The 263,783-nt window shown below is 38.8% G+C and overlaps 11 protein-coding genes, 1 long non-coding RNA gene, 1 other non-coding gene and 1 pseudogene across 24 annotated transcripts in view; 7 read left to right on the forward strand and 7 right to left on the reverse strand.

Annotated features, from left to right (window-relative positions):
- The window catches only part of LOC127420430 (plasma membrane calcium-transporting ATPase 3-like), a 72,071-nt gene extending 36,793 nt beyond the window's left edge, over positions 1 to 35,278 (forward strand). The window contains exons 7-22 of one of the 6 annotated variants that reach the window (XM_051662717.1): positions 1,180 to 1,221; positions 3,881 to 4,045; positions 4,213 to 4,427; positions 5,113 to 5,355; positions 6,448 to 6,689; positions 7,357 to 7,591; positions 7,841 to 8,020; positions 8,356 to 8,443; positions 8,672 to 8,778; positions 9,566 to 9,757; positions 11,466 to 11,679; positions 12,198 to 12,409; positions 12,582 to 12,689; positions 14,554 to 14,736; positions 18,955 to 19,068; positions 31,300 to 35,278. In XM_051662717.1, coding sequence (XP_051518677.1) covers positions 1,180 to 1,221; positions 3,881 to 4,045; positions 4,213 to 4,427; positions 5,113 to 5,355; positions 6,448 to 6,689; positions 7,357 to 7,591; positions 7,841 to 8,020; positions 8,356 to 8,443; positions 8,672 to 8,778; positions 9,566 to 9,757; positions 11,466 to 11,679; positions 12,198 to 12,409; positions 12,582 to 12,689; positions 14,554 to 14,736; positions 18,955 to 19,068; positions 31,300 to 31,716 — 2,957 coding nt within the window. In that variant the 3' untranslated portion in view covers positions 31,717 to 35,278. Of the gene's footprint in view, positions 1 to 1,179; positions 1,222 to 3,880; positions 4,046 to 4,212; positions 4,428 to 5,112; positions 5,356 to 6,447; positions 6,690 to 7,356; positions 7,592 to 7,840; positions 8,021 to 8,355; positions 8,444 to 8,671; positions 8,779 to 9,565; positions 9,758 to 11,465; positions 11,680 to 12,197; positions 12,410 to 12,581; positions 12,690 to 14,553; positions 14,737 to 18,954; positions 19,109 to 31,299 lie in introns of all 6 variants that reach the window. The other 5 variants (XM_051662715.1, XM_051662712.1, XM_051662713.1 and 2 more) reach the window with 5 other exon arrangements.
- A 5,014-nt stretch (positions 35,279 to 40,292) lies between these two features.
- haus7 (HAUS augmin-like complex, subunit 7) lies at positions 40,293 to 48,436 on the forward strand. Of its 2 annotated transcripts, none has more exons than XM_051662730.1 (10): positions 40,293 to 40,417; positions 40,889 to 41,004; positions 41,114 to 41,181; positions 41,277 to 41,338; positions 41,465 to 41,547; positions 42,538 to 42,747; positions 44,125 to 44,230; positions 44,357 to 44,572; positions 44,824 to 44,935; positions 48,013 to 48,436. In XM_051662730.1, exons 1-10 carry the CDS (start codon positions 40,361 to 40,363, stop codon positions 48,072 to 48,074), a joined length of 1,092 nt encoding a protein of 363 aa, XP_051518690.1. In that variant the 5' UTR covers positions 40,293 to 40,360; the 3' UTR covers positions 48,075 to 48,436. The 2 variants fall into 2 exon arrangements, with proteins under 2 accessions (XP_051518690.1, XP_051518691.1); XM_051662731.1 differs by having other exon boundaries at positions 40,361 to 40,417; positions 44,128 to 44,230.
- Positions 48,437 to 58,991: 10,555 nt separating this feature from the next.
- On the reverse strand, positions 58,992 to 61,927 carry LOC127419941 (emerin-like). Its single transcript, XM_051661777.1, has 7 exons — positions 61,798 to 61,927; positions 60,952 to 61,038; positions 60,618 to 60,713; positions 60,477 to 60,540; positions 60,271 to 60,312; positions 60,097 to 60,150; positions 58,992 to 59,975 (listed from the first exon to the last, which is right to left on the reverse strand). Exons 2-7 carry the CDS (start codon positions 61,031 to 61,033, stop codon positions 59,753 to 59,755), a joined length of 561 nt encoding a protein of 186 aa, XP_051517737.1. The 5' UTR covers positions 61,034 to 61,038; positions 61,798 to 61,927; the 3' UTR covers positions 58,992 to 59,752.
- Positions 61,928 to 76,795: 14,868 nt separating this feature from the next.
- On the forward strand, positions 76,796 to 78,970 carry LOC127420220 (uncharacterized). Its single transcript, XR_007893776.1, has 6 exons — positions 76,796 to 76,847; positions 76,920 to 76,964; positions 77,145 to 77,343; positions 77,514 to 77,717; positions 77,964 to 78,009; positions 78,120 to 78,970. It is a non-coding gene; the product is annotated as an uncharacterized LOC127420220 (long non-coding RNA).
- Positions 78,971 to 80,233: 1,263 nt separating this feature from the next.
- Positions 80,234 to 139,052, reverse strand: LOC127419735 (filamin-A-like). Its single transcript, XM_051661395.1, has 47 exons — positions 138,903 to 139,052; positions 132,910 to 133,376; positions 113,595 to 113,846; positions 113,341 to 113,438; positions 110,952 to 111,099; positions 109,139 to 109,335; positions 108,776 to 108,938; positions 108,214 to 108,414; positions 104,645 to 104,782; positions 104,392 to 104,518; positions 104,159 to 104,295; positions 103,850 to 104,046; positions 103,541 to 103,654; positions 103,318 to 103,461; positions 103,094 to 103,217; positions 102,843 to 103,003; positions 102,672 to 102,762; positions 102,345 to 102,514; positions 100,354 to 100,471; positions 99,966 to 100,228; positions 99,405 to 99,723; positions 99,152 to 99,325; positions 98,858 to 99,020; positions 97,905 to 98,065; positions 97,620 to 97,787; positions 97,387 to 97,510; positions 97,067 to 97,223; positions 96,767 to 96,956; positions 96,166 to 96,189; positions 95,206 to 95,453; positions 94,406 to 94,492; positions 92,525 to 92,624; positions 92,303 to 92,443; positions 91,983 to 92,111; positions 91,594 to 91,767; positions 91,329 to 91,490; positions 90,973 to 91,176; positions 85,792 to 85,944; positions 85,563 to 85,685; positions 85,175 to 85,441; positions 84,721 to 84,858; positions 84,457 to 84,572; positions 83,547 to 83,679; positions 83,045 to 83,221; positions 82,698 to 82,916; positions 81,529 to 81,732; positions 80,234 to 81,376 (listed from the first exon to the last, which is right to left on the reverse strand). The coding sequence occupies exons 2-47, from the start codon at positions 133,283 to 133,285 to the stop codon at positions 81,192 to 81,194; spliced, it is 7,659 nt and encodes a 2,552-aa protein (XP_051517355.1). The 5' UTR covers positions 133,286 to 133,376; positions 138,903 to 139,052; the 3' UTR covers positions 80,234 to 81,191.
- Positions 139,053 to 175,398: 36,346 nt separating this feature from the next.
- On the forward strand, positions 175,399 to 177,536 carry LOC127420154 (60S ribosomal protein L10). Its single transcript, XM_051662204.1, has 7 exons — positions 175,399 to 175,447; positions 175,570 to 175,601; positions 176,079 to 176,137; positions 176,327 to 176,434; positions 176,607 to 176,745; positions 176,980 to 177,142; positions 177,309 to 177,536. Exons 2-7 carry the CDS (start codon positions 175,579 to 175,581, stop codon positions 177,462 to 177,464), a joined length of 648 nt encoding a protein of 215 aa, XP_051518164.1. The 5' UTR covers positions 175,399 to 175,447; positions 175,570 to 175,578; the 3' UTR covers positions 177,465 to 177,536.
- LOC127420618 (small nucleolar RNA SNORA70) lies at positions 176,776 to 176,909 on the forward strand. The gene has a single exon (XR_007893833.1). It is a non-coding gene; the product is annotated as a small nucleolar RNA SNORA70 (small nucleolar RNA).
- A 689-nt stretch (positions 177,537 to 178,225) lies between the features above and the next one.
- On the reverse strand, positions 178,226 to 185,215 carry LOC127420153 (deoxyribonuclease gamma-like). Of its 3 annotated transcripts, XM_051662200.1 has the most exons (10): positions 185,103 to 185,183; positions 184,922 to 185,003; positions 183,539 to 183,695; positions 183,347 to 183,435; positions 182,810 to 182,899; positions 181,082 to 181,194; positions 179,714 to 179,826; positions 179,454 to 179,611; positions 179,235 to 179,331; positions 178,226 to 178,926 (listed from the first exon to the last, which is right to left on the reverse strand). In XM_051662200.1, exons 2-10 carry the CDS (start codon positions 184,945 to 184,947, stop codon positions 178,780 to 178,782), a joined length of 990 nt encoding a protein of 329 aa, XP_051518160.1. In that variant the 5' UTR covers positions 184,948 to 185,003; positions 185,103 to 185,183; the 3' UTR covers positions 178,226 to 178,779. The 3 variants fall into 3 exon arrangements, with proteins under 3 accessions (XP_051518160.1, XP_051518161.1, XP_051518163.1); XM_051662201.1 differs by lacking the exon at positions 184,922 to 185,003 and having other exon boundaries at positions 185,103 to 185,215; XM_051662203.1 differs by lacking the exons at positions 184,922 to 185,003; positions 185,103 to 185,183 and having other exon boundaries at positions 183,571 to 183,696.
- Positions 185,216 to 187,457: 2,242 nt separating this feature from the next.
- On the forward strand, positions 187,458 to 188,564 carry LOC127420224 (protein BTG2-like). Its single transcript, XM_051662273.1, has 2 exons — positions 187,458 to 187,858; positions 188,182 to 188,564. The coding sequence occupies exons 1-2, from the start codon at positions 187,723 to 187,725 to the stop codon at positions 188,562 to 188,564; spliced, it is 519 nt and encodes a 172-aa protein (XP_051518233.1). The 5' UTR covers positions 187,458 to 187,722.
- A 14,311-nt stretch (positions 188,565 to 202,875) lies between these two features.
- Positions 202,876 to 206,713, forward strand: LOC127420164 (mimecan-like). 2 transcript variants are annotated; one of them, XM_051662214.1, is made up of 6 exons: positions 202,876 to 203,127; positions 203,556 to 203,640; positions 203,752 to 203,916; positions 204,882 to 205,084; positions 205,189 to 205,281; positions 205,389 to 206,713. In XM_051662214.1, the coding sequence occupies exons 1-6, from the start codon at positions 202,960 to 202,962 to the stop codon at positions 205,557 to 205,559; spliced, it is 885 nt and encodes a 294-aa protein (XP_051518174.1). In that variant the 5' UTR covers positions 202,876 to 202,959; the 3' UTR covers positions 205,560 to 206,713. The 2 variants fall into 2 exon arrangements, with proteins under 2 accessions (XP_051518174.1, XP_051518173.1); XM_051662213.1 differs by having other exon boundaries at positions 203,556 to 203,916.
- Positions 206,714 to 206,868: 155 nt separating this feature from the next.
- On the reverse strand, positions 206,869 to 207,809 carry LOC127420166 (small integral membrane protein 4-like). The gene is made up of 2 exons (XM_051662217.1): positions 207,627 to 207,809; positions 206,869 to 207,279 (listed from the first exon to the last, which is right to left on the reverse strand). The coding sequence occupies exons 1-2, from the start codon at positions 207,778 to 207,780 to the stop codon at positions 207,188 to 207,190; spliced, it is 246 nt and encodes an 81-aa protein (XP_051518177.1). The 5' UTR covers positions 207,781 to 207,809; the 3' UTR covers positions 206,869 to 207,187.
- An 892-nt stretch (positions 207,810 to 208,701) lies between these two features.
- On the reverse strand, positions 208,702 to 217,183 carry LOC127420165 (BTB/POZ domain-containing protein KCTD6). The gene is made up of 3 exons (XM_051662216.1): positions 217,051 to 217,183; positions 216,455 to 216,542; positions 208,702 to 209,403 (listed from the first exon to the last, which is right to left on the reverse strand). The coding sequence occupies exons 2-3, from the start codon at positions 216,479 to 216,481 to the stop codon at positions 208,717 to 208,719; spliced, it is 714 nt and encodes a 237-aa protein (XP_051518176.1). The 5' UTR covers positions 216,482 to 216,542; positions 217,051 to 217,183; the 3' UTR covers positions 208,702 to 208,716.
- A 1,026-nt stretch (positions 217,184 to 218,209) lies between these two features.
- Positions 218,210 to 221,071, reverse strand: LOC127420163 (monoacylglycerol lipase ABHD6-like; annotated as a pseudogene).
- Positions 221,072 to 258,307: 37,236 nt separating this feature from the next.
- LOC127420478 (sarcolemmal membrane-associated protein-like) overlaps positions 258,308 to 263,783 on the reverse strand; it is a 14,506-nt gene continuing 9,030 nt past the window's right edge. For 2 of the 3 annotated variants that reach the window (XM_051662803.1, XM_051662805.1), the window contains exons 6-9: positions 263,284 to 263,479; positions 262,067 to 262,238; positions 261,750 to 261,884; positions 258,308 to 260,091 (exon numbers count right to left, since the gene is read on the reverse strand). In XM_051662803.1, coding sequence (XP_051518763.1) covers positions 260,005 to 260,091; positions 261,750 to 261,884; positions 262,067 to 262,238; positions 263,284 to 263,479 — 590 coding nt within the window. In that variant the 3' untranslated portion in view covers positions 258,308 to 260,004. Of the gene's footprint in view, positions 260,092 to 260,839; positions 260,928 to 261,749; positions 261,885 to 262,066; positions 262,239 to 263,283; positions 263,480 to 263,783 lie in introns of all 3 variants that reach the window. The other variant, XM_051662804.1, reaches the window with a different exon arrangement.

A 263,783-nucleotide genomic window follows, 5' to 3' on the forward strand; every position in this document is an offset into this window, starting at 1 on the left:
GCTGTAAAGTTGTTTAAAACTTTGATCGAGTTTTAGGATTTATGGCAACAGAGTTTTAAAATTGGATATAACTTTTCACAGAAATGTTTGTAAGCGATTTTATCACACTGAAATCACATTAACACACATATTGTTTATGTCTTGTGGCTATACTTTTGAAACAGTGAGAATTTTAATGTTTACGGATTAGCCCCATTCGCTTCTATTGTAAGTGCCTCACTGGAACCCAGATTTTTGCTCTTTTTTTTTTTTCCAAATTAATTTTTGTGGTAATCAATATTATGCAACAAATGCTGTCGATTGAGCTTAATTTGTATTGAACCTGGAATATTCCTTTAAACTTTTTTTCAGTAAGGAAATAACTTGTCCATGACCTTTTTTCAAGATTCCAAGATCAGGTTAAAATTTATATGAGTGTACAAGCAAAAGTCTTTATTTTGAGTGTTGTGATCTTTCACCATTTTTAATTAACTTTTAACTTTTTGTCCTGTTCACCTCAGTTGTGACAAATAACCATGCAAGAATTAGAAAAATGTTGTTTAAAGTAATTTTAGATGAAGTATAGCATGTCATAATGCAGTACACTTCTCTCACAGCTTGAAATTTAATGTCAACTACCCACATGCAGGTCTTGCTTTTTTCAGTTATCCCCTAGAGTTAACACCATATGATTGCCATTGTTTTGATTTCTCTTTTTTCTCTACTTCCACCTAATCCTAAAATTTCCCATGATTCCCCTCCTTCAAACCCACATTATCCCTTTGTTTCGCTATCCAATCAGTGGACAGTAGTAACTCACTCAGTACTATGGCCAAACATGGCGGCATCACCAATGGTACGTAATCAACAGCCCTGTTCTTTCAGTCCAGAACACCTACCGTATAGATTAAGTTACTTTGGACTTTCAGACTATATTGAGACAGATTAGCCCATTCTCCACAACTGAATTGTGTTGGAGTCTATTCACAGGTTTAAGACTTTTAGTTTAAGGTTGCAGTTCAATGTGTTTATGTGTGTGTCGTATGTTTGTGGGTCTGTTTCCATAGTTCTGTGCACTCTCATTTCCCCCACTCAAGAACACTGTGTGCTCTGTCTCTCATTCTGTCTCTGTCTGTTGCTTTTTATTCCCTTGTTCCCCCTCTATCTCTCCCTCTCTCTCTTTCTCTCTCTCTCTCACAGGCAAGCAGCCAGAGGCAGCTGTGGAGACCAATCAGAATAAAGGTACCACTGGGACAGTAGATGAATGGAGAGAATGAAGGGTTAATTATTTTTTTGTTGTGGAAATTTTTTGTGGACAGCTCAGTTACACTGTTGCTATGTGAGAATAGCAACGTGAAAGATAAGTGTTAATGTCATGTATGCACACACAGACTCAAGGGCGTCATGCACAAGTCTTTTCCTTTTTTTTCCTTTTTTTTTTTGAGGGGGCACTAGTGGCAATCCTGGCTCAGCTGATGCCTTGGATGACATAAGACTGGCCAAGGGGTGAAAAAATCAAAGCACTTTTTAAACTGCTCAGTAGTTCATTGAATGAGAGTAAGAGGGGACAGTTTAGTGGTAAAGTTTTTGTTTAGCATGAAAGGGGGCCCAGGTTCAAATACTGTCCAAAGATACAGTGTTCACCCAAAAATGAAAATTCTCACATCATTTATTCACTGTCATGCTATCCCAGATGTGTATGGCTTCTTTCTTCTGCTGAACACAAACAAATATCATATTCAGCTCTGTTGGTCCATACTAAGCACATAAAGGCAGCATAAAACTAATCCATATGACTCCAGTGGTTAAATATATGTCTTCTGAAATGATGCAATCCCTTTGGGTGAGAAACAAATCGTTATTTCAATCCTTTTTCATTATAAATCTCCACTTTCACTTTCAGAATGTGAAAGAATGTGAAAGAAGTGATTTATAGGAGATTTACAGTAAAAAAGGACTTAACTAACTGTTTCTCACCCACACCTATCATATCTCTTCTGAAGATATGGATTAAACCACTGGAGTTTTATGGATTACTTTTATGCTGCCTTTATGTTCTTTTTGGAGCTTGAAACTTCTGGACACCATTCTCTTGCATTGTATGGATCTACAGAGCTGAAACATTCTTCTAAAAATCTTAATTTGTGTTCTGCAGAGGAAAGAAGTTCAAACACATCTGGGATGGCATGAGGGTGAGTAAATTATGTGAGAATTTTCATTTTTGGGTGAACTATCCCTTTAATAAACCAAACAAAAATTGCAACTAAACTTGATAGCTAATGTTTAAAATGCATTTTTGTTGTGTGAAACAGAGCAACTTTTTGTTGACATTTTGTTCCATGGGAAAAAAAGAGTTTGGAGCAACATACGACTCGATTAGACTCCCAGATTTAGACATGTGAATGGGTGATTTTTGCCACAGCATTTTAAACAAATGCCTTTTTTGGCCTACAATAACTGTGCAACTTAAACTTAGTGTTTTTTTTTTCCATCATTAAAAAAGTTTTACGCTCAGATGAAGACTGAGTCATTCCAGTTACCTAATAAAAGCTGTTTTATTTTACATGGAGGAGGATGTTACATGGGGTCAGACATGTTGCGATTACATGACAAACGTAATATTATTTGCTTTATTTGAATAATTTCCCTGTTATCTGATACTTTTGCTCATGAAATAAATGAATCATGGCTAAATGCAAACAGAGCTTTTCTATTAATAAGTGTTGGGTGTAATCCAATTACAAAGTCATCAGTTACTGTAATCTAATTACTTTTAAGTAAAACAAATATAGTGAAATGCATTACATTTTAAATTCTTATAATCATATTACAGTTACGGACATTCAGATAATTTAATTGCTTTTAAATACATCATAGGTTTATGCTTATTTTGAATATATTATTTATGTAGAATACATGAATTATGGCACGTAACAAGTCATTGTGAAGGAGAAATGTGAGGTGCTGAGTGTATGACTTGTATGTAACAATGAACAAGAAAGAAATATAGATGTTATTTTGAATTTGTTGAGCAGAAAAGTGTTTTAGAAAGTAACTTAAAAGTAAAGTAATTAGTATAGTAAGAGTAATGATTACTCTTCATTGAAGTAATAGTAAAGTAATCTGATTATAATTTTAGAGAAATAATTAGTCATTTGTAGTGGATTACTATTTTTATGTAACTTACCCAACACTGCTATTAATATAACAGTAACTGAAAACGTTTGATTTTGTGTGATGCTACAATTCCAAGATGACCAGTGCAGTATCAACTAGTGCAATGTAAACAAAAAAGTTACTGACTGCACCTGTAATTTTCAAAGATATGGAAAATCTTTTGGAAGCATTTAAAATCCACTTGACTAAAAATTTAGAGCAAGTGCCAGTTTGAATGGGGATGATGCTTCTGCACAGACTGTAGTGCTTGACTACAGGCAAAACACACATTCTTTGTTTAAGGTCACATAATCTAATGTATACACACTTTAATTGGTTGCTCAACAGCATATATGACGACTGAGGACTTGTAACCGTAGTTCATAGTTGAGGAAAAGTGCCTAAATACTGCTGAACTGCTGAATAGTGAAAGCTCTTCAGAACATGAGAGGGGTGACACTGTTGTGGTCCAATTATAAATGATGTCAGTGTTTATGGTGTGCCTTCAATGAGTGTGCTTGTCTACATTCGTCTTGCTTTTTTTGTTGTGTGTCTAGTTATATATGTGTTCACACCACTTCAGCCTATACTGTAACCACTCCAATATTCAGTGTATGGCATGAAGGTATTTAGAGCATTGGATGAGTCTCATTCATGGTGGGGGCCTCTCATGATTCCTCCAAGTTGTGACACGATGGATTTGTTGTGCATATGTAGTGATGTTAACTCATGTCCTGCCCACCAGCCAAAAAGCAGGATGGAGCCGTTGCCATGGAGATGCAGCCTCTGAAGAGTGCGGAGGGTGGAGAAGTGGAGGAGAGGGAGAAGAAAAAAGCCAACGTGCCCAAGAAGGAGAAGTCTGTACTGCAGGGCAAACTCACAAAACTGGCTGTACAGATTGGCAAAGCAGGTGCGTGGGACTCCATGTGGCCAATTACAAGGCTAGGGATGGATTTTGGAACAGGCCAGTGGGGCTAGTGCTCCAGGGCCTCTTACTACTAGGGGACTCATGCTGAGCGAAACCTAGAAACAAGAAATAATCTTGTGGGTTTATTTAGCCTGCTGTTCTGTTTTTAGGTCTTGTGATGTCGGCCATTACCGTTATCATCCTGGTGCTGTACTTTGTGATTGAGACATTTGTGGTGGAGGGGCAAAGCTGGTTGCCTGAGTGTACGCCCATTTACGTGCAGTACTTCGTCAAATTCTTTATCATCGGGGTGACTGTGCTGGTGGTAGCTGTGCCCGAGGGTCTTCCCCTTGCTGTAACCATCTCTCTCGCCTACTCTGTTAAGGTGAGACAGACCAGGTGCACGTTGTGTCTGTGTATGTAATCAGCAAATCAGATTTATTGTAGCGCTAACAAATTATGTAAGCACATTTGCACACACATTTTCACTTGATGTTTTTGGTTTTACATAAAATTTTCATTGCTTTTGCTGACACTTCTATATGTAGCAGCCAGTGTTGGGGAAGCTATTTTGAAACTCATAATTTAAAAGTCAAGCTACATAGATATAATTTAATCAGAGACCTATTTTTCAATATTGAACAGATTTATTCTTTACTCTAAATACATAGTAATGAACAGTGGCATTTAACTGAATATTTCGTCATAAAACAGAAGTCCTAAAATGCCATGCAATGACATCTGTGCAGGGACTTGAAAAGGTGAATAATTTTTATACATTTACATTTAAATAATCATTCGAAACAAACTGATTCACTAGAATGAATTGGACTTTCCAGCACTAAATACTCTATGAGAGATATTATAGTTTTGGTACTACTGGTTGCACTACACCATTCCTTGTTGGAAAAGTTACTTGTAACTGGAAAGGCTACACTATTGTGAAAACAGCTAAAATACTATCACACTACTAAAAAATGTAGTTAAGTTAGCAGAGTTTCTACTTTTAGTTAGTTTCTCCCCAACGGTAGTACCAGAATCACCCAAACCTTCTACTATTGTTAATTCAGAAAATGATGAAGGACAATAACCTGGTGCGCCACTTGGATGCCTGCGAGACAATGGGCAATGCCACTGCTATCTGCTCTGACAAGACCGGCACCCTCACAACCAACCGCATGACTGTAGTACAGGCCTTTGTTAATGACCAGCACTTCCGTGAGGTCCCTGACCCCAGCCAGATCAATCCCAACACCCTAGAGATGATTGTCAATGCCATATCTATCAATTGCGCCTACACCTCCAAGATCATGGTGAGAGATTGAATATCATATATTAAAAAAGTATATTAGAATATTCTGGGTTCAATACAAGTTGAGCTTAATTGACAGCATTTTGTGGCATAACATTGATTACCACAAAAATGAACTTTGTCTTGACCCTTCTTTTCTTTAAAAAAAGCAAAAATCTGTGTTCCAGAGAGGCACTTACAATAGAAGTAAATGGGACCAATCTGTAAACATTCAAATACTCACTGTTTCCAAAGTATAACCACAAGACGTAAACACTTAGCGTGTTAACATGATTTTAGTGTGATACAATCACTTACTAACATTTTCTGAATAAAGTTAAAGCCAATTTTACAACCCTAAAACAACTAAAAACAACATTTAAACAAATTGACAGCTCAAATAATACATGAATTTTAACATAAGAATTAATGTAAGTGCTTTTATAAAATTATACGCTTCACATTCCTGCCTTTAAACCCTCCAAAAATTGGCCCCATTCACTTCCATTGTAAGTACCTCATTGTAGCCTCGATTTGTGCTTTTTTTAATGAAAAGATGGGAAGAGTCAAAATTATTTTTTGTGGTAATCAACACAAATGCTGTCGATTGAGTTTAACTTGTATTGAACCCGGAATATTCCTGTAATCCAGCCTAAAAAGATTTTCTGGTTTTAGCTGGTTTAATATAATCTTAGGCTGGTCTTGACATTAACTTTTTGGCTCACTTTTTGATAAACTATAGGCTAGTATTTGTTATGAAAAAAAAAAACAACAGACCAAACGCATTTAGGAAATTTAACTACAACTTTCACAGCTGTAATAAAAATTAAGTTCAGTAGATTCATCCTAATAGATTTAATATGCATCTATACTAGTTTTCAGTTAGTGATACTGCAGTAAAAATCTCTTTACCTTGTCAGTGCTGTCTATAATGTCAGGGCTCTCTAGCAGTTTAAGAGGTTTGACATCCATATATGTGACAGCTTAAAACAGCGTATACAGAGCTTTTTTTTTTAGCAGGAAAGCTCTGATAGTCATATGCATAATCGCTCTCATGAACATCTGACCATTCTTTCTCCCTACTTTGCACTTCACTTCCCTCCTCCTCCTTCAGCCACCAGATGTGGAGGGTGGACTCCCCAAGCAGGTTGGTAATAAGACTGAGTGTGGTCTGCTGGGCTTCCTGCTGGACCTGAAGAGAGACTATGTTCCTGTGAGAGAGCAGATCCCAGAGGAGAAGATCTACAAAGTCTACACTTTTAACTCAGTACGCAAGTCCATGAGCACTGTGGTGCAGATGCCTGATGGAAGCTTCTGCCTGTACAGCAAAGGAGCCTCTGAGATCCTCCTGAAAAAGTGAGTAAACTGCACAAAGAGCTCAAACATGATCATGGAATTGTAACCTGTTCGAGGTGCTTTATATTGCTTTACATGCTTAATGTGCTTTTCATAAGAAGGATATGTTCTTGGATCAACATCTTTCACTGTTGCTGGAGCAACATTCCTATCAACCAAATATTGGCATCTAATTTTATATCTTGGGTTTGGGTTAGAGCTATGATTGGTTGATTAGAATATTGTTCCAGAAACATTCTCCATTTCCTGCTTCAGTAAATCATGTTGTGGTACTTCATATGATGACTAACTTGGAATGAATGTTACCTGGATTACTAAAGTTTTAGATGTGCTGTTTCTCATGTTGGTTGTTTGTTAGTGACAGAGTTCCCATGGTACTTGAAAACCTGGAATTATCAGGGATCTTTAACTTGGGATTGCCAGGCCAGGAAATTCATGGGAATTTATTAAATCTTAAAAAGATCCATATACATTTTTCTCAGTATGATCAGCTCTAAAATATGTAATCGGCTAAGAATTGCTTTTCGTGAGGACAATCTCTATAAAATGTGTTTAAAAATCCTTATAATCACAAATTACTGGAAAAAGTTATGGACATTTGTTGGTCAAAAGGTCTGAAAACCCTGCAGTGAAGACCCCTGCCTCCCTGCTTTCACCTCTGCCTCAGGTGTTCCGGGATACTTGGTGCCAATGGCGAGACACGGAGCTTCAGGCCACGGGACCGAGATGAGATGGTGAAGAAAGTAATTGAGCCCATGGCATGTGAAGGATTGCGAACCATCTGCATTGCTTATCGTGATCTTCCCTGCGACCCTGAACCTGACTGGGATAATGAAGCTGAAATTGTCACCGATTTGACCTGCATCGCTGTCGTCGGGATTGAAGATCCTGTGCGACCTGAGGTATGTAGTGAGAACATCACAAACCAAGCGGTATATTTTTTATTTTGTTTGCTGGTATGCTGATGTTCCTACCAGGCTTCTTAACCACATGTAGCTTGACCATCAAGGTTGACCAGCATTTCAGCTAGACCAGTGCCAAATGAGCATAAACCAGCTTGAATCTGCATGGAAATTCATACTTGTTTTTTCAACAGGACATTTGTAATCAGCGATATCATCTATATCTAAGGAATGTCTTATCTCTTGCAGGTCCCCGATGCCATTCGGAAGTGTCAGAGAGCAGGCATCACTGTGCGCATGGTCACCGGTGACAACATCAACACTGCGCGTGCCATTGCTGCCAAGTGTGGCATAATTCAACCCGGGGATGACTTTCTGTGCCTGGAAGGCAAAGACTTCAACCGAAGAATCAGAAATGAGAAAGGAGAGGTGAGTCAAAATCTAGAGATCCTTGAATTTTGAATACCTTAGTGTATAACCCATGTAGGCTAAACTGAACAATAGACATCCACACTCTTGATCTTCTGGCCTTAGTCCTGAGACTTCTAGAGTCCATATAAACTTGGTCTTGGTCTGGGGGAACATTTAATTTAATTTTTTATCAGAATTTTTTATCTATTTCAGTTTTCTATTTATAGACAATCAGGTTCTTATAGGACCTATAAGTCGTGGTCTGGATCTGGGCCTCAGCAGGTCTGGTCTGGGTCTTGGAGGGTCTGGTCTTAACTTCAACTCAGCTGTATATGTTTGTGTCTGTGTTCTAGATTGAGCAGGAGAGGATTGATAAGATCTGGCCCAAGTTGAGAGTTCTAGCGCGCTCTTCCCCCACCGACAAACACACTCTTGTAAAAGGTGCGACACTCTCTGCATCCACTCATCACTCTCACACCTAGCCTCACCTGCCTCTTAACGTATATTTACAATGTACATTTGTCAATGAATAGACGGCATATGCTATGAATTAAAGTATCAGACTGATGAATTCATAGTACTCTGTGTTGACAGTAGTTACATTCAGTGATTGGTCAAGGTTATGTGCTAGCTGGTAATTGTTTGCTGGGTGATGATGCCATTGTCTAGGCATCATTGACAGCACTGTGTTGGAGCAGAGACAGGTGGTGGCCGTTACTGGTGATGGGACCAATGACGGACCAGCTCTGAAGAAAGCAGATGTGGGCTTCGCAATGGTGAGTGCATAAGAGCATCACAAACATTTCCTATGTCTGTTTCCCTTAAATCTATTCATATATTCATCTTTCCATCCGAGAGGTAGTTTAACAGATGAATACTGATGAAAGATGAATATTGATTTATTAGAAGGCACATTCATTTTATATTAAAAAATCACATGGGCACGTCTAAGAAGGGAGTGGGAAGATTGCATTTAATGCAGCAAGATCTCAATAATACTACTGCTGGCTCCAGTGCAGAAAAATGATTTTGCTCCAGTGAATCTGACTTTGATGTATGTATTGCTTAAATACCCCATAAAAACAAAATGAGAGTTTTGTGCCTTTCAGTCCATGTCTGTTTGCTTTAAATCCATTTGTATGCCTGTGTACACTTAAAAGTTGGAAAAAAATTACCTTTAGCAGATATAGCCATTTAAAGTTTACATTAAAAATTCTTTACATTACCATTTTAAGTCTTTCTCTTCCGGGAAAATGGACCAAAAATATTAATGACTCATGCTGCACAATATTTTTTTTTTGGATCCAATAAAATGTTCTCTAGAATAAAAATGTCCCACCCCTAATACGACCTTCAACCGACTAGCAAGTAGCAAATCATGTGTCATGGCTGTGACTTACAGTAACTAAATAGCCTACTGGGACAAGCCCTTCTATATGCCCCTCCAAATTGTCTGTTTCAATAGGAAGTATGTCAACACAGTAAAGAAAACTCTGCTTGTTCAAGTGATTTTTTGGGATCTTTAAAATCTCTCTCTTTTTCTTTTTCACTTGCTCGGTCCAGGGCATAGCGGGAACTGATGTAGCTAAAGAAGCCTCTGACATCATACTGACTGATGATAACTTCTCCAGCATTGTGAAGGCTGTCATGTGGGGAAGAAATGTGTATGACAGCATCTCCAAGTTCCTGCAGTTTCAGCTTACTGTCAACGTAGTGGCCGTAATAGTAGCTTTCACTGGGGCCTGCATCACACAGGTACCACACACACACACACACACACACACACTTACATGGTCAGTTTCATTTGTTTGCACTGCAAAATATAGTTGCAATACAAAAATCATTTTCTTAATCTGTATTTTTGTCTTGTTTTCCAGTAAAAATATAAAAAAATTTAAAACCAGCTATATTTTCTTGAGATGCAAAATTGTGTAAAATAATGATAGTTTAAAGATAATGAAATGATTATTTCAGATAATCTATCCTGAATTAAACATGAACTAACAATGAACAATACTTTTACAGCATTTATTAATTTTGGTTAATGTTAGTTTTAACATATAGTAATACATAAAAAAATAAAATAAAATAAAAAAAAAATGTTTATATGTTAATACACTATGAACTGACACTGAACAATTGTATTTTTATTAGCTAACACTAACAAAGATTAATTAATGCTGTAAACAATATATTGTAATTTATTAGTTCATGATACCTAATGCATTAACTAATGTTAACGAATGGAACCTTACTGTAAAGTGTTAACAGTTTATTTTTGTTACCCCACTGGCAAATTGTTTTTTTTAGCATAAACCTCACAACATTTTTTTAGATTTATGCTGAAAACAAGAAAAAACTATTTGCTAATGGAGTAAGAAAAATAAATATTTGTTGCAATCTTGTTTTAATGATGTTTAGTATATTTACTGGAATACAAGACATATATTCTGATTACTAAAACACAAAAAATAATCTTCACTGTGTGTAATGTTGCGCTTAGTGCAAAATGGATTATTATGCTAAAGGCTGGTTCACACACTGCCTTAACAACGGCAACATTTCAAACATTCAGTCAGTAGAATGTTACTTCAGAAACATTAAAGTAAGATTTCGGGTTCAATACAAGTTAACCTCACTCGACAGCATTTGTGGCATAATGTTGATTTCCACAAAAAAAGTATTTAGACCTGTCCCTCCTTTTCTTTAAAAAAAGCAAAAAATGAGGTTACAATAAGACACTTTCAATGGAAGTGAATGTGGCCAATTTTTGTAGGATTTAATGGCAAACATGTAAAGCTTATAATTTTATAAAAGCACTTACATTAATTCCCCTTTTTTAAGCTGTAAAGTTGAAATCATAATTTTACTGTCGTTTTGGGGTTTTAGGGTTTATGGTGCTATGTTGTCATGGTAATGAAGTGTAAAATTGGATATAACTTTACACAAAATAGGTTAGCAAGCGATTTTGTATCACACTAAAATCATGTTAACATGCATGCTGTGTAACTCTAGTGTCTATACTTTTGAAACAGTAAGAATTTTAACATTTATGGATTGGCCCCATTCACTTCCATTGTAAGTGCCTCACTGGAACCCATATTTTTATTTTTATTTTATTTTTTTAAAGAAAATGAGGAGCAAGACAAAATTTATTTTTGTGGTAACCAACATTATACCACTAATGCTGTCAATTGACCTTAACTTGTATTGAACCCGGAATATTTCTTTAACTGTCATTTTTACACACTGCCCCAACAACTGTTAGAATTTGATGTGACTCATGCAGGTTAGGGGAACTGGCTGCACTGCACCTAACAAGCTCCTAGCAAACGGAAGCTCTAATAATTAAACCAGGCACTGAGCCCCTTGCTGGAATTTAGTGGTACTGCATTAACTCTCTGCACTCAGAACTCCAGTGTCAATGTTGTTCAATTGTACCCTCTTTTCTGTTTGTGTGAAGGACTCTCCACTAAAAGCAGTGCAGATGTTGTGGGTAAATCTTATCATGGATACATTTGCCTCTTTGGCTCTTGCCACTGAGCCCCCCACTGAATCTCTGCTGCTTAGGAAACCTTATGGCCGTAACAACCCTCTCATCTCCCTCACTATGATGAAGAACATCCTGGGTCATGGAGTCTATCAGCTCGTCATCATCTTCACCCTACTGTTTGTCGGTAGGACAGAGAGCTCGAGAATCATTACAAATGATTTGCTGTTTTATGGTATTCAGTGGGTGAATAATTCATTAATAGTTAGAACTCTTTACTGATAGTTTAGCATCATACAGCTCCTTACTAATAGAGTTTAATATACATTACATTTGCATTTATCTACATTTGTTCATTTACAAGATGCTTTTATCCCAAGCGAGTTACAAATTATAATAATACAAGGATAAGCAATTAATCCAAGGGAGAAAATAATAAATAAGAAATGCTACCGCACAACATTTTTATTGAGTACTAGAATAGTACGACACTAAAGCAGTGGAAGTGCAGACCAGCTGCAACAACATATATAGTGTTATATACTGTATAGTATTAAATGTAATATAAAGTTAATTTACCATTATATAAAGATTAGGTTAAGGATTACACACTTATTCAATAAATAACATTTGAAAGTTTATTAGAAAATGCATTGTTTTTATGCCTGATCTAAACTAAAACCTTCTCCCTTCTATTCTCCCAAGGAGAGAAAATCTTCAACATCGACAATGGCCGCAATGCCCCTTTACACTCCCCACCCTCTGAGCACTACACCATCATCTTCAACACCTTCGTCCTGATGCAGCTCTTTAACGAGATCAATGCCCGAAAGATCCACGGCGAAAGGAACGTGTTTGACGGCATCTTCGCTAACCCAATCTTCTGCAGTATTGTTCTGGGAACATTTGGAATGCAGGTCAGAGATAACCTAGTCTGCTTTGTGCTCCATGAGTTTGAAGATATGAATGAAAACAAGTGAAAGAGTGACTGATGTATGGGGTGCATACGTTTTTTGACTGTTCTGAATAAGCTGGTGTTGACAACAGTGTTTGGTTCTGTGCTGTGAAACTGTTTTGATCTCTGTGCAGATTGTAATTGTGCAGTTTGGGGGGAAGCCCTTCAGCTGTGCCCCTCTAAATATGGAACAATGGCTGTGGTGCCTCTTCGTGGGAGTTGGAGAACTACTGTGGGGCCAGGTAGGAGAGAACGAGAGAGAAAGACTGAGTAAGGAGAAAGACCATCAAAGAGCATACAGTATGACTGACGGTGTTCAGAAATAATTAGGGATTCTTAAGGCCCTGATATACTTCCAGAGAAGTTCTCCTTTGTTCTTCGTTCAGGGGTAAAAATAAGTTAGAAACAGCTGAGCATCAGTATATTGTTTGCGAACATTTAGACACCCACCACACCGCTGTTGGAGACATTTAGAGGAGCATTTAAATATGAGGACGCTACATGTAAAACCTAAACTAATGTGACATTAAAATGTGTTATCCATGACTTTATGCCTCATTCTATGAGTAGAATTCACATAAGGTCAGTAAAAGAAGTTGTTTTAACCACACAATGATGATTTAAAGTAATATAATTGCAGTAGATAATTTTTAATTTGTCTTGTTTACATTTTGAAATCATGGCGCTAATGGGCTAACATGCTATACGTGGCCAAAATATGCATTGATTACACTCTGTTACTGTAATTTATGATGATGACACTGATACTACTGCAAAGATGGGTGTATAACAGAGTGTTAATGGGAAGAATACAGACAAACGAATGATGACTGGCATACCTTACTTTGGGCAGATGTGTGAATGGCTTTCGCTGCAGATGGCACATGAGTGGGCACTTAAGAGTATTTGAGTAGATTTGATTCCTTTTGTAGACTAAATAAACAAAAACAAAAAAATCGCATGACATGTTCTTGGAAAAATATTTCTAGGCGAACAGTCGTACAGATGTAGTTAAATTTGCACCAGCTCGCTAATTACACTGCAAGCCATAGTGTTCATGTTGACTGACCTTGACTGACTGAACAACATAAACAGAATTAGCTGTTGGCCTCAAGGTAGGTGGAGCTTCAGGTTACGCCTACTGATGATGTGGACCAGTGGCAGTAAGGTGTTTAGCAGCCAGTGAAGTTTTCCTAAACGTTCGCCCTAGTGCGGTGTTACGAACCACCGAAACAAACTTTAAAACACCTTCTTTTTGGACAGATTTTGTTCTAAATGATGTCACCCATTTGTTTTTCAATTTCGTATGAAGTATATTGGGACTTTTAGGATTCTCCATCATTATTTCATATAAGAGATAACTTTTGGCCATTTTCAGATTATCGGCATTAGCTGATAACTGTCCCCAATTGGCCAACTATTCTGCCTGTTGTTACATTGTCTTTTTTCAAATGTTTTTAAGTGAAATTGGAGTAAATATCACATAAAATAAGTGTTCTACATCTTATTTGCTATCATTAAGTTAAATTATGTACAGTGGCCCCAAAAGGTATTTAGACACTTAAGCCACACTTAAGCCACAAATGTATGAATGTCATTGCGTTGCAAATTATGTTAAACCCTTTCCCAGATCCCAACTGGTCATTTTTAGTGGATGTATGAAGTCAGTTCCCTTCAAGTTTACACGGGTGTCCTAGAAGAGTAACCGCAGGTGTAGTTTCTCAAATTAACTATGGACATATTTCACTTTTTGATGAAAGTTTTTTGACAAATGTTTGACAACCAGAAATAGTCTTAATTTTGAAGAGTATGTCTATTTTTATAGCTATTTTTATCATTTAAAACCTAGCAAAATTTTTCTGTGAAATGTTTTGCTTGAAATGTGTGTCTGTGCTACAATTCTTTAAAATAAATGTCACCTGGTGTAATATTTTGTTATAAAATATTTTGTTAAAATAATATTTTTAAGTTTTGCTTAAATGTATTACACTTTGTGGAGCAACTGTGTAGCAACCATCCGGCTCTCTAGATCGGTATCGGTCTCAGCTATTAAAAAGGCCAGTTGAACACTATCAACATTTTTTCTCTCTCTTCTCTTGATTTCAGGTGATCGCCACAGTGCCCACTAGTCACCTGAAGTGTCTGAAGGAGGCGGGCCATGGGCCGGGTACAGACGAGATGATGGAAGACGAGCTGGCCGAGGACGAGGAGGAGATTGACCATGCTGAGAGAGAGCTACGCAGGGGGCAGATCCTCTGGTTCAGAGGCCTTAACCGTATCCAGACACAGGTGCTGTGCTATAGACCCCTCACCCAATCTATCCCTCCAGTAGAAGTAGTAACCTCAGTAGCAATAGTCATATAACCTGATTTCCACATACAGTAGAACTTACGTCTCTTTAAAGAATGCTCTTTTGCTTTTTCCTTTTGTTTTCTCTTCTCTTCTCACCCGCTCCCTCTAGACCCTCTCTGAGTCACCTGCATTAGCTCATCCTTGCCTCTTCCCTCCTCTCTTTTCTCCTCTCCTTCGCTCCTCTATCTGTTGGGACCCTTGGCTAAATTAGTATAGATTTCCCAATCAAGAATCTATAACGTTCCCCCTCTCCCATGCTCAACTCTATTATCTAACTAGAGTCCTTTTTAAAGTCCTAATTTATTGCTTAGGAACTCATTTGCTTTTCAGTCGCAGCACAGAATCAGCTGCATCCGGATCCACTGTGTAGGACCTTTCAGAAGAACTTAGGGACAATGTTTGACACCTTAAAGCAATATTAACATCAAAATTAGATCTTAAAGGGATACAGTAGTTCACACAAAAATGGAAACTCTGTCATCATTTACTCACCCTCTCGTTGTTCCAAACCAAAATGACTTTCTTTTTTACATGGAACACAAATTCTGAAGAACGTTTTTTTTTTTTTTTACTGAGGTTTTCAGTCCCTAACATATTGCCTAACATCTCTTTTGTTCCATGGATGAAAGAAAGTTATGTGGGTTTGGAACAACATGAGGGTGAGTAAATGATGACAGTATTTTCATTTTTGGGTGAATTATCCTTTGAAATGTGTAGACTTTAGCACAATTAACTTTTGAAGTTATGGATCTAACTGTTGTATAATGACAGATAAAGAGATGTTATTTTTTTAATCATGTTTTTCTTGTCTCACTTTCTTGATTTCTATCTGTCTTTATATTTGCTCATTTCAAGGGCTCTGCTAATAACCTCAAATCGATTGTTTATTCTGTAAACTCTCTATCATTTCTATTTCCTTTTCTTTTTTCTCTATTTCTATAATTTCCATTCCTCCTGTAAAACTTCTGTGACTGAAGTTATTTTCTTCTGAGACTAATGCTGAATTTAAATGTGCCTAAATTTTCCTGATGGTAAATGAATGATATTTGAAGTTCTCTCTCTGGACTCTATCCATGACTTTAGGAGAGATTGTGTCTCTGTGTGTATGTGTGGGTGTGTTTGCGTGGAATCGTTGTTCTGGTTTGTCTTCTCTGGAGCTCACTCCTCTTGTGTGTTGGTTCATTTCCTGTATTCAAACTTTAATGGAGCTAGAAGGAAACATTGTATAGTCATTGTGGAAGGAAGGATTGTTGATTTGGTGTGCTGAGTTGTTAGTAGTCATTTTGTTTACTGATTGAGCAAAATTAAGCATGTATAACAATGAAGTTCTTTAGGGGTTAAAGAGGTGGGCCTTGATGCCTGTTGATCTATGGCACAATCAATAATTGTTGTATAACTGCCACTTAAAAGGAAGTGTGTAGCAGAAAAAGCTTTTATAATACTCAGAATGCTCTTAAAGCACATACACATGCATGCATGCTCAACATAACACTATATAACTCTTTTTTTGGGGGGCATGTTCTTGCTAATATGCACCATCAGTGAGCAGACTTGATGGTACGATACAGCATTATTAGATATTTTTTGAATTTGAGTGCTTGGTATAGATCGCTGAAGTGCTTGTAAAGGTTCTTACAAAGTTTCCATCAATTCGCTTACTGCGCTACACTGAGTAGGCAAAACATGACACACATTAAAGCGGCTGGCCTCATATCATCAGTCAGCCTAATCTAATCACAGCTTTCATCCAGCATGGCTCTGCTTAAGAGAGAGCAACTCCATTACTCAGTGTTTTGTTTTTGACAGAGTGTTTGCAGATTAATTATCAATGTTGCCTTATGCAAGATTAACGCTAAGATTAAGCATGTGCTTACGGGATTTCTCATTTTGGCTTAGCCTGGTTGAACTTGTTCTTAAGAATTGAATGAGGAATTGGTTCTGTGTACTAAGTGAGATTCAGAAAAGTGAAGCATTTCTGATGGTGTTGTAGTGGAGATGTCCTCCACAGCGCTGATGTGCACAGAACGGGGGCAACAAATCTAAAGGTGCCCTTCACAAATGTAACAGTGCCCTTTTAAGCGGAGGTGCTTTTAAAAGTGCAGAGATTTAAGCAGATGTGTCTTTACCCCCCCCCCCCCGCTCAAAAACTATTGCTGCACCCCTGCAAAGCGCTAATGGGCTGGTTCAAGTGCAAATTAATTCTACTTTTTTTCTCCGGTTATTGCATTGATTGTGTCAAGCACCAGCAATATAAACAAAGACAGCACATTCATAAGAAGGTAGTGTAAATGGGTTGTTTGCAGTGAATTAGAAGAATAGAAATATGGACTTACATTCTTTTGTGCATTTACTGCGTCCTTGTTAAATGTCAGGCATATTTCTGTGACAGTGACATGCTCCTTTTATATGCATGGAAAATGTGGTTCTGGTCAGGATTTGGATGTAGTCTCCGTTAAATTATAGAGAATGTAAGTATTATTAATTATTTCCACCTACTGACACATAAATCACAGCTAGTTTTAACAGTGATCGTATCAGCCTTCCAGGATAGGCTGTGGATCGAGGGATTTTTGCACGCACTTCACTTCTACCGGTCAGTTTTGATTTTGAAAAATTAAATGAATGTATTGAAACAGGAAAAAATTAAACCAGAAATATTTCTGAATTTAAATTACACTTCAAAATAACGAAGTGGTGTCGTTCCAGATTCCCCAAAACAGCCATCGAAGCACAGTCGAGTCAAAGATTTCTCAGAGGCACAAAGTTCTGATTCCAAAAATAGACTTATATTACAGAGTAACAAAGCCGAGGTGTTCCATGGAGCATCTAAAATTACACTTCAGAATCATGCATTTTTTATACAGTTTCTGTTCCCCCTTATCTCTTTGAGTGATGGCCTCTTCATCCAATGAAATCATTTTATGCCTCCCTAGTTTCATCTTCGCCGTCTCCGTTCTAGCTGGTCACCCTTGACCCCAACTTGCTTCAACGATGGCAAAAGCATGACTGTTTCATTTTAAATGGATAAAACGCACGGTAATCACTTCATATGGTTACATATATTATAATGACTAACTATAATTACTTTCTGAATTAAATTGATTTGTATATTAAATGATTTCCTTTATTTACAGTCATTGGTTACAGAAATTCTTATAAAATGGAGAGTTGTATGTCCGCCCACATACATGTTTCATCTAATTTATAGCACTACTTAATGCACATATATCATCTGCCTTTTTTGGACATTAGGCAGTTCCTGTATCTGACATTAAATCATCCTTTTAGTATCCCCACACACATCTCCCTTAGAGTCATACAGAGTTTAACAAAAAAGAGGCTGTAATACTCCCTAGAGAAGCCAAGCTGCATTTGTCCATTGATTTGCACCTTGATTATTAAACTGAGTAAATGATAATTAAATCAATAAATGAATGATTATATATTTAACATATTGAATAAGCAGATTATATATTTAACATATTGAATAAGCAGTTAGTATAGTAAATTCCTTACTGTAACCGCGTTTTTTTTGTTGTTTTTTTTAATAAACAAGGGATGATACTAAATAATTTTTTGTGGTAATCAACATTATTCCACAAATGCTGTTGATTGAGATTAACTTGTATTGAATTGAGAAAAAAAAGTGTAGGACGGACTTGGATTGAATAGTGAAAAGTTGTCTCTATATGACAGGCGGTTGGAGGGGAGGGGTTGAAAAATAAGAGAGCTTGGCGACTTGGAAAGTCGTTTCAGAGGCAGAGCGAGTTATTACATTTAGATAAAAGATTATGAAGACAAACATTTTTCTTTTGAATAACATGCATTTTTATGTAAATAAAGCAAATAGGGTCCATTTTAATTGAATGTATCATGACTTTAAAGACATCCTGCTTGCAGGTCTGAATGTGGAAAGTAGTACATAGTGTAAAGTTATAACTTTTTTCTTTGTCAAGCGAGGTATAATCACGAGCATATTTTCTCCTCGCTGTTCTCCTTCCTTGCACCTCTTCTTGCTCCTATTTCTCTCTCTCTCTCTCTCTCTCTCTCTCTCTCTCTCTCTCTCTCTCTCTCTCTCTCTCTCTCTCGCTCTCTCTCTCTCTCTCGCTTTCTTCTGAAGTGTGTATATGATGTGGTTCTCTCTCTCTCCTGCAGATGGAGGTAGTGAGTACATTCAAGAGAAGTGGTTCGTTTCAGGGTGCAGTGAGACGTCGCTCGTCAGTGCTCAGCCAGCTCCATGATGTAACCAATATTTCTACCCCCACTCACGTAGTTCTCTCCACTGCCAATGCAAGCACCGCGCCCGGGAGTGAGTTCCCCTGTTTTCCCTACCTGTGTCAGACACAACACTCATGTGACACTAACACAAAAACACACAAACTCACTTCAGAAACAGAACAATAGCTTTTATGAGTACTGCCATACAAATGACAGCAAACATACACATATAAACACAAACTTAGCTGGTTAAATAGGGACATACAATAGACTTCTATCGCCCTGCTAAAAAAAACAAAAAAACAGCATTGTTGGTCACCAGCATATGTTGGTCACAATCATCCTGGTCAATACTGGTCTTTACATTAGGGTGGTTTATATATATATATATATATATATATATATATATATATATATAAAGCTAATTATAATTCACATAAACTAACCCTATCCCTATTAGAATTATTATTGTTTGTATTTGTTTTGTACTTTTGGAATTTTTAGAAAACACTATTTGCTTTATTTAATAGGTTTTGATCGACTACGCTCACTTCTGGGGACATTATTTCACCCAAAATATAGCTACATACACACACACTCAAAGCAACATGCATCTCAAAGCATTCCTGCTCACATATTGCAGCACATGAAATAAACGTACCCCACTGTGTGTGCAGTGTTACTTTCTATCTTTTATTCTGTTTGAAACCTTCACTGGTGTCGTCTCTCTGTGATTGAGTGGCTCTTTGCAAGATGGCCTGTCTAGCTTTGACTGATCCTGTATGGACCACTGTTTGTGTTTCCCCCCTGAGTCCCTCCTCTCCTTCTCTCGATCTCTGTGTGCTGTCTTGCTGTGTCGGGCCTTTTCTCTTGCTGTAGGATTCTTCTTTGTTGTCTGATGGTGTTGGTTTTGTTTTCAAATCCCTCTTTCTCGATAAGCCATTCTCTCTCTTATCTCTGTCCAAAGCTCAGCAGATTACCTTCTTAACTATCTGAACTGTGTGTCAAAATCACAGTGACCATGTGAAATGCATGGTAGGAAATAGCCATTTTTGGCTCAAAATCATCCAATGGGATTTACTTTTCTTTAAAGGTGAAGTGTGTAATTTGTGTGCCGCTATAGAATCAGCCAAACAGATTAGCAAAAATATTGACTGTTTCCAAACTAGACACTCCCCCGTCTTCCATTGGTTGGACAAACGGATTGTTCTCCCACAAATTCGTGCCATTAGTTAAACCAGTTGCTGTGCCAGGCTGGTTGGGATGCTAAAAAAACAGAGCAGTGTTTTGTTAGCACCACAGTTTTAAACTTTTCATGGAAATTATTCTACAAATGGCTTACTTATAGTTGTCAGTGCATATTAAGTTGGGATAGGAGAGTATATTCACATCGCAAAAAATTGCACACTTTACCTCTAAAGTATATTCTTAAAGATTTTTCAGATTTGCACCACCAAATGTAATTCCAGAAATGGTACCGGTTTACTGAAATGTAAAATGCATTCGATTATTGCTCCTATATTGAACCTGCTGTGTGGTTCAGGTAGAATTTATGTTTCAACATCTACTGAGAGAATAAAGAGAGACCGTGGCACTCGCTTATTTTCCGAAAGGCTTCTGTTGTCAAGCGTGGTTTACTAAAAAGCAACAAAGCAATTGGCTTTACAGTAATCAGAGGTTCTAAATGTCCAATAAAGCACTACTTTGGCATCTGAGCCTGTAGAGTGGTAAACCTTTGAGTATAAGCCCTATATGGTCCTTCTCTCTGTCTCTCACTTTCGTCCATTCTTCTCTCTTCCTCTATTACTTTTTACCAGAATATGCATCTTGTATTTTTCCATCGTGAGACTGTGTGAAAGCATCTTCTAATGTCTATGAGCTACTGACTGTGTCTCCCTTCCACAGATCTTCACAGTCTCTATTCACCATCATGGCTTAAATCTATTTTATCCCTGTGTCCTTTTCTCTCCTCTGTAGGCATCTGTTCTCTTTCAAACTCAAACTAACAAATAATCTTTCTTTTTTTTTTTTTCAATTAAACATAGAATTAGGTGTCTAGATATAATTCTTTAAAGAAGTGTTCTAGGTTCAAAACAAGCTCCATTGACAGCATCTGTGACAAACAAATATTGCATTTACAGTAATGCACTTATAATGGAACAGATGCTGTCAATAGAGCTTTACAATGTGTACTAACCATGCATGATTTGGTAGGTTTCTAGGAAACGTGATTTGTCTATCCATACTGAAAATGAAAATGTGGCACAATAAGAGCCAATCAGAACTTATTTAATGTTTAATTATGTGGAGTAGAATTTTCGACTAAAGAGATTTCATGGTCTTTTCAGTACATTGCCGCAGAAATAGATTGTCCTGTTGCTGGTCACTAAATGCTTTGTGTCAGTTTAGTACACGATGCAACTTGTGTTGAACCCAGAATATTCCTTTATTAGACTGTTAGAAGTTTATATATAAGTATTTTTGTTTTTCTGGAAATCAATGCTTTTATTTTTTTCAGCTATTTCTCCATCTTTGTGATATTAAATGATAGGATTATGACACTCACACGACATTTTCCTTTGAGGCTGATTGTTTTATGTCCTGCTTCATGTGTATCTGTGCATTTGTCCTCCATTTATACACCATGTGTATGCGTGTGCTTATGTGTGTGAAATGTCTAACTCTACTCACTCTAGTCTTTATCAACTCTGTTCATCTCTTCATTTTTGTTCTTCTTCTCACTACTTTTCTTTGGCTTTGACTTGACCAAATGTTAATTTAAAACATTTTAAACACCATTCTGTTATCTTCATATTAGAAATTAGACAACAAAATATTTTTCATACACCTTAGTTAATATTTTTTTATTTAACATGCTTTTATGAATATATATGTTTTACATCTTTAGTAAATATTTATCATTTATCTTTAAGAGCAAAAATAATTTCATACCGGGGAAGTAGCATTTTAGAGGAAAAAGAAACACTTATATTTAGATCAAACATTCATCAAAGCTTTCCAAAAAACATGCAATTTTTCCTTCACAGCTATCTTACACAGATATTTGTTTAAATATATTTTACAGATCTTTGGATAAAGTTTGTTTTCATTTAAGGTTTTGTAAGAGGGGTTAACATTGTAAGCCAAAAAGCACAGTGCTGTATTCATGTTTATCTCCAGTCTGTTGGCTCACTCATGTGCTCCAACATTTGCCTTGTACGGTAATGGTTCACTGCGCAGCACAGATGCACACTATCAGTAAGCGAGTCGGTGAAAAATACATTCTCGTAGCGGAAAGATCCAAGTAAGGGTCATTTATTAGAGCTTTCCTAATCCCTGCAGCTTTGATGACTACCATCTGATAACACTAATCATATTCATAGTCTGTGTCACTTTGTGAATTCTTCTATCAGATAGAGGAGATGCAGTATTATACAGTCATTGCTAAAGTATTCAGACCCTCAACTAACACTCATTTTTCTGAATTATAGACCCTATAATGAAATTTAGTGTTCAGTAATAGATTTTTGTGCACTAAAACTGAAAAATATGTTATAAAATTTGTATTTAAAATGTAACTGTAATATACACTATCGTTCAAAAGTTTTAAAACACTTATTCTTTATTATAATTTTTTTTTCACATTTTAGAATAATAGTGAAGTCATCAAAACTATGGAATAACATAAATGGAACTATGGGAATTATGTTGTGACAAAACAAAATCCAAAATAAATCAAAACTGTGTTCTATTTTAGCATCTTCAAAGTAGTCACCCTTTGCCTAGAATTTGCAGACATGTACTCTTGACATTTTCTCAACCAACTTCTTGAGGTATCACCCTGGGATGCTTTTTCCCATCTATATGTTGGGCACTTATTGGCTGCTTTTCTTTATTATTTGGTCCAAGTCATCAATTTCAAAAACTTTTTTTCTTTTTTTATTAAATTTTAGTTTTATAATGAATTAAATTAATATGGTGGCACAATAATATTTTTGTCTACAAAACTTTCAAACATTTAAGCATACGCCTTCAGATCAAAAGATTTTTAAGATCATGAGAAACATTTCAGTCAAGTGACCCCAAACTTTTGAATGGCAGTGTATATATATAAAATATAGCGGTATACTGTATATATATATAAGAAATCTAATATTTATTTATAAATTATAGATTTAACAATTTCTGTGTCATAGAAGCTCTAAGTTTACACAAATTAAATAAAACAGCCCTAATGAGGACATAATTGCCCTCTAATTGAATCATTAAATCAATTCGGCCTACTCAACATTTGTGGTTAAACCCCCACAGTTGAAGCATCATCATGAAGATAGGCTTGAAAATAAAGAATAAAGATTCTTCCAAAGAAATCAGTGATAAAACAAATTCATGAATTAGGAAAAAGATACAAAACAACATTGCCCGTGTTTAGAAGGTCCCATTGTGCACTGTAGGTTTAATTATCAGAAACAACCACTAAGAAAAGAAAGAAACAGGGGAAAAAAAGCTTGCAATACAAGCAACAAAGTGCAAACTATCACTTTGAAGGAGCTATTGATTTCAGAAGATTAGTATTTTATATATACTGTATATATATATATATATATATACACAGGTGCATCTCAAATTAGAATGTCGTGGAAAAGTTCATTTATTTCAGTAATTCAACTCAAATTGTGAAACTCGTGTATTAAATAAATTCAATGCACACAGACTGAAGTAGTTTAAGTCTTTGGTTCTTTTAATTGTGATGATTTTGGCTCACATTTAACAAAAACCCACCAATTCACTATCTCAAAAAATTAGAATACATCATAAGACCAATAAAAAAAACATTTTTAGTGAATTGTTGGCCTTCTGGAAAGTATGTTAATTTACTGTATATGTACTCAATACTTGGTAGGGGCTCCTTTTGCTTTAATTACTGCCTCAATTCGGCGTGGCATGGAGGTGATCAGTTTGTGGCACTGCTGAGGTGGTATGGAATCCCAGGTTTCTTTGACAGTGGCCTTCAGCTCATCTGCATTTTTTGGTCTCTTGTTTCTCATTTTCCTCTTGACAATACCCCATAGATTCTCTATGGGGTTCAGGTCTGGTGAGTTTGCTGGCCAGTCAAGCACACCAACACCATTGGTGTAATTTAACCAACTTTTGGTGCTTTTGGCAGTGTGGGCAGGTGCCAAATCCTGCTGGAAAATGAAATCAGCATCTTTAAAAAGCTGGTCAGCAGAAGGAAGCATGAAGTGCTCCAAAATTTCTTGGTAAATGGGTGCAGTGACTTTGGTTTTCAAAAAACACAATGGACCAACACCAGCAGATGACATTGCACCCCAAATCATCACAGACTGTGGAAACTTAACACTGGACTTCAAGCAACTTGGGCTATGAGCTTCTCCACCCTTCCTCCAGACTCTAGGACCTTGGTTTCCAAATGAAATACAAAACTTGCTCTCATCTGAAAAGAGGACTTTGGACCACTGGGCAACAGTCCAGTTCTTCTTCTCCTTAGCCCAGGTAAGACGCCTCTGACGTTGTCTGTGGTTCAGGAGTGGCTTAACAAGAGGAATACGACAACTGTAGCCAAATTCCTTGACACGTCTGTGTGTGGTGGCTCTTGATACCTTGACCCCAGCCTCAGTCCATTCCTTGTGAAGTTCACCCAAATTCTTGAATCGATTTTGCTTGACAATCATAAGGCTGCGGTTCTCTCGGTTGGTTGTGCATCTTTTTCTTCCACACTTTTTCCTTCCACTCAACTTTCTGTTAACATGCTTGGATACAGCACTCTGTGAACAGCCAGCTTCTTTGGCAATGAATGTTTGTGGCTTACCCTCCTTGTGAAGGGTGTCAATGATTGTCTTCTGGACAACTGTCAGATCAGCAGTCTTCCCCATGATTGTGTAGCCTAGTGAACCAAACTGAGAGACCATTTTGAAGGCTCAGGAAACCTTTGCAGGTGTTTTGAGTTGATTAGCTGATTGGCATGTCACCATATTCTAATTTTTTGAGATAGTGAATTGGTGGGTTTTTGTTAAATGTGAGCCAAAATCATCACAATTAAAAGAACCAAAGACTTAAACTACTTCAGTCTGTGTGCATTGAATTTATTTAATACACGAGTTTCACAATTTGAGTTGAATTACTGAAATAAATGAACTTTTTCACGACATTCTAATTTATTGAGATGCACCTGTATATAATTATATATATACACATTCACCGGCCACTTTATTAGGTACACATGTACACCTACTTATTCATGCAATTATCTAATCAGCCAATCATGTGGCAGCAGTGTAATGTATAAAACATTACGCCTCAAAGTTCGACATGTTGTGCATTCTGAGATGCTATTCTGCTCACTACAATTGTACAGAGTGGTTATCTGAGTTACTGTAGCCTTTAGTCAGCTCGAACCAGTCTGGCCATTCTCCGTTGACCTCTCTCATCAACAAGGTGTTTCTGTCTGCAGAAAGATTCTCACTGGAGTTTTTTTTTTTTTTTTTTTGCACCATTCTGAGTAAACTCTAGAGACTGTTGTGTTTGAAAATCCCAGGAGATCAGCAGTTACAGAAATACTCAAACCAGCCCTTCTGGCACCAACAATCATGCCACGGTCGAAATCACTGAGGTCACGTTTTTTCCCCATTCAGATGGTTGATGTGAACATTAACTGAAGCTCCTGACCTATATATACATGAGTTTATACATTATACTGCTGCCACACGATTGGCTGATTAGATAGTCGCATGAATAATTAAATATACAGGGGCACCTAATAAAGTGGCCAGTGAGTGTATATATATATATACAGTAAATATGTAGTGTGTGTGTATATATATATATATATATATATATACAGGGCCTATATGTATGTACAGGATGTACATACAGTCATTTACATTTACTCATACATTTGAACTATTTTTTCACAAGCAAACAAATTAAACACAGTATATAGATATATTGAGAATTCCATAAAATATTTGACCAGCTTCATTATTTGCCCTTTATCGAGTGAAAATAGGTCCATGTCTTATCCGCTGGATGCAGAGCACTGATTGCTCTAAGGGATAGTACATCAAAAATTACAATTTTGTCATCATTTACTCACCCTCATGTTGTTACAAACCCAAATTACTTTCTTCTATGGAGCACAAAAGCAGATATCAGGCAGAATGACAGCCTCAGTTACCATTCACTTTCATTATATGGAAAAAAGATGTAAACGAAGTGAATGATGCTAACGTTTCATTTTGGACCGATGTCCAAAGAAGAAAGAAAGAAAGTCATACAGGTTTGGAATGACAAGAGGATGAGTAAATGACAACGGTATTTACATTTTTGGATGAACTACACCTTTAATATGTCATGTTTTTTTTGTTTGTTTTTTTTTTACACATAAACTTCACACAATGCAAACTTAAAAATTCATCACTGCTTTATTAACTACTTCCTCTCCTTTCCTGCATCTTTTCACTTTGTCTGCTTCTTCAAGTCTTTCTATGTAGCTCTATCTATTATTTTAGACATCTTTGGGAAATATTTGTTGAGTAAAGGAGTCTTTTTTTGTTTTGTTTTAATGATAACGTTTTTCCATTAAGCTTTTTTCTTTGAAGGACAGCATGGGGGAGACAGTGGATAATAATCTGGCATGCTAACATCCAGAGCGATGAAAAAAAAAACGTTTTTAAAGCACACATTTCCCAAAAGTGGGCAATATACTCGAATGTTTACCTGTATCCATGCAAAAACAGAAAGAATGAAAGAAAGAAAGAAAGTACAAAAATGAAAACAAACAATAGATTTGTCAATTCAGATTTGCATGACATCTTTTTTCTTAGCAACAAACAGGCTCTTTGGAAAAACAGATAAGCACTTAACCAAATGCTTGACCGTCCCTTCCTGTTTGTTTGTTTGTTTGTTTGTTTGTTTTGTCTCTTGTGAATACTTTCTTGGTCATTTTAGCTTCTTTTCCTTTGCTGGATGTGTGTTGGAATGGGTGGAGGTGGGTTTGCACCAGCCTGTGGCCACAGCAAAGGATTGTGTTCTCAAATCTCCTTCCTTCTAAATATACACACAAGAGATGTGTGTATATGTGCTACAGCTGCATTTGATTTACTCTTACAGCATGATTCTGACTGCTTACCATCATGCATTTTCATGCGTTTTCTTCCTGTAACACGAGAACGAGACAGCTGCACTGGAATGAGCACAGCATGCTGTGTATTTTGCTTTCTGACTGGTTCCTGTGCTCCTTCCTCTTTTCTCTGCATTACCAGACTGAGACTGATTCCATCCTCACTCTACAACTATTCTATCTCTGTGTCATCTGCACTTGTCTGCTCTGCTGCATGTTAAAAGATGCTGGCACTCTCTCACTCTCTCTCTCTCTCACTGAAAATGGTGTTCCACACATCTGTAGTCATCCACAAACGAATCTGTCATCTAAACAGCAATTCAGAATAGTATCCCTTACAGAGATAAAAAACAATTCAGGCAAATGATACTGTACAAATGTGTGATCCATTTGTGCTGATAAGGCGACTTTTGCAGAAACCAGAGATGCTGTGACCTTGTTTATTGTGCCTGCTCTGTTCTTGTCAGCGTGATAGTGCTTGTTAAGGTCTTCTGTCACATCAGTCGGTGTCGTGTAATCAGCAGCTCAGTGCCAGGTCTCAGAAAAGTCATAATCATCCATCTAGATGATGTCTTTGGAAATTATTTAACATTTCCTCTGGCAATCAATGTGATCTGAACATAAGGAGCAATAAAGCAATAAGGTAAGAGAAGCTGGGCTGAATACAGTTTTGGCTAGAGGTGGGGAGAAAAAGTACAGTATATTTCAAAGTGTTGTGGTAATTTAACCTCAAAATACTGTATCGATATTCTAACACCAAGAATTTATATTTTTAGTTACTGTACATTTTTAACATCAGTACATTTGGGACAAAAGAGATTGAGCCAGACACTGTCTGAAACATATGTCACATTAGGTCAACAAACACTCAAATATTTCTATTTAACCGAAATGCAAACTCAGAAAGAGTTTAGAATATAATCGCGCAAAGAACCTAAGTCCAATTTAGATGAGTGAGAACCGGGTAAAAGATTGCAATAAATAACAGTTTTCAATCTCAATAGACTAAACATAAAGAAGCGTAATATTATTGTATTGTATTATTGTGTTGTGATATTTTACCTCACAATACTGTGTTGATATTCTAACGGCAAGAATAAATGTACTGACATTCTTCACATCAATACTTTTTCATCAATATTTTTTTTTCGCCAAAAATTAAACTCAGAACAAATATAAGAATATAATTTTGCAAAGCACCTAAGTCCAATTAAGATGAATGAGAAGCAAGTAAAAAAATTGCGATATATCATAGTTTTTAATCTTAATGCACTAAATATAAAAGATCACATTATTATCGACAGATATCAATGTAATTTTGTATTTCCAGGACCCTGTTGATTCCCTCCCCTAGTCACGTCTAAAGGGTGTTGTTTGGCATGTTGCACAGCAGAGTATTCACAATATAGCATGTCCTAGAGTGCCTTATTGTTTTTATTAAATTATAAATAAAAGTAAAACAGAATATTAAGGACACATATTTTCATTAATACTTTTTTACTACTTAAGAAAATTCATTAAGTGTCATCCAGTAGAAGATATAATCCTTGACATAACAGAACGTTGCCATGTCACAAAAAATTAATTCCTGCTACAGGTTCTGCATAGTGATATGGTGGACATGGGTTTTGCTTCAACCAATCAGCATGCACAACTGGTCCAGTACTATCTGTGTACATTTTTATATTGTAGCCATCTTACCCCTCTAAATAATTGATTTTCAGACAATTATTATTTAAACCATGTTGTTATTATGTAAACCATGACAGTAGAATACAAATCTGGAATAAAACTGTTTACTGTTCAGGGTGACAATGATAAATGCATAGATGACATTATGAGATCATTGGATATTTAACACACCTTAGCTACAGTATCTCTTCAAAGCCATTGACCTATTTTCACTCATTGGCATTTATTGACACCATTGGCTGATGACCTCATTATGCATGTTACCTCCATGGCTACTTTTATGACATCACGATCACATGACTAGAGTGTCATTGCTTCATTACCATACCTGTGTTGTAACCAGACCTCTGAATGCCGCTACTAGTACTAATGAGGTGTAAGTCTGAGTACATCATCACTGCAGGCTGTGGGTACGGATGGGTCCTCCCTCCATCCTTCCAACCAGAACCCCAATCATGCATCTGTATATTCTGCATTTTACCACCTGTCTGATGTTTTGCTTAGCACTTTTTTGCAGATTCTAACCCACTGTTTCTTCTATTGGCTGTGTGTATCAAAACATCTCCTTTCTGTTTCTATCTCTCTGTTTGAATGATTATTTCAGTATTTTTTATTTATTTATTTTTTTTCAGTTTACCAGTGTCAATATACACACATGGCATATGTTTTGTATTGGCTTTTTTGAAAGTTTGTTTTCCCATTTGTCTCTCTGTCTGAGGCTTGGTGTGTTTTCTGTTTTGAGGTTATGAGAATGTCCATCATCTTATTTTTTTTGGGTGATGTTTGTGAACTGACAGCTTGGGGCCATCTTCTGTGTCTTTACTATTTGGTTTTATTTTGTTTGTCATCTCTCTTTCTTTGAGAAACTCTTAAGATCTGGTTGTGCAGTTTTAGTGTAAAGCCTAAGATTCTGGGTATTAGAATCTAAATGATGAAAGGTGCCGTTTGTAATTGCTATACCACTAGAAGCATCAAACAGAATTGCAATCTGTTTATTTGAGTGGCTCAACATAGCAATAGTGGCCCAACCAATGATATGAGATTGACCAAATCATGGAAGACATGGGGAGTGTCATTAATGGTGGCCTCAGCCATATCTCAGCGGCAAAATATCATGGGGGTCGACTCTTGTCAATTGAGTTAGTGTACTGAGACCCCGTGTGGGGCCCTTTCAGAGTATCATATAGACATGGGGTTGGGCATTTTTGGGGTGGTGTACTGAGGCCCTTGAGAGCTTTTGCCACATCTAGGGGCCCGAATATCATAGAGACATGGTTGGCTTTTTGGACTCACAGCACCTAACACATTCTAACAATGAGGCAAATTCTAATTTTCTTCTGATAATGTGTCTAGTTAGTGGTGCTTGCTTTAGCAAGACGTCACTATTATAATTGCTCTGACCTTCGTTTAGAGATTTTCCAGAATCCCTATCCCAGTTCTTCTTCTTCCGTCAATCATTTGGCACGTTACTCGTCCTCCACTGATTGTCTCACACCCATGAATGAGGTGTCTGAACGACCGGCTCAATGAGGAGAGGTGTGCTATGACTTTTCGAAGAGTACGGGTGTAAAAAACAGGTAAGAAAATCCCAAATACTTAACATTGAACAGTGATCAGAGTGATCATATCTCCAGATTAGATATAGAGAGATTTGGGGTGGGCTCATTTGACTTGGGCTAGCAAGCAGTCTTTAAGTATCACCAACTGCCTAACCACGCCCTAGCAGGCGTAAAGCAAAATGCCCCAGCCATATCTGTGCACTAGAACATCGCAGAGACATGGGGATAGACTAATTTTACTTCGGGCAGTGTACTGAAGCCTTTTGTGGAGCCCATGAGGCCCTTGAGGGCCCCTGGAGGCCCCTAGGGGCCCAGCAATATCTCAGCACAAGATCATTGTAGAGACATGGGAAGGGCTTGTTTTACTTGGGTTAGTAGTGTACTGAGGCCCTTGGTGGGACATTGTGGCAGTGAGGTTTTGCCACAGCAAGCCCCACTCACATTGTCTTTATCTAATTGTTTTTGCAATTCTCTTTGGTGCCACTAGTGCGCATAAATCACACACTGCACCTTTAAGTACTAAAAACTAAATGTTTACTGTGACTACCCAAACCAAAACAAATGTACTAACCAATTACAGACTAAATTCAGTTGAAGCTCTGTTTTGTGTACAATAGAATGTGGAGAAAAACAGATTCAGTGAGTGTACAATTTTGCAGCAACCTGATCTTGAGCTGTCTGTGCGTTGTAAGGCATGTTCTGAACAGGTTCTACAGTGTTTTAAGTCTATTCTACCATACATGTACTAAGAGATTTATTTGCTCCCACTCTTCTCTCTTTCTTTCACTTGTCCTCACTTTTCCCTCTCCATCTCCCTGTTTTATCTTCCTCCTTTTTCTGCCCTTTTCTCTCTTGCCTCTTCTGTGGTTGACACCCTCCGCTCACATTTAGATGCGGGTGGTGAAAGCGTTCCGTAGCTCCCTTTACGATGGAATGGAGAAACCTGCGTCCAGGAATTCCATCCACAACTTCATGGCACACCCCGAGTTTCTCATCAACGACTACATTCACAACATACCGCTGATTGACGACACAGACATTGACGAAGAATCTGAGTGGTCGAGGCATAACTATCAATTGCATCCGGCCTTCCGAAAGCCCCCTCCTCCTCCGGTCCAGCAACCACAGCGTACCCACCCACCACCACACCCCTATCGCCAGTACAGCCTCCCTGCCATGCCTAACCGCAACAACAACGCCATCGAGAGTGGCATCTACAACCTAAACCTCCCCACAAGCCCCAATGGGCACTGGACGACTCCCTCTCAACAGCTCTACCCCCTTCTCACCCTGGAGACTTCTCTATGATTGACTCCAGATGAACCTAAAAGACTTTGAGGATGCAGTTGTGCGAGTCAGGCTGGTGGGGGAGGCTTCTAAGGACATGATATAGGTGGTTGACCCCCTACTCACTGAACAGAAGACAGGGTCCATCACATTACAATAATTTGCTCTTGCCACTACAACCATCCACTACAAGCTCTATCACTCCTCATATCTCAACAACAACATCCCTACAGGCAACTCTCCTCTCACTGTGTGGAGAGGAGGCCATCTACTGTATGTCTGGGGTTCCTTTGGACGGTCCTAAGAAGTTGAGGAATCCAGACCAGATGGACTTTTAGTGGTTATTTAGTGCTGGTGACTACTGACTTCTCAGAATGCGAAGGAAAATAAGTTCCTACAGGTGGAGTAGGGGTCCATTCACTTCACTTTTTATTGGTGTAACTAAACTCAATATGATTATTGTCATGTTTTGAATTCTTACTATTTCCACCATCTTAATGAGTGCTCAGATTATCATTGCTACATCACAGAGTGCAATTTTTTATTAGTCTATGGCCAATGCTTTATGCTATGATTAGCTTTAAAAACATTTATTAATTAATTTATTTATTCATTTAGTCATTTATCAATTTATTTATTGTGGGATCACCAACATTTTCTTTTAATTTTCACTTTAATTTTGTCTTTTTCTCTCTCTGTGTGTGTCTGTGTGTGTGTTGTGTATGTCCTAAAAACATAAAAAGTGACAAAAAAGAACTACTAACAAAGCAAAGATTATATAAATTTGAAGCTTAAAATAATTAAATTATAATGCGTCTGCTGTTAACAAAACGAAGACAAAAACATTGCTGTGCCATTTTAATTTCTGTTGCCTGATCATTGTTTTAAAACATTTTATAGAAAAAAACTTATTTAAGCACATTATTTGAGGACAAGTTGTAGCTTGTTCTTGTTTAAAATATGCTACAGGGTAGGGGATTTTGGGCAATCCCCTCTCACAGACACAGTGGTTAAAGTGGAAGTTATTTTGGTGGTTTTCCTTCTTAGCAATGGCAAACAGCCTTAAGATAAAATAGCCTTGTTAATATGTCTTACCTTTTTCAAATGAGCTGACTCAAAGGCTTGGTGAGTTCAGTGGGTTTGCCCAGACTCAACATTTAATGGTGTCTTATATTTCTTTCACATTAAAGCCATTAAAATCCATGTTGTTCAGATGACACCAACAAATGCATTAACCCTTTAAACATTTTCAAATAATTATATTTGCTCAGCACAAGCATACCTGCTGGCCCTTTAAAGCATTCATGTTCACACTTGCTTTCCTCATACCTATCTGCAGACTGTGGTCAGAGGGCATAAACCATTGTAGGGAAATCCATCTTTTACTGCCACATCTTAGTTAATGAATATCAAAGATACTAACAATGGACAATCTGTGAGGGTATCATTACTTTTGCACAATATTAGGGGTTCACTGTTCTGAGCAAACACCCAAAAGGTGACACATTCAGAATGATTCTGATGTTCACCGTGACACACTGTCTGGCTGTTGGTCTATATGTTACCAGAGTTAACAATATGTTTGCACAGAACAATAATCCCTGTTATGTAATGACATGCATGATCCTCCATGTCAAATTATAGTATGTTTGATTCACTTACATTCCATCAACATCCCACTGATCAATGTACCATCAGGGGTTACCTCTTTTTACAATCCATCTTCTGGGTTGGTTCAGTTTTAATCATGTTGCTATTGTCAAAGCATTGCAATGTAATACAATCATTTTGGGAAAGAGACTGGCACATATGCAACAGACTGCCCTGTCCACAGCTCTGTAAAATATGCTTCACGACATGTACATATGGATCTAATAAAAAAATACCTTTATCTGTATAGAATACTTTTCTAGATTGTCCAGTTTTGAGAAACTGGCAAATATTGAAAGCAGACAATGCAAGCATGAGCCTCACTAGATCATGTCATTGCACTGGTCAGTCGTGTCTTTGCAGAGCATGTTGATATCATAGCGCTCTTCACTGTCATTGTTTGACTTCACTTTTGTCTGTCGATGCTTCACTGTGGCTCTTAAACAGTTTGTGGACACACGTTTCTCATCCTAGTGCATCTGTGCTGTCATTCATGTGGGATTGTACATGCTGAAGTTCTCCTCCTGATACTCTGGCCTGTTTTCATTCAAAAATGAGGCATTGAGCCTGGGAGTGGAGCAGTGTCACACTGCCAATCTGACTACTAAATGCCAGTAGACACACTGCTTAAAATGGGCTGACCAATTCTACAAAGACCAGAACAGTTTGTTTGTTTAGATTATTATGGAAACTGAAAACCCTAACAGATATCACTCTGCCCACCCATTTTAAGCAGTTAATAAACTTTTATCTCTGTATGACTGTGTTCAGCCTTTCAATGAGTTGAGCATGCTCGGACAGTTCCAGTGGAGTCTCCATTGGCGAGAGCGCTGGCAGGTCTATGAGACTGAACCCATTTAAAAGCACAGACACAATCAGCAGACAAAAGTGGTGGTCAGAGAGGATGGAACTGGAACCGCTAAACCCATATGCATAATAAACAAATATTTTCTAACCTTATCTTACTCTTAGCAAAGCTTAACTACCAAAATATGCCTCAAGCTATGCTCGTCTCTGAATAATTTTAAATTTGAACTATATCGAAGTTGTATACCCCAATCATTCAACTCTCCAGAAAGTGATGATATATTACAGTGGCATATGTATGGTATCCCTCTTTTCCACCAAAACATTCAGCCACTTTATTGAGACTTAAAGTCCTGATTGAGTGACAGAAATATATCTAAATACGCATACATGTATAGCTATAAAAATAATAATAATAATAAAAAAAACAGATAATACAAAACTCCATTGTCTGCCTTCATTTTGTTCCATTCTGTTGTAGAAAAATCATGCAAGGTAAGGTGAAAAAATTTAATGTGAAAAAGAGTAAATAATATAATATATTTAATATAAAAGTTATAAATTATTGTACAACTGCACCATCACTGTACATCTTGCCAAAATGTGCACATGTGCATCTTTTGTTTACAGTTTAAGCACATGTTTTTGTTTTATTACTCTTTATTGTCTTTTTCTCTTTCTTTCTCCTTATGTTTTTTGTAAAGAATTAAAATTGAACTGCTTGTACATTATTATGATTATTATTATGACTATTATTATGATTATTATTATTCTTGTCTTATTCCAGCAGTGCTCTTTTAACTGATGGAAAAACAAAACAGTTGCACATTCTCCTGAACATACACATACTGCTCTACAATAAAAAATAAAAAAATAAAAAAAATTAAAAAAAACACTTAAAAAGAGGGAAAAAAAATTAAACTATTAAATATATTTATATTACCTGCCTGTTATTTAAAAGAAAAAAGTATCTATCTATGATGAAAGAACATAGCTGTATACTGTAGACTAAACTGTATGGAAATCTAAGAATTTACTGGGAAAATAAGTCAAACATTTTGTCTGTATAAAAAAATCAAATCAAATTATTCTACAATAATAACTTTGACCAGTGTCTGTGGTTGTCTTTCATTGTATGACTGTGATTCTTTCTTTGGCCTGATGAAATTGCTTTGACAGGACTACCTTAGCACCTCTCTGTCCCTTAGCTGAACACTTGGACCTGGTGCCCCACACTTTTGTGTTATAATCAAGGGCATGGATTTGGCTTGAGTGTGTGTGTGGAAACCCATGTTTCCATTGATCATGGTATAAATAATGGGGGTTGTACTTGCTTGTTTTGATTATTGGGGGGTTACCTCCCAACACCCCCACCCCCCACACAATCTATGCCCCTTGTCATAATGTAAATTTTTTAAACATGTAGACATGTGAAACACATTATCAAACTCTGTATTCATAGACCAGTTTAAAGAGGGATCATCACAGTTAAAAACCTAATTTTGAGGTAGAACAACTGTTAACCTCACAACATGCTTCACTTGTCTAATGCATGACAACTGTAAATGGGTCTTATGTGGTAATTGTTGAAATACTCCTAGAATTTCACCCTGGATTCTTATGTATACTTGCAATTAGAGAAGATCTTGCTTTACTTAATATTTATAATACAGTAACTTCTGTGGATATAATCTGGTGTTAATCATATGTTTTAATCTACTACACTCTTTAAAGGTATAGCAATGAATAGGTAACAGGCTGTGAGCCTGTGCACAATTGTCTTCTTCTTTTCTTTATTTATGTAGCACAATTAAAAACAACACGAGGTTGGCCAATGTGCTTTGCAAAAGAGCATCATAAAAAATAATAACAAATACATTTTTTTTTTTTTTTTTTTTTTAAACAGCGACAAAAAAGCACAACAGCAATTGATGAATTAAAAGACGTTATTAAAAGAAAAACACATAATTTAAACAGACAGTTTACACAGCATTGTAAGCTGGAGAAAAATAGTGTGTTTTTAACATGGATTTAAACATGTAAATAGATTGGGCTTGTCTTATATGTAGAGGAAGGTCATTCCAAAATTTAGGATGGGCTGTGGCAAAAGCCCAGTCATTTTCATGTTTTAATCTAGTTCTGGGAATGGTCAGCAATTTGTGATTTTCTGATCTCAGTGCTCTGGTGGGGTTATATACATTCAACATATTTGTGAGGTATGATGGTGCATGGTTATTCAGAGATTTGTAAACTAATAATAACATTTTGAAGTTAATCCTAAAGTGAACAGGCAACCAATGCAGTGAGACTAATAGGTTCATGTTTCTTGACTTGTTTAATGAGTCTGGCGGCTGCGTTTTGAACCATTTGCAAATGTGCTAAAGCCGTGGAGTTAATTCCGTAATACAAGAAATTGCAGTAGTCAAGTCTAGATGAGATAAATGCATATATTACTCTCTCAAAGCCACAGGCAGATAAAAAAGGTTTAATTTTAGCTAAAAGGCGTAGATGATAAAAATTTGCCCTAACTACTGCATTTATTTGTCTATCCGTTTTAAGTTCGTTATCAAATAAAAAATGTTTTTTTATGCATGTTTTAGTGTAGGCAGACAATGAATTTGAGTTAAGTTGATGAGCGATACTATCATTAACTTGTCCAAATAAGATAACCTCTGTTTTATCCTCATTTACTTTTTTTATTTTTATTTTTTCTGTGAATTATAGCTTTACTTTGGACAAATGACCTTATAAATTAATTTGAATAAGTTTATCTACTGTAACTACCAATAACATACACTGCAGAAGAAAGATTTTAGTTTACCTGGCAACCACACCAATTCAGAATTACTGAACTGTTGGGCTACACACTCCATTATAAATTAAGTGTAACACCAAGCTCTGTCTGACAGTCATTTACCAGCAATTTTACAGTTATTTGCCCAATAAAATACAGCAAAGGAACAGTGTAATTATTCATCTTCATATCATGAGGGCAAAACAATGTTTGAATGTGAGGCCACGTGTGTCCTGCCTCTTGACTCACTTTCACCTCCTGGCACAGTTGTTGTGGTTGAGTGGAGTGACAGATGACAACACCTGAGTAATGTTTGATTGATTATTAACCCTTGTACATTTATCAATAGAGAACCCCATTTTGAAAACATAAAATGTGGAACCCCCAGTTCTTTTTTATTTTATTTTTTTATTTTTTTAAAGAAATGTAATAACACTGTCTTCACTAAAGTAAAAACACTAAAGTTATGCATTTCTTTTTGGGATATATTATTATTTATTTATTTTTTACCAAATAAAAATAAAAATTACTAAATTACTCCATTCATATTCATATAAAATATGCACATTTTATGTTATCTTCACTTCAACTAAAACCTTCATTTCAGTAAATTTAAAGATTGTAAAAAGATCAAAATATGTCATGCACTGGGGGTCCTGGTGACATCTGCTGGAATTAAAATAACAATTACATGAAATGACAACTATGGCCAGTAGATGGCTAAATTGCTTCATGCACTGGCTGATCTCTATAAGCCAATGTTGTAACAAACTTAACTTCTAGATGTTATGCAATGGATATGTATTTAAACATTATAATAGTCCATTATTTGTAAAATTTTAGTATTTTTGAAGGGTGAGATTTTGCAATTATGTCACAATATTCAGTCAAACCTGATCATAGTGTGCAGCTCCCACAACTTTAAACTTTCTGACAGTGGGGTCAGACTAAGACTTTGATCTGACTTTAAAGTGTGTGTGTGTGTTTGTGTGTGTGTTCTACATTGTGGCTGATTGATATTTATTTGACAAAATAAAAAAAATAAAAAAATAATGTTATAGTCTCACCCATTCGTTTCATGGCGGGTCAAATTTGACCCAGACAGTACGAACGGGGGACTGTTTGATAAAACCACCTAGACTCTTGGAATCTAGTCCAACAAATGTTTTATTTATTTATTTATTTATTTATGTGTTCAGGTGGCATGTGTAGGAAAAGTCACCAATCCTTCTACCGCTCAGATTAAAAATTTATTTGAGTCAAAAATCACCTGAACAGTGATTAAGGATTAATACAGCAGTTGGGACCTCATCATGAATAATAGGATGTTATTGTGTGACTGCCCAAAATAAGGTGAGGAATAATGAGATAAACGACACAGCCTTTAACATTGTAACAAGAGCAAAAGTGTTTGTCATTTCTCATTTAATGCAAGTAAAAACGTATTAAACATAAAATTTTTAAATAGCCTAATTGTCACAGAATGAACTCTGTGCATTACTCTCCGACACTTCATGTTTTCTAGGCTCTAAAACAATTATCTTTTTCTTTAAAAATCTTATATTGTGAGGAGCCACGTGACGCCATGCGAGATTCGGACGTGTGAACGGCGAGATCTGCGCACTTTGCTAGTTTTGATACTTTTTGTGTCATAAACCGATGAGATTCGCTACACCCTGATCCATAACTGTTCTAGGAAGACAATATGTCAAAGAATTCAATATCCTCAGTCTCTGGAGACATTAAAAGTCACTTACGTGCTCAAGCTGATGCCCCTCCAGAGGCCTCGAGCCAGGGAGTCGATTTGGCTGGAGAAGAGAAAGTAATTCAGCAAGAATTGCTGAACGTGTCGGTAATGCTGACGAAGGTCGTTGCTGACTTGGAGGATCTTGCTGCAATACGTTGATCGATCACGGCCATAGAGACGAGGTTCACTGAGGTGGTTACAAGAGTGGGGGATGTTGAGAAACGGATCGATTATCTGGAGTCATCGGAGAGGGAATTAGCTGCTAATCCGCTAGCGACCAAGGTGGATTTGGAGCGTGTATGGGAGAAGTTGGAGGATTTGAAGAATCGTAACCGGCGGAATAACGTCCGAAATGTTGGAATTCCTGAGGACGAAGAAGGTCGGGATATGGTGAAATTCCTGGATGGGCTCTTTCCGAGAATGCTCAAAATAACAGGCCATAAGTTGGAAATCAAGCGAGCTCACAGGGTACCGGCTCGGAGATCCGCTGAGGGAGACAGGCCCCGATCAATTCTGGCCACATTTCTGAGATCCTCCGATAAAGATCTCGTGTTACACGAGGTGAGGAGTAAAGGAAGGCTTTCTTGGAAGAACCACAGCATTTTCTTGTTCCCAGACTTTGCAAATTCGACAAGTGAGAAACGTGGTTGATTCAAGGAATGCAAGAAACTCTTACGTCAACGGAAGGTCGCTTTTGCACTGATGTTCCCGGCCAAATTGAGAATAGATGCTAAGGATGGCTGTAAAGTATTTACTTGTCCCCAGCAAGCAATGTCCTTCATAAAGTCAATGGACTGAGTAAGTTATTTTGTGGTTCTCACGTTGCAGCCAAGTGAACCGACTCACTGAAAATCCACTTGATCGTCCGTGAAAGCTGGGTGCCTTTTTTGTTTCTTTTTGTGCTGGTTCCGTCTAGCAGCCGGAGTTTGTTTTGTGTAGCAGCACTCCTTCGGGACAGTGTTGTGGATGAATCAGCACATTCTTTGTGCTTGTGCCTCCTAATGTTTGGAGTTTGTTTTGTGGAGTGTTTCTTGCAGGACATTGGAGTGATTGGGTCATTTGTTGCACTCATGTAGCAGTTGAATGGGACGGCTCACTGAACATTCGTTTGACTGTCCGAGGAAACTGAACGGCCTTTTACAGTAATAAAAGGAGTTATATGTTGGTCTGTTCTCACCCAAAACCGACTGGATCACTTGAGAAGACATCATTAAACCATTGGAGTCATATGGATTACTTTTATACTGACTTTATCTGCTTATTGGAGCTTCAAAGGCCTGATCACCATTCACTTGCATTGTATGGACCAACAGAGCTGAGATATTCTTCTATAACTCTTCATTTGTGTGCAGCAGAAGAAAGAAAGTCTTACGTATCTCGGATGGCACGAGGGTGAGAGAATTTTCATTTTTGGGTGAACTACACCTTTAACGTCACAGATGATGAATAAATTATCCAAACAACATCAAACATATTAAAGGACAGCCTGTTGTATATAAATACATTAATACCAAAATTTGCAGTCTAATCTCTCTCTCTCTCTCTCTCTCTCTCTCTCTCTCTCTCTCTCTCTCTCTCTCTCTCTCCCCGCTGGGTGTCGCTGTACTTGTATCCGGCGCTGAATGACACAGACGCAACACTGAAGAACAGACTGTAATAATAACAATATGGCGGGCAATTCAAAACAACAGCAGCTGTCTCTCCGAGTTTATAACACCCTTCAGGTGATTTCCACATCTACATTGACACATCGTACTCTGTTAGGGAGATATTAAATCGATTCCCGATGATTCACGAACCTAAAAATGACCATTTTGAGTCGTTAATTGTCTAGTTAGCCACCGTCACCGCTAGTTTTAGAGTTAGCCAACAGTTAGCTTTTGTTCACACTTTGCGAAACGTATAAAGTAGCCCAAATAAAAATCAAATAACATGTATTTTGGCTAGAATCTGTTGTTCACTTGTTAGTACCATCATAGGGTGTTCACACATGTAATCGAGCTAATGTTCATTTTGTAATTGCAATTGTAATCAGTTTCTTGATGTTGATTACTATGAAAACCATCTTTAATAAGAGATTTAATTCAGCTAAATACAGGAATCCAGACATAAGTGTCCAAACACAACTACTAGATTTGATGTTTAAGCTGTTGACTTAGTAGTGAGGTGAAAAATGATTTGTTTTCAATAATCAGAGCCTGGGCTGTCCTCTTGTGGATGGACTGTACCTGAGAGAGGCAGAAAGCATACAGGAGCTCCTGTGCTCTCCTTCATTACACCGGACTGATATTCTGAAGTGGATTTGCGCCAGGTCTGCTGTGTCTTCACACCTATTTGAAATGACTAAACATGATGATAATGATGCCAATCTGTTCAATGCAAATCCTTTTTGTGTGTGTGTGTGTGTATTTGTTACAAAGCATTTGTCCATCCATAAGGGAGAAGTTTTCCACAATTAGAACAACTCAAAATGAGGATTTAATTCAAGGTAATCCTGTATTAGTTTCCTTTTAAATAGAGAAGGTCATGCTGTATTATTTTTGTATGCTTTATCATTATTTGTGTTTTCTCTCTCTAACACAGAACTCACACGGTTTGGTCATGAAATGATGTTATGTAAAGCTAATGACCAAGATTTAATCAAGGTATGGAGTTTTACAATGTTGATCTTGAGACTGTCATTATAACTTTCTAATTTAGCCCAAATTAGTCAGGTACAGGCATTTAAAAAAAAAAAAAAAAAAAAAATTTATTGTGTTTTATATTTTCAGGGCCTTGCACCACCTTTACGGCAGCTTGTGTTTCTGGAACAGCTTCTAATTATTATTCAATCGGACTCCTCTGTACCCTCTAGGTATGTGTGTCGGATGTGTCGGATATGTTTGTATTTATTACCTAAGTAACATTTAATATTGAAGATCACATAACCACGATTAATACATCAAATGAATTAAGTGTTAGATACACCGATCAGCCACAACATTAAAATCACCTCCCTAATATTGTGTAGGTCCCCCTCGTGCCGCCAAAACAGCGCCAACCCGCATCTCAGAATAACATTCTGAGATGCTATTCTTCTCACCACAATTGCAGAGTGGTTATCTGAATTACCGTAGACTTTGTCAGTTCGAACCAGTCTGGACATTTTCTGTTGTCCTCTATAATCAACAAGGCGTTTCTATCCGCAGAACTGCCGCTCACTAGATGTTTTTTGTTTTTGGCACCATTCAGAGTAAATTCTAGTTGCTGTTGTGTGTGAAAAGCCCAGGAGATCAGCAGTTACAGAAATACTCAAACCAGCCCATCTGGCACCAACAATCATCCATGCGATTATCTAATCCGCCAATCATGTGGCAGCAGTGCAGTGCATAAAATCATGCAGATACGGGTCAGGAGCTTCAGTTAATGTTCACGTCAACCATCAGAATGGGGAAAAAATGTGATCTCAGTGATGTGGAGCATGGTTGTTGGTGCGTACACAGTGTGTAATTTATGTTGTAGAACAAAACGTCCACGTATCGTCAAGTAATGTTTACCACATACCTTATTTTATTAAGTTGAAAACCCACATTATAAAAAAAAAAAAAAAAAGGAAAATCTTGAGGGAACCCATGACGAATTAGACTTCTGGGTTCGCCTAAAAATTGACGTCACAACTGAACAGCTCTATATGGTTTGATTTAACTGATTAAGTCCCATTTTTCATTTATGTCTGCCTCAACTGAAACAATATAATCAGCTCTTGGTTCATTAGCCTTGAGTCAGGTCCTTTCAGGATCCAATAATAATTTAATCTAGTCTTGTTTCTCTGACATGCTCTGTCATTTGTTTTTGATGGACATAGACAGAACTTATCCTCTGGAGATGAAAGTGTAAAGAATGAGGATCTGCTTGGGGAGCTTATGTCTCAGGATCACTCTGCTGATCTGGATCTGCTCCTGAACCCAACTTGTAATCCATGGTCTGCTCACATCCGGGAACATCTGATACACACGCAATCGGCACACAGCAAGACAAATGGAAATCACAGTAAACCAAATGATTTCATAAACAGGTCTGTATGTGTACCGCAAGGAACAATACTAGTCATGTAGACTTGACATAAATGTAGGATAGTGGTTCACTTAATATTGTTTGCACCTGTGTACACACACTTTTACATAATTGCCAATAGACCATTTCGAGGACATAATAACAAACTAATTAGAACATTACGGTGCATGTCTGGCCCTGAAGCATTTCCAGTAGCAGCAACCCAGAACTGTCAAAATAAAATGACTAGTGCATAATTTTAGAGTCTAGCTAAAACAGAACAAACAAGATATCTGCAAAAACTGAAAATAAACAAGGATGTGTCATTGCCCAATCCTTTAAATAAGACTCTTGAGTCAAAATTTTTCTCAAAGATCATCAAACATTTACCTGAAGTGACTTATCCAGACTTGTTGTTGATACTGAGCACGTCTCTGTGTGAGAGGCGATGAAAGTGTATCGTGGTTTAGATGCTCACAATTATTTCCTCAGCGGGGAGATCGGGAATATTGGATCGCTCCTGTTATAATCAATGAAGCTGTTAACGTTGCATGCATGTGACTTGCAGACAAGGTAAGGGTTTTCTTTTTTAATTATAAAAAAACGATCCTTGTGTGTCTCTTTCTTTGTGTCGCTTCTGTATTATTCCAACTACTCTGAGAACTATGCAGCGTGATACTTCAGATATTGTTGACTTTTGTATGACAAATTGCTTGTTAGGTTCCTCATTTGTAAGTCACTTTGGATAAAAGCATCTGCTAAATGACTGTAAATGACTTGTGCAGCTTCATTCATTATAATGGGAGGGATCTATAGTCACTTTTAGAGCCAGTAAAGAAATAATCTGACTTAATTAGCCAGCTAAACTACGTATCAAACATACTATTAGTTAGCAAAAATGTCATTCACCTACCAGAGATAAAATGTGTGCTACAGTTGTTAGTACTGCACGTATCCATCCAGCCGTTTCGCTTCACTGCAGAGGTTCATGCGTCCATTTGTGATTGCTTTTTCTAAAATATAAGCACTTTAATTTCCGTTAGTTCCAGGCATCCAGACAGAATCCAGCCATCGAACGACATGGTCCACATTTTAATAATAACATTCTATTACAATCATATTAATGTTAATCGTGTTAAAGTCACTATGAATGAAGCACCCCCCGCTTTTGTTTTGAATGAGTTTGACAACTAGCTGGAAATGTTCAAGGGACAGGGATGTCACTTCCTTAAACCATCAAATAGCCCTTAGAATAGAAATGGTCTATAAAGTGACATGGAGTACAATTGTTCACACTGACAGCTTCTATTAGCACACAGACACATCTATAGCTTCTGTATCTATTCTACCTTCTTTTGATTGTTGTCCTTAACACGGTTGTTATTTACTTGCATTGAAGAAGTGATCAACATTCTCGCCTTGGAAGTCATGGAGAAGAAGACCTAACTGAGGCCATAGCACTACTGCAGTCTACACAGAGCACATTAGAAGAGCTCCGTAAAGAGGTGCGACCCATTCGCTGCTTTTCACACCTCATTGTTCCTCTCTCTGATATTTTCTGTAAGCACCACATCCAATTTCATTCATTTGTCAGACTAACATGCCTCTCTCTTGGCACCTATTTTTCTTAGTGTGAGTTTCTGCAGTCACATTCCTCAGGTTCTACAGCTGTGCTGTCCGCTTGTGCACTGAAAGTGGCCATATCAGACATGTCTCAGCTCATGACTGCCTTCAACCACGTCTACAACACTGACTTTAAGGGGTATTGCCAGAGAGCCTCCCCTTCTCTCTGTTCCAGCACTAGTGTGTTCCAGTTTGTACATCAGCTCCTGCGCACCTGTAATATGGTAAAGCCCGGTATAGTGTAGCTGTGCAGTTGATTGAATGAAATTGTATTTAACTTTTTGGAAGTATAAATCTGAATATAATTTAGCAGTTGTGTAGTGTTTTCTGCTCAGTTGTGTTTTACTTATTATTATTTCTTCAAATCTTATTTCCCTGTAGTTGTCATCTGTCAAGAAATGTATAAATGCAAATTAGAATTCTGAACAAGGTGCAGGTAAATAATTTGCATATACTTTTTTTTTTTATTCTTTAGGAGCTTGAGGCTCTTAAGCAGCTCTCTGAAACCTCAACATCACTTACACAAACAGTGAGACAGCTGCAGACAGAGAGACGGTACTGGTCTAAAGGAGAGAAGCGCACTCTGCGTGAGTTTTAGACTATACACTTCTGAAATGTGTGTCTTTGTTTGGGCAAACTTTGAAAGGGAAACATGGTTCAAATGAATAAATGATAGAATATTCATATTTTAGTTAGTGGCTGTTTGACTGATTTTGAATATGATGTCAAATGTTCATGCTAGTACATTTCTGAGAAGACCTGCGTTATAATTTTAATTAGAGGTAGACCGATATATCAGTTTTGCTGATAGTTGCTTTTTGGAACTATCGTTATCACCAAAAATTTGTGCAGATATTTTTTTTTTTATTTATTCCTCCGTGTTCCTCTGATAATAAGGTTTTTTAAATTGAAGTGAGGGCATGCAAAGAAAAATGCGACTAAATGGAAACGTCCCTCATCAGCACATTTATCGTGTCATATATTCACATTTATTGTCTGCCAAATGTATAAATGTAAATATATTCAACTTCATATATTGTGAATAAAAATAATATATAGGCTACAAAATGCTCAATTTGGTAAATGTTAAAAATAGAGCATTGTAACAGAGCCAAGTCTCTGTCAATTCAAAATAAGAGTCCTGGTGTGTTTCAGGCTTGTTTAATGTTAAAAGTAGGGCTGCAACTAATGATTATTTTGATAATCAACTAATCTAACGATTATTAGAACGATTATTCAGGCGATTATTGCAATGATTAATCATTAGCTCTAAACCGACTTTTCAGCTTGTGCCCCGACTTAAAAGGTTGTATTAAACATGCTTAATAACAATAAAGAGGACAAAATCATCTTTTTAAAATACCTCTAAATGACATTCACTGAATTAAAGGGAAAAAATACTTTTTATTATGTTTAATTCAGTAAAAATTTCACTACAAAAAATCCTATTGTTATCAAGTGTATTTGTCTTGTTTTCCATTTAAAATTGTCTAAAAATCCTTAAAACAAGTTACATTTACTTCAGAAGTAACATAAGATATTTAGACTTGCTTTAAGAGAATGTATCTTAAATATAAGTGTATTTTGTAAATAAGTGTATTTTTTCACTTGGTTATACTTTTGCGAGTGCAGTAAAGACAAAATATACTTATATTCAAGATCTATTCTCTAAAAGTAATCTTATATGCTGCTTCTCAGGTGAATGCATCTTTTTTTAAAGGATTTTTAGATATTTTAAAATATTTGTATTTTTAATATTATATTCAACATTCTCAGATAAAAAAAAAAAAATCTTCTGCAGTATAGCTGCTAAAGTAAATGCATGTTGTTTTAAAGGAGTTTTAGATATTCATATTGGAAAACAAGCCAAAACAAAAACAAATACAATTATTTTTTATTATTTTTTTTTTTTTTTTTTGCAGTGTATAATGGGGCAAAGACTACCCTCTCTCACCTTTTTGTTCACTTCAATCCATCTTTAATTAACAAAAAAACAAACTCTTTCTTATTAAAAAAGCTGTGTTTTGCCAATTTTCTTCACGATAAGAAATGCACAGTGACATATATTATGATTCAATAAGTTGCCATCGCATAATAATCTAGCTGCATTAAGCGCGCGCACTTGAGGGACGAGCATCCCCGCAACAGAGTGTACCTCAGCCGGGTGCAGTTTCAGTCTCTCCCCCTTAGATCGGGACACTTCGCGCAACTCATAGAAGAGGCGCTGACCGCACAGAGAAATGCCAGTTTCCTTATTATTTTAACTTTAATAAAGCTATAACTCATTAAATAGAACTGCATTAAAGATGTAACGCCAGGGTGTTTCCTTTAAAGACGCTCGACACGCAAGTTTTGCTTAAGCTGAGCGTCAGCTCCGGCTCTGCTTATTCCACAACAGGAGTGCTTCTGTATTTACTTATTTTGTATTTTTGCATTATAATATCCTCATACTTTGCAATCTACATCACCTGAAGCTGTTTGGAAAGTTTAGAGTGCGTCTGGACTGTGAGATGTTTTCTTCCTCTCCTCAGTCAGGCGTGAGCTGCAGTGCTGCTCTTGTGTGCAATCATTAGAGTTTCATATGATCTTATGTTACATTTAAGATCAAACGATTTTGGTCGACAATTTTTTGTTGTCGATAACATCGACTAATCGTTTCAGCCCTAGTTAAAAGTCCCACATTATGCACCCAATCTTTCAACCAAAATTATTATTGGGATTTTGGTTGAAAAATAAACTACATCTGGGATTTTATTCATTTTGGACTCTTGTAGCCTCTTGTGTCTGTGCCGACTAATAAAATGCTGTAACATTCTATGAATCAATTTTAAAAACTAATCGGTTATCTGCCTTTTCCACCACCTTAGTTATCGGTATCAGCAAAGTCCACTATCAGTCGACCTCTAATTTAATGTTCCTGGTTTGTGTTTTCTTACTAAAGCAACAGTACATATGTGTTTGTGACAAATAACTAAGCATCAAGAAGTTAAAGATATGTTTAAGAAAATACGCACTAATGCATAAGACTGAATGTCAAGTTCCACTAGGAACTCTGACCCCGATTGCATGAACTTAAGAAAACAGTTTATTGCAGGGTTTTTTCAAAAAGTGGCATTCCGAAACACCATGTAAACAAGAACGGTGATTTCCTTATGCCGTTTAAGGGATTAAGAGAAAGCAGCTTAACACACCTAGGTTTCTTCCGGAGAACGCAGCTTAATATGGCCATTTTAACACATAAGTGCCGTTCTAACAGGTTTTTTGAGGAGTGTGCATGTGCGTGGAACAGATCGGAGAACAAACGTCATAGGATGGAGCCCAACAAAAAGTCAATACAGCAGAAAGGATTACTGACTGAGCCACATGTATACGCGAGTAAAGTGTACACCGCTTAAACAGTACATATAAATGGGAACGCTGCTTTGCAATAATCCACTTTCAGGTGTACATGTAAACATAGTCACTAATATGATTTAAAGTATTTAATAAAGAATTAATATGAAAGTTTAACAATGCTATAGACGATATTCTCTGTTTAATGGGTTCTTGTTTATTTACCTAACAATAATAATAATAAGATCTTGGAAGTTATTGGGGCTACTGGTTATGTAAATGAGAAGAGTTTGAATCTTGCATGAAATAACATGTTTTTTTATTTTTTCAGCCAACCAGTTGGAAGAGCTGAAGAACAAATATGCGGTTTTTCTCTCGCCTCACCAGTCATAAGTTAAGAGGCTTCTGTATGCTTTTTCTCTTACTTCAGCAAAAATATACAGCCTATGAATTTAAAGTATGTGTTGTTAAGGAGATATGGCATGAGCTGTAAAATCAGGCCTCTTATTTGCCTGATTAGAACTGTTCTTATATAACACTTACTATTTCAACAAGACCCACATCGTCAGGGAATAATAACCATATTAAAATTAGCTGTCATGTGAACTGGCTGTTTATCAAGATACATCCACTTTTAATCCCAAATATACAACTGCAGTATAACAACACAAATGTTTGTTTCTGTACCTTTATTGAACGTCCAATCATGTCATGATATCATCTTTCGAATAAAGATTCATGTTACTAAAAACAGAGTGCTAGCCACCTTGTTTTATATTTTATAGCTTTATATTTATAAATGTATAAACTAAAAAAGTCCCCATTTTCAAAGTCAGTTCACACTGTGGTGTGAGTGACAGAGGGGAGGGCCTCTCTCTCCCAGTGCTTAAAAGCAGAACATCTATTGGAGAGAGCCAGTCCATCTCTTTTACTTATCAGGCTGAGTTGAATTAATACTTTGTGAGCTTTTCGATTGTTTCTTGTAAACACTTCCATTGCTAAACCAAATTATGACCAAGTGGAGAATCACACTCTCTGTCAAGAGGTGAATAATGTTTACTTAATATATTTTATAGTAAAATATGGCACATGCTGTTTAATACATTTTTAAAAATCTTATTAGCCTATAAACAGACTCCATATTAGCAATAGACATTAGTTATTTGCTGCAGTTTAGTTGCTGCATGTAGACAGAACTTTGTCAGGACTTGAACATCCACTCAATGGCACCTAAGTTATGCAGCTAAAAATGCTAGAAATGTAGTTAAATTTTGTGTACAAGCAGTGCCATGTGAAGTTTGTTATTTACTAAAGATTTCACTGAATAGGCTCTCCTGTGGGGAAAAAAACTCTTAATAATGAAGTCATTACCTTTACTGAACTGAATTGTAGAAAGTTTTTACAAGTTACTTAATGTCTTTCATTCAGATTAATTCAATTTTATTGAGCCAACATAATTTAGTTGGATTAGGTCAAATTAACTCAACTTCATTAGGTTCATCAAACTCAATTTACTAAGGTTTTTTAATACATTTTCTTATGCTGGTCCAATTTAATTTATTTTATCAATCGTTAGTATATACCAGGTGATTAGTAGCACTTTCAATTTAATAACAACTGCTTACAGAACTAAGCAGCATTTGACGGTGAACAACATCCATCCCCAACCTATTCACGAGAGCCATTCTTCGCCACAGAAGTGACCACCAAAACTCCAGCATAACAGACACTCTTTTTAAAATTTCAATATAGCAACATTACATATCTACATAGTGTACTATGTAGACAAAATTGAAGGATTCAAATATCTGAACTGCATGGTATGGACAATAAGAAACAATTAGAAATGTCTGACGAAATGGCAAAAAATGCTGTATGAAACAAAAAATGATTGGGAGCTTGAAGAAAACTTAACAGTGACTAAGTTCTATACAGAAGATCAATTTAATGATGAATTTAAGGTGGACGGGATTTTGTCTATCATGGTTGGGTTGTTCATTTCAGTAGGAGGAGTATGTATATGAATTTCTCAAGGATAAAAGATCATTTGATTCAACTAAAAAAATGTTTTAGAGTAACAGCAATAACATGGTTAAATGATGGAAACAAGTGAGTTTCAGCATTCAACATTTATTCGAATATACACCACCGGTCAAAAGTTTTGAAACACTTGACTGAAATTTTTCACATAATCTTAAAAATCTTTTGATCTGAAGATGCTTAAATGTTTGAAATTAGTTTTGTAGACAAATATAATTGTGCCACCATATCAATTTATTTCATTATAAAACTAAAATGTAATAAAAAAAAAAAAAAGTTTTTGTAATTGATGACTTGGACCAAATAATAAAGAAAAGCAGCCAATAAGTTCCCAACATAGATGGGAACTCCTTCAATACTGTTTAAAAAGCATCCCAGGGTGATACCTCAAGAAGTTGGTTGAGAAAATGTCAAGAGTACATGTCTGCAAATTCTAGGCAAAGGGTGACTACTTTGAAGATGCTAAAATATAATACATTTTTGATTTATTTTGGATTTTGTTTAGTCACAACATAATTCCCATAGTTCCATTGATGTTATTCCATAGTTTTGATGACTTTACTATTATTCTTTTATGTGAAAAAAAAAATTATAATAAAGAATGAGTAAGTGTTTTAAAACTTTTGACCGGTAGTGTATATGAGAAAAAAATTGAGAGTGGGTTTTTGATTATGGATGTGAGTGATCACTTACCAGTTTTCATAATATATCAAATTAAATTGGAAGATAATAGAAATGTGAGAATAAAAAATAAATAATAAGAAGAAATACATCACAGAAAGCTATGGATGCATTCAGGAATGATTTAACTGGGATGAGGTTTATGTTAATGATGTTAATAATCCTTACAATTTATTTATGAAACGATTAATAGATTTGTATGAAAAAAAAAATGCCCCTTAAGCTTAATCAGAAATATATATATGAAAATAAAACATGGATGACTAAAGGTTTACAAAATGCATGTAAAAAGAAAAATGCCTTGTATAAAGAATTCATAAAGTATAGAACAAAGGTAGCTGAAGGTAAATACAAAAAAATATAATAATACATTAATAAGTATAATAAGAGGCTATAGAAAGGATTATTATAGTAAAATATTACAATTAAATTGAAAAGAAATGAAAGGCACATGGAAAGTGATAAATATAGTGAAAAGTAATGCAGGAAAATTAGCTTAACCAAATTATTTAGTTAAAAATGACATTACAATAATATATGATTTGAAAGAGATAGCGAATTATTTGTGAATGTTGGGCCAAAGCTGGCAGAAAATATACCTAAACAAATGGCAGATGATGAAATAAGAGAATCGTATTGCTTATAATATTAATTCTATGTTTCTTAGAGGGGTAGAAGAATCAGAAATGATGAATTTAGTAAAAAAAAAAAAAAAAATGTAAAGAAAAAATCAAGAGACTAATGTGATACATATGTCAGATATATATAAAGGAATATATTGTTGAGAAGATAAGTTTGCATTAACTTTTGTCTCAAATGTTCACACCCCTTTCATAATTTATACAAATAAAATATTTTTTTTTATTTAGTACTGCTCTTTAGAATCTACATTACAGATATTTACATAAAGTACAGTATTCATATTGTAGTGTTGTCTTCTTGAGCATCAATAAATGTGTGAATAGAGTGTATAAGTCCCTCAAAAGCTGGATCTCATATATATATATATATATATATATATATATATATATATATATATATATATATATATATATATATATATATTATTTTTGCCTTAGTCTTTCTTTACGGTTACCGGATGGCCAATACACAGAGACTACAAGAGTGCAAATTGAATGAAATCCCAGATGCAGTTTATTGTGCTGCTCCAATCCCAATCAATAATTACCAGAAGAAAATAAAGTGGTACACAATACAGGACTTTTAATTATAAAGAAGCCCGAAATACACATTACTACTATTTTGAAATGTCTGCATTCCCAGTTGTGAGTTCACTGACGGCTGATTCGCTGAGAAAGTGTCTCTGATTCAAACTGCTAACCTGAGCTCCTGAGTTCAAACCCACAGTTCTTTTTGGGTGATTCATGAAAATGATCCGGTTCAAAAGAGTCATTTGTTGGGGGTGGGGAATTTCCAACAATCTTTTGAATGTCCATGTACTAAAATAAAATATTTGATGCCATAAGTGTACCTTCATTTACTATTACTATTATTTTGAATGGCCATGGAAAATGAAGCAATGTGATAATTTTACCTGGTCACAAAAATCAAGATGGTGCCGCTGATGGCCGCCTCAGTGTGTAGCTCTTCAGTTCTTTTGTTGTTTTTGTTTGTTTGTCCTGTGTTTAGTAATATTTTTCTAGTCAGTTTTACCAGAGACAAACTGCTGAACATTCTGCAGCATATACCAGACAACCATTTCCTGGTTTGTGAATATTCAGACATTTGCTGGACATTTTATTCGGAGGCGCAGCTGTGTTGTTTAAACACGCTAGGAGACGCAGGCGAGGGAGATGAGCAGGCGCGCTGGTCAGGCTCCGTCGGCGCGGCTTTCGAACAACGCTGCCGAGCATTCATCTAGCAAATTTCCGCTCTCTTCCTAAAAAAACGGACGGACTACATCTCCTCACCCGTACAAACAAGAACTTTTCAAACTCTGCTGCCTTGTGCTTCACAGAAACCTGGCTGAGTGAAGCCATTCCGGACAGCGCGTTACATCTGCCGGGCTTTCAGCTGTTCAGAGTGGATCGCATTGCGGAGTTAACGGGGAAAACGAGAGGCAGTGGAATATGCTTTTATATCAATGAAAGTTGGTGTACAGATGTAACAACATTAAAGAAGATGTGCTGTCTTAATTTGGAAGCGCTCTTTATTAACTCTAAGCCTTTCTACTCGCCGCGGGAGTTTTCCTCGTTTATTCTGGTGTGTATATTGCGCCAAACGCGTGTTTGAATGCCGCACTGCAACAGCTGGCTGATCAAATCACAGACACAGAACAACAATACCCGGACTCAGTTATTATTATTCTTGGGGATTTTAACAAAGCAAATCTCACACGTGAACTGCCCAAATACAAACAGCACATTACATGCCCCACCAGAGACAGAAACATACTGGATCATTGTTACACAACAATAAAGGATGCATATCGCTCTGTACCTTGAGCAGCTATGGGACTCTCTGATCACTGTCTGGTTCATCTTCTTCCAACCTACAGACAGAAATTAAAATCAACCAAGCCAGTAGTAAGGACTGTAAAGAGATGGACCAATGAAGCAGAGCGGGAACAACAAGCCTGCTTCGATTGCACAGATTGGAGTGTTTTTGAGGCTGCAGCCACAGACCTGGACGAGCTCACAGATACTGTTACATCATATATCAGTTTCTGTGAGGATATGTGCATTCCTACTAGGACTTATTTAAAGTTCAACAACGACAAACCATGGTTTACAGCGGAGCTCAGGCAGCTTTGTCAGGCCAAAGAGGATGCTTACAGGGGTGGGGATAAAGTCTTGTACAATCAGGTCAGGAACACACTGAATAAGGAAATCATAGTGGCTAAAAGAAGATACTCTGAGAAGCTGAAAAACAAGTTTTCAGCTAATGACCCTGCATCAGTGTGGAGTGGCAATGAAACAACTCACAAATTACAGGACTCCTACCCCCAACCCTGTGGTGGACAAACAACTGGCTGATGACCTTCAGGCCTCACCAGCGTGTCTTCGATCCTGTGCTAACCAGCTGGCCCCCATCTTCACACAGATCTTCAATAGATCACTAGAGCAGTATGAAGTTCCATGCTGCTTCAAACGCTCAATTCCTGTCCAAAAAAGAAACCAAAAATCACAGGACTTAATGACTACAGACTTGTCGCCCTGACATCTGTGGTCATGAAATAATTTGAGAAACTGGTGTTGGCCCACCTGAAGAACATCACTGGACCCTGTCTAGATCCCCTTCAATTTGCTTAGAGCAAACAGGTCTGTGGATGATGCAGTCAACATGGGATTGCATCATATCCTGCAACATCTGGACAGACCAGGGACATATGCAAGGATCCTTTCTGTGGACTTCAATTCGGCTTTCAACACCATCATCCCAGCTATTCTCTGGACTAAACTACACCAACTCTCTGTTCCCATGTCTATCTGTCAGTGGATTACCAGCTTTCTGACGGACAGGCAGCAGCTTGTGAGACAGGGGAAACTCACTTCCAGCACCTGTACAATCAGCACTGGTGCCCCCCAGGGATGTGTGCTCTCCCCACTACTCTTCTCCCTCTACACCAACGACTGCATCGCCAAGGACCCCTCTGTCAAGCTCCTGAACGACATCACTGTCATCGGCCTCATCCGAGATGACGATGAGTCTGCATACAGAAGGGAGGTTGAACAGCTGGCTGTCTGGTGCAGTCAAAACAACCTTGAGCTGAACACGCTCAAAACGGTGGAGATGATTGTGGACTTTAGGAGGAACACCCCAACACTGACCCCCCTCACCATTCTAAACAGCACTGTGGCAGCAGTGGAGTCATTCAGGTTCCTGGGCACTACCAACTCACAGGAACTGAAGTGGGAGACACACATTTTCACTCATTGTGAAAAAGGCCCAGCAGAGGTTGTACTTCCTTCGCCAGCTGAGGAAGTTCAACCTGCCACAGGCGCTGCTGATACAGTTCTACTCAGCAGTCATTGAGTCTGTCCTCTGCACTTCAATAACTGTCTGGTTTGGTTCAGCTACTAAATCAGACATCAGAAGACTACAAAGGACAGTTCGGACTGCTGAGAAGATTATTGGTTGCCCCCCCCCCCCACCTTCAAGAACTATACACTTCCAGAGTGAGGAAAAAGGCTGTAAAAATCACCCTGCCCACTACCTTTTTGAACTGTTGCCTTCTGGCCGACGCTTCAGAGCTCTGAGCACCAGAACCGGCAGGCACAGGAACAATTTTTTCCCACAGGCTATCCATCTCATGAACAGTTAAATTGCCCCATTGAGCATTAATTAATGTGCACAAAAAAAAAAAAAATGTGCACTGTACATAACAGATAACAGATTTTTATTAGATTTGCACTACATATGTGTGTGTGTGTGTATGTGTGTGTGTGTGTATATGTATGTGTATAATTATTTTTTATTATTATCTCTGTCTTGTTGCTGTTTTTGTATTGTTTTACACTGGAAGCTCCTGTCACCAAGACAAATTCCTTGTATGTGTAAGCATACTTGGCAATAAAGCTGATTCTGATTCTGAAAAAGTAGTCCGTTAATTTACCTGATGAACTTTCACCTTTTGCTGACCCTTTATGCTTCGCAGAGCTAATGTGTGCTTCTAAATCACTTGCACCTTTATTAGCAACTGACACATAAGTGCCAGTTTACATGTCATACATTCTGCTTCCCACGGATCTCGACCTGGACGAAAGCATGGGAATTTTTTGTGCAAATCTTCTGTAAATTTGCCCTTTCGTTTGGGCATTGTTTCCACTCAGCTGTCATTTGCTGCTACTGTCAAGCAACTGTTTGACGCCGAACACAACAGCGCTTTGCGCGGTCACGGAGAGATTGACAGGCAGGAATTTGGCCAATAGTTGCTGCAAGCCTCTTATAATCGACCAATTGGTGTGCGAGAAGGCGGGACTTGCAAAGAGGGGTTAAAGCAATGCAAATATGCACGCACACACAATGAAGTATTAGACCAGATGCACATCACAAAGCAATTAAAGGCGAATCCTGGACATTTTCGCAAATTTAGAAATCACGGCCGGACGCTTTTTTAAGAACTGAAAAAGAGGACATGTCCGGGAAAAAGAGGACGTATGGTCACCCTATTCAATAACTCACAAGATTATATCTGACGAAAATGCATGTGAACGCACACAATCCAACTGTCGCCAATGGCGACTAGATTTTAAATTATTGTCACAATAATTTATTTTTGGTCGCATTTGCGAACATTTTAGTCGCAGCCTGGAACCCTGAAACGTATAAGCACTGGCTTCAGCCTTTCCCTTTTTCGATGAAATGTTATGATAATGTTTTCCGTATGGACAATTTTAGTTGTATGAGTGCCGAAAATAAAATAAAAATAAAAACATATTAAGAAATCTCCCATTCTCATCTAGCTCAGAAATGCATGAAACAACACTTAATTTCAAAATGTTATCCCCATCCAGTCCCATGCAAATCATGCTGGAAAATGAAAATCCCCTACCCATTTTCATTACTGCTACATTAACACCACAAAAAGTATTCATGTAGTCCCAACTCAGATCGATTAAGTAAACTTCCATTTTACAGATTTAAATGGCTAGAACACATTGAAATCAATTTGTGACAAAATGGTCTTGAACTGTGTTGCTTTAATTCATTTAAATTGAGTAAATTGAACAAGATGCAAAAATCCATTTTTGACTGCACCCTGTCTTTCATTTTATCATATTCATCATTTTATGAATAATTCTTTCTTCAGACTACCTGCAGGATTTCATCCTAAATGTACAACTACAGGTGAATATTTAAATGAAGGTTATGAGTTTGTTTTGCAGTTTTTACGACGTGCAAATATTATTACAAATATATCTTTTTTTATTTATTTTTTTATTTTTTTTTACCTATTAAGAGTTTTTTCTGGTACAGTCTACTTTTTTTTTTCACCCCAATTTGGATTATCCAATTCCCAATGCATCCTAAATCCTCGTGGTGGCGTAGTGACACCTCAATCCGGGTGGCAGAAGACGAATCTCAGTTGCCTCTGAGACATCAATCTGCGCATCTTATCACATGGCTTGTTGAGCGTGTTACCGCGGAAACGTTGTGTGTGGAGGCTTCACGCTATTTTCCCCGGCATCCACGCACAACTCACCACGCACCCCACCAAGAGAAAGAACCACACTATAGCGACCGAGGAGGTTACCCCATGTGACTAATATCCTAAGCAACCAAACTGGCCCGGTTGCTTAGGAGACCTGGCTGGAGTCACTCAGCACGCCCTGGATTCGAACTCGCGACTCCAGGGGTGGTAGTCTGGTACTGTCAATTTAAACATTCTTGAAAGTTGATTATAGGAATAATCACAAGTAGACTAGTGTTACATTACCAGTTCTAGTGTTGTGGAAATTATCCTAATAAAGAAAACTCAAAAGAAGTCTTTTTATCTTTTCCCAAGAGAAGAAAGTTTATTTCTGTACTGGGTGACAAAGTTCTCATACACAAGAGCAAGCAGTTTTCAAGAGAAGTCTCACACACAAACATAGTCAACCAAGCTCAATTTATACCTAATAGTCAAGGATTCTTGCACGTCTAACAGTTGTAAGGATGAACTTTGATTGGTTACAATTCTTTAAACAAACAACATGCCTAAGATGGAAACAGGGCATATTGACCCTTATGATACTTATAATGTGTGTGAATATACCACAAGTCCTCATGCTATGTTTAGACACTTGGCACCTCAGAGACAGCTATCTGAGTTCTCTTCTCAAGGCCAACACACACACACACACACACACATCAGCAGAACCACATAACATACATTTCTAACTCTATTAAATGTCACTAACACTTTAAGGGATTAATATTCAACTTAACATCTAAACGTTAATATCATAAATGCAATGTAATCAGATCCATAATCAATAAATGATTTTTTCCTTCAAAAAATGAGTTATGCTTATCTCGTATTGATGCCTCACTGAACTCCTGTGCAGATTTAAAAGTGAAAAGGAAAATGCAACAAGGCGCATAACTACAAGCACAGTCACACCATATGAGGACAGTTTACAACAAAAGTCATAAATATTTTGGATTTCTATAAATTTGGAAATGAGCAAGTTGGCTAACTTCCTGCAACAGCTAAATGTGAAAGTATAGCCCAGCAGCCTGGAAGTGAGCATTGTATGCAAAGGCATCATTTATAGGTGGGACGGGTGGGACATGTCCCTATTTCTTTTTACCATGGCCAGTTTTGTCCCCACCACTCTTTAAACAGCTTCCGACAGGTAAGTGTCTAATACAGAAGAAACATTGCCAGTTCTTGAGCAGGAGTTTCCATTTTGTTCATTAAAACATTTATTTACATTAAAAGATTATTTGAAATTATATGTGCATAACCTAATTAATATTCATGAGTTTTGCAATGTCACAATTAGCACACCCCCCTCACAAAAAAATGTCCCCAACACTTTTTAAAACAAAATGATGCCCATGATTGCATGTTTCATATTTAGTGGAGCCTTAGAGTTATTTATTTATTTATTTATTGTCTATGTCCATATAGCATGACAACGCTTTTATATCCCTCTTATTGTTCTAATCTCACTTTCTATCTCATTGCAAATCAGTGTTGGTCTCCTGCTAGTTTTCATTGGTCAGTTTAAATTCATTATGTCTGTTTTCAACATGCTAATCTCATTTCATTGACAGGTTTTTTTGTTTGTTTTTTGTTTTGTTTTTTAAGACAACACTGATGCCTTTTCGTATGACATGAATGATGTTAGGAAACAGCAAAGGCTTAACACAATGAATAATGCTGTTTTTGTGTTCTTTATTGTACTCAACATCTTCATCACAGCGTTGGGATTTGAGACTGGATGATGAGTGGTGTCATTAATAAATGGAATGTTATGGTTCAGAATAAGTTTTAAGAGAAAAATAGTTACTCTCTGTGAGTAGAAAACGTTTGTTAGTGTGTGATGTTTTCATAAATCGAATTTTATTTAAAATAGTTGAATCCTGCGTGAGTATTTTTGTCTGGATATCTATAGTTTCTTTTATTCTTTACACTGCATTACTTCAGAGACTGTGCTGTCATGGCTGACTTTAAATCTCTTCTTCTTCCTTCAGACACCATGAAGCCTGATACTGCAATCTCTCCAGCGTGTTACGTCAAAGACAGTGGTGGAGCTAGGGGGTGGCCAGGGGTGGCTGTGGCCACCATGGACCCCCCCACTCAAATTTCTGTGCCACTACAGACTGATCGCTGGCCCCTGCCTCTACCGAATCACTTTCAAGAGAGTCTGCATATCAGACATTCCTTAAAGATTACACTTTCATTTAACATAAACTGTATTGCATTTTTGTCTACCCCCTAATGTGTACTTTAAAGTTTCGTAATCTTTAGGCAATACTGTACATATTAACGTAGTTTTCTTAATGTGAATGTTTTTCTCCTCACAGCATTCATTACAGATTCTTTTAATTTTATTATTTGTGGAAATGTGCTTGATTATTACACCTTTTAACAATACTGTTATTGTAAAAAAAAAAAAAATGTATTGAAACAAAACATTCTGTTAGCAGATTTATTGAAACTGTTTCATACATGTTTTCTTTCTTTCTTTTACACATATTTTTTTTCAGAAAATAAACAAATAAACCAGGGATCTAAAATTAAGAATCACAAGAGTTCTTTTTTTAAGGCAGAAAAGCATAAAAAACAAGCACAAAAAAAAAGTTGTTTACATGACAGCTTATCTTAACAGTTATCTTGTAGCAAGAGTATGGCACTGTATACATTTTTATTAAAAAACTGTTTTAATAAAATGTATATCCTTAACGTTTTCAACACACTGAGAAAATAGTTAATATAAATCACTTTGCAAAAAATGGTGCTTTACAAAATGTCCTGTGAATATATGCAATAAACATATTACCACTGTATAATAAGCACTGTACATTCAGTTTTTATGAAAATAAAAAATAGACTTATAGCACCCAATTGTTAAAATAAATGCCCCCAATTAAAAAAAATTGAAAAAGTATTTTCTCTTTCATAAAAAGGCAGACTGTGTGTGAGTGTTTTATTTTTATTATTTCATCACACTTTTACATTTGCTCCCATGGGTTCATAAAATCATGAATAGTAAATAGCTGAATAAAGTTGAAAATGTATCAAATATGCTAATGCAATATAAAAAGAAACAGGACCTCATAAGCAATGTTACAGATTACCATTACTTGCCCTCCACCAAGGCCACATTTTTGGTTGTTCTTAAACTGAATTAGTTTTGGTAGGGGTTCATGAACATATCTAAAATCTCTCACATCCTCTACTGAATCTTTTTAAAAGGGCCCTCTTCTGCAGGCTCCATATATGAGTACACATAATAAAGTAATATAACAATGGTAACAAACACCAGAACACGAAGCCACCCTGGCACACCCCCAGATTTGTTTGTCTCTGGACTGGCACCATGCTGGCTGGATTTGGAAACCAATGGCACTGGGTGAGAAGAACTTTGATAGGTTGTCCGAGTTTGGCTGATAATGGGCCTTCAAAATAGACAGGAAGGAGAATTTTCCAGGACAGTTATGGATACAATAACATCAGTATATAAGTAGTAGTATAGTCATTATACCACGATTATAAAGAAATTAATGAATAAAAACATACTCATCTGTAGTGTCTACATCATCTCTATAGCCAGTAACCTGTGACCTCCGTGTGCTGGGGAGAAACATTATACATCCATTTAGTTTAAAAGCATTCAATTCAAACCACTTTTCAGTGTCTATATAATACAGCCATTAAAGTGAGATAAAAAAGGAATAAATTAATGAATCTCACTCATGGGAGAAGTCTGGCTCAGCAAACTTTGACCTCCTAATGCTGGGGAGACATCATATATACAAATACTATAAGCATGCAGCAAGTTCAGAATAGTATTTGTGATGTCAGCAAGACAATTAGTTTTTAAAGAAATTATAATTATTTAATTAAAATGTGATGTAGGTTATTGCCAAACATCTAAAATAAAATAAAATTGAGCTCACACATCACCAAATCCATCATGTCTCGTAGCTTGTTGATGATAGGTAACATATTCGACTTCTTCCTCTATGAAAACAAAATAACATTTTTGAAGTTTAATTCTACACCCAAAATATGGATGATGACAAAGCCGGTTGCCTTACGTTCTTCTCTGTAATATGTCTTGTCAGACGAGGACGGTTTGGTGTTTTTGGCCATGGCATCTTTCAGTTTCTTTTCATAGAGTTTCCGTGTGGAATCTGCAAAACAAAGTAAACAACAATCAAAAATCACTTCATATTCCATGTTCACAGACAAAAAGAATAGAAAACTTTTTTTTTTACTTTTTTACTTTGACAATGACACGTTTTCTTGAATTAGTGCTGGTTTATATAAAACTAAATAAAAGGTATAAAAATTTTAAAAAAATAAAAAAAATAAATAGAAAAGGCCCATAGACCTTACAGTTTTTGTTTCTATTTTGTTGTTAACACATACCTACTATGGGTCCATGTTTGATGCCATATTCATCCAGCAACTGGATGATCTCCTTATCAGACTTGTCACTCAGTGAGGACATGGCTGCTACAATGAGAAGTTTAATGAGAGAGAGAGAGAGAGAGAGAGAAAAAAAAAAAAAAAGGTCAATATGCAGAACTACCTGATGATAATTTTGCTTTCCTAATCCTAATCTTACAAGGTAAGGTCCTATTTAGGAAGTCCTAATAACTCAAGGCCTACTGCTACAGTATATAGTACTGGTTCGATGAGAAATATGCCCCATAAGACAGCTTATTTGATCTCTGAAGCTAGTCTGAAAGAACAAAAACAATATAATGTAAGAGAAGCTTAGAGAGAAACGGGCACTGCCGGAGAATATATAAACCATTTGAATGGTGGTCTCATACTGCTAAAACAATCTGTGACTGAATGCATACAGTATGTGCAGAGTGCAATAGCTGTAAACAACAGTAACAAAGTTTTGAGGTACTGAGACCAAACTACATGTTTCCAACGTAAAAGACGAGCGAAAATGTCAGCTTCTGTCAGATCCAAAGGTATACAGCAAACGCATTTGGGGGAAACAGCCTAAATGACTGTACAAGCGCTTTTCAGACGAACAAAATGTTTGGGGAAAATCAGATTTCTTATGAACGAGCTAGCAAGCAAAACTACACTGTCACCACTTCAAAATACATTTAGCACGACTAGCTATGGAAGGAAACCATAGCAATGCATTAGCAATAGTCTAGCCTTGGTTATATTCTCACCTACCTATAATTTACATGCGATCAGGCTGCATATTTATGTATTAATATAATCTTTTTTAAATTATGAATTTACCTTACAACGCTTTCCACGAACTGTTTCTGGAGCAGAAAGGCGCTTCACTGTGTTGAGGCGTGTCGCTCTCGCGTTAATAAGGAGGAGTTCCATTACGACTCAGTACACTTGACATTGCGTTTATTACCGCATATGGGGGAGTGCCTTCTTACACAAGCTAGTTGAAACCTCTCTACAATAACGCCAATATTATAACAGCCCCGCCTGTTTTGGCTCGAAACTGTCCACTATTAAAGCAGGTGCACAAACACCATTTCCTCAGAATTTCTTCCTTCAAGATAGTGTTCATCTCTTGTCTAGAAGCCCTCTGCCCTTCCCTGCGGATATACACGTGTCAGCAAGCGGAATCTTCACGGCCACGTGAAGACTCCGCACCCCTGCAGTGCTCCGCCAAACATCACTCCACCTCGCCGCTTGACACTTCACTGGTGAACGGGCCTCAGCATCCTGATTCTCTGCAGTGCTTCAGCAGATGTTGTGTATCCTTACAAAGCAATTGCATATGTGTATTGTATACTGTGTGAAATATAAATGTAAATATATATTTATTTATATATTTATATATCTAAAAGAGTCACTTTCGTGTTCGCGTCTTTTTAAAGATGTTGTTCCGTAAGTGTTCCTTGTGTGAGAGGCACATCCCGCCATCAGATCAGAATGAGAGCTGCATTTACTGTCTGGGCCGCGCCCATACAGAGTCAGCTCTCATGGAGACAGACTGTCCTCACTGCGAGGGCATGAATCTCAAGACGCTCGCAAATCGGCCTCGTTCTGAGTGGCGATTCAGCCTCACGCGCCCTCCCATCAGCCTCTTCTGTGATACCTGTGGATTCCCACAAGGAGGTATGGTGGGGCTGCAAAGTCGAGCAGGATGAATTTGAGGTGGTCCTCGTGCCAGCCTACGTCCCGCAAGCCCCTCAATCTCCATGAGGAGCATCTTTGCCGATACGCTATGTGCGAGACGAGCTCTGGCCCTCTAAATGAGCGCGTGGCCTCATCTCGTTCAGAGTCAGAGTCCTTACAAGGGCAGTCGAAGAGCTCAAACTCGAGTGGTCTACCCCAGAGGAACCTGAACAGTCTGGCCTCGATGAATGGTTCCTGTGGTCCAGACGCCGTCAAGTGGCCGCGTTTTGCTTAAGGAGCTTGGCTTGAAATACCTGGAGTACCGTCATCGCGTGGAGTGCTGATCCAGTTTGACCAGCTACAGACTTAGCGCTGCGTGCCACGAAAGTCACTGTGCAGGCCATCGGCACAACCTGGTAGTTCTGGATAGACATGTATGGCTAATCCTCACAGAAATGAGTGATAAGGAAAAAGCCACTCTGTTGGATGCTCCAGTGTCTCCAGCCAGCCTCTTTGGTGGCTCTGTAAATAAGTTTGATGAGTGTTACGTTGCGACTCAGCAGCAATCACAGGCTATGAAACACTTTATACCAAAACGGAGTACATCACAGCTGGTTTGCCCTCTTTCTGTTTCGAGCCAGCACCCGACTAAAAGCCAACAAGGTGTTATGCTGTGTCAAGTTTTCAGAAAGAAAGTGTTGACCGCAAATGCATACAACACAGGTGGAGTGAGGTGTGTAATGGACACCCGACTTTCGACACTTGGAAACAGGTGCGAAATGGCCGTGACATGTCAACTGCCTATAGCTACTGGCTGTCTTTCTAGCTTTGAGAGCTTTTCATTCTGATATTGTGAATCACCACATTCTGATTCGTTTGGACAATGCAACAGTAGTGGCGTATATATGTTGCCATGACACGTTGACCCACGTATGGCAGGCGAAACGCAAGTATGCGCTTCTCCCAGTGTGCCTGATTCACTTTGTCATATGCAAAGTCCGAGAGGACAAGGAAACGATTCTATTGATTGTGCCTAAATGGCCCAACCAGCCATGGTTTCCGGAAATGATAGAGATGCTGTACAGCTCACCATGGGAAATACCTTTGAGGAGGGATCTCCTCTCTCAGGCGCAAGGCACAATCTGGCATCCCCAGCTCAAGCTGTGGAACCTCTGTGTGTGGCCTCTGAACGGAGCATGCTAAACGCGCCAGAACTGAAGCATTCAGTCATGAATGCCATTTTACAGGCCAGAGCGCTTTCCACGACAGGCCTCTACATGCTAAAATGGAATGTGTTCACTGATTAGTGTCTCTCACATGGAAAAGACCCAGTAAACTGCCCCATACATGAAATTCTCATATTTCTTCAAGAGCAATTAGATGCAAGACTCACTCCGTCAACGCTCAAAGTGTATGTGGTGACTATATCTGCGTATCATGCACATGAAGCCGGTGCCACTATAGGTAAGCATGATTTAATCATAAAGTTCCTTAAAGGAGCAAGACCTTTAAACCCACCTCGGCTGGCTTGGGACTTAACTTTAGTCCTAAAAGCTCTCGCAGGGCCCCCCTTTGAGCATTTGGACTCTGTTGATTTGCACATGCTCTCCGTTAAGACCGCATTACTGTTGGCTCTGGCCTCAGTAAAATGGGTCGTGACCTGCATGCACTATCAATCGACAATTCATGTCTGGATTTTGGCCCTGGTCTTTCAAAAGCCACTGTCAGGGAGGTCACGTGACGCCATGCAAGAAGCAGACGTGTGAATGACGAGCTCTGCACACATTGCTAAATTTTTAATTATTCTCATGTTATAATCTGGTGAAATTCAATACACCCAGTTACACATTTGCTCTCTGAGGTAAAACATGGAAAAAAAGTCAAAATCATCGGGCTCTGGAGACATTAAAAGACACTTACGTGTTCAGGATGAAAGCCCCGACAGGCCTACAGACCGGGGACTCGATTTGGATGGCGTGGCGGGAGAAGAGATCCAGTGTCAGTTGTCCAACATACTGGTGATGCTGACAAAGGTTCTTGCTGACTTGGAGGATCTCGCTGTAATATGTCGATCGATTACGACGATGGAAATAAAATTCTATGAGTTAGTTACAAGAGTGTCAGATGCTGAGAAACGAATCGATTATTTGGAGTCTTCGGAGAGGGAATTATCCGTTAATCCGCCTGCGACCAAAAGTGATCTGGAACATATTCTTGAAAAGCTTGAAGATCTTGAGAATAGAGGCCTCAGGAATAACGTCAGAATTGTTGGAATTTTTGTAAAGTTATGACATCTCTTTTACATAGAGATCAGGTGGGGTTTATTCAAGGCTGTAGCTCTTCTGATAACATTAGGTGTCTCATCAATATCATGTGGTCAGTAGCGAATGAAGAATCTCCGTCGCTGCCATCTCACTTGACGCTGAAAAGGCATTTGAATGGTAGAATGGGATTATCTTTTTAAGATTTTGGAAATATACAGGTTCGGGAGTACGTTTATTGGATGGATTAAGTTACTTTATAGACACTCAGTAGCGGCAGTACAAACAAATGGATTAATTTCAGATTATTTTACTCTGGATGACTCAGGGTTGCCCTCTTTCCCCATTATTGTTCTGTCTTGCCCTGGAACCATTAGCAACCACGATAAGAAAGGAGGATGATTTTCCAGTGGTGGTGGTGGGAGGTATGGTGCATAAACTCTTGCTTTATGCAGATGATATTTTATTCTTCTTCTCCGACCCTACTAGATTTAAGCCATGCCTCCACAGAATTATTCATTCCTTTTCTAAGTTTTCAGGATATAGAGTCAATTGGTCTAAATCCGAAGCTTTGGCTCTGACAGTGTACTGCCCAGAAATGGCTTTCCAGCCGGGTGCTTTCCAGTGGACCAAACAGGGCATTAAGTATTTGGGTATTTTATTTCCAGCAAATTTGTGTGATTGAGTTCATTTTGACCCCTTAATAAAACGGTTTTCAAGCGATGTGGGCAGGTGGGCTTCATTACATTTATCTATGATTGGGAAGGTTAATGTTATTAACATGAATTGTATTCCAAAATTCAATTACTTACTGCAGTCTCTCCCTGTAGATGTCCCCCTCTCTTATTTCAAGCAATTTGATAGCATAGCAAAGTCCTTCATTTGGAATGGTAAGTGTCCCAAATTACATTTCAATAAGTTACATAGGTCGATTGACAAAGGTGGGCTAGGCCTACCCAAGATTTGATTTTATTATTATGCATTCAGTCTCAGACATTTGGCTCATTGGTCACTTCCACCTGAGAGAGCCCCTCCCTGGTTCTGTATAGAACAGGAAGTTCTTAACCCTATTTCGCCACTGCAAAGCCTTTCTATTAAATTAATTGGAGAAGCTAAGTTACATCCCGTTATCTCGCACTTGAACTCGGTATGCACAAAAGTGTCTAGACTGTTTAATTCTGAAATTTGTTTAAATGTTGCCTCGAGCATATGGCTGAACCCCAAATTATGCATCAACAAGTCCCCTATTTGCTGGTCAGAATGGATTGGGAGGGGGGTTACTACACTCGGTGACCTATATGAGAATGGAGTGTTGAGATCCTTTCAAAATTTGGTTCAGCTTTTTGGGATTCCTAGATCTCAGTTCTATAAGTATTTACAGCTGCACCACCTGCTCTGTACTGTTTTTGGGAGTGGTTTACAATCTCCTAAAGTGGCAGATACTCTGGGAGTGGTGATTACTGCTTTTGGAAAAGGTCATGAGGTATTGGTGTATTACGCCCTACTAATTCAGAGTCTGGGGGATGGAACTTCAACTTCTCTTAAGAGATTATGGGAGAAAGATCTAAATTTGGTATTGGAGGAGGGAGAGTGGGCTGGGATTCTAAAAAATGTCAAATCTGCATCTAGAGACACAAGGGTTCGCCTCATGCAATTTAAGATTTTACATAGAGTCTATTGGACCCCCTCTAGATTGCATAGGTTTGTTCTTAAAGACACACCCACCTGCTGGCGATGTCAGTCAGAAGATGGAGACACAACCCATGTCTTTTGGGGATGTGTTAAGATGCAAGAATTTTGGATGAGGATTCAGAGTTTTATGGGCGAGGTTTTGGCCTCTCAAATTTTATTTTGCCCCAGACTCTGTATCTTAGGAGATGGGGCAGTCATTAATTTGGATAATAAGCACATGAAAAACTGGGTCCTAACTAGTATTATGATCGCCAGACAGATCTCTTTGAGGAGTTGGAAGTCGGCTGGAGTGCCCCCGTTTCAGGAGTGGTGTTCAGAGATGGCCAGAGTGGCAGCTCTTGAGGAGGGGGTATCCAGAAGACTGGGGAGTCTAGACATGTTTGTGAAGAAGTGGGGCAGATATTTGTTTTTTTTGGAGGGCTCTCGGGGAGGGACAGTGGAGAGAGAGGTGTTGGGGTTTTATGTGTGTGATTGTTTTATTTATTTTATTTTTTAAATTAATTAATTAATTAATTTTTGTTGTGTGTCTATGGTTGTGTGACCACTGGGGTGTTGTTGGGGGTCGGGTGGGGGATTGGGGGGGGGGGGGTTGTTTGGGGGGATAGTGGGGGTTGGATATTGATTCTGTATATGTGTGTTCTGCTATTTATATTTAATGGTTGAATCAATAAATAAAATGTTAATCGCAAAAAAAAGTCACTGTCAAACCCAGAAAAGGTTATGTGCCTAAGGTCCTAACCACGCCCTTCAGAGCGCAGGTGGTTCACCTTCAGGCCTTCTTCCCACCTCCATTTAATTCAGATGAGGAACAATCATTGCATTTGTTATGCCCTGTACGGGCACTACACGCATACGTTGAGCGTTGTAAGGCTGGCACCAGGATGTCTACGCCCAAAAGGTGCCATTTCCGGTAAAAGTCTCACACAGAAGAGCATCTCCACTTAAGACAACACACCCTACTGAGTAAGGACCATAAAATGCAAATCTCACTCACATCTGCTCCCTGTCTTCCATACCTCACATCTCAGGTCACTTTAGAGTCACCAAAAACTAAGTTATGACTTATCCTGTTCTGTAATGTGAAAGGTTTTCTGATCATATATGTTTGGTATCATTCAAGAGGTCTCAGTGCAACTGGTAAAACAGTCTCATTCCCTTTCAGCAAAGTCAAATCACAAGTAAGATTTAAGAACTTAGTAAAATACTGTATTCTATCAGGGGCATGCCCCTCCCAGGTCTCTCACAGGATCCATATGCTGTATGCAGATTTTGTGTTTTCTTTGTAAACATCAAACGACCTACTCAATTACAAGTTTCAAAGGTCTACTTACAACCCCCTAAATTGTAAACCAAATCCTGAATAACATCAAACACATCTGAAATAACAATAGAATCGTTTGGTACTTAAGGAGATATGGCCAAAGAGACAGGGAATCTGTAGTCGTTTTCTCTACCAGGTTTGCAATTCTTATTTCTTAATTTTTGATAAATGTTTGATTTTGACTTATTATTGTCTAATTGGAATTGATGAATGTATTATTTTACCTGGCAAATAAATTGTTACATTTGAGTTTATTCTGATTTACTCTGAAATTATTGTCTTTAGTAGATTATGTTAAGTCCATGTTTCCGCAAATCTACAACCAGGTAAGTAGAGGACTAAAGCTCAGTTCTGAGTGGAGCATGGGGCACACCGACTGAGACTTTAGAGCTCCGACTAACAAATTGGCATTAGTTCAAGTGTACTTAGAGTGTACAGGCTTGATATGGAATTTCCGTTTAGGACAACATGAAGTTGATCGACCATCCTAAATATGGTGAAGTCTAAACCTCTGGTTATTGTAATATGTTTCTAGATAAGTGTACATAGGAAACTATGGCATGATTATATAAAGCTATTTTTAACTTAGGTAATATTGGTTTATCTTTGTAAATTTTAGCGGTCATGAAATAATGTTACTCTAATTAAGTGTCTACTATCTAAGGGGACTAAACAAAACACTTTTAGATAAAAGAGCAAGCATGAGCAGCCATCTAAATAGTATTAGTCAATTACCTCTGTCTAATGACCAGGACTGGCGAGTTTGTGATTGTGAGATCCGCGTACACGGCCGGCGCGAGTCTCTCTAAGCGACATAGGAATCCGAATGAATGAGTACAATATAAAATAAAGAGTTAAATACAATGATCAAATGTTAAACCAAATTTAATAATAATAATTACGATTGGAACATTAATATATCCTTGGAAACTTTTATTATTGGAGTCAGATAAAATAAACGGGGATCATAAAAGGAATAATATAGTTTTTTAATCGGAACGAAGTAACTTAAACTCAATGCGCACAATAAGACAGAACGCGCAGGAGACCTTCAGCCACGCCATTGAATACCATCCTTTGGCCTTTGGGTGGCTCCCCCTTACAGCGTGCTGCAGGGCAAATCAAAGGAGTATCTTTGCAACGATTAGCAAGATGGTTAGCAGATATACAAGCACGCGATGTTACTACGGTTAACACCCGAATTTCCTGCACCTATTGGGGGATGTGGAGGGTCACGCACACACATGCAGAGCAAGACCAAAAACTCCCGAACCAGACTCAAGTGTACATTGATGGCTCCCAGTAATGGCAAGATGGTCAGTTCCACACAGGAACTGTGCAGTGTTGACCCCCAAACCTATCTAAAACTAAACTGAAATTTATAGCAAATTTGAAAACGATATATATTTTAAAATAATTGACCTGAAAATGCAAAACTATAATAACCTTGATTGGAGAGTTGGATTTAATAGATACTAAACTCAGCAAAAAAAAAAAAAAGAAACTTTCAACTGCTTTTATTTTCAGCAAACTTAACATGTGTAAATATTTGTATGAACATAAAAAGATTCAACAACTAAGACATAAACTGAACAAGTTTCACAGACATGTTACTAACAGAAATGAAATAATGTGTCCCTGAAGAAAAGGGGGGTCAAAATCTAAAGTAACAGTCAGTATCTGATGTGGCCACCAGCTGCATTAAGTACTACAGTGCATCTCCTCCTCATGGACTGCACCAGATTTGCCAGTTCCTGCTTTGAGATGTTACCCCACACTTCCACCAAGGCACTTGCAAGTTCCCGGACATTTCTGGGGGAATGGCCCTAGCCCTCATCCTCCGATCCAACAGGTCCCAGATGTGCTCAATGGGATTGAGATCCGGGCTCTTTGCTGGCCATGGCAGAACACTGACATTCCTGTCTTGCAGGAAATCATGCACAGAACGAGCAGTATGGCTGGAAGCATTGTCATGCTGGAGGGTCATGTCAGGATGAGCCTGCAGGAAGGGTACCACATGAGGGAGGAGGATGTGTTCCCTGTAACGCACAGTGTTGAGACTGCCTGCAGTGACAACAAGCTCAGTCCAATGATGCTGTGACACACCGCCCCAGACCATGACGGACCCTCCACCTCCAAATCGATCCTGCTCCAGAGTACAGGCCTCGGTGTAACGATCATTCCTTCGACGATAAACGTGAGTCCAACCATCACCCCTGGTGAGACAAAACTACGACTCGTCAGTGAAAAGCACTTTTTGCCAGTCCTGTTTGGTCCAGCGAAGGTGGGTTTGTGCCCATAGGTGACGTTGTTGCCGGTGATGTCTGGTAAGGACCTGCCTTACAACAGGCCTACAAGCCCTCAGTCCAGCCTCTCTCAGCCTATTGCGGACAGTCTGGGCACTGATGGAGGGATTGTGCGTTCCTGGTGTAACTCGGGCAGTTGTTGTTGCCATCCCGTACCTGTCCTGCAGGTGTGATATTCAGATGTACCGATCCTGTGGAGGTGTTGTTACACGTGGTCTGCCACTGCGAGGATGATCAGCTGTCCTTCCTGTCTTCCAGTAGTGCTCCCTTAGGCATCTCACAGTACGGACATTGCAATTTATTGCCCTGGCCACATCTGCAGTCCTCATGCCTCCATGCAGCATGCCTAAGGCACTTTCACACAGATGAGCAGGGACCCTGGGCATCTTTCTTTTGGTGTTTTTCAGAGTCAGTAGAAAGGTCTCTTTAGTGTCCTGTGTTTTTATAACTGTGACCTTAATTGCCTACCATCTGTAAGCTGTTAGTGTCTTAACAACCGTTCCACAGGTGCATGTTCATTAATTGTTTGTTTCATTGAACAAGCATGGAAAACATAGTTTAAACCCTTTACAATAAAGATCTGTAAAGTTATTTGGATTTTTACAAAGTAATTTTTAAAATACAGTGTCCTGAAAAAGGTACGTTTCTTTTTTTGCTGAGTTTAGAATACACATGCACACAATATAGAATACAGAGTATACAGTAAAAATAGTATTTATAAAATATACAGTAGGTTGTATTTTGCTGTACTGACATTCAGGCTGTCGGCTGATAGTCAGTTGCCAGTGTGTTGTTAAGAAAGAATATAATTTAAGACAGTCCAGTGTGAGATTAATAAAGTGCAGTGCTGATGTATATTGATCGTGAGAGATCAGGAGTTCAAAAGTCTGATTGCTTGGGGGAAGAAGCTGTTATGAAGTTGGCTGGTGCGGGTCCTGATGCTGCAATACCACCTGCCTGATGGTAGCAGTGAGTGCAGTCCATGGCTTGGGTGGCTGGAGTCTCTTATGATTCTCCAAGCTTTTTTCACACACCGTCTGGTATAGATGTCCTGGAGGGAGGGAAGCTCACCTCCGATGATGTGTCTGGCAGTTCGCAACTCCCTTTGCAAGGCTTTGCGGTTGAGGGCGGTGCTGTTGCCGTACCAGGTGGTGATGCAGCCAGTCAGGATGCTCTCTACAGTGCTGGTGCAGAACTGTGTGAGGTTGTGGTGGTTCATTCCAAACTTTCTCAGCCGTCTCAGGAAGAAGAGGCACTGGTGAGCCTTCTTCACAATGGCCTCAGTGTGGACAGACCATGTGAGTTCTTCAGTGATGTGGACACCCTAGGAACTTGAGGCTGCAGACTCTCTCCACCAGTGCTCCATTGATGGTGATGGGGCTGTGTTCTCTGTTTTTTCTCCTGAAGTCCACCACAAGCTCCTTGGTCTTGTTGATGTTGAGGGTGAGGTTGTGCTCCTGACACCAGCGTGTCAGAGTGTGCACCTCCTCTCTGTAGGCTGTTTCATCATTGTCAGTGATCAGACCTACCACTGTCATATCATCAGCAAACTTAATGATGGCATTGGAGCTATGTGTTGCCACACAGTCATGTGTGTACGGGAATTCAGGAGTGGGCTGAGAACACAGCCCTGTGGGGCTCCAGTGTTGAGGGTCAGTGATGAGGAGATGTTGCTGCCCATTCTAACCATCTGGCATCTGCCTGACAGGAAGTCCAGGATTCAGCTGCACAGTGAGCTGTTTAAGCCAAGAGCCCAGAGTTTCACATCAAGCTTGGAGGGCACTGTGGTGTTGAATGTTGAGCTGTAGTCTACAAACAGCATTCTCACATATGTGTTCCTTTTTTCCAGGTGGGAAAGAGCAGTGTGTAGTGTAGATGCAATGGCACCATCAGTGGAGCAGTTGTTGCGGTATGCAAACTGCAGTGAGTCCAGTGAGGCAGACAGCACAGACCAGATGCAATCTCTTATTAGTCTCTCAAAGCATTTGCTGATGATGGGGGTCAGAGCAACAGGACACCAGTCATTTAAGCAAGTGATTTTGAATTGCTTTGGTACAGGCACAATGGTGGACATTTTAAAGCATGTGGGGACCACAGACAAGGAGAGGGAAAGGTTGAAAATGTCCGTAAAAACACCTGCCAGTTGGTTCGCGCATGCTCTGATGATGCAGCCCGGAATGCTGTCTGGTCCTGTGGCTTTTTTTTTTTTCTCACCCAATTTGGAATGCCCAATTCCCAGTGCACTTTTAAGTCCTTGTGGTCGCGTAGTGACTCACCTCAATCCGGGTGGCGGATGACGAATCCCAGTTGCCTCCGCATCTGAGACCATCAACCCGCGCATCTTATTACGTGGCTTGTTGAGCGCGTTGCCACGGAGACATAACACGTGTGGAGGCTTCATGCCATCCATCGCGGCATCTGCGCTCAACTCACCACGCGCCCCACCGGAACAAACCACATTATAGTGACCACGAGGAGGTTAACCCATGTGACTCTACCCTCCCTAGCAACCGGGTCAATTTGGTTCGAACTAGCGAACTCCAGGGGTGGTAGCCAGCGTCTTTTACCACTGAGCTACCCAGGCCCCCTGGACCTGTGGCTTTACGGATATTCACCCGTCGGAAGGATCAGGTTACATCCACTACAGGAACGGAGAGCTCTCTCCACAAGGGCGGTGTTATTTCCCTCAAAACAAGCATAAAAATTATTAAGCTCATCTGGGAGAGAGGCAGCGGTGTTCACGGTGGAGTTTTTATTCCCTTTATAGTCTGTGATGATATTAATTCCCTGCCACATGCTTCTAGAGTCGGTGGTGTTGAACTGTCCTCTAATCTTGCCCCTGTACTGGCGTTTGGCTGCTCTGATAGTTTTGTGGAGGGCATAACTGGCTTGTTTATGCTCCTCCACGTTCCCGGAATTAAAATCGGAGGTCCGCGCATTAAGTGCTGCACGAACATTGCTATTAATCCATGGTTTCTGGTTCTGGTAGATCCATATGGTTTTGGTCGGTACTACATCATCTATGCAATTCCTGATGAAACACGTTATGGTATCAGCGTAGACCTCGATGTCGTCATCAGAGGCGAGCCGGAACATCTCCTATTCCGTGTGAGCAAAACAGTCTTGTTGCATAGAATCCGATTGGTCCGACCAGCACTGGATCGTTCTGAGGGCAGGTGCTTCCTGTTTCAGTTTCTGCCTGTAAGCGGGCAGAAGCAGAACGGAAGAGTGGTCTGATTTGCCAAATGGTGGGCAGGTGAGGGATTTGTAGCCATCCCGGAAGGGAGAGTAGCAGTGGTCCAAAACCGGGTCCCCTCGTGTGTTAAAACTGATGTGTTGGTAGTATTTCTGTGCTATTGACTTGAAGCTGGCTTTGTTAAAGTCCCCGTTCACAATGAACGTGGCCTCAGGGTGCGTGGTTTCCTGCTTGCTTATTCTCCCATACAGTTCCTTGAGTGCCCGGTCTGTGTCAGCTTGTGGGAGGATGTACACAGCTGTGATATTGACCGCTGTGAATTCCCTCAGTAGCCAGAATGATCAACACAGAAGCATGAGAAATTCCAGATCAGGAGAGCAGAAAGACTTGATAGAATGTACGTTCCTCTGATCACACCAGGATTTGTTGATCATAAAACATACACCACCACCTCTGCTTTTACCTGAGAGGTCTTTCACTCTGTCCGTTTGGTGCACGGAGAACCCCATGGGTTCGATGGTTGAGTCTGGAATCTCCGCAGACATCCAAGTTTCTGTAAGGCAGATTATGCAGCAGTCCCTCATCTCTCACTGGAAAGAGATCCGCACTCTCAGCTCACAGAGCTTTTTGTCTAGAGAATGAACATTTGCCAGTAGAATTCTGGGTAGCGGGGGTCAATTTGCATGACGTCTTAGTCTGACGACTCTCCTTCCCCTTTTCTGGCTGCGTTTCCGTGGACGGGCTGCCCAGACAAAGGGCTCCACTGTCGTGTTTGAAAACAGCAGTTTTCATTGAGGTATTTAAAGTCTGGTTTTCTGTGTGCTATTGCAGAACCAATGTCCAAAAGTGTTTGTCTATCGTAGACAATAAGGCAGACAACATCCAAGACAAAAAACATAAGAACTGAAGACAAAACAAACAAAAAACTGCAAAATTGGGTTGAAGCTTGCAATGTAGCAGCCATACTTGGTGTCATCTTGAACATACCTTTTTGCATATCCCAGCTAAGCTGGGGTCAGAGCACAGGGTCAGCCATGATATGGCACCCCTAGAGCAGATGGGTTCAAGGGCCTTGCTCAAGGGCCCAACAGTGGCATCTTGGAAGTGCTGGGGCTTGAACCCCTGACCTTCTGGTCAGTAACCCAGAGCCTTAGCTGCTGAGCCACCACTGCCCCTTCATATACTTAGTCTGAGTGCTCCCCTCTTGGCCCAACACGAGGGTCACTCACTGCGGCATACTCATGCCGCCTGCATTCAGGTCATTGTAATTTAACAGAAGTCACAAGCACTTACATTATAAATAAACTCCCTTCCCGACTGGGTCAGTGAAGGAGTTAATTCATACTATATGACTATAGTTCATATATTCATTCTGAGTGCTCCCCACCTGGCCCAACACGAGGGTCACTCACTGTGGCTTACTCATGTTGTCATGCTTCCTTTCTGGGAGGTTATGTTGTGTAGTGTGGTGTGATGGGATTCTGTTCCCCATATGCCTTAATAAACGCAATGTCAAGTGTACTGAGTCAAAAGGGAACATCTCAGTTACATACATAACTTCGGTTCCCTGAGACGAAGGGAACGAGAGGTTGCGAATGCTAGCTGCATTAGAAGACTCAGAGTTCTTGAGGCACGAGTGATGCGCTCATTGTTCTCAATCAGAAATTCTGAGGAAATGGTGTTTGTGCACCTGCTTTTATAGCAGACAGCTTCGTTCCAAAACAGGTGGGGCTCAAACGCCATAGCCAATATTAGAATATTGGCATTATTGTAGAGAGGTTTCAACTAGGTTGTGTAAGAAGGCACTCCCCATATGCATTAATAAATGCAGTGTCTTGTTCCCTTCGTCTCAGATGACATGATGCATCACTTCCTTACACCCCATCCTGACCAGGATTTTTCTACTTGAAAGAAAAGGACTGCGCTAAGTGGCTATTAGTAAAGTCTTTCAAGCAAGTCAGTCGGCCACTGTCGGCCATCTCTAGAACACTCTCAGGAGGCTATTTCCAGTCATGACAGTGCAGCTCCTATCTACTTGAATGGATCATCAGTATACAGACTGATTGAGGCTCAGTAGATCTATATGCTGATGTGTATGGTTGCTAGGATTAATTTATTTCCTTTGAGTTTATGCAATGCAAAACATTTAAGTAGAGCCTACATTTTCATTTCAAATTAAGGAAACGTGTTTTCATTATGTGGAACCAATGTCCATTATTTAATTACATTAAACCAACGAAAAAATTTTCAGTGTATACAGTGTATATTTACACTTCCATACCGCAATGGTATTCTACAAATTTATGACAAACCAACTATAAAAAAATTGCGAACCCATTATATTAGTTTCCAGTGGCTCCTAAAGCAAAGGAAACAAACTTTAAAATACTCAATAATATATATCCATTATCTGAATTCTTAAGAATTCAATTTAATTTTGAACACAACATTTGTATTTTTTGTCAAGTTGATGAAGAGACAACGATCATCTTTTTCTGTACGCACTCAAATGTTTTCAGGGGAAATATGTTCAATTGGCTGGAAACAAAGATCCAATCACTACCTACATTGTCTAGAACTATAATTGTATTTGGAGTTTTGCTGGAGGACAAGAAGGTAGAATTTTTTGTTAATGTAATGTTTGTCTTCTGTAAATTTTATGTTCACAAGTGCAAATGTATGAAGACAAAACCTTACTTTTCAGTTTTTAAAAGATTTGATTTGTAATTATTTACCTTCTTTAATGTGAATGAGAAGTAAACAAGCCTGCAAATTTGATTTGTTAGATGAGTAAAAAGACCCTTCTTTGTTTTATTTGTTTATTTATTCTCATTACAGTTCTGTTAATACCTTTTGGTTTTTCTGTCTTTTAATTATATGCCTTGCTTTATTGTTTATTCAATCATATTTACATTGCCATATTTGTTTGTATATTTGCATTGTCCAATAATAATAATAAAACAGACCTCAGCAGCGCATAAACATCAACATCAGGTTGATGTTGTCATGCTAACCTTAGCTTGTAGTGGTGGTTAGTTAAGGTTAGCAATATTAACCTGATCATCAATAAGTAGTTTTATGAACTCTATATAAATTATTTAGACCTGCTATCTAGACCTAGCTCTCTCTCTCTCTACTTGCTCTGTCCCACTCCCTTTCACATTTAATTTTCTTCTTAATGTTTCTTGTTAATTGGTGTCTTTTACCCAAATCTTAGGAGTATTGCACATCGTCTCAACCCTGGACAGTGGACAGAAGTCACAGGATTGTATATTGGGGTGACACACAATTACAATACTACTGTACATATTTTTCAGCTCTGTGTGTTAATTCTTATTTCTTTTTTTATTTCAAATTCTTATCTTTGTATCTGATCCTAGGTCCTTCCTCAACAGGCCAATGGCAATGATTGTGGAGTTTTCATGCTCATGGTAAGATATATTAAAACAGTTTTTGTTGTACATTTTTTTGTCTTGGAAATTAATCTTTACTCTGTTTTTCAGTATGCTCTCTACACCGTGCTGAACACTCCATTCAGTTTCACTCAGGTGAGCTTTTCTATTTTTTTTTCTTAGAAGGTTGCTCTAAATCTGTACTTTATTGCTGGTCATTGAATTCTAACAATACTAATTGAATACTAATGCTGTAACCAGCCTGTTGTTGATTGTCAGTAACAAGACTTGTCCTGTTGGGGGCCAACAAATTACATTTTATCTTTCTTTTGAAAGACATGGGAAAAGGTTCGCCCACTGGACTGAGGAGGCAAGATATCTGACCGAAGGGACACAATGATCTCTTTACAGAGGTTTTCCAGGACTTACTCATGACTTGCCACAACATGTTGTTGCCGTGAGGAACCGAATATCATCCAACCAGATGCTGGTGGACTTCATTGTGGCAACAAGAGGAACAGATAGCCACATTCAGGTACATACATCAAGAATGCGTTTTACATTTTATATTTTGTATCTTTTTTCTTTTTTCTTTTTTTTTTTTTACTATATTTTAAACCAATAGATTGTCTAGTAAAAAAAACTATTTACAGAGACATACATGGAAATGTTTTCAATGTCATTCTCAATTTTCTCTGCACACAGTCCATCATCAGTGGCCAACAGAAATCAAAGTGGCTTGACACTTTTTCCAAGCGTTCCGCCAAGACAGTGCCTGTGCCGAGATACATTGAAGATCAGGAGCAAATTGATGCAATTCACTCTCACCTGACTTCAATTCTGGACAGCACACCCACACACACCAACAGTGACTAGATCAAATTCATTATGGATGTCCTTTTTCCAGAGGTAGGTCTCATGTGTTAGCTGTGCTCTGCATGGTATCAGATTCACATTGTTTTTAATAAGTCAAATAGTTTATCCATAATGTGAGATCATTGCTCTAAAAATAATTGTCTTTGTAGTTAATACAGAAAAGACACTTTTGATTTTGTTGTAAAAACTAACATGCAAAATGATACTTGGCTTATTTGGGGTATGATCTGTCTCAATTCTTTCTCTGGTAGTCCATCATCTGTGCTCTCGCTTTTGCAGAAAGAGGGAAAATTTCTGCAAGGACCTGTCATTGACATACTGTAAGGTACCGTAAGGATCCCATAAAGGAAAAAATGGTTAAACATGACATCCTGCCATTATTTACAAATAACCATTTTCTCTACTACTATCCAACTTTTCCTTTTTTTTTATCAGTGAGCGGGAGCATTTTGACAGGCAGATTGGACAACAGTTAAAGAAGAGTGGCGAGGCATAGGGGAATCATCAACGGGAGTCATCCTAGCATCTGGCGGGTTGACTTTCATGACTTTGCACCTCAGCATCTAGCGCCTGGCAAGAGGACAATGCTTCTGCTGTTCATGTTGTTACTTTTGAAATGTATTCCACTACAGATTACAGAATACATGCTGTAAAATGTAATTTGTAACGTATTCCGTTAGATTACTCAAGGTCAGTAACATATTCTAAATACTTTGGATTACTTCTTCAGAACTGGTAGATTTTTTCACTTGTTTTGACTATAAAAACTCTGCCAGTACAGTAAGACAAAATACACGTTAAAAATACATTCTCTGAAAAACCTAAATATTTTACGCAGTGTTGTTTCTAAAACAAGATTAATCAAATTTATCTTGTTTTAGGGATTTTTAGATATTTTTACAGGAAAACAATACAAAAATGATCAAGAATATAATTTTTGCCCTAATATCAAAGGTCTTACTAGAAAAAAAGAAATTATGATCCAATGTGAATTTTCTTGATAAAAAATATGATCGTGTCTGGTAACATGTGCATGTAAAATGGCTAGAAATAGCATTTTAGCTTAGCATAAAGCTGACAATTTACACAAGGTTTATTTCTATTTCTTCTGCTCCAAACTTACTTCAAACGCACTTCTCTGTCTGCTCGTATGAATGTAACACATCATAAGAAAGTGTTTCACCGCTGTTCAAATGCACTTTGGATCACATCATTTATATGTATAAATGTTTTCCATCTGAAAGGACTAAATATTAAATGAAACAAATGACAATAAAATGCAAAGTAATCTCTTCAGTAATCAAAATACTTTTTGAATGTAACTGTATTCTAATTACCAATTATTTAAACTGTAACTTATATTTTGTATTTTAAATACGTAATCCCGTTACATGTATTCCCTTACTCCCCAACCCTGTATGTAGGATAGTTCTGTAGCTGTATGACAACCAGTAGTGAGTACTACAGTAGATATTTCATTGATGGTGCATAAGATTACACCGTATGTCTGATGGGCTAAATATGGTTAATATCTGAACGTAACTTTATATCTAAATTCACAACAACAACATATATCACTCAATTGCAGTCTCTTGTATATATGAAAACCTATGGTGAATATAACTAGTCTACAGCAGATGATATATCATTACATTGTCCATCTGATCCAACTAATGTTTATTATTAATTTTTCAATTGCAATTCAATTGTCTCCTGTATGCTATGTATGAAGACCAACAGTGAATATCTATAGATATTTTAATCCATTGTGCAGATCATTACACTGTCTATCTGATATCTTAAATGTAACGTTTATATGTAAATTCACAAAAACACTCAATTAGTCAACGTCTATGGATGGGACGGTTATTAATATTAAAGTTTCGAGCGTCGATTTAATATTATTTCACCGTATATCGTCCTCCCCTATAGGACGCATTAGGAACAGCAGGGGCGTAAAACTGCCTGGGCCATATATCTGCCTGTGCTCCAGGTCTGCAGCCTCCCCATATAGGAGTCATCGAAGAGACTGCAAGTCTATCCCTCACAGCTTCGTTGTCATTCCATTAAAAATGAAAGATGGCGCTAGCCATTTAGGATCGATCTGCCCATCCCTAGTGGGAAAGCAACTGGCCCCGGCACGCACTAGCACGCACTCATTCGGCCACTTAATGGAAACGCAGCTACTGTAACCTTGATTTTTGCTCTCTTTCTCTCCGTTTATTTTTTTTTGTAAAGAAAGGAGGGACAAGTCGAAATAATTTTTATGGTAATCAATATTATGCCAAAAATGCTGTTTATTGAGCTTAACTTTCATTGAACCCGAAATATTTTTTCCATGCTTTAAGTTTTATATTGGTAAACAACAATGCGAAATCAGAGGTATCGGTTTAGAATTGTTTTTTCGGCAAAGGGTGCGAGAAGACCTGTCAGAGTAATTCACAATATTTATTCCTTAAGTGTTAGTTTACAGTAAGGTGTATCTTTTCAGACCATATATGGAAATATAAAAAGGTCCAAGAAAATAAAGACAATTTACAACTGTAGAATGACAGAAAAATAGTTAAGACAACTTTATTGTGTATCAAAATACTGTAACAGTCCAAGCTTTTTTTAGACAACAAATGTTTGTTTTTTTTAATTCTGGAATACTGATTATACATTGGCATTTGGGCACAAAGAGCTAAAGAGTTGACAAGTGAGAGTATAAGTGATGTTTTGACAAACAAATGTCAAGTGCGTTTTACATACATTACCAACAAACTCATGACAAAATATGCATCAGTAATCTCCCTTTCATTACACCTCCAGCAAATTCCCTTTGGTGTTGCTGAAACCATCACTTGGCATACAAGCCTGTTTTTAAAAGGTCTTTAATTTTGACATTTTCAAAAATGCCTGTACAGTAAAACTGAGAGAGCATGGTGTCGATTGAATTGGAAAAAGAAGATTCAAAACACAATGACATAGGGGCAAATCCACAGAGCTATGGCACCAGTGTTAATTCAGTCTATATGAAAGGTACAAGAGGCATGAAGCACTGTTAAGCATCACTTCACCCAATTGCAAGTTAAAAGACTACTAGTCTGTGCTAATTAAGCAGATAAATCACATCTATTTCTTCTTCTACTAAGCAATGGTTACTTTGTACAGTTACGGCTGGAACAGCGGTCTCCTTAACCAGGCAAAAACATTGTAGCAGCTACACTGCGTTAGGGACAAGATCAGTAACAAACTAGTGTAAACAAACATGGAGCAAAAGCCACCAGGATCCTCCGCTTTAAAGAATTACTGAATGCAGCAAACATAAAAGGATCCAAGTATGACTGGCAAATGGTGAAAAGGTGCTTTTTAACCCTCTCTAGCTAGTAAGCTGCATAGTGGTGCAGGAAGATACTGGATGAGAGGATCACACAGAAGAGAAGACAGTGAGTTTTCAGTGTTTATGTATTTATGGTTGACACTGGAAGGAACCTCAGATGGGGTTGGAGTTTTGTTGGAGGGTCATTAGACAGTGATGTGGTACGGGCTCCCGGGGATGTGCTCATCACCCCATTTAACCACCAGGATGTACTCTCCTTTCTCCTTCAGCTGGTAGGACACATTATAGAGGCGGTTACCCAAGTGTTTCACCAGGATCTCCTCACAGGGCACTTTGGGTCCATCCACGCCAACCAACAGCATATTCCTCCCTGTGGGAATTGGTGTAAATATGTAAACAAATCTTATCATTTAACAGGACTGTTCTGTTAATCCAATTACACTGATTTGGCTGGTTCAGTCCCAAAATGTATAAAAATTAGATGAATTAATCACCATATAACAACATATTTCTGAACTGTACCTGCTTTACTACAGTCCACACTGAAACTGTTCTTCTGTCCTATAAAACCCTTGGTGAGCCCCAGGCCCTTGGCAACTACATGGCTGGCATCAGAACTCGCCCAGCCTGGTGCTGCTTGCTGGCTGGTTGTCACACTGCGGGTCACAGGGTCAACCAGCACTGAAGAAGTCTCATGCATGCTGTGGCTATTGACCAATCGGGAACCTGCAGGAAGACAGGTCACAGGTGCCACTGAATTCAAACATCATGTCAACTACTTTTTTCCATAACCAATTAAACATCCATCCTAAAACTAGGCAATATGAATTTAAAAACAGCCTGGTCTCACAAAATTTACATGAGCATTGCAATGTTTTAGCAAAACTGAAATCACGTGCTTCATAACACGTTTGGCTGCACTTTTCAAGTGAAATGTCCAGCAGGGAGCACCAAAACAGAGCGAATTGAGGTTGAAATCAGATGAGGTTAAGGAGAATTTTAGATGGAGGTTTTAAAAAAAAACGTACCTCTCTAACCTAAAATTTACCCTAATCTTAACCTATAGAGAAATTAGAGTTTAACAAAACAGACATTCTTACCCTTAACACCTAACCTTAACCGATAGAGTTTCAAAATGCAGAAGCAAAATGAAAAGCACATTTTCTGAAGCAACCACATCAATTTGTGTTGCTTCTATGTCTCTGTCGTGTCACGTTTCCACTTGAGTTCTTGTCTGGTTTTGAACTGCGGTCCTCCGAGTACAAAGTCCAACACTATATGAAGTGCACTACCGCACAAGCTAATCATATTGGAATAAATGTATATATGTAGGTGGCTCTGTAATACATTTACAGAGCCACCTACTTTATATTTTTTCAAAAGATACGTTAGAGTAAAAGTGTCACAACATCATAACATAGCAAGGTCTGAGTAATAGAGAGAAAAATAAGTGTTTATAAAGTCATAATCAGCCATTGAAGTCATGATTTGAGTGAAAGTACATAAAACAAAAGTTGTAGCACCTCTAGTGTTCAATTCACCTGGAAACTGCAGGGAATTGTACCTGGAGACTGTAACAAGTTTTGCAAAAATGTATAGTGTCAAGATTTCACTATGAGACCAGGTTGATTAAAAATCAGCAAAGTTGGCAAAAGTCATGAAATTTAATGCAAGATAGCATTTTTTCATACCTGTAATTTTAGCTTTGAAGGGGCTGCCAACAATGTGGTATGGGCCACCATATTTAATAGAAATTAGGTAGTTTCCAGGAGCCATAGGTGTGTAGGTGATCTTGTAGCCCTCTGGGCATTCCTGACAGTCCATCTTCACCTTGGAAGGCCCATCAATGGTCACTGCCAAAGCACCAGGGCCAGCTGAACACGTGTTCACAGTGAATTCACATGGAGATCCTGGAGAGCAGGTAGTGTAGGGTCAGTTTATTATACTTACACATTATGCCCAAATCACCAAATTCTATTAACATAAAAAGGTATGGCATTTCACATTTTACAATTTAAACAAACATAGTTCTTTGTACCAGTGGTGCCTCCTTCCAGACCAGCCCCATAAGCAGACACCATTCCTGGGTCACCAGCCTGCCCCGTCTCACCAACACGGATCTTGAAGGGACTTCCAGGGATGTGAGAACCATTGAACTTCACGTCTATAAGGTAAAGGCCATTCTCTCTAGGGATGAACCTCACAGCATACTTATCTGTGATGGAAGAGAAGGTGAGGAGGAAGCAGTTAATCTGGAGATCAGCCACTGGAGCAGACTGGAGTTATGCAGCTTGCTCAAGAACAAAATTTCCCACATGGCTCATCTTGATGCAAGTCAAACTACTATCTTTTAATATCCTTTTTAAAGCTCTAAAAATACACTCTCTCTCTCTCTGGATTTTCTCTCACATGCCCAATCTCTCAAAAGATGTAAACACATCACTGAGTTTCCGGGACCATTCTTAAACCACAGCAAAAAACACTATAGCAAGTGAAGCCTTCAAGCAACACTCAGATAAGCTCTTTGTCCCTTTGGTTACCTTCATCGATCTCTGTGACACAACACTCTTCAAGGGCTCCAGATGGGCTGTGAACTTTGGCGTCGATGACTCCCTTCGCCCCATTTAGGCTCACAGCAAATGAGGCTGGCTGGTTCACCTTTAATCCAGACTCCTGCATTAACATGACACTGCCACACTTAAAAATTTGTGGCTTTGTTCAGCAAAACACATCTTAAAGACTCTAAAGATGGCCCATTTAAATCAAAGAGATATGCAACAGCTCTTCATCTTCAGACTCTCCATCTCTTACCTTCAGGCTAACAGGGTTAAAGAGAAAGAGGTTTGGAGATACCAAGAAATAAATGCCCCCACCCAAGCAATATAGAGATGTAAGTGCATAAAAGACAGATGAGCCTCTTTTGCCCTCTTTAACCCTTTAGCCTATGACTTCCATCCTTGTTGCCCATAAAAGGCTGTACGGCTGTTGGGAGCCTTTAGGACAAGGCACGAGAAATACAAACAGTCCTTCAGTATCCCAGAAACCCCAGCACAACCACTCAACACAGCAGCGACAGATAATTATGGCCTTTTTCATGCTTGGTGTATGCAAAATGTTTGAGTTAGAAAATGAATTGCCTTTTGTTTTTACAGTTGTACTGCTAATCTTTTATAAATTTCCACCAAAGGCAGTAAAATCTACCCTTTTACAGTTATACAGTATATGCAACTAACAAACTTGGCTTGTAGTTTTAAGTGAAGCAAGTGTGTGCAGAGGGACGTATTTTTAAAATGACTTCTCTCCTTTTGGTGTCTGTACTTTTAATTGTAATATTATAATATGGCAAATCAAACATTATTCTATGTCATGGTACTGCTTTAGTTTCGGTTGCAGCTGCTGTGCTAAGAGTTGTTTTGGGCGGACAAATGTCTGTCTTTCTCGAAGCCTCACCTGAAGACTGGCAACAGTGAGACGACGGGCATCGTCAGAAGGTGAGGCCACAGGGACAACAAATGGACTGTCAGGAATGTGCTCATCATTGAACCTAATAGACACTTCATAATCACCTGTAACAGAAGAGGGAACAGTCAGCTACAACACTTACAAGCATTTTATTTGTATTTTTTAACTCATCTCACCATCAGGACAAAAAAAAGTTTCCAGAAGTTTTATGTTCATAGAGTGGAGTAGAACCAAGAAGAACAAAAGTCTCACCAGGCTCCTGGACAATGTAGGAGACACCGCTCGATCCATCCTTGCGATCTTCAAAAGCGATCTCTGCCTTGCTGGGTCCCTCCACTGCGATGGACAGACCACCAGCTCCTGCTTCACGGGTCCAAATGCTGAACTCAGCTGCACATGGAGGGAAGCATGCTGCATTAGGGCCTGTTAACCATCTGCTACCTTTTTCCATTGTTTTTCTATGTAAAGATTCACTAGTCGGATTTCTTTGACCGTTTGCCATGTCTAGCTGTTTTTTTTTGCAGGAGTGCAGTGTTTAGACAGCATTTCAGATTTAAAAAGAACAGCAACTTGAAGAAGAGTGTCTCGACACCTGCAGCCTGTTATAGTAGTTGCGCTGCACTTGTGTTTGGTCTCAACAGGCTCTTGGGCACCAAAACTCATTTTGACTAATGCAATAGTATAAATGTACACAAACTTCTCATACCTGGCACTCCTGCCTCTGCTCTCTCAAGACCAGGGCCTCCAGCGCGGACCTTGTGGGCACCTCCTTCTCCAAGAGGGCCCACTGTGAACTGGAAGGGGGATCCTGGGACATGCTGGCCCTGGTACTTCACACTGACCGTGTGCACACCCATCTCAGTGGGAACGAAGCGAATGCAGTATGTGTTGTTTTCCCCCTCCATTATCTCTGCCTTGTGTACCTTACCAGATGGGCTGGTGACCTGAGCTGTCATGTCTGCAATGCTGATCTCTGTCAAAAGTATACAAATGGGATTACAGAAGGCAAACTGATATAGGTGCATTGTAGGAGGGGAAAAAAAGAAAAAGGATGGATTAAAAATAATGATCACTCTTTTTCCCAGAGCTCTTACCAGGGATCTTCAGACTTAGGTCACACTGGCTGCCGACATTGGCCACAGAAGCAGCTCTTCTTCTGCGCGTGATGCTTTCTTTCATCCTACCCTCTCCAGTCACTTTGACTGTAAAAGCACTTCCTGTAGCAAGAACATAATGGGTGAATCAGTTTAAACGGATTATTCATATACAGCAATAAACAGCCTTTTACAACTGCCATTTTGGAAGAACATTGCTAGTAAACACCTGGAACATGCTGGTCAGCAAATTTGATGTTAATGATGTAATTTCCTGGTTCTGTGGGGCAGTATGTGATTTTGCAGGTGCCGTCCTCCTGATCTTCAGTGTTAATGTCCACCTTACTGGGACCCTCAATGGACAAACTGAGTCCTCCATATCCTAGCAATATAAAACAACAACAATAAGTAGGGTGGAATAAATTGGATAATTTTTTTTTTTTTTAAATCTAATTGAGATTATTTTGAAAATAATAAGTTAAGAAAATTGAACAAATATATTTTTGTATATAACAACAACAAATATACAGTTGAAGTCAGTGTACATACACCGTAGCCAAATACATATAAACTCAATTTTTCACAATTTCTGACATTTAATCGTAGAAAACATTCCCTGTCTTAGGTTAGTTAGGATCACTACTTTATTTTAAGAATGTGAAATGTCAGAATAATGATAGAGAGTGATTTATTTCAGCTTTAATTCTTTCTTCACATTCCCAGTGGGTCAGAAGTTTACATACACTTTGTTAGTATTTGGTAGCATTGCCTTTAAATTGTTTAACTTGGGTCAAACGTTTTGGGTAGCCTTCCACAAGCTTCACAATAAGTTGCTGGAATTTAGGCCCATTCCTCCAGACAGAACTGGTGTAACGGAGTCAGGTTTGTAGGCCTCCTTGATCGCTTTTTCAGTTCTGCCCACAAATTTTGTATCGGATTGAGGTTAGGGCTTTGTGATGGCCACTCTAATACCTTGACTTTGTTCTCCTTAAGCCATTTTGCCACAACATGAGGTATGTTTGGGGTCATTGTCCATCTGGAAGACCCATTTGCAACTGAGCTTTAACTTACTGGCTGATGTCTTGAAAGGTTGCATCAATATAGCCACATAAGATCTTTGTCCCCATGTGCACTTAAACTGTATTCTGGCTTTTTTATGGTGGTTTTGGAGCAGTGGCTTCTTCCTTGCTGAGCAGCCTTTCAGGTTATGTTGATATAGGACTTGTTTTACTGTGGATATAGATACTCGTCTATCCGTTTCCTCCAGGATCTTCACAAGGTCCTTTGCTGTTGTTCTGGGATTGATTTGCACTTTTTGCACCAAACTACATTCCTCTCTAGGAGACAGAATGCGTCTCCTTCCTGAGCGGTATGATGGCTGAGTGGTCCCATGGTGTTTATACTTGTGTACTATTGTTTGTACAGATGAACGTGGTACCTTCAGACATTTGGAAATTGCTCCCAAGGATGAACCAGAATTGTGGAGGTCCACAATATTTTTCTTGGCTGATTTCTTTTGATTTTCCCATGATGTCAAGCAAAGAGGCACTGAGTTTGGAAGTAGGCCTTAAAATACATCCACAGGTACACCTCCAATTCAGTACACCTCCTATCAGAAGCTAATTGGCTAATTGTTTAAAAGCTTGACATCATTTTCTGGAATTTTCCAAGCTGCATAAAGGTACAGTTAACTTAGTGTATATAAACTTCTGACCCACTGGGATTGTGATACAGTCAATTAAAAGGGAAACAATCTGTCTGTAAACAATTGTTGGAAAAATTACTTGAGTCTTGCACAAAGTAGATGTCCAAATTGACTTGCCAAAACTATAATTTGCCAATATTAAATCTGTGGAGTGGTTAAAAATTAGTTTTAACGACAACCTAAGTGTACGTAAACTTCTGACTTCAACTGTAGCTGCAAGCAGCAATTATGGGGCCATGCACCTAAATGGCCTATAGGCCTATCTGACCTGTAGAACCCATATGAGCCAGTGTGGCTATGACATACATTGTAAGTGCACATTGCTTTTATAGGTCTTTTCAAGTAGGGTTTGAACCTTTCCAATCAAGTCCAGCGCACAATCCACTGCACTATACGCATTAGCTGGACCATCCTGAAAAATAGCGTTGTTTAGCGTTATCTGAGCTAAAGAAGCACAATTTATGATACCATTGTTGTCAGATTTAACTACCGATTTGAAATATGTTCTTTGATTGTAATCATGACCAACTATTTTGGAGATTTCTGTCTTTCCCCTTTCAAGTTGATAGGAGCTGTACTTTTATGCCACTTGTATCCATAGAAAATAGCTGCTTGAGAGCATTCAAAAGGTGGCCGTTGAGTGGATGGACTTACCTTGAAAGGGACTTTGATGTAAGCCCAATGTGAAGACTCAAAAGGTCAACAAAAGAAAACTTAAAACCATCCTTTGCTGGACTCAAACTCACAATCTTTGGACCCATAGTCCAGAGCTTTAACCACTGCACCATACCATCGACAAGTCTAAACACCACCAAAGATTCATACCAAGCTGAAAGTCAGCACAGCGATCACAGTGGTCAATTTTTTTTTTGGTGTAACTTTTCAGCAAAGATGAAAATCACAATTCTGTTCAGTCATTTCTGTGTCAATTCAATATCACGGCCACTGTAATAGCCAGAGTTCTAATGTAAGGGGAACATTGCAGTTACCATAGGTGAGTAATCAGAAAAAGCAAGAATTTTCTTTTTAGACCAAACAATTCAAAAGTAATATGCAACAGTAAAGTGACATTTTTAACTGGTAGTGGTACTATGGAGTTTGGCCTAGATACCCCAAGCTTGGTCAAAGGGCTATTCATACCCATCCCTATCAGTGTGCCAAATATCATTTTGCCATGTACGGTTCATAGTGCTGCCTGAAACTCCCATTGGGGAGAAAGAGGAAGAAAAATAATACCTGGAAGGATAAGTGATCAAAGACAAGCCTTTCAACTATTTAGTAAGCACAATAGAAAGATCTCCAGTAAAATAGAAATTCTAATGTAAGACTTGCCTAGGTGGGAATTGAACCCTGAAACTTTAGAACTGTAGTGCACAGCTTTACACACTGCGCCACTCATTTGACACATCTCAATGGCAAAGACAAATGACAAAAGTTAGAGTCAGCACACAAAAGTGTTGTTTATCTTTTAAACTATGGGTGGCACTATCAAACTGCTCCGGTTCCCTCAGGGCATGTCAATTTCTTTTAAATGCCACAATGCGTTCAAAAGATAAATCTCTTTTTCATAAAATTCAAAATAGCGTAAAAGGCAATATGGCCGATGATGGAAAAACTGGTATTGGTACAAAATTCATAGGAACCAACCTCATTATTTTAGGAGATACAATTCAAAAGTTACGGGTAAAAAAACAAAACAAGTTTTTCACACTTCTTGACCCATAGGTAGCGCTGTGACCAAACGTTTCATGTACCCTCAGATCATGGTCCCAATGAAGCACATGAAGTTTCATTTCTATAGGACAAAGCGTTGCCGAGATACAGCCTCACATTCTATTTCACGCCAACCTTGTTAAATTTGTGATGCCGTAACTTTTAAACATAAGCAAAACATTTTGATTCTGTATAATCATTTCTTTACAGCTGGGTTTAGAGATTATTTTGAGCCATTGTTTGGGCAAATTGGACCAAGTTTGAAGGATGTGAAATGCTTAAACATCATAATTCAAGATGGCAGCCACTGTAATGGGCAGAGTATTAATGTAAGGGGTCAATTTGAATCATCAGGAGGGGAGTAATCAGACAAAAAAAAAAAAAAAAAAAAAATCCTAGGACAAATGGTTCAAAAGATGCACACAAAAGAAGTTAATTTTTGAACTGATGGTGGCGCTATAAAGTTTGTCTTTGAGACCCCAAATTTTGTCAGGGTACTATTCATACCAATGCCTCAGTGTGCTAAATTTAAGCATTTTCCTGTGAACACAGGCTGCCATAGACACCCATTGGGAGGGGGGAGAAGAAGAAAGGGCCAAGCACACCAAGGAAGTATGATTGGAAATCACCGATTATGATTTTAAGAAAAGTGGTATAAAACATGAGTAGAATTGCTTATATTACAATACAATTAATTATAACTTTTGACCAATATGCGGCGCTGTCAGGGTGTGGTGACAATGACACATACAAAGTTTCTTGTCAGTATGCCAAAGCATTGCCGACATAAAGCCTCCTATCCTTTCTGGCATCTGGCAACAAATCTGACTGGCAGGGTCGATGGAACTTCCACGAGTAGATGCACACAGCACTTTTTAATCGGTCTGCCTGCAAGCAGAGTTGTATCAATGCATAACCTTGTGAACACAAGTGCTTTTGAGGACAAAATAATTGCCAGATTTGCCCAAGCTTGCCAGGTTAATGACATCAAATCTTTTAAAGATATTCAGAGTTTCGTTTGAGGCATGTAGCAGAAAGTAAAGCGGATATATGAGCAGAGCTGCATTTTCTGCTTTGTTTACTTGGTTATGTCTGTGAAATTCTCTATAATGAGGTTTTCTGTGCTGTACTTAGACTCTACACATTTTTTGCTATTTTCCCATGTTTTCAAATTTTAACCATGGTAATGTTACTAGGACATACGGTTCAAAAGTTATAAGCATAAACGTGAGTGCAAAAGTTGGTGGCGCTAGAGGGTTTGAGCTAGAGGCTCCAAATTTGCAGGTGAAGAATGTTTAGTTTCTCCCCTACCAGTGTGCCAAATAAAAAAATTTAACAAAATAAAAAAAATTAAAAAAAAAAAAACGTTACCATATAGTTCTGTGAGCTACCATAGACTCCCAGTCAGAAGAAAAATAACAATAATAAGAACACTAGAAGAATAAGAACACTAACAGATACAATAAGAAAACTAATGAATACAATAGGTGCCACAGCACCTTTGGTGCTTGGCCCCTAATTATTAAACTCTTATGTTATTATTAAACCCTAAAAGCCTTTATCTTGGCAGAAACTTTTATTTTGACGGAACACTGAAAGAAGACATTTTTGTTTGTGGTTGAGTTTGCAATGGCATTGTATTGCAGATAAATGCTTTCATTCATTCTTCTGTCTACAAAAACCTGGTGTTATGAGGTTACTTTAGATTTGGATAGTAACTTAGCAGCCAAGAATATTTGGAATTACACAAATGTGCAATTAGTCAATCTAGAGCACTGTAAATATAAGGTGCTTAGGTAATTTGCCTCACACGTGCTTTGAATATGCTTAACACTACAGAGAACAGAGCTGGGCACATACAGCAAGCGCAGTGAGCAGCCAGTGCAGACAATTTATTTAATTTAACAGCCCTTGCAATTTTTAAGCATTAAAATGAGCTCCATTTAACTAAAAGCAGTAATTGTAAATATCCTTGAAACATGCTCCATTTACCTGCATCTCTGGTGTCGATGATGAATTCTGCTGGCTCAAAGGTTCGGGCCTCACTCAGGCCTTGGCCAGTTACGCGTACACGGCTGGCATCACCAATCTCTGATTGACTTATCATGACAGAGATGGGGCTACTAGGAATATGACGTCCATTTTTCTTGATGTTCACAAGATGCTCGCCAATTTCTTTAGGCACAAAGGAGATACCTGGAGGGAAAACACCAGAAGAAGGTGAAAATAGGTCACAGAAAGTGGGCTGTGATCAATCAGCACAACTACAGACTTCCCACTTAGAAATGTGTGTCTTTATGAATTCCATTTCATTCTAAATGCCATTTCTCGTCCATCGTCACACTTACCCACATGCCCATTCCTGAGCATTTTAAGTAGGCATGGCTCCTCTCTGCCAGAAGGGGTGGTGAGAGATGCAGTGAGTTGGCTGATGTCCAGCTCTCCAATGTCTAGAGGGATATCAGCAGCTGAGCCCACCTTCAGATGAGACATGCGCATCGAGTCATCACCTGTGGACATACATAGAAGTGATTAGATCATTCCAAACAATGGACGTAAATATAAGGTTTCTCCCCCCATTCTTCTAACTATCAAAGTTGAGCTTTAAGACACCTGTGATCTTTGCCATAAAAGGGCTGCCGGGAATGTGCTTATCATTGTATTTGACGATGATGTTGTAGTCTCCAGGAAGAACAGGGAGGTAAGACACAGTGCAGGTACCGTCCTGATTATCAGTGCAGCTGATGTCTGCTTTTGAAGGCCCCTCAATGGCCAGAGACAGACCCCCTAATAAATATGAAATTTCTTCTTCAATCAAATCAAATACATATATTTCTTCTAGCTGATCTTCAGGTGTTATATTAATGGACAACCATGCCAACTTAAAACTACAGGCATTACTTAATTTAAAATCTAAATGAATTAGCTGGATAAAAGAATGAATGTGCTAAAAAAAAAAATCATGTAATATGAACGATGTGCATTGTGAAGCATGTCTATACCTTCTCCAGCATCCTTTGTGTTGACAGAAAAGATTGCAGGCTTATGGACCATGCCATGAATTAGACCAGGACCATAGGCAGTCACATGGCCACTGTTGACATAATCCACATAGAACTGCAGTGGACTTCCTGTGAGTGTAGATAAGCAAAAAAAAAAAGGTCAAGATTTAACCTTAGATATCAAGACCCACTTTATAACTAGCCTTTAAAAAAGAAAAGCTTTCCATGGAAAACAGTGATTGTAATTGCACTGTAGACATGGAAAAAATTCTTGCGTATTGCTGGATTGACAAACACAAAACAACAACACTTTCTTTTACCTGGAATGTGTATTCCATCATATTTGATGTCCATCTCATGTAGCCCAGCCTCAGTTGGGGCATATTTAACGGTGACTGTGCCATCCTTGTTGTCTGTAATATCTGGCTTGGCCACTTTTCCTGAAGGCATTCTTACATCACCTGTGAAGCATCGGGTACATATATAAGAATCTTGCATACAAGTTTTCGATTACACTCATTTACAGATTTGCAAGTGCTTACCTGTAATTTCTCCCTTTTGGATGGTGAAAGGAATAACTAAGTCAAAGGGTCTCAGTCCAGCTACGTCCAGTCCGTTCATGCCCACTGGTCTGTCTGTAGCCTGTGATGGAAAGAAGGGGATCAGACACAAACCAAAACCAACCATGGAGGTAGACATTGAAATCAGTTGGCCATTTGACACTGAAGATCTAAAAGCTACAAATCTCCAACAGTGGTGTAGTGAGGTCTACATTGGTATATCAATGTACATTACTTTGTTGGATAGAGATCGACCAATAGTGGATTTTGCTGATATCGATAACTATGGTGGTGAAAAAGGCAGATAACAGATTAATTGGCCGATAGTTTTTAAAATCAATTTGTAAGATGTTAAAAATTTTCTTAGTCTTTCCTTACTATAACGGATGCAGACACAGAGGCTGCATTAGTCCAAAATTAATAAAAAAATCCCAGATGCTGTTGACTGTGCAATCAAAATCCCAATAACAACCATAAAAAATTAAAAATAAAATCAAGATTTGGTGCATAATGTGAGACTAGCTTATACAAGCCCTAAATTCACAGAGGACTCTTATTTTGAAAATGACAGCGACTCCATTAAAATGCTTTATTTTTAAGTATTTACCAAATTAAGCTTTTTATAGCATATATATATATATATATATATATATATTCACGAGATAATGGATTTTGTATGCATACATACTTCAACTGATGAGGTTTTTTATTATAATCATAATTATCAAGATATGAAACTGGAGAAGGTGATGTATGAGCTGACGGGGTACGTTTCCATATAATCATTTTTCTTTGCATGCCCTCAATTACATTTAGAACACTAAATATGCATTGAAGTGAGGATAAAAATATGGATGAATATCGACAATGATGAAAGATTAAGATCCAGAAAATCCCCAAGAGGTACTAGTGGTTGTTTACTGTATACTGTAGAACCAAGCCGTTCTAACTCTAGAATCCTCAACGCCGCCACAGAGGAACACTGGGGAATATTAATACAAATCTATCGGCAACTCTCAGCATATATTTTTGCAGATAACGATAGTTCCAAAAAGCAACTATCGGCACCAATTAATCAATAAAACTGCTATCAGTATACCTCTATTGGATATTACCCTTTATTTCCCTGTATTTTTATTAGATAAGCAACTCTGATCTACCTTGAGCCTCATGATATAAAATTAAAAGCACAAAATCAGACAATCAAACAGCATCCTGAGAAATCTAATTATCTTAATTTTGATGTCAAGTACAATGCAAGTAAACATTCTATACTCAATTTTAGCATGAATGTAGAACAAGAGACAACACAGTAGATATAATAATAGCGCTCTAAAATTTGAACAAACAAGATGAGATGAAAAAAGCAATAATGATGGAGATCATGAGGATGATGACGTTGACGATGATGCAGCGACTGACACTGTGTGAGAATGACATTCTAAGGATCAGTCAGTGATTGGCTAATCTGGAGAAGGGGGCAGAGTGAAAGCCAAGCAGAAAAATGGCGACATGACCAACAATGACAAACCACACAAAACATCTAAAAATGGCACCATGACCACACAAAGACAATGAACGGCGTCCAACATACAGAATAAGCTCTGTAAAAACCAGCCATTTTGTTAAATGTATGCCCACATTTATTGCTTTCAAAATGGCTGTCATTCTACAACTCAATGGATAAGTATTCAAGAGTCCACATGAACTCAGAATCATGGAATTTTAGATGAAAAATCCTAAACCTGCAGGAAAAGAAAAATAGGAGGATGAACAAAGGAAGGACGAAGGACTGATTGGGGACTCAAATCGGTAGCAGAGCAGAAAATGCAGACGGGGAGGGAAAAAGGAGCATGTCAGTACCCATGGCTGGCCCCTGTTGGGCGCGTAGGCGTACTGTAGGCTCTGGGTCTGCTGCATTAGTTGGTCAGGGGAGGCACCTTCCAAAGCCTGAGACAGGGCAACAGAATCAAAGATGAAATCCATCTAATAAGAAACACCTCTGGTTCAAATCTGGTCAACCAGGAAGCGGTTTTAAGATCTAGAGACTCTTGTCACTGCAATTAGCATGTTGGTGCTAACCACAATGACAGTGTAATTTTGAATTTAAGATAGGTATTCATTCACACCTAATGATAGTTTTGCACTTCAGTTTTGTGTGTATATTTAAAGGTGCACTAGGTAATTTTCAATTTATTGGAATACTGAAACCTAGCGGCGTGGATGAAACATTATTCAAGAGCAGTTTTTAGTTACCAATGCCATTGTATAAATATGCTATTCGCAGTTAACCGTGATGAATTAATTCAATGAGCAAATGTGTCTGATAGCAGGGAGGTTGCAGAGATAAACGGAGTAGTATTGGGCTGGTCATGTGATCTCAACCTGGCAGCCACCATGAGGCGACCCGCTCCATGTAAAATAAAATAGCTTTTATTACCATATGACTGGAGCATTTATCTCATGTGAGTGAACATGAATTTAAACATTACAAAAGAACCATTAATTTCTTTATTTGTAAAACTTTATTAATGAGGTAAAAATTACTGAGTGCACCTTTAACAAACTATCTGGCTCAGAATTCAGAGAAGGCCAAGGCTAGGTAAGTCACTGTTTAAAATGACTGAACGGTGATCCATATGAATCATTATTGATATATGTACCGTTACTAGGAAGGGGCTGTTGGGAATGTGCTCTCCACCAAAGCGCACACAGATGACGTATTTCCCAGGCTGGGGTGCTGTGTAGAAGATGTCAAATGTTCCATCCTCATTCTCAACCACGTCCACATCCACCTCACCTCCATCTGGAGTGCACACCGTGCATGTCACCTTGCCCTTCCCAGCGGCCTTCGCATCCACAGTGATGACTGTCTGCTCTCCGATCTGGATGGTTGGACCAACTCCAGCTCCTGTAGAGTACCAAGAGCAGTTTACTAAAAATACTTCAAGCCGGTAGACGTTTTGTTATTAGAGAGTTTAGTACCCATCCCTCCAGTAACATTCAACCATGCACTAGATGCAAATGTCTGGAACGTCAAGGCAACAGATGGGTTTGGAGAAGTGGGATCCATTATTTTTATTTTTTTATTATAAAAAGGTCTAAACTCAGAGTTTGACAATCCAGGATTTGCTGCCATCTAAACTTCCACTTTTCTTCCAATGTGACTTTAAAAAGCTAACAGTTGGATCCACTATCCTGTTTGTCTGTTACCTTAATTTCCAGAGCACTACCGTATTACTATATATAATGCAACCAGTCATTCAAAAGAATTAAACAAGCTGGAGAAAGTATTAATATCAGTCCATGTACTTTACATTCCACCATACAGACATATTAAAGCCCTGGTAAGTTAGTGATTAGTCCCCTTCAAATTGACAGAATATGCTACTTAAAGAACAGAGAAACAGGGTCTGAACCACTTTCAACAAGCAAGTGACCATACATATGGATCACACTACTGTAATGCTTGTATCAAAAGTCCATTATATTTATATGGATTACATTTTTGCTACAGTAGAGGACAGGAAAATTAAGCCTAATAATAAAAATAAACTTTAAAGTACAGTGCCATTCTGCATGCAGAACCAAACAAAAAGACTAGCATATTTCAATGCGCTTACCCAAACCGTGACCTCCAATTGAGACTGAGAAACAGTGAAGCAGAAAGCGAAAAGTGAAAAAGTAACAATCAGGGCAAAATACAACAAATGTGTGCAAAAGAAAAAAAAAATAGAAGTGAGGAATGAAGTAATTGTGATGGGAATGTGAACAGCGCTGCACAAAAGGAGGTGTGTCTCGGTGGGAATGAAGTTGGGAGCAATACACAGAACAAATGCACACTTTACTAACACACAAAAACTCCCTGGTGGCATCCAGTCTGAACATTGAGGTTCAGATTAGACTGAGCAATGACTTAAAGCATACAGGATCGAGCCATCAAAACATTAATTTTCCAATGGCTCCCCAACCACATTATTATTCTGATCCCAGCATTCACTGTGCATACTGGCAGACTATATTTAGACTTTAAAAATTATCAAATAAATCACTTTATTGATTTTGATAAGGCATTTAGTACAATGACCTCTATATTATAGACTTCTAGATTAAGGGCTTTAATAGCTAAATTCTGTCTGAAATAAATGGTTTATGTGGGTTTGCATGGGGCACATGATTGTATCGGTATTGTAATAATGTAATAAATATCTGATTTGTACATACCGGTGACAGTGCATTTACTGGCATCCCCTGTGGGCAGAGCTCTGATACGATATGGAGAGTATGGGATCTCATCACCACCATACTTGATGAGAATGGTGTAGCGGCCAGTCATATCTGGTACATAGGAAACAAGGTAAGTCCCGTCCTGGTTATCACGAATGTTGGCCTTCTTTGGCTTCCCTTCAGGGTCCTAAAATAAGCATGAAAGGAACCAAACAATAATGCACATTACACAAACAGCTTAGACAGACCAGCAACTTTTCATGGAGATGCAGTGGTTGATTGTAAGAATCTACTCACAGTGATCTGGACAGCCAAGAGTCCCTCTCCTGCATCTTTGGCATCAATAGTGAACTCCACAGGCAGACTGGCAGGCACACCTGTGGTATTCAGACCAGGACCGCTGGCACGGACCTTACTAGCATCATGAGTGGGCAGAACCTTCACCTTATATGGGCTGAATAAAGGAAACAGAGAAGAGTGTAAGGGATGGGAAACAGCTAGTGAGGACAGGGACCAAGGGAGTAATAAAGGAATTCACTAAACAAATGGACTAGAAAACACTGGATAATGTGAAGAAGAATATGGACACAAACAGCATGGTGCTGGTTGCGGTTTACCTATGTGGGATCTCCTCATCTCCATAGAGAACATTAATAGAATATGGTCCTTCTCTGGTGGGTACATAGCTGACGGTGTGAGTCTGGTCCCCATTATCCACCACCTCAACAGGCTCCATAATACCTAGAGAACATGCAGTACGCAACAATGAAAAGGCAAAGCAAACTTCAATGAAAAGAGATTCAAATAAGCTCTTCAGCACAAAGGGATCATTCTTGAATCGTGCTCTTACCTTTAGGCCCTTGCACTCTGACCAGCAAGGGAGCCACTCCAGCTTTGCTCGCATCCACCGAAAAGATCTGTGGTATATTGGCACGCACGCTGTTTCCAAGTCCTTGACCCAGGCATTTAACTTTAGTTGCATCAACTGTATCATGGACAGGTACAGAGAAAGGGCTTCCTGTAAAGAAGTTCAACAGCACAGGGACATAATTAGGAGCCAACCAGAGCACAAACCAACCAAGCACAATTTATATATGACTAACAACCTTCTAGTACGAATTGCATAAATACTGACCAGTGATTGGTTGACCTCCATAGGTGACATTGAGGTTGTATGTGCCTGGCTCATATGGGATGTATTCAACACAACAGCTGCCATCTTTGTTATCAGTGCAGGACATTTTGGCCTCAGAAGGTCCCTCCATAGCCAGCCCCAGCCCACCTGTACCTGCCCCACTGCACAAAAGAAAGGAGAGAAGTGAGGCAGAAGACACTGCAACCAAACCTTCATAAAAACAGTCAGGTTTACATCCAAGTTGTGAATTTAATCTATGAAAAAAAAAAAAAAAGCTGACTAAATAATTCAGGTAAATTGACGAATAAAGCAGTGTTTCCATCCCATATGTTTAAGAGAACAAAATGATCACTTCTGGAGAAATTGGCACAAAAAAAGAAGACACTTTGGCTCTTTTATTTGGAGCTCACAGACAAAATGCTCTGACGAACATCAGGTTTGCTAGCTCTCAGCGCAGATGCCTTATATCTGGGAGCGACAGCATTTCAGATGGCTTTGGGATGTAATGATAGCCAATAATTTTGATGACTCTGGTTCTGGCAATTCAGAATGAACAGAGCAATATTTGAGATGCTATGCGACAATATTATTCCACTGGTTAGTCCATTCATGAGCAAATCATGCAGTCACATGATTGAGGCAAAGTCACATTACTTTTTTTGATGCTCATCTAGACATTTTTTCGGTAAATGCATTTCCATTGTAGATTATGCATGTCTTATCGAATAAAAATCAATGTATCCACCTTGTGTGTATTATAGTTTTATGCACATTTTGGAAATTGTGTTCGCATCGTTGTGTTATGTAATTTCATAAAATTCACATTAAAATAATGTGGATGAAAACCTGGTTATAGACTGATTTGTTTTAATTATTTGAGAAAACAGCAATGCATGATTATCAACACAGCATGAGGTGCATGATTAACAATGCAGAGTGCTGAATCAACCCACCGTGTCTCAACTGTAAACTTGTTGGATTTGTTGGTGATGCCGGATTGAAGTCCTGGACCATGCACACGCACACGTGCTGGGTCACAACCCTCAGTCACTGGAACACGGAATGGGCTTTTGGGAACCGGGCTGTTATCGTAGGCAACCTCAACACTGTGCATGCCTGTCAATAAAAAAAAAAAAGTCAAAGATGATACATGTTAAATTTCACAATTATTCCACATTAATGGCAATTCTACTCTGGTGGGATGGAACTACATTAATTTTGGGGCTTGTTACAATACAGCAACTCACCCTCCTCATAAGGAGTGTACTCCACTTGGTAGGTGCCATCTCCCAGGTCTCTGATGAGAGCTTCAGTGCGGTTGCCTGATGGGTTGTTTATGCAGGTCTTGATGTGATTGCCCCCCGTTTTGGTGAGAGCACGTGCATCAACAGTGAAATCTGTTGTGGCCTCCCGGAAAACTCCTAAAGGTGAAGAACACTGAAAGTTAACAAAAACACAGATACAAAGCATTCTTCCTCAATCCAGAGGATTCCATGCTACCTTTGCCCTCAACTCCAGGTCCAAACACTTTCACACCACTGGTTTCTACAGCTGGTTCCACATTGAGCCTGGCTGGGAAGTTTGGTACATCCTGATCACCATAGCGGATGGTAAGAGTATAGGCTCCAGGGTACAGAGGAATATAAGTAATTGTGTAGGTTCCATCCCCATTGTCTTGAATATGAACTTCAGCCTCAGTTCCATTGTCTGAGATGATCTCAATAGTCAGTTCTGCAGGACCAGCATTCGTACAATCGACCACAAACTGCCCAGTCTCGCCAACCTTAGCTCGCTCCAGACCTGGCCCGGAACACCGCACCTACACATGAGAAAATACATTGGGAGATGAATAAAATAATACATTTGTTTTGCTGCTAAAGCCAGTCTGGGATGCCAAAACCACTCAATAAGGAGTTGTGTAACATTAACCAAAATTACCATTTATAAAACAAAAACACAATGCCCAGGAGACACCTCTTTTCCTAATGCCTTTTTGTCATCTTGTTAAACCAGCAATAATATTTAATTCCAAGGCTGAGTAAAGTATGCAAACCTCCTCACCTTAGATGGGTCAGTGGGTGCAATTGCTTCCACAGGAAAGGGACTGCCAGGGATGGGGGCTCCATCATAGGTCAGTTCTACCTCATACGGTCCTTTATCTCTTGGGATGAAACGAACCTGGCTGGTTTCTGGGCTCAGGCCTGGTTCAACTTTACAGGGTACCGATTTACCAGCTGGACCTGTGACCTTTGCGCCAACTTTGCCCTGACCACCTGCTCCTTTGGACTTGACTGTGATCTCCTGATCCTTGCCAACTGTTATCGCTGGACAAGAAAGAGCAGAGAGTTGGAAAATCTGAGGGTAATGACCAATAAAATTGGAGAAAGTAAAAAATATAACTTCATAACTTAAGTAAATTAATCTCAAAATAGAAAAAGTGATAACTTACTGTCTCCAAGACCGGCCACTTTAACTTTACTCAGATCCAGAGAGGGAGCAATAGACACAGCAAATGGGCTCTTGGGAATGGGATCACCACCATACGTGACATTGACACCCATATTACCCTGAAGAAGAAATGTAAGATTCCACCAGTACTCAACAATGTCCAATTTAATAAACTAAATGATAGGTTACCTATTCTGTAACGCCATTTCTCTGAAACATCGAGTGTAGAGATCCACCTTTGGAAGGGATACCCATACCTGTCCTCTGCAGAAGTATCCAATTGCACAAAGCCTGGCTTGAAAAGACAGGAGCACGCGTCCAATGCCACTGTAAGACGCCGCCCTTATCTGAGGGCATTAAGGACCTGTACACGCTACTTTTCCTCAGTAAGCACGTATTCATTTCTCGTGCCGCAAGCGGGGAAAGCTTGGTGGATCTCTCCACTAGATATTTTAGAGAACTGGGGTTAAAGAATAGGTAAACTATCATTCTCTTTCATCATCTTGTGTTTGAGATCCACCTATGGAAGGTATGGATGACCCCCTGATTGCCCTATACACTCACAGCGAGACACTGTCAGCCAGAAGGATGGTCTCCTCACAGAAACGGTGCCTGACACATTCTATACACTATAAGCAGGCCTGACAACATGGATAAGGGCCATGCATTATGTATGGGGTGTAATCTGTAAAGTATCATGTACATAGTGTAAAAGGGCAAGGGCCTTGGGGGAACACATTATATAGAGTCCACCACTAGAACCAAATGCACTACAGGGGTTCTGGTATCAAGACAGTAGTACCTGACAAAATAGTGTGCAGAGAAGCCCAACATGCAGCAGTTAGTCCCCTGAAACAGGGCCCAGGATGCAGCCATGCTTCAAATGGAATGAACCCTAAGGCCTAAGGGAGGCTGTAACCCTTAGAGCTATATGCCAAAGATACAGTATTGCTTCCACAAGCCAAAGGGAAAAGCGTCGTGTTACTGGGTTTGCCTAAATGGGGGAAGCCCAAGACACAAACAGCTGGTCGCATTTCCTGATAGCCTCAGTCCTACGCATATACATAAAGAATTCTTCATTCTCAGCAGTTTATTTATTTGATTCTCATTCTCATTTTATTTCCAAAAGAGAGTCAAAGGGTGTGGATGAAACACTCTTGACTTTTTGCTGAGTTGATCATCCAGGGGTCTATGAGGCACCCTTTGTGGCTTGACCGGGTAGGTCTGAGGGGGTATAAAAATCAGACCCACTCCCAAATATTGACTTTTTTTTTTTTTTTAAGATTGTATATTCCTCCAGGGCATTTCCCACACAGTTTTAAGCCGGGGAGACCCGTTCTCTCATATGGGGGGGGGTGGAAGTCTGACCCCCTCCCCAAATTGCCATCATTTTTTGGGGGGGATCGGACCACAACCACTGGTCACCCAGTGCAAATGAATGGTGACCGCAAGTGACTAAAAACATTGGAATCTCACTCGACCCCGGGGAATTCCCGATAGGGCTGGTAACATGGTTGTCATGGAGGAGGGCCATGTTCTGAACTGGCACTGGGAGCAAAGAAGTCTCTAGCCCACAGAGAACCAGAGATACAGTGAACATACTTTTGCATGGCGCCTTCCCAAATCAGAACACTCAAAGACTCGTGGTTTCCCACATGCTGCCCTGTGGGTCATGGGAATAACGCCGCAGGACCATGGGTCAGCAACATTTACAGTCTGAACTACGACAGTATCTGATTGTCTTCGAACCTCCAACTTTGTTCTTTATTTATAAAAACATTCTTGGCAAATGCTTTTGCCCGTCTTGCGCCGGTCAATCAGGACTTGATGCAGTTCAATGCTTCTGCAGAGGTCAGGAAAGGGTGCCCTCCGATAGCTGGATTTCGAATACGAGATGAAAGAGAACATTTTATAATATTCTGCTCAGAGTTCAAGATCTCAAACAGTCAAGGAAAGGAGCTGAAATAAAAAATAAAAAAAAATTGCATTTACCTGTTGGATAGGGGTGTATTTAACAGTGTGGGTGCCATCAAGATTGTTGACGATGTCAAAGTCACGAACCACCTCTGCCTTGTTGGGTCCAGTGAACTGAGCATCGAGCTTAGCTTTGCCTGCTGCCTTTGTGTTCACAGTGAAGTGAGTGGGTTTGTTCAGCTCAACACCTTCAAGGAAAATAAGAGCAGGATTAACTTCTGTATTTGGAGGAAAGCACATCCTCAGAACATTGGTGCATTTCAGAAAATGTTCCTGTACTTATTTGTAATGGCAAAAACATTACGCCAGAGATGCCGGTATTGGTGCTCTTGTCTTTTATCTCACCAGTGCGACTGAGTCCAGGCCCCTCCGCTTTAACTTTGCTGGCATCATGAGAAGGATCAACCTTGATTCTGATGGGTGTCAGGGGAATGGCCTAGAAAACAAAACAGTTTGTTTTCTTTATTCACTCATAAACAACATGAACATAAATAGACACATCTTGACTTATCCTACCTGATCAGCAAACAGCACCATGATTGTGTAGCTTCCTGCTCCAGGGGGAGTGTATTTAACAGTGAAAGTGTCATTGTCATTTCTAATGATGTCAAAATCAATGTCAGCTTCAGCAGGTCCTACAACACCTGGTGCACATTTTATCCCTATGCTGATGTCTCCTAGAAAGAGAAAAATAGGAGACTATTAACGTTTTCCCCCCAATACAAGAGACTCCGGGGTTATGAATGTTTTGAAGTTCAAGTTCTTACCCTGTCCAGCCTCGGCACAGTCAACAGTAAAGTATGTTGGCTCAAATGCCTTCAGGCCTGTCTTGGCCACCCCAGGTCCTGATACTTTGACTTTGTTAGGATGGCATCCTGCTCCAATGTTCATCTACACAATAAAAAGAGCAAATACACATTGCCTCCCATTAAAAACCGATCTGAAAACTACAATGGATTTTCACCAAGATTGAAAGCAAACTGTTTCTGACCCTGAATGGACTCTCTGGGATGTTGACGCCACCCCAGGACACCATGACAGTGTGTTTGATGGGTTTGCGAGGGGTGTAGCTGCAGCTGTATGTTCCATTACCATTATCCTTCACCTGCACGTCTACTGGGTTCCCATCACGGTCCTGAGAAGAGGAAGTGATCATTAGTGCTCCAATTATGGTAAATAAGATTAGTCAGGAGCTTAAGCGAGAAGATACCCACCTGAGCCTGGAGCTTTAGAGGAGCTTTGCCACCAAGTTTGGCATCTACAGTGAACTCTGCAGGTTTACCAACTGAAAGGCCATTGCTCTGTAGACCTGGACCATAAGCCTTCACCTGAATTACAAAGAACACAATAGTCACAAAACACTAAAATGGGAGCAAATCATCCTCATCTATCAATAACCACCTAATTTAGATCTACAATACATGGAGAACCAATTGCATGCGAGTTACTACATGCAGACACTTTTTTTTAGGAACAATTTCTTTTCATATTAATTGGTGCTAGAATGGAGGCAGGCTCAACACCTTATCAGGGTAAAAGTCTTTTCCTGGAGCAGGCATGATCTCAGCCATGAATGGGCTGAGCTGGATGTCCTCATTCCTACAGAGCACATGAACTGCATATTCACCCGGCTCTGTGGGCCAGTAACGTACATCACAGGAGCCATCACCCTTATCATCACATTCGATTTTAGCTGGAGACGGACCCTCAACTGAGAAACCTGAATAAATTGAACTAGGATTGTAGTTTCGGATGGAAATGCTCATTTAATTCAAAAGTAATGCAGTTAAAGTTTGCAGTTCAAATGGACTGTCGAAATTGGAGAAACTTACCCAAAGTGCCCACATCATCCCCAACGGCCTCAACCACAAAGTCAGCAGACTTGCCCACAATGCCACTCTCCAGTCCTGGACCCCATGCCCTCACCTGCTGTGGTCCTGCTTCGGTACCAATCTTCACCTCAAATGGACTGGAAGAGAGAAAACAGAGTGAGAAAGTGACATTTAGGCAGTCTAATCTCTCCTCTACATTAAAAAGACTATTCAGTTATTAAATGTGATTTTACCTGCGTGGGATGTGCTGTCCACCCCATGTGATTGTGATGATGTAATTCCCAGGTGTGGTTGGATAATACTCAAAGCTGTACACGCCATCTCCCAGATCCTTCTTCTTACAGGGCTCCTCAAGACCCTCTGTGTAACAAACACAATATTTGAGTTTCACGTTCATAAAACAACTAGTACTTTAGCACAGTAAATTAACATGGGTGGGTCATGGCAATGAGAATGTGTATATAGGACTATGTGGTGTCCACTCACTAGGCCCTTTGATGGTGACCTTCAGATCTCCAGTGCCAGCTCCTTTGGTGTAAACCTTAAAATCTGCAGTCTCCTTGATCCTCAAGCCTTTAGGCTGGAGACCACGGCCCTTGGCTCTACACAGGCTTGGATTACAGGCTGATGGAACAGAAGTTTATATATGTACATTTAGTAAATATAAATTTAAATGTATTTGCTTGGCAGAGGCTTTAATACAAAGAATCTATCCAAAGTGCATTCAAGGTATAAATTTGATCAGTTTGCGAGTTCCCTGGCAATCAAACCCATGACCTTAGAGTTGCTAGTGCCATGTTCTATCAGTTATGGGAACTTCTAGTCAACAGTTGTTCCATTTAATCCTCTCCATGACTAACTCAACTATTCCAATGACAGGCAGGAAAACACTGAGCATGTTGTGGAAGAGATACTAGGCACTGTTGCTGGCAGAAGTTCTTATCTATCTCTGTCTTAATCCAAATAGCCCTACAAGTGGAATAGTATGTGGTAAGAATGACAGTACAGTGCTGTATAGCACTGGTGGAAAAATATCCTGATAATAAAATGCTATTTTTAATGTTCCATTACACTACCGCCCCATGAATCACTGAGTCACAGGACATTTTTGGCTTCCAATGCCATGGATAACATTTTTTTTTTCCACCCCTTTTCTCCCCAATTCCCAATGCGCTCTAGGTCCTCGTGGTGGCGTAGTGACTCGCCTCAATCCAGGTGGCAGAGGACAAATCTCAGTTGCCTCCGCATCTGAGAAAGTCAATCCGCGCATCTTATCATGTGGCTTATTAAGCGTGTTACCGCGGAGACCTAGCGCGTGTGGAGGCTTCCCGCTATTCTCCGCGGCATCCACGCACAACTCACAACGCACCCCACCGAGAGCGAGAACCACATTATAGTGACCACGAGGAGGTTAGCCCCACGTGACTCTACCCACACTAGCAACCGTGCCAATTTGGTTGCTTAGGAAGCCTGACTGGAGTCACTCAGCACGCCCTGGATTCAAATTTGCGACTCCAGGTGTGGTAGTCAGCGTCTTTACTTGCTGAGCTACCCAGGCCCCCATGGATAACATTCTTTATACACAGTGTCTTGAGAAACTATTAGCACTTATATGGGCAGTTTAACATTCTTTAAGTCAATAGCCTAAAATTATGTAATCTAATTTGATTCAAGCAAGGTAATATAAAGAGTGTTGCCTAAAATGAAAAGCAATTGAATGTGAGAAAAGGACATTGACAGTAAGACAGCAGGTCAAGTACCCAACACAATTCCAAGGAAACAGGAAATGATATCGAAAGCCAAAAGGAGGCAGCTCCAAAGAGAGGAGAGATGCCAGGGGATGCAGACGACACCAATCCTTCAAAAGGAGACACAAATACCAGTGAAGAAAAACAGTTAAGAAATAAAAAGGAAGTAAAGTTTTGCAGAAAAAAAAAAACAAAAAAACAACATACAGCAAGGACAGATAAAAGAAACCAAAACTTTCAGCCTAAGGCCAGAAACATACATTATGCAACTACATAAATGCAGACCCAAGCTCTTGGCCAACGCATTGCCAACACACGGTCTAGTTCAGAGCATGTGAGCGGAGTGGGAGCAGGGAGAAGCGATCAAAGTAAAACAAGGCGATGTTTATGCAGTTTTGTCATTTGTGCCACGAAAAATGTGGTCGTATGCCTACATGACGAGGGTTTTTTTTTTTTGGCAGATTTTATTTGCACCCTGGTGCAAATAATGGTATATGCTATTTACACCCCAGTGCAAATAGTAGCAGATATTATTTGCACACCAACCCTGGCGCAAATAATGGTAGATACCAACTGCACCCTGGTGAAAATAGTACAAAATACTATTTGCACCCATATTTAAATATTAACATACAGTATGGGCATCACTGCAGTGTGTCTATCGTATTTATTTAGAGCCCAACAGACACACTACATTAACCTCTACTCCTAAATCTAACCTTAACCTTACCTTAGAAAAAAAAAAAAAAAAAGAACCTTGGTTTTACTACTGTAACCATGGTTTCACTGCTTTTTTTTTTTTTTTTACATTTACAGTAACCACAAAATTAACTACGGTTACTATATTAGCACCATATTACTGTACTAACACCACCATTGTTAACTGCATTAAAACTATGGTTTCTGCCAAAGAACATGGTTACTACAATATTAGTAATACAGTGATGCAATGTACACACAAGGGATGCCGAGCCGCGGGAACGGATGGGAACGACAGACCCCACCTCTGGATCAAAACCTTCTCTGCACTCCTCAACATTCACCGTGACCAAATCACTGCGATAAAATCAACATTATATTCATTTTTATCTATTATTTTAAGTAGAATTAAATGAAATATTGAGAGTGGAAACAGGAAAACAAATGGGAAAAAGAGTGCGACAAAAGTTGGATTCACCCCGCCGTCGCTAGGACGGCGGAGTGACAATCACAATCACACACCATCTCTAAAGCCTACACCACTGCAGCGACATCAGTTTGTCACATATTTCAGTGGTTCCACTAGATTACCTGGCTTGTGTGGCAGATGCCATTTACAAATAGACAAATAGGGTGCAAATAGACTTTTTTTTTTTAACTAAAACAATTGAACAAGAATGTTGACAAAGAAATGTTGTCTCAACTATTGTTTTATAGAAATTATTTGTATCATCACACCATGTTAAAGAGGGCTGACTAAATACTGTGCAAGCTGAACTTCTATCGGAAGCTACACAGGCTAAAGAGCAAGCACAATGAATCTCATATCAAACATAGGCTATTTTTTATCACTGACTGATTCTGAGAAAATCTAAGTTGGAATTCTGAGCCAAATAGGAGAGACGGTTTTTGTTACCATAAGATTTTATTTAGGTGAAACGGTGGAAGGATGAGGGCATTCACTATTTATTGAGGCATGCAGCCACTCCCCTCCAACATCGCTTTTGCTCATTAGTGAGAAGCGGAGCAATGACTTTTGAACTTTATCGTTGGAGTTGAGTGCACACACGAGAATTTTTGACTGGAGCGATAACTCACTCCATGATGCTCACGTGCTCTGGTCCAGTTGAACATGCCTAAAGTGCAGTTTTACATTACTGTGGCAGTAACAATCCTCTGTACTCAAGGAGGTGATAGTTACCTTCAAAAGGTTTGTACCATAAAACCAGATGCGTTATTATTCAGATATTGTATATCTATAAACCAATATACTGGTTACCTTACTTGTTCAGCAATATTCTCTTTGAACTGTTGCTCTGCCATCACTGTGTTGCATTTTGAATTGCATTCTGACACATTTCAGACAACGATGCATAAAATCGAGCTTGCGTAGCAAGCAGCATCTGCATTCACACTTGCTTACAGTACGTTTTGGCTTATGTTTCACCTGAATATTTATGTTTTACAGTCGGTTTATGGCAAAACTGTAGTAATGGTCATTCCATGCCTCATTAAACTGAATAGTTTGCATATATCTTCCTCTCCTACTTCCTTTCCTGTCTTTCACACTTAATACACTCATGCTTGGCCCTTCCTATGTCCTCTTACCCTCTCCCACATGGACTGTATAAGGGCTCTTGGAGATCTGTCCCCCAGCAAAGGTGATATAGATGGTGTGTTGGCCCTCCAGGGTGGGCTTGTAGGTGCATCGGTAGCTGCTGTTGCCCTTATCTTCAACCTGGCATTCAACAGTGTCCTTCTTTCCACTAGGGTCCACAATGACCACCTCAACCTCTCCTATTCCTGCACCTGAGAGAGAAAGTGAGTGTGTTACAGGATTAGTTTAATGTCTAAAATGTTACCATTAAGATTGGCCGATATGCCAAATATTCACAATATATTTGCGATGATTATGCTGGCGATATAAAATGAATACCATAAATAAAAGTAAAGAGATACATATCGAATAAAAGTGAAAAGACTGAAAAATACTGAGATTAAAGTTAAGCAATATTGCCCAAACCTAGTTTCCATTTATGTTTAAAAGTTTTCAGGATTAAAGATGCCTTAATCCTGATGCTGGTTTCAAGACACCACAGGGACTGAAAGCATTTTTTTTTTTTTATCTAGACTGTCATACTACTATATATGGTATATTTAGGGCAAGTACCAGCTGTATAGACATCAAAGTATGTGGTCTTGTTGGCAATGTTGCCTGCAGGCTCAAGTCCTGGGCCCTGGGCAGTGACCTTGCTGGAGTCTCCCTGAGCCATTCCCACATCCACCTCAAATGGGCTCTTGGAGATGTGTTGCCCTGCAAACAGCACTGTAACCTAGGAGACCAGACATAAGTAAGAGGACAGTCAATTTAGAGGCCAGTAGAGATTAGAAGCAAGGCAAGAAATTAGCATTCTTTTACAGTGTAAACCACAACAATTTTTAGATATTATATATTCTTTATTGTTGTTTATTTAACATTGTATATTTTCCAATTCTAGGACAACTATTTGTAGGTTCTGAAAACTTTGGGTACCTTGTGTTGCCCAGTGACTTTTGGTAAATAGAATACAGAGTAGGTGCGGTTCTTGTCATTGTTGGCCGTGACTTTGGCCTCCTCGCGGTGGCCGGCTGGGTCTTCCACATAAACAAGTACCTCACCCTGTCCAGCACTGATGGTCTCAACAGTAAACACAGCCTTCTTCATCACAACATTACCGGTGGGCTCAATTCCTGCATGGCAAGGAACAATAATTCACTTTCCAATAATTAATTTTACACTAATGACAGATGTACAAAATGATCAATCCATTAGTAGGTAACAAACCATGGATTCTTTTTTTTTTAACTATTATTTAAGCCAGGGTTTCTCAAACTTGAACCAAGGACCCCTTTCATAACCTCAAATTCTATGTGGACCCCCGCCTCACAACCACCATCAAAACAAATAAGATATTATTTACTAGAAGTATAAAAATACTTTTAAATGCATATGATATAAAGCTTGCAGGACATTTAGGCACTGCTGTCTTTTTAAATTGGGCTTCTGTGTGCAAAGTGTTTCAATTACATTTACATCCAGCGATTGTATCTCACTTGTACATTTCTTTACAACAATATAAACGATTCATATCAAAGATAGCACAAACAAACACCATAAAATGAAGTTAGGGAGACAGTCTGTTGCACAGCTGAGGTTTTAGCGCCATCCGCAGGACGTAACATTTAATAAATTATGATTTTCCCCTATAATCAAAGCACAAGTTTACACATAATAAAGCACCATATTCTTCTGAATAAAAATAAACAGCTGTGAATTAATTTTTTTTTTATTTGTTACTATGATATCACATTACTGTTGATAATTAAATAACAGTAACTATACAATAACACAATTTAATCATTTAATGTTTCAAATTATTATGTCATTGTTAACTGTCACTTTTTGCTCTTCTGCAAATAAAAAAGGAAGTACTGGAGAGTAAAACGTTTTCGTAAGTAGGCCTATTCCTACATCTCTTCCATTCGGCAGCAGACGGGACGATTTATATTCACATAAATGACAGTTATACTGAAGTGGACAATTATATATAATGCATAAATACAATGAAATTAACTCTTGTTGGCCACTATTAGACAGATGGTATGGTTAAAAAAAAAAAATGGAACACTGTGTGAGGAATTATATGACGCGTTTGACGTGAAGCTGGATCGTCATTTGTCATATTATACTAACTTATATGACAGTAACATACTTTATCTAGCAAGATTAAGCAAAATAATTATAAAGCATTTAAATTCAGAAACAGGGACCTTGCTAATTCAGTGCTGCTCAGCTGTGGCTTGTGAATATTCACACACATTTGTGGTCGATATAATTTGAAATGCACGTTGTTAAACCCCTTCTCTTTTTAAATGGATGAAGCAACAGCTCTGTCACGGTGTCTCAATGTTTGATGGATATTGCCATGTGTCATCCGCAAAAACTCATGTAAATAACGCATGTAAAGGGTTATCTTGAAGCGAGATTCATTTACCAATCAGAAAAGTCGGTTACCATGTGAGTAAGCAGATTTTCCAACACTTAAATTTGCAGTCCAGAATCTGCAAATTTTTATATAGGCTGTTTAAATATTGTTCAAAACTTCTTTTTTTATGTCATATTTTTTTATACTAGTCAATAACTTTGAGGTTTTTCTTTTTTTTATTATTATTGCCTATTTGCTTACAACATTGCAACACAATGTTCACAATTCAGGGATTTCCCATGGACCCCCTGGCTATTTGAAAAGGACCTCCGGGGGTCCGCGGACCCCAGTTTAGAAACGGTGCTTTAAGCAACTGTTTACCTGGTCCATAGGCACGGGCTTTTTTGGGGTTGAGTTTGGGGCGCAGTGGGGCACCAGGCTTGAGTTTGGCTTTGGGGAATTGGGACAGGTAAGTCATAACAGAGTGCTCGTCCACATTGGGATCAACAATTTCTTCTGGAGTTATCACCTGAAAAAGAATAAACAAACAAGTGCAACTGGTAAGAATTTTGACAAAGTAATTTTCATTGCACTACATGCCATCTCTTTTCACCAAAGTAGGACTGGGTATCGCCAGCCACCTCACGATAGGATACGTATTGCGATACACGTCACAATTCGATATATTGTGATACATCACAATATCATGGTTCGATTTTGCTTTTAATTTCAATTAATTTGGGTATAGTTCAGTTATAATGTCCATTTTGCTTGCATACAGTATGAAAGAAATTTTCTTTCACCTAACACTATTATTCATTATACAGGGGACCTTCTAACTTGTTAAATTACAGACATATCAATAAAAAAAATTTAAAAAAATGTAGTCGAATGTAGTCGATGTATTACATCAATAAATATGGTCTACTGAATTGCATATACTGTATTAAATTGCATTTATAGAGTATATTACTACATGTTTGTTGTTCACATGCCTAATTTGTACTATATAGAAGTAGATATGTAGAACAAGTGCTAAAATGTCTCTTTAAGACATGTAGTAGGGACGATAATAGTGCTTGTTTGGTCGAATGGGTTATTTTTATTTATTTATTTATTTTAATCCCCTTTTCTCCCAATTTGGAATGCCCAATTCTCACTACTTAGAAGGTCCTTGTGGTGGCGCGGTTACTCACCTCAATCTGGGTGGTGGAGGACAAGTCTCAGTTGCCTCCGCTTCTGAGACAGTCAATACACACATCTTATCACGTGGCTCGCTGTGCATGACACTGTGGAGACTCACTGCATGTGGAGGCTCATGTTACTCTCCGCGATCCACGCACAATTTACCACGTGCCCCATTGAGAGCGAGAACCCCTAATCATGACCACGAGGAGGTTACCTCATGTGACTCTACCATCCCTAGCAACCAGGCCAATTTGGTTGCTTAGGAGACCTGGCTGGAGTCACTCAGCACGCCCTGGATTCGAACTCGCGACTCCAGGGGTGGTAGTCAGCATCAATTCTCGCTGAGCTACCCAGGCCCCCCCAGTTGAATGGCTTATTTACACAGCATCCATGCAATGTGCGATTAGAATTAAATGTTTCTTTTGTTGTTTTTTATAAATAACTGATTGCAGGGAACAGATAGGATATTAAAAGGGACATTATTAAACAACAAATGATTTGCTTTGATCTAGTCTTTGGATTCACATTACACAGAAAGAGTCAAAACTTTTACTCTCAGCATGCAGGGAAAAGTTATCGGTGCTGAACTTCCATGCCACTACACCACTCAAACACTGGTGAGTGAAGTCTAAAAAACCCAGCCAGTGGCTAATCACAGACATTTATTTGTAGCAAATGGGAAGTATTTACACACATCTGATTGTTGGGGATTGCAGATAGGAAGAAAGAGCTAGCTTGGCATTTTAAGAATCGACATTGGGATCGTACAAATGAAGATTAAGTAGAAAATCAATATTTTTCCCCAGCCCTAGATCCAAATGCGTGAGAGAGGTCCAGCACGTCTGTGAGAGAAACCGTGAATCCTGCTGGATCAGTTTGTCTCTTTCGTGCCTCATAGAAGCGTCGATACAATATCATGAGAAAAAGCATCACAAAACATTGATATTTTATTGTATCGACACCAAATAACTCCACCTGGCAACAGGAGCTTTGTGTTGTGGCATAACACATACAAGTAGAAAGCACTCTGTATCATAGTAACTTCTACCCTGCAAATGGAAAAACCCATTTAACCACACAAGTAACTGACAGCACGCAACATGCCAGACTTGGCACACGTTGTGACAAAGAAACCTCACTGGGTAGTTTCGGTAGATCAGTGGTAAAATGGCAAATTGATCTCATTTCCTTATTTTTCTTGTCTTTCAAAAATTAGCAAAATATCTTATGCATCCATTTTCAGTAAAATCTGACAAGAGCTAATGTAATAGCACAAAATATGGCCAAGGTAAAAACAGAATGTGGCGTGACAGAGCAGACTGGCTTCTTTTTTTCACTCAATCACTAAAAGTTTCATAGATCGTCCGTGTCTGCAGTTTGATTTCTTCGTTTCCTCTCCAATTCAGGTCATGATGAAACCACAAAAAACTACCACTGATGCACTGAATTGGAATCATGCCTATACCAGGTAGGGGCTCTGGAACATTCTGATCTGTGATGATGTGTTCAGTGGTTAGCAACTCATAACTGTAATTCATAACAGACTGCTGTAAGAAATAAAGGCAAAGATAAAGATAAGTACCTGAGGAACACCAAGCCAGTCATCAGCCTGCTGCATGGCTTCTCTGGCATTGTCCACAGGCTTGGTCTGGTCCCAGGAATCCCAGTCCGGACACAGACCTGCAGAAGCATTCATCGGCTACTGTTAATTTCTTCACCTTGTCTGACATTTTATGAAATCCTTCATTTACCAAAGATCTTACCAGATAGCTTGAGGGCTGAAACCCATAGACCCCTAAATCCCCCAAACTCCACCACTTCACATCTTTCTCTCACCTGGAGCACAACTGTCCACCAGCGCGCCAAGGGCTTTCCCTGACTGCCAGTCGCGGCTGAAGTTGGTGATGGGCAGCTCGGGCAGCTTGTTCTGGATCCATCCGAGTAGCCTCTGCTTGGGCGTCTTCTGCTTGCTTTCTTCTGTCTCCTCCTCCTCGTCCCACATGGGCATGGAGATAGAATAATGCAAGATAAGTGTCCATATCAAACCCAGGATCAGCTTCAGGTTCCCATCCACTATGGCCTTACTATCTGTAGCAATGAGAGATGAGAGAACAAGTGAAAGTTACATAGACAATGCCATCTGAAGCTACAGACACACACAAAAAAAAAAAGCTCTGTGGCTTGGGAAAATAGTCTAAAATTTGGAAAATAATAAATCCTTTTAAAATCACACACTATGTGCATATGGTCATGAAAATTCAGATATCATAATTTGGTACATTCCAAAAATGTATGCATAATGTAAATGCATTATTCTGATTGCCATAACCCAAATAAGCCAATATTCCAGTTACTAGAGATCCATACAAAACAGCTGTCAAATGTCTGTATTAATTGGAATTTTGTGTCCTCCTAAAATTTTAGTCTGAATACCCACTGTAACAGAATATTCATTTATATGAATAAATATGTTCAAACAAAAGTTACTGAAGAAGCATTTTCGGAGCAAGGAGACGACAGATTGTTTTTTTGCAAACATTAAACGAAATAAGTCAATATACAGGAGGGAATGAGTATTAATGAGCCAATTAGTGTAGAATTACTCAAATAAATGGCAAGAGCGAGCATTACCAGTATTTATGCAAAAGAATATCAGAAAAAAAATGTGTGTGTTTTAGTTTATTGGACATGCATTGATTACATGTATACAGGAATAGTCCAATAGCTGGAAATAATCAAACAAATAGAAAGCTTGTCAGCACTAAATATTTGAAACATCCAGATTTAAAGATGGCAACCTTTCAGATTGTGAATTTAGATGTTTATCAAGAGAATCTGTGGGTTAAATGGTCTAGTTTGTGGGCACAGTCCCATTTGAGGATCATTCCAGGACAAAACTCCTTTTTATCAAGGACTCGGCTAAAGACTGAATGCAGAACATATAGAAGACTATCAAAGACAGATGGAAATATATTTAAAGCCATCTTCCCCTGTAGCTACCACGCCCTGTGTTAACAAAGATCTGATAAACACCCAAATATAACGTTTTCACACTTCCTCTCTCCCTTGCCATTTCTCTGACAAAAGCAGACGCCCATCCAGTGTGTGGTTAAATGTTTGCACATGATGTGCCTGGAGTCACTAAAGACAGACAAAACAATTAATTCAAAAGCACAGAAAGTCTGACAGTGTCTAAGAATGCAAGTAGTCAGTTTCAAGACACACTTTACACTCTGTGATGGTGAGGCTTATCCCAGGCTGGGATACTGAAAGAAACCAGAGCTATTCAAAGAAAATGGGGATAATTGTTCACTGATTGTGCATTCATGCCCTTGGGGTGGGGTGGGGCAGGGCAGGGCACTGCAGTGCAACTTCCTGTTTTAACTGAAACATGCTCCACTGGTGATGGAGTTAAATTCGCAGAGGATGCACAAAGGGAAGAAACCATTTGGGTACGACTTCAGCAATGGTATGTGCTCCTGGGGGTGGGTAAAAGCCACAAGGAGGTACCAAGCCAAATCAATCATACATCATGGGATTTAAACGGAAAAGTGTAAGGGGTCATTCACACTGAACGCATCCTTGCACGTAAAAATGCAGCACAATGATAGAACAGAATGCTGGTGTCACGAGACCCGCTTTTAAAAGTTTAAGTTCTTTTTAAATTGACACTGCATCTAAAAAAACCACAACTGTCAAAAACATCCGTTACATGAAAAAAAAAAAAAAACTGATTAGATAGACGTAAAATTATGTTCAGTGTAAATGGCCCCTGAGTGTTACTCTGGAGTGTTAAATAAACCATAGGTGGGTTGTTAGAATATGCTTTTGTTTCAAATTAGCTTTACACCTAGACCTCAGTTTAGCTGGTTGAACGAAACATCTTACCTAAGGGAGGAAAAGGAGCACACCAACTCAGAGTCCGAAATAGTCTTAAAATGAATGAAATGAATATTATGATACGAGATCAACACATTTTATCCCACTCCTGACCCATTCCAGATATCCAACAGTGCTCGTTTCGCCATGTAAAATAATACATTTGCATTTTTCTGTAGTTCGGTACTCGTGTGGTTTACAAACCTCGAACCCTCACTGTCTGATGGAATTCAGCTTGGCTTCTGGTGAAGGTGTATTGAACCTTCTCTGATCCTTTAATTACAGACCAAAGACACCAGACAAGTTCTGGGGCAACAGGGCAAATACTGGAAATTTATTAGACCCATAAAGAAATGCCATCATGTTAAAAGCCAAGAGTGGATGGAAGGGAGAAGGGGAAGTTTCCTTGCCAAACTCTCGACTCCTGCTGAAGCATGCTATTCTTAAATGTAAGACACTGGACAAAAAAAAAAAAAAAAAAAAATAAAAAAAAAAGTGTATGACACATATTAGAACCAAACCAGTCAACTCAATTACAGTAGTACAGACTCACTCTGAATCACTGTGATGGCAGTCAAGAGAATAGAGAGAGTTGTTACATGAGAACATGTTGGAGCTTGTTCATGGTATTAGAGACAGATGTTACAACCAATGCAATGGAGGGCAGGGCTTACACAGAAAAATTTAGGCAGCAAAACTGAATACCAAATCAATCAGTAGCCTAGTTTCCATCCACTTTTCGCGCTATTTTGTTATCGACAACGTGAAAATGTGTTAAAAAAATAAATAAAAAAAAATTGCTTCTTCTGTCCGTTTCCATTCAAATGGCCTTTTATCAATAAAAATGGTGTGCGTGATGATGTCATGCCTAAAAAAAACACTGTCGCATAAGTTTTGGTTTAGCGCAAAAGAAATCTGCCCTGAAGCCGTTTCCATTCAGAAATGCGTGTTTAATCGCTAATTCACCTGCCAGATGTCCCTCATTTATTTATTTTTTTTTGGTCAAATGGGGAGAGTATTGAGACAATTCATTGAAATTAGCCAGCTTACTGTCATTTTAATTCACAAATAAATGTAATCAGAAGACGAGGAATTGCAATCAAAAGGGAGCAGTTGCCCTTCTGATAGGACAGTAATATTGGTCCTAATGTTAAGCCTATTGCAAGTTGCCACCGGTTCCGACACGAAAACGAATAGTCACGGCCCTGTTCAAGCTGGAAACCTGCACCAAGTAGTGGGGGAACTTTCAGTTTTAGTATAAGGACCATCCATCGATGTGTATATGCTGTGTGCACAGCTATTAAAGAAAAACTGATGCAGTGTAATATCGGGGTTTACATATGATACATTCCTGATATTCAATAGGCTATTTTGAACAATCATCTAATCTAAAGCATCGCCATCTCAACTGCATTATGTCCCACATATTTGTCCAGCAACTTTTAACGACCAACCAAACTTGATTATCATCTAAAATTAATTTTAGCATCATAATGCAATTTACATTTTCTGAAGAAGCTCAGCAAATGCGATCCGAGGTAAAGAGAGTTAGATTTAAAAAATGTAAAAGTTTTAAAAGGTTCAAAAGCTCCTTTTCTGAAAGTGAACTCCGCATTGGACAAATAGTTCTGATAGTTTATAGTCTTGAAGTGTAGAAAATGTAATTCAGCCGACTTTATTTGTCTACAGAACAGGGTACGGCTAATTTAAGTTTGTGTAAAGAAAAGGCATATATAGGTCTAAATATATTATATATATATATATATATATATATATATATATAAAAAATCTTTTTATTTTTTTTTTATTAATTTTATTTAATAATAATAATTTTGCCAGCATTTTTTTCAAAAGATAAACAATTTTATAGAATTGTGCTATTTGTTTGTGTTCCAAAAAAGCACACTGAAGTTTTCTAGTATTGTGTATTTATTTTTAATTTAAAACATCTTTGTGCACAGAAATTATATGTATTTTGTATTGTGGGCGAATTCTGTGACTGCTGTCTATTATTTTGAATGGTGTGCAAAAGCAACTTTAATAAATAAACAGATGGCTACCGCGATTACATTAATCACAAACAGTGGCCATTAATTTGTTCTCCGTGCACTTGCCCATGTGCATGATACGAGATATTTGTGTTGGCACTCCTGGAAGTGTCATGTTTGCAGTGATCGGATCTGTATGGCATTCAGATCAATTCATAATCACGTACAATAAATTGGCTTTCAGGGATGTATACCTTGTCATCATGACACAGGCTAACGATCATGTGACACTACATTTTTGTGTTAATGGCAATTTTCTCGACAAAGTGTTTCTAAACTAGTTTTTCGGGACATTTGATGTACCAACATAGAGTTTATGCACTAGAGTTAAACGGAAAAATATTATGTCGACACTTGTGAAATTTTTGCGATAATTTGCGTTTCCATCAACTTAATTTTCATGCGCTAAAACTTTTTCCGCAAAAAATCCTTGGATGGAAATGTAGTTATTGTGCTCTTCACTTAAATTATCCACTGTTATTTTCTTTGAGGATGCAGGCTTTTTTGGCCTTCAGGGTCTGAGGACATTTGGCATGTCCCTCTTTTGCTTTCATGACAGCATTCACTCGAGCTGGTATTGATTCAACAAATTTGCAAAGCCTGATGATCCATGTCATCCAGAATGATGTGAAAATATTCCAAAGGACATACTGTGTACTTAAGTGGAAGCAAGGACATCAGAGTTACAAATTTGGTTAAATTTGATTAGTGAGCTTAAAATAGTGCAGAATCTACATTTCTTTATGTGACTGAAACATTTGCTATGTTGCAGTGAAACTTAAACATCTCACATATAGTGGTGCATTTAATCTTTTTAAACAATAATATTTTGCAGGCTTTTTCCGTTTAAATTTTTTTCTAGTTATATTATGTCACTGATGCAAGGTAATCCAGCAGATGGACATAACTCCAATAAATCAGATGGTTTGTAGAAGGAATAACAACTTTAATTGGTCAAATTTAATAAATGAAGTAAAATCAATTATAATGAACATTGAATTAATGCAAAATAATAAATGTTGAATATTGAGTAAATGGGTCTTAAAGATATAATCACCAAGTTAAGTCTATAGTATGTCATCTCATCTAATGAACTAAGTAAAAGAGAGAATTAAGATTGAAACAAAGTGCTGTGTAGTATCAGCGTTGGATGGGCACACGTTGACAATGCTTACAGTTTGTTCCCCTTTAACATGGAAAGGGAACGGGTAATAGAACATTGCGAAGGGCACACTATGACATAATGACAACGAAGAAAAAATAAATCCCAAATGTTCAAACGAGAGTAGAAAGATAGGTCTAGCTTCTGAATGTGGTTTCAACTAGGTCCGGGGGGAAGGTGGGGACAGCCCAAAAGGAGAAGGGGGGGGGGGGAGACGGACTCTGGTGACGCACTTCATACAATGGCAAACATATGAAACATGACAGGAATCCGTGTTACAGCAGCATTCCCAGAACACGCAGCAGGAAACATATACACAGCACACTCATTCCTTTTAAGGACATTTAAGCTCAGAACTTCTCCATCAAATTCCCAAAAAAAGAATCTAAAAGTAAAAGAAATAAATTTGGCAGTGAAGGAAAATAAATCAAAGGAGAGAGATGGACAAAAATAGAGTAAAAGAGAATTGCTTTTAAAAATGGGCAAACAAACAACACACACAAGTTTGGAATAATGTACAGATTTTGCTCTTATGGAAAGAAACTGCTACTTTTATTCACCAAAGTGGCATTCAACTGATCACAATGTATAGTCAGGACATTAATAACGTGAAAAATTACTATTACAATTTGAAAAAATAAAAAATAAAATAAAAATAAAAATGTACAGAACTTCTTAAACTACTCCAAAGAGTTCTCATCAAAATATCCTCCACGTGCAGCTTTGCAGATCCTTGGCATTCTAGCTGTCAGTTTGTCCAGATACTCAGGTGACATTTCACCCCACGCTTCCTGTATCACTTGCCATAGATGTGACTGTCTTGTCGGGCACTTCTCATGCACCCCACAAAAGCTCAATGGGGTTAAGATCCATAACACTCTTTTCCAATTATCTGTTGTTTATTGTCTGTGTTTCTTTGCCCACCCTAATCATTTCTTTTTATTTTTCTGTTTCAAAAGTCTTTTTCTTTGCAATTCTTCCCATAAGGCCTGCACCCCTGAGTCTTCTCTTTACTGTTGTACATGAAACTGGTGTTGAGCAGGTAGAATTCAATGAAGCTGTCAGCTGAGGACATGTGAGGCATCTATTTCTCAAACTAGAGACTCTGATGTACTTATCCTCTTGTTTAGTTGTACATCTGACCTTCCACATCTCTTTCTGTCCTTGTTAGAGCCATTTGAAGACTGTAGTGTACACCTTTTTATGAAATCTTCAGTTTTTTGGCAATTTCAAGCATTGTATAACCTTCATTCCTCAAAACAATGATTGACTGACGAGTTTCTAGAGAAAGCCGTTTCTTTTTTGCCATTTTTGTCCTAATATTGACCTTAAGACATGCCAGTCTATTGCATAGTGTGGCAACTCAAAAACAAACACAAAGACAATGTTAAGCTTCATTTAATGAACCAAATAGCTTTAAAATTTGTTTGATATAAATGGCAAGTGATTTTCTAGTACCGAATTAGCAATTTAGCATGATTACTCAAGGATAAGATGTTGGAGTGATGGCTGTTGAAAATGGGGCCTGTCTAGATTTGAGAAAGACTTGGGGGCTGTTCAAACAGATGGGTGTTAATGGCCCTCCAAGTGGTTTTTTTATGGAAAAGTATGCAAAGATATTCCTGAAAGATATCACTAAAATAAGTGTCTTGAGATCTCACCGGTCTCTGTGAGATCCACTAGAATATGTAAACAGCAAACACAAATGTGTACTGTTGCATTTGACAACCAAGAGAAGGTGACTGTCTCAACGCTATCTTTGGAGGGTGAGCTTTGGAAAAAGGGGGCGTATCTAATTCAATGGCTCAGTCTCGTGGGAGTTCCAGAATGCCTACAATCGCTTGCAGCACCTTTAAGGACAAAGTATACTTTTTCCGTGTCTGTGCATTTTGTTCATGGTGCACTTTTTGTTGTCGTTATCAGCACAGTATGTGCGCGCTGTTCTAAAAGATCACCCCAAAGCAGTTGTAGTATGCGTGCGTTGAATGCGTCCATATTGGCTCAGTCAAAAGAGAATACTTTGAAAGGCTGAGTGCTCAACTATGCGCGGGACAGAGCTGCATGCGAAAGAAGTATACCCTACCCTTTAGGCTGTTCTGAAGCTGTAGGCCTTGGAAGGCACTACACGAAAGGTAGAAAATGCACCAAGACATGTCTGAATCCAATGTTTGCAGCACATCCTATATCCTAAGATGCCTTCTTTTGGTCAGTTTTTTTTTTTTAGCTTTTGCTGCATATGATATCCAAGACACCGTTTCCACCTGGTATTACGATGCGTCTCGGGTGATCCGATCACATGTGGTCGAGACATATAGCTGTTTACACCTGGTCACTTAAATGCATCTCCAGTGACCACTTGCATTCTGATTTGGAGGGGAGGGTTTCTGTTTCAGGATGACATAATCACTATGTCAGTGTGTTACTGCATGATAAAAAGTGTAACAAAGTCAGAAAAGACAAAGAAAGCAAAAAAAATAAAATAAAATGGCATGCTGTTTCTCCCAGATGCGGTTGAAATTTTATCTAAGCACAAACGCAACATGCCAAGCAGAATATTCAGTTATTTTAGTGGATTACCTGTACTAAAGGAGCTTCAGGTGTTCATGCTTATCATCTGTGTTAATATCAGACACACTAAAAAAAGATCCGTGAAGCTCTCGTGATTGTAATGTATCCGCTTGTTTAAATTTTCCGATCGGATGGTTATTTCCTTTAAAAGACGCTCGTAAACAGCAAAGTTTAAACTCTTGTTTTAGTGCAGCGGTTGATTGACAGGTGAGGGATGGCGCTTCACTGCGGCCAGGACGCATACAGGACGGATTAGCATTTACACCTCAAATGCAATGTGGACACATGCGTTTCTGACCACATTCTTATGTTGTTTTTTGTGATCCGATCACAAAACATTTTAGACCCCATTTAGATCTGTATTTAGGGCTGACCACATGTGATCGGATCACCCGAAATCTTAATACCATAGAAAAATCCTAATACCAGGTGGAAACGCGGTCCAATAATCCTGTGCGCGCAGTTCAACGGTTAGTTGAAAAAGTTAAAATGGCATGGAGTGTATGAATTTATAAATGTTCATTTTAATTTTCAACTTATGACTCATTTCAACAGAGAAATAAGTATTTTAGTCAGTCATTATTTGCTTGGTTATCTCTATAGTTCACTTTAATATTTTTCAATTCATTATGTGATGTAATGGTGCCTTCTGAATCGAAGCCAATCTGAAACCAGCTTCCTTAAGAGTTACCTTCAAACAAAAAGACTGGCTATTGCAGGGCTCAACATTAAGCATTGTCTTGACTTTGTCCTCCGGACAAGTAAATTGGTTATTCACTTGTCAGAGTAAAAAAAAAAAAAAAAAAAAAAAAAAAATTACTTGTCTGGGGAGAAGAAAGGACATTTAAGTTACATGCTCAAGTAACATGTCAAAGTTTATGTTGTATATTTTTGTAAAATTATGACCAATGCCTAACCCAATAGTGTACCTATGCAATCAACTATTTTCTGCAACAGAAATGCAAACTACACAGGGTAGGGGAGGAGGCTATTGTCATATGGTAATTATATTATGTTATATATGGTGTCAAATAAAGTAAAGCCTCCATCGCCATCATTAACAGCTCATAGTTCTATGGAATGAGATCTACTTTTTCATCATGTTATTGCAGCAAGATCTACCATGTACAATGTAGGCTATACATTATCACAATACTAAAATTTCAGTAGTCAGTAGTGAAATTTGACGATTCTCAATACCAGCTTCAATACCACAACAAATAATAACACTAATTTGTTAATTATGGAAGAATGGTTTCAAGTTCTTAAGTAATCATTCAAGACTAGTTAACAATCAGTAATAGAATAACAATAAAAAACAGTAATGAATAAAAAGAGATTAAAAATAATAGAACAAAAATACAAATTAAGTGCTTTTTTAACAGCTTTAAAAGTTTTTAACAGCAGTTTCAAGTATTCAAGGAAACATTCAGAATGAAATGCAACATAAAACTACTACTGGTCTTTACTGTATGATTATAATACATTAATACATTTTAAAGCTACTAAAGTTACCCAGCCAAGAGCAGTGAGTGTTTTCTCATTTTCTTATGGTTGTTTGATTATTATAATGACACTACACTAGATGGTAGCAGGTCTGTTAGCTTACATTTACACTTACAAGTCTGACATTTTAATACAAAACCACTTTTTTCTCTGCGGTTTATGTTCACTTTAGACATCACTCTCTGTGTTTACATGACTACCTCACAAAGACTGGCATTTTGGCAGAATTTTGAAATGTAATTAACTGTTCAGGTGCGCATTAGTGCAAGCATTTTCGGGCACACGCGCATGTTCAGCACACGCACAGACGTCGCCTGTCAATTGGTAGCGAATTATAAAATTACGTGCTCTTGAAGTGACACAGGTCTTGGCTATCACAAATATAGCTGGTTATTTTTTTGTTATTAAAAAGTTTTAATCAGTCTGCTTGTCCGGTTGGGCAAGTAAAATTCTCTTTCACTTGCCCCGGACAAGAGTTAATGTCAAGCCCTGGTCTATTATATTTAGTCATTGACTGACTGGACAGTGAGGTAGCAGGTTTCATCCATAGCTTTAGACAGGGAGGGACTGAGATGGGGCTAGTTATTTGTGGCCTTCCTGTTAGAGTGCCAAATCATCAGTAGTGGATCCGAGGAGTGATATCCCCCAGAAACATTCCCATGACTCACCATGTCTGGACCTGCCAAATATCCTCGCCGCTCTGACATCAGCCCTCACCCTTGACCCAACACCTCAACCTATGATGCCAGACAACATAACAGACTGCAGATGTTTAAGGCACACCAATTACGAAAGAGCGTTCATCTTGAAAGGCATTTCATAGGTATGTGACAAATTTGCAGTTTGATAATCAGCCTTTTCATTCACACAACTGAGTAAGGGTTTCATGTTGGCTGCACGGCCATAGTGGATTTGGAGGAAATTGCACACATTCCAAAAAGGTCTTATCATTGCCCTGTGGTCGGAACGTCTATACACAAACACAATCAGAGACACCGAAACCTCAACATGACTGACCAGTCCCCCTCCCATCCCTCTCCACAGTCCAAGTAAGGCAACTCTGAATCGCATGGAATGTTATATTTCTGTTTAACACCATGATAAACATTCGCCACATGGGTTGTCTGCAATGACACCAGGGTTACAGTCGGCATGTTTCTTTATCTACAACAGCTGCTGTTTGAAAAACCTACAAAAGCGTGAAACAACTGTTGTGCTACAGGGCTTAATGAGAACCTTGTGTCACAGTAACGCAGAATTCTGCAGAAAAGAACCATTCTGCCTTTGGTTTTCAAAATAGTGCACATACGATACATGGGTTTTAAGAGCATAAACTCTGCTAGCAAACTTCCTCTTTTTTACTTTCCATGACTTCCAAATGGTCCTCCCTCCTTTTCTCCCTGCCTCCCTCCTTACTCACTCTTCGCTCTCTCTCTGGAAATGTTCCCCTTGGTTTTTAGCCTTAAAAGGGCAGAAGCAAACTTGATCCTGGCAGGCCACCCATTCCCCTACACAGGGGTTTCTGATTACAAATGGGAAAGGGAGGGAACAGAGGAAGGCAGGGAGGGAAGGAGAGAAAGAAAGAAAGAAAGAAAGAAAAAGAAAAGGGGAGGGAGGGAGAGAGAGAGAGAGAGAGAGAGAAAGAAAATGACTAAAGTGAAAACTGCTGTGGTAATACTTTTGTAAAACCATATACTGACTGAGCTGGATTGTCATTTGGCTTGGTTGTTCTGTGGCTGAATGGAACCCAGTTCCATCAACTTCACCTCAAACAAGAAAACACACACACACACGTTGGGTTTTCATGTTTTATGAGGACTCTCCATAGACATAATGGTTTTTATACTGTACAAACTTTATATTCTATCCCCTAACCCTACCCCTAAATCTAACCCTCACAGAAAACTTTTTGCATTTTTACATTTTCAAAAAACATAATTTGGTATGATTTATAAGCTGTTTTCCTCATGGGGACCGACTGACTGTCCCCACAATGTCAAAAATGTAAGGTTTTACTATCCTTGTGAGGACATTTGGTCCCCACAACATAGGGAATACCTGGACACACACACACACACACACACACACACACACACACACACACACACACACACACACACACACACACACACACACACACACACACACACACACACACACACACACACACACACACACACACACACACACACACACACACACACACAGGCCTACAATTTGAGATGAAAGTTTCTCCAATCCATATTTAAAATCACACAGGCATACAGTATTCCGCTCCTCCGAGGACAAAGCCAGTCTACATTTTAATTAGATTGCAAAAGACCTTGCCATGATCAGTGATTTCCATTCATCAGCATTTCTGCCAGTGTGACTGTGCACATTAAATCTCCATATTCAACTAAGAGCACAAATAAACGGCTATCAATAATCTGATAAGTACCATTTACGCAGGATTCATTCTGTAAACCAACCATGGGTCAAATCACCTCTATATGGTGCCTACAAGGAATTAGTCTTACATCAGCATACAATACAATTGAAGTCATCATTTTTGGTGATGCATTTTTCTATGGCTTGCCGGGTCAAGGAAGTGGCATGCAATTATGCCCAATAGGAAACATCCACCTCCCCCACCCTTCCTTGATCCAGCTTATTTCATTTACGGTCCATCTCCCTTTGACTAAGCCCCTCTTTACCAAACTCTCAAAGTGAATAATTCACATCCTCCATCTGGGAATATACCAAAATCACACTGTCCCACTGTATTAGGTTTTCAACTCAGGCCAAATAAAATTATCTCAAAAGCAAGGTGTTTGCAGGAAAAATAAATTACAGCAATTGCAGCCAAGACTGTAACCAAATCTTCAAGACGGGGGTGAACCTAATACTAAAAGTTTGAGTCTGCCATTGAAAAACACATTAATCAATCTTTATTCTGAATATTGGGCTATTAATATGCAGCTAGACCAGCACCAAACCAGCACTAACCCAGTATCAACTTTCATGCTGGTCTAAGCTTGTCTTTTCAGCGAGAACCACACACGTCTATGGTGGTTACGGCCCTGATCTTAGCTTAGCCTAGTTCATTTCATAGCCCCTTTGTCTATTCGGCTCATCCGGATTCACATTCTCCTCTTATGTATTTCCAGCCCATTTATCCTGTCTACCTACCGATTTGTCTGTCTCTTTCTCTGTTTGTATGTCTTGAGGTTTAAGGTTCTTCCACATCCTTTGAGGCTTTTTGAAGAACACAGCACATGGCAGATGTGGTTTCATGCAGATGTTGTATTAAACTTTAAAAGCTTTTACAGAAAAATGTAACATCTACATCTGAATCACAAAGAGTCATATTTACAAAAATCACCCCATTCTTTTAAGCAGAAATTAGGAGACTCAAGAATCAACAATTAAAGGGAACTGAGAATACAAACAAGAGGGTAAAAACCACCCTGAGGTTGGGTTGCAAGACTTGCCACAGGGTGCTTTACAATGTAGGGCAGGGTGTGAACGTACACAAGCACGCACACATGCCTCCAGAAGTATGCAATTGCACAAATCGAGCGTGTCCAACATCTTTTATTTCATTCTAACTTGAATTTTACTAGTATTTCATGCAACTTCAGTCAGACTGAAGTCTGGTTCACTCAGGAGCACTTCTGACACCAGTATATCCTGGCATTGCCAACAAAGCACAGGAATCTTAAACAGATTTAGAACATCATGAGGCCGAGCAAATCAAGACAAAAACTTTCATTTTGGGGTGAACTATTCCTTTATAATGTAAACATAATTTGGCAACAAACTAGGTGGCATAAATTCAACAAGGCTCCACATCTTAAATTCAATGTGAAATTCAAATGGATAGAGTGAACCCAATATAAACCTGAATCTTGCAATGCATCTGCGCCTGAGCCTTCATCACTCAGAGGTCCTATATTTAATAACAGATCACAAAATTCACATAATTTTATTCTATCCTGTACCTATAGGCATACACTTTCTGCCTACACATCAGAATAAAGTCTCAACCTGCAACTCGCTTTGACAAGCTTAGACAATTATCCTGACCAAATTTACCATTCTGACTCCATACCAGGGCGATATGTAAAAATTATTTTATCGATAATCGCCTTTGCGATATGATTACATCAACCCCCTTGCCGAGGGTCGGTGAATTTGTTTTCTTTATTGATTTTTCTTTAAAAAATGTATTCATTTATTGAAACATGAAAAACAAATACATTTGTAAATTCAAATTGCACTTTAAACGAAAAAAAGCATTAAAATAAAGTGATAAAAAAAAATCTTATTTAACCACCTTATTTAAACATTTACTGTTTAATCAAGCAAGTATCAGTCAATGACAACAGGTGGAAAATTACTAATAGCCAACAGATTAAGAACTAAAGACAATTATAAATGTAAAGACAATAATAATCATAATAAATAAGCCTAATAAATTCCCTTGTGTTCCCAAAATAATGCTGTCAAATGTGTGTTCTTATCGAATTTGTGTTTGTATTGCGTTTTGGTAATACAGTTAATGCTGCCTAAATAAAATAGAACTCAATTTTAGGTTCAAGGTGAACGTGTCTTGTATTACTTTATGATTTAATCACTTTCGTCTGTTTCTTTAATACAAAGATATATATATATATATATAGATATATATATTACTGGACCTGCAGATTTGTGTTCACAATACATGCTAACAGCATGTCCTGAGATGATCGGAGAGAATTTGCAGCATTCTCATAGACGATATTATTCTTGCAAACAGTTTTCAGATGAATGAAACAGAGGGGAAAAAAAGAGAGTGAAAACTCTTTACATGCACGTGTTCCACGAGACAGGCTTGCGCTGCACGTCTCTGAACAAACGGTGAATCAGACACAAGCATTGATGGCTTTTATTTTGTCTGTTCTTAAAAATATAATAAAGTGTGTTTCTTAAAGCGCGTGTCTTTGTGACTAATAGCATTTCTTGTCATGTGTCACTCCGAGACGTCTTACAGGTTGCCCACCTGTTGCGGGTAGATGAGCAAAATTACCCATGCATGAAATACATTTGGACGAGGAGCTTGCAAACTGGATTCAGCCTCGTCATATTTTGTGGGTGGCAGGTGCTAGTTTCACACCCTGGCCACTGTTTAATATATTTTGCGACTTCCCAGATCCATGGTCTTGCCATTTCCCGATATTGTCGATCATCGTCGGTCAATGAGTGTTGCAATTGGCATTGGGATCTTTGTAAGACATCGTCGATATCCGATAACATCGTCCTATCGCCCAGCCCTACCCCATACAGTCTAAATTATTGCATTAAAAAGTGCTTCTAAATAAGGCAAGTTATTGTGCATTTTATGTTACCTAAGAGCATCACACTTAAGTGTGAAATACGGTACTGTGCAAAAGTTTTAGGAAACGGTGAAGAATGTTGTATAATGGTGTTTTCAAAATAATGCCATGAATAGTTTTCATTTATCAATTAACTTCATATATACAGTCATAAATAAAAAACAAAAATCAAATAAAAAAATAACCAATATTTTGTGACCACACTATGCATTTAAAACAGCACCAGTTCTCAAAGGTTGATGGCAGATAGGTTGTTCAAAGCATTTTGGAGAACTTGCCACAATTTTGTGTATTTAGGCTGTATCAATTGCGTCGGTCTCTTCATGTAATCCCAGACTGACTCATGATGTTGAGATCTGGGCTCTGTGGGGGTAATACCATCTGTTACAGGACTGCATGTTCTACTTCTATTCTATTGGCAAAAGGAATGTTTGGAAATCTAAAATTGATATTTCCTATTGACACTTAAGCAGAAAATATAAATTAATAGTCTTAAGACTATGTGCCTACGAATTTTGCACAGTACTGTAAATATGATTAAAAGGGCTGCCTTGATAAAGTTCAAATTCTGTTCTGACCACTCGGGTAGTAACACGCCAGATGAAAAATTCTGATAAGAGTCTCATGTGTCTCCACACTTGAAAGCATGAATATGAGCCCCACCCAAAGGAACAGATAAGGGGCTGTCAAATCTTTCTTACCCTAGAAGGCATCAGGCAGCTCTATAGCCGTATAGACAAGCAAAATATGGGGCCTGTCATGACAGGGGAATACACATACCTCCTCTTTATATTGTACTTGCGATAACATCTAGGCTATACAGGCACACGGAGGGACATATTTGAGTAATTCTCTTTATGCTCATACATGTTTTAATGTTCTTAATGAAAAGCAAGAACACTGGCATGGATGCAAACGGTTCTAGTCACTAAACACTTAAGGAAAGGATTAGACAGGAGCACAGGTCTTCCCACCAATACATTTATTTATTACTTGCAATGAAACCATTTCTAGGGGACACAGATGATTCATATGCATGATAAAATGGCTCATTGACTGTGGTGATATACAAACAAACAAATCAGACAATCCAGACAATCATCTGTGTGTGAGTAAACCAAACCGAGTCCAGCACAACTTGTTCTTCATCTCTGCTTGCTTGAATCAACAGTAAGGGAAGAAGGCGTTTCTATATACAATGAGTGTTAAGCAACTGCTGATTAATCTTTCATGGCTTGCAACATATTTGACAGAATGTTTATTCATGCCCTCTGGGACATGTTGGGAAACTCTCACATAAAGAGCCAAACCTTACACACATTGCTGTGGCAGAGCTGATAAAAGCAAGAGCTTTATTAAAATAATATATTTTATTATAAAATATTCCCAAGAAATAATCCACCTGGACTTTATAGTAAAGTAGAAAGGGACTGAACACAAATACGATGGCAAGAGTTTTGTTCAGCCATTGTCTGATGCAAGTGACACAAATCGAAATATTAAGTTAAAGCATTTAATCAAGGGTCAAAATAATGTATACATGTATAATATATATCTCTGGGTTACAGTGAGGCACTAACAATGGAAGTGAATAAGGCCAATTCATAAAGGTTAAAATACTCAGTTTCAAAAGTATAGACAGAAGACATAAACAATATGCATGTTAACATGATTTTTGTGTGATAAAACCACGTACTGTTTCTATGTAAAGTTATAGCCAATTTTCCAGCTTTGTTGCCATGACGACGTAACGCTGTAAACCCTGTAATCCTGGTAAATGACGATTTAAACAACTTAACAGCTCAAATACTACAGAGTTTTAACAGAAGAGTTAATGTAAGTGCTTTTGTAAAATTATAAGTTTCACATTTCTGCCTTCAAACCCTCCAAAAATGGCCCCATCACTTGTAAGTGCATCACTGTAACTTTGATTTGTCTTTTTTTCTTTTTTTTTTTTTTAATCCCCATTTTCTCCCCAATTTGAAATGCCCAATTCCCACTACTTAGTAGGTCCTTGTGGTGGCGCGGTTACTCACCTCAATTTGGGTGGCGGGGACAAGTCTCAGTTGCCTCCGCTTCTGAGACAGTCAATCCGCGCATCTCATCACGTGGCTCGTTGTGCATGACACCGTGGAGACTCGCAGCACGTGGAGGCTCATGCTTCTCTCTGCGATCCACGCACAACTTACCACACGCCCCACTGAGAGCAAGAACCACTAAATCGCAACCACGAGGAGGTTACCCCATGGGACTCTTCCCTCCCTAGCAACCGAGCCAATTTGGTTCCTTAGGAGACCTGGCTGGAGTCACTCAACACGCCCTGGATTCGAACTCGCGACTCCAGAGGTGGTAGTCAGCATCAATACTCGCTGAGCTACCCAGGCCCCATCTGATTTTTGTCATTTTAAAGAAAAGGAGGGATGAGTCGACATTATTTCTTGTGGTAATCAACATTATACCACAAATACTGCTGATTGAGCATAACTTGTATTGAACCCGGAATATTCCTTTAAATTCAGACACACTTTGAATTCAATTAAGCCACTCTATGAACCAATGCAGCACTTTGGATCTCTGAAGTGAGCCTGAAAACTAGTGGGCGTGTCACTGCATCATCAATCAATCAAAACAAGCACTGAACGAATGAATCATTTCTGGACATCTCTTAAAGGGATAGTTCACCCAAACGTTTTTTTTTTGCCCAATTCCCAATGCACTCTAAGTCCTCGTGGTGGCGTAGTGACTCGCCTCAATCCGGGTGGCGGAGGATGAATCTCAGTTGCCTCCACGTCTGAGACCGTCAACCCGTGCATCTTATCATGTGGCTTGATGAGCGCGTTACTGCAGAGACAGCGCATGTGGAGTCTTCACGCTATTCTCCGCGGCATCCGTGCACAACTCACCACGTGCCCCACTGAGAGCGAGAACATGAGGAGTTTACCCCATGTGACTCTACCCTCCCTAGCAACCGGGCCAATTTGGTTGCTTAGGAGACCTGGCTGGAGTCACTCAGCACGCCCTTGGATTCGAACTCTCGACTCCAGGTGTGGTAGTCAGTGTCTTTACTAGCTGAGCTACCCAGGCCCCCCCCTCCACTCAAATGTCTTGCATGCCATGCAAGATAAGTATGACTTTCTTCTGCTGAACACAAACAAAAGATTTTTAGAATAATATTTCAGCTCTGCAGGTCCTCACAAGTAAATGGGTACCAAATGTTTTAAGCTCCAAAAGCACATAAAGGCAGTATAAATGTAATCCATAAGACGCCAGTGGTTAAATCTATTTCTTCAGAAGCAATACGATAGGCGTGGGTGAGAACCAGATCAATAAGCAAGTCAATTTTTACTATAAATTCTCCTCCCTGCTCAGTAGGTGGCGATATTCAAGAATGCAAATCGCCCAAAAACAAAAGAAAAAGTGAAAGTGGAGATTGATAGTAAAAAAGGACTTAAATATTGATCTGTTTCTCACCCACACTTATACAGGTTTTGAAATTTTATATATATATATATATATATATATATATATATATATATATATATATATATATATATATATATATATAAATAAGTAAAACCACTGGAGTCTTATGGATTACTTTTATGCTGTCTTTGTGATTTTTGGAGCTACGAAATTTTGGTCACCATTCACTTACATTGTATGGACCTACAGAGCTGAAATATTCTTTTAAAAATCTTCGTTTGTGTGCAGCAGAAGAAAGTCATACACATCTGAGATGGCATGAGGTTAAATAATGAGAGAATTTTCATTTTTGGGTGAACTATTTCTTTAACACAAGAAATGTGTAATATGATGTGACTTCCAATCTCCCCGACTCTCCTAATAACGTTAACACCCAAAACAACCACCTGTATCTCTGAAAAAACCCGCTATGGTCCACGTGAGAGTTAAAGCGTGCGTGGGGCGTGTCCTCACGGTACAATTTATGAAGACTGGTCTGATAAACACCACGTTCACTGTCAGGCTTGACAAAAAGTATTGTTCGGATAAAAAATAAAAAACAGGCCATTGGCCATTGCCTTTTTAAAGTTATATGCGTAGCCCTGCTTCCAGAACGCGTTCGGTCTGATAGTTTTGGTGCATGAAGATAAATACGTTTATAGTTTTCACTCATTCAGCGCTGTTTTGCAACACTCAACCCATTATAAAACAATCCGCCACGATGTCCATTGCTTTGCGACATTTGGGACTGGACTTGCAACACAAGTTGCATGGATTTACTAACTGTGGTTCCCCACTTCTCGTCACACACTCAACTGCAGTCAACTACATATATCAGATTTGAGCTCCGTACTCGTGAGCGATTACATGATACAAAAAGAGCACAAAACGCGCAAGTTGTGAGGTAATGAAGTAACGGTGTACCAAGAGTGTCCTGCAAGGCCTTCATTTACATAATTCTTTCCCGTTACTTTGTGGCCTGCCTAAAAGTTCATGCCCCGTTTGTTGCCCATGTTTAGTGGGATCACATTGGAGGAATACACTTCAAAATACAAGTCGTTCTGCATAATAACTTTAAATAAATAATATTTTAAGACCATGCATTAGTCAGATTCCTAAAGATACTTAAAGTTAAATTTTCAAGAGTCTGAGTGAAAAAGCACACATACCTATGGACACCAGTTTGATATTTTCCCTGTCGAGAAACTCCAGAGCCACGGAGACGTTCTCAAGTTGCATCTGTCTGAACGTGGGGCGCTGGTTGTACTTCTGGAACATCTTCTTCTGACTGAGCACCTCCAGAAGCGCGATCAGCCGGAGCCCGTCGCTCAGGTCCGTCTGCAGGTTCGCTATGCGCTTATTGACACATTTCAGATGCTCGTTGCTCCAACGCGTGAATGTATTTTGCTGGATCTTCTTCCATGGTGCGTCTTCAGCGAGATCTTTCTCTGTAGCGGGCATGTCTGCGTCCTTGTCCGGGGCTAGAGCAGCGTTGGATAGGGGAGCGGCGGCGCTCGACTGGTGGAGGCGTGGGTGTTGACTCATTTTTATCGACTCGGGTATCCTGCACTAATTCGCTGTCTCGCTTTTTGGGTGGAGTCTTAGGGAATATGCTCTTCTTTTCAATGTTCTTTCACTAGAAGGAAATGCAATAAAGAGGGATAAAGATTTTACCAATATCAGGCTAAAAGTACATCAAGACAAGGGAATTTGATTACATTTAAACTGCCATTCTGATCAAAACGTGACTGAAGCACGTAGATTGTTTTCAAAGAATGCTAACAGGCTCCTTTGTGTAAATACTCTTCAGTTTTTAAGAAGATGCTACTGAATGTATGTCATTATTTTGTGTATTCGGTAGTTATATATATATATATATATATATATATATATATATATGTGTGTGTGTGTGTGTGTGTGTGTGTGTGTGTGTGTGCGTGTGCGTGTGCGTGCGTGTGTGTGCGTGTGCGTGCGTGTGCGTGTGTGTGTGTGTGGGCTAAGTGTATTGTAACCTGTCTGACAACAGTACAAAAGCTACTGTAAAAGAACATTACGCAATACTTTAGAATATGTGTCAGTTGAATGAGTGTTTGGCTCCAATCAGTACAGGTTAAGTACTGGTATATTCACCCCCTAATGTTGTGCTTGCTCTTCATGTACTGAGCCAAAAGGATACATTACACGAGACAGGGTCAAAATAGAGTATAAACAGAATTATAAAATCACTGCATCAACATTCAAATGTTTGAACATTACAAACATCCTCTGGTGCTTGAGGAACACATTTAGAGTTATAAAACACACAAAAAGTTTGAGAACTCAGTTATTATTAACCTCTGAATATTTACTGAAATCTTTCGAATGTTTCACTTTATGCACATATCAACACATTTAGATCTAGTACACACTGTAAAATCAAATTAGTTGACCTTAGATTTTTTTGTTGTTGTTGCTTTTTTTAAGTAAATGTACTTATTTTGCTCAAGTAAACTGAACTTAATTTTTTCAAGTAACTAGTTACAAGTTAACCTAACTCATCTTTGATTCAAGTATTATTGTTTTTATTTAAAGAGCACCTATTATGGTGTTTCAAATATTACCTTTCATGAAGTGTTATATAGCTGTTTGTGAATGTAAAAAAGTCTGCAAAGTTTCAAAAATCAAAGTACACGACAAATGGAGTCATTGACTCCCAAAAGAAAGAACCGATTCTGAACACCTGAAACGAGTCGTTAGTAATTCCAGACTTACTTCCTGTACTAACCTACGTAATTTGGTAACAAAACCTCCGCCTCTCGTCTTCATTGAGTGCTGGCGAACAGCTTTGACCCACCCTCAAACACTACACTAAGCGGTAGACCAATCACAACAGACTGGGACATCTGACCAATCAGTGCAGAGTAGGCTCTCTGAAAGGAGTTTAGAATGAATCCTTTAGAACGGATCATTGAACGAGTTGTTTTTGACACTGGGGAAAAAATATAATGCTGCAATTTAAATTATGAGCAAATTAGTGTTTTTTGACCTTGGATGCATGTAAATCTATTGTATGAGACCTTTAAAACAAAATTAGGCATTTTTAAAAACCATAATAGGTGCTCTTTAATTATTTAAATTGAGTTATAGCACATCTCATACAGTATAAGGAAAATTATGACTGGAATTTCAGTTAGCTATATGGCACATTGGTTTTTCCTTAGTACTTCTTAGTGCACATAAATCTGCACTTTTGTAAAGTACAATTGAGTAAAGAAGAATGGCTTAAATTTAACAGGCTCCAAGTTCACCAGAGGAAACACTAATCACCCTAATAGTGACTTCACACAAATCACAACTATCAACCAACTAAAACAAAACAACAATAGTCATAAGAAAAACAATTATTATTTTTCTACATACATTCCCTTGTTTTAACAAAACATACATAATGTATTCAAGCACAAGGGCTTATTCCACACAGCTGTAATTTTGTACTTGATAATTTTTAGTTATTTGTACTCAAAGCCAAATATTGAAGAATGTGTATACTTGAGTTATGATTCCAAAATGTTACATTTCAAGTATACTGTTTAATTAGGACCACTTAAATGTTTTTATTAATGACAAATTTAGGGTTAAGAGAGTAATGGTAACTTAGTTAAGAATTAGTAAGAATAGTAAAAAAAAAGCTTAAGTTGAGAAAACTATTTTTTTTTTTTTTACAATTTGAAATAATTATTAGTATTTACAGTGCAGACTAAATCTAAGCAATTGACATTTAATATCATATACATGTGCTGATGCAATAAGCCTACCATCAAATATAAAATTCTGAATTGCTTGTGGCACAAGGTGTCCAGCTACCTTCCTACCCTTTTAAAGTAAAAATTTACAATAGAAAAGTAAGAAAGTTGCAAATATATTTAAAAGGTGTTTGAATACCCAAGGCGTTTATAAAAATCTTGGCAGTATTTCCATCCTTATGTAGGAGAAAGTCACAAAGCAGAACAATTTAGAAAAGACAAGTGCTGCATTAATCCAACATTTTACTAAATAAGGCAACTGGGCCAAAACAGTGAGTGAGGACGCAGTCCAAAAAGAATGCTTCCCTTTAGACCTTTTTTCACTATTTGTCTCTCCAGGAGAATCTGTGGAATGCCCTTCATGTAATGAGCCACCAATGCCCCATAACCCCCTCTCCAATTCCCCTGCTCCCAGTCATAAAACATCTGCATACATAACATGTTACACTTAACCTCTTACTATTAGTCATGTAATACTTTAAATACTTTCTTTTTCTCTCTTTTTTATACAGAATATACTCTAGTAAAACCTGAAATGTTCAAAGAGAAGGCACAACAGATAGAGGTAAAGAGTAGAGAAGCTTAGTTTTACAGGCTTTTCATTACAGTTTCACAACATAACCTAAAATCCATCACTATACTATATATATCATGGTACATGATCTATAAGTGTTTTCAAATTGGTTATTCATACTTCCTGTAATTTATACCCGTTTGTCTTTTCTTTATTTTAGGGCTCAGCAAAATCACCAATGTCCTATTGTTATTAAAGCTTTTTTAGCGATATTATAATCCCCACAATGCAGCCTAACTGTATATAGGCTATTTGCTCAGACACTCAAAAAAATAAAAAATAAAATAAAGTCAGGCATTCACTTCTACCCAATAGTGCTAAGCCCATGTTGTTCTTTGGTGTCATCTGCAGGACATATGAAGTATGACAGGTACAAGACTTAATATCTTAAAGGGATAGTTCACTCAAAAATGATAATCTCTCATCATGCCATCCTGGATGGTTAAAACTTTCTGCTGCTGAACACAAAATAAGTTTTTTAGAAGAATATTTCAGCTAAGTAGGCCCAATGCAGGAGAATGATGACCAGACATTTCAAGCTCCAAAAATCACATAAAGGCAGCATAAAAGTAATCCATAAGACTCCAGTGGTTAAATTCATATCTTCAGAAGCGATATAATAGGTGTGGGTGTGAAACAGAAATATGTCCTTTTTTTTTTCTTCTTTTTTTTTTTTTTTACAGTAAATCTGTTCACATAAATTCACTTTAACATTCTCAAAGTGGAAGTGGAGATTTTTAGTAAAAAAAGGGTTGAAATATTGATCAACCAAAGTAATTGCATCGCTTCAAAAGACAAATATGAAATCACTGGAGTCATATGGATTACTTTCATGCTGCCTTTATGTGATTTTTGGAGCTTCATGGGTCTGGTCACCATTCACTTGCAATGTATGGACCAATAGAGCTGAGATATTATTCTAAAAATCTTTGCTTGTGTTCACCAGAAGACAGAAAGTCATACACATCCAGGATAGCATGAATGTGAGTAAATGATGAGAGATTTTTCATTTTTTGGTGAACTGTACCTTTAATTGCCTTTTGAGTAGGCCTGTGCTTTAAAATCTTAATATAGGTCTGGTGAAGCTACAACATGTAAACTGACATCAGATTTCTTATTTTAATTCCACAACTCCTTTCAAAAACTGTTTTCATTGAAGAACATACAGTCCTTAAAACTTCTGGTATCACAAAATAAATTGCGATTAATTATTCTAATCTATTGTCATTCCTAGATTCTGTTAAAAAAGATAGTACAAAAACAAGCAGCTTTGTCTTCATTACAGCAGAAGTACCAGAGGAAGTATCTTAGCCTACATGGGGGGCCTTCCGATATTGTCGTCGACAACGAGGATCCTTGGAGTCAAAAAGCTTGAGAACCTTGTCTCATGTAATATCACATCACATGATGTTAACTTCCCAAAACTATTTAATGCCAGCTAACCATATATCCTAAGTTTCATAGTTATTTATCTACAGCAGGTTATATTACAACTCTTTTGAAAAATACTTTTTAAAGGCAGTTTCAGAGAGAGAGAGTTGTCCTAAATGATAGGCCTAAAACAGAACATGAGCAAAGTTCAATTGAGGATGGACTTAAAGAACAGTGAAGATGGCACGTGATGCCATGTTTCAGCCACGCCTGAGTCGCGTGCACTGCAGAGCTGCTCGCTGAAGGGTTTGGTTGATTTACCCACATACTGCCTGTGACTGTCAACCACAAATGCAGATATGCATCTCCTCTGCAACAGTGAAAAACACAGATTACACACTGAAGGAGAGAATGGCACTATGGGTATTTGTAAAAATGTTAATCCTTGTGTCAACAGGATGTGGCTTAGCTATTGCTCATAACTGTGCACACACAATATATATATATAATATATAATATATATATATATAGATAGATAGATAGATAGATAGATAGATAGATAGATAGATAGATAGATAGATAAACAAGTGTTTACATTATTCCTAAATGCGAATCATTCTAACACAGCAAAGCTATACCAGGCAAAATGCATGTTTTTCCCCTGTACATTAAAAACTCAAAGTAGTTGCAAGCTCTTGTGGTTTGAGTCCCACACTGTCTCATCCAGGTGAGCTTGAGATGTTCTTTGCAAGATTCTGCTCGAGCGGAGGGGGGCGCGCGCAACTCTCACATCAAAGGATGAACTGGGAGCGGACCTTTTCCATATTTTCCCTTATTTGGTGTGGAGGCCTTAATTAGATTACGGGAGCGATGAGCCAAAACCTTTTGGAGAGCATCGGATTTATACACTTTTTAGAACGGTTCGTAAATGGCGATATAATATGTAGCAGCCTAGATATGAATTAAAAATTAGTGTTTCAACTTTCATACACAAGATAAGAGTTTTCCCTGTTTCAATAGTGTTACGGGTTAATTTGCTTGTTTTCATGTATGTTTGTCTATTTGTTTGTTTCGTTTGACCCTGTCTCCCAGTTCATGAATTAATAATCCGTTTACAGTTGTAGCTGTGTGAGCCTGACGCCTCCACGTCGTGGTGCATGCAGGACATCTACAGTATATGTACGCAGGATATGGACATTCAGTCATTCAGCACAGTATGCGCTGCAAAGTACATGATAAACCCCCAAATGTACACTACACGCGCTGCAACCACTACATTACAATTTAGCCTACATACAACTCAAGACATTTGTGCACTCTGATGGAAGTCAACTCTTTATAAGAATGAAAAGCTATCAGAACCAAGACTCAACAGCACAAGAAAAAACGCAACTGAAAGCATTGTAATTGCTAAAGAGAAAGGTTTTAAACTTACAGTTTTGCTGATTGTCTTGAAACAGTTGGCTCTCCTTTATCCCTTTAGAGTTCGCGTGTGGCACAGGCTGTGTATAATGAACCTAACTGTCCCACAGTGCAGAAATCTCACTGTACCACCCTCCCGGATCGGACGAGTCTCCCTGGAGGGAATGCTTGTTCGCTAAACTCGGGGGGGAAAATACTAGTTACACCCTTGGTCGTTTCTGTCTCCTGCTGTCCTCTCTGCTCTTAATGTGAGAACCTTAATTGGTAAAGGATCAAAGTGGGGGGTTACTTTTCTATTCGAGTGAGCGAGTGCGTCTCAAACTGACGTTCTACCGGCGGCCGCGCCTTCAGATTTTAAAGGTATGATGTCACTCTGTTCAGTGCGCCTGTATGATCTGCTCCATCTGCCTGTGCGGGATGCCTGAACACTGTTTCTACTCAACAAAGAGCTACGACTAGCTGTTCATATCAACAGTTATGGAGTTAATAATATCTCATACATTGTTATCCCATGATTTTTTAAAGTTTACTTCAGCAAATGATTCTATGACTAAGAGCATAATATATTATTTGAGTAAAAAGACATGACATGCATTCATTCAACATTTACTGCACAGCATAAAGTGACATGAGGGTCTGTATCCTGGTGAGATCATTCATCCTGAATTGGTGTGTATGTGTGTGTGTGTGTGTGTGTGTGTGTGTGTGTAGGAGTGTAAAAAGTACTCAGAAATTATACTTAAGTGAAAGTATGGATACTGAGTGAAAATGTACTCAATTAAAAGTCCAAGTATCTAACCAAAAGCATACTTGATTGAAAGTAAAAAAAAGTATTAACATTAAATTGTATTTAAGTATTAAAAAAGTAAAAAGTAAATTTTTTCCTAGCTAGAATGAAATGAAGAGAGATTGTGTGACAGAGGATGTTGCTCAATTCGATTGGTTTGTTAGGTCGCCTTTTTATTGTCTCTGACGACTGTCATATTTCTCCCACAGTGGCATTCACAACCTGGTCATAGAATCATGTTACAATAACTACATTTTTGCAAAATGATTTGTATGTGGCCTTTTGCAGGTAACACAGCAATTTCCTTGTGGAATGAACACTAGAGGCGCTACAACAACAATGACTTTTATACCCTTCAACTCAAATCAGGAGTAAAACGTCAGATTATCAGTTCATAAACACTTGTTCCTCACACAATGCCATCTTATGACATCTAAACACTTTAACTATAGTGCATGACTCATTTTAACATTTGCATTACATAACAAACTACATTTACAAGCTTCTTTATGTATTATCATATTGTGCAGTAGCTCAATTTATAGAGTGTTGCACTTGTGATACAAAGAAACGGGGTACGAGTCCTGAAGAGCACACGAGTCGACACTTGAGCCGAAAGTGTCCACAAAATGATGTGGTTGCTTCAGATATTGTGTTTTTCATCTCACATTTGATTTTTATGACATTATCGGTTAGATTTAGGTTTAGGCTAGGGAGGTCGGTTTTGTTGATTTAAATCTCTATAGAACATTAACCTTAAAAACATCATCTGTTCAAGAGAATATTTAACTCACTTTTAGCGCCACACAGTGGACATTCAACTTCGGAAATGCTCTGAGACATGTAATGAACCACATAATTTTATTTTGCAAAAACGTTGCCACAGTGATGCAATGTTTGTTGCATGGGAAAAGGCACTCACAAATTGCTATGTCAGAACACCCAGCCCCTTGAGACAGAGAAAGATCAGAAAAATTCAAATGAAGCTTTGGAGAAAGTTAGTAACATTGTTGGTTTTGTTAATTGTTTTCTGAGGTTTCCTACCAAACCTTGCTGTTGAGCAGATGGATGAATTCAGTAACATAGAGGTAGAAAACCACTCCTTTAACTTAGAAAATGTGGATTCAGCCCACGGGGGACAGCAAAAGTCAGTGCGGGTGGAGGTGAGATCCGTCAAAGGCGCGGCGAGTTGGCTGTTGTTTCTAATAAACCTCTAATTAAAAATGAGTGAGCCTCAGAAACCTCTGCAATGCTTTGCGAGAATCTAGGGTTGGCCAGTCAGAGACGGCTTTGACTTTAGCAGGGTCTATGCGCACTCCCTCGGACGAAACGATGAACCCCAGGAACGGAACCGACTGTGCATGAAAAGCGCACTTCTGTGTCTTGACGAACAGCCAATTCTCTAGCAGTCTAGAGAATTCTCCACGAAGAAGAACCCCACCCCTGCAGGTGACGAGGAAGGGCGGATGAGACCAGCTGCCAGAGAATCATTGATATACCTGTTCATGGCCTCCCTCTCGGGAGCCGAGAGCGAATAAAGCTGTCCCCGAGGAGGAAGCCATGGAAGGTGTCAGGAAGCAGTTCTATTGCACAGTCATACGGGTGATGAGGAGGGAGGGTCGTGGCACGGGACCCGCTGATCACCGCCCTCAAGTCAGGTATGTCAATGGCATTTCGGATAAATCCGCCAGTTCATCCTGCAACAAAACACAAGACTGGACAGGGAAGACAGCAGAATTAAGACAGTAAGAACAGTAAGAACTCCACGCAAGAACAGTGTTGGTTGACCAATCCATGTATGGGTTGTGCGTTACCAATCAAGGATGCACCAACGCTACCAGGGTTGACGGGGATTGGATCAGATAAAAGGACAGTTGTTCTGAATGATTACCGGAGACCAGGGTGACTGGCTTAGTGGACATGGGTGATGATTGACAGGGTGTGGGAGGTGATGGGTTTGTCCAATTTAACCCTGGGAAGCCGCCATTTGGAAGCCAAGTCGATGTCAATGAAATTCTCTTTGGCTCCGGAATCTACCAGGGCTGAGGCCGTGTGACTGGTAGACCCATACTGCAGCCGGGCCAGTAGAAGTGTACGAAGTTCAGGGCTTTGTCCAAAGGTGTTGAACTTGACAGTAACCCCCTTCCTACTGACGAGCGGTGTCTTTTACCAGGGCATGCAGCAGAGAAGTGGCCTGACCGGGCACAAGAAAAGCATAGTCCATTCACAAGGCATCGCTGCTTCACCTTACTTGACATCGGGTTCTCCTGACTTGCATAGGCTCAGTGTCGGGGCATGATTCTGGTGACCTGGCCAAAGTAGTGGGCCGGAGGGAATGGCCAGCTGCCCAAAGAGGTGGAGAGTGGTGTCGATGGCGGTTACGGCGTAGGGCCAGGCGTTGATCGACTCGGATTACCAGGTCCACCAAGTCGTCGAAACGTGAGGGCAGATCAAAAGAATAGATCTTGTCCTGGACATCATCGGAAAGCCCACGCAAAATCCGGTCCCACAAGGCATGGTTGTTCCATTAGCAGGAAGCAGCCAGTGTGCATAATCGCATAATCTGTGGCTCGTCGATCTCCTTTGGACAGTCTGGATAAGACCCTCCCCGCCTCCCGACCATAAGCCGCACAGTCAAACACTCGGTGGAGTTCAGAGGAAAAGGCTTCAAAAGTAGAGCAACACGGATGTCTGTTGTCCCACATGGCAGTCCCCCATTCACCGGCCCTTCCGGAGAGGAGCGTGATCATACACGTGATCTTTACTATCTCCAAGGCAGAGCTCCCTGCAGAGACAGGGCTGTGCAAAAAGTAGATTCCTTCGCTGGGTCCATATGTGGCTAAAATATTCTGTCAGAGCAAGAGCAAGACAAAGGGAGAGGAACAGTTCAAAGGATTTATTCTCAATAAATGTCAACATAAACTGTGCTGGTGAAGTATAAGAATCCCAGCACCAGCTGCAGTAGCGGGGGAAGAAGTACAAGTCCGTCCGTGATGTAGCCTCGCAGAGGGCAGATAGTGTTCGTAGACGGGTGTATGCAGTGTGGAAGTCAGGAGCAGATCAGTAGGAAGTGTCCGTTGAAGTGTAGTGAGGTGCAGAGAACAAAGCCCAGACGATAAGGAGGCAGTCGTATTCCTAACACCGGCAAACTCACCAGAGCCGTGACAATTGAGTACCAAATTGAGGCTATAGGGAATACCCAAAATGCCTTGCTCTTGAATTATTTAATTATGTTTCCCCTGGTCAAAGAGAACATATAGGGGTATTTAAATAGTTGTTATTAAGATTTTTTTAGAAATGTTGTTTTGTAGCAAATAGTTGTTTCGTTATGTCAACATAAGGGTTCTGTGTCCCCATTGTTGGATCCGGATAATACTTTCTCAGTTCTCTTTGTTTAAGTGAACTTAAGTTTTAGAGTCGCAATTACTCAATTCAATTGAGGAAACAAGTTTATTCAATCAATTGAGTAAAGTTAACTTATTAGGGTTTTCAGCATGTCACTTTGTAATAATTAGAGACAGAGTCAGAGTTTGCAGTTTAATACATTTATTTCAGATCTTATAATAGCCCAGTATGGGCCTATCAGTGTGACTGTATAACCCTCTTGGTACCAATAAAACCTGGTGAAGAAGTCTTTCACTGCAAACATTTAGTACTTTATTCCTCAGAGGGAAAGAGAAAAGACCAGCCGTAACAGCTCAATTTATCAGAGAACCTTGGGGCAGTATGACATCACATTGCCCTCTTCACACCTTTAACTAACTCCAGCAGTCAGAGCACTCGAGTATCATTGCCCCATATGGTATTCGATGCCTTTATCTGCTAACATTACTTCTCTCCCTTTCTTTCTTTCTTTCCTTTCTTTCTCTCTCTCAAAGACATTAATATACATTCATACACACATTAGAATTTCAAATATCTGAGATATTTATTAAATACAGCTGTTTGACTGCTGTGTATTGGTTGAACTTGGTGCAGTGGTTTGTGCCATAATAGAGAAGCTCCTTATCTAATTTTTCTAATGCAGGCATGCAAACACTACATTGTGGTGCTATGACAACTGATGATGGATAAACTTAGTGTTTATTTATCACATTGAGCATTAAGGCTTGCAAAGTTCTGCATATATCATATTTTAAGAAAAAAAGAGTAAAGGTATGAGAAAGAAAATAAATGTGAAGTAGTAAGACTTGTTTTACCTTCAAATTTTTGGTGCTGAAGCAATCTCACATTCTTTTTCTTGTGCACATTCTCTATTGTGTGATCAAATCCTAGATCAAGACAAGACAGGCAGAGCTCTTCTGGCAGCAATCCGGCTCTAGATAGACAAGCAGAGAGATACAAAAAGAGGTGAATGAGAATAGTCATACACAACAAGTCACAAGGTCAAGAATCAACTACAGTAGGGGGGCCTGGGTAGCTCAGCGAGTATTGACGCTGACTACCACCCCTGGAGTCACGAGTTCGAATCCAGGGCATGCTGAGTGACTCCAGCCAGGTCTCCTAAGCAACCAAATTGGCCCGGTTGCTAGGGAGGGTAGAGTCACATGGGGTAAACTCATCATGGTCACTATAATGTGTGGTTCTCTCTCTCTCGGTGGGGTGCGTGGTGAGTTGTGTGTGGATGCCATGGAGAATAACACATGCTATGACTCCACGGTTATGCGCTCACGTGATAAGATGCGCGTGGAGGCCACCCGGATTGAGGCGAGTCACTACACCACCATGAGGACTTAGAGCGCACTGGGAATTGGGCATTCCAGAATTGTGGAGAAAATAAAAACAAAATAATCAAATACAGTTTTAGATTTGAGGGAGCACTACAAACATAAATCTTGCACATACACTCAGGAGCCAAAACATTATTACCACCTGCCTAATATGCTGTTGGTCAAGTCAAGTCATTTTTATTTGTATAGCGCTTTTCACAACACACATTGTTTCAAAGCAGCTTTACAGGAAATCATGCATTAACAGAAACAAACAAAAAATGAAACTGTAATATCTATAATGTCTTACAGTGATCATTGTGTAGTTTGATTAAATATGATTGTAAAATGTGTATAGAAATTAAATAATTATATAATAATTGTATTTAGAACCCTTGTGAGCAAGCTGAAGCCGACTGTGGCAAGAAACACAAAACTCCATAAGATGTTGGTAAATGGAGAAAAATAACCTTGGGAGAAACCAAGCTCACTGTGGGGGCCAGTTCCCCTCTGGCTAAACAACATAAATATCATGCCAATATTAGTTATTTGTGTGCAGTGCAAGTCATGGTTTTAAATGTGTAAATTAAGTAAGAGTTAAGGTCCAGGGTTTTAAAAATAAAAAGAAAGAGGTTTTTTTTTATGAACTTTAAGATTAAAATGACTAATGTCTTTGAAGTCCATCCTGGGTTAACTGCAGAAGTTTACATAGATACATTTTCCTTGTCAGTAGGCTGATGAAGGCTTTTGTTGGCAGTTAAATTATAGTCTATGTATTCCATTTCAAGAATGTAGTCCATCAATAGACAAAGTTGATGCAGGCAGAGATAAATGATGAGGTGCATCACGGTTTAATCTGCAGGTCATTTCGTTGAGGTTTAGTGGGGTTCATCCTAAGTCCAAGGTTCAGGCAGTGGCATATGAACTATCCAATGTCTTACAGTTGGAGTTGGCATCAGTTCATCCTCTGAAGTAAAAAAAAAACTGAAGTGATGTCTTGCTAGCACCTGCTGTAGTTTGTCGTCATCTCTCATCGACACGTAGCAGTGGTGTCCAACACCACGCAGGAACGGAGCTGGATCTGGCAGGCTCTGGTAACCTCGGGATTTGAATCCTGAATCTATTTGGAAACAAATAGAATGATATTAGCGTAGATGCCATTCAATTTTATGCAGAGTTATAGATCATGATGGATGTTTCTAGTTCCGGAAGACCTAACTAAAGCAGCCTAATTGTGAGTTGATGGATAAATTAGGTGTATGCCTGGCTAAATAGATGAGAGATTGATTATTAACAAGCCAGAATTTTGTGATCGTAATGAACGTGATGGAATATAGCGTGTCAGAAGGTCACTTAAGTACTGTGGAGCTAGACCATTCAAAACTTTGTATGTAGTTAACAGAATTTTAAAATTAATAGGAAATTTAACAGATAGCCAATGTAACGACGATAAAATTGGGCTAATATAATCATATCTCATGGTTCTAGTCAGCACTCTGGCTGCTGCATTTTGATCCAACTGAAGTTTATTTATTGAACTTGCTGGACATCCTCCCAGGAATGCGTTACAATAATCTAGTCTCGAGGTCATGAACACATTAATTAATTTTTCGGCATCAGCAACAGAGAACATGTGTCGTAATTTAGCAATATTTCTCAGGTGGAAGTATGCTGTTCTACAAACACTGGAAATTTGATTTTCAAAGGACAGATTGGTATAAAATAACACCTAAGTTCTTGCAGAAGAAGACGAAGTAACAGTACATCCATCAAGAGTCAAATTATATTTTAGCGGCTTATTTTTAGAGGTTTTTGGTCCAATCATTAATACCTCTGTTTTGTCGGAATTGAGTAGAAGGAAATTTCTGGCCATCCAATCTTTGATTTCACTGATACACCTTGCTAATTTGGAGAATTGTGAATTTTCGTTGGGTTTAGAAGAAATATAACGTTGGGTATTGTCGGCATAACAGTGGAAACTTATTCCATGATTCCTGATAAGATCTCCCAGGGGAAGCATGTATAAGGAGAAAAGCAGAGGTCCTAAAACTGATCCCTGTGGCACTCCATATTTTTGTTTGATTTGACAATTCCTCATTTACACATACAAAGTGGTAGCGGTCTGATAAATAGGACCTAAACCATGCCAATGCAAGTCCACTAATGCCAACATAATTCTCCAGCCTATTCAAGAGAATGTCGTGATCTGTCATGTCGAAGGCAGAACTAAGATCTAAAAGCACTAGAAGAGAAATGCAGCCGTGATCAGATGATAAGAGCAAGTCATTTGTAACTCTTGAAAAGTGCAGTGTCTGTACTGTGATGGGGCCTAAATCCTGACTGAAATTGTTCATATATTCCATTTCTCTGTAGAAATGAACATAGTTGGGAGGACACTACCTTTTCTAGTATTGTCGACATAAATGGTAGATTTGAAATCAGTCTGTATTTAGCCAGTTCTCTAGGATCAAGCTGTGGCTTCTAATAAGCGGTTTGATAACTGCCATTTTAAAGTTTCTTGGGACATGTCCGAAGGATAGCGAGGAGTTAATAATATTAAGAGGTTCTGAGATTACTGGGAATACCTCTTAAGAGCTTAGATGGTATTGGATCCAACATACATGTTGTGGCTTTTGGCATGGAGCAGGCTCTGGCGTGGCTGTGACATGGCATGGAGCAGGCTCTGGCGTGGCTGTGACATGGCATGGAGCAGGCTCTGGCGTGGCTGTGACATGGCATGGAGCTGGCTCTGGCGTGGCTGTGACATGGCATGGAGCTGACTCTGGCGTGGCTGTAACAATAACAGGCAGACAAAGATGAGATGATGTGAAGAACCCAAGTGCAGTTTAATACAAACGTGAAATCCAAAAACAGTAAATCCAAACGTGAACAAAACATAAACATGAACTTGACTAGACTTGATGAGACTTGACTTGACTTGACTTGAAACGACGTTACACCAAACAATGTTACATTAACACAATACCTGACAAGAGACAATAGCAAACATGAGGGCTTAAATACACAGACATGGGTAACAAGTAAACAAGACAACCAATCACAAGACTGAACTAATAATAAGACAATGAACCATGAACCAATGACAACAAGACACATGAACATGGAGGGGAAGAACACATCGGGAAACAGGAAATCATATGACATGAAACCACATGACCTGAACAGGAACAGCAACAAAACTAAAAATAAAAGACATGAAAACAAGAACAAAACACATAAATGTGACAACTGTAAACCTCATCACCACGTTGAGCAGGGAGGGGGCCAGAGCATATTACAGTGTCTGACATAGTTTTTACAAGTTCACACACCTCTTTAACATTATTTCTAGTCATTGTTGGGGAGTAACAGAATACATGTAACAGGAATACGTATTTAAAATACAAAATATAAGTAACTGTATTCCACTACAGTTACAATTTAAATCATTGGTAATTAGAATACAGTTACATTCAAACAGTATTTTGATTACTGAAGAGATTACTTTGCATTTTATTGTCATTTGTTTCATTTAATATTTAGTACTTTCAGAGAGAAAAATTTATACATATAAATGATGCGATCCAAAGTGCATTTGAACAGCGGTGAAACACTTTCTTATGATGTGTTACATTCATATGAGCAGAAGTAAGTTTGAAGTAAGTTTGGAGCAGAAGAAATAGAAATAAACCTTATGTGAAGTGTCAGCTTTATGCTAAGCTAAAGTGCTATTTCTAGCCATTTTACATGCACGTTACCAGGCACGATCATATTTTTTTAGCAAGAAAATTCACGTTGGATCATAATTTCTTTTTTTCTAGCAACACCTTTGATATTAGGGCAAAAATCATATTGTTTTCCTGTAAAAATATCTAAAAATCCTTAAAACAAGATCAATTTGATTTATCTTGTTTTAGAAACAACACTGCATAAGATATTTAGGTTTTTCAGATAATGTATTTTTAACATGTGTATTTTGTCTTACTGTACTGGCAGAGTTTTTATTGTCAAAACAAGTGAAAAAATCTACCAGTGCTGAAGAAGTAATCAAAAGTATTTAGAATATGTTACTGACCTTGAGTAATCTAATGAAATACGTTACAAATGACATTTTACAGCATGTATTCTGTAATCTGTAGTGGAATACATTTCAAAAGTAACCCTCCCAACCCTGTCTCTAGTGTTCTCCAACTGGCAAAGCTGGACATCATTAGTGCGGACATGAATAACAATTTTAGAAAATCTACATTTACCATTAGCCAGCACTTGTAAATCTGATCTGATGTTAGACACTCTGGCACTGGAAATGCATTTAACAATAGTGGCTGGAGTCTCTATTTCCACGTTCCTTACATTAGAATCACCAATTAGGGCTCTTTCAACATGATTCTCAGTGGGTGCATCACTGAGTGGGGAGAATCGATTGGAAACCCTAAAAGAAATGGGAGAGTGGTGTCGCTTTGCTGAGCAAGTATGCCGCTGAAACGTCACCCAATTGCCCTGCTGCGGGGGTTCTAGAACTGGAACCAAAGTGTGTGTGTTGGTTGCTGTTCTACACGCATCCGAAACAGTATCTAACGGCTTTTCTTTTTCACTGAGCTCCACTAGCGTTTGGATGCGTGTCTCTAGCTCATTAACCTTCTCCGTCAGCCTGACTAATTCCTTACATTTATCACACGTGATTCCCTCACTGCTGACGGAAGAAGCTATAGTAAACATGGCATGTAATGCATGAAGAAATAACATGAGCAGATGCCATGACTTACCGCAATTGTTTTTTGTTGTTGTTGTTATGGTTGTTCTTGAGCAGCGAGGATTTGAGTTCGATGTGGTTCCTAATCAGCAGATGTTTGAGATTGATGCAATAATCCATGTAAAACAGTGGAGAAAAGGAATGCACGCAGTCGAGACGCGAGATGTAGACAAGTGGAAAAAAAGTGGAAAAAAGAAAAAGAAAAAAAAACGAGGGAATCGGGTGCACGCGGTATAATACACACAGATGAAACAGTAGAAAAGCGGAAAACTCGAAGCATGTGGTAAAATGGCAAAGGATGAAACAATGAATGTATGAGAATAAGAATAAGCAATGCTAAGCAGGCTAGCAAGCTACTAACACTTGTGCAGCGTGCCGTCAGCAACAGAAACTGGAAGTGACGCTACCCGTGCATGTTGGTACTCTGTGTACCGCCAAAACAGTGCCAACCCGCCGAGGCATGGACTCTACAAGACTCGTGAAGATGTCTTGTGGTATCTGGCACCAAGACATTAGCAGCAGATCCTTCAAGTCCTGTAAGTTGCGAGGTGGAACCAGTGTGGACTGGACTTGTTGGTCCAGCACATCCCACAAATGCTCAATCGGATTGAGATCTCGGGAATTTAGAGGCCAGGGAAGACCTCGAACTCTTCATCATGTTCCTCAAACCATTCCCGAACAATGCGTGCAGTGTGGCAGGGCACATTATCCTGCTGAAAGAGGCCACTGCCATCAGGGAATACCATTGCCATGAAGGGATGTAGCTGGTCTGCAACAATGTTTAGGTAGGTGGCATGTGTCAAATTGACATCCACATGAATGGCCGAACCCAGGGTTTCCCAGCAGAACATTGCCCAGAGCATCACACTCCCTCCACCGGCTTGTCATCTTCCCACAGTGCATTCTGGTGCCATCACTTCCCCAGGTAAACAGTGAATAGGTACACGGCCATCCACATGATGTAAAAGAAGGTGACCTTCTTCCACTGCTCCAAGATCTAGTTTCGATGCTCACATGCCCGTTGTAGGCTCTTTCGACAGTGGACAGGGGTCATCATGGGCACTCTGACCAGTCTGCGGCTACTCAGCCCCATATTCAGCAGGGTGCGATGCACTGTGTGTCATGACACATTCCTCCAGTAACCATCATTCAAATTTTCTGTTACTTGCGGTTTGGACCAGATGGGATAGCCTTCCTTACCCTCGTCCATCGATGAGCCTCGGGCACCCAACACCCTGTCGTCAGTTTGTGGTTTGTCCCTCCACTCACCACTGTCGGTAGGTTCTCACAACTGCTGACCGGAATCACCCCACAAGCCTTGCCGTTTTAGAGATGCTCTGACCCAGTCGTATGGCCATAAAAACTTGGCTCTTCTCAAAGTCGCTCAGGTCTTTACTCCTGCCCATTTCTCCTGCATTCAACACGTTGGCTACGAGAACTGATTGTTCGCTTACCATTTAATCTACCCAGACCTTGACATGTGGCGTTGTTAGGAGATGATCAGCATTCTTTGCTTCACCTGTGCATGGTCATAATGTTTTGGCTCATCAGTGTATACATCCCAGGTAGGTTTATTTTGCATTAAAGAATCTGATTATGTCTGATGACATGCATGATTTTGATTTAAGAGTGATAGGTGTTTCACATTATTTGAAAAGGAGAAAGTTGAAGAAATCTATTAAGGAATCTAAGGTACACACACTGGTGCATACTTAGAGGGGGGTGACACTCAGATGGAGGCACAAAGAAATGGACTCATAGGAGCAAAAACCTGTGCACTATTTCAAGTAATAAAGTATGCCAATAGCATGCTGTGGCATGGGGGGGCGTGGTCATGTGTCGGTCTGTGGGAGAGGGAGAGTGGGAAGGCTCATCACCTGGGTTGTGAGTACCTATCTCTAATTATAGGTATGACAGAGGGAGACCTGAAAAGGCCAGCCAGAGCAACAGTGAGGGGGAGAGAGAGTGGCAGAGAAGAGTGGTGTCTGTGTGTTTACCACAGAAAAGCCTATGTTTACCCTGTGCGTTCAATTTGGCTACTGAGAGCCCCTTTTATGTTAAAGTTTTCTTGTGAAGCTAAAGAGTTAATAAATACACACCCCAACTGTTCACTGTCTCCTGACTCCTCCATCGCCCACAAACTCAACCTTATCACAGTGGTGCCGAAAACCTGGCTTTGGACGAAGTTATCAAGTCCCTCGCCAGCATCCAGCAAGACCAACACCAAGCCCTCATGCAGTTACGCCTGGAGCTGGAGCAACGGTTCCAAGCCCTACTCCAAGCACAAGTGGAGAACCGGCAGGTGTTCCGGAGCCTGATCGTCAGAGAGGTCGCTAATGCTGCAACCCCCCTGAGTCCACCCTACCCATGTCCCTGATGAAGATGGGTCCAAATGATGATCCGGAGGCCTTCCTTGATCTATTTGAGAAAACTGCTGAGGTATGGAGGTGGCCTCCTGACCAATGGGCAGCCCGCTTAGTGCCCTTACTCTCTGGGGAGGCGCAGCTAGCAGCACAACAACTCACCGCCGCAAGCCTCCTTGATTACCAATTCCTGAAGAAAGTCATCCAGCAATGGATTGGTCGAAGCCCCAAGCAGAGTCACCAGCACTTCAGATCGCTGAGCTTCGGGAGGCATGGCCGCCTGTTCGCCTTTGCACAATGGCTCCGGGATGCCTGCCGGAAATGGTTACTGGCTGAGGGAACCCGCGGCGCCATGGACATCATAGATCTGGTGGTACTGGAGCAGTTAGTCTCCCAGCTTCCCTCAGGAATGTCAGAGTGGGTCCAGTGCCACCGCCCGGCATCGCTTGAGGAGGCCATCCAGCTGGCAGAGGACTTCATGGCGGCATTTCCAGTTGGCAGCGATGCAGTATTTTCTTCTCTCTCTTCTCTATCTACAACCCCTGTGTCTCATTCTTTCCCCCCTCTTGTCCCTCCCAGTTCCGCCTTGTTCTGGCTCCCCAGAAGAGGGGAGGAGCCCTGCCAAAACCCCTCCCCTTGTCCATCCCTCCTACTCCCCCTGTCTCCCTTCTCTCTTTTCCCCAGGTTGGCGAGACCGCCCCCATGAGTGTGATAGGAAAGCCTGGGCCGGTCTGTCGGAGCCGCAGGGAAGCCGGGCACTGCCAGGATCAATGTCTGGTGATGGAGGTGGGGACACTGATCTGGATCCCTGACGCTCCACAGGCCACCCTCGATGGGCTGGGACATATCGGATTCCAGTATAGGTAAAAAGGAATACACATCAAGCTTTGGTGGATTCAGGTTGTTCCCAAACCTCTATCCACCAATGCTTGGTAAAAGGCAGAGCATTGGATAAGAATAAACGGGTGAGGTGTGTGCATGGTGACATTCACAAGTATCCAGTGGTTACCATTGAGACATGATTCAGGGGAAAATGGCATAGAGTCGAGGCCGTGGTTAATACCCGCCTCACCCATCCACTAATTCTGGGAACCAATTGGCCTGGTTTTAAACATTTATTGAGGGTAATGTGTGTGGATGGGTCCTGCAAAATGCTGTCGTGGTGTGTGACGTACGACGCTATGGCTGGAGAGGCAGTGCCAGGGCCGTCGACTTCTGCTCCGCATCAGGATGATGCAGATGAGGGAATTCCCATACTCAGGGGCTTCCCTGAAGGGGATTTCCCTCTGGAGCAGTCATGTGATGAGTCCCTCAAGCACGCCTTTGTTTAAGTGAAAGTAATTGATGGTCAACAGCTCCAGCCTAATGTTGCGCTCACATACCCGTACTTTTCTATTATCAAAGGGCTGTTGTATCGAGTGACGCAGGAAACTCAGACCAAAGAGAATACAACTCAGCTATTAGTACCAAAGAGTCATCAGGAAACACTCTTCCAGGCAGCTCACTATCCCAATGGCTGGTCACTTAGGTCACAAAAAGACTTTGAACCGTATAATGGCCCGTTTCTTTTGGCTGGGCATTCACGGCGACGAACGCATATGGTGTGTGGCGTGCCGTGAATGTCAGTTGGTGAATCCACTGGCCACCCCAAAAGTGACATTGCGCCCTCTGCCGTTGATCGAGGTCCCCTTCGAGAGAATTTGCATGGACCTCGTCGGGCCATTAGAGCAGACTGCACGTGGCCATCGCTTTGTATTAGTTCTAGTGGACTATGCAATGTGATATCCGGAAGCAGTGCCCCTGTGCAACGTCTCAGCATGTAGTGTTGCGGAGGCACTCTTCAGAATTATCTCCTGAGTGGGGATTCCAAAGGAAATCCTCACTGATCAAGGCACAACATTCATGTCACCTACACTTTGTGAACTGTATGAATTATTAGGTATTAAATTGATTTGCACCAGCATTTATCACCCGCAAACCGACGGGTTGGTCGAATGAGTTAATAAGACCTTGAAAAACATGATTCTTAAGTTCGTACATGAAGATGCTAAGAATTGGAATAAGTGGCTCAAACTCCTGCTGTTTGCAGTATGAGAGGTCCTGCAAGCCTCCACAGGGTTTTCCCCATTTGAGCTACTGTATGGGCGGCGGCCATGTGGCGTGCTCGACATCATACGGGAAGCTTGGAAGGAAGGAACTTCGAATAGCAAAAATCAAATTCAATATGTTCTGGACCTTAGAGCAAAACTCCACACTTTGGGGCAGGTAACACAGGAGAATTTGCTCCAAGTGTAAGAACGTCAACGCCGACTCTACGACAGGGGCACTTGACTACGGGAATTTGCACAGGGAGATAAAGTGCTTGTATTGCTGCCCACTTTGAGCTCCAAATTACTCGCCAAGTGGCAAGGACCCTTTGAGGTCACACAACGAGTTGGAGATCTCGATTATGAGGTTAGGCGAATGGATAGGGGAGGGGCATGTTAAATTTACCACCTCAACCTCCTCAAACCATGGAGGGAGGTGGTACCTGTAACCTTAGTGATGGTAGTTCTATCAGGAACACTTGCAGACTTGAATGAAATTCAAGATGACATTTATTTGATGAATATAAAACAGAAAATGTAATGTCTCTCTTTGGCATAAGCCCTGTCTGGCGGTCCTAAGAAGTTGTACTCGGAACAGTCATATCCTGCCGAAGATAGGAGGCAGGGCCGAGGATCCTACCCCTGTGCAGGACTCGACTGGTGATGGTGGGGTTGTGGAGGTTGCCGTGTTAGCACAGCTGAAACAGCAATGTGATAGAATGTGAGCAGACATATAAAGCAATGGCTTACATGTGATTGGCTAGGAGTTACCTAGCTAATGGTGCGATGATGTACAGCTGCTAGTCTTCCCACTAGAACTACGCTGCGCTTACATTTACGGAGAGGGCGGAGCTTGGGCTGGAGGTAACTCCCAATCCAAATTCATTCATCCCGGTCCCTTGCGGAGACCACCTCTCACTGTCGCAGCTTACAGACATTGCCCGGTTGCAAGCGGAATTCATGGATTTGTTTTCACCCCTTCCCGGTCGCATGAACCTTATAGAGCACCATATCGAAACCACCCTGGAGGTGGTGGTTCGTAGCTGCCCCATCGTCTTCCTGAACACAAGAAAAAGATTGTTCAGGAAGAATTGGAGGCAATGCTTGAAATGGGCATAATACAAGACTCACATAGCGACTGGGCCAGCCCGGTAGTTCTGGTACCGAAGAATGACAGCTCGGACCGGTTCTGTGTTGACTACCGGAAAGTGAACGTGGTGTCCAAATTGTACGATTATCCAATGGCGCGAATTGACGAGTTACTCGATCGGTTGGACGCGGCTAAATTTTTCTCACCGCTGGACTTAACAAAGGGTTATTGGCAGATCCCCTTAACTCCAATATCCCGAGAAAAAACGGCTTTTTCCACACCATTCGGATTACACCAATTTGTGACGCTTCCGTTCGGTTTGTTCAGAGCCCCAGCCACATTTCAGTGCCTCATGGACAAGATCCTCAGACCGCATACGGCATATACTGCCGCATATCTATATGATATCATCACTTATAGTAATGACTGGCGACAGCATATGCAACATCTGAGGGCTGTCCTGGAATTGGGCAGGTGGAAGTTAGGTATCTGGGGTTCCACTTGGGTCATGGGCAGGTGCGTCCACAGGGTAACAAAACCACAGCAATTGTGGCCTGCCTGATGCCCAAGACCAAAATGGAGGTAAGGCAGTTTTTGGGGTTGGCTGGCTACTACCGGAGGTTTGTGCCTAGTTACTCTGATGTCACCAGCCTGCTGACTGACCTTACTAAAAAGGGGGCCACCGATCCGGTCCAGTGGACAGAGTCGTGCCAACAGAGTTTCCTGAAGGTAAAGTCCGCACTTTGTGGGGGGCCGCTTTTACATGCTCCTAACTTCTCTCTCCCTTTTATTTTGCAGACTGATGCATCTGACAGGGGTCTGGGGGCGGTGCTCTCGCAGGAGGTGGGAGGGGAGGAACAGCCAGTGCTGTTTATTAGTCGCAAGCTCTCCTTCAGGGAGACAAAGTATAGTAACATCGAGAAGGAGTGTCTTGCGATTAAGTGGGCTGTTCTTACCCTCCGCTACTACCTGCTGGGGCAGGCCTTCACCCTCTATTCTGATCACGCTCCTCTGCAATGGCTCCACCGCATGAAGGATACTAACGCGCGGATCACTTGTTGGTATCTGGCTCTTTAGCCCTTTAAATTCGAGGTGGTCCACAAACCGGGGGCACAGATGGTTGTGGCTGACTTTCTCTCCAGAAATGGGGGGGGTATGTGGCATGGGGTGCCATGGTCATGTGTTGGTCTGCGGGAGATGGAGAGTGGTAAGGCTCATTACCTGGGTTGTGAGTACTCTAACACCTGTCTCTAATTATTGTGATGATGGAGGGAGACCTGAAAAGGCACGCCAGAGCTTCAGTGTGGGGGAGAGAGAGTGGCAGAGAAGAGTGGTGTCTGCGTGTTTACCACAGAAAAGCCTATGTTTACCCTGTGTGTTCAAGTTGGCTACTGAGAGCCCTTTTATGTTAAAGTTTTCGTGTGACGCTAAAGAGTGAATATATACTCACCCCAACTGATCGCTGTCTCCTGACTCCTCCATCGCCCAAAAAATCAACCTTATCACACATGCTATTTCTGATATTTTAGTGGAACATGTCTGGTTCCCAGCACCTTGTTGTCATTTAACAAACACACACACACACACACACACACACAAACTTTTCACAAATAAAGAACAAAACACATGTCCGCTATGAGCTCACAAAAGGCGAGAGTGATCTTTGACAGACTGTAGAGACCAAGAAAAATTTTGTCATTGACAGAGATTGTGTCTATATTTGAACTAATAAAATATTAAGCTCTCTTTTATAGACAGTAAACGCAAAAATTTGTACAGTCACAGGCAAAGAGATCGAGGAAGAAAGACCATAAAAATAAGAAAAATAAAAAGAGATGGAGGGAGATAAAATAATGAGAGCAGACATCTTACATTTTTCCATTGTAATCCTAAACATTATGTTTTTACATTCCGTTTTTGTTTAATTCATGTAGAAAAACAGAGCAATTCATTTTCAAAGATAAGTTTAGACGTTCTATTCAAAGGTGAGTCTTAATCTTTTGGGCCCTAAGGATTAGACATGAGCACATTAACTCTAGCCAGATGGCCTGGACAAAATGTAGATAAGTCTGTTTTGAACTATTTTAATTAATTTAATAACTGCCTAATTAGCATAATAGCAGCACAGCTTAACAAGACATCAAGACAAGAACTAGACAAGCTAAATAAGAGCAAGTTTTTGTTCTTCAATCAAGTGCTTCTCATTGCTGTGAGGGAAAGAAAGGTATAGAGATAAGGGCCTGTTGTGACTCATCTGCTTTTGGGTGTAATTCGTTAGCACAGGAAGCTGTGGTGACAGATATGGCATGTTTTCCACAGGAACGCATGGGTCTATGAAAGGATACAATCAGATACAATCTGTGGAGGGCAGAGAGTCCTGTCGTTAAACTATGATAGTTAAAAAACAAGGATGACAGATGAGCTTTGATTTACCTCCATTCTAGCTCAAGCCATGGAAGAATTAATTTCTAATGAGCCAATGTCAGAATAAAAAAACAGAATACATAAAACTGAGTTTAATTGGTGAAGGGAAAGTCATATTACAGTAAGTATAATCCAGACCAGGGGCCTAGGGATGATCTGAAAAGGGGGGGTGGGGGGCACATTATAAATCTCAGTGGGTAGTAACAATATAATCTGATTACAAAAATCAAGTACTTGAAATCAAATCAAATTACATTTTATAACATGTGTAATCATATTACAGTTAAATATTTATGGATTACATGATTACATTCTTGATTACATCACCAATCAGCCAAAGGCAATAGCTAGTGTGTAATTTACTAGTTTCTGAATTAATGCACAAATAAATGCCAAAATATTTGTACTGCACACTGTATCGAACAATGTATTTCAAACAAGCTTTGACCACCTGCCCATAATTCTAGACACTCTTCTGTAAAAACACATGCTGCAAACAAACATTTCAGAGGTGTTGGTCACATGCAACTTTGTGCTTTTGCACCATACAATTGCACTTCGCCCAATGTTTCAGGCTGTCTCAGATTAAGGCCACACCTTTTCATGAATAGTTCTGAGGAAGAATCAGTTGTACAGCTCTTCATCATATCTAGAGACATTCTCTAATTATTGATGTCAAAGATGGATAATTAAAAAAGTCCAATGCCTATTCCTAATTTTCTAAATAACAAAAATTATTTTAAAATAAAAGCACATTCTCATTGTATTTTATCTTGAGTAACATTTATTTTTATGACCCTTTAAGCACCTTTTTAAAAAATTGCAAGATTCCATTTGATTGATTTTACTAATCTTTAATGAAAAAAGTGTTAATTGGCACTTAATACATTTAAAATTAATGATTACATTTTAATCAAAATATAAAATGGGTAATCCAAAAGTAATCCAAAAGGTATCAGATTAGATCACCTAAAAGTGTAATCTAAAAGATTACGTAACAGATTACAATTTAAATTGTGTAATTTGTAATTAGTACCCAATTACATTTCAGAAGTAATCTACTCAGCACTCAGTATTAATTATGTGACTTAACGTTTGTTTAGTTCTATCTGATTTGCTGAAAGTTTGACATTAGTAAACAGGAACTAGCCATAGTAGGACTGCCACTTGCGCTTTGCAGATGCAGCTTTTTTAAGATGACACTCTTACAATATTATTATTATTATTTCCTAAAAAGTTGAGACTTGTTTCAAGTCTCAAAAAGTGGGGGATAGTTGCCATACTCATATTCCTGATGTATTTAAATGCACACATACACCTACAAACATGTCTGAAGGCATTGAGAGTTGGTACCATCTGTTACAGTTTGTGAGGATGTTACAGCGGAGTGAGTCAGAATCTAAAGCTCTAGAAGTGTGTAATAGGTGTCATCAGCCTCAGCTCTTTATACAGCCTCTTTTTGTTCTCAACTTCACTGTACATCACAGAAACCAGAACAGCCTTCTGGTTCACTGACTGACGTACACAGACTCTGTCTTTTCTCCCAGGCATACTCATAAACAAATAAACACACACACACACACACACACACAAACACACACACACCACTGCCCATTTAATCTCTCCTTCCACAGAGAGAACCATTGCCCAGAAACATTTTCTCAGATCAAGTATGGATTATAAACCTGTCTTAGATATTGTTAGTTCAAGGCATGTAGTGGTCAAAACATTATGTTTCAGTAGTTCGCAAGTTCATATAATCCTGCTTAGAGGATAGTGTAAACGTGTGTGCCTTGCTGTCCTGGGTGAAGGGCTCGATGCTTCACCTGAGCTCGAATACCCCCCGGACATAGATTAGTTATTAGTAAATAGAAAGGAGGAGAAAGGGGAGGTGGAGGGATGCTGGAAGACTCGATGCCATGTAGAGGTAAGCGGCTGTTTATATACGCTTACTCTGGTGATGTGATTGGTCGGATTAAATGACCTTGCTTCTCCCGAACCTAGTTTATAAAACTCCATTTCAGTAGTTTGCAAGTTAATGTAATTCTGCTTAGAGGATAGTGTAAACGTGTGTGGCTTGCTGTCCTGGGCGAAGGGCTCAAGGCTCGAGGCTTGACCTGAGCTCGACTACCCCCCAAAAGATGCCAGCAAAATGGGACAGCAAGCTGTTGTCTACGGATCCTTGTGTTTGAGATGAGATGAAATATATTGTGAAGTCTCTTGTGCCCTCCAAAAGAATGTAAAAACAATGTGCCAAAGAAGATAGACTCGAGTGGAGCTGCTAGCTGAGGCAGCCTCGTGCCAGGATCCATGTCAGGGATAGGAAATTGGGAGGTGTAGGATAGGAGGAGATTGGAGAGTGAATTCAAGTTGAAGCACTGAAGGGACAGTGGCGTATCAGCCACAGGGAAATGTGTAGGAGGGATCGTTACGCCCTAACATGGGGGACACCCCTGCTGAAGGGCATGGTCACCCTGGATGGAGGTGTGAATTCTAAACACCCAGATTGACCTTAAGTCTGGGTGGGCTCATTCGGCGAATGGTGCAAGCCCCTTAGGAGAAGACTCGGCAGCTACTTGAGCAGGCAAGCCCAGCCAGGGCCAAACAGGAAGGGCCCTGCTGCATTCGACGGGGGGGGGGTCTTCCCAAGCCGTGAACAAGGGAGCCCACGACACAAATTAACGTGAATGGCTCATGCTGTGTTCGGACAGGGAATCACTGCAGATCAAACAGGGAGAGTCCTTGGCATGATTGTGTTGTCACCCCCGTGGTCTGAAAGGATTGCTCCGAATGAAGGAGACCTGGCCCCCCCTGCAGACACAATGTGAGGGCCCTCACTGCATCCGAAACCAGGGAGTCCTCGCTGTGCTTCGAAGGGGGAACCCATGATACAAATAAACATGAATTAGCTCACACGCATTCGAATGGGAGAACCCCCTGCTGCACTTTGGAAGGGAGAGCCCTTGAGTTTTTAGGCAGGCCCGTCCAGCAATATGAGACAGGGGGCTCCTGGGTCGGCCGGAGAGGCCCCCACAGCGCCTAAACAGTGGGGCCGGCCTGGCAATCTGACAAGGATAAGGCATACATCCCCCTGACCCTGATTATGGATGAATTGTGGTTAGCTAATGGGGGCTTTTTGAGCATTTTTGAAGTGAAGACGGTTGGTACAAGTGTAGCTAAGGTAATTGTTGGATGACCAACGGCATAGTAAACAAAATTTGATGCTCGGGCAGGCCTTTTTGGGCTGCGGTGGTTGTGGCGCTGATGAGGAAGGAATGGCTTGAAAATAGTTTTTCTGATATGCCGGATTTAATCAGAACAGATTTTAGATGTTTTTGGACCGAGAATCGGGAAACTGCTTGGTTTTTGTCATCTACAAAGAGTGGGTCGAGAGGGTTTTTTTGGATTGAGAACCTCTGTAGTGGAGGTAAAGTGCTAGTAATTGAAAGGGCTGGATGGGAGTGGGCAGGTTGAAAATGAAAATTGGATGCCTTCTTTTGGTCTGATCTGTTTTACTGTGTTTGATAAGGTATCTGATTATCTTGTTGTCTTTGATGTGGAGGTCCGAAATGGTGGGATGGATTCTTGGGTCAAATTTTTCTGTGGTAGTTCTGAACATCGAAGGAAGCCGAAGAAGGCAGGGATGAACATTGCGTCTAGTGTTTTTGAGGTTTTTGGGTAGGGGGGTAGAGGCGGAGGGTATTTGGACATTAGATGAGCAGGTTGATGGTGAGGGGTAGCCTAGTATCATTTCTGGTGGGTTGGGATTGTGAATGCCCTTGACAAGGAGTGAGATCTGGGGATGGCTTATTGTGGGGGAATTTTTTCTAAAAATTAATTTGTGGAACAAATGGATGCCGCTTAGTTACCCTATAATAGTACCGGGGTGAAGGTTTTTGGTTTTGTTGAGTTGTAAGGCGAAGGAGGATACAGTGAGGAGAGAAAAATTGAGAAATGGCAGATTGTACTTTAGGTGGAAATCTTTGATTTCCAAACTGTCCGATATGTTTGTAGGGTTCAGGAGGAAATGGCTTGAAGAATTGGGTCCTGGAGGGTGTGGAGAGGGAGTATGAGAGGGTGATTTCTAGGAATTTCAGTTATGAATAGGGAGAAACTGGGGTTGGTGTCGAGTTCGCTTCTAGGGCTAAGGCTCTGGATCTCTGAAAGAAAAAATGAGAAGAGTCAGCAATGTGGTTTCTGAGCCTGGAATGTGTTCTGCTTTAATTATGGTTAGCCGAGGAGGGATTTGGAACGAAGTTTTCTTGTGGAGGTAGCCTTGCATAGGGAATGGTTCTGGAGTAGGAAAGATTAAAATGGTAGAAGGGAGGGGGATAAAGTGGAGAGGGGAATGGGTCTAGAGCGGGGTTCTCCAGCGGAGGCAGCCTTATGTGGGAATCCGCTCTAATGGCTCATGGATAGGAAGGGGTAGAGGGATGGATGTTGATAGAGAGAATAGGTTGCATGGAAAAACTGATGCATCTGGAACATATGTGAGGCAATGTCAGGATACATGCTTGCATGTGCATTTATAATATGAACGGGCTGAATCCTCAGGCACGGGACCGCACAGTGTTAAATGGGAGAGCATACGATTTGTGTGAGAATGTTTATGCTGAATTTTACTGAGCTCGCTCGAAGCTGTGAGCGGCTGGATCTGCAGGCGTGGGCCTGCATGGCATTCCATGTTAGGATGAATGGGATGAATCCTTGAGTGCAGACTCATGTGGCGTTTAACAGGAAGAGCTAACTCTGCTGTACAAATGGGTTGAGCATGGCAGCAAGGCTATGTTCGAATGAAATTGATTGATGTGGAGATGCAGGCTTATGGTGAACTGTTTAGGGAAGACCTGAAACAGCCCAATTGTTGTCAGTTGCTAGGTGGGTAATGGTTCGTTTGGTATGACTGGCATAATATGGGTTATGGAGCCATGGTGGCGGAGACGCATGGTCTGAAAGACGTGCTGTAGTTGTGGCACATGAATGGTCATGGCACCTGGATGGCATGTTAGCGAATGAAATTGATTGATGTGGAGATGCAGGCATATGGTGAACTGTTTAGGGAAGACCTGAAACAGCCCAATTGTTGTCAGTTGCTAGGTGGGTAATGGTTCGTTTGGTATGACTGGCATATTATGGGTTACGGAGCCATGGTGGCAGAGACGCATGGTCTGAAAGACGTGCCGTAGTTGTGGCGCATGAACGGTCACAGCGCCTGGATGGCATTTTAGCGCTGTTTGCCGTGTAGTGGGAGTTTGTTGTATGGCCCTAAAGACGCCACGGTTGCAGTGCTTGAACAGCATATTAGCACTGTTGCAGTGCGGTAGGAGGTTTGGTCGCATGGCCTGAAAGACGTTGCAGTTGCGGTGCTTGGACAGCGCATTGCACTGTTTGCAGGGTAGTGGGAGGTTTAGCCACACGGCCCGAAAGACGCCGCAGTTGCAGCACCTGGACAGCACATTTGTGCTGCTTAGGGATGTGTTGAGCCAATTAGAAAACATGGTAATGTGGTAAACGTAGAATCTGCGGACACCTGAACGTAATTGTTTGCTAGATTAAATGTCAGGAAACATGCTTGCATGTGCATACAAACAACGTCATTTAAAGTTGGTTTGTCATGAAATTAGAAGGCACCAGAAACTGAGTGCCCGGATGAATACCATAGTCTGATGTTTGTTAACTTAAGCGTATGGTTTGGAGCTTGTAGATTGTTTCCAATGTAATGCGAGTCATTTCATAACTCTATATTACTGGCACAGGGTGACTCGTCTCGTTTTGACGAGGATGTATGAAATCGTAGGAGTTTGTGCCTGAGAATTGGATTTAGTAGATAATATAAGAGCACCATTTGCAGTAGTGTGGTGAATAAAACGACTTGTTTATACAGATGACTTGTAAAAAATGTGAAATATTGGAGTATAAAGCAAGGTGCCAAGCTGAATTGTTCACTGTTGGTTTAAACTGGTTACTTTAATCTTGGGTGGAGCTTAAAATTATGACAGATTGTTGAACATTTTTAAAAATCATGCAGCAATTAAGTAGTATGGTCAAGCTTGTAAATAAAAAGTGTGTAATCCAATGATTTGGGCAAAAGTAGAGAAGACTGTCTGTAAAATAAAATGATAGATTGATTTTACCTACATGAAGCATTTGTCGTGACGGGAGGAGGGAAAGTCATGTTATAGTGTTGAGATGAACTGAAGTTTGTAGCAGCACTTGCTTCGTGTTTTCGGGGCTGCGTGGCGAGGTGAGCTTGAATGCTGAGGAGGCGAGGTGAGTTTGCGGAATGATTATGAATGAGTTGCGACACGGTACGTGATACACCTCTTGCAGAGCCGAATTCGGCTCGTGTCTGCTCGGACAGATGCTGTGTATAAATGCAGTGTGCTGTGGAATGGTCAGAGCAGGTGCTGTGTGGCAGTGAGCTCACGCTAAAATGTCAGTATTGGTTTGAAAAGAAGTTGTAATAGAGTATCGGTTGATAGGAAGGAGTTCGCTGTTTTATGATTGCCCCTGTGTTCTGAATGGAATAAATTGCACCCCAAAGGGCACTTTGAAGGGAGAACAATCGTGAACAATCATGACAGGAATCACCTGTGCGGAAGAACCAGATTGAAACGCTGGGGAGCATTGGAATGATGATTGAATTAAATAGTTAATCTTTATTTCCCTCACATTCAAATGAAGCTGTGATTGAGCTTGAGTGGCATGAGCCGGAGCAGCGCCCGTTCACGGAGGCAGGATTACACGATGAACTACTCCGGGAGAACATTTTGATAGGAGGACATATGAGCAGTCGTAGAGAGCTGTTTCACATGTATATAGAGCCGAAGCAGCCAGTTTGCGGAAGCAAATTCACAAAGTCGGCCGCTCTGGGTGGGAAATATAAATAAGAGAACATGTGAGCAGTTGTAGAGAGCCATTTCACATGTATACGGCGCTGAAGGCGAATGGAGCATAGAAAGAAAGACAGGGTGAAAATATAACACTTAACATGGTTGCGGTCAATACTGCAAAAAACAAATGAGCTGTTGTGGCAGCTTCTGTTGAATAACGAGATTGTTTGGATGGAAGAGCTGTTCTGATGAAGGCGAATGCTTTGCAGCGAAGTTTCATCCAATGATCCGAGTCACTGCCTGGGTCTGTTTGTTGGCAATGGGCGGGGCCGAATGCCGGAAGACTCTACGCCATATAGAGATAAACAGCTGTTTATATATGCTTACTCTGGTGATGTGATTGGTCGGATTAAATGACCTTGCTCCTCCCGAACCTAGTTTATAAAACTCCATTTCATTTGACTTCTTTTAGATCACAATAAATGCAGCAGGTGCTACCCCACAGTCACGAACAGTAAACATTTAGTGAACTTCCCCATATCTTAACCAAATCTATGTCAGCTGGAATGATAGGATTTCCTTCTGTTTAGGAATAATATCATTTATCCTACTTCCTCCATATTACTTACTGGGACTTGGTGGGCAAAATTGCTGGACACCAAATATGCGTCATTTTTTTGAAGCTAATTTTAAACAATTGTCTTTTTTGGATTGGGGAGGGAGTTTTAAGTTCTAAAAGTTTACAAAGAGTATGTTTCTGTAGCACATCAAAAACGTTTATTTCAAAAGATGAAGGAATCTTTGATTTAAGCCAATTAAAACCAAAATAAAAAACAGAGGGTGCAATCAGGTTTTGGTAGCATGAGCTTTGTAGATTTTTGATGATTCTCATATATAAACTTCTTTTTTTTATCTCTTCTTTGACAGCCTGACGGCATGCAGCTCTTGGTTTAGCTACTGCCTGATGAAGATTCTGGGAGTGGAGAAGATGTGGTATTGGATCACATCAGAAGTTTCTTGAAAACATCAGAGAACTGGTCAGTTAACTGCTTGAGGTCCTGTTTATTGCAGAAAAGAGCCAGTCGCTTACTACCCAGTCATTCTCTGCTACAACCCTTGGCAGTATCTTTTTGAAGGATTGGTTAAACCTCAGTGAGTCTTTTTATGAGCAGCACATAGAAGCAGTAAGCACTGGAAGAGTATAGTGATAATGGTATCATGGTATTTTTGGCTGTTTATGCCCAAACAACAGAAAGCTCTTCCTGCTGACTTTTTCTATATTTTTTATGTTTTTAATATATATATATATATATATATATATATATATATATATATATTTTTTTTTTTTTATTGTTATTTTGTTTTTATATATTTTTATATTTATATATTTTGTATCCAGGAAGAGTGGTCTGCAACTACAATAACCATATAAAAACAGCAACAGTAGTGAGGACAGAACAATGGATCCATCGTAACAATGAAACTTTGGGTTGGGGAATTATATGGTAAATGTAATACCTGGAGGGAGGGAGCATGGAAATGTGTCCACTATCACTAATTTTGTCATCTGGACAACAAAAGCTTGCCCACTGAGAAGTCACTGATGTACATAAAGCTTGAATATGGAAGAAAAAAAAAAACATGAAACTGTTGGACTACATAATCTAGAGACCAAACCATCCTCAACAAAATCTCCTTTTTCAAGACATCATAATTGCCGATTATAGGTGGTGGGCAAAGAGTAACAGGAAACATTACATTTACCCATACCAGATTGGGCACTATGATACATGCCCAATCTTGCCTCTTCCATATCTTTGCAATCATCTTAAAGGAAGAGATTGGCTTCCATTTAATCTTGATTTAAGATTTTAGTCAGCTAATGATTACCTATACTGATTCAACCCCCAAATTTTTATTTTTTTAATTTTTTTATTTCTGTTAACAAAAATGTTATCATTTTATTTTATTTTCTGTTAATGATAATAACACTTGCTTTAGTTTATACAGAGGTGAGGAAAGTGAACATGATGGAGTTTAATGCTGTGGTGAAATCAAACATGGCGGTGCCAGGGTGTGGGCGGGGCAATGTTTTTTCACTCTACAATGAAGAGCAGACAGACAGTAATATCTTAAAAAAGCGATGGCATACTTGATTGAAACCTTAATGCACCTTTAGTTCCTTCTGTTGATGGCAGTTATTGAGCATCATCTGCACGTGATTATTCATCCCCTGCTTACAGGCCATGTGCATGTGTTTGTTTTGTTGCCATGGAAGATGCTGAGACATGCTTAGAGGGTTTGCTTGCACAAGGGTCAGTGTAACACAATAATCTGCAGAGCAGTGCTGATGTCTGAAAATCTCAATTAAAAAGAACCACACTGTGGAGTTACAGTGAATGAGACTGAATAAATAAGGATGTGTTTAAAGTGGTGTTTATGTCCATGACAATGTAAATGATAATTATGTTCATTTGGAATCTTCTCTCTCAAGGTTCAGAGTGTGCTTTCTATTGAGAGTACACCTTACTGTTCTTCCTTATGCTCTCTCTCTCTCTCTCTCTCTCTCTCTCTCTCTCTCTCTCTCTCTCTCTCTCTCTCTCTCTCTCACTCTCTCATTTGTTCAAACTTGGAAGTCTGACCATATTAAGAATCTTGTAAGATACAGGCATAGGCAAGCAAGTTTGACAAATCACATATTACGTCACACCCTGCCTTCCAGGGCAATTTGTGGAGATGTGCGCATGTAAAACAGTGCGCTGGCAGTAGTTGGTCAACTTTAAGTCATAGTTGGTTAACTTGAGATGTTTCTGAGCTATATGTTTGTGTGAGTGTATTGAGTCACAGTGGGAGTAATGTTGAGCAAGTGAGGTGGAGTTACGAGTAATGTCTGGTGTCTGAAATTGTCGTATAATTTCCTGCTTATGAGATATAGTTTGAGATCCTGAGTGTGTTACATTCTTTATATTGCTGGCTTAGTTGATTTATCATGTCTTTAAAAGGCAAGCCTACTAAAGTAAACTCTGAATCTGAGCCAAAGAATCTCTCATCAATTATTGGTCATTACTTCCCAGCAAATTATTTTTGCTCTCACTTTTCATTCAAACACAACAAATTGAATGGCTTAATGCACCTGCAAATCCATTTAAACACAGGTATAATCAAACATACAGGCACATGACTGGACAAAGTCACACAATTGTGAAGTTAAAATTGGACGCAGAGACACACACTTGCCATTTTCCTCTCCACAAACACAGCCATATATGGTAAGCTGCAGAGGTAAGAGAGACAGAGAGGAGTGAAAGAAGAAGAGAGAGCTCTCACTGTGAACTAAACAACTCTCCATCAAGTAAAAGTGTGCATAGATTATTTTAGCCACGCCTCAAAATCATCTTACTGTGTAAAGACTGTGTAAACATTATGACCAGTAGCTGTAAGTTTCTCCTCTGGCAGACTGGCAGACTCCATGTTACATCACTTATTTGCACTACAGTAAAGAATGATGATCCCTATCAAGGTGAGGCCTGGTGAGTTTAGCAAAGCTGCAGTAAGGAAGAAGGAATTATGTTTGCCGAACAGAAAAGGAATTTGTTTTTGCACACTCACTAACTGCTTTTATGGCAGATTTCATTGCTTACTTCATCTGGTTATACTGGGGATGCTGACACTAAGCAGTGATGTGTTATGGCTAGCAAGTATTTCCTGACAATGACTCGTAGAGGTTTGAAATTTGATAATGACACCTGCAAAGCTATTGTGAGAAGAATCTGCAGATCCATAGCATCACAGTATTTTCTGAGACCATACAAGGTCTTTATATGAAACTCGGGAGAAGATTGAGACACATGCATACAGGGCCAGACTTAGAGGTGTTAGGGGCTCCTGGGCTGGATTCACTGTTAAAGATAAAGGTATTTCTGAGAGAACCATATGTAGCACTGAGTTACAAACATGGAGAGAACAGGCAGGAGTCAAACACAGGGTAATCATTGATAGTAATAACGCTCAGAATTGTACACTAGGCAAACAAGACTTCGCGTTGGATGCGTGGAAACTGGAAACTTAAATAGACAGGGTTAAATGTAATACATGTGGAAGAGTAATCAGTCTGGCTAGAGGATTACGGGAAATGTAGTTTGTGAAATGTTAAAACTCAGGTGATGGTGACCTCTGGCGGAGTTCGGGGGAGATGGCAGACACTGCAGGTGTAACAGAGCCCCCCCCTGCGAACGGCTCCTGACGTGAGAAGGTTGTCTACGTCGGGGTCTACCTCGACCTCTGGGAGCAGGTTGATGAGGTGAAACTCAGTGATGAGATTAGGGTCCATAATGTCCTCAGAATTAGTCCAGGAACGTTCCTTGGGACCGTAGCCTTCCCAGTCCACCAAATATTGAAGTGTCTGACCCCGGCGTCGAGAGACCAGGAGCTTGTGTACCCAAAAGTCTTCTTCTCAGTCAATGAGGAATGGAAGGGGTCTCTGAGGGTCTTAAGAACCTTCCTCTCTCGGAGGTGCCGCAGGTTTGAGCAGGGACACATGAAATGTAGGGGAAATATGGTAGTTAGCAGGGAGCTGAAGTTTAAATGATACAGGGTTAATTTGACTGAGAATTTTGAAAGGGCCAACATACCTGGAACTTAGTTTCTTGCACGGGAGTCGTAGACGAAGATCTCAGGTTGATAGCCAGACCCATTGTCCAGGACCATAGTTGGAACCTGGGTGGCGATTGAGATTGGCTTGTCCACTTTGTCGACGAATGGCATATAGTAGGTGGACATGAGCGTGGTCCAAGATAGCCTCGCTGCGTTGCATCCAGTCATTGACAGCAGGAACGTCGGAAGGTTCCCCGGACCAGAGAAAGAGTGGTGGTTGAAACCCTAAGATACATTTGAATGGTGTGGTTCTGGTGGCAGGTTTGAACAGAGTTCGGAGCATATTCAGCCCAGGGTAGGAAATGGTTCCAGTCATGTTGGTTGACTTGACAGTAAGCTCGGAGGACTTTACCCAGGTCCTGGTTTAGCCATTCGACTTGACCATTAGACTGAGGGTGGTAACGTGAGTTAGACTCACATTGACACTGAGTAATTTGAGGAATGCGGACCAGAATCGGGAGGTGAACTGGGGACCATGGTCGGAGACAATGTCCTCAGGAAGGCCATAAAAGGTGGAAGACGTAATGAAACAAGCTCTCTGCACATTCCATGGACGAGGGAAGTTTGGGCAGGGGGATATATCTACAGGCTTAAGAGAATCGATCCACCATGGTTAGGATGGTAGTGAAACCCTGCGAGTTATTCTTTATCAAAGTACTTAACTGTAATGATAATTTTATTTGAAATTTACATTTTTAAAAGGATGATACTTGAAAATTAAGTAGGAGTTTTGGGTGGCTTTGTAAAAAAATAAAATAAAAAAATAATAATATTATTATTTTTCTTTTTTTTTTTTTTTTTTTTTTTTTAATCATAGTTCTTGTACTGATATGTATGTGTTTGTTTGGACCAACCATGCAAATTGCCCATATAACAGAAATATGGGCAATTTGCATGGTTGGTCCAAACAAACACATACATATCAGTACAATGAACTATGATAAAATAATAATAATAATAATAATAATAATAATATATTATACTTTTTTTTTATTTATTTATTTTTTTTTACAAAAATACAAAAAAATTTGTTAAAAACTTAACCTTTAAAAAGACAACCTTTATGTACTCTATATAGCTAAGTGACACTATATTTCTATAACACACTCTGAAGTGGTCTAAGATCTATAACAATTTGCTGTGGGTGCTAAATACATTTCCTGGATATGCCCTTGCTGTGAACTAGGCTCTAATCTCAGGTTTGTAACGGGTATAATGTCATGCACTTTGTATAAAAGCATCAGCTGAATGACAGCTTGCTGTACTTGCATATGACACATAAATATGAACATGGTATTTAACACTTACTGAGCACCTTATTAAGAACACTATGGTCCTAATAAAGTTCCAGACGTGGTCTTCTGGTGTTGTAGCCTATCCACCTCAAGGTTTGACGTGTTGCGCTTTCTGAGATGCTATTCTGCTCACTACAATTATACAGAGTGGTTATCTGAGTTACCGTAGCCTTTCTGTCAGCTCAACCCAGTCTGGCCATTCTCCACTGACCTCTCTCAAGGTGTTTCTGTCCACAGAACTGCCGCTCACTGGATGTTTTTTGTTTTTGGAACCATTCTGAATAAACTCTAGAGACTGTTTTGCGTGAAAATCCCAGGAGATCAGCAGTTACAGAAATACTCAAACCAGCCCGTCTGACACCAACAATCATGCCAAGGTCGAAATCACTAAGTTCACATTTTTTCCCCATTCTGATAGTTAATGAGAACATTAACTGAAGCTCCTGTATCTGCATGATTTTATGCATTGCACTGCTGCCACACGATTGGTTGATTAGATAATCGCATGAATAAGTAGGTGTATTTAAAACAGGTGTACCTAATAAAGTGGTCGGTGAGTGTATTTTATGAAGGAGTCCATTACAAAAGTATCATCATATTTAGGGACCCTTGTCATCAAAAAGTATGCAAACCCATGCCTTAATGTGTCTACCCCACATTTTAAATTGCTTTCACGCCCCTGAAGTAAGACATAAAATGTGTAGACTTCACTGTAAAGAATATTAATTCTAGATTCAGACAGGGCCTTTGTAAACTGTTGAGGCTTGCAAAGAAAATATAAGAGCCTTGAGACCCCCTCTGTATTCACTGTCTGTTCACATCATGCCTAAATGAATGCAAGGCCTCAGAGGAATAACAAAAATATCCTCCCTGTGCTGCATCGCTTGCACACACGCTCCCCTAATCAGAAACAGCATCAACACAACGTCAGCTGCAGCAACTACACAAATATACAATATAAGCCTAAGAGCAGAGAGCTCAGACAAATGAACACCAGTCAAAACCATTTAAAACCAGCATCTTTGTTAAAGATTGTGAGACTTTCGGCTACTACTTGAACTGATAGAAGGGGAGTGAGAGAAGTAAGAGGAGTAAAAGTATAAGAAAGAGAAGTGCAGAGAGAGAGAGAGAGAGAGAGAGAGAGAGAGAGAGAGATGGAGTCAGCAACTTGGGAGGAGGAATGTGGAGGTGGTTGAGAACATAGCGGCTATAAATGATGGATTTCTCTCTCTTTCTGTCTCTTTTACTCTCATTGTGAGTACAAAGTATGAGCAACCTCTTTGAAAAATAAAAAAAATACATAAATAAATATGCATTTAAAAACAAGATTTTGTAAAGGCAGCATTGGCATGCAATGATTCTGACTGCAGGCAACAATAGCATAACAATAAAATAACCTCTTATAGAATGCATATGTGCACACATTATGTCACACACACACACACACACACACACACACACACACACATGAATTCAAGCTGTACTGAGTTGCATGAAGCAGAGACACCTTCTTTATACCTGAATGTGGACTGAATCACCAAAGCTGATGTTTAAGGCATAAATAATGATGTCACTCTTGAGTCAAAGATGGCAGTGCTGGCAGTGTTTGTTTATCTGGTTCACCACATGTGGACCTCAGAGCAGATGACTGTCTGCCCCCCATCAGCAGGGTCGGTCTGTGGTTGTGGATCAGGGTTTGTTGTGGGGATGAAATGTCCCCTCTAGGATAGTTAAACCTGGAATCACCTAAATTGTGGCGGCTAGCCAAAGGTTGGGAATAAATAATGTTTTAATGAAAATCTAAGAATGCAAAAAGGTTTGTTTGAGAGTTAGATTAATATCATTAGCTTCAGCATAAAAACAATAATCAACAGAAAGACCATGATAGAAAAAAAAACGTGTGTATGTAAGCGTTTGTAAGTGAGAGAAGGATAGAAAGAGAAAGAGAGATGTCTACAAATGATACTGCCTGAACACGAATCCAGACATTTTGTCCTCCAGGGCTGTAACATGTTATCTGTTATCCAAAGCAGGAGGTCGAGATGTTGAAAAATGATGACCAGATAAGATATATACATGCATCATGCAGCTTTGACCTGTTTCCTCACTACATAGTAAAGTAAAGCCAAGGGAAAACTGACTACAAGAAAGACACATCCTGTTTCCCATGTCAAGTTATTGTGCAATGAGCCATAACACTTGGCACAGGTCTCGAAATTTCACAATTTCCTGATTATTCCTGATATCAAGAGCAAATAATGAAGAACCATATCCACAGCATTTTCTTTTTTAATTGAAAGATTAAATGAAATATTTGTACTTGAAATTCATTCATCCATTTAAAATGTAAAAACTAGTGAAGGCAAAAAGGTGATTAAAAATGGTAATGGTGACTGCAGCTAAAATGTACACTTTCCCTTATACATTCATAGAAATGTTAACCTAGCCCCATCAGCAGCCTGACACCCTTTCATATGTTTTATAGTGACCCTGGATGACATTGTATGATCTCATGACTATGGCAGTTGACACTGCAGCCCAAACTTGTGCTGAAAAGTTACCCTGAGCATCCATTTGCATATCAGCAGACTCAGAGAAGGTGGGGGCAAGGAGAATGCAGGGAATTATTCTGTGTATGGAGATTTCTTCAGAACATTACGCAGAAAAGTTATTATGTGTCATACTGAAGCTGTAGGCTTTTCTGGCTTTTGTTGTTACAAACTAGTGGTCATCACCATAGCAATGGATATATTTTCACTTCCTGTTTAAGGTGATGCCATGGTGCAGTATGCCAGCTCATCAAATTTCCCAGTGCCATTGTAAAACCCTTTTCGTAATTCAAAAGAAAAGTAATAAGATGTCTCATTTGCATAGAAATGTGTGTATATATATATATATATATATATATATATTATGTTTTTATGTTATTTTATATTATGTAATTTTATGTGTGTTATGTTATATTAACATCAGTTGTTTGATTGTGATAACTAACAACCCTTTTCGTAATTCAAAAGAAAAGTAATAAGATGTCTCATTTGCATAGAAATGTGTGTATATATATATATATATATTGTCTAGAATTGTACTTCATTTTCTTTGTATGCATTAAAATACAGTTACACCATGTATCCCACCTGACATCACACACACAAGCACAGTTGCATAACAGCCTACAGATGCAAACCCCGCAGGACCTGTGCAAAGCCAAATTAGAATGGCATGTGAAAACCCATTCTCCTCTTCTTCTGAGCAAAAGCAGATATGTTGCATTGTGTGAGTCCATGCAACTCTTCTGCACACTTATGTGTGAAGGCACTGGGTGTGGTAACTGAAGCCCCACACCCAGTTTGTGGTTCTCTAAAGGAAGCAAGACCCTTTAGAGCTGTAAGTTTGCCATCAATAAAAACCATCACCATAACTCACGCTGACCATTGGATCTAGCATTTACAGTCATATACCAATGAGTAGAACCACATAGGAAGCTGACAACCCTCTAAGCATGTTTAGAAGATTCAATTGCTTGGGTTGTGTGAGGAAAAACACAAAGGGTGGAGAATATAAAGTTTTGTCACACACATGATGGGTTACAATCTATCATACAGAATATATACATTTAAATAATCCCATAATGCATCATTATAGATGCATTAAGATTTTAAATACATATAATGGGATTTTTAGGCCCTTATAATAGGATTTTGGAACATCTCCAGGATTTTGCTGTTTTGTGAGGTGACCAGTTTTGACTGACTCTGGAACTGTTATGAGATAAAAATTAATGATTACAAATGGTAGCAAATCTGATTTGGCCTGACCTGTGCACAGCCCCATCTAAGGTAAGAATGTCTGCTTGCCCCAGTTAGTTGAGGAATGAGAGAGAGAGAGAGAGAGAGAGAGAGAGAGAGAGAGAGAGAGAGAGAGAGAGAGAGAGAGGGAGGGGTGGGGGGGTGATAGTTAGCACTGTTTGCAGAGCTTTGGCTTCAGCTTTGGACAGAGTGTGTGTCTTTTTAAATTATGTTACAGCATTATATTAAAACTACGATGAGACCTGAGGTGAAAATATGTTTTTCCCCCCATCTTACACTTTGGATAATATAGAGATTGAACTGTGTACAACTGGTGTTCTACATCTCCATCAAATGGCAGAAACAATATTTACGTCATTTTTACTAAGAACAAACATTAGTGATTCTAAGGGATCCAATGACCACCCCCAGCATTTGGTCCTCATTATCCACAGTTCAGAGATATGAGGTCATTCCTCTCCAAAAAATTAAGAGGGTTTGAGGAGGGATTTAATGACCAGATCCGAGCATTACAATCACAAAGCAACAGCAGAACATGAACAACCTTCAATTCGATCTACAGATGGTCTTTGTCGCCCTCCTGTGCTTTCAAATATGCTCGGTCGTGATTTGTGTTGATTCATGTGTTATTTAAGGCCGATTTTCAGGATTGTTTTTGTTGCAATTATATATTTCACAGCACAGTTAAAAGTATATTCAGGATTCATTACAAAGATCAATCGACAGCATTAGTGGCAAAATGTTGATTATCACAAAAAATATTTTCCAGTCGTCCCTCCTTTTTTAAAAAAAACTTTTTTGAGGCACTTACAATGGCAGTGAATGGGGCCAATTTTTGGAGTGTTTAAAGGCAGAAATGTGAAGCTTATAATTGTATAAAAGCATTTACATTAATTCTTCTGTTAAAACTACTGTATTATTTGAGCTGTAAAGTTGTTTAAATTGTAATTTTTACTGATGTTTTAGGATTGTAGGGTTTGTTGACATTACATCGTCACGGCAACGAAGTTGTAAAATTGTCTATAACTTTACACAGAAAATGTTAGTAAGTGATTATATCACACAGAAATCATGTTAACACACATATTGTTTAGGTCTTATGGCTATACTTTTGAAACTGTGAGTATTTCAACATTTACGGATTGGCCCCATTCACTTCCATTGTGCTCACTGGAACCCACATTTTTGCCTTTTCTTAAAGAAAAGGAGGGGCAAGTCAAAATACATCTTTGTGGTAATCAATATTATGCCACAAATGCTGTCGATTGAGCTCAACTTGTATTGAACCTGGAATATTCCTTTAACAACATCCAAAAATCGAGCTCATTAGAACTGAGAAGTTCGGTTCATTTTAGGGGATCGGTTCGTTCAGATGATATGTTTCATAGATTGTCAAATACAAGTGTTGTTTTGTCAATCCTGTGATCTGTGTGAATCGGTTCAAATGAATGAATAATTAAAAAGGTTGATTCAAAAGAACGATTCGGACATCATTATGGACTACAAGTATCCCACTGTAGGGTAAGTGGCCAGAGATGGACAAAGTATTATAATTTTTACAAATACTCAATATAAATTACTCTCCTGATTATTGATTATTTTGCGAATTATAATATGAAAAGTCTGGAAATAATCGCATAAATGTGCTGATGTTATAAATGTGCGCCAAGATGTAACCGGATGTAGTTGCACTCGATGCATTATGACGCAGCGGAAACTCAGTTTTCTTCCTTTCCTCCATTAGATGCGTGCGTGGTAAGAACGCGCTGTGTAGCTCTCTCTAGATTTGTTGAAAAAAAACACAAACAAACATTATTTACTCATTTATATATGCACATTTGCCTTTTTTAAAAGTATTGTTATTGTCTGTATTACAGATCGCAACCATGGGTCGCCGTCCAGCGCGTTGGTAAGTTCTGAATTTGGTATTTTAAGAATACTGGCCGTACTGAAAATGGCAGGGCCCGCTAACCATGTGCTGCATACCGACCTCGTTCCGCAGGAGAGTGTGACGGTACATCGACACGCCCTGCATTTGAGCTTTTAACACGATTGTCTAGTAAATCACAATTTACGTCCAGTGAAATACATTAGGTACATTTCAGATTGTCACGTACAACGTGAAATGCCATGCTAACACATTAGCTTCTTGTCAGGCACTTTGTAGCTCTTGACGTTGACATTTTAGCTGTCTGATTAGTTTTAAGTACATTTTATGATGAATTTGACGTTTTGCTTTGTGTAGTTTTCTTTTAGTTATATATTTCAAAACGTATCGGCCAATAGTGAATCAGCCGATTGTAAAAATTTAGTTGTCTTCAGAGAGTCAACACTAGCGCTTAAATTAGTTTTTTAGTCTTGTTAATTTGTCAATCATCTTTTCCAGCTACAGATACTGTAAGAACAAGCCTTACCCCAAGTCCCGTTTCTGTCGGGGTGTGCCTGGTAAGTAAATATGATTTAAGAAACCAAACTTATTTCCACTATATTAAAACTAATCACAAAGTTCAATACTCTTATGTATGCAAGGTCTGTCATGTTTATTAGGATAGAAAGGTTTAGAATGTGTAGGACAATAGCAACACTGTGTATGTACATGATTGCTGTGATTAAGCATGTCTCTTCTAAACCCAGATCCCAAGATCAGGATCTTCGACTTGGGCAGGAAGAAGGCTAAGGTGGATGAGTTTCCCCTGTGTGGTCACATGGTATCTGATGAATATGAGCAGCTGTCCAGTGAAGGTGAGATGTTTTCATCCTGTCTTCAAACAAGTTCACTTTCAGACTTTTGTGCATAGTCATTTGACTTTTGTGCAATTGTTAATTTTTACTGTGGATATACTAGATCTTTTCTGACTTATATGCATATAGTTTTGACTCCAATTTTTTCTTATTTTGCAATTCATTTGTCTAGCTCTTGAGGCTGCCCGTATCTGTGCTAACAAGTACATGGTGAAGACCTGTGGTAAAGATGGTTTCCACATCCGCGTCCGTCTGCACCCCTTCCATGTCATTCGCATCAACAAAATGTTGTCCTGTGCTGGAGCTGACAGGTGAGCTCATGATTAGTGTTCAAAGCTTATCTGCAGCTTATTAAGCCGACCAGTCAGGTTGTCTGTACTTCCCTGGTGTGCAAAGGCTGCAGACAGTAATTCATTGGTTGTGTATGAGCCTGGCTGTGTAGTGCCAGGCCCTTTAAGGGACCATTGAGACAGATCATAGCTGAATTTTAATGGGATTTGTTTGACCAGTTTTAACTTTTAAAAAACTGATGGTCTTCTCTCCAGGCTCCAGACTGGGATGCGTGGTGCTTTTGGAAAGCCCCAGGGCACAGTGGCTCGTGTGCACATTGGCCAGGTGATCATGTCGGTGCGCACAAAGGCCCAGAACAAGGAACATGTGATTGAGGCTCTGAGGAGAGCCAAGTTCAAGTTCCCAGGGCGTCAGAAGGTACACAAGAGGAAGATGAAAATTTGGTGTTAATTGTATAAAAAAAATTGCTTTGGTAACTGGTTTGATTGGTGCCCTGCTGTAAAACAATCTTCATAAAACCATTTTGAGGCTCCAGCAAAGAGCAGGGTGTACAGTCTAAAATTTTGATATGTTTCCCTCTTAGATCCACATCTCTAAGAAGTATGGCTTCACAAAGTTCAATGCCACTGACTTCGATGGCATGCTGGCAGAGAAGCGTGTGGTCCCTGATGGCTGTGGGGTGAAATACATCCCCAGCCGTGGACCCCTGAGACGCTGGAAGGCCCTGCATGCCAACTAAGGACCTCGCACTTAAATGCAACCTTGTGAACCAAGGCTCCAGTGACCCCAAATAAAGGCCTTTGATTTACAATCTTGGTGCTTTATTCATTTTGTACCTTGCGACGTGGTTGCAGCAGATAATATGAGAAAGATGTTGAACTTCCAAATGTTAGTGGCAGAAGGAAGATTGTATAATTAGGTGGAATGCAAAACTCCATTCTTAAATAAAAATTAATCACTTGAATGTTTAAGCATAAAAATAATCTAAAACGCCAGTGGGTTAATCAATGTCTTCTGAAGCAATCTACACAGTTTTGGGTGAGAACTGACCAAAATGTGACTCCTTTTTCACTGTACATCAGTAAAGGTAAGATTTTTTTTCCTTCTGACTTCAAACAGGACATAAGTTCAGTTTTAGACTTCAGTGCATATTTATTTGTATTCTGTAAAATTGTTAATTTTTACTGGGGATATACCATACTAGGACTTTTATGCATATAGTTTTGACAGTTACCCCGTCTCGCACAAGCACCGGTTCAGATTTAGGATGGTAGTGGGGAGACATCCCGGCTCTTTCCAACTTTCTCTCCGCTTCCGTTAGGTGGAGATAGGCGTGAACGTAAACAGTCATAACAGAATAAGGATGCAATTCATGAAGTAACTTTGTGTATGTGTGTGATTGTGTATTTATTCCTTTGGGGTTTGTCATAGAAAGTGAATGCCCATATGCAGCTTCAATCAGAAAATGAGTTGCATTCAATAAACACACTGTTCCTGTGATTGCTCTGATTTCTGAATTTTATTGTCAGTCATCATTTTAGTAAATATCACAGTGTCGCGTCGGGTGTGGACAGGCAGATGGCTTGTTGCTTGAATCTTATCGCATTGCATCCGGTTAGGACGAGGTGTAAGGGTTAATTTTACCCTACATAATCCTATAGTGTACACACATTTGCGGGTAAAATATATTTTCAAAATATTTAGCAAATTTTACTATTAAAAAAATTACGAAGTAAACACGGATGAGAGAACATAAATTAAACAGACATACCTCAAATGTGAATTTTAAAGCTGTATTATATACTTTAAAAAAAACAATAAAACAACCTGAGGTGGCTTCACTAAATTAAGTGAAATAACTGATATTCTGAAATTCCTAATGATTATAATTATTTTGATTGCCTATTAAAAAATGAAGAATTGTCAGTCGCAACTATCCACCACATTGTGTAGATGCAGCTGTGGCTTGGTTTAAGATCAAGTACATAGCAGCTGTGTAACAGCAATGTAAAGTCTTCATCTAGGCAAGATGAAAAATCAACTTCTGCTTGTGTTTATATTATCAGAAAGAGCAATACTATATTGAGGACAAAGGCTGTAGGCAGTAGATGAGATGCTTTGTTGCTTCTTGTGAAAATCCTTGACTCTCTAGTCTTCTTTAGTTTCACCTCAATGGGGTAGTGATCACTTACTTCTAGAGCCTGTTAAAGACAATCCACACAAAAGGAGACGTTAGGCAGAATGTCAGCCTCAGTCACTATTTACTTTCATTATATGGAAAAAGATGCAATTAAAGTGAATGGTGACAGGGGCTAACATTCTGCCTAATATCTCTTTTCGTGTTCCATAAAGAAAGTCATACGGTTTGGAACAACAAGAGAGTAAACAATGAATATTTTTGAGTGAACTATCCCTTAAAGTGAGTTGAAACCTGTGAAAGTGCTAAACATCTGTTCCATAAAGTTGAGAAACTAGAGACATAAAGTTCAGACTGGCATGTTATTTTTACCTGAGCCTCTGTTAGATGGAATTCCTTGGCAAAATTGAATGGCTGTGCTGAAAATGGCTCAATTGCTCTGAGAAATGGCTCTCCATGCACAACAATTCTGTGGATTTAGAAATCAGACATAAAATTCTTAAAAACATAACATTGCCCTTATACAATGTTTACATGCAAACTATAAGCCTGCTGATAATTATTTTTATTTATTTTTTACTGTTGCTGTACCTGTCATACGCACAGTCAGTCGAGTGTTTCACTGTAGTGTCCACATGATCTTTAATGAGCCAAATGAAAGAGGTATCAGAAAAAAGTCTGATGTTCTTCCAGTTCTTCTTAGCCACATAACCACAAGCTGCATTGAAGTCGCCAAGGAACATCACATTCTTTCAATAACACAGACAGAAAAAAATGCTAGGTTCAGGATTTGATCTTAAGGTTAAGAAGACTGAATCTATGGCAGTGACAGTGGGGAATCTCCATTATACCTTGATTTTCCAACGCTCGCTAATATCCATAAAGACATCATAGAGTTCGTCAATCTCTTTGGTAGCATTTGAGGGAGTGGTGTGCTGTGGGATCAAGACAAACTCCTTGGCCACTGTTAACAGAGAGACATTAGAAGATCCCATTTAATTTCAAAATAAAGAGAACACAAACACCAAACCACACTTAAATGAACACAATGCTTAACACTGATCTGCCTTGGAACAGATTCAGTGCACAATCACTGAGTTTTCCTAATTTATACAGTATATATATATATATATATATATATATATATATAGGGTTGGGGAGTAACAGATGTAATGGTATTACGTATTTAAAATACAATTATAAGTAACTGTATTCCACTACAGTTACAGTTTAAATCATTGGTAATTAGAATACAGTTACATTCAAAAAGTATTTTGATTACTGAAGAGATTACTTAGCATTTTATTCTCATTTGTTTCATTTATTATTTAGTCTATTCAGTTGGAAAACATTTATACATAGAAATGATGCGAGGAACGTTTGGACAGCGATGTGTGTTTTTCAATGCTAAGAATGCATTCTCGTTCTTGTGAAAATCAGTCTTGCCTTACTACCTTGAAAGAGTGAACTCAGAAGACATGACGACGTAAAACAAACAGCTATGCGAGTTTTGAGATGTGCTGTAGATATGTAGATTCACCAACCTCTTAACTCCTTTTTTTTTTTTTTTTTTTTTTTTTTTGGAGGTGGGTGATGACGTCAAACAAGTGCACAAGAACGTAAGAACGCTAAAAGAACCAACATTGAGAAACAGCCTTTCTTATAATGTGATACATTCATACAAGCAGACAAAGCTTTTACACTGTTATAAGTGAAAAGTTGGACATGACGCCATTGAGGAAAAAGATGTGGTTGTGTTCACTCTCTGGGGTTTTTAAGTAAGTTTGGAGCAGCAGAAATATTTATCCTTGTGTAAATTGTCATGTGAACATTTAGTTTTATGCTTAGATAAAATGCTATTTAAAGTTTGTAGCCCTTTTACATGCACGTTACTAGCCACAAATATATATATATATATATATATATATATATACACAGTATCACACACACACATGTATCAGCCACAACATTAAAACCACCTGCCTAATAGCAAAATACATCCAGTGAGCGACAGTTCTGTGGATGAAAACACCTTGTTGATGAGAGAGGTCAACAGAGAAAGGCCAGACTAGTTCGAACTGATAAAGTCTACTGTAACTCAGATAACCGCTCTGTACATATTCTGAGATGCGGGTTGCCGCTGTTTTGGCGGCTGTACATATATATATATATATATATATATATATATATATGTATATTCTTTTTTTTTTTTTTTTTACCTGTTTTAGGAGCCTCAAAATGTACCACAAAGGGTTCTCTGGAGAAAGCATCCATGTCCCCTTTCTGTGTATCTGGATACTGATACTGATTTTTCAGCTTGGCTGTACTTTTCCTATGTGAGAAAAAGAGGTATGAGGAAAACCATGTAGTAAGGCTAAAAAAATTCAAAAATTATTTTTAAGGCAAATATTAATATATAAGTATTAACCCTGGAATACCAGGTGTAGCAGAATTGTAATGTTTGTTTACGGAAATTAATTAGCTATTTTTTTATTATAATGGTAAAAAAAAAAAAAATATATATATATATATATATATATATATATATATATATATATATATATATATATTACACAACAGTAGAAGACACTCTGAACTGTATCACAACAAGCATTTTGGTGTAAAAAAAAAAAAAAACTGCATGTAGAATGTCACAGCTTGTGTAAGTCACACAATAGTCACCTAAAAGAAAAAATGTGCTTAAAAATCAAGATTTTCTCATAGACTGCGATTGTTTTCTGATGTCACACAGAATTCACCCCAAAAGAAAATATGCTTAAACATTTTTATAATCTGTGGCTTCCTAAAACCATCAATGCAATACAGGCAATTTGTCACATCTGCACTATTGATATTTAAAAGAACGTTCTGGGTTCAATAAAAGTTAAGTTCAATCGACAGCAATTGTAGCATAATATTAATTAGGCCTACCAAAATAATAATAATAATAATAATAATAATGACTCGTCCCTCATTATTTAAATAAAAAAAGCTAAATTTACAGTTACAGGAAGGCACTTACAATAGATGTGAATGGGGCCAGTAAAAAACATGAAAATACACACTGTTTCGAAAGTATAATCACAAGAAGTAAATATTATGTTGTAATATGATTTTAGTGTGATAAAATTGCTCAATAACTTTTCTGTGTTAAGTTAGATCCAATATTACAGTTGCGTAACCAGTAAACCCTGTAATCTGGTAAACACTGTCATGCCAGTAAATCCCCGATTTTGTCACACTAAAATCATGTTAACATGTATATCGTTTACATCTTGTGGCTATAGTATTAAAACAGTTTGTATTTTAATGTTTATGGACTGGCCCCATTCACTTCCATTGTAAGCACCTTGCGGTAATCCCACTATTTTTAAATAAACGGGGGACAAGTCAAAATTTTCTTTGTGGTAATCAACATTATGTTAAAAATGCTGTCGATTCCCCTGGAGTCACAAGTTCAAATCCAGGATGTGCTGAGTGACTCCAGCCAGGTCTCCTAAGCAACCAAATTGGCCCAGTTGCTAGGGAGGGAAGAGTCACATGGGGTAACCTCCTCGTGGTTGCGATTAATGGTTCTCGCTGTCAATGGAGCGCGTGGTAAATTGTGCGTGGATCACGGAGAGTAGCATGAGCCTCCACATGCTGTGAGTCTCCGTGGTGTCATGCACAGCGAGCCACGTGATAAGATGCGTGGACTGACTCTCTCAGAAGCGGAGGCAACTGTGACTTGTCCTCCGCCACCCGGATTGAGCCGAGTAACCGTGCCACCACGAGGACCTACTAAGTAGTGGGAATTGGGCATTCCAAATTGGGAGAAAAGGGGATATAAAAAATAAATAAAAAATGCTGTCGATTGAGCTTAACTTTTATTTAACCTGTAACTTTCCTAATATTATTAACAATGTTTATATATTGTCGTTTAGCCTATAGAAGTGCTGAACATGTACCTGTAAACAAAAACGTATTGCTCCTGATAGGTTTGTGTTCTCCCGAGACGCCCACTTGCCACATAGTCATACTCACCATCTCTGGAAAGTCTGGAAACATCAATATACTGTTAGTGTCTGCGCAATGTAGAGCATGTTGATTTATTTAACTTCTAAAGGGTTTGTTCACCCAATAATGAAAATTCTGTCATCAATTACTCACCCTTATGTTGTTTCAAACCAGTATGACTTACTTTCTTACATACATGGAACAAAAAGGAGATGTTAGGCAGAATGTAAACATCAGTCACTATTGACTTAAATTGTATGGAACAAATATGCAATAAAAGTGAATAGTGACTGAGGCTAATATTCTGCCTAACATCTTGTTTTCTGTTTTACAGAAGAAAGTAATACAGGTTTGGAACAACATGAGGGTGAGTAAATGATGAAAACATTTGGACTTTTTGATGAACTATCCCTTTAAATCTAATTGGCTACACTGTGATTTAAGATTTGTGACTTGTTTTTTTGTTTTTATATTTGCATATTGTCTACCCATTGAGTGCAGCAATCAGGCGTGGTATGGCTTTATTTTTCTGGTCTCTGACCTCCTGGAGCAAGCATATGTCACAACGAGCTACAATCTGCAAGAAAGGGGGGAGAAAAACATTTAAGCTCTAAGTTTATAAAAACAATATTTAAAATATTTGCAGGAATTAATGAGCATTGCACTTTACATGCCCTTACCCGTGATACAGAATTCATGATTTTGGGATCACCTGATTTAGAATCACCAAAACTTTGGATGTTAAAGGCACAAATTTTGAAGCCATAGCAGTTGAGTGGGCCATAGAGGATGGAGATGGTAAGGAGGAGAAGTTTGAGATCAGCAGTCATTCTGTAGCTGAAGAGTGAATGAGAGAGAGAGAGAGAGAGAGAGAGAGAGCTCTGTTGTTACAGATAAATGATTATTTCAGAGAGAGCACAGGTTTCAAATATTGTATGAAGAAGTGAGATGAACAACCTGAATTCAAAACCTGAATTACAGTTGTTGCACAAAATTGATCCTTAAACCAATCCTTAAATAATATGATGCTGGTTTGTGTTATGTATGAAAAAGTTCAATTTCTCACAGAGAGTAAAGACATTTTTTGGAGATGTTGTGGTCAGTAATTAAAAATTTTTCCTAATCCTGTACCAAAACAGGTCACTGACATCTAAAGTGAAATAAAGAAAAACAAGAACAATGACAATACATCAGGTTTGAACATTTTTGGAGGTAATTTACATTTTACAGTGAAAGACTGATGAACAGAACTTTTAATCATGTTTTGATTAAAGTTTTGAGTGCTTTATCCGGTTTTACAAGACCTGTGATCAGTAAATGACAATTAACACATAATAATACAAGGACTGCTTTGAGGTTAGTGACCTATTGTGAAGTAAATAGCTTATGTTGTTGCTGGAAGGAATCCAAACTCCATACAACATGTTAAAACATGGTCTGTGTCTGCGAAGGTTAAGTCAAGTCAAGTCATTTTTATTCGTATAGCGCTTTTCACAACACACATAGTTTCAAAGCAGCTTTACAGGAAATCATTAACAAAAACAAAAACAAAAAAATGAAACTTAATACCTATAATGTCTTACAGTGATCATTGTGTAGTTTGATTAAATATGATTGTAAAATATGTATAGAAGTAAAATAATTAAATAATAATTGTATTTTGAACCCCTGTGAGCAAGCTGAAGGTGACTGTGGCCAGGAATACAAAACTCCATAAGATGTTGGTTAATGGAGAAATGGAGAGGTTAGAGGTTTTTAATTGATTGCATAAGGCTTTTCCACAAATCTCTGTAAAGAACTTCTTCTTGTGAAACAACTGTTTCTCAACCCTGCTTTAGATGCTGGTCCCCAGCAGTGGTTGTTAGTAAACTGGTGTAAACACCAGGCTTCTTAACTAACTTAACCAACAAGACTTCTTTGGTCAACCATGGACTAGCTAGACCAGGGCTGAGTTTGAAAGGCATATACTACCCATACAACTCTTACTACTTCTACCGTATCTTTATATGGCTAATATAGTAATGAGAAGTATGGTATTGTTCCGAATTCTGCTCAGCACTAACCAGCCGGGTTCCGAACGGAAATTCATGCTGGTCTGAGTTGGTCTTTTCAGCAGGGCATTATCTCCATTGTAGGCAAATTGAGCTGAGAAAGTAATAGTAGATTGAAACAATGTGGCAGAACCCAACACAAATCATAATAAACAAGCCAAAAACAAACAAACAAAAACAAAAATCTCCTTACCACATTTGAAATGTGTTAGATTACACTTCAGAAATACTGGTCTCCCTTTCCTTTCTGCTTCAGAAGAGTTTTCCTCTGGTGTTGTACTCAGGAAGACTTAGGAAACACCCTCTACATTGCTATTTGAAGACAAAGGGAGGAGCTTAGCTTACAAATGTAAGGAGTGTGGGGCTATCCACTCCCTGCAATTAAACAACACATATGCAAAACTAACAGAATAATGCAATGTATAATCACTTTAATCTCTAGTGATCTATCAGGTCTTTTCAGTTTAGGCTTTTTCGGAACATCTGAGAACAGATTACTGTTGCTTTAAGTGTCTGCCACACCTCAAAGGACAACAGTGTTTACAATCACTGAGCTGAAAGGTCAGTCAGAATCCTGCAATCTGCTGATTGATTAGATTTATGAAAAAGCTAGTGAGAAAAAAAAAAAAAACCTTTTGGCTGAGAGAAAAAACAAAAAAAACAAAAAAAAGAACCGATTCCGATTTAGTTTGATGAGCATGCAGCATTGCGGAATTTTTATAGGTGAAATGGAGTTTCCCTATGAAATATGCAGTTCCCTAAATATAAAGTACTTTACCCATAAGGTAAAAACAAGAAACAAAATATTCAGTTACACTTTACAATAAGGTTCCATTCATTAACATTAGTTAACAACATCAGTTAACATGAACTAACAATGAACAATAATTTTACAGCATTTATTAATCTTTGTTAATGTTGTTAATAAAAATACAATTGTTCATTTTTAGTTCATGTTAGTTCATAGTGCAATAAGTAACTAATGTTAACATATACAACATTTGGTTTAAAAAATGTGTTACTATATGTTGCATTTAACATTAACAAAGATTATTAAATGCTGTAAAAGTATTGTTCATTGTTAGTTTGCATTAACTAATGTAAAAAAAAAAAAAATTGAACCTTATTGTTACCAAATATTCAGTGTAATATTCTGTAGTTTCAGGAAAAGGACTGTGGAAGTTACTCCAGCTTAAAACAAATAAACAAACAAACAAAAAACTGTCAAAACCTGCCTAAGCAGTTGGCTGATCTTAGCTGGTCAGTTGGCTGGTTTTAGAGGGATTTGGACTAAACCAGCTGAGCACAGAGATGAGCAAATCAGTTTAGACTGATTTTATTTTATTTTTTTTTAGCAGGGAACTGTGGTTATAGATCCTTGAAATTAAAAAGCACTGACTGAAAGAATTCATTTACATTAATTCATTTAGCAGACACTTTTATCCAAAGCAGCGTACAAATGAGGAATACAAAATCAAATCATCCTAAGAAGGCAATATTTTGTGAAGTGCTGCAATACAAAATGTCAGTCTTGCTAAGAAAAGTACAAGCAGAGAGGAAAGGGATTGACGGTGGTAAAAGAATGAAACTGAGATTTTTTCTTTCTTTCTTTAAAGCTCAGTCGACAGAATTTGTGGTATAATGTTGATTATCACAAAAATTAATGTTGACATGTCCCCACTTTTCTTTAAAAGAAAAAGCAAAAATGGAGTTTACAGTGAGGCACTTACAGTGGAAGTGAATGGGGCCAATTGTTGGAAGGTTTAAAGGCAGAAATGTGAAGCTTATAATTTTATAAAAGCACTTACATCAAATCTTCTGTTAAAACTAATGTATCATTTGAGATGTAAAGTTGATTAAATTGTAATTTTAACAGGCATTTTAGGGTTTTACGGTTTGTTGACATTACATTGTCATGGCAACAAAGCTGTAAAATTGGATATAGCTTTACACAGAAAATGTTAGTAAGTGATTTTATCACACTAAAATCATGTTAACACATATTGTTTATGTCTTATGGCTATACTTTTGAAAGAGTGAGTATTTTAACATTAAGAATTGGCCCCATTTACTTCCATTTTAAGTGCCTCACTGTAACCTCGATGTTTGCCTTTTTTTTTTTTTTTTTAAGAAAAGGAGGGGCAAGTCAAATTTAATTTTTGTGGTAATCAATAATATGCCATAAAAGCTGTTTACTGAGCTCAATTTGTATTGAACCCGGAATATTCCTTTAAGAAAGAAGACAGTGAGTGCATTAGTAGGATTGAGTCAAGTGGTAATGGAAGAGATGTGTTTTTAGATGGGAATTCACTGAACTCATCACTGTTGTTTTATTATGTATAATACGATTTATAACCTTACTATTTTACTGTTTAAGTTTAGATTCAGAAAAAGTATCTATGCGACAAGTTCATGATTGTTGATGTGACACGCGATGGCGCTAGAGAATTGCTTTGGTTCTACTCTATGACGTCATTGTTTCGGAAGTTCTGCTTTGTGTCGCGCGGTAATGTTTATCCGTCCTGGAAAGGGTTAATGGACACTAAGGTTGAGGTTTCAAATGAAAACTCGTAGCCACTCACTATAATATTGTAGTTGCAGTAGGTTATCTGGTTAGTCCCCTGGCTTTTGATTATACTAGACTTAATTGAAAGCAGCTGAGAATTTTTATATTTACTTTGATTGAGAAAAATTATTACAGGTGAGCTACAATTCTCAATTCACCCGTTTTTAAAATAAATAACTGTACTTGCGGAGTTTTATTTATTTTGCCCACCAGCCACTGGTATTTAGTTTCAGCATTGATCAGATAGATGGCAGCTGGAAACAAGATGAAAACGGAGGTCTCAACCGCTGCCACTTTTATCAGCAGTTTACTGAGAACTAGAGGCTCTCTCACTGAAGATGAGTTGCTTCTTTTCACTGAGACATTGTGCAGTGCTCTGCTTGGTGAGAAAAGATGATGTCCTGGCCAGAACATCTTTAGAAATTAGATATTCATGCCTAATTAATTGATATTGTTCATATGATTCATTTCATAAAATATACAACACAAAGATATACAATATAATTTGATTGTATTGGTTGTAATAAACTTCACTCTAATACTTGACTTCATTGGATACCTTATTAAGTTAATAATAATTGTAGGTGAAGAATTAATGACATAAATTCCCATGAATACCCAATGAAGATGAATTTAAACTTTCATGCCTTGCTCTACAACCTCTTCTATATGAGTTGAATTTCATCTTGATATTTCTTTCTTTTAGAGCACTATCACCACCATTGGTTTCCTCAAGCTCCCTGCAGAGGCTCTGGCTATAGATGTTTAAGGATCAACCACAAAATGGACCCACTCATAGGCAACGCAGGCTCTGCCATTGGACTTACACAAGAGCAGCTTTTCTCATTGCTTCCAAAAGAGCTGACCTTGTGGGTGGACCCTTACGAAGTGTCCTATCGAATTGGCGAAGATGGATCCACGTGTGTTCTCTACGAGTCCTCACCAGCGCAGCCTAAATGTGCCACCTCAGCAGATACATCAGGCCACTACAAGGAGGAACTGAAACTCAGACGATCGAATCGATCAAAAGGGTTCAGTATAATGGACATGTTGAATTTGAGAGGTTTTACACCAAAACCCTCACTCTGATGTATACTGTATTCTGTACTTGTCTAGAACATTAAAAGAATAACTGAATACAGAACAAAAATGCTGCAATAATGTTGCATTCACTTCACTCATATTTTACACAATATAAGGTCATGCTGGGAATCCTATTTTTGCAGTCAAACCCAGTAACTTAAAATTAATTGACTATTCCCCCTCTCTAGATAAGTTATTTTGATGGTAGTGCCTGAGGATGACAATTAGAGTTGGAATACAAAATAACAGAAGTACTTTATCTGATATTTAATAGACTATTAGCTCAATATAAGGCACCTTTTTAAAGTTCAAGGCCACATAAAGTCTTGTCAACTCCACATGAAAGCTTGACAACTCTTCAAGGAAAGAATTCCAAAAGCATCATGATCATTTTATGTATGGATTATACATTATTTTTCATCTGAAACTGAATTACTGTTCTATTATGAAGTACGGGTTCATAAAAGATGTGTATTGACTAGGGATGCATCGATATGAACATTTTTGGCCAATACCAATACCGATTTTAACAAAAACCTATATACCGATATTTTGCCACTTACCTTATTTTGTCATCAGATCATTGTTTTACTTAGGGATGGTTAAAAATTTATAAAGAGGTACTTTTTTTTTACTGTTCTAACAAATAATTTCCAATATATACACTGGCAGCCAAAAGTTTGGAATAATGTACAGATTTAGCTGTTTCAGAAGGAAATTGGTACTTTAATTCACAAAAGTGGCATTCAACTGATCACAAAGTACAGTCAGGACATTACTGATGTAAAAAACAGCACCATCACTATTTGAAAAAAAGTCGTTTTTGATCAAATCTAGGCAGGCCCCATTTCCTGCAGCCATCACTCCAACACCTTATCCTTGAGTAATCATGCTGAATTGCTAATTTGGTAATTGCTGATTTAGAAATCACTTGCCATTATATCAAACACAGTTGAAAGCTATTTGGTTTGTTAAATGAAGCTTAACATTGTCTTTGTGTTTGTTTTTGAGTTGCCACACTATGCAATAGACTGGCATGTCTTAAGGTCAATATTAGGTAAAAAATGGCAAAAAAGAAACAGCTTTCTCTAGAAACTCATCGATCAATCATTGTTTTGAGGAATGAAGGCTATACAATGCTTGAAACTGCCAAAAAACTGAAGATTTCATACAAAGGTGTACACTACAGTCTTCAAAGACAAAGGACAACTGGCTCTAACAAGGACAGAAAGAGATGTGGAAGGCCAGATGTACAACTAAACAAGAGGATAAGTACATCAGAGTCTCTAGTTTGAGAAATAGATGCCTCACATGTCCTCAGCTGACAGCTTCATTGAAATCTACCCGCTCAACACCAGTTTCATGTACAACAGTAAAGAGAGGACTCAGGGGTGCAGGCCTTATGGGAAGAATTGCAAAGAAAAAGACACTTTTGAAACAGGAAAACAAAAAGAAAAGGTTAGAGTGGGCAAAGAAACAAAGACATTGGACAACAGATAATTGGAAAAGAGTGTTATGGATCTTAACCCTTTTGAGCTTTTGTGGGATCAGCTAGACTGTAAGGTGTGCAAGAAGTGCCTGACAAGTGCTACAGGAAGCGTGGGATGAAATGTCACCTGAGTTTCTGGACAAACTGACAGCTAGAATGCCAAGGATCTGCAAAGCTGTCATTGCTGCATGTGGAGGATTTTTTGATGAGAACACTTTGGAGTAGTTAATTTTTTTTAAACTTTTAATAGTAATATTTCACATTATTAATGTCCTGACTATACATTGTGATCAGTTGAATGCCACTTTGGTGAATAAAAGTACCAATTTCTTACCATAAGAGCAAAATCTGTACATTATTTCAAACTTTTGGCCACCAGTGTATATAACTTTGATATCTCAGAAGTCAAAGTCTGCAGGTTTCAAAGCGTTTTGGATGGATTCCCTCATCGGTAAGTGCTGCTTTCACAACAGTCACATCCATGTATGCCGATTTTAAAAATAACATGTTCTTAGGAGTGCCAACCTTCCAACATATTGTGGCTATTATTATTTCTGGATTGTTCATTTGAATTCAGAGAGTTTTACAAAGTGCTTTATTAATTATTTATAAATAAACCATCGTTTTTCATGCTTATTCTGATGCCAATATGCTGACGCAAGAGTGTAGACTTGGCTTGAATCTTGAATTCTAGGTTGAGAGTAGACAGCAAAATCCCCGGTGTTAAATATGCACTCGTTAGTGTTCATTTTGGTCCCACCAGATGGTGTTAAAAACTAACACTTAGCACAGCTGAATCTGCATTTTGAAGTATTCAGTGTTGATTTGGCCAAACAATATGGAGTTCATTTAACAAGGTTCGGGAGGAGCATTTAGTCATTTAATCTGACCAATCACACTACCAGAGTAAGCGTATATAAACAGCTGCTCATCTCTACATGGCATAGAGTCTTCTGGTATTCAGCCCCGCCCATTGCCCACGAACAGACCCGTGCAATTGACTCGGATCATCGGATGCAACTTCGCTGCAAAGCATTGGCCTTCATCAGAACAGCTCATCCGTCCAAACAATCTCGTTATTCAGCAGAAGCTGTCACAGCAGCTTATTGTTTTTTTTTTTGTTTTGTTTTATTTATTTTTATTTTTTTTTTGCAGTATTGACTGCTACCAAGTTAAATTTTATATTTTATTTGGTCTTTCTTTCTATTCTCTATTTGCTGTAGCAGATTATAACGTGAAGTTACTTCCGCAATCTGGCTGCTTTGGCACTGTATACATGTCAAACATCTCTCTACGATTGCTCATATGTTCTCTGATCTAAACTTTCCACCCGGAGCAGTTCATCGCATAATTCTGCCTCCGTGAACAGGCGCTACTCTGGCCCATGCAACTCGAGCTCTATCACAGCTTCATTTGAACGCGAGGGAAACAAAAGATTAACCATTTATTTCAATCATCACTCCAATGCTCCCAGCGTTTCAATCTGGTTCTTCTGCACAGGTGATTCCCATCAGCTTCATTACCTCGCCGCGCTGCTCGTTTAGGGCGTGCTCCATTCAGCGATCCTGTTTGTCATCTAACATGAATATCACGATTGTTCTCCCTTCAAAGTGCCCTTCGGGGTGCGATTTATTCCATTCAGAACACAGGGGCAATCATACAACAGCAAACTCCTTCCAATCAACCAGTACTCTAATTACAACTTCTTTTCAAACCAATACTGACATTTTAGCGCAAGCTCGCTGCTGTTCAGCACCTGCTCTGAACATTCCACAGCACAACGCAGTTATACACAGCATCTGTCCGAGCAGACACGAGCCGAATTCGGCTCCGCAAGAGGCGGATCACGCGCCGCATCCCAACTCATTCATAATCATTCCGCAAACTCGCCTCGCCTCCTCTCAGCATTCAAGCTCGCCTTGCTGTGCAGCCCCGATAACATGAAGCAAGCACTGCTACAAACTTCAACTCATCTCTACACTATAACATGACTTTCCCTCCTCCCGTCACGACAAACGCTTCACGCAGGTAAAATCAATCTATCATTTTATTTTACTTTTGCCTGAATCATTGAATTACAAACTTGACCATACAACTTAATTGCTTCATGATTTTAAGTGTTCAACAATTTGTCATAATTTTAAGCTCCATCCAAGTTTAAAGTAACCGGTTTAAATCAACACTGAATGATTCAGCTTGGCACCTTGCTTTATACTCCAATATTTCAGTTTTTCTGTAGAATTTATTACAGGTCATCAATATAAACCAGTCGTTTCATTCACCACACTACTGCAAACAGCGCTGGTATAAACTCCCTTTTTCAAGACACTGTATTTTGAAGATCATTTTGTAAACATCCAAATAACTTTACAGATCTCTATTGTAAAGGGTTTAAACAATGTTTTCCGTGCTTGTTCAATGAACCATAAACAATTAATGAACATGCACCTGTAGAACGGTCGTTAAAACACTAACAGCTTACAGACGGTAGGCAATTAAGGTCACAGTTATAAAAACTTAGGACACTAAAGAGACCTTTCTACTGACTCTGAAAAACACCAAAAGAAAGATGCCCAGGGTCCCTGCTCATCTGCATGAACGTGCCTTAGGCATGCTGCATGGAGGCATGAGGACTGCAGATGTGGCCAGGGCAATAAATTGCAATGTCCATACTGTGAGATACCTAGGACAGTGGTATAGGGAGACAGGAAGAACAGCTGATTGTTCTCGCAGTGGCAGACCACGTGTAACAACACCTGCACAGGATCAGTACATCCAAATATCACACCTGCGGGACAGGTACAGGATGGTAACAACAACTGCCTGAGTTACACCAGGAATGCACAATCCCTTCATCAGACTCAGACTGTCTGCAATAGGCTGAGAGAGGCTGGACTGAGGGATTGTAGGCCTGTTGTAAGGCAGGTCCTTACCAGACATCAATGGCAACAACGTTGCCTATGGGCACAAACCCACTTTCGCTGGACCAGACAGGACTGGCAAAAAGTGCTCTTCACTGACGAGTCGCGGTTTTGTCTCACCAGGGGTGATTGTCGGACTCGTGTTTATCGTTGAAGGAATGAGTGTTACACCGAGGCCTGTACTCTGGAGCGGGATCGATTTGGAGGTGGAGGGTCCATCATGGTCTGGGGCGGTGTGTCACAGCATCATCGGACTGAGCTTGTTGTCATTGCAGGCAATCTCAACACTGTGCGTTACAGGAAAGACATCCTCCTCCCTCATGTGGTACCCTTCCTGCAGGCTCATCCTGACATGACCCTCCAGCATGACAATGCCACCAGCCACACTGCTCGTTCTGTGTGTGATTTCATGCAAGACAGGAATGTCAGTGTTCTGCCATGGCCAGCGAAGAGCCCGGATCTCAATCCCATTGAGCACGTCTGGGACCTGTTGGATCGGAGGATGAAGGCTGGGGTCATTCCCCCCAGAAATGTCCGGGAACTTGCAAGTGCCTTGGTTGAAGAGTGGGGTAACATCTCACAGCAAGAACTGGCAAATCTGGTGCAGTCCATGAGGAGGAGATGCACTGCAGTACTTAATGCAGCTGGTGGCCACACCAGATACTGACTGTTACTTTTGATTTTGACCCCCTCTTTGTTCAGGGACACAATATTCCATTTCTGTTAGTCACATGTCTGTGAAACTTGTTCAGTTTATGTCTTAGTTGTTGAATCTTTGTTCATACAAATATTTACATGTGTTAAGTTTGCTAAAAATAAAGCAGTTGAAAATTATTTGTATTTTTTTTTTTTTTTTTTGCTGAGTTTAGTATCTATTAAATCCAACTCTCTCCAATCAAGATTATTATAGTTTTGCATTTACAGGTCAGTTTGTTTTTTGTTTTTTTTTTAAATATCATTTTGAATTTGCTATAAATTTTAGTTTTAGTTAGTTTCATTAATGATTGTTAACGTTTAGTTTTTGTTGTAAACCCATTTCTATTTCGTTTTTATATATTTTAGTTTCAGTTTCATTAATAATAGTTTTGAGAGTTAACAGAACACTTCCAGAGTGTAGACCAAAGCAAGACATTTTTAAGCTTGGCAAACTTACACAATACACTTAAGCAAAACAAAACAGTTGAATATTGCACAGTTTACTTAGACTCCGCATACTTGTGCATAATAACAGTAACATAATGGTTTGAGATTCAACAAAGTCACAAACAAAAGCAAATCAAAAGTATAAAAGTTAAACGTATGAAAAGTTCAAATAAACTCTGAAAGATGTCATGAATATACAGATGATTATTGAAAATGTATGGTTTGTAAATATTTTCCAAGTGATCGCTGGTATTTGTATAGGTTTATGGAACAATTCTGTATCTGGCTGCATATTCTATAAATATTATGCTTTCTGCTTCATTCTATGAATGGAATCCACATTAAATCAGTAAAAGAAGCTGTTATAACAACTCGTTAATGACTGAAAGTAAGATTTTTGCATTAGATTATGTGTAATTTGTAATGTTTACATGTGCTAACACGCTAGCGCCTTTGCCATAGTATTGCACCTGTTACCCCAGTATGCCAGCCTTTGCCACAGTAGGACCTGAAAATATTTATAGTATCAGCTAACCTCATGTGCATTACATGCCACAACGCCATCTGCAGGTATTCACCTAAACAACCCAATAGTGTATGGCTCTGTGGCTCTGAAGATAAACACATTTAAAACACACACACAAAGGTCAGATTTTCCCACCATGTGATAAGAGTTTATTGATTATGAAAACGATAATTTGTTTTTGAGAATTTTTATTTTATTTCAGTTAATTTGATAATAACTGCTGTTAGTTTAGTTTAGTTTTAGTTTTTCATTTATTTTGAAATATTTATTTCAGTTTACGAAAATGTTTTTTAATCAATTTTCGTTTCAGTTTTAGTTTATGAACATAACCTTGACTCCAATCGATTCATGCATCCTCGTCAAATTAGACGAGTCACCCCATGCCAATAATACAGAGTTATTGGAATTACTTGCATTACATTGGAAAACAATCTACAAAGCTCCAAACTATATGCTTAAGTTAAACACCAGTCTACGGTATTTAGCTTGGTATTCAGTTTCAGGTGCCTTCTAATTTCGTGACAAACCACAACTTTAAATGACATCGTTCGCATGTACACACAGCATGTCTTCTGACATTGCTTCACATACGTTCCCGACATTTAATCAAATGTCAAAAGCAAACAATTATGTTCAAGGCGTTCGCAGACGCTACGTTTACTATTGGCTCAATACATCCCTAAGCAGCACAATGGGCTGTCCAGGTGCCGCAACTGCAGCGTCTTTCGGCTGTGTGACCAAACCTCCTACTGCACTACAAACAGCGCAAATACGTTGTTCAAGCATTGCAACTGTGGTGTCTTTAGGGCCATACGACAAACTTCCACTACACTGCACAAACAGCGCAAACACGCTGTCCAAGCCACAACCACGGCACGTCTTTCAGACCATGGATCAGTAACCCATATTATGCTACTCATACCAAATGAACCATCACCCACCTAGCAAATGACAACAATCGGTCTGTTTCAGGTCTTCCCTAAACAGTTCACCATTAGCCTGCATCTCCACATCAATCAATTTCATTTAAACATAGCCTACTATACGCCCTCACGTCGAATGCAGTGCTCAACCCATTCGTACTGCAGAGTGAGTTCTTACTTATTTGCAGTGTAAACTTTTCACACGAAAACCTGGGCTCTTCCTGTTAAACGCAACGTAAGTCTGCGCTCGGGAATTCATCCCGTTCATCCTGCCGTCATATGCCCTACGGGTATATTTTTCTCTCCTCTCCATGTCCTCCTTCGCTTCACACCTCAACAAAACCAAAAACCTCCACCCTGGTATTATTAAAGGATACCTAAGTGGCATCCATTTCTTCCACAAATTAATTTTTGGAAAGAATTCCCCAACACTAAGCCATCCCCAGATCTCACTCCTCGTCAAGGGCATTCACAGATCCCAACCTCCAGAATCGATACCAGACAACCACTTACTATCGATCTACTAACTTGTTGCCTAAACACTCTCCATCAGGGCTACATTTCTCTAAACACCTCAAAAACCCTAGATGCCATGTTCATCCTTGCTTTCTTTGGCTTCCTCCATTGCTCCGAACTTACCACTATGACAAAATTCGACCCAAGAACCCATCCCTCTATTTTGGACCTGCATATCTTAGACAACATCACAATCAGATACTTCATCAAACAAAGCAAAACAGACCAAACCCAAAGAGGGCATCTAATTTTCATTTTCAACCTTCCTACTCCCATCCAGCCCTTCCAATCGCTAGCACACTATCTACATCACAGAGGATCCCAAACCAAAAACCCTCTAGATCCCCTCTTCGTCGACAACAAAAATCAAGCAGTATCCCGATTCTGGTTCCAAAAACACCTCATCCATCCTGCTCAATTCCGGCATCTCAGATAAACCATACACAAGCCATTCCTTTCGCATCGGCGCCACAGCAGCCCACAAAGGCCTGTCCAAGCACCAAATACAATTACTGGGCCGCTGGCCATCCAACGTATATCTCAGATACAGCCGCACCAACCATCTCCATATCAGGAAAGCACATCAAGCCCTAATTAACTATTCACAAATGTTCAGAATCGGGGTCAGGGGGACGCTTGCTTCATCCTCGTCTGTCAATAGGCCGGCCACACTGTTTAGATGCTGCAGGGGCCCTCCCGGCCACTCCGGGAGCCCCCCATCTCAAATTGCTGGACAGGCCTGCTTCAAACACTCAAGGGCTCTCCCGTTGGAATCACAGCAGGGGATTCTCCCATTCGAATACAGTGCAAGGTAACACACGTTTGTTTGTATCGTGGGCTCCCCTGTTCAAAGCGCAGCAAGGACTCCTCTGTTCGAATGCCCTGAGGGCCCCCATTGTCAGGAAGAGAGGCTTAGGATGTTTCAGAGTGGCTAGGATTCACGCCTCCGCTCGGGCGTGGCAGAATCCTCCAGTGCAATCTGTCAAGAGCTCTTCCATTCAAACCGTAGCAAGGGTTCTCCCGTCTGAACGCAGAGTGAACTATTCAGATTTATTTGTATCATGGGCTCTCCCGTTTGAAGGTTGAGAGGACTCGCTGGTCGAATGCAGAGTGGGCCCCCGTTCGATCACAGGTCGAGCCCCTTTCGCCCAGGACAGCGAGTCACACATGTTTACACTATCCTCAATGCAGGATTACATTTACTTGCAAACTACTGAATAATTACGTAAATAAAGTAGGTACGCTCTCTGAGCGATGGATGATCATTAGTGCTGACAACTGGTGTAAACAAGCAGAGTCTACTGAAGGAAAGAGAGACAACAAGAACAAGAGAAAAAACCAGCAGACACCAGAACAATTTAATCTGTCTTATTGTCACACAGCCTTAGATGTACATCAACTGCAAATACAGTATGTTATTAGACAACTATATTTCAATATGTTGTGAGAATATTTGTTTTTCATGTGTGCAAAAGTTATTTACTGAGAATTAAAAGAGCTTTGTCTCTATTTAGTGTTGCTGATGTCATTATGTTGTTTCATTCATAGAAGTAACCATTATGATGATTATTGTTTTCTTAGGTTAGACACTTGAACCTTGCTTTAAATTAATATGATCATTTTCAGCTGGCTGTCTGGTGCGGTCAAAACATCCTTTAGCCCTCATTCAAGTCCACTGTTAATGCATGCTCATCAGCTGCTCACTGATCAGCAGTTCTCAGTATTATGTCCGAAAGAGGCGACTCTCAGTTCAGTGAACTGGTGACTCGCAAACTGCTGTGATCGACTCAATGTACTGTTGACGTGAGAACCCGAGCATTCAGTCCAATTTGTGAACTGGTTGGAGTGGTTCATTGCAAAGAAGAGTTAGGAAAAGCAGATATCATCAGTTCTAGGATCATATTACTCCCAGTTACAGGCTTATTTCGAGTCGGAGTGTCAGGCACATCTGAGAGACAGGTTAAGATAGAGCAACTTGTGGATCAGTGTCGACTCGAGACGCAGACTGTTTCAAACGATTCAGTCCGATTTGGTGAACTTGTTCAACTCGTTCACTAAAAAGAACCAGCTCAAATGAATGATTTGTTCACGAACTGGACATCACTAGAAAGTAGTCCATGCAGCACATAGTCACAGAGGAAAACATTTCTCTTGGCTTTTCCGTTCTCCCCTAAGAGGGGAGTCTGTGTGAATAACTATGCAAAAGTGTTTTTCTTATAAGAGGTTGTTGCATCCTTCAATAGCAGTATCTGCTCAACTTGTCAAATAACAATTGCAAATTCTCTTCTATATGAACTGCATATATTGCCATGATCACTGAATCATTGATTTATACAATTAAATTACATGTATTGCGATCAAAGCATCACACCTTTTTAAGCACTTCTCACAATGTGAATATCCTCCTTTCTGCTAATATTTTCTTTCCCATCAATGTACAGCTGAACATGTTTTGTTTAAACATTATTGTTCCATTTAGAAAATAACTTACTCATTAAAGAAAAAGGTTCAAGTGCCTAACCAAAGAGAACACTAATCACCATAATAGTGACTTTAAAAAGTCATAACACAAAAAAGCTAAAGCTCTATTAACTCCCAATCTTTTGCACACATATTAACAAAAATCAAAGTAACTTATAATAATAGAACATGGCAATGTTGTATTTTAAGTATTTTCAAGCTTTCTCCCATGAGATATTGAGACATTTAATTTGTTGTTCAAGAGCATATTTTATTTGCAGTGGATGTACATCTAAGACTGTGACAGTAAGACAGATTCAATTGTTGCAGTGTTTGCTGGTTTGATCACCTTTTTTTTGCTCTTGTTGTACCTCCCTCTTTCCTTCAGTAGACTCTGTGTGTTAGCACCAGGTGTCATCACTAATCAATCATCACTCAGAGAGTGTACCTTCTTTATCTGAATGATCTGTTTGGCCAATTCAGTGTATTGTTACAGTTTATTATGCAATAAAGTACAGTCTGCATTGTAGTAAGCACAATATGAAGATTCAGAGATCAACAGAAGTACAAATTTTAAAACTGCTTTTCGTGGACTCAAACTCACAACTTTTTGACTTGTGTTCCATTGCGTAAAATTATATTGTTAAAATACACATAACCTAAGGAATCCACAGACACCAATCCCATGATTTTAGGACAAACAGTTCAAAAGTTACAGGCAAAAAACATTTTTTGACTCATAGGTGGCGCTGTCACCAAACTTTGCATGTGCCCTCAGGCCATGGTCCTCATGAGGCATACCAAGTTTAATTTCAATAGGACACAGCGTTGCCAAGATACAGCCTCAAATACTTTTTCATAGTCACCTTGTTAACTATGTGTTTGCATAACTTTTCAACAGTCAAATATAAAAATTCTGTATTACTATTCATTCTGTTACCAAGATTAATACATGCTGTAAAAAACAAAAACAAACATAAAAAAACATTTTAATTGTTAATTCAAGATACTTAATGCATTAACAAATGTTAACAAATACAACCCCAATTTCTGAAAAAGTTGGGACAGTAAGAAAAATGCTAATAAAAACAAAACTTAGTGATTCGTAAATTATATTCACCCTTTGCTATATTGAAAGCTCTAAAACTAAACATTATATGATGTTTTACCCTGTGAATTTCATTGTTTGTTTTTTTTAATTTACAGTAATTTCAAATCAAATGATTGCAACACACTCCAAAAAAGTTGGGACAGTCAAGTGTTTTCCACTGTGAAACATCACCATTTCTTCTAATAACACTTATTAAGGATTTGGGCACTAAAAACACAAGTTTAGAAAGTGGAATTTTCCCCCATTCATCCATTATGTAGGTCTTCAGCTGCACAATTGTACGGGGTCTTCGTTGCCATCTAATGCGCCACACATTCTCAATTGGAGACAGGTCAGGGCTGCAGGCAGGCCAATCTAGCACCTGCACTCTCTGCTTACACAGCCATGCACTTGTAAACCAGGCAGTTTGTGGTTTGATATTGTCCTGCTGGAAAATGCAGGGATGTCCCTGGAAAAGACGATGCTGGATGGCAGTATAAGTTGCTCCAAACTTTTTACATATCTGTCTGCATTCATGGTGTTCTCACAGATGTGCGAGTTACCCATGTCATGGGCACTGACACGCCCCTGGCACATACAGACATTGGCTTTTGGACCTGATGATAATAACAACTTGGATGGTACTTTTCCTCTTTGGCCCGGAGAACATGATAGCTGTTTTTCAAAAACTTTTTGAAATGTGGACTCTTCGGACCAAAAAACAGTTTCACTGTTCTACTTTCCATCTACGATGAGACCGAGCCCAGAGAAGTCGGCAGCACTTCTGGACAGTGTTGATGTATGGCTTCTGCTTTGCATTGTAAAGTTTTAACTTGCATCTGTGGATGCAGCGGCGAGTGGTGTTGACTAACAAAGTTTACTAAAGTTATCCCAAGCCCATGTTCATGATATCCATTACAGATGAATGATGTTTTTTAAGACAGTGACGTCTGAGGGACCAGAGATCACACGCATTCAGAAGTTGTTTTTGTCTTGCCCTTTACGCACCGAGATTTGACCAGATTCCTTGAATCGTTTAACTATATTGTGCACTGTAGAGGGTGAAATGCCCAAAATCCTTCCAGTTTGTCTTTGGGGAACATTGTTCTCAAAGTGCTGGGTTATTTGTTGAAGCATCTGTTGGCAAATTGAGATGTCTCAAATGATCCTTGCTCTTGAAGGACTAGGCTGTTTTGGAGGCTCCTTATATACTATGACACAATTGCCTCATCTGTTTAACATCTCCTGTTTCATATTGCCTTGTTATTTTAACTCATCAAATTGTTATTAGTCTTATATTGCCCCTGTCTCAACTTTTCTGGAGCATGTTGCAATCATCTGATTTGAAATGACTGTACATTTAAAAAAAAAAAAAAAAAAAAACGTAAATTCACAAGGTAAAACATCATATAATGTGTAGTTGTGGTGCTTTCAATTTAGCAAAGGGTGAATATAATTTACAAATCACTCCTTTTTGTTTTCATCAGCATTTTTCATACTGTCCCAACTTTTTCAGAATTGGGGTTGCATAATCTTATGGTAAAGTGTAATAATAAATAGTATATTTGGTATTTATTTGCCAAAAGCTTCATAAATATGCATCTATTGTTTCTCAATTCAAACCTAAATTGTGTCAAATTAGTGAGACCTCTAAAATGTGCAGTATAGGGGGTCACCTGGACCAGTATTGCGAAACATTTATGATACCAAACATATTTTCTTTATTTTGGGAAAAATCCTGGGATGTTGAATTGGAAATGAATTTGAATTTGAGTTGAGTTTTCCTATTAATGAAGTTGTTATCCAGGTAGCTTCACTGTCTGATCCTGTGCAATTAAAACATGATCGGCAGACTCTGCCCTATACAAGCTCAATCACTAAACCCTCTCATTTACTCTCACATCTGTTGAGATGTTTGCACTGTTCATAATGCATCAGAAGGTTGGTATAGCTGCAGGCAACATACTGTGAAATTATCCGAACTTTGCAGCGAAAATGGTTTGACTGCAATAATAATTTTTGCCTTTCTAGCCCTTTTCTTTTTCTTTGTCTGATTGTGAGACTGTCGAGTCTCTTTTTTTTTTAATCTTTTTTTCCCCTTATTGTAAATCCTACTCCCCATCAGGCAAAGTAACAGCACCCATAGGGAAGACTTTATTTCAAGTCCTTTAGTAAAGGACTTGGAATTAACTGGTTTAAAACAGATGTCATCCATTGAATTGTTTCCCGGTCATCACATACCTCTAACTAGGCACTGAAAATGAGATCTCGAGATGTCATAAGTAGTATTTCAAAAGTGCTCAAAAGTAAAACTCAGTTTTAAGTCCTCTGTTAAAGCCATCAGATCTTTCTTGTCTAATCCATAGAGTTCAGTAAAGAGAGTGAAGTAATAACAAGTTGAATGATGTTTGGCAGTTTGAAATAAAGTTTTTATTTTTTATTTTAATCTATTTCACAGTGGTTTGTCATGCATTGCCTGTTTAAAGATGATATTATTTCCCTTGTCCAGGAATTCTCTAAGGCTTAATCAGAAACAGAAGAATACATTTTTTCTCTCTCTTTCTCTTCTCTCAATCCATCCCCTGATACCGACCAAACCATCTCAGTTGCATTTCTAACCAAAAAGCTTTTGGACATCATAGAGAGATAGATGAGATATTTTTCAGATTTTTCACGCTGTCGAGGCAACTCAAATAACTTTACCTTCATAGATTTCTTTTTTTTGAGTTTGCAAGTTTTAAAAGTTCACCATATTCAAACATGCTCTGTCCAAGATTCCTGAGCAAATAATATTTTCCTGTTGAACTCCATCCTTAATTTCCATGGCCAGGACTGTTCATTCTCCACTGTATTTTTTCATTTTTTCAAATCCAAATCCAACTCAAATGCTCAACTTTACATCATTACTAGGGAGAAACAAGTCTTAGCCTATACAGTACTTGTTACTGTCAGCTAATGCTTAGTCATGAAAAGCATGAAAAATATACAGTATCTACAGTATTCCTTCCATCCTTCCAAGTTTCTTTACACTTTAATTTCAAAGCACTTGCATTCTGAAATCACTGAATGATTCTTTGTTATGATATTGGCACACAAAGAGGATTCTTTATTGTAGAACTTTGTTATAGTTTATATTCGGAGGGAATGTTGGCCAGTGTTCCATAAATAAACTTAAGACAGCACACAGTGGGTTAAGCCCAGTTTCATGAATTGTTTTTAATGGTTCACAGGGAGTCACTAGAGAAACACTTTAAAGGTCTCGGTTTGCACAGAGGCACTAGAAGTACTGCACTTACAACAGTGATCAGGGCAAGAACCGTTTCTCCTCACAAGATGCTGGATTTGAGGATTTTACTCTATTTCATGACTGTACCATGGATGTTTTGTGAAATGGCAAGAAATGATAAACTGGTTCCTAGAAACAGAGGAATATCAAAAATAATAGATCATGAAGAATTAGACTCAGAGAGTACAGTTTTCATGGAAGTCAAGAGAGGAAAGGTACAGTATACTATTACGATTTAAGGGTGACAATGCTGATATTTTGGATTTAGTTGCAATATTTAGCTTGATATTATAATAGAGTTTCCTTTTTCATATTAATGTTTTTGGTTTTGATGAAAAGGAAATATGTATTGAAAAGAAAGGAAATATGTATTTTTGTAAAATAAGATTGCCAGATATCATAAATCTCATTCTAAGAAATGTATGCAATGGAAAACATGTTAAATCCATAACGGGATTATGGCCAATGGAAAGAAGCACCACAAGCTCTGTTCAAGTTATCTGCATTTATTGGGAATTCATATGAGGTCCTTATCCAAAGGCAAAATAGCATGTCAGCAAGTTAATTACATGTTAATGGTGAGATAAAAACAAAATGAAAATGATCTGGTCCTGCGTGAATCTCTTCTTCTGTTATACTATAGAAAAAGATAATTCCTACCCCAGACTATGATAGTACAGATGATGCAGATGACCAAAATCTGGGAGCAGACAATGAAGATAATAAGGGTATTTACTTATTTAGTTTTGCATTCAAATGTATTTTAAAAAGAGACACAGTGCCTTTTTTTCTTTTGTATTTGCAGTCATTTGAGTTGATTTTATTTATTTGTTTTTCAGAACTTCCTACTTGCTTGATGTGTGTGTGTCTTACTGGATCAGTGTATTGTGAGGAGATTTCCCCTGACATGACAGCAGTTCCACCTCTGCCAAAGGAAACTGCTTTCCTCTATGCACGCTTCAACAAAATCACGAAAATAACCAACAAAGACTTTGGTGATATTGGTGAGGAACACTAGAAAATCTCTTTTAGGTGTGGCCACCATACACACAATTTTGAAATGTTTGGAACTGGATCAATGTAATCAAAGCAAACTTGAGTGAAACTTTACTTAAAGGGATAGTTCACCCAAAAATGAAAATTCTCTTATCATTTAGTCACCCTCATGCCATCCCAGATGTGTATGACTTTCTCTCTTCTGCTGAACACAAATGAAGATTTTTAGAAGAATATTTCAGCTCTGTAGGTCTGCACAATGCAAGAATACAAAAATTTTGAAGCACCAGTGGTTAAATACATATCTTCAGAAGCGATATGATAGGTGTGGGTGAGAAACAGATCAATATTTCTTAATAATAGTACTTTTTTTTTACTATAACCTCTCCTCCCTGCCCAGTACGTGGCGACATGCACAAAGAATGTGAATTGCCAAAAACAAAAGAGAAGAATGTGAAAGTAAAAAAGGAGATTGATTGTAAAAAAGGATTTAAATATTTATCTGTTTCTCACCCACATCATATCGGTTCAGAAGACATGGATTAAACCACTAGAGTCATATAGATTACTTTGATGCTGCCTTTATATGCTTTTTGGACCTTCAAAGTTCTGGCCACCATTCACTTGCACTGAATGCATCTACAGAGCTGAAATATTTTTCTAAAAATCTTAGTTTGTGTTCTGTAGAGGAAAGAAAGTCATACACATCTGGGATGGCATGAGGGTGAGTAAATAATGAAATAATTTGTATTTTTGGGTGAACAATTCCTTTAAGGCTCAAACAGAGACAAGCAAAACAAAAAAGTGTTTTGGTCCCTTAGAGTCACTGGTACAAAAGGGGAGACTTTCCAAACAATTCATGGAAAAAGGGGGGACTTTCGGCACATCAAGTTTAATAAGAGCTTCAAATTCAGAAGCAGTGCGGTGGTTAAATCCAAATCTGTAAATTTGTCTCCATATTGTGTTTTTACAGCCACACTGAGAAAAATTGACCTGTCTGGCAACCTGATCTCTGAAATAGAGGATGGAGCCTTTTCAAAACTCAATCAGCTAGAGGAACTAACACTAGCTGAGAACAAGCTGGTCAAACTGCCAGTGTTGCCTGCAAAACTCGTGTCACTCAATGTCAATCACAACCTACTTAAAACAAAGGGAATAAAAGCAAACATTTTCAAGGTAAATTTAATTAAAGCAATCAGATCAAAAATGATTTGCACAAAGTTAGTGTTCTGTCGTTTCTTGTCTTGTATGTCACAATGGATTTCCATCTTTGGGAATAGAAACTCCGCAAGCTGACATACCTCTACCTTGGAGATAATGAGCTGGAGGCTGTCCCACCCCTGCCTGAAAGTCTGCGTGTGGTTCATCTACATGTGTGTTCATCACTGATTACATTGTAGATTATTAAACATATTCCTATGGTATTCAGCGTGTCCATATACGTATAAATGCTCTTTCAACTCTTGCCTATCTTTTTCAGAATAACAATATAACAACACTCACAGATGAGACTTTCTGCAAGGGAAACGACACACATTACATTAGATACAACATGCTGGAGGTTCGGCTTGATGGGAACCCAATAGTGCTGGCCCACCATTCCAACAGCTTCATCTGTCTGAGAGCTCTACCGATTGGACACTACAAGTGATCTGATAAGATAGGGAGACAATGTTTCTTAAGCCAATGTCCAACTGGCAACCTCTGTTATGATGTTTTACTGTTATTTTAGTGCTAGACAGCACATTCAGAGCTTTAACAGCTTAATATAAAAGTTTGCCTTTTTTGAATGCATCAGCCATTTAGACAGTGTTTAAGATTACTTAAATAATATGTAATAGACATAGGCAATAACAACTGTTTCCTTTACTATTCTACAGTGTAATCATTTTGTTTTGCTTCATTAAAAGGGATAGTTCACCAAAAAATTTAAATTCTCTAATTATTTACTCATCCTCAAGCCATCCCAGATGTGTATATCTTTCTTCTGCAGAACACAAATTAAGATTTTTAGAAGAATATTTCAGCTCTGTAGGTCATACAATGCAAGTGAATGATGGCTAGAAATTTGAAGCCCCAAAAAGCATATAAAGGCAGCATAAAAGTAATCCATATGGCTCCAGTGGTTTAATCCATGTCTTCTGGAGAAATCCAATCGTTTTTGGGTAAGAACAGACCAAAATGTAACTCCTTTTGCACTATAAATCCTGACATCCACAGGCTCTTTATTGATCATGATTTCAAGCTCAATTACTCTTCCTATAGCGTCATCTAGTGCTTTGCACATGCGTCAAGCACTAGGAAGTGTAATCAAGCTTGTGTGAAGAGACTGCAATGGAAAGATGTACAGTGAAATAGGAGTTATATTTTGGTCTGCTCTCACCCACAATTTTATATATATTTTAGGAAGACATGGATTAAACCACTGGAGTCTTATGGATAACTTTTATGCTGCCTTTGTGTGCTTTTTGGAGCTTCAAAATTCTGGCCACCATTCACTTGCATTGTATGGACCAACAGAGCTGAAATATTATTCTAAAAATCTTTATTTGTGTTCAGCAGAAGAAAGTAAGTCATATGGATGGCATGAGGGTGAGTAAATTAGAGAATTGTCATTTTTGGGTGAACTATACCTTTAAAAAATATTACTAAAAGTAAAGATGCAGAAAAGGACTGCAGTAAAACCATGAAGCAGAAGATGTCTAAAAAGTTGGAAAAAAGACATTCAATGCAAGTATTATTGAAATCCTTTGTTGGTAAATAAATACATCTTGGACAAACAGACTTTTGCTGCAGTCTTTCTGATTTTAGGTACCTTAATAGATTTCTTTCTCTTAAGATTTTTATTTTAGTGCAATAGCTTCTTAACTCATGCACAATTGGTATGCACTATAACTGACCTTTTCCAACATTTTAGAAAAATATATATGTATTATTTAGAATAACAGACAATTTAGAAGAACAGACAAACAGTCATTTTTATTGCCAATCTCATTTAGAGAATAGGAAAGCTGGCACTTTCTTTATGAATACATGCATTCACAGTCCCTATTCATCTGCTCCAATTATGATGCAGTCCATTTCAGAAATGCCTTGGAATTGATGTATAATTTTCCAGTATCACCATTTTACAGAATTACAAGTGTGTTTGTATAACAACATTAATATTAGAATAAATATAAATGTTACTCATAATTTGACCACAACAGCAGGTCTCAAATGGGTATTTGAGTCAGTCTCTTCATCTTTTCCAGTGTTTTCTGATTATGTCCCTTGTTGTCATTTGGTTTCAGACTCAGTAAGGACAGTCAAGCCCTTGTCAATTTTCTGTTGATATTCCCTCTCCGATTGCTTTCTTCTGTAGACGTCATCTGTGGAGCCAGGCATCAATAACTATTTATTCATAAAACAAATACGGATTTCTGAATACTGTACACATAAATCTATGTTAACCAGGGTTTAAGAGCAGTAATCTATAAAATAAAGATTGATGATACACATTTTAAATAAAATAGGGATGGCATGCATATATATATTTCACAGATTTTAATAAGTAAATCATGGTTCAGTAACTACAGTGTCTGGATAAATACAAAATCAAATCTGCGCAGTTAATAAGTGACCACACTGCGCAATGAGAACGCAGAATGATGCACAGAAACAATTAAAAGAGAGGGGGTGTGTACATTTACGTAATTATTCGACTTCTCATACTTACAAAATGTTTCTCTTCCTATCCTCACGTTAATCATGATCCACTCCATGACCCCTCCAATACAAAAGAACAAGGGCAAAAATCTGTATGTCCCAAATTGTCTTTTTCCAGGTACAAGACTTAATATATATTTTAGGTTCCGACTTTTTCTAAACATCTTTCTCTTTTAAAAGGCTATTCCCACATAGCCTCCTATACAATGTACTCACAATAATTGTAACTAATGGAAATGAGCTCTACACAACATTAGAACATTATGCCCTTCAACGCTGATCTATTACATGTTGCGCAGAACAGGAAAATATGGCGGTGTAAACGTCATTGATGGTGTGCTCTTATTGGTCCGCTGACAGGACTCTACCAAATCTGACAAGAGAGAGGGAATTTCTATGGGTGCTCAAATACTATAAGACTTTTGCTTTTCTGATGCCTAGTTGGCAAAAGACAAACAATACGAAGTACCATGAAGACCACCACACCTCTTTGATTTAAAACATTTCATTTCTGAGATGAAATGGGACTCTCTATGATTTAGACATTCAGTTATATGCAGTGAAGACTTACCATAATATGACCACTTGCTATTGTTGATTATATAACTGTTCATATATTATTTTTTGTATGATGATTCAATAAATCTGTGACATTCATTTCCATTTACACAGCATGTTGACATTTAATACTTAAAGAATGTGTTAGAAATACATACAGACTATCATATGAATGTTGCAGATGGTGCACAATGTTGGACAGAATTCTGACCTGATGGAATGAATACCTGTATCAATTTCTGGTGATTCTAATTTTTCTTCACAATTGTGGTAAAGGTGCTGAATACTTTACTGCAAGTTGCTTGTGTATCCTCTGTATATGTATTGCAAATGTGTTCATAATCATGATGCATGTTAGATTTAATAAATATTCTGCATTACATGATGCAATCCTTTATTTTTAATTCCCTTTTCCTTTTCTCATCATAAATTAGATCGGTTCCAACTGACAGTGTAATTTATACAGATTAAAACATAGCACTGGAAACAGCAACGACCACATTTAAAATGGTAGTTTCACAGCACACATTGGTGTGAATTGGTCAATCCTCTACTTTATAAGCTAGCCTGCAGAAAGTCCAATGATGCTCAACTGTGTTCTCATTGGCACGCTCACTCATGTGGTGCACTCGTGTGTTCCGAATTGTGAATCCCTGTTTAGTGATGTAGTCCATGAGGTGGACCCTTAGAGACACCTCTTGATGGTGGTCACACGGTCCAAAGGTGAAAGACACCTGACAGTCTCTGGTGTCCATCATGTGTTTGTTCCATTTGGTGAAGTTGTTGGATATTCCCTCGAGCAGTGAGTGGACCTTGGTGGTTATGGTTAGTTGCGTAATAATAACTGCTACAGGGTTTGAGTACTTAGAGAGCTTGCGGGTGCTAGACAACTCCACCACCTGTTCAAAGGTGTCCAGTGGGTAGAGAGGCTTTGGGTCATTGAGGCAATGGATTAATGGCTCAATCTGATAGAAGTCAGCTTCTTTACGCAGAAGGTCCATCTCCATGAAGTCAACAGGAAGAGTGAGCTCGGATGTGCGTAAGAAGTTTAATATATAGCGGAAAAGCGTCCCGTCCCGATCGATGAAGTAGTTGCCCTGAGCATCCCGTGTGGTGGGGAAGTCGCCACGGAACATGGCCCCCAGCATGGAATCTGGGTAACGTTGTAGAGTGGAGACAGAGGTGGTGTAGAGGTGACCTCCAATATTTAAGGTGACTAGGTGAGCCAACTAAAGAAGATGGACAAAAACAGAAAGATCATGTTATCTTAACATCCAAACATACACATAATATTGTAAAATACTTAAAGGAATAGTTCACCCAAAAATCATTTACTTACCCTTATGCCATCTCAAACTTGTATGACTTTATTCTTCGGAACACAAACAAAGATATTTTGATGGCGATATGATGTGTTAACATTAGGGGTGTAAAAAAATATTGTATCGTATTGTGTCATACGATACGATGCGCACTATACAATACCATATGTATTGTACGATACATAAACACATTATAGTGTAATTAAAACCAGGCAGCACAATTTTGAGAGCTGCGGAACAGTCTCCTCCCCGGAGAGGCAGCACTGAGCGCTCACAGGAAAACCGAATAACACACTTACAGTACATAGGCGAGAAGATCGATGGCAAATGTCAAGTAGACTGTACTGTAGAGGTACAGCTTGTTAAATTTGCCAAACAACAGTGTCATGTCCTGGTGCTACAGTACATCAAACATGTCGTTTTATTTACACCGACATCACCACACAAATTGGTGGATTTGTGAGGCAGAAACAGCAGCAGTAAGTTTAACAGCCGCCTCTCCCAGCCGACACTGAGCGTGACATGCACAACAAGATGATCATAAGTTATGAGTCATAACTATCAAAAAACAGCTTATTCAAAAAAACCAACAACGTAAGAAACCCGCAATTACATGAGACTTATAATTATCTGCTTTTAAATTCTAAATGTAAACAGCTTTGAGAACAACTCTTGCACACGTTATAAGTCTGTAATAATGGCGGTAAAGTTTACATGCAAAGTGAAACGAGGAAGAAGGCAAAAAAATTACATGTACCGATCAGTTTTTGCTCAAGCCGCTAAATAATATTGGATTATGTATATATATCGTAGAACCAGTGGTCAGGTTCCACTCCAGTTTTTTTTTTTTTTTAACCACTAAATAACATTGAAAGGAGTTTTTTTCCTGGCTACAGTCACTTCAGCTTGTTCACAGGGCTTTCAGACAACAAGGCACGGTTTTCTAGAAAGCTGTTTTGAAACTATGTGTATTGTGAAAAGTGCTATACAAATATAAATGACTAGCGTTGTAGTGTAGACAAACGTATTTTCTCAAGAAAAATATGAAAACTGTGAGTTCATATTAGTTTTTTTTTTCCAACAAGCAAACAAAATAAATGCAGTGCTGTTTTTTAAGTTACTTAGAGCTCTGCTTTATGTTGACACTTTTGTGGCATTCATGATTTAAAAGACATTTATGTCGAATCCTTGAATAAATTTGAGCAAAACATTTGTGGATGCTCGTATCGTATCGTGAAATTTGTGTATCGTTACATGCCTAGTTTATTCCAAATGGGAACCAACACTTCCAAAATCCAGAAGTACATAAAGGCAGCATAAAGGTAATCCATACAACTCGATTGGTTTAATCCATGTTTTACCCTTTATGCATGCATCAAGCGCAAGGAAGTGTAATCAATCTTCAAATCATGATTGCGCAAAGGAAGACTGCTGACGTCAAGATTTATAGTTACATTTTCACATTCTGTTTCTCACCCAAAACCGATCCTACTTCTTCAGAAAACATGGATTAAACCACCGGAGTCGTATGGATTACCTTTATGTCCCTTTTGGAGCTTGAAAGTGTTGGGCCCCAATGACTTGCATTGTATGGACAAAACACCTCATATCTCCATCAAAATATCTTCATTTGTGTTCTGCAGAAGAAAGCCATATGAGTTTTAAACAGCATGAGGGTGAGTAAATAATGAGAGTATTATCATTTTGTGTGAACTATTCCTTTAAAGGAGAAGCGTGACATTTAAAGGGGTCATGACATGAGGAATCAAATTTTCCTTAATCCTTTGACATATAAGAGGTCATTGTGTTATAAAAACATACAGTAATTTTCAGAACTCAAAACTTTCTCCTCACTGCAAAAAGAGCCTTTGTTGAAACCAAGCTGCCAAAACGACTTGTTCTCTACTTCCTCCACATCGTGCTGTCACACTGTGGTAGACATTTGCATCTGACCACCTTCACAACAACACACATCAATGCCTATTTTACTTTATCACTTCCGTAGCCCGCCCAACAGTGGTGAAATTGCAAGAATAGAACAGGTCAGTCAAGAGCAGAGAGCCAATCATAACAGTGGGCGTATACTGTCAAGTCTTAAAGGAGAAGCAGCACCAAAACCGAGCGTCAGAATGAGGGTGAAAATTGGTAATTCTTCTACAAATATATGACTGTTTTTTGTGCAAAAATGTTTACTTATAAGTAACCCTTGAGCAACAGATTAAAATAATAAAAACGGCATGTCATGACCCCTTTAAAATGTGTTAAAGTGCATTATGTTTTTATATAATATTTTGTTTACAGCTGTCTCTGCATATTAAGTTGGGAAACAAGTATTTTAAAGCTATCCACAATATTCTCAGCGAGTCCATTGTATTTCGCTAGGTTGGCGGAATTTCCGGCTGGCTAACGGAAGTGCGATTTGTTGGCATTTTGTGGCGTTTAGCCAGTCACTGCTTGCGTGTCATGCTGTTAAATTCTTGCTTTTTAAGTGTTGTAAGTTGTCTGAAATTTCCCAGACAATGTGTGCAGTTAATGATTTTGTAATAATCAAGCAAAACTAAAGATTTATCTAAAACAGCAATGTTATTATCAGAAACCACTCTCAAAGCGCTCCAGTCCCAGATGCTGCTTCTTCCATCGGCTGCCTACAGAAGAATTGATTTAGGAACATCTGTTTGAAAAAGCTTGGAATAATTTGTTTTTGTGCTCTTTTCACTTAATTGGCAAGAAGTCAACAGAAGGATTACTTATAAACTCAGCAAAAAAAGAAACGTCCTCTCACTTAACTGCTTTTATTTTCAGCAAACTTAACATGTGTAAATATTTGTATGAACATAAAAATATTCAACAACTAAGACATAAACTGAAAAAGTTTCACAGACATGTGACTAACAGAAATGGAATATTGTGTCCCTGAACAAAGAGGGGGTCAAAATCAAAAGTAACAGTCAGTATCTGGTGTGGCCACCAGCTGCATTAAGTACTGCAGTGCATCTCCTCCTCATGGACTGCACCAGATTTGCCAGTTCTTGCTGTGAGATGTTACCCCACTCTTCAACCAAGGCACTTGCAAGTTCCCGGACATTTCTGGGGGGAATGACCCTAGCCCTCATCCTCCGATCCAACAGGTCCCAGACGTGCTCAATGGGATTGAGATCCGGGCTCTTCGCTGGCCATGGCAGAACACTGACATTCCTGTCTTGCATGAAATCACACACAGAATGAGCAGTGTGGCTGGTGGCATTGTCATGCTGGAGGGTCATGTCAGGATGAGCCTGCAGGAAGGGTACCACATGAGGGAGGAGGATGTCTTTCCTGTAACGCACAGCGTTGAGATTGCCTGCAATGACAACAAGCTCAGTCCGATGATGCTGTGACACACTGCCCCAGACCATGATGGACCCTCCACCTCCAAATCGATCCTGCTCCAGAGTACAGGCCTCGGTGTAACACTCATTCCTTCGACGATAAACGCGAGCCTGACCATCACCCCTGTTGAGACAAAACCGTGACTCATCAGTGAAGAGCACTTTTTGCCAGTCCTGTCTGGTCCAGCGAAGGTGGGTTTGTGCCCATAGGCGACTTTGTTACCGGTGATGTCTGGTAAGGACCTGCCTTACAACAGGCCTACAAGCCCTCAGTCCAGCCTCTCTCAGCCTATTGCGGACAGTCTGAGCACTGATGGAGGGATTGTGCATTCCTGGTGTAACTCGGGCAGTTGTTGTTGCCATCCTGTACCTGTCCCGCAAGTGTGATATTCGGATGTACCGATCCTGTACAGGTGTTGTTACAAGTGGTCTGTCACTGCGAGGATGATCAGCTGTCCTTCCTGTCTCACTGTAGCACTGTCTTAGGCGTCTCACAGTATGGACATTGCAATTTATTGCCCTGGCCACATCTGCAGTCCTCATGCCTCCATGCAGCATACCTAAGGCACGTTCATGCAGATGAGCAGGGACCCTGGGCATCTTTCTTTTGGTGTTTTTCAGAGTCAGTAGAAAGGTCTCTATTGTCCTAAGTTTTTATAACTGTGACCTTAATTGCCTACCGTCTGTAAGCTGTTAGTGTCTTAACGACCATTCCACAGGTGCATGTTCATTCATTGTTTATGGTTCATTGAACAAGCATGGAAAACATTGTTTAAACCCTTTACAATAAAGATCTGTAAAGTTATTTGGATTTTTACAAAATTATCTTTAAAATACAGCGCCCTTTTTTACTGAGTTTATTATCACTGTTATGGTCCGGCTATGATAGACGTCAAGAATCGGAGTGCAATGAATTACATATAAACGATAGCATTATTGTTCTAACAGGTGTGTGTACATGTGCTGAAAATTCATTAGACATTTTGAGAGTTTGTTCATTTCTATTCAACGTTGGCCTTTGTGAATGGTTCACGTGTTTTGAACGTGTTTTACTGAGTATAAAAGGAACAGTGTTTTTACTGAACTGTCTGTGAGTAGAGATTATGTTTTCAACAGTTTTCATGCTGTGATACTAAATGGATAAATTCTACTGTGGAAGACCATAATTATTATATGAGACATGTACAGTAGTGAGATGTTTTATCACGTTTGAAATTAATTGAATTATGATTTTCCTCTTTCCTGCATTTTTCCTGCCTGCAATTCACTTTCTTTTGAGTGTCTTTACTGAATGTGCATGTCTTCCCTTAAGGGGAAAAGGTGATTTGGAAAACAGTGTGAGTATGAATTCAGTATCAGTTAAATTTATTTGTACACTGCTTTGAATAATACATACTGTTTTATGTTGCTTTACAGAGAACATTGAACGTTTATGTACAATGTTTATAATGTATGTCCAAATAAATATGTTTACTTGTATTGCATGTAGTTCTGTTTGTACAGTACAGTTTATTGTGTGGCTAATAAGCCATCATTATTTCCAATACAAGAACAATAAATTCAATCTATCAACAGGATCAGTTGTTCAGTCAACACTAAAACATTTCAAGTAGTTTATAGCATTTAGATACGGAGATTATGTATGTAAACTAACAATTATAAAGCTAGATTGAGCTTACACATTCATCTCCCGCTAAATAATTGTATTTTATCCGAAAAACAGCAGCATGACAGTATCATCGCCTGAGTCCTGTAATACACGAGCATCCTGCTGTCTGGACCTCCCCTGTATCTGCAGTAAGTACATAATCTCCCTACAACAAACTCTTCAGGTTAGTCTGCTCAGGTTCTTCCATCGATGGATAAAGACTCAACAAAATAATTAAAATGCTTCTATTTGCGATATTTGGCCATCATCCTCAAACCCGTAATAATTAACAGATAGGTGGGCAAGAACAATATCACCTTGCTATAATTATGTGATCATTTGTTCTCAAGTTTCTGTCATTTTCAATGCTGTGTTAGGACATAACATAATGATTGTTTACGCTTCACCGGAAGTTCCGCCCACATCGACCGCAAAGCATCATGGGACTATTGTGGATAGTTTACCCAAATTTTAAATTCTCTCATCATTTACTAATTTAGATTTTTAGAAGAATATCTCAGCTGTACTCAGTGGCAGTAATGTATTCTGAGCTTACAAAACAGTGTCGAATTTATTTGTGCATTCTGTTACAAGCAATTGTGAGAATCTTTGATGCTGTTAACTGCATTATTAAAATAAAGCTGAGTGACTGGATCAGACAGTTGTTGGGTTCACTCCCCCTTCTCCCCTCACTCCGCTGCTGATCACGCCCACTTTGAGTGCATCTTTTAAAAATGTGGTGAGAGCTCAACTGTGCTGAATGGGGGTGTTGCCACCCTAAGGCCGTGTGTCCACCAAAGTGTTTTTTGCCAGCTGAAAATGCCAGGCGCTCTTCTGGAAATGCCCAGCTGGGAGCACTTGAAAGCGCTTTAGAATTGCAGTGTTTTTTCAGCTGAGACGCTTTGGTTGATATGATACAGAATATCCACGGAATTAATGTGTTGCAAGTACCTAATTTCGCAGATAGTTTGTGTTATCAAGCACTGAATGTAAAAATGTCAGCACAAGGAAGAGTACTTGCTCTGGATGAAGGGAAGGCTAAAGAATTATTTTTCATATTAATATTGTGGTAGTCCGGGAATGTCATCTGTCCAGAAATGAATACTCAAGAGACCAGCAAACTTCTCCATTGTGGTTCAGTCATTGTACAAGTAGGATGTGAATGTTGGTCAGTGTGGTATTTGTCACGCCCCTCCTCCACTGTGATTGGACGGCTGGGTAAAAAGTGACTGTGATGAGCGCTGCGTTTTACCCAAAGTTGAACATTTTTCAACTCTCAGCAACCAGAAAAAGAAATGCCAAGCATGCAGCGCTCAGCGTGGAACAGACGCTCAGCACCTCGTCATGCTGCTGGCTTTTTTAAATACACAGCACTCCCATTGCAAGCAATTAAAAAAAATACACTGGCCTCAGGAAAAAATGCTTTGGTGGACACACGGCCTTAGTCCTTTTTTACTATAAATTCTCCTCCCTGCCCTGTAGGTGGCGATATGCACGAAGAATGTGAATTGCCAAAAACAAAAGAATGTGAAAGTGGAAATTTATAGTAAAAAAGTACTTTTCTATCATTTTCTTACTCATACCTATAATATTGCTTCTGGATATATGGATTTAACCACTGGAGTCTTATGGATTCCTTTATGTAGCCTTTATATTCTTTATGGACCTTCAAGTTCTGGCCACCCACCATACACTTGCATTGTATTGACCTACAGAGTTAAAATATTCTTCTAAAATTCTTCATTTGCATCCAGCAGAAGAAAGATTTTCTGGAGTAAATAATGAGAAAAGTTTAATTTTTTGGATGAACTATCCTTTTAGCATCTATTTATTTCAATATTTATGTTTATTCCACACTTCACTTTTAAGTAAATATACAAATGAGTTGCATAAAGATTCTAATAAACACTTGGTAACAATTAGGTTGCTTCCACATACATACCCTATGCCCCCAGTCCCCATTATCCATTTGATAAGGATAGATAGACTGGTCTGATCTACAGAAGTTCAAATATTATATTGGATGAGACCTGCAAAAGAAGGCAAAAAATTACTCATTCATTTAGGGAACTTAAGTGTAATTTATCTGCAATCAGACAAACATATTAAGTTTTAAACACAGCGGAAACTGTAATGAAGCTTAATAATAAGGAATCGTATCACAAGCATATAATGAAATGAATGTAAGATGCATTAATGTTTGCAAACAATCCAAATGAATTTGATACCCAGTAGCATGTTAGCCGTTTTGGTAAAGCAGGTGAAATAATAAATAGGATTTCTGATCCGTTATTACTTGCCGTTAACCCTGAAATACGTTAAAAACGTCCCACGTTTGTACATGATTAAATCTAGCATTAAAAGCATTGGCACGTTTTATTTAGTTGAAGGTCTTCTCTAGTTACACTTGCTAGCCAGCTACCACCAAGCTATAATGTGCAGCTAGCTACCTGCTAACTACTAATGAAATAAATAACTATTATGAATAAAATATGCGCATTTTCTGGTAAAAAAGATACGAGATAACCACATCCCTACCGATCTTTAGTGCTGTTTGTCTGTGTCGTCAGGTTTGATGATGCTGTGCAGCAGACAGACTGTTAGCTGATCAGAGCCGAGAACACACAGGAGCCCCACTATCACGTGATTTACACTACCATACATAAAAAACAGCACATCTGTGCAAAAGAACAGCTAAGCTTTGTGGCGAAGCTTGTGCAAATGTCAGAGGGAGTCAAAATAACTGCTACATAAATAATGATTTATTTCAAATCAGGAGACAGGACACCTCTTACAACTGGGGACCCAAAATTGCTGTAGCCTTACACAAATATCACATCACTACAAATAAAAGTGATATTTAAAGGCATAATTGCACTAACAAAAAAGCAGCAAAAAGTTTTTTTGTACATGGTACAGTAGTAATACCTTGGTTTTGTAGACACGTACCATGACAATGTTGTGGACATTTTCCATGGTTTTACCATGGTATTTTATTATTATTATTATTATTATGATTATTTATTTATATATTTATTTATTTATTTTTTATTTTTTGAAGTTGCTTGGAGTACCAAGTAAATACCATGGTAAATGAATATATATTCAGTACTTTGGTATTTATAAAAGTACCATGGTATTACCATCTGAAACCATCACTCACCACAATAATGTTTTGTTAGGGTGATCAGTTTTTGTAATTGATCATTAAGATGTTTGCATGCATGCTGCAAAATCATTGCTGATGAATATTGTTTTTCTAATATGAGAAGTCTGACATATATTGTTGTATACATATTATAGTGCAACCTTGTTTAATGTATTTTAACTAAATAATGAATCATATTTATTCATTCCTCTGGGAAAAAACTAAACAAAAAAACACTTGCACTGTACATAACAGATTTGTATTTGCACTGTACATAACAGATTGTATTAGATTTGCACTACCCATGTGTATGTGTGTATGTATATATGTGTGTGTGACTGTACGTATGTGTATAATTATTATTTTTGTTTTATTATCTCTGTCTTGCTGCTGTTTTTGTATTGTTGTACACTGGAAGATCCTGTCACCAATACAAATTCCTTGTATGTGTAAGCATACTTGGCAATAAAGCTGATTCTGATAATAACTAGGAAACAAAAAGCAATGTTGCTCTGTGTGTAGACTATCATGACTTTAAGACTAGTGCTTTAAAGACAAATATCACGCAATATACAGCTCAATAGACATCTCAGGATTTCTTCTTGGTGCTTGCACTCACTGTGCTCTGCTGTGAGATGATGAAATCTAAAATAAATTTGGCTGTCTGACGTGGTCGCTCCATAACCACAGAATGGCCACAGTTCTCCAGTAAATCAACACGACAGCCTGGAAGAGCCTCCGCAAGCAAAGCTGCTCCAGACACATCCACTACCTGACGATAAAGACAGGAATATGTATGAATTTATGTATCTGAGAACTGTATTCATGTGTGGGTAATCTCTTTATAGGTTATAGATATGCATGCTTTCGATGCATAGCCTACCTGGTCCTGTTTGCCCCAGATGATTTGCAAAGGCGTAGTTATTTGCTGTATATGCTCATGTAAGGCATATCTAGAGTGTTCTCTCATAATTTCCATAAACACTATGGTGACGTTCAGAGAGAAGTTACTTAGGCAAAGTAAATACAATTATGCAAAACAACAGAAAGTCAAACAATTTTACATCACTTTGTAATATTTTATTGTTAAGCAAAGTGTAATAATATAATTTCAGCAAGTATGCTGACCCTCATGATAAAAGTCATTGTGTGGAATCTGTACATCAACCAGTCCTTGAATAATCTGGAATCAAATGTAACTGTCACTCACACTGTGTGAAGCTGGGTCTAAAATATAGTGCCCTGGGTTACTGAACACTGAGTACTATGTGTCTCTCACCTGTTGAGGTACTCTGAAGCGCACTTGAGAGCAGAGTTTCAGCATTTCCTCCATCTCCTCTGGGGTGGATGGAATAAGTGGAATGTTCATCCTGTACTGGCTGTTCTGCACATCATGCATCTGACTGTCAAATTTGCTCTCGTTTTGGTTCTTCAGACCTTCACAAAATATACAGGAAAGACTTTAGGGAGTAACTGTTATATTTTCCACTTGCCCAATATTTTGCAAGATTCAAGTTAATTCAATGACAAAATATTTTGACTGACCGGCTGGACAGATTAGGGTGATACTGCAAAGATCTGAAGGATAGCAGGCTGTATGCACGCTTCTGCTACTGTCCCACCCATTGAAGTGCCCACCAGATGGAAGGGTTTCGGTTAAGTTTAATGGCCTCTACAAACTAAAAGAAAGTGGTTTAAAAATTATTAGCATTTCACAAAGGTTAGTATGGAGGTGAGGATGTGGTGGAGCGCCTGTCTGAGGAGATAGAAAGCGGTAAGGAGACGAATTGCTCCTAGTTACCGTTTCTCTATTGACAGTGAGAGACGGGGGAGATAAAAACGGGTCCAGGATGGAGAGAGAGAGAGAGAGAGAGAGAGACCAGAGACCATGTGCCTGCTACCAGAGTGTTGTGCTGAAAAGTGGACCTGTCTTATCTTTTATGCTGCAAAGCAGACTTTTGGTTTTGAGTGCGAAGCTGCAAAGCGATTTTCTATTATTTTGTTAATAAAACTCTAAATCTCATGGACTGTGAAAACCGGCTCCCTCTTCCTCCTTTGATCCAAATACGAACCTTTGCTACAGTTACCAATACATACATGTAAGATGCTTTTCAAAAATAATAGTGTCATTTCAAGTCTAAGAAGTATTTTTTTCTTTTTTTTTTTGGAAATATGTAATATATCCAGCCAGCCATTACCTGTTGTATTCTCTTGGCCTGGCCCTGGATTGAATAGTCATCTGTGTTGGTACGTGTTGTACCCTCATGTCCTGGCATGTCAACACATAGCAGGTGGAGATGTTTGGGAAGGTACTGTTTAGAATCAAGACACAAACCCTGTGTTTTGAAATGCTGTAATAAGGAACAACATCCACTGTATTTTTCCTCAATATACCTAGGGGTTAATAGATGCTAGGGGAATGACATTCACCCACCTTTGAGTTAAAAACAAAACTAAACAAAACAAAAAACAACAATATCAAAACAAAACAAGCAAAGATAAAAAAAGAAAAAAAAAAAAAGATTTCCAGTTTGCTTGTCAATCCATTCCATTTCAGTCAACACCAGAAGGGTTCCCCATCTCCCATGCTTATACCGAAGCCCTGTAAGCATACTATACCTTCACCATCGGGAGCCACGTGTCCTTGTGAGCAGAGAAGCCATGCAGCATGAGTATAGAGGGCCTGAGGCCTGGTTTTCCCCGGTATGAGTAACAGAAGCGATAACCCCCACAGTCTGCATAGCGCACCTGTAGACCCAGTGTTCGCCTCCAGTACCTCCAAAACACAGGTGTGTTAATAGGTCAAAATTATGACACAGAAAAAAGTTCATTCATATCATTTGGTAGGCATTTGTATTGTAAACCTATTGGTAAAAAAAACAACAACTGCATAATAGACAAAAATGTGTATAGTTATAAAATGTTGTATGCCTATTTGTTTATATAAATTAAAGATTCATACATTATTCTAAAGATTGATATTTATATATGATAATAAACTATCGTAGCTAGTATTTATATAGTATCTTAAAGTGGTATTTACCAGTAATATAATTTGATGAGTGACGATGGCCACAGCATGAAGGAGGCCATGAATAGAAGGAGAGGGATAGCAAGAGTCCCTGCAGCAATGGCAAACATATTCACCATATCCAGATCCATGGCAACCCTCTGTATTTACCTAGAGCTGAAAAAACTCTCATGCATTAAAAATGTCAGGGAAAGATGTAAAACCCCCAAATGCCTTTGCTGTTCTGCTATGGTAAGTCACCATATGCATTGGTCAGATTAATAGAGAATGAATGGTGGGGGAGGGTTTGGCAGCATCTGTTTGTGTCTAGTCAATATATGTAACCCAGATATCTGACCATGCGCTTAAAATATTTACATTTCTATGATTTCATCCCTTCGTTTTACCGTCACTGCATAAAATGTATATGTATGCATATTTTTCCACATTCACAGAAGCATTTTACAATTTTGAGTATATGTATCATTGCAATATCTTGCCAAAATATTGAAACAGCTTAACCTCTAGGATACAATTTAGGTTAAAAGTTTAAATCATTAAAATTGGCTTATGATTCATTTCATTACTTCACAAACAGATCCATTTGTATAATTTTGGAACAATTTAAGAGCAATGAACCTACTTCATAAGGTTACTCCAACATGAATGTAATTTAGTGAAGTCAATGTTATAATAAAAAGCAGTATCAAATAGCATATATCCCAAAAAACTTTATTTCCAATTCAGATAATATGGCTAGTCAGTGTATCATCGGTCCTTATAAGTTCATCAGTGCTTGTTTTGCCCAATTAGCACAGAGATGGCATGCAGAGAAAACAGTGTGTGGTGATCCCGTGGTTTCAACCAATCATCAATTCAGTTGGAGAACTGAAAAAAAAAATTATTTTGTGGGGAAGTAAATATAGCAGAACAGAATAAGTACTTTCTACATTGAATAAGTCAGTTTAAGCGAGAACATGAAAATATGAAGTAAATTCTGCATTCAAACATGTAAAAATTTATGTTCTAGCTTATAAGTAATTTAACTGGAAAATACAGTATAATAAGTACATTTTACTTAACTTTTCGAAGCTGGTGTTCCCAGCATGCAATGTGCTTAAATAATTAATAAGCTTGCATGGTTTCACTGTTTGCAAGTTTATTTACACTATCTAAACTATTATTATCTGCGTTCTCTGTATCTTGTTCACATTGCCAGTAATACAAGGTAATGTTGTCTCATAGACTACATAGCATGCATTAAGCTTTCCTGTGGAAATCTTTCACTTGTCATATGGTACATGACTAAACATGCATTTGTAAGGAAAATTCAAAACGTGACATGTTGCAATAATATGTTCATTTAAATGTTACTAGGTTTAAGTACCATTCATATCATATTTGTAAGTAAAAATTACTGTATTTACTAACATGTTTGATTTAAAATTTCTAATTTTTATCAATAATACATCATGAAGTTAAATAGATTTTATTCCATTTTATACCAAAATTTTATTAAAACCTTTGTAAAAAATTTTTCTAGATAAATTGTAGTAAATATGTAAAGCCACATGAAGACAAAGCTGTAATTTAGATGCACTTTCGCTTACATCACATTTATAGTGATTGCTAATTGATTTCTATGATTAAAACCCTCTAGATGTCTTTAGGCTAGATCATCATAGGGAAAAAAAATATTGCAATCATTTAGAGCTATTTAGAGTTGCAAACACAGACACTTAATGTACTGTTTTTAGCATTAAATATAATAATAATAAAAAAAAAACCTACATATTCAGAGAGAATTATCCATTAAAAAGACATTCTTCATACTGAGTGAGATGCTACTGTATGTATTGCATATACAGATGTATTGCGTGCACATACGTACACACACAATATTAAAACCACCTGCCTAATGTTGTGTAGGTCCCCCTTGTGCCACCACAACAGTGCCAACCCACATCTCAATAGCATTCTGAGATGATATTCTTCTCACCACAATTGTACAGAGCTGTTATCTGAGTTACCATAGACTTTGTCAGTTCGAACCAGTCTGGCCATTGTCTGTTGACCTCTCTCATCAACAAGGTGTTTCCGTCTACAGAACTGCCGCTCACTGGATTTATGCTAAATTGCTAATTTGTTACTAGAAAATCACTTGCCATTATATCAAACACAGTTGAAAGCTATTTGGTGTTGGAGTGATGGCTACTGGAAATGGGGCCTGTCTAGATTTTATCAAAAATTACTTTTTTCAAATAGTGATGGTGCTGTTTCATTCCAAAGAACCCCAATTACAGAATATCTGTATTAAAATAATAATGTCTAAAATCATAAATTCTTCTCACAAGGATTTTCACATCCAGGGTATATGGGTTTTCATAGAACAGTGATATGGAAAGGAGATCCTGGAATATGCTCATCCCCCCCACTTCACTGCTAATATGTATCATCCTCTTTCCTTGACAACATGGTTGATCCTGTATTGATGTTCACCCATGTGAATCACTGACATCCGCTCACGGAGCACCGTGGGGCCATGCATGCCAACAAAAAGAAGATTGCGTCCTACAACATAAAATGCAGTTACACTCGGTTCTATCTCAATACTTTGCATTGGGTGTCTAGCTGGCATGGCATTTGAAAATGAATTGCAGTGCAAATTAATTTTTCTTTTCAAATGCACTCACCAGCTTTACTGCAGTCCAAATAAAATATGTTTTTCTGTCCTAGAAAGCCCTTACTCAGGCCTGGGCCATGGCTGATAATTTTACTAGCATTAGGCAGAAAGACTGTGTCTGCACTGCTGTCAGATGTTAAGTTTATTTCCATCCCTGGCTGCGAGGGCTCCCCATTACCATTAATCATCATATTATGACCTATGGGCACCACGAAATACACAAATATCAGACTTTATCCACTCCAATATATTCCATGCATGGAAATAGTCTTAAAAGACACTGTTAATGTTAATAGTGACACTTTGTTCCATTTGTCCCTGTGTGAGATTCTCATCTGTAATGGCACTGACTGACACATGGAAAGGGCTTTCTGAAACATGCTCCTCATTATACATGATTGACAAGAAAACAAAATCTGTAAACATTTCTCTAAATATGCCATTCTCTTCCCCAGAGAATGAGTAATCAGTCTGCAGTGTGGATGGAGCATCTTTACCAGGTTCTTGAGCTGTGTAGGACACAATGCAAGAACCAACCAGCTGATGGAGCTCAAAGTGGAGCTCAGTCTTTCCAGGGCCTTCCAGTGAGACAGACAGAGCACCAGCTCCATGTGTCCATATATTAAAGACACCTGAAAAAAAGAAATCAATACATACTTTTGATACGCTGTAAAAACTTTCACTAAAATTGACAACTTAAGTTTAATCGCTGCCTTAGCTTCTACCCTTTACAAGTAAAATCAAAGATTTTAACAGACTGTTACGGAGTTAAAACCTGTAGTGAAAAGTGTATTGCACTTTTTTGACCACTTTGAATTTCATTACTGATTAATGAAATTGAGTTGAAACTCTTAAAATAGAGTGAATGTGGAAAAAAGTATTGTGAACAGATGGAATCAAAGTTGGGTCCCACTTTATATTAGGTGTCTGTAACTACTATGTACGAACATAAAAATACACACAAAACAATGTATTTATTGTGTAACTACATTGTTCTGCACAATTCTCACAAGATTTACATTTGCTACTACGGAGGTTGAGGTACATGTAGATTTAGGAGTAGGGGTAGGGTTTAGGGTTAGCGTTTAGGATAAGGTTTGGGGTAGGGTTAACAGAGTAAGAACAGATGTAATTAAATGCAGGTACATTAAATGCAAGTACAATGCAACACCACATGTGTACATAATAAGTACATTGTATCAAATGCCTAAGTGCATAGAAGTTAAAGACACCTAATATAAAGTGGGTCCCTAAGTTGTTATAACAATGATGAAAACATTCTTTACCATATCTTCTCAGGATTTGTTATTTAATTAACAACCACAAGTGAAGGAAGTCCACTGTCATAATTCATTAGTTCAAAAGACCTCATTTTGTCCCTGACGAATGGAAAACAGAGAATCTTAAAAATAAAGGTTCTTTATCAGCATGCATGGTTCCATGAAGAACCTTTAATATCCATTGAACCTTCTTATTGCACAAAATATTCTTTGTATTGAAAAAGAGTTCTTTAGACTATAAAAGGTTCTTAAAAAAAATAAAAATAAAAAATTCTGGATTATGGTTCTTCTATGGCATTGCTGCTAAAACCTTTTTTAAAACCTTTATTTTTAAGAGTGAGAGTACCTAGAACATCTGTTCAAGCTCTCTGAAGGCCTTCTCCCCACACCTGGACCTTTTCAAATCCTCTCTCTCAAAACGGGCTAACGGTGTACTGCAATATGCAGCCAGGGATTGTCTAACCTTGGTTCTTTTCGGTTACATTGTGAACTCCCATCTTTTTAGCTATAAAGCTCACTGCATAGGTGTCACCGCCAGCAACAACAATCCTGGTGTCCCCTAGAGTTCCTGATGGAGCAATCACCCTGACCAGATAGGTTCTCAATCCCTGTAATGACAATTCGTTCACTGCACTGTGAATTAAATAAGTCTTTGAGAAATAATCTAAAATATCAGGATGTGTGTGACGTTGCTATACAACTCTCTACCTGTGATTTTGAAGGCTAAGCTGCATTCATGGTGGCTGGTTTCTGGCTGTATGTGACGTTTTGTCTTATCAACCCACTGTCTGTCACCACAGCTGTGAATGGACTCTCTGGGAAAGACGGATTCAATATTTATCTCCAAATTACAGTTTATCACTTTAAAGGAGTCATGTCATGAGGAATCCAAATTTATTTGATCTTTTGACATATAAGAGTTTATTCTACTATACAAACATTCAAGTTTCAGAACTCAAAACTTCCTCCCTTGTCCAAAAAGAGTATTTACTGACAACAAGCTGCAAAAACAGATCGTTCTCTACTTTCGTGACTTCTCTACATCACTTGGGGGCCTTTAATTCATGACCACCTCCATAGCAAGATATCAACGCCTCAAGAGACAGCAGGACATATATAGCCATACTTATACACCTAGAGGGACCATTTCTGTAGTTATTTGACGAACAAAGAGATTATGATGCTGGGGAAGATTTGCAAACATTGTGCCATTCCTGACTGTGGAAATTCAGCGTCTCTGCATAACCTTCTGAAGGATGACAACATTAGGAAAGAGTGGCTGAAGTTTATCTTTAACAGTTCCTGATTGCATATGTGGGAATATATGTTTTGTTTGGAACATTCACCTAAGGATTCTTTTGAGAACTATGATTCAGACTTTGCAAAGAAACGTATTGAAAGATGGAGCAGTGCCAACTATATTGGACATGACAGTAATGCCGATGAGCAACAAATTTAATACTACCGTTTCTGTCTGTGTTTAATATGTAAGGAATTGTATAGTCAGTCATTTTTATCATAAAATAAACCATGATCAGGACTCCGTGAGATTATTTTATTATGTAAGAATAAATGAAGGGCAATTGTATAGTTTAAGCTAGCGGTTGCTGTCTCATCTGTCTTGTATTAGCCAGGACGTCCTGTATTTTGGCCAAAATGAATGCATCGGGATGCCCATTATCTTATATATATAAGCAGCAAAACAGTTCAGGGCGGTTCCCTCCCCCAGTCGACTGACAAAATGACCGGGAGGGTGACTCCCCACCAGGTGAACATCCCGTATTCTCCATTACACAGGATGCGTATTGAAGCGGCCACACTACAGAGGCGAACAACTGGGTTGACTGTCTATTACAGCTGGATACAGATTTATTAACCCTTCATATTCGCAGCTTGTGTAAGACTGGACTTCTTTTCCACTGTTCTCACAGTTTTATTCTTTTGTTCACTGTTGTCTTATTTTATATTTTATTTTGATATTGTAGAGTGTAAATATACATGATTGGGCTGTCTTTGAGATATGGTCTGTGAAACTGAGTTGGTTATCGATGGTTACCCCTAGATTTCTGACCATTTTGGAAGGTGTTACTGTAGTTGAACCCAGCTGAACGGTGATGTGTTCAACAGCAGGGTTGGCTGGAAAGACGAGGAGCTCAGTCTTCGCTGGGTTAAGTTGCAGGTGGTGTTCCTTCATCTAGGCAGAGATGTCTGCCAAACAAGCCGAGATTCAAGCAGTCACCATGGTGTCGTTGGGCTGGAAAGACAAGTAGAGCTGTGTCATCGGCGTAGCAGTGGTAAGAGAACACATGTGAATGATGGGTCCCAGTGATGTTGTGTATATAGAGAAGAGAAGAGAAGTGGCCCAAGCACTGAGCTCTGAGGTACCCCAATAAGTAGCTGATGTGACTTGGACACCTCACCTCTCCAGGCTACCTTGAAGGACTTACCTGAGAGATAGGACTTAAACCAGTCAAGCACAGTTTCTGTGATGCCCAGAGTAGAGAGGGTGGACAGTAGGATCTGATGGTTGACTGTGTCAAAGGCTGCAGAAGGGTCCAGTAGAATCAGGATGGATAATCTGGATCCAGCTATCGCCTGTCTCAGCAACTCAGTGACAGACAGCAGGGCAGTCTCGGTGGAATGTCCACTTTTGAAGCTTGACTGATCTCTCGCAGAACAAGCTGCTGGATGACAGAGATCTGATTGAAACCTTCCCTTTCAAGTGTTTTCACCATGAATGGGATGAGAGAGACTGGTCTGTAGTGTTCTAATTGTGTGGGGTAAGTGCAGGTTTTTTAAGCAGCGGGTTTACTCGAGCCTGCTTAAATGTAGTGGGGGAAATGCCTGTAAGTAGAGATGTGTTAATTATGTGTGTGAGTGCATGATGACTGTTAATCTCATTAACCAAAGTAATGACGAATATGTATAGGAGTATTTTTATTTCATAAATGACAAAGATGACAAGAAAAATAAGATTATGACAAAAATGTAATAATTTTAATGAATACTTTTTTATTCTATGAAAATGTGAGGAAAAAAATAATATAGAAAAAGACATTAACGGTGCAATAATGTTTTCAAAAAGATTAATCAAGAAAGAATGTATTAAATAATACAGGCATAGTGCTGGGATTTCCCCGCTTGAGCTGTGTGAATAGCCTGTCTAAAACATGGAAAAGTGATGGTCCCTAATACGATACTTCTAAAATGATTAAACCACTAGAGTCTAACGGATAACTTTTATGCTGCAAAAGTCTGGTCACCATTCACATGCATTGTACAGACCTACAGACCTGAGATATTCTTCTAAAAATCAGACACATCTGGGATGGCATGAGGGTGAGGAAATGAGAGAATTTTAATTTTTGGGTGAACTATCCCTTAAGCATAAACCTCACTAAATTTAGTTAGATTTCCCTGAAAACAAGACTTGACATCTTATGTCATTTTGCTTCTCAAGTAAATGTATCTTGTAAGTTTGTCAAGATATTTTTTAATGAAAAGCAAGACAAAATATATAGAGTAAGAAAATTATTATTTTTTAGCAGTGTCTGATATTAGGGGTAGATAATGACTATGGTTAGAGTGAGTAGGGATAAGGTTAGTACTACGTATGTTTTATTGACAAGAATGTTGTTCCAGAACCAACTAAATCTATTGATCCAGGAACACATCTTACTTGGGAAAATCACAGTGATCAATTGAAGAGTGGATGAGAAATAGTAAAACAAAGTACATTTCATACTTTCTTGAGACATGTCAATGTTTTTCAGAGGGTGGATGCGGACTAACTTGGTCGATTATTTCCAGTAGATTTAATGAGTAAATGAAGGCCTTCCTCTGAAGGATCAAACTTAAAAATGATGGCCTTTTATCAGTCTTCTCAGGCTCTGCTGTCTTTTCCAGATGGTGTGATCATTGTCAATCCATGGCAAAGGCTCACCTGTAATTTCACCTTCACATAAGTCTGACAGCACGACTGTATAACAGAATATAAACCCTGCATGATTAATGGCACCAAAAGGAATTACATTTCTGCCCACATCCTGATGAGAAATAACGAAGGTATTGGAAAGTCATTCAAGGTACGAGACATCTCAAGGACTTTAATTTAGACATTATTAAAAGGATTGAAATTAACCTTGAACAAACTTCACAAATTCTTACCATGTTTCCAAGACTGTGATCACTTGAATCTTGAGGGGGTGGCTCCTGGTGACTATCATTCATTTCAAAGTCATTTAGGCATAGAGAATAAGCAAAAATGAATGAATGATGGATTAGGATACTGAGAGGAACTGATTAATGCATATAGTTTGAAACTAATGGTATCACAACAGAGAAATATATGGTTTAAAGCTGAAGTGCCTCATTTCTGCTTCACTAACGAGAATTGCCTAATAATGATGCTTTCAAACAGGTTTCCCTAATACTTCCCGTTTGCCATTGGCCGTCCAAACAAACAGTCCTGCCCCAAACTCATGCCATTGGTTGAGCCAATGTTGCTATACTGGACTGGTAGGGATGCTCAAATAGAGCAATGTTTTGATAGCACCACTTTTCAGGCAAAGCAACCTAAAAATGGCTGATTTATAATTGTCTTTGTACATTAAACTGGGATAAAAAAAATAAAAAAATACACTTCAGTTGTTAATAGAGACTGTAGTATTGTAGTACAGATGAGAAATACCTGTATATTAAAACAGCACTGTAATAGCAATCCTACCTCTGTATATCTTCACTGAAGTTTCTGAAAAATGAGAGCCTTCATTGGAGGTGGTCTTTCTTCATCAGTCCTATTCTCATTATTTACCACTTCTAGATTTGTAGCTCCTACAAAACCAGTATCACAGCAAAAACAACATTTAATTTCTTGTCATTGCCTAATGACTTATGAATAGATACTTTTCATAGAATCATGGCCTCACCATCAGGTTTTACAATAGTGACCGTCTCTGGGGCCTCACTAGTATTGCTCCAGCCAGATGTGAAAATGTGAGGAATTTGAGCACAAAATTCTTTAACGTCTTACTAGAAACCCTCTTCTGTATTTATTTCTTGCTTATCCTCCCTAACAGAGTGAGTTGTTGGCAGGACATGAAACTTCAAAGGACTGAAAAGCAAGCATTTAAAAGGAATTACATGTGACAAGTGTTAAATGTTTTAAATTATGTAGTCATAAAATAAAGCTTATCTATCCCTTTAAGAGAAATTACAAATGTTTCTGGTAGTTCCCACATGCAAATTTCAAAGTTTAAAAACATCTTACCTTCTAAAAGTCTCTCTATTGTTTTGTTTTTGTTTTTTTTGGGTCCATTATTGAGTTGAAGCCCTCTATATTTGGTGTGCAAGTCACCATACCATTTCCATCCTTGATGACCATCACATTTTCAAGCTTGATTGTGCCTACCAGGTGAAAAAAAGATCACGTGAACAAATTCTGTTATGCAAGTGTGAGCAGTATATTATACTCATGGTTCTAACCATTAGCTTTCACCATGGTGACAGTCTCTACCGCACTGGTAGCACTGAAGCCACTTGTTAAAGCCTGAGGAACTTTAGCACAGACGCTTCCATCTAATTCCTGACTTGAACGTTCCTCCTTATTTAAACCACCTTCATCCCTTCAAGCAGAATGAGATGGAGGCATGACTTTAAACATGAGAGGACTGAAATATACAATACATTAAGCTGCATTAAGTGATGAAAAAACAATGAATGATTAATAAATTATATAGTTTTTCTTGCTTTATCTCTTCTCTATATACTGACCTGCACACAGACTCATCCTCTGATAATTTGACCATTATAGAGTAAGGACCTTCCATTGAGGGAGTGTAAATTTTTTAAGTCCCATCTCCATTGTCTTTGATGTCAGCTAATGCTGTTGTTCCTACATGTATAAATTATTTACATTTACACAAAATTTAAAGAGATAGACATAGAAATCATACAAAATAATTCAGAGAAGCATATTCTCACCAGTTAGATCTACCACCATAACAGCCTCTGGGGGATTCCCAGTTTCAATAGAGCTGATTTGGAAACTCTGAGGAACTTCATAAAAATTCATAAATCGACATCAGGCTGAAAATTCTATAATTGGACTTGTTCATCAGTAGGAGGTACCTGGAACACATATGAACTGAAACACATATTGTTGTTATATTATTAGAAAACATTCTTCTGCTGAATGCAAACAAATTTATTTTTAGAAGAATATCTCAGCTCTTCAGGTCCATACAATCCATATAATGCAAGTGACTAGTGACCAGACCTTAGAAGCTTCAAAAATCACATAAAGGCAGCATAAAAGTAATCCATATGACTCCAGTGGTTAAATCTATGTCTTCAAAAGTGATATGATAGGAATGGATGAGAAACAGTTTGATATTTAAGCCTGTATATTATAAATCTCCACTGTCACTTTCACAATGTAAAATAATGTGGAAGTGGAGATTTAAATTTAAAAAAGGACTTAAATGTTGATCTGTTTCTCACCCACACCTATTATATGGCTTCTGAAGACATGACCCCACTGAGCACTGCACGGATTAAAACAACAGGGAGTCTTATAGATTACTCCTTTTTATCTCCTTTCTGGAGCTTAAAAATTTAGTCACCATTCACTTGCATTGTATGGACAAACAGACATCATATCTCCATTAAAATATCTTCATCTGTGTTACGCCGAAGACAGAAAGTCATACAAGTTTGAGACGTCATAATGGTGAGTAAAGTATTAGAGAATTATAATTTTTTGTTAACTCTTCCTTTAACTCGGGGTTTACCAGAGTATGAGGTTGCGTATAAAAATATTTCCGTCATTTACTGATTTTTAAAAACATTGACGGATAATTCCAAATGTTGTCCGTCATTTGACAAATAATGAAAAAAAAACAATCCTTGTATCTATGGCTTCAGTGCCATTTTCTCACGGTCAGTCATTTGCATGAGCGTGCACTCTCTCTGTCTGTCTCTCTCTCTCTCTGCTCGAAATTTTTTTTAGAAAGAGAGCAAGAGGGGATGGTCACGTGATGCCATACGAGGTTTGGACGTGTGAACGGCGAGCTCTGCGCACTTTGCTAGTTTTAATACTTTTTATGTCATAAACCGGTGAGATTCGATACACCCTGTTCCATAACTGTTCTAGGAAGACAATATGTCAAAGAATTCAAAATCCTTGGGCTCTGGAGACATTAAAAGACACTTATGTGCTCAAGCTAACACCCCCGAGCAGAAGGCCGTGAGCCAGGGAGCCGATTTGGACGGAGAAGTGAGGGAAATTCGGCGAGAATTGTTGAACATGTCGGCAATGCTGACGAAGGTCATGCTGACTTGGAGGATCTTGCTGTAATACGTCGATCGATCACTGCCATGGAGACGAAATTCACTGAGGTGGTTACATGAGTGGGGGATGTCGAGAAACGGATCAATTATCTGGAGTCATCGGAAAGGGAATTATCTGCTAATCCACTAGCGACCAAACTGGATTTGGAGCGCGTCTGGGAGAAGTTGGAGGATATGGAAAACCGTAGTCGATGGAATAACGTCCGTATTGTTGAAATTCCTGAGGTTGAAGAAGGTCGGGATATGGTGAAATTCTCTTGCTGAGTCTGTTTGTCATAACAGGCTATAAGCTGGAAATCGAGCGAGCTCACAGGGTTCCAGCTTGGCGATCCGCTGAGGGAGACAGGCCCCGATTAATTCTGGCCAAATTTCTGAGATCATCCAATAAAGATCTGGTGTTACGTGAGGCGAGGAGTAAAGGAAGGCTTTCTTTGAAGAACCACAGCATTTTCTTGTTCCCAGACTTTGTGAATTCGACAAGAGAAACATGATCGATTCAAGAAATGCAAGAAACTCTTACATCAACGGAAGGTCGCTTTTGCACTGATGTTCCCGGCCAAATTGAGAATAGATGCTAAGGATGGCCGTAAAATATTTACATGTCCCCAGCAAGCGATGTCCTTCATAAAGTCAATGAAGTGAGCAAGTTATTTTGTTGCACTCATGCAGCAGCCGAATGGGCCGGCTCACTGAACATTCGTTTGACTATCCGAGGAAACTGAGCGCCCTTTTTGTTTGTGCTGGTTTCGTCTAGCGGCTGGAGTTTGTTTTGTGGAGGAACACACCTTTGGGACAGTTATGTGGATGAAGCTACACGTTCTTTGTGTTTATTCTGCCTACTGGCTGGAGTTTGTTTTATAGATTATCATCTGTTGTGTAATTCTGTCTCACAAAATTTGAATAGAAACACTAGACTTGAGCAATCCGATGGCAAAGTTGTCGCGGGGGCTCTCGTAGGCATACATGGACTGTTTGAGTTTAGAGGGATGGATGCCAGTTGGCGCTGTCGTGCACGGGGTTAATGCGCACGTTTTTTTTTTCTGTTTCTTTGGTTCGGGGGGAAGTTTGGAGTTTGACTGTTGCACTTGGCAGCTGTGTTGGAATGTGGTCTATATAATTTTATTTTTGACACAATACATTTTTTCTAATGTGTCAAAATGTCAAATGTTAATATAAGTGGATTGTCTCTCTCCATGTGGAATGTGAATGGGTTAGGGCACCCTATAAAAGGAAGGTTATTTCTCTTCTTAAACATAAGAAATATGATATAGTGTTTCTTCAAGAAACGCATCTTTTCTCGCAGGAAGATGAAACATTTGGGAAGATTTGGGGTGGACATGTTTTCTTTAGTGCTGGCTCAAGTAAGAGCAGGGGAGTCACTACACTGATAAGTAAGCATCTACAATTCAAATGTCTCAAACAGAATAAAGATAAATTAGGAAGAGTCATTATTGTTTTAGCAGAAATTCAGGGGCAAAGTCTTATTTTGGCTAATATTTACGCACCTAACGCTGATGATCAGGGCTTTTTTATAGATCTTGAAGGGATGTTGTAAGCCGCTGGCACCCCTCATGATATAATATTGGGAGGAGACTTTATGATCAAGGATTTAGTCCATCAATAGATTAGTGAAGCAAAAGTGTGTAAACCCCCTAGAGCAACATTGACACTTCACAGGATGTGTACAAATTTTGGTCTTACTGATATTTGGAGACTTTTGAACACATCTGGTAGGGACTATACATTTTTTTTTTCAGCAGTCCATAAGATTTATTCTAGAATAGATTTTTTTTTAAATATATCTAAGTCCCTCATTTCATCTGTTGTTGATTGCTCAATTGGAAACATTTTAGTCTCAGATCATGCCCTGGTGAGTTTAGAGGTGTTGCCTCAGATGGAGAAAAAGAAATCATATAGTTTCCACTTTAATGTATTCCTTTTGCAAAATCCTGAATTCCAACAAATGTTAAAGGCTGAAATCAATGTTGAAGGGATGTTGCAAAAAAAATTTAAATAAAAATAAAATAAAAAAAAATCTAAAAAATGTAGCGGCAAAACCGTCTGGCCCCGGAGCCTTGCCTGTAGGCAAGGCCTTAATTACCTCATCCAGCTGCTCCAAGGTTATTTCAGAATCAAGAGAATTTTTTTTTGCTCAGTCGTCAGTTTAGGGAATTCTAATGGTTCCACAAAGTTTCTAATATCTTCATCAGTAGACGAAGACGTTGATATAAAGATCAATATAGAACTCTTTAAAGGCATTATTAATATCAATGGCTGAGGTAAATATTTAAACACCAGCAGATTTCACTGAGGGAATGGTAGAAAAAGACTCTCTCTGCTTTATATATCTAGCCAAAAGCTTCCCTGCTTTGTCACCCGACTCAAAGTATGACTGTCTTGCCCTGAATAACCAAAACTCCACTTTCCGCGACAAAATAGTATTATATCTATATTTCAATCGGGTCAATTCTCTGAGGCCATCAGCTGACATACGGTGCTCCAGCTCTGCCTCGGCACTTTTAATATTTCCTTCCAACTCCACGAGTTCACGTGCTTTGGATTTTTTGATGAATGAGGCATACTGTATGATCCGGCCCCTAAGAACCACTTTAAGTGCCTCCCAAGCCACGCCCACAGAGGATACTGAGGACCAGTTGGTCTCCATATAAACATTGATTTCAGTCTTTAACATTTGTTGAAATCAGGATTTTGCAGAAGGGATACATTAAGGCGCAAACTATATTCTTTTTCTCTATATGTGGCATCACCTCTAAATTCACCAGAGCATGACCTGAGACTAAAATGTTTCCAATTGAGCAATCAACAACAGATGAAATTAGGGATTTGGATATCCAAAAAAAATCTATTCTAGAATAAATCTTATGGACTGATGAAAAAAATGTATAGTCCCTACCGTATGGGTTCATATGTCTCCAAATATCTGAAAGACCAAGATTTTTACACATCCTGTGAAGCGTCAGTGTTGCTCTAGGGGGCTTACACACTTTTGCTTCCCTATGATCAAGGACTGAATCCATCAAAAGATTAAAGTCTCCTCCCAATATTATATCATGATGGGTGCCAGCGGTTTGCAACATCCCTTCAAGATCTATACAAAAGCCCTGATCATCAGCGTTAGGTGCGTAAATATTAGCCAAAATCAACCTTCGCCCTTGAATTTCAGCTAAAACAATAATTACTCTTCCTAATTTATCTTTAATCTGTTTGAGACATTTGAATTGTAGATGTTTATTTACCAATATAATGACTCCCTTGCTCTTACTTGTTCCAGCACTAAAGAAAACATGTCCACCCCATATCTTCTCAAATTTTTCAGCTTCCTGCGGGGAGAGATGTGTTTCTTGAAGAAACACTATATCATATTTCTTACGTTTAAGAAAAGAAATAACCTTCCTTCTTTTTATGGGGTGCCCCAACCCATTCACATTCCATGTGGAGAGAGATAGTACACTTATATTAACAACTGACATATTGATATAATAGAAAAAATAAATTGTGTGCCAAAAACAAAATTATGAAGACCACATTCCCCATTAGTGAAACAATCAACCCCCAAACAAAACAAACAGAAAAAAGAAAAATGTGCGCATTAACCCCACGCACGACAGCGCCAATCCCTCTAAACTCAAAAGGTCCATGAACGCCTACAAGTCCCCACGACAACTTTGCCATCGGATTGCTCAATTTTGCCTCACAAATTTGTGAGGCAAAATTACATAACAGAAAATACTTTGTGAAATAAATCCAGTCGTAGGAAGAATGAACACAAAGAATGTGTATATTCATTCACAGAACTGTCTCAAGGATGTGATCTTCCACAAAACAAATTCCAGCTGATATAAAACTGTTCAGATTCCTTGGACAGACAAACGAATGTTCAATGAGCCAGCTGTTATGAGTTCAGCGGATGACGTAATCATTCCAATGTCTGGTAAAAAAAAACAAAAAAAAACCTCAAAACAAACCACAGTCAGCAGGAGGAGTAAGCACAAAGAATGAACAGATTAATCCACAGCTGTTCCAAAGGAATGTTATTCAACAGAACAAGCTCCAGCCGCTAGGCGGAACCAATACAAAAAGAAACAAAACCAAAACCAGAGTCAATTCTCTCGGAGGCTGATTAAAAGTATATACCATGACTTACACAATCCGTCAGCTTTATAAAAGACATCCTTTGTGTGAGCATGTAGATATTTTGCGGTCATCCATAGTGTCCACTCTCAATTTGTCCGGGAACTTAAATGCAAGAGTCTCTTTAAGGAAAGTGTTATTCACAAAACAAGCTCCAGCCGCACGGCGGAGCCAACACAAAAAACCTAAAATGTCGCCCAGCTTCCTCAAGAGTATGTACAGCGAGTCAGGCCCACTCACATGAGAAACATCCAATGGTTTACTCGGACATTGATTCTATAAAAGACATTGCCTGATTTGGACATGTGAATACTTTGCGACCGACCTTCGTTTCTATTCTCAGTTTGGCAGGAAACATTAGAGCAAACGAGATATTTTTCTGATGTAAGAGTTTCTTGCATTCCTTGAACTGTTCACGTTTCTCTCGTCGATCTCGCAAAGTCCGGGAACAAGAAAATATTATGGTTCTTCCAAGAAAGCTTCCCTTTGCTCCTCGCCTGGCGCAACACAAGATCTTTATTGGATGATCTCAGAAATCTGGCCAGAATCAATCGGGGCCTATCTCCCTCAGCAGATCTGTGAGCTGGAACTCTGTGAGCTCGCTCGATTTCCAGCTTGTGGCCTGTTATTTTGAGCAGACTCGGGAAAAACTCGTCTAGGAATTTCACCATATCTCCGCTCTCCTCATGCTCAGGAATTCCAACAATTCGTATGTTATTCCTGCAGTTTCTATTCTCAAGATCTTCAAGCTTTTCAAGGAGATGTTCCAAATCAACTTTGGTCACGGGCAGATTAGCGGTTAATTCCCTCTCCGAAGATTCCAGAAAATCGATTCGTTTTTCAACAGTCACTCTTGTAGCTAACTCAGAGAATTTTGTTTCCATCGCCGTAATCGATCGACGTATTACAGCGAGATCCTCCAAGTCAGCAAGAATCTTCGTCAACATCACCGACATGTTGGACAACTGATGCTGGATCTCCTCTCCCGCCACGCCATCCAAATCGAGTCCCCGGTCTGTAGGCCTGTCAGGGCTTTCATCCTGAACATGTAAGTGTCTTTTAATGTCTCCAGAGCCCGAGGATTTTGACTTCTTTGCCATGTTTTGCAACAAAGAGCAAATGTGTAACTGGGTGTATCAAATTTCACCAGATCATAACATGAGAATAATCGAAAATTCAGCAAAGTGCGCAGAGCTCGTCGCTCACACGTCCGCTCCTTGCATGGTGTCACGTGATCCCTCCCACATTTTTTAGATTTTATGCTACAGAACTGGCTCCACTTTTGTTAGAAGTTTATACGGAATCATTAAAGAATAGAAAGCTCCCGCCAACCATGACACAAGCCTGGATCAGTCTGACTCTTAAAAAGGACAAAGATCCAAGCGAGTGTAAGAGTTACCGTCCAATTTCCCTGATCCAGCTAGTCGTTAAAATATTGTCAAAAATTTTGGCTAACCGATTAAGTAAAGTTATGACATCTCTTATACATATAGATCAGGTGGGTTTTTATTCAGGGCCGCAGCTCTTCTGATTACATTAGGCGTTTCATCAATATCATGTGGTCAATGGTAAATGTTTAGACTCCGGTCGCTGCCATCTCACTTGACGCCGAAAAGGCGTTTGATATGGTAGAATGGGATTATCTTTTTATGATTTTGGAAATATACGGGTTCAGGAATACTTTTATTGGATGGATTAAGTTACTTTATAGACACCCGGTAGTGGCGGTACAAACAAATGGATTAATTTCAGATTATCTTGATAGGGGCACCCGGCAGGGTTGCCCTCTATCCCCATTATTGTACTGTCTTGCCCTAGAATCATTAGCAGCCACGATTAGGAAGGAAGATGATTTTCCAGGGGTGGTGGCAGGAGGTATGGCACGTATGCTTTTGCTTTAAGCAGATGATATTTTATTATTTGTCTCCGACCCCACTAGATCTATGCCCTGCCTCCACAGCATTGGTTCTCAACCTGCAGCCCGTCACACATGGAAGTGTGGCCAACGATATGCCACCCACATTTAAATAATAACTTTCAGTTTTACAATTCCTTTTCATTTATAAATTAATAAAAAAATTTATTAAACAAATAGAAGTTTGAACTATAACATTTTTTTGTCATATAACATAATTTGGGTTATCATATATTATTTTCAGACATGCACAGACCTACTATGTGAGCACGTAACTCACGCAATTACACAGTTAACGAGCACATGCAAGCACGCGCTTTGGCAGAATTAAAACAGTCATCAGCAGCCATTAGTTCGGTAAAATTAGGGATCAAAATGGACAACTTTGTTATTAGGGGAGAGAAACGAAATGAGGAAAATGCCAACAAAGGACCACATGCAAACAAGAAGTGTTGAAGCATCAGCAGCGAAGGTAGGAGAGTGCTGGAAGAATGGAAGAACCAGTTTGCCATCACTGATCGAGATGGGCAGCCTTTCTGTTTGTTCTGTAATAAAGTACTGGGCGTATGCAAAACCTACAATGTCAAAAGACATTTCGATAACACCCATGCAACATTTGACAAGAAATACCTGCCTGGATCTCAAGACAGAGCTCTCAAGATAACTAATCTTGAAAAAAATGTGATTGCTGAACTGAATATAATGCGAGCTAGTTTAAAAGTGTCCCAGGCCGTGACATTAGCAACGTTCAAAATTTCATTCAAACATGGCAAACCATTCAGTGATGGAGAACTAGTTCAAAACTGTTTTCTGGAATCACAATGTCTATTTGATGATCTGAGCAACAAGAGCGAGATAATCTGCAGGATAAAAAGTTTACAGCTCAGTAATGACACAGTTACACGTCAAATTTCAGAAATGTCTGAGAACTTGACAGAACAACTAAAAACTAAGCTAGCCACTGCTTCAGCACTCAGTCTGGCATCAGATGAATCAACAGACATTGGAGACGTTGCTCAGCTTTGCATTTGGGTGAGGTGTGAATTCAGGAACGTTTGAGGTTAAACTTGTAATGTAACATGCTGGCATTGTTTGCTTGTCCTCTGAATCTCTGAAATTTACAAGTGACTCTTCATGCTTACCAGGACTATACATAACAATGAGTAGCATTATACTCTCTGTTTTTAATGTAATTGTCTAGGTATCATGATATTCATAGTATTAACTGCTAATACCATAATATTAAATCCGGTTGGTTTGCATTGATGATGTCAAATGTAAATGATATGCGGCCCTTGAGACTTGCACTTTGACTGTAGTGCCACCCAGTAGAACCCCCTCTAGATTATATAGGCTTGGTCTTAAAGACACACCCACCTGCTGGCGATGCCAATCAGAAGATGGGGACACAACCCATGTTTTTTGGTGGTGTGTTAAGATCCAAGAATTTTGGTTGAGGGTTCAGAGCTTTATGTGTGACCTGTTGGACACTAAATTTTCATTTTGCCCCAGACTCTGTATCTTAGGCGATGGGGCGATCATTAATATAGGGGATAGACATAAAAAGTTGGGTCCTAGCCGGTGTTATGATCGGCAGATGGATCATTCTCAGGGGATGGAAGTCAGCTGGAGCACCCTCATTTCAGGAGTGGTGCAAAGAGATGGGCTGGGTGGCGGCATTCGAGGAGGTGATATATAGAAGACTGGGAAAATGGGACGTGGGGTAGATATTGGGCTTTTTTGGAGGGTTCTCAGGGAGGGGTAGTGGAGAGGGATTTGTAGTTTTAAATGTGTGTGTTTTGTTTTTTTTTATGTTCTAATTATTTATGACCACTGTAATGCGTGTTTGTGTCGGGTGGGGGGGGGGGGGGGGGGGGTCAGGGGGAAGGGCATAATGTGTATAATTTGATTCCGTATTTTATGTTTATTTATTTTATGAATCAATAAAAATTGTTAATAGCAAAAAAAAAAAAAAAAAAAAGAGAGCAAGAGTGCGCGCTCTCATGCATCTGACTAATGGTGAAAAAATTGCTCTTTTTAATACAATGTTTTTTATTTCATTTTCAACAACGCAATCATGTTTTAAACGTATCCTTCATTAACCTGACATTATTTGCCCTGTAGTACTGAGGTGACAGCTGCACCTTCTTGGCCTGCGCTTTTACCGCTTGTGCGTTGTTTCTGTTCATTGCCAAACAGACTGGTTGAAGTAAGCTTCTGATGGCTCTTAAAGGTGTCAATTAGGCACCCGCCAACATTTTATATCACAGCTGCCAAAACTTTTTATATAGGCTAATGTATAATTTCCTTAAAAATATATATGTTTCATTTAATGAAAATATGTTTAGAAGAGAACATGTCCCCCCACCCCAGATTACAATAGTTGCTACAGTCCTGGCTCTGTTACTTCAATGAAAATAATTTTTTTTTTTTACTACTGTGAATGTAGTGCAATCTCTGATTGGAATAGGAATGAATTAAATTAAATAGAGTGTATACATTTTATAAGAATAGATGTAAAAATAGGTTCATTAAAATATAACAATAATAAGAAAAATAAAGTGCAAAGATATAAAAATGTATTATATTTCAAAGGTTTACATTACTTTAAATATCAGGGGCTACTTCAAGTAAGTCATTCAGGTCAAAGGGGTTCGGCTGACAAAACAGTTTGGGAACCCCCGCTTTAACAAAACTTATAACATTCTAATATCTTGTTATTGTTATCATTGGGTACTTGAATCGTCTTTAATTTACTGATGGAGCTGCTATAAAAACGATCTAGTAGCAGTCTCTTGTAAGCCTGTTTACTAAAAATATACAAACGGCAAAATTAACTGAACAAAAAAAATTTACTGCTTTGTTTGGCACAAATTTAGCACATATTCCCTGTTTGTGTGTGTGTGTGTGCAAATATATTAATGTATTTCAGCAATGCAAATAAATTTAGGTGAGGGCTAGTAAGCAAAAAAATCTTTGATAATATCATGTCTCACCTATTAAAAACCTCATTACTGTATTTCACAGTTAATAAATGACAACCGTCCATGGTCTGCAAATAGACAACACTGTAACTGCCGACTCCACTGTCTGTCAACTCCAGGAGCTCCATGGCACCTGTAGTATAATCAATTCTATTACAAAAACTTCTCAAACATATAGTGATTTTTCCCAAGTACAGCAAATATACACTGACTGAGCACAGTAGGAACACTATGGTCCTAATAAAGTGCCCAAAGTGGTCTTCTGCTGTTGTAGCCTATCCGCCTCAAGGTTCGACATGTTGTGCATTCTGAGATGCTATTCTGCTCACTACAAATGTACAGAGTGGTTATCAGAGTTACCATAGCCTTTCTGTCAGCTTAAGCCAGTCTAGCGATTCTCCGTTGACCTCTCTCATCAACAAGGCGTTTCCATTCACAGAACTGCCGCTCACTGGATGTTTCTTGTTTTTGGCACCATTCTGAGTAAACTCTAGAGACAGTTGTATGTGAAAATCCCAGGAGATCAGCAGTTACAGAAATACTCAGATCAGCCCGTCTGACGCCAACAATCATGCCATGGTCGAAATCACCAAGATCACATTTTTTCCCCATTCTGATGGTTGATGTGAACCTTAACTGAAGTTACTGACCCACATCTGCATGCTTTTATGAACTGCACTCCTGCCACATGATTGGCTGATTAGATAGTCACATGAATAAATAGGTGTACAGGTGTACCTTATAAAGTGCTCAGTGACAGTGAGTGTAATATACGGGTTTGAATAATTAACAGTTTTTCTGCTCACCATCAGGTTTCACTACAGCAACAGTCTCTGGTGCTTCTCCGTTGCTACTGCAGGCTATCGTGAAAGTTTGCTGAGTTCTAGGACAGATTCCATCTTTAATACCTGGACAAATAATCTCTGCCATATTCAAACCATGAGTTGAGGCAAGCTTTCTAACACCTTCACAATTAGGCAGTGCTTGGAACTGTATGGGACTGCAATCAAGGAACAGAAAAATCTAATAGTACAAAGGTACTCTGCATGCACTTTCAAATCATTTGAATACTTTGAGCCAAGCTTGTATAACCTGCTGCTTGCACAAGGATGCTTAGGCTCTGTGTAGGATTCTCCTGCTTCCATTGATGAAGGGGATCTCACTGTGTAAATCCCATTTCCATTATCAGTGTTCCCTGTTGCTTCAGTCATACCTACAGCAATTCAAATAATGTGCAGATGTGACTTTTTAACACATCAAATTTCAGTCACATACTATATTTGATTACAAGCAAAATTACAATTGATCTACCCTGAGGAGTAAAATCTTTTGTATCTTCTGGAATTTGGCCACAAATCCCTGACTGTGCATAGGCTCCAGATATTCCTGTGTCTGCAGTAATTAAAACATCCTTCACTGATGCAATGAATGGACTCCCTGTTGAATGGAGATGCAGGTGTGTAGAATCATTGTCACTAAAGTCAAATTCAATCATCTAAAGGGAAGTTATAATGTTTGTGGTCATTTAAAGCATACATGGTATATGTTCCCTCCACAGGTAATGGTAATTGCATTGACCAGGCACTGAAGGAGTATATTCCACATTATTCATCCCTTCACCGTTGTCATTGCATATACCTCGGACTCAGACAGACCCTCCACTGTTATTTCAAGATCAATGGAAACTACCCTGCAAAGATAAATATTATAACTAAGATGTTATTATGTTGGCTAGACAAATACCTTTATTCTTTTCAATATCTCTAAACAGAAACCAAAACTTCTAACACTAACTCCTCCTAAAGCATTTCAAGCTACATCCACCAAACTTGGTACAGACCTTCAGACTGTTCTGATTTAGTGTGCTTAGTGTCTTTTCTAACTTACGATTTTCACACAGCAGACCCATAGACTTGCATTGCTGGTTAGTTAGAAAGCAGGTTGGATGGTCTTAGCTGGGCTCACAACCTGGTGTGGCTGGTCTGTTGGCTGGTGTTATAGGGGTTTTGGGCACTTCTTAACTGGTCAGGCAGTTTAAACCATCTTAAACCAGCAATCCATCTTAGGCTGGTTTAAGCTGTTTTTTAAGCAAGGATAAACTATGTCAGAACTCTAGGGATCTTTTTACCTCGCTTTGTCACTTTAACTTGGCTTTTGTAGACATTTGGATCCATGTTAACTTTAGCAGGGAAGTTGGGCACTACCTTGCCTCCATTTTTCAGAAGCGTATACACGCCAGCAATCAGAGGCACTTAAACAACTGTGTTGGTGCCATTTTTATTCTCTTTTACCTCAGTTTGGACAACAGCTCCTGAGTCGGAGACAGCCTGCACAGAAAGATCTACAGATCCTGCCATTGCACAGTCTATATTAACAATGCAAGGTTCAGCAACTTTCCCCTGACTCAAACCAGGGCCCGATACCAACACTTTAGATGGGTTGAGCAGCCTTAGTATAACAGCTTTGAATGGGGAGCCAACAATGTGAGAGTTGTCAAAAAGGATGCTTATTCTGTAGGTCCCATCTGCTGTGGGAAGGTAAAATAGAGAACAAGTGCCATATTGATTGTCCAAACTTTGTAGTGTAAATTCACAAGGTCCATCCACGCTTATGAAAGTCTTCCACTGCCTGCACAAACTCTGCCTGTTCTCCAACCAATCCTTCTTTTAGGCCTGGACCATGAGCCCTTACCTGAGGAAAAATATAACATCAGACTACAATGCTCTAATTACAGGTGTCACTTAATTTGAACAACATAAATATCAATACCTCTGTGGCATCAGCAGGCAAGTTTAAAGGGCTGACTACATTCATAACAAGCCCTCCATGTCCATCAAGACGAATGTTATCAGGAAAGTCTTGATCAAAGTCCATATCATCATCTGCACACCACATAAACACAACAGATTTTAAAATTTCCACTTATAATAGTAACAAAGATAATGATAATTTTTTTCGATACCACATTTTTCTCTATAGTTCAATTAATCCTGCTTTGGCTTCGTTTAGAATGATTTTTGTTAGTAAAGCAAAAACAAACAAAATATCTGGCCATATCGAGTCTAAAATGTAAATTATACGATATTAACTTCTTAATCACACTCACAATTGTACTTTTAAACTGCATATCAGCAAGGTTTTGATGTGCGAACAAAATCTTGCTTGCACCACACACTCTGAATTAATGAAACTCAGAGTAATATATTTACAATCAATCTGATTTAAACCAGACTGGACTGCAGGGTGAAAGCTTAATCCTGCAAGGTATTACCTGAAACAGTAAGTGGAACAGCATGGCGCTCCGATGCTTCCACAGAAATGAAAAATACAGCAAAATATATTCAGTTTTGAATCCATGTGTGATTTCAATAAGCATAATTTCATTCCCTCATGACAGAAGGAAAGAAATGTACAAATAGTCCAATAAACATCCTATTACATTCCTCTGAGCAAGAGCTACTACACTAAGCAGCAGTACATCATCACCAGACAGCTTTATAGCCATTCTGTGAGATGAAATGGAATTTCAATACAGCAGCATAAGTTAGAACATTAATGGGGTAACTGGAACGATGCAAACTTAGACTGTGAAAATGAAATGCATGAAAATAAGCATTAGCTACTACTGTGTATGAGATTCTCATAGCTGTAGAATAGCTCTGAATAATCCCCATACATTGTACTACCAATATCAATGTATACACTCACAATGAAAGGGCTGCCAGGGACCATGACCCCTCCCCAAGTCACAGCAATGGTGTGATTGAAGAGAGATGAAGGGGTGTAGGAGCAGATAAAGATGCCAGATTCTTCAGAAGCAACAGTAAGATTTACACTCTCTCCATCCGCACTCTGTGAATAATCCGTTTTATAATGGAATAAGTCAAATCTTTCTGAAAATTCAACAACACACCAATGTTTTCATAAAGGCTTCATTTTAAAAGAAAAGAGTAGTCTAGTACCTGGGCATATGTTTTGAGTCCTCCTTCACCAGCTTGGCTGGTATCTGTAGTGAATTCAGTTTGGTAATTCATTATGCAGCCAGTTTGGGCAACACCTGGGTCATATACTTTAACCTGAAATCCAGCATAAATTACTCAAAACTGCTATAGATTCACCTTCCACATCAAATAAAAACATTATGCTTATGTTAAATGAATTGCCTTTTCTGGGTGGAAGTTTTTTCTCTTGGGTTTAATGGAGGCCATGAAGGGACTGTTCTGGATCTCTTCATCATCACACATCACATGTACAGCATACTCCCCTGCCTCAGTTGGCCAGAGCAGCACTAGACAGGATCCATCATTCGATCTTTGCCTGAGATGGACCCTCAATGGCAAAACCTTGGAAAGAAAATCATAGAAAGCAGACACCAAGCAAAACACAAAGAAGTCTTCTAAACTTGGGGGAAAAATAAAAAAAATGTGCTTCATGTGGCATCTTTATTTAACTGGTTTGATTCAAGTCAAAAAAAGTATTAATTAACATCACTGATTCAACCTGAAAACATTCGATTACACCCCCAGAACTAATTTCCTCCTTAGCTTGTTATGGTAACATTTGCAGGTTACTTTACAGTGTATACTGTATAAAACATTAGTGTGCTTCTTTATGGTATATTGCTTAGCTATAGCAATTTGCAAATAATACAATATCTACTTACCTAGCATACCAGAATCTGCACCCACAGATTCCACCAAGAAATCAGCTGGCAAGCCCACAGTCCCTCGCTCCAGTCATGGTCCCCATGCTCCGATCTTCTGTGGACCAGCTTCTGGACCAACATGGACCTTAAATGGGCTGTAACTACAAGAAAAATGCTGTTTCTTTTCATGTGCCATTATCATTTTTAAATTGTGCAAATGAGAACTAACCACTTGGCAATGTGCTGATTAACCCAGGTGATGTCCACTGTATGTTCACCTTCAACACTGGGTTTGTACTCAAAGGTGTATACTCCATGTTTGTCTTTTTGTGTGACAGATGCTTCATTGCTACCTGAAACAAGTAAAAAGATAACGCTCCATTTAGACCACAAACCTAATGTCTTTACTTAATGATTTGTCCATTCTCTTTAATGGGATAGTTCCCCAAAAAAGAAAATTCTGTCATCATTTATTCACCCTCATGTTGTTCCAAACACGTATTACTTTTTTCTTTCTTGGGACACAAAAGGAGATGTACAGTAAGGTAGAATGCTAATCTCAGTCACTATTTAATTTGTTTTTCTTCCATACAAAGAAAGTGAATAATGACTGAGACTAACAGTCTACCAAATATCTCCTTTTGTGTTCCATGGAAGAAAGTAAGTAATATGGTTTGGAACAACACCAGGGTGAGTAAATAATGACAATATTTCAATTTTGGGGTGAACTATTCCTTTAAAGTAGAAGTGCTGTATGTTAGAGGCAACAGAGGCATGATTTAAATTGGGAAACTATTATGAAGAGAAAAACTGAAGAGATTGACATTTGCTTATTCACTGGAGTCACTGATATGGACATCCAGATTTCCAGGCCCAGACTTGCAGGTGTCCACCTTAAATTCAGCCAGCTGACCTACCCATTGGACAGCAGTCCTCGTCCTGTGGCATGACAGGCTTTGGGTTTAGGCACTTAAATTGAAAGAAATGAGAAAAGGGATTTAAAAATGAGGGGGTGAAACAAAATTTGGATAAGTCAGGATAGACCCAGCATTCTTAAAGGTTATAGTTCACCCAAAAAATGAAAACTCTTATCATTTACTCACCATCATGCCATCCCAGATATGCATCAATTTCTTTTATGCTGAACACAAAGATTTTTAGAAGAATATTTCAACTCTGTACATCCACACAATGCAAGTGAATGGTGACCAGACCTTTGAAGCTCCAAAAACCACATAAAGGCCACATAAAATTAATCCATTCAATTAAGCCATGGCCAGCGAAGAGCCTGGATCTCAATCCCACTGAGCACGTCTGGGACCTATTGGATCCCAGAAATGTCCGGGAACTTGCAAGTGCCTTGGTTGAAGAGTGGCATCAGTGACATCTCACAGCAAGAACTGGCAAATCTGGTGCAGTCCATGAGGAGGAGATGCACTGCAGTACTTAATGCAGCTGGTGGCCACACCAGATACTGACTGTTACTTTTGATTTTGACCCCGACCCCCCCCCCCCCCCTTTGTTCAGGGACACAATATTCCATTTCTGTTTATCACATGTCTGTGAAACTTGTTCGGTTTATGTCTTAGTTGTTAAATCTTTTTATGTTCATACAAATATTTACACATGTTAAATTTGCTGAAAATAAAAGCAGTTGAAAGTGAAAGGACGTTTCTTTTTTTGTTGAGTTTATTAAACCATTTCAATAAATGGTCATTTGGATTACTGTTATGTGGCCTTTATGTGATTACAGGAGTGTCAAAGGTCTGGTCACCATTCACTTGCATTGTGTTACAATCTGCTCCCTTTTCAGTCTAGGGGTTAAGGACAGAGGTAACAAAAGTGGAGAGAGAACCCAGGAAACTCCTCGTCTCCAGCACTAGAAATACTCTTTCAACTGAAATGGGATTTATTGACAAAAAAAAAAAAAAAAAAGGATTGAAAACACAAATGGCTTCAGAAGGGAACAAAGCAAAACTAATAAACAAAAAGTTTCTAGTCTAACTTTTAGACCTATACATTTCCTGTAACACAAAACAAAGAATTAAATGAACAAAATGTCCCTGTCTCCCTGGCTAGCCCAGATAAACAGGAGAAAAAGGGTTCCCCAAACAAAAATGGCACCCACCTCCTTACTGGTTTCCTCAATCACTTATAACTTTTACAACAAAGATTCTCTCACAAAAAGAGATTCAGCAGTACACTGAACATACAACAATAGCAACTGGATTACAACAAAATGTATGGGGCAGGAGAAAAGGAATCCCTGTAGGGGAGACAAGTTGTCAGACTCTCTATTTCATCTCTCTCCATCTGTGAGGCATCGGCTAGCTTTTATGCTGGCCTTCTTCTTGCAAGAGCCAATGAACACAATCAGCACCTGACTGAATAATAATATGTCTCAGGACGTAACACCACCACCATTAATTTTACAACCCACGGATTGTAAAACAGACTACTTAAGGCACTCCACAAGTAGTATAATCACCATCATTAAGCACTGACATAAACCAATTTAACTCTCCATATCCACAACCCTAGAGACTGCATCGGCCAATACGTTGTCTGCACCACGTATGTGTTGAAGGTCGAGGTTGTACTCCTGGACAATAAGGGCTCAGCGCATCAAATGTTGGTTGGAGTTAGACATGCAGGAGAGAAAGATTATGGGCTTATTGTCAGTGTAAACAACAATAGGGCAGGACTATTTCACAAATAGACCTCAAATTGTTGAAGGGCTAACAGCAGGGCGAGGGTCTCTTTCTCGATCGTACTGTAGCATTGTTGGCATTTTGATAACTTCTTTGAGAAGTAGGAGATCGGGTGGTCAATACCACAAGAATCTTCTTGCAGCAGAACTGCTCCAGTGCCAGTGGCACTGGTAATTTTCCCAGAAGTAGGCTACCTTAGCATTAGGCACTTGGCTAAGCTCTACTGCAGCGTCAACACATCTTGCCAACAATGGGTCTAATTTTTGTGCAGCAGCCAATTGTTCTTTATGACTTTTAAAGGAATTTCATCGTCAAACACGGCTTCACGGTAAGAGCTAACCTCTGTTTTTGACACTTTGCATTCCACAGGATCATCCTGTGGCACCAAGAATGATTCAGAGAGGTCAACTATCTGTGTGTACGAGTGCAACGCTTTTAGATTTCAAAGCGAGTTCTTTTGCTTCCACGCCTAACAGTCAGAGATTAAGTGACTGGAATCGAGACTTATCTCGATGAAGCTCACTTATCATTCGAGGCAGGCTTACAGCACAAATTGGTCTGAGCCTCACCTCTGGCGTTGCGTGAGAAAACGCGGGCCACCTCCTTAACAGGGCATTCACTAGCCAGAGGTGTCACATTACGACGCGTAGCAGCAAACACATTACGGTGTGTCAACACAACTCATCTGCCAACACCGCGGCGTCAGAAAGGGAATTTACTTTTTGCTCATTCAAATGTACAACAACATTTTCAGGCACACAACTTTTAAAGTCCTCCAGCAACAGCAGTTCTTGAAGCTTTTCAAGAGTCGTGACCTTGCTGGAGAGACACCATTTCTCAAAAAGGGTCCTTTTCTCCCTCGCAAACTCCACATAAGTCTGTTTGGTTGTTTTCAAATGTGACCGGAATTTTTGATGATATGTCTCAGGCACCAACTCATATGCTCTCAAAACAGCGGATTTCACTACGTCGTAATTTGATCTAGTGGTAAGGCAGAACAAATTTCCTGTGCTTTACCCGAGAGGCTGCACTGTAAAAACTGCGCCCACAAATCTTTCGGCCACCGCAACTTCATAGCGACACGTTCGAAGGCAACAAAATACTAGTCAACTTCAGCTTCCCTAAATGGTGGTACGACCTTAAGGTACTTGCCAATGTCAAAGTCTGTGCCCATGATGACAACATTAGAACTTTGAGGCATGGCAGTAGGGCGTATATATGTAGAAGAGATAGCAGAGGGAACTCTGGAGCAAGGCAAAGGAACAGGATTACCCTTTAATTCGTGAGCCTTTAATTCCAAATGGAATAATTTAACGTCTCTATCCGCTTCCGCCTCGACAACACGAAGCCTGATTAACAACGCCTTACGCTCTTGTTGCTTTATTAGGAGTTCTAACTCCTTCAGTCTGAGAGCTAGCATAGGCTCACCAGAAGACTCAGTCACTGGAGTGTCAATAACAACCTCTCTTGCGACAGACTCAGCTGCAGCTCCAGGCTGTTCCTCCACATCAGTGGCAGAGTGCTCAGGAAAAATCCCAGCCTCAACAAGCTTTCATAACAAGAGTTGCTTATCAACTTTAGTCACTGGTCTCGAAACCTCAATGTTAAAAAAGTCAGCTATCAAAAATAAATCTGTTTTTCTACAGCGGTCAAAAACTTCTATGGTGGGAGAGAGAGTGAATGAGATTAAATCAACTCCATCTTTCTCATTACCACAGCTTTTTTCCTCACCAAAAAAGAAAACAAACAAACAAGAAGAGAGAAAACAAATTACTTACCCCACACGTCGATATAAGCAACAGAATGCTTGCCATTTATACAAGCAAACAAACACCAATTGTCATGAGCAGATGAGCTTCTGATTGTTACATAACAGCAATGAATGAGCCCTCAATTGTTATGTAAAAATAATCCCGGACGAGCCCCCAATTGTTACGATCTCCTCCCTTTTCAGTCTAGGGGCTGGAGACGAGGAGTTTCCTGGGTTCTCTCTCCACTTTTTGTTATCTCTGTCCTTAACCCCTAGACTGAAATGGGAGCAGATCGTAACAACTGTAAGGAGCCGAGATATTCTTCTAAATATCTTTGTGTTCTGCAGAAGAAAGTCATACACATCTGGGATGGCATGAGAGTGAGTAAATGATGAGAATTTTCATTTTTGGGTGAACTATCCCTTTAAATGTATAATTTCTCTGCCACTAGAATCACAAAATTTAATTGTAAAACAATGACAGTTTTCAAACAATTCTGCTGAACTCTCCACCCATCTGCTATTACTCAAACAACGGCTAAAAAGAAAGTTCCGCCCCAAAATCACGTCATTATTCGAGTTAATGTTGTTGTGTCTGGCTCATCAGCATGCTCAAAAAAACAGAGCAATGTTTTGATAGCACCACAGAGCCACACTAAATTTTTGGAGGAAATCAACTCACTTATAGTTGTCCCTGCATATTGAGCTTGGATAGAAGAAAGTATTTGAACACTGACAAAATACACACATCACCTTTATGAAAACAACTGCATTTATATGTATGAAGAATTTGGAGAAAGATAAACATGAAAACTTTCTTTGTCTTGAGTGGGGCTCCAGGTTTTAGTTGGCTCTGGGAAAAAGTGAGAGGTATGTCATCACTGACTGTTCATCCACAGCTGGGTCAAGAATCTCTTCTGGGGCTATGAGCTTCAAAAACAGGTAATAAGACAAACAAAAATAACAGAATGACAAATCAGGAAGAAATGATTTCAAATGTTAACAAAATCTGAGTAGGATCACATGCCAGCCACTGGTGTTTTCTAGTTGAACTCACCTGTGGAATCCCCAGCCAGTCATCTGCTTGCTGCATGGCTTCTTTGGTATTACTCGCCCAGTGTATCCCAACTCTCTCAGTCAGGATACAAGCCTGCGTACACAGAAATACAACTATTAACTAGAAAAGTAAAATCTTTATTAAAATTTAGATGTTGACTTGACAACACCTTGCTTAAAAGTTTTAAAAAGAAAGTTTATAAAGCTTTAAAGTTTGTTTGTTGGGATAGATGAAGGGATTTTTGATTATCTGCCTCAGGAAAACCGTAAGATCATGTAGAAAAATGAAGTCAGAATAGACTGAAGGTCTGTGCCAAGCTTGGTGGATGTGTTTATTTTTTGTTTTGTTTTTAAAAAATCTCCTACCAAAATTCTTTAAACTCTGAACCATGACAACCTCCTCTCTAGCAACAGTGTCAAGGATATAAAACCTCAGCCAATAGCAATTTTTCATTTTAAGCATGTTAAAGAGAACAAAAATAAATACAAAAACACTTCTGCTTAGTTTACCTGGTGCTAGTCCATCCACTAGTTCACCCAGTGCCTTGCTGTCCTGCCAGTCCTGGCTGATGTTGGTGATCAGCAGCTCAGGGACTTTGTTTTGGATCCATCCCAGAAGCCTCATCTCTGGCATCAGTTTGGAGACAGAATCGTTGGCCTCATCCTCCCACACTGGGGTGGAGATGGAGTAATGCTGTATCAGGGTCCACACTAGACCCAGGATTAGCTTCATATTCCCATCCACTATGGCCTTACTGTCTGTATGGGGACAGTGAAAGCAAGTGTGTATTTGTTATTTCAAGCTGGATTCAGTCTCTTTGTAAGATAAGTTCAAAAGTTTTTATCTGATAGTGTAAAAAGGGAGTACAGAGAGTATGTGGCCTGGTCAAATATATTAAGGAACTATATTAGCTTTATAGTGTATATTAATATATCAATTAATATTTATATTAGCTAATCAAATTAAACTTGAATACAAAAACTTGAAGGATTTTCAATATTTGTACACCAAATGTCTTTTGTCTTTTAGCCATTACTTCAGACCTCATTCTAATGCTGAGCCATCAACAAAAGAGTCCAGCTGGGAACATTGTCTCAGGTTTTGAACCATCATTAAACCAATTTGTGATCTGTTTCTTTCAAATTCACTGAAAGAAAAGACTGAAGAATTATTTACTCACAAATCAGACAACAATGCCTTGGGAGCCAGTTGTACTATACACAAGCACAATATCTAGGTGATGAAATAAATAAGAGCAGAGGAAAATGAGGAATATATATATATATATATATATATATATATATATATATATATATATATATATATATATATGCACAGCCACCCTGACATTATCCTGTAGCATATCTTGATGAACTTGGGAATTAATGTTTCCCTTGATGATGGCAAGAGGTCCAGGCCTCAAAACAGCCCCAAATCATTATGCTCCCTCCACCGTACGTCACTGTTGGGACGATGTTTTCATGTTGGTATGCGGTGCCTTTTTACGCCATATGTAGTGCTGCGTGTTCTTCTTAGTTTTATCAGTCCACAAAACATTCTCCCAGTAGTGTTGTGGAGGGTCAAGGTGGTCTTTGGCAAACTTCAGGCATGCAGCAATGTTTTTGTTGGAAAGCAGCAGCTTCCTTCATGGTGTCCTGCCATGGACACTATGCCTGTTTAATGTTTTTTGTATAATATACTCATGAACAGAGATGTTATCCAGTTCCAATGATTAGCGGTCACTCTAGGGTCCTTTTTTACCCCATTGAGCATTCTGTGGCATGCCCTTTGAGTAATCTTGGCTGGATGGCCACTTCTAGGGAGAGTAGCCACAGTACTAAATTGTCTCCATTTATAGAAAATTTATCTAACTGTGGACAGATAAATATCTAAGCTCTTCGAGATAACTTTGTAACCCTTTACAGATTTATGCAAAGTGACAATTCTTGATCGTAGGTCTTCTGATATCCACATAAGCAGATGCTTCTTATAAAAAGCACTTAAACATTCTGAGTTTGCTATACACAATTCAAAGAAGCTCAAACCCACACCTCCAATCTCGTTTAATTAATTAGATGCTAGGTTTGCCAACTCCTGTCTCTAATGAGCTTTTGTTGACGCCATTAGCCTAATGGTTCACATACTTTTTCCAACCTATACTGTAAATTTTTTAATGTATGCAATATGTACAAGAACAATAAAATTATTTGTGTGTTATTAGATAGAACAGATTGTGTTTGTTTATTCTTGTAATTTAGATGAAGATCAAACCAGATTTTAAGACAAATTTATACATAAATGCAGGTAATTCCACAGGGTTCACATACTTTTTCTTGCCACTGTATATATATATATATATATATATATATATATATATATATATATATATATATATATACACACACACACACACACACACACACACACACACACACACATACACATACACACATACACTACCGGTCAAAAGTTTTGAAACACTTGACTGAAATGTTTCTCACGATCCTAAAATCTTTTGATCTGAAGGCGTATGCTTAAATGTTTGAAATTAGTTTTGTAGACAAAAATATCATCGTGCCACCATATTAATTTATTTCATTAAACTAAAACTAAAATTTAAGAAAAAAATAAATAAAAAATGTTTTTGTAATTGATGACTTGGACCAAATAATAAAGAAAAGCAGCCAATAAGTGCCCAACATAGATGGGAACTCCAATACTGTTTAAAAAGCATCCCAGGGTGATACCTCAAGAAGTTGGTTGAGAAAATGTCAAGAGTACATGTCTGCAAATTCTAGGCAAAGGGTGACTACTTTGAAGATGCTAAAATATAACACAGTTTTGATTTATTTTGGATTTTGTTTTGTCACAACATAATTCCCATAGTTCCATTTATGTTATTCCATAGTTTTGATGACTTTACTATTATTCTAAAATGTGAAGAAAAAAAATATAATAAAGAATGAGTGTTTCAAAACTTTTGACCGGTAGTGTGTGTGTATATATAAATTATATATATATATATATACACACACACATATATACATACACACACACACATTTCCATGACTTTTGAGATTTTAATAATTTCACTGACTTTTCCAAGCCTGGAAATTGTAATTTTAAAATTCCCTGTTATTAATAACGTTCAGAAAAATAAGAAATAATAATAATAATTATTTACGAGAACATTGAAATGGTATTGTTTAAAGCATCTGTGCTTAAGTCTGTCCATAAGTGGAAAGTGACTTTTAGAAATATTCAGTGGATCTACAGAGATTTTATGAACGCCTTATTTCAAAATAAAAGTTTAAGCAAGTGATAACTCATCTATAGATACCAACTTGACCTTCTCACAATCCAAAAACTCCAGAGCCACAGACGCTTTGACAGGGTTGGGAGGGTTACTTTTGAAATGTATTCCACTACAGATTACAGAATACATGCTGTAAAATGTAATTTGTAACGTATTTCGTTAGATTACTCAAGGTCAGTAACGTATTCTAAATACTTTGGATTACTTCTTCAGAACTGGTAGATTTTTTCACTTGTTTTGACTATAAAAATTCTGCCAGTACAGTAAGACAAAATACACATGTTAAAAATACATTCTCTGAAAAACCTAAATATCTTATGCAGTGTTGTTTCTAAAACAAGATTAATCAAACTGATCTTGTTTTAAGGATTTTTTTTTAAATATTTTTACAAGAAAACAATACAAAAATTATTATCAAGAATAAGATTTTTGCCCTAATATCAAAGATCTTACTAGAAAAAAAGAAATTATGATCCAATGTGAATTTTCTTGATAAAAAGTATGATCGTGTCTGGTAACATGTGCATGTAAAATGGCTTGAAATAGCATTTTAGCTTAGTGTAAAGCTGACAATTCACACAAGGTTTATTTCTATTTCTTCTGCTCCAAACTTACTTCAAACGCACTTCTCTGTCTGCTCGTATGAATGTAACCCATCATAAGAAAGTGTTTCACTGCTGCTCAAATGCACTTTGGATCACATCATTTATATGTATAAATGTTTTCCATCTGAAAGGACTAAATATTAAATGAAACAAATGACAATAAAATGCAAAGTAATCTCTTCAGTAATCAAAATACTTTTTGAATGTAACTGTATTCTAATTACCAATTATTTAAACTGTAACTGTAGTGGAATACAGTTACTTATATTTTGTATTTTAAATATGTAATCCCGTTACATGTATTCCGTTACTCCCTGCTTATTGTCTAACTTGAGCTGTCTGAAAGTGGGTCGCATGTGATACTTTCTAAACATCCTTTTATGGCTCAGAATCTCCAGAAGCGAGATCATAGACCTTTTGCACACTCCGGGTTTTGGAACGTGGGAGTAAATGTGTGCAGGGTAAACTTTGACAGTGGTGAATGGGAGATCAGAGCAAATATTATTTTAACTTACACATTTGCTCCAAGACCAAAAGAAAAAATCCACTATTGCATTTGAATGACTTTCCAGAAGAGGAAAAAAAAAAAAATAGAGAGCATTGGATTAAGCATGTCAGATGGGAGAACGTGATTTACTGTCACTGTCTAAGCAGCTGTAATAAAAACCCCATCGCAGCTGTGGTAATTCGTTTTTTTAAACTAATTCCAGGGTAATATAACAATAAGCATAATGTAAAAAATGTATACTCAATATTTAAAAAATGTACAATATAAAAAAATGCAGAGATTTACACTAAGGCAGAAACGAGTCATCACAGTCTGTGAAAAAGGTCTATTGATCTGCATGTCTTCTGTATCTTCTTCCACAAGGCATCATCTGCCAGGTTGATTTCAGCTGCCGTGACACTACTTTTAAAGTCAGCCATCTCTCTTTAGAGTTCACAAATTTGATCAGGGTTATCTTGGTGTATCAGACTATTTATACCAAATTGAGTGCAATCTGAGAGCCCTTAAGCTTTCATGAAGCTTTGGTGGTGGGAGTTTCCTACCCTCCCCACTCTGACCCAAAGTTATGATCTTACAGAACCACTGAGAGCTCTGTTTTGACTCTGACATTAACAGTGTCATCATCATGCAGCCCCACATTGTGCAAAGGAATAATAAAAACAGAGCATCTAATTACATCAGTGTGTGGAAAGTGTATTTACAAGAAATATGGAGGTCAGAAACCAGATCCTCATGCCTGAGTTCCTGCAGCCCGATGAAGGCCTGACATCACTGTTGCTGATAACCTTCTCTCTGATGATGTTATTCCAGAATGAACTGAGCATATTATTGCAAGAGCTCTTTTGATCGGTGCACAGCCTCAAATTTCCCGTGCAGTACAGAGGAGGGATGAGTCATTAAGGTGGACTGCATTACACCATGAAAGTGTTTCTTTGGCTGCAGGTTTCTGACAAACTTGGACTGTGAATATTGATAAGTAGGGGTCTATTACTTGCATGATTTTTCATTGCTCTGTTCTGTTTCATAAATTATATAATTGTTATAACTTACATCATTTCACATTTCATAATTTATGAGACAGTCAACAAAATCAGCAAATCCACAAAAATAATTTTAGATGATACTGAATTTTTTTTTTGACACTATATAGAGTTGGGTTCGAATGTCTGAGTGCACATTGAAAATCTGTGATTCAAAATCTAATTTTAACCTAATTTTAAGACAACTTTCAAACAAATTAAATGCAAATGATATAAAATTAAGAAGAAATATTTACGATTCTGCTTTATGTAAAGGTCACTGTTTAAAGGATTGTTCACCCAAAAATGAAAATTCTCATAATTTTCTCACCCTCATGCCATCCCAGATGTGTATTACTTTCTTTGGTCTGCAGAACACAAACAAAGAATTTTAGAATAATATCTCAGCTCTGTAGGTCCATACAATGCAAGTGAATGGTGGCCAAAACTTTGAAGCTCAGAATATCACATAAAGGCAGCATAAAAGTAATGTCAGTGGATGCAGAGAAGGCTCAGGTCCCAAACGCAGAGTTAAAACAAAGGGGAATTTATTAATACAAAAAGGGAAAAACAAACATAAACTACCCCGTAGGGGAATAATACAATCCAGGCTGGAGCAGAACGTAACTAGACACAGGACCAACCGAACCAAAGAGGGATGGGACGACATGTAACATGAGTGTCCAGATCCTGACACCAAAACCGAACCAGACAGGTAAGTCAGGGGAAAAAAAACCCCAAAACCGTGCACTCACACAAAGACAGACATGGGATGATGATGTCATGATCCTGTCACACAAAAACCCAGACTGACAGAGTGACAGGTCCGTGACAAGTAATCCATAAGACACCAGTGGTAAAATCCATATCTTCAGAAGGGATATGATAAGTGTAGGTGAGAAACAGATTAATATTTTAGTCCTTTTTTACTATAATCTCCACTTTCACTTTCTTTCACATAATGAAAGTAAAAGTGGAGATTTATGGTAAAAAAGGACTTCTGATCCGTTTTTCACCCACACCTATTATATCTCTTCTGAAGATATGGATTTTACCACTGGAGTCTTATGGATTACTTTTATGTGAATTTTGGCTCTTCAAAGTTCTGGTCACCATTCAGTTGTATTGCATGAACCAACAGAGCTGAAATATTCTTAAAATCTTTGTTTGTGTTCAGCAAAAGAAAAAGTCATACACATCCAGGATGGCATGAGGGTGAGTAAATGACAGTGCACAAGAGAATTTTCATTTTTGGGTGAACTATCCCTTTAAAGATTTGTGACATTGACTATGTTAACTCTTTTGTACAAAAGGTTAGATTTCCTTGCTTCCATTGAAGCACACAGGATGCTCTCTGAAACATTTTTAGTGGGACAACATGGATCATCAGGTTTTGCTCAAACTGGTGGAGTCCATGCCAGCTCAAGTGCAAGCTGTCATCAAAACAAAAGAGGGACATACCAAATACTAAGAAATTAATGTAAATTTTTCAATTCAACATTTTACTCAAATTGTTCTACTGACAATGTAATTTGTATTAGGTGGGGAAAAAGTATTAAATAAGAAAAATACAAAATAGAAGCAAATAGAAGCAAGTGTACTATTGAAGTCCCTCTGTATGTATTAAGCCAGTATAAAAACAGGGACGTAACACATTTTAACTCCAGGTTAGTTTATTTATTGCAATAAGCACATCATTAGGTAATTTTTCCTTAGATCTCTGTACACGTAATAAACATAATAAACCATAAACACTCTATTATAGGTCTCTTTATGACAGATTAGTGCTCTAATGTCTTAAGTGAGCATTAGCATTATTAATCTGTCAAATCTTTACTAAAATAAAGTACAGCGCATAGACATATTTCTAATCACTAATGGTTTCATACAAGGTGAGCTTCTGCCACGACACATACACATTATATGGTGACGAGTTTAGGCCTTTAAGCCACAGAATGTATGAACAAGTTAAAACTTAAATGGATGCATACATGTCTTGAACACATTATTGCAGTTGGCTCCAGGTGGCAGCTTGTGGAAGTGTTTGTTAAGGGAGGTATAAAGGTTTAAATGGAAAGTTCATCCAAAAATGAAAATTCTGTCATCATTTATTCACCCTTATGTTGTTTTAAACCCATATGACTTCCTTTCTTCCATGGAACACTAAAGGAGATGTTAGGCAGAATGTTAGGGACTGACAGCCTCATTGCATCTTTTTTTTTTTCCCATACAATGAAAGTGAATGGTGACTGAGACTAACATTCGATGAAATATCTCATTTTGTAAGAAGAAAGAAAGTCATACGGGTTTGGAACGACATGAAAGTGAACAAATAATGACAGAACTTTTCTTTTTGGGTGAACTCTCTCTTTAAAACAATATTCCAGATATAATACAATTTAAGCTTATTTGACAGAATTTGTGGCATAATAATGATCACCACAAATAATGTTTTGGACTTTCCCCACCTTTTCTTTAAAAAAAGCACAAATCTGGGTTACACTGAAGCACTTACAATGGAAGTGAATGTGGCCAATCCATAAACATTAAAATACTCACTATTTTAAAAGTATAGACACAAGACGTAAACAATATGCGCATGATTTAACATGATTTTAGTGTGATAAATTGCTTACTAATCTTTTTTGTGTAAAGTTTTAGCCAATTTTACAACTTCGTTGCCATGACGATGTAATGTCAACAAACCCTAAAACAACTGTAAAAATTATGACTTAAACAACTTTACAGCTCAAATAATCCATGAGTTTTAACAGAAGAATTAATGTAAGTGCTTTTATAAAATGATAAGCTTAAAATTTTTCTGTGTAAACCCTCCAAACATTGGCCCCATTCAATTCCATTGTAAGTGCCTCACTGCAACCTTGATTTTTGCTTCTTCTTTTTTAAGAAAAGGAGGGATGAGTCAAAATAATTTTTTGTGGTAATCAACATCATGACAGAAATGCTGTCGATTGAGCTTTACTTTTATTGAACCCGGAATATTCCTTTAAGTATGTTTACTATTAAGTATATTTATCTTAGTAAGGTTATGTCATATAAGGCAGCTGAAGTTTGTGTGTGTTTTTGGCAAAGCAACAGTGTTCAGTAAAATACCTGTAACTAACCAGAATCTGTAGTTAAAATACATCTCTATGATATATGGTGCAAATGAGGGGATACTATGATCTTGACATGACACATTATTATGCTAAGGCATTCAATATTTGAGTAACAAATCACATTTAAACAATTGTTACTCAAACTAACACCATATAGACTAAAAGGACACAATGTCTACACATTTGAGAAACAATTACTAGGTATGGATGTACATCAATGTGTGTATTCGTTACTGTTGCTCATTTTGAGGTCTTGGCAAGCAAATATGCAGTCACTGCAACAGTCACGGCTCCAGCGGCGATGGGCATCCACCTGATCCACTTCCCCTGCAAGAACAAACATGACATCGCCTGTCAGTGCCTCTTCAGCCATCACAACATATTAATGGGCTATTTTGACCAAAAATAAAAATTCTGTCTCATTTACTGACTCTCTTGCTGTTCCAAACCTGTATGACTTTCTATCTTTGGTGGAACACAAAGTATGTGGTTAGGCAGAATGTGAGCCTCAGTCACCATCCACTTTCACTGCATCTTTTTTCCATACAATTAAAGTGAATGGTGACTGAATGAAAATTCTGCCTCACTTCTCCTATTGTGCTCCATGGAGGAAAGTTGTTCCATAAATGTTTGGAACAAAATGAGGGTGAGTAAATGAAAGAAATTTCATTTTTGGCTGAACTATCCCTATAACAATCAAGGTTGCACATGAGCCGAGACAGGGTCATAAGCCACAAAGACCGCACAGAGAGGAACAGGTCGGGACACACAAGACGAGGACAGTATAAAGACACACAGTGGAGGACAACAAGAGCCGGGATGCCTCAGAGCTAAGCTGGAAAACTACAACCTACAAAACGGACTTGAATGGTTAGAGACACTTGTTAGTGTGTGCTACAAGACTGGCATCTTAGAATATGAAGCAGACCTGTAGTAGGAAAACAGAAGCATTTGGCGAATGACTGGACAGTATTTCATAGCTTAAGTGGAGAGAATCGTTTAGTGGTCATGCATAGCGCTGAGGGATGATGGATGCTTAAGCAGAGGAATGAAACGGGACAGGAGCACTGTGTACCTTTCTACCACAATGGGCCCAAGCACCAATACAGCAAAGCCAGGACAAGGCCAATGGCTACGGCTAGGATGGGCTGCAATAAAGACAGCTAAAGGAGGGAAGGGAGGGATATTACGGAGATCAATATCTGGGACTTTGAATAAATGTGGGCTGTTATCGGACAGATAAATTGTACTATCATCAAGACATGGAAATTAAAGGTGATGTGTGTAATTTTTTCAATGCTGAAATACTTCCTTCCATCCCAGATTAATATGCAGAGATAACTAAACTACATAGTCAGAAGTATTTTTGTGCATTGTCATGATGGAACAAAAAAGGCACACAAATGCTTCTACAAATGTTTAAGGAGATTGTATAGCTTTATGCTATTTTATGCAAATGCTAGTAATGCATACTAGCTACAACAGGCAACTCTTTTAAATATAAAGGGATTGTCCACATACTTTTGGCCAAGTAGTGTCCAAATAAGCCATTTGTAAGTTGACATCCCATGGAGTTTAAACACTTTGGCTGCTGTTTGTTTAAACTCGACATGTCACTTCTGGCTAAACCAATGGTGTGAGTTTGGGGCAAGGTTGCCATTTTGCCTGAACAACAACAGGAAGGGCCTGGATGGAAGAGGTGGTAGGAGTGTTTGTGGAAACCTGTATGGAAGGTTATGTCTTTATTTTTGCAATTTCATTTGGTCCTGCTATTTGAGACAAAATTACCCACAACACCTTTAACCTATGCAAAAAGTCTACACAAACTGTGAAAATCTAAAAAGTGCAATGTAAAACATAATGCTGTCTTTCAGCACTGATATCAAGAGCAAAAATAATTAAAATTTCACTGTCTCCTCTTGAACTGTCCCTATTGTCAGTGCCCCTATTGTTTCACATCAGCGTTAAGTTGGTTTGACACTCACATGGTATTCTTTTTCCTGCAGAACCCTCAGCTGTTCTTGGCTCTGTTGCAGCTCCAGACTGGTGGAATGTTTCTCCTCCTCTGCATTCTCATACTTATCCCTGAGGCCGGACAGCTCTGACTGGATCTCCTCGTACTGAGAGCAAAGGAGAGAAAGAGTGAAAGAGCACTGAGCCTAGTCAATAATACACACACACACACACACATGCTCTCTGTGTCCTTTGACCAGTTCTTTATTTAGGTGCAAAAGCATTTTTTGTGACATGCCTGCTAATGAGTCTCAGCTCTACTTTCTTTATCAACTACTGTGGGAATAACCTCTTTCTGCAGCTCTTTGATCCTGCTATTGCTTTGCTCCAGCTGACTGTTGAACTGGCTGGTGTCTTTCTGATGGTCCTCCTGCAAGGTGCTCAGTCGTTTCTCCAGGTCTGCCTGGGTTTTCTCCAGGTTTTTGACCATGTTGCTCAGGCTTGTGTTCTGTTTCTTGGAGCTGTGTAAAGTGAGAATACAGGTTCAGATTCCAGAGGGAATTGCATCATTACTACATCATGGGTTTGCAAAAACACACTTAACCTCTAAGAACCCCCAGAGCATTTTCTTGATATAGACACCATTACTTGGAATCAAATATGACAGTGACTTTGTGTGACTTTTTTAAAAAGGACTTAACTATTGATCTGTTTCTCACCCACACCTATCATATAGCTTCTAAAGAGATATAGATTTACAGTAACCACTGGAGTCATATGGATTACTTAAATGCTGCCTTTATGTGATTTTTGGATCTTTCAAAGGTCTCGTCACCATTCACTTGCATTGGATGGACCAACAGAGCTGAGATATTCTTCTTAATCACAAAACTTTGTTTGTGTTTAGCAGAAGTCAGTCAGTCATGCACATCTGGAATGGCATGAAAGTGAGTAAATGATGAGAGAATTTTCACTTTTGGGTGAACTATCCCTTTAAAGCTGTCAAACAGACTTTTTTTCATGTCTGTTGAAGGGTTTGGGACTGTGCAAATGATTGTGGTTCCATCAGCCAATTTGTATTATCAATACATAATTTCATGCAGCTTCAGAGTAATTTGTCACATTGCATCTACAGCTCAGTTGACTCTCCCAAAAATAAATAAATTAATATTATAAATGAATTAATTAAAAATGAAGACAAGTGCCATGGAGCAAAGATGGCCGCAAACAGGTTGCATACTTCCAAAGTTGTGCAGGCAAGGGAAAATAATTTTAACCAATAGTATTACAGCATACTTTTTACTATCCAATCAAGTACTGATGGATAGAATCAAGTCCCTCCCTAGATTATTTCCTGCTTAATATTCTGTTTCTCTCATAACTAAATAAACACCAAGAGTTAAATGCATTGTGAAAGCTTTTTCATGTTGTAAAGAGTTTCAGACCGGAACTATGCCATTCGAACAAAATCAACTCTTTATTGTTTTACTTTTGGTAGCGTAAACATACTGAATATGTTTTTTCTTGATCTTAGAGATACAGTAGTTGATACAGTATAGGACAGACCTGTCCAGCTCTCTCTCCAGCTGCTGTTGCTTCTTCAGTAGCTGTTCTTTCTCTGAGCGCAGGGTGCTGCTCTCACTCTGCAGACTGAGCTTCTCTTTCTGCTGTTTAACAGCCAGCTGTTCGCTCTCTGACCTCAGAGACGCACACTCCCTCCGCATGCTGTCACAGTCCTTCTGCAGCCTCTCTAACTCACTCGCTGCATTACACACAGACACACACAATACAAAATATACCAACAGACATACACGCACACACACACACACACGCACACACGCGCACACAATAAAAAAATATACCAACAGACACACACACACACACACACACACACACAATTAAAAATATATCAACAGACATGCACATACACAAACTGACTCACGATGCTACTCAGTTACATAGCAGTGGAAGTGATGTGAGAAATGCGAGTCATCTTTTGACTATCTGTCAAATTACTGCAAACATTGCTCTATGTTGTTTGATGAACGCAGGGTTCAACGTGTAAC

Source organism: Myxocyprinus asiaticus, chromosome 29 (genome assembly GCF_019703515.2).
Source record: "Myxocyprinus asiaticus isolate MX2 ecotype Aquarium Trade chromosome 29, UBuf_Myxa_2, whole genome shotgun sequence".
Lineage (NCBI taxonomy): Eukaryota > Metazoa > Chordata > Actinopteri > Cypriniformes > Catostomidae > Myxocyprinus > Myxocyprinus asiaticus.

What these genes read in the sequence shown, in the direction of transcription:
- LOC127420165 (XM_051662216.1), bottom strand. Translation starts at nt 216,481, where the DNA reads ATGGATAATGGGGACTGGGGGCATAGG. An exon ending in ATGGGGACTGGGGGCATAGG is followed by an intron (nt 209,404 to 216,454) that starts GTATGTATGTGG and finishes CATCTTCTTTAG; the next exon opens with TTGGCTCACCTAGTCACCTT.
- LOC127420164 (XM_051662213.1), top strand. Translation starts at nt 202,960, where the DNA reads ATGCTGGATTTGAGGATTTTACTCTATTTCATGACTGTACCATGGATG. An exon ending in CAAAGACTTTGGTGATATTG is followed by an intron (nt 203,917 to 204,881) that starts GTGAGGAACACT and finishes GTGTTTTTACAG; the next exon opens with CCACACTGAGAAAAATTGAC. An exon ending in TGCGTGTGGTTCATCTACAT is followed by an intron (nt 205,282 to 205,388) that starts GTGTGTTCATCA and finishes TATCTTTTTCAG; the next exon opens with AATAACAATATAACAACACT.
- LOC127420154 (XM_051662204.1), top strand. Translation starts at nt 175,579, where the DNA reads ATGGGTCGCCGTCCAGCGCGTTG. An exon ending in GGTCGCCGTCCAGCGCGTTG is followed by an intron (nt 175,602 to 176,078) that starts GTAAGTTCTGAA and finishes CATCTTTTCCAG; the next exon opens with CTACAGATACTGTAAGAACA. An exon ending in TGAGCAGCTGTCCAGTGAAG is followed by an intron (nt 176,435 to 176,606) that starts GTGAGATGTTTT and finishes TCATTTGTCTAG; the next exon opens with CTCTTGAGGCTGCCCGTATC.
- LOC127419735 (XM_051661395.1), bottom strand. Translation starts at nt 133,285, where the DNA reads ATGAGTCAACACCCACGCCTCCACCAGTCGAGCGCCGCCGCTCCCCTA. An exon ending in ACCTGGAGTTGAGGGCAAAG is followed by an intron (nt 99,326 to 99,404) that starts GTAGCATGGAAT and finishes CTTCACCTTTAG; the next exon opens with GAGTTTTCCGGGAGGCCACA. An exon ending in CAGTAAATGCACTGTCACCG is followed by an intron (nt 96,190 to 96,766) that starts GTATGTACAAAT and finishes ACTGTTTCTCAG; the next exon opens with TCTCAATTGGAGGTCACGGT.
- LOC127420224 (XM_051662273.1), top strand. Translation starts at nt 187,723, where the DNA reads ATGGCAGCTGGAAACAAGATGAAAACGGAGGTCTCAACCGCTGCCACT. An exon ending in ATTGTGCAGTGCTCTGCTTG is followed by an intron (nt 187,859 to 188,181) that starts GTGAGAAAAGAT and finishes TCTTTCTTTTAG; the next exon opens with AGCACTATCACCACCATTGG.
- LOC127420153 (XM_051662200.1), bottom strand. Translation starts at nt 184,947, where the DNA reads ATGAATTTCCGTTCGGAACCCGGCTG. An exon ending in TTCCGTTCGGAACCCGGCTG is followed by an intron (nt 183,696 to 184,921) that starts GTTAGTGCTGAG and finishes TTCACTCTTCAG; the next exon opens with CTACAGAATGACTGCTGATC. An exon ending in CTGATTGCTGCACTCAATGG is followed by an intron (nt 182,900 to 183,346) that starts GTAGACAATATG and finishes TGATGTTTCCAG; the next exon opens with ACTTTCCAGAGATGGTGAGT.
- LOC127419941 (XM_051661777.1), bottom strand. Translation starts at nt 61,033, where the DNA reads ATGTCCTCACTGAGTGACAAGTCTGATAAGGAGATCATCCAGTTGCTG. An exon ending in CATGATGGATTTGGTGATGT is followed by an intron (nt 60,313 to 60,476) that starts GTGAGCTCAATT and finishes ATGTCTCCCCAG; the next exon opens with CATTAGGAGGTCAAAGTTTG. An exon ending in GATGTAGACACTACAGATGA is followed by an intron (nt 59,976 to 60,096) that starts GTATGTTTTTAT and finishes TCTATTTTGAAG; the next exon opens with GCCCATTATCAGCCAAACTC.
- haus7 (XM_051662730.1), top strand. Translation starts at nt 40,361, where the DNA reads ATGGCGGGCAATTCAAAACAACAGCAGCTGTCTCTCCGAGTTTATAAC. An exon ending in AAATGAGGATTTAATTCAAG is followed by an intron (nt 41,182 to 41,276) that starts GTAATCCTGTAT and finishes TCTCTAACACAG; the next exon opens with AACTCACACGGTTTGGTCAT. An exon ending in AGGAGAGAAGCGCACTCTGC is followed by an intron (nt 44,936 to 48,012) that starts GTGAGTTTTAGA and finishes TTATTTTTTCAG; the next exon opens with CCAACCAGTTGGAAGAGCTG.
- LOC127420166 (XM_051662217.1), bottom strand. Translation starts at nt 207,780, where the DNA reads ATGTTTAGAAAAAGTCGGAACCTAAAATATATATTAAGTCTTGTACCT. An exon ending in GATAGGAAGAGAAACATTTT is followed by an intron (nt 207,280 to 207,626) that starts GTAAGTATGAGA and finishes CTGGCTCCACAG; the next exon opens with ATGACGTCTACAGAAGAAAG.